We start from the raw sequence: 236,781 nt of genomic DNA, 5'->3' as shown, positions 1-236,781 counted from the left end.
TAAAGGCAAAGTTATATACATATGTAGGCTCTACACCAGAGGTGCCAAACTCATTTTAGTTCATGGTGCAATATACAGCTAAAGTGAGCCGGTCCAGTAAAATTATTGAATAATAACCTATAAATACTAACGCCTCCAAATCCAGGTATGTTCTGAAAACACAACTAATGAACCATCCATTTACAAAACAGATGATGAACACAGACATCTTAAGAAAAATAAGTGCAATTTTATTATCAGTTTTTCACATTCAGTCAGTTCACTGTCATTACATGTACATTACAATTTACATATCACAGTAGATCTACAAATGTGATTACAGTATGTATTTTGGAACTGAACAATGATATAGCATTTTACTTAATATTTGAACACCTTTTCGAGATCTATAGAAATTCTTTTAATTTTTAAAAAAAATTCAGCTCCTGTATAACAATGCTGGAATCACCACATAACACCAACTAAAGTGGAACAAAATGAGAAAGCAGGTGAAGTTGCCCCCTGCCTCACAAACCATTTACAAATCTAGTTTTAGCAGTGCTGTAGAAACAGGGTTCCAACAGTATTGTTTTAAGACTGAACTCAGATACAGATTATTTTGTACTGAAGCTGCTGGTTAAATATGACCACAATAAGTAGGCTTTTCTTTTTCTCAGATAACTGTATTCTTGCCTGCAATTAATGACTGTTCAGCAATGTTCTACACTTTACAAAGTCATCCATTGGGCCTGATTGGACCCTTTTGGTGGGCCAGTTCTGGCCCGCAGTTCACACGTTTTACACCCCTGCTCTACACAAAGCCTGTGCTGTAGCCTACACAAGTGGCCTGTGCCATTGTGAGCATTTATACTTGGGCGCTTGTGTATCTGTGTCGCTCTGCAATTACACCACCAAAATGTTAGTTGGCAGTGGAGTTTCTATGTCATTGTGTTGAAACTGAAAGTGCTGAAGAACAGTTACTTTTACTGAAATTAGTATAATGCAGAGAAGAGAGATATTTTAGGAGATGGTGTGTGCGGCCATTAAACGGATCTGGGTATGGATCAAAGTATTGGTGGAAATGTAATGCCACCACTACAGAGTAGGGTATGCTGTATCTATGGTGTAGACTTCAACACAGAAGTACAAATTAAGCTAAGGACCAGTCTGATTTTGTGGTTTCTAGCGCTGAACTTGCAGATTGCAAACACCTTGTTTCACCCTCCCCTTCCAAATGTGAAGGAGAACCTATGGTGGCAGCAAAACTCACACAAAATGTGTTTGGGTTGTCCATTTTGGACTGTTGTAGAAACATGGTAGTGCAGCACTATGGCCTCCACAAAGGAGGACTGGCGTCCTATAAAAGGCTCATTCTAAGTTCACGAAAACAACCATTCTTATTTCCAAGTGATTATACAACAATGAAAACATATGTATGATTGTTATGTTCCATTTCTGCCATATTCAGCCAATAAATCCCTGTAAATGTTACACATTGGACATGAAAGTTAGTATTTCAGGACAAAGTTCCCATCACATCTAAATGTAAACAAAAGAATGAGTAGCATCATCAACCATAAATGTAAGGAAACTTAAACAGGCCTCTGTGTTTGGTCGACAGGATATTTCTGAGGTACAAAGTGTGGCTACATCACAATGACAATGACAAAAAATGAAGACAAAACAATGAGGATGGTGCATTTGAGCACATTAACATATCGTTTCCTGCACTGATGAACCTATAGCGAGTCGTTTCCACGTGAAGCTGCAGTGTCCTCCCTCCCTGCACCTGTTCTGCTTCCCTCGAGTCCACGGCTTTGTGCTCACAACCAGCCTTCCTCTGCTCCATTGTCTCCTCTCTACAGTGGGCCGTTTAACTTCATTAATATGCATTAAAACAGAGTGTGCCGTGTGTGTGTGTGTGTGTGTGTGTGTGTGTGTGTGTGTGTGTGTGTGTGTGTGTGTGTGTGTGTGTGTGTGTGTCAGTCAAAGCTCACTAAGACAGACTCACAAAAAAGAGGCAATGACTATGTTACTATTTTTGTCAGACAGTCAAGTGAAATATTAGGGAAGTCAAAGTTGAGACAAAAGTCATTTGCACGTCTTATATTTTAAAATTGGAGCTAAGATCCAGTTCATCACCACTGTGGGGGGGTTATTGATGAAATAAATCAATATCAGTCTTTCACAGTCTCTGAAAATGATCCCATGAGCATACAGAAATGTAGTTTTATATTCCTACTTCTGCATTCAGTGTCACTGTTTTTTACACCAGTTTATCATAACTTTATAAGCATAGTTTAATAGTATTGACAGGTTTGTGGACATTGGCAATAATAATGATAACTGTATTGATATAGTACCTTTAAAAACAGAGTTTAGCAGTGCTTTGACACAAAAAAATAAAAACTAGGAAACCCAGGAAGCAACATAACAACAGAAAGCCAAACAGTGAGGCCAAACAAAAGCAAGAGTTGAAGTGAAATTGAGGTCAAATTAAACACAAAGTAGCAAAACAAAGTAAAAACATAGTAGAAAAACACAAATTGTTAAAAGAGATAAGACCAATAAAAACTAGAAAAATGTTTCTGTATAAATAAATAGAAATAAGAAGAATTTTAAAAGATTTTGAGCCATACAAATGCTGAAGTAAGAGACCTGTGTTTGGTGTCATAAATGGATTGAAATCAGCATTAATCATGCTAAAATCACCAGAAACACAATGTGTGTGTCCAAGATTTGCATAGCTTTATAAATCATGAAATGTGTTCTTTGTAAAGAGAATACATTTCCTACTGCTGTAAAAGTTTCAAGCGATTGTCAATGGCACAAAGAATGAAGAAAATCATGTTAGTAAGACAGTTTCTTGTATGTGAGAATAAATTATCATCAGAATACACCACATGGTCCATTTTCAAGGTCACCTCCGGCTCTGCATGCACAAAGGAAATCATGAGAGAGCATTTAAAAGATGAATGGCTGCCAAATCACAATAGATAAATTGCGTGGGGGCCAATATGACATGTGGCTCTGCTGCTTCAGGGTGCCTATATTACTCTTAATGCAAAACGTGTTTGGCAGCAACAAAGGAAGTATTGATAATGAATATGAAATACACTCACTTTTACATTTGGAGAGTTGCATTCAGAGCACCATCACTTGAAAAAGGGCAGCTGATGATCTTACAGAAAGATTTCTGGCATGAAAAATAGGAGTCAAGGGGATTTCATTTGTAGAGGACAATTCAGAAAGTTCTATACATAACCAAAAGTGGATTTAAAAATCCACTTTTCGTTATGTCCAATAAAAAACAAAATCTGTTTGAGAAGAATAAAATAAAAATGATAGTTTCAGTGTAGCCCGGTGCAATAATAAAGTACCGTAAATGTAATAAAGGAAACTTGAGTGCAGTAGAGAAAATGATGCATTCAGAGACACAAGGAAGCAATACAATTTTGAGTTTAAAGTTTATTCAGTACACCTAGACAAAACTACTGTAGCCCAATACAACAGCACAGTCTTATGGCAGTTAGCGAAATAGTTGCCAAATCTAATATTTAATTTGTGTGCATGGACACAAATTTTCTTTTTGTATGTGGCATTCAACATGACTTTTAAATTATTATTATAATTTTTATCCATTGTCGTTCTCATTCCACAGTCAAGTTAGTAATAATTAATACGCAACATCCGGTTATACTTGTAAAATAAAGCTTACTGAGAAACATTTTAGGTAACAGTCACAATTTGGTTAGGTTTAGGCACCAGAACTACTTGGTTAAGTAATTTCTCCACACTTTATTGCTCGTTTGACACTAAGCTCGACTTTGAAAGTTGTGCTGACAGTCCCAAAAAAATAGAAAAAGAAGAATTTGAAATCTATTGATTACTTTTTGTGACTATTTAATGAACTGGGCATTGCATTGTGTTATTTAGTGTAACCTCATTGATAAACATGATGGACAAAATATTAGAATCAAAACTATAAGCTCCAAAATGATCATACAGTCGAATCAACAGTTAGCTACAACAAGGAACTTGTATTTTGTAGTTTTTGGAGGCTCCTGTGGACAAAAGCAAAAGTGTTTCTACCTTAATAACCACAAACATCAAAAATAACAAAGTACTCACTGTAAGTTTGCCTGGAAAAATATAAATACAGGCTTGTTTCATCTGTTTTCAAGGAGAATCCACCCAGTGGCAGGCATTAAGAAACAACTATACAGAAACAGCTTCTCGATGATGGTGTTTTTTACATATGTAGGTCATATAGAGGCATCACTAATAAACGGAGACTGTTTCATAACCAGTTAAAAACCTCTTGCAGTAGCTTTAACAAAAACTGGACATTATAACTTTCACTAAGATTGGATTATTGCTGCTTTTAAACTCTTGAGCTCGTGGTGATGACATAGGAAGTCATGTACATGAGTTGGTTGGGGTTCAAGCGTTTAAATCACGAGAAGACCGCTGCTAGGCAACAGCAACATGGATGCCAAAACTGTCGGCGTCCAGAAGGTACTGAGAAGAATGTCACGCAAGAAAGGCAAAGGCATAATGAAAAGTATCAGCATTTTCCTCAGACATATAGAAATGCAAAGAAAAACCCCTATGTGACTAAAATTGCAATTATGAAAGGCATAATATGCAACATTTTACTAAAGGAAATGTATCGACTCGAACATGATCCCCCTCGATCATCATGTATAACCCGCTAGAGGTGTGCGGTGATGTCTGTGTCCTGCCTTCTGCTTGTACTTTTTTGTTGTGCTCAGGACACTTTACCAACTCAAAACGTCACTATTTGACGTCCTGGGAATGAGCCACAACAATAAACCATCTTTCTGGTGTGTTTATGAACAGCTCGGACAGATCCCACTGATTCCACCTTTAACTTTACATCAACAGGAAAATGAACTTCCATGTCCTCCATTTCTGAAATCGTCAGCAAAACACCTCACAACCGAGTGTATACTTAAAGCTTATCAGAAATGCACTTTGTCCCTTTGGACATTCAGTGATTTAAATCGAGCTGCACTTTAAAGGATAAGTCTGGCGATGTTTTGTATTTCGTATTTTTAGCTAATTCCATTAAAAACAGGTATAATAACAGGTGCTGTGTGTATCAACTCCTCCTCTGTGCCATAGAGCTCCATTGTTATCCAAAAACTATTAAAAACACATCAATGAGTCACACTGTTGCACTGGTTCATATTCCCTCATGAACCACTGCCAATCCCACATACACCATCCTGCTACTGTAAATACCCACCAGCACACCAAATGGATGTTAATCTGCAGCTGAAAATAGTGCCTAACAAATGCATTGTTTATTCTTGTTTGTGTCATGTTTGCTGAAAACTACAGTGCCCAGATGTTTCATGGAAGCACTGAGCCCTGTTTTTTGAAATGAAACTATATATCTGTGGGGCATTTTTTTAAGATTTAAATCCTCAGTAGAAACCATGGGGCTTGGGGATGAGTGCTACAGACGGGGTAGCAGAGTCAGAATAAATGGACTCAGGCATTGTTAGTTTTGGTCTTTTCATGGAATTTGTGTAAAATAAGAAAAATATAGAATAGCACCAGCTTCATCCTTCAAAATATATTCTACAATTAACTGGAAACTGGTGAAATAATGTGAATAATCTGCTCAGTTATCCTTGTTCTTGTTAGGAACATAATAGCACCATAACTTTGAATGTGCTACAGTTGTCTGGTCTTTTTAATAGTCTAATACATCTTCTCAGAGTAGTTTCTAGCTCTCTCTCTCTCTCTATATATATATATATATATATATTTATATATACATATATATATATATATATATATATACTTCTATTCTTGAATTGGAGCAACTGTAACATAATCAGTTTCCACCTCGGGGATCAATTAAGTATTTCTGATTCTGATTCTAAGGTGGTCCAGGGGCATGCATTTAACATATAAATGCATCAATCTGGTGCTCTTTAAAAGGAAAAGAGGCAAGGTCCATAACGATCTCTTAACGTCTTTGTTTTCTCTCAAATTCAAATCAGATATCTCAGGTTGACCCCCGCGATTTAAACCTACAGAAAATGATAATAAATGGAAAACCTTCCCTGACATCGAGGAACTCCTGAGAGCTTACAGGATTCATTCGAATGTCAGTTTATTGTTAGAAACAAATTTGTTAAGCAATTAAAAAGAATACTAAACTCACTTAAAATATCCCTTTCCCCACTCTCCTCCCAAAAATAAATAAATAAATAAATAAAAACTCAAAATCAATACTCTTTGAAAATGTAAGTCAGCTTAACAGCCTCTGGCAAATGCTTATGCACTTGAGAATAAAATAATATGTTTCTGAAGAATTTTTTGCCTTTTTTCCTCCCTCCAAGTCAATACGAAGCAAGAAGCAATAAAAGGCTTAATGTACATTTTACTCATTTAAAGGCACTTACAAAGAGTGCATGATAAGCTTAAACTGGTAACTGGCCAAGAGAACAATAAAGAGTTATTTCCGATATGGCCAAACAGCAGCAACAAATCTTGCTTTGTTCACACGATGTGTGGCCATTGTTTAACTCTGTTTACTTCTCAGTCCTATCTGGCCTCCACACAGGCTGCTACAGGGTGTGAGCCACGTCTGGGAGAGGTGTTTTTTTATTTTTTTCAGCTCCAGTTAATGCAGCCACTGTGGCTTGTAAAGGGTTAAGAATCTTTATGTGTGAATACGGTTACAGAGCGTGATGATCGCACCCAGAGGCCTCCTAGGCAGCTCTGTCTGCCGAGCAGCCGAGGCTGAGATGGGCAGGCACTGCTCCCCCATTCATCACTGTCAAGTTGAATAGAAAATTAACAAATCCCTTAATTAAAAGACCTCTCTAGACTCTGCTGTGTGTGTGTGTGTGTGTGTGTGTGTGTGTGTGTGTGTGTGTGTGTGTGTGTGTGTGTGTGTGTGTGTGTGTGTGTGTGTGTGTGTGTGCGCGCGTGTGTGTGAGGCACGTGCCAGCTGCACTGCTACATTGTGCAAGCTACAACAGCCTGGCACAGGAGACACACACACACACACACATACACACAGCAGCCCTCCCTTCCATGCAAACATACACAGTCTCAGACACAAACAGCCCACCACTCCTCTCCGTACACCCCTGCCATCCCTCGCGCTGCATTAATTGCACAAACTGCATAATGCGGCCGGCCAGAGGAGCGCTTCATTCTGGATCTCCATGCGTCCCCAGACACAGAGCTGGGAGGGGAGTCAGTTGGGGCTTTGATCCCTGACCTCTGCTCTCCTCTCTTGGGAATATAGGACTGCATCCCTAACGGTCCGTCCATCTGCACACACACACTCACACACCTTCTGCCGCCGCCCATCCCCAGACCCCCCAGCTCCTAGAGTCAACCCAGCCCCAGACACGTGTCACTGTCACCAGCAGCAATGGGGAATGCTAAACAAGCCAAGGTCAAGCAGAAATTAGGGGGTGTCTTTTGGCCTGTCAAGTGCTTTGTCACGACCACCAGTTCTCTGAATGCAGCCGGCTATTACTTACCCGAAAAAACTCCACCTCCTCCTCTCAGGAGCTATATTCATGTATTCACACATATACACACAGTGTCCTCTTGACATGGTGGAAGTGGTGAAACTGGAAAGAATGTGGATCAATGAGAGCAAGAGACCCAGGGAAACCTAAATGTGCTCTTTAATTTTAATGTGATATGTTAAATGTTGAATAATGATGAATATTTTTAATTCTTGATATCCATGTTAGACACCAATTAAAATTATTTTGGTTGTTGGTTTGTCGTTGAAAAACATGCCAAACATTCCCTGGTTCCAGCTTCTCCAGTCTGAGGATTTGCTGTTTTATAACATTGTTAACTGGATATCTTTGGTTGGACAAAGCAAGTAATCATAATCACAAGATTCACCAGATCACTGGGAAAATGTATTGAATTTTTCAGTATTTAATTTTATTCTGGAAAAAAGACACACTGTTAGAGTGTAAACTTTTTTGTCCACTGGCCAGATCACACTAGTGAATGTTTTACCAGCCACTGAACAAATTACTACTGCTTTTCTGGCTGGTGAGTGAAGCAGATCTACCAGCCACTTACATATTTTACCAGCATTTGGCTGGTGGCTGCTAATTTTGTGCCCTGCACACTCTTGTTTCATTCAATATTTAAGTCACCAGCACAGCTTTTAATGTTTAAACCTCTGATTCTTAAACCTTTTCTGTCATGCCCCACATCAGAAGCTGAAAAAAATATCCACGTTCCACACCACAGTTTTTTTTCTTATCAATTATTAACGTTACTACAAGGAACTTTCATATTTTGTTGATATTTGAGGCCCCTTTGGACAAAAGCAGTAATAATAACCAGAAAATATAATGTCAAAAATAAATTGTCCTCCTGCTTTTTTTTAACTGGCTTACACACTACTCATGGTAACTTTGCCTGTGTAAATGTAAACACAGGCTTGTTAAATCTGATTTCAAGATGTCAGACATTAAGAATGACCTTATAGAAATAGCTTTTCTTCTTGCAGATGGTCTCGTTAACTTATGCAGATCATAAAGAGGCATCAGTATTAAACTGAGGCTGTTTCATGATTAGTTAAAAACAGCTTGTATAGCTTAAATTACTATCTATTGCTGAATGAGGTAACAAAATGCCTGCAATTATAGCCCATGGGTGCCATCGGTGTAGTCTGAGTTTTTCCCAGTACCAATGGGTAGAAGACCACCCAACAAAAGGCAAGTAAAATGCCATGTCAGGCTAGTAAATCTAGCTGCAGACTTGGCCAACCAAGCAAATGGTAAAAAGAGTTAAACTATTTTGATAATTGATTAATGGTTAAAATAATTTTTAATGCAGAATTGCAAAAATACTGTTTTCAGCCACTCAAATATCAAGATTTTTTGCTTTTCTCCGTTTATTATTATGTTAAAGTAAATATCTTTGAGTTTCAGACTGACAAAACAAGACATTTACAGACATCACCTTGGACTTTGAGAAACCAGGATGGACATTTATTTTTACTATTTTCTGACATTGTATAGACATTGCAGCCCTAGATTCAATATGACAATGAACTTCGGTCTCTGTTGGTATTTGATAACTACTAATAAATAGAACAATCTGTAAAGGGGCAAGTAAATTGACTTTGGGAAAGCACAGAGTTTTACTGCGCAAGTGAAAAAAAACATTAACGTTGAACCTTGAACGGATTGTTTTGATCCAGTGACCCAGCAGTAACATAGAAATAACATCAACACTGGCTCAAAACATGCAGTTGGTAGCAGGCCAAGTTAACCTGTATTATGTTGCAGTGTACCTTGTATTTATTCTATTTATTCCTGTTAAGTAAGGGAATAAAAACTCTTTGCTGAGCCCAGTTGCTGCAACTATACTTCTAACTACAGCAAGGAGAGCAGAGGAGGAGGGGGAGGAGGAAGAGGGAAGTTGTGGGCCCACGGATCAGAAACTTGTTTAACTCACCCAAATCTGCAGAGATTAGAGCGGGAAGTGGTCAAAGGGTTTAGAGTGTATCGGTACAATGGGGCCGAGAGGATTAGAGGTGGATTCACTGAGCCCCTGTGATGCCCTTCATCTCTGGGGGTCCACAGCCAGAGCACCTTTGTTGGGTTAACTAACAGCACTTCCCATGAACGCAGTGAACAGACCAATCCCTTTTTAATGATGCAGGGAAAATTCCATTGGCCCTGATTACCACAATGCTTTCGAGAGCCGCCATTGTCCCACACACCATGTCGAGCTTTTAAACTGTGCAGCCAGGCGAGTGGACTGCAAGGCGTTTGAAGTCTACTTGTAGTGTAGTGTTTTCGCCCGGTGGAAATAACCTTTACTAAGACAATGCTGATATGTGCATATACTTTATGGTTGGAGCATAATGCTAACACTAGCACTGCAAGAGCTTTAATTGCCACTGTGGCCACCCATGTCTAAAATATATGCAGTAGTACAGAGCTTAATGAGTTGTAACATAGTGCTATAAAGTGGTGAATGTGTATATGAAAGGTACAGTAAAAGGTTTAATAGTAACCATCCCATATGATCTTAAACTGTCCCTTTGTGAGGTCCCATTGTCCTAGTGCTGTACATTAGGTAGACTACAGATTGAATGATTCATGAAATATTCCTCAGTTGCAGAGCTGATCTGCAGAGTTGGAGCCAAAGAACTGTGGCTAACCAGAAAACCTCAAGAAAAAAGAAGTAACTGCTCAGAAATATGAAAAATAAACACCAGCTACATTCAACCATTCATAAATGTTGACAGCAGTTAGCTGACAAGCTTACTGATTGCTGTATGATTGTAGAATTATTTCCAGTCATCCCCAGAAAAAACAGTAAGGCTGCAATAAGGCACACAAGTGCCTTGAGCTACATGCATGCTAACATGCTTACAAGGACAATGCTAATATGTTTATGTTTAGCTGGTAATGTTTACCATGTTCCTCGTTTTAGTTTTTGCATGTTAGCATGCTAACTGTTTATACAGTGATGATGTATTTTTGCAAGCCAACCCAGAAGTTAGTGTCCCTCTGGTTACCTTGACAAAAAGCCAGCTGGATTGTGGATTATTGCACAAAGCAAAATTTGTGGTGAACAGAAGTTTATGATACCTACATGTTTTGTTCAGCAGGATAATCTTCACAAATGAACACCAGTTATGATTTCTGAGGTGTAACTGCAATCACCAGAATAAATGTAAATATAAATAATAGTAAACTTGATGTCCCTGAGCTCAGTACTGAGATGACCTAATACATCTTGTTTGGAGCATTGAGTATTTGATGTTAAATTCTCTTCTTAAATTCTCTATCCTATTTTATTTGTATTTCATATTTATAGATGTATTTTAGATTTATGTAGCTTTTTTTGGTTCAGCAGTGGGTGAGAGGAGCAGTCCTTTCCATTATGTTGAATTTTGTGTATATTTGTACACCTACTGCTCCTTCCAATAAAATATTATTGGAAAAACAGTCACATGACTTCAGCATCACCACCACTAAGTGACTAGTTGTTTATTTTTGGCTCAGTGACCTCTGTAGGTCATCCTCTGTAGTCTCATTTAGCCGCTTGTCAGCAACTTTTAAGAAATGTAAAAGCTTCACATGGGGCATTTACTGGTGTATTTTATGTTGCACAACAAAACATGAAGCGTTGTTCAGCTTGTGTTAACCACAAGTCAAGGCATCTAACCAAAAACCCATTAACTTCGAGGTGAGGGAACCAGAAGTGCAAAACTGTTAACTCATATCCGGGTTTTAGGACTCATTCCTGCAGCACTTAACACTAAACACAAAGTGCAGCTGAGGCTGATGGGAATACTCATTATAGAATAGAAATCACGACTTGATGGTGGCCCCAGATAAAAGCTTAAGGATCACCAAAATTATTACAATTCATCCGTGAGGGGAACATGAATGTCTGTTACAAATTTCTTGGCTATCCATCCAACAGTTATCGAGACAAAGCCGCAAATGTCAACCTCGTGTTGCAGTTGGAGGAGAAGTTAGCAGATCAGCAAAGACATTTGGATTCATCACTTAAAAAAACATTAAAGTCTATGCAAAGTTTTGTGCCAATCCATTAAGAAAATGTTTAGATTTTTCACTGGAAGTGAATTTCTTGGCCTGCTTGTGGTGCTTGAGGAAAAGCCAGCCACCCATACTGTATACTGTAGTTCAGATATTTCAGTCTGGACCAAAGTGATGGACCAACACAGTGGTAGGCTGATGTTGCAATCTCTAGAGCCACAGTTTAAGTTTAAATCTGCTGTTCAGTGATTTCTTCAGAAAAAGTACAATAAGTCCTGAGTCCTGAACAGAGTCTGCACACTAGATGTTGCTTCAATGACCATAATATACCCCCATGTGACAGATTTCTTCCTACCTCTGAATCCCACCTTGCAAACGTACATTTGATTAAACTGACTAACTCTGATCTGCTGTAAATATTAGACTGTTTTTGCTCTGCACTAAAATCCTGTCCTCACTGAGTACAGTCCTGTTTGTGCTCCACTGCTAATATGCAGTAACTCTATGCACTTCTACCTCACGGACCATTAGATCTCAGAGGCAGATGTGTCTTGTCTCATATTAGCTCATGCTCGGCCGTCTCTTGTGATCTTTCAGCTATGCAGCTGCTGTCCTGTCTGCATTCTTTCATCTCGCGTTCAGTTTCCTCAAACTGAATTACAGGGAACCTGAACACTTATGGGCAATAGATACAACATATTCGGGGGTACGTTACTTACATTGTTGGATGGCAATCTTGCTCTCGGTCTGTACTTGCCTGCTGTGTTTGTGTTTAGCGTGTAGTGTTGTGAGGGTGAGGATGTCTTGGTTTGAGGACAGAAAGGGAGGGAAGCAGTGATGTCTCGTATATACTGGAGAATGGTCACAGGTGAAAGTCATCTTGTCCTGCGCCTTAGCCTTTTGGATGCTCAACCAAATAAATACAGTATTCTCCTGGGAAGAGTGCTCTGCTGCTGACGTCAGTTTCCAGGCCGGATGGTTAATTAGTTGCTCTGCTGCAGCGCATTAATGTGAACATACCTGCAAACGTCACGTCACTCTGTTGACATGCAGATACAGACTCCTCAATACCACGAACAACACGTTGCCCATGACATGTAGCTACAGCATAAGTTTGTTTATGTTGTCTCTCATTCCCTATGGTGTAACAGCAACAACTCAGCCTGCCAGCTGCTGTCAGTCAACACAGACACCGACACGCCCCTCCAGCCAGCTGAGATGAAAAGGAGCATTTCTCATATTTCCCCAAAGACCTTTTATTGTTTTTAATAATAAAAAATATTATCAGTACTGAAAAAGAGATGACATCACATGATATCAGAGATTTTCGAGATTTTGGTAGTAAAATCATTCTGGTTTCCGTTTGCAGTCCAAGTTGTACTGACCAATCACATTTGAGCAGGCTTTGGTTGCATGGAGAAAGAGGCTACAAACATGGATGCTTGGAAGTAATGTTGTTATTAAAGGCCTGGCTCAAGTTAAACCCTTTTTTAAAACATGAACGTATACGAAACTGTTGGCAAGTGTCAGGGTCACTTTTCAGAGTTAGTAAATTACGTGGATGCACCAGATCAGAGCATAGACTCATGAACTTGCCACCAATTTTAGACAGTTTTAAAAGCTTTTTCTGACACTGGTATCGGTATCAAAACAACTCTAATCTTGGAACCAATTGGCTTGCATCTGACAACATGTCAACAACAACATCTCCTGGACCTAAAAGGCCTTGTGTCTAAAGTTGCTAATCACACTGTAAACAATGAGCAGCAGACAGAAGAGGAAGTCCTGTCCTAGATATCCATTATCCACATATCTACTGGCTACACTGGAAGCGATTTAGTCGCTATTTTACAGCCACTCGACTCAATAAGCTCGTCTTCAGTTTAAAGACACACTTTCAGTGAGTAGCCCTGTTGTAATGGAAATGCAAATCCCTGCCACGCTAGGCTAATTTGCCGAATTTGTCAAACCGAGTTCAGCCAGGTCAGGACATGTGTATGGAAAAGAGATTATCTCAGGTTCAGTGACCTCAACTCAACTGACTTAATTATTCAACCTAACTTACATTTTTAAGGTGCTATGTGAAGCAATTTACGTTATGTTGCTTTGTATTGCGAATCGTAACTCAAAAAAAATTCAACTTTCTCTGACTTTCTTGGTAGTCTAAACCAACGTATAGACTGATTTCAGGATGTTTTTTCTAGGAAAATCCAAAGGATGTGACATTTATGTACACTCCCTTTCCTCAGCTCCCCTTCAGCTCAACAGTGTGCAACACTGGGTAACATTAGAAATGGAGTCTCCTGAAGTGAACAGAAGTCTGGCGCCCACCACCTCACAAGCCCTATTTTACTTTCCTCATCTATTAATATCATATCGGTCAATCGTGTTTAGTCTTGTATGTGTCATGTCACTGTTTTGATTGATGCCCAGGATACTTGCGAGCATTAACCAGATTAAAGTGATACAGTGTGAATTCTGAGTAAATTTTACCAAATTTGGCCAGTTGTCCTTTCTAGCATCAGACAGCTTACCTGACACTATCTGCCTGAAACATCTTGCTGCTGTGAGTCATGCCCATCTGTCCACCTCAGGCGGTTAAAACAATCACTAAGAGTGATTTGCAGCTATTAGCTGACCCACTATCCCATCTGCAGAACACACACAGACCGGTGGACCCATGTGCAGATCGGGACAGGCCTGGCAGTGTAATGGTTGATACCACACAGGACCACAGATGGGTCCCCGCACAGTGGAGCCGGTGGCTGGCGCCGTGGCCTGGGCGCTGGCCAGATGGGCCACCCTGAGAGAGGCTCAGCCTGTCAGGCCCAAACAGGCTGATCTTATTACTGTGGGCCAAGACTGGAGTCTGCTTCCACACACACACACACACACACACACGCACACACACATCATCATCATCATCATCATCAGGGGAATCCACATTAATATGCCTGACTGTCGCAGGCTGGATTCACCCTGTTGTGTGTGTGTTTTCACCTGTCTGGCTTGTCAGATGTTTTCATTGGTGTTCAAACTGGAAAAATCAGGTTCTATGTGGGTTTCAAATATTTAGATAACAAAAAGATGAATCCTCATCCCAGGAAAATGGTGCCCTCTCCGGTTACTCAGAATGAAGGAAGGCTATCGATGTGCAACCAGCGACATATGACCTGCAGTTCATCAGGGCTGCAACTAACGATTATTTTCATTAATGATTAATATGTTTATTATTTTCTCAATTAATCAATTACTTGTTTTGTTCAATAAACTGCCAGAAAATGGTCAAAAATGTCTAGGACTGGGTTGCACCAACAAAGATCAATTTAATCAGAGTTTAGCAAAACAAGGTTTACATGAGTAAATCCGGATTTAAAATTAAGCAGAGCTCTGTTGCACAATTAAAAACTACTATCAGTTAATAAATCCAAGTTTAATGATGTAAACCAAAATTAAATAGAGTTTAATCAATACAGACATGCTTGCCAACCCAAATAAATTAATAAATAACACGTTCGAGTGCTGTTGGGACCTAGTTAGTAAACGAGGGAGGAAAACTTTGTGCTGTTCTTTATTCATTAACAAAACCACTGCATTGTTTGCCAGCTAGCTTAACAACATTTTACACTGTTTGCTAGCTAGCTAAAAGGTTAAAACATTTAATTGTCACTTAGATTAAAAGTTGGTTAGCCTAGTTGGCCTACTCATGATGACACTGCAAAAATATTCACAGTCAAGAAGCTGAACAGAGAATTTAGACTTTTTTTATTTTAAAAAAATTATCAAACCGATTAATCAATAATCAAAATAGTTGGTGAGTAATTTAATATTTGATTCATAGTAGATTTAACAATTAATCTCTGCAGCTGTACAGTTCATTTTTCAACACAGTGTATGAAGGTCAGCATTGTGATTTTTTTGCACTGTGACGTGCAGTGTGTTTCTCCCCAGTATGTTTTTTGTAAGGAACCTCATTTGTTAGCTGTGCACCACCACTGGCCAATATTTAATATCTTATGAATATCAAAATAATATATCCTGAAATTCAAAATGAACCCAAACCTTATTCTCCCTTCCTTGTTTTACGTTCTTTTAAAAAAAAAACAGAAATACAGCCACACATAATGAGAAAGTGAGCCTTTTTCTTAAAATCAGATGTTAAAATGTTAATGAACAAAGCCCTGTAAGTGAATTTCCTCCCAGAGCTTCTCCTATTGTGGCTGCAGTCTGAGAATTTAAAATTTCCAAATATGGATGAGTGCTGCTGAATGTTACTGAGAACATACACCGTGTGCTCTGTAAAACAGTTCCCAGGATAAATAAAAGTTTAAAAAGCCGAGTTTCTTTTAGAGCCGAGGTCTGACAGCAGTGCTACATTCCTGTTAAAGTGGAGAATCGAGGGTAGCAAGAATGAGATTGTCCATATGGAGTCCTATCTGCTTTCACCTAATGGCTGAACTCCATGTGCAGGTCATGTGTAGTTATTTTGTGTTGTCTGTGTCATCTGCTGTGGTGTTTTTGTTAGAATTTAAAGCTACTACAAGGAGTTTGTAACTGGTGATGAAACAGTCTCAATTTAATATTGATGATTTTATGTGACCTACATAAGCAAACGAGACCATTCACAAGAAGATCAGCGATTTCTATATAGCTATATCTATACCGCAACTTAAAATGAGATGAAACAAGCTTTTGTTTACATTTTCCCTGGCAAAGTGACAGTGAGAGGCATGTAAAGCAGTTGAAAGGAAGCAGGAGGAGATTTTTAGTTAGATAATTTTATTTTTGACGTTATAGTTTCTGGTTATGGTGGTGGAAACACTTTTGTCCACAGTGGCCTTCAAAACTAACAAAATCTAAAAGTTCAAGTAAAGAAGCAAATCAAGAAAAGAGATTAAAACGGAAGCTTGTGATCCATGAAAGTAATACATTTATACAAAAAGTGAAGTAAAGCAACTGAAAATGGTGAAGTAAATAGAACAAAAGCATTTTGGTGATGTGGTTATCAGACTTAGGCTTTAGCAGCATGGCTCTGTGGATGGCAGTGTTGGTGACGGGTCAGTTGGTTGGTCCACCATTTTCCTCCAGACAGAAATATCTCAACAACTACCGGATGGATTGACTTGACATTTTGTACAGACATTCGGGGTCACCTGAGGATGTATCTAACTGACGTTGGTGATCGTCTGACTTTTCTTCTAGTGCTACCATGAGGTTGACATTTGAGGTTTTGAGTGAAATATCTTCACAACTAATGGATGGATTGCCTTGAAATTTTGTGCACATATTCATGGTCCCATGAATTTTATTAACTTTGGTGATCCCATTGACCTCATTTACACCTGGTATTAAAGTGTGATCTGTATCTGCTTGCATCTTAGGCAGCTGTAAACACAATCTGTTAAGAGTGCTGACATCTGTAAACAACATGACATCGATTAAAAAAAAGATTTGTTTTTAGCCACCAAAAGGTACAGAGTAGGTTATTGTTCAAATTTAGAGAGCGAGCAAGAAGCATGAAAGAGATGTACCTCTAATTACTGATTCTGACTATTCTGTGACATGAAAGCACCAAAATATGCGGTATTCAAGAGAACTGCGTGAAAAATTAAAGCAATACGGGTGAAAATAAATACTACATAGAAAGAAATAACTGTGCTGCGTTCATCTGTGCAGCTGATCCGCTGTTAACAAGGCATATAATTTATCTAGTCACAGATTATTATGTGGGTAACAAAACACACTGGCACAAAATAAATAATAGTTTTGCTTATATATAAAGAAGGGATAACTGAAAGCTACTACAAGGAGTATTTAACTGGTTATGAAAATGTCTCCATCCACAAAAATCTTGGTTATTTCTGTATAGTTATTTCTCATGCCTGTGCTTACAATTTTTCCACACAAAGTTACAGTGTGTAGTACTTTAGCTGAATAAAATGAAGCAGGAGATTTTTCTTGAGATACTTTTATTTTTATGGTTATTATGATGCACTTTTATCCACAGGGGCCTCCAAAATCAATCCTTGTAGTAGCTTTAATGTCTTACATTTGATGGAGTTACAAGAAGGGACAAATAATTACAATATAGTTAGAAGTTAGAAGATTTTTTTTTAAGGGAGTCTAAGGCTAATTTGCCTCAAATTACTTGTATGCAGGTTTTACAAGAATGGATTACCAGTACCAGGTGTAAATGCAAAGACAAGATCAGACTGTTTATTATAAAGTATCCAGATAAAGTTCCAATTTTAATACCAGGTGTAAATGGGGCGGTAGATTTTCACAACATTTGGTTTTTGATCAAATGCCTGCAAAACAAATGACATTTAGCTTAAGCTATGCTTTGTGTTTTGAGATAATTAGCAAATGTTAGCATGCTAACAGGCTAAAGTAAGATGGTGTACATTGTAGACATCATATCTGCTTAGTATCAGCCTATTAGCATGATGATTTTGAGTATATTTCCATGTTAACATTAGTCTAAGTACAGCCTCACAAAGGCTCTAGCATGGATGTAGACTCTTAGTCGCAGGGTCCAGAATGAACTTTTTTGTCCATCAGCCAAATGGGTTGTGAATGTTCAAATTTTACCAGCCACTCAATAGATTACCACTGCTTTTTTGGCTGGTGAGTGAAGCAAATCTACCAGCTACAATCATAAAAAGAGGAGACTTTTAAACCAGAAGCTTGTGGTGCATAAAACATCAAATGTATAAAATAAACTGAACTAAGAAGTGCAATGAGAAAAACAGCCAAAGAAAACAAAATAAATGTCTTTTCAGTTGTCATCTAAGGAAAAATATTCATTTAGACAAGACAGTGTAAAATATATATTTAATCTGACATGTAATTACAGTGTAGGGAAGCTTGACTGTCTAATTTAAGATAAAAAATGTGAGCAGCCGTCATCAATGCTAAATTTTGCAAATGCCAAATCAGCTGTATTGAGTTGTCATTCACTCCAGCCCTTAATTTTCCAGCCACAAATGATGTTTCTACATTAGTGATGATAGACTCATATCTGAGGAGCAGGGCTTAATGTTGCCCGCTGCCAAAAAGAAATGGATTTCCGCAGCTTTAGTGTCACCCACAGTAATATAACCCGTCCTGCTTTTTGTCCTCAAACTGACAGCTCTGAAACAGGATGAATGAGAGCCATCTCCCAAGGTCAAGGTCACGGTTTGGGCTGATTTAGGCTTGGAGGCCCTTCTTATTGTCAGAAAGCGTCTTCATTTGAAATTCACACAACATAAAGTCAGGTTTGACTGGCAGCATGAGGAGGGCACGTGGGGGTTGTAATATCCACAGGAGCGGAGCCAAAGATGGATGGATAGGTTTTCTTACTGCACATTGATTTCCACATTTGGGTGATTAAGTTTATTATTTGGCCCGTGGCTGCATTAGCATGTGATTATCCTGGGTATCCGACGGAGGGGAGCGTATTTAACTTTAGAGAACAAAGGAGGAGCGTGATGGTGGTGGTCACCTGAGTCTGTTTTTAGAAGCAGGAAAGAAAAACAACATGGAAGAAGCGTTCGGCCTGGTTGCTTCGGCCTGGGAGTGTGTTTAGCTCTGCGGTTCTTTCCCTCTTTTCTCTGTTTCCCCCTTTTCTTTCCATCCCCTAGCAAACATTTCTCCCCGACTCTTTTGTTTGCCAAGATCCAGGTTACCATGGCTACCAACTGGCGCTTTATGAGCACCTCATCCCTCATCTAAATATTCCTAGTTATCTATGGTAATGAAATGCACACACCATTATCTGGCTTAATGAAATACACTCCATTGTCTATGATTAGACGGAGAAAGCTTTATTTCTCCGTCGTCTTGTGTTGCCGTGTTCCCTGGCTGCGATAACAACCGCACCACCGTTGGAGCTGTGGGCTCTTTCACTTTCTGTTGTGTGCCTCGGACAATAAAGAAACAATGTCCAGTTGCTGTGAGCAGCCCTGCTATGCAGCTTATGTGCTACAGTGGCTGTTTGATTGCCCTAATTGGCCTGTCTGCACTTTCTTTTCCTTGTGATGGACTCGCCACTGCTGCTGCTGCTGCGACTTCTGCTTCCGAGCTAATGCAGCCCATTAAAAAAAAGACGGATTATGACAATAAAATCTTTACATATTCCCCCGTTTCGGCACGACTACAACATAACAGGCAGCAGAGGAGGAGCCGCGCTGAGAAAAGCAAGCAGGGGCAGAAATAGAACATCATTATCTAACAGTATTCAAAATCTTGTGCCTTTTTTGTGGTTTTTGTACGTGAGGAAGAAAAAGACAACTCCTACCCATACAGCACTATTCATCTGTGCTGTAGTTCTCCATGCTCTTTGAAATCCTTCTGAAATATCAGCAACATCATAAAACAGATATACCATAAAAATATGCATCTGATATCACTTGTTCTCGCTCGGTGATAAAAAAAGAAAAAGTGAAAATAACAGCGTAGTTTTGTACGAGCGCATCTGTGTGAGTGTGCCGGTGTCTATTTCCAATTCAGGCCGGGATAATATCTGCAGATTGGGTGGTTAAGTCACTCTGCATTTCATGAGCCAGTCCTGTCACTAACAGTTATCTCCTCACTGCCCTCTGAGGAGTTGTCTAGGTGAAATGATTCTCTGAAGCTCTGAATAATGCATGAAATTACGTAATGCAAATGGAGGCTTTATTTCCCCTGCCTCTCGCAGACGCCGGGGCCAGGGCCCGCCGTATTAGAACAGCAAAGCAGAAACAGTGGGAGTCCCCAGAGTGAAGGAGCTACAGCGGGGAGCGAAAAGGTCAACGATAAAACCCGGGGCTTCTCCTCACATGCAGCTTTATCAAGTATGAGTCGGAGTTATTGCACACCGCGCTGCAGAATTGCAGAGCAGAGCGGGACGTTATTCACAAGGCTATCATGGGAGGCTTATTGTCTGCGCTCATAGAAATAAGGGTTCTCAGCCTGAATGGCTGAGGTTCTACCCAGAACCATTTGACACTGAAGAAACCTTTTTTGAAGAAAGGTCCAAGGGTTCCACTAAGAATCCTTTTGGGAGAAAAAGTTCTTCAAGGATGGTTGAAATCACTGAAGAACACTGTATTTGAGGCTTCTTTGTACCATAACAGAAAATTGTTCTGGTAGAACCCCTTGGCTGGTTCTAAATAAAGCCCTTATATAAAAAGGTTCTCTGTATAATCCCCTGAGTCTGTCTAGAGAAAGCCCTTGGAATAGGTAAAGGTTCACGGTAGAACCTATTGTGACTCACTGGGTGGGTTCAGGATAAAACCCTTGAAATAATAAAAGGTTCTCCGTAGAACCCCCTGGGTGGGTTCTAGATGAAAACCTTGGAATATAAAAAGGTTTTCAGTAGAAGTGCCTTTGTGGGTTCTTGTTTGCACCCCTAGAATGTGGAAAGGTTCTAGATAGATAGGGTGGAACCATTGCACCATAGAAGGGTTCTGATTGGAGGTTCTGGGTGAAACCTTTCACAGATGGTTGTAGGTATAATCCTTTATGTTGATTTCTAGGTAGAGCTCTCTGAAAGGGTTCCAAGTAAAACCTTTATGAAAGGCTCTACCAGGAACCAAAAAGGGTTCTCCTATGGGGACAAGCCAAAGAACCCTTTCTGGTTCCAGTTAGCACCTTTACTTCTCAGAGTGTGGAGGCAGTGAAATATTCATTAAGCGACAGCCAGGCTGGTTTCCACACTGCCTGCCTGTAAACAGAAGCCCAATCAAATATAAATAATAACAGGGAAGGAGAGCAGTGCTGGATTCTATCAGATAGAAGATGGTACTTGGCTTATATGCACCAAATTAGGCTACACTAAACTGTTGTCAAGTCCCTGCTTCAACAAGTAGATGAGCCTTCCCACCATCGCTCTCCCTCCCACTCATTCTGTGTGTAGTGGGTAGACCTGAATGGCATTAATTGCCCCCTAAGATGACGGGCAGATGAAAGTGAGGTGGTGGTTTGCTGTGGGACATGGGGGCCGGTTACAAAGAGAGGCTGAGGACGGCTGGCAGGTCTCACAGACTTCAAAAGCAGATAAAGGGCCTTTTTACACAAAGGATCCTCTTTTTTTTTTTTTTTTTTTTTTTTTGCTTAATCTTCAGATTCGGGGGGTTTATTCGTGCCAGCCTTCTCGCCTTTGTCCACTTTGTGTCAGGTTTTAACGCCAGAGGATTAAATTGCTGTTGCGGAAATCATTGTTTGTGTTTTCTTCCAACCCGCTGCCTCCCATTGTCCCGTGACATAATCGACCGCTCTCTAACAATATGAGAGGTTCATCTCTTCCCTTTGGTGAGAAATGAACAGCGGATGGATCTGGTCACCTTGTTTGTCTGAGGAAACACAGGCACAATATGTTGTTTTGTTTAGGCAGAGTGCTCTTAACTCTTTAAGTAGCTTTTTTTTTTTTAAAAAATGAGGACAAGGAGGTCTTACTTGGAGGAGCCTCAGAGCAGAGAGAGAAAACACTGGGCTGCCATTGACTATAACAAATGTGAGGCTGTTTTTCTTTTCTCTGCAAACAAAGGAGGCCAAACCGGAGAAAATCAGAGCAAGAACACAGTGGTCCGGAGGAGAAAACCAAACATATTTAGAATTGGGGGAATGAGCTCCAACACACAAAGAAAACGTTGGTAAAAGCAGATTTTTCCGTCTCTGTCAGGTCCTCTAAAGTGCGCCCGCTCAGCCGGCCCGGACCTTCACCTACAGCCCAGATTCCTGTCATTCTCCAGTGAAGGTATTGGTCTCCAGCCGCACAGCCAGCCCTCCATCTGCCCATGAATAGGACCAGTCACATTTCTGATAGCATTTAATGAAAAATCCACCCGGGCTTTGGAGGGGAGGGGAGGGTGGATGAAGGGTGGATGTGGAGGGAGGGTTGTGTGTGTGTGTGTGTGTGTGTGTGTGTGTGTGTGTGTGTGTGTGGAGCGGGGGGGGTGTTGGTGGGGTTGCAGAGGAGTGCTCAACAAAGAGTGCCTTTCACTGGAGTGGAAAGCCTAGATTGCTCCCTCTCCCTCCCCGCTCCCTCCTCGCTCCTCTCATTTTGTCTTTTTTGATTCAACATCAAAAATGTGCCAAATGACTGGGCAGAAACCCCCAGAGGTTTTCAATGGGCGTGTGTGTGTGTGTGTGTGTGTGTGTGTGTGTGTGTGTGTGTGTGTGTGTGTGTGTGTGTGTGTGAGTGTGTGGAAAGTGTCGCACAAAGGGACAGGTGTCTTGCGGTTTAAGGTGGCAGCAGTGAGGAGGACACAAAAGGTAAAAAGCAAACAATCGATGAGGCCTCATTGAGGAAGATACGCTCCTTAACTTCCTCGAATGTTCCAGCCTGAAATCAGTGGAAGAATCTGGAGCTTGTTTCTGCATCACATAATAATATTACACCTGTACTAAAACTTAAAAAGATAAGGCTGGAGTTATTTATTTTGTTGTGTGTGTGTGTTAGTGTGCATCTCAATACTTAATGACTTCCCTTCCCTGTCTGTGATTCACAGCCCCAAAACCACTGGTTCTTACTGAAGATATTTATCTTTAAAAACAGGTCACAAATATATAGTTTCATATTTTAAAAGGACAAGTAATTTCTCAGCTGGGCACTGTAGTTTTTATTTTAAGTTTTTCAAATAGAGGTAAATAGACTAAATAGACATTTGGTGCTCCAGTGACTGTTTTTTTTTTTTTTTTAGCAGCAACTGTTTGGGGATTGCATTTAAGCACTTGTTGGACAGAGGAATAAGATAAATCAGCTTTGGATACACAGACTATACTTATTAGTAGGGGTGTAACAGTGCATTGATCAGGATCAATATATTGATTTTCTGTTCAATGATCCAATACAATCGATGCACATTGTCTGGAAGAGTTCAGTCGTAAAATTGTCAAATCCTAATTTAGTTTTTGTTTGGAGCTGTCAATCGAGGTGCCTGAATTGAATTGAAATTGTATCGTTGCATACTGTTGAGATACTAGATACTTATGATTTACACCCCTACTTATTAGTTAAGGTCAATCAATTGTTTGTTTTGACCTGTTCATGGGATTTGTTGACAGTAAAAAAAATGTGTGACTCATCTTTTAAAACTATTGAATACCGACGCTCTGCCATACAACTTTATTTTAGTTTTGCACATCCAGGACTCAGTGGTCATCAATAATAAATGAGCAGTGTCCAGATAGACTATCAAAATAAAGGCACACAAACTACTTCTGTACATTTAGAAAAAAAGATCATCTTGCTGCTTTAGAAAGTACTTATTATAACCATGCAAGTTCACCCACATAAGTAACTTACATAGGGTTTTATAATCATCAGTTTTACCTTCATAATAGCCATCTAAATAGGTTTTTAGACACTTTACAAGATAATTATTAAACATTAACAAAGTGTTACAAACATCTGGTCCAACTGTCTGTGTAGTGCTTTCTTAAAAGTTTACAAACTCATTTGGTAATCATTAACATATATTTAATATTGTTTGTTAACTGTGAAATAATGATTAACTTCTATTTAATAAACCATAACAACCATTCTAATTAAATGGTAAATTGATAAAGTGTTACCCTGTGGATTAAAAAGGCTTTCTTTGCAGTGTCTTATACAGACTAAATTGTGTCTTGTGCATCAGTATGAGACGCTGAGGGGGATGACAAAGTCACTGATATTTGTCTTCCCATAGTTGCCTGGAAAGAAGGGAAATTAATTTTGAAAAATCTAAAACACAACATAAAACAGTCAACAATAATAATGATGTCATTTAAAATGCCCAAACACCCCTATTTTTTTATTATGTTTCTGCTCATGTTCAGTAAGACTGTCTGACTGCATACATAATGTACATTCATGTGTTTCATTCCATCTGAATGAATTATTCAATTGTGCAGGTTTTTATGTGTATATGTGCATGTTTATGTTCAGACTGACAGGGGAGGATAATGGCATGGACTCTCTTTGTTGTCTTCACTGATAAATGGCAGTTTAAAGGTTAAATCTCAGGATCTGTTAATCGTCGGTTTATGTGACGATAATTTACGTCCCGCAAGGTCACATAACACCTTTAAAATTTAGATTTTTTTTCAGTAAAAGTACATTTTGAGCCCAGGTTGGTTTTTTGTCAGATACAGAGGCATACCAGTATAACTCCAACACATCTGTACCAGATAAAGAGCCAGTTTGGGCTTGAAACATCATTTTTCTTCATGTAATTAAATAGGGAGTATTCAACAGTGCTGTGTGTCTTTTCAGGACATAATTCAACATGTTTTGGACTCTGCACTCAGACAAGAAAGATGTGTGAGTGTTCAGTGTTGATTTGTTGACATTAAGAAAAAGAGCCCAGTCTGATGATCCAAATCAGACCAGGGTCCTGGTTCCCAGGAATTCCTTAAAGGGATAGTTTGGATGTTTTGATGAGGGGTTGTACGAAGAACTTAGCCACAGTCAGTGTATTACCAGTGTGTTACTGTAGATGGCAGTCAACACGCCTTCAGGTTGGAGAAGCAACAGGAGTACTGATGTAGGATGCTAAGCAATATACTGCTGCGGACAGAGTACAATGTGGTTTGGCCTCCTTAAAAAAGGAGGCCCACTTAAAAATCAATATCAGTGTGAGTGTATTTATATTTAGAATATTTTGACTACTAGCCCTGCGATGAACTGGTGACTTGTCCATGGTGTACCCTGCCTCTCGTCCATTGTCAGCTGGGATAGGCTCCCCCTATTTTTTTCTTTCTCTATTGGTTGTTTATGTATTTCTTTGTTTTAATTGGATCATTGTTCACTGATTGCTGAGTGTTTCTGCTCATTGTGTGTCTCTTGTTGTCTTTTTTTCTTGTGCTTTCCTGAAACTATTATAGCTTTTTTAAAAATTATTATTATCATTATTATTTTTTCTGTGTGTTGCTTCTTTCTTAACCTTAACCTTGACCTCTTCTGACACATTTCATATTTTCATTATCTGGATCTGGAAGTTTTTTATTTATATGTTTAAAAAAATCACACAATAACAGACAAACTAACCAGTCAAGACAGTGGTAGACCAGCAACTCCTTTCTTCTGTGAGGTAAAATTATTGTTTTTGCCAGAGGAGTTTGGTTGCTTTGTAGAGGGCGATATTTGGCCCGTTTAACAGCCCGTTTCCCATCAGATAAGGCTCTCTGATGGCAAGTTAAAGCAGTGAAAATATTCTAAGTATAGTATACTCTTGAACTGATATTGATTTTTTTAAGTGGCTTTTGTCCACAGCAGTACATTGCTCAGCCTCCCTCCCTAGACCACCATCTACTGTTGGTAACACACTGACTGTGGATAAGTACCTTATGAAGTACCCATTTCAAAAAATCCAAACTATCCCTTTAAGGCAAAATAAAAAGTGACCCTTTTTTCTGGCATGCATGAGTGAGTCTGCAACACTGGATGACGACACTGTTAGGACATCTTCCAGCTTCCTCCTCCTTTGTATACAACCCAACAGGTGCGAAACCAGCCAGAGAAAAGCTTCCTTCTCTGATATCAGATAAGAGGCCGCTGCCCTCACTCATTTCTCATTTCCGACAGACGGGACCCAAATGTCTTCAGCATACCTTGCCTTCATTACGCTCTCTGCTTTTTGTTTTTTTTATCACTCAAAGCAAACAACAGCACGGCCTTGTTTGAGTTTGCCTTTGTTCTCCTCAAAGGAGGGTCAACCAGACTAAAACTATCTCATTTGCTGCTGCAGCCTTTAAGCATTAAGTTTATCTTCAATTCAAATTACAAACAACAAACCTCTGAGGGCGCGTTTTGCTAATAGAACAGCACACAGTGTTTCTCTTCTTTGCTCATATCTAAAATGTTAATCAATACCCCAAGAGCTTGTGGCTGGTCTTTAGAGGAATGTGCAACCACGAGCTGATCGGGAGTCTTCACAGTTTCCCTCGGTGCTGCAGTACTGTGTTTTTAATCTGTTGAATGGATGACTGGCTGGGTTTTCTTTGGGGGAACTACACAGCTGAAGGGTTTTGCTGTAAAAGCAGACACCTTCTCTTACAAGATGACTCATATCAAAAACCAAAACGAACACAGAAGGATAGATTTTTAAGATAACATTAGTTTAAAAAGGAAAACTCCCACCCAAATAAAAACAGATTACCAGTAACAGACTAAAAGAAGCTATATGCAAAGACTTCTGCCTTAAACCACAGTGTTGCACCAAGATTCAACCGTCAAAATGAAAGATGTGACCCTTAACACACTTTCTGGTACATTCCCTCCCACTGATGGTGCACAAACTGGTCTTTGTCTTTGTCTCCTCTATAATGGATTTCTCTGTGTTTCTCTTGCTCTCACTAAATTATCAGAGCCTTTCTACCCACCTGTATGTAGAATATAACCTACACATAAATGCAGAAACATTAGGTGCGTTCTTTGAGTGAAAGGCTTTCTGCGAAACCACCAGCTGAAAATCTCTAACTGTAGCAGAAATGGTAAAATGGTACACCCAAAAGTAAACTGAATATTTTAGAGATATTTAATAATAAACGATAAATGAGAAAAGGAGTGCTTTATTATTCTCAGAATGGAAATCCTTTCTTTGTGAATTATATAATAATGCAGTTTGCATTTTTATGCACTTTCTACTAAATCGACCAGCAGCCAAGCTTGTGTTGTTCTACACTGCATTACTGGGATTTGAATATAAAAATAGGTACAATTAACAATTGTTTACAGTCATTGTAATGGTTTTGTTTATAAAATATCAGAAAGTAGCGACAAATGGCCATCACAAGTTTCCTTTTTTACACATTTAAATTGCTCGTTTTGTCCGACCAACAGTTTAAAATCCAAAGATATTCAGAGATAAAGTTATTCAGACTGAGATAAGCAATTACTCTCATTTGAGAAGCTGGAATTATGTTGGATACATCAGAGAGTGAGGAAGAAAGTTGGCAAACATGACTAAAGGATGAGAATAAAACTTTTATATGCAATATATTTCCTAATAATATATAATAATATATTTCCTCAACCATGAACATGTTTTCTGCCTGAGTTGTGTCAGACAGAATTTAATCAGATATGGTGGTCGTTTAAAAGTGCAAATAACAGCTCCCATGATCCCACACTCCTTCAGATGTCGTCAAACTACATTTTTGTTAGTGTTTTAATGTTAGAGAGACCCCTGGCAGCAGAACTTACATACATGAGATATCACAGTTCTTACTGATTTGCCAGTTAGCTAAAGGAGTGATATATTTGTTTTGTCAGAGTGTGTATTTACACCTGGATGAAAATAGTCATTCAGTAGCTGTTTGGCTAACCAGGACCGTAGTTTAGCCATAAACAGACAAAAACAAAACAAAGTCCATATGTAGGAGGTTGGGGGATGGATGAAGCGGTCAAACACAGAACTGTAGCTGTGTCTCAATGGGGATACTTCTGTCAGCACACTGTCATGTAGTACAGTTTACACACTATGTGCTCACTTGTGTAGTGCGCAAATTACAACAGGGTAGTGCTGCCTCAGGATGGCTGTCATGGCCTGGCTGAAAATGCTGATAGCTTCTTCTTCTTCTTCTTCTTCTTCTTCTCCTTTTTCTTCTTCTTCATGGGCGAACTGAAGCCGGACAGAGCTTTACTGTTACTCATGAAAACATCTATCAGCTTGCTTATTAATTTGTGCTCAATTTCACGTCATTTAGCGTGAACATCCTTCTAATTTTACTTGCTTTCGTTTGCCCTCTGCCCCCCCCCCCCACAGCTATATGAAAACACACCAATGTGTTGATTTATATTCGATTTGCAGTTCAAAATCTTTACAGACTCAACCTAATAAAAGTATGGGTGGATTCAATCTGACACTAATATAGTGGTGCTTATTGATAAAAATACATGCATGACTTATATCACAGTATATCACTGCGGCTGCTTCCTTGGCCACCTGGGCCACCATGTTCACAACTTTGGTAGCCCCGCCTCTTCCACTATGTAGTCAAGATGGCGACTGTTTAGGGCAAGAGGTGTCCAGCGTCTCAACTCTTTGGCTTGCTTGAGTACAGCATCCAGGTGCTTGCAGTGCACTTTGTTTTGTGATAAATTTCAATGTGAACACTTTTATGTAGTCAAAACAGCAAGTGTAATTACAGAAGAACACAAACTGAGACACAGCATTTCACCCAGGAGACTGTGGTTTGAGTCCTGTGTAAAATGTCTAAAAAAGAAATTGCGTATTGTTATTTTCAGTTTTCAGTCACATTTTGGTTATGTTTAGGAGAAGATCATAGTCATCATGGTTTGTCTCTGCCACACAGGTCTAAATACCCACATTAGCTACTCCTGGGTGCTAATAACATCTGTCTATATTTATTGAATCTAGCTCTAAATGTAAACATTTCAGCAATCATAGCTCTCCATGTATTTTCTCAGTGACAGTAGGAAGCCCTGGGTGATGAAGTTATCCATCTCCATGTGTCCCTCTGCCGCAGGAACATACAGATGGTCTCTTTCTGCTTGTTGCTCCTGAAAATCATCCATCCTGTAATCTGTCCATTAATCACAATCATAAACGGCAGGTGAACAGTAGGCTCCAGTAACCGTGCACCACTGACAGCTGGATAGTGTAAATGTTTAGAGGGGGCCCGGGAGGCGGAGCTGGGATGTTTACTTGTTTGTGCAAGGAAGGCTGCTGCACAACTGCAGCCAAACCTTACTGGACACAATTACCAAAACTCTTGTGGTTCAGTTACCAGCACAAAAAAGAAAAATAATGAAATAAAGCTTCTTTATGGTGCAACTGGGACGCAGAGTTACAGTTTGAGGGGGGTAAACAACAGTGTAAGGGGGTAGATTTGCCCCTGCATGGAAACCACTGAGGAGCCCGCGGTCCATGTGCACGTCTGAATGATGATTAACTGTAATTACCAAAGCAGTACCTGGCCTGCATGCCAGGAGGCAGCCCAAGATTAATGGGGCTCTGCTGAAAACGGAACAAAAGCTCACATTTCCGAGGTAATGAATCGCTCTGGTACTAAGGCGTCTTCACATGGTGCGCCCGGGCCCCCAGGGAGGTTCATTACAACGGGAGGAATAGATGGATCCTCTGCCGCATTTTCAAACAGGGAAAGCAGGCAGGCGAGCAGGAGGAAGTCTTAAATCGTCCCAGACATCCTGGTTGCTACATAGCCTCTACAACCAGAAGAGAGATAAACAGCCTCCACAGTGCTTCTTAAATGGGTGGTAAACATTACACAGCAAACCAGCTTGTTTGCCTTGTCTCACTTGTACACAAGGTGTGTAAACAATAAAGCTCAGCGTGGTGCAAACTGGTTAAGTAATGACAATAAATTTTGATAGATTGAGGGTTTTAAAGGGACAGTTCAACCCAAATTCAAAAATACATATCTTTCCTCTTAACTGTAGCCCTATTTATCCATATAGATTGTCTTGGTATGAGTTGCAGAGTTTTGGAGATATCAGCTGCAGAAATGTTTGCCTTCTCTCAAATATAAGGGCACTTGACTTTGGTGCTCAAAGACCAAAAAATACATTTGAAAAACTAAACAGCAATGTCTCTTTCCAGAAATCATGAACTAGTTATTCAAGGTAATCCACGTCTTCATTGTCCCCAGAGTCAAAGTCCTGGTTGGAGCTGTACAGCTGGTACTGTATTCCCAGTAATCAGACTGGCCTCTATCTGATGCAGAGGCTGTATCCCAGTCTAATAGGACTGCTAACTGAGTTCACTAGCAAACGGCAACTACAGTGCAGATAAGGTCTGTGTTGCAACAATCATGGGCCTAACAGCAAGATGTGAGTATTTGTTTTTGTGAAGATGAACTTGTTTATTCTCGTTGTTCTGAACAGTGAGGTTATACTGTGTTGAAATAAATTAACTAAATGTAAGAAAACTTTGCATTTTTAAATTCTTCCTTAAAAGGATGGTCTAAAAGTTATCAAGTGTGATATAGTGGTCGTTTTTTGTTTTTTCTCTGGGCACATGCAGGATGTCACAAGTAGGTGGGAGAAGCACTGATTCTGCATTTGACTTCAATAATTGAAACTGAAAGCTCATTTTGATTGATTTTTGATTGATATTGAAATTGTGATATCCCTATTAACAACTACTGGTTGATTAGGAAAATCTTTAGTCAGGGGCAGCGCTAATATTTTTGGTGCTTTGAGCACCACAACCCAAGTACCGTCTAGTTCCATGATACTGGACAGAGGGCAGACATCTCTATGGCTGATATCTCCAAAACTCTCCAAATCACACTAAAACAATCTAGATGGATAAACAGCACTACAGGTAAGAGGAGCCTTTTGGATTTTGGAGGTGAACTGTCCCTTTAAGGAATGAATGACCTTCCTTACCCATTCATAAACACCAATCGTTTTTAATAGAAGCCTTTAACGGGGCTGACATGTCACTCAGCATTATCTGTATTAAAGGAAGCAGGTTTCATTTGTACAGGAAGCACGCAGTTTTGTAAAAGCCTGGAGGGCAAAGTTTTATTACAAGTGTCTCCTGTTATAAATCACTGTCCAGAGGATAACCCGCAGATTAATGGTGACATTATTTTGTTCGGTGTTCTGGAGGTTAATCTGTGGTTTCTGAAAAACGACACAAAACGGAAGACGGCCACTGGACAATGTGTGAAAGAGGCCCATGTGAGGTTTAGCATGAGGAGCTGTGCAGGAGTGAAGACCGGTGATGTATTGAAACGGGCATCAATTATTGGAAGTCAAACTCCTTGAGGCAACAATGAGAGGATTTACAGGCCGCGACATTTTTCATGCCCTTGAACATGTTACCTCCAGATATGTAGGTCGATAGCGAGATGAAATACAACCTGACGGGAGGTTTTAATGATTCCAACGCACACAGGCCACATATTTCTTGCCCCATTAAGTCACGTAAATACTTGAAGGGAACACAAGTCGAGGCATGCCCAGCTTTACATCACGGTGTGTGCAGTGGGACCTTGAAAACCCAGAAGCCTTTTTTGTTTACAAGCTTCTAATCATGTTAATGACACTGTGCTCCCGTACAGGCCATTTCTCAATCGATCACAGAGACCAAAAATAAAGTGACAACGCTCGGAATTTGTGCCTGTGCACGTCTGACGGAGATGAAAGAGATGTGAGATTCAACCTTTAAACTGCCATTTATCAGGAGAGACAACAAAGGGAGTCAATGCCATTATCCTCCCCGTCAGCCTACAGTCAGGCTCTGTGTGTGTGTGAACATAAAGATGCACATATACACATAAAACTGCACTATTGAATAATGTATTTAAATGTGAACATTATGGATGCAGTCAGATGGTTTTACTGAACATACTTCATGTGCAGAATCATAAAAAACATGAGCTGTTATAAAGACCATACCAGTGTTTTTATGTGTTAGCCTAACCCATTAACTACAACTGTGACAATCATTATAATACTGCTGATCATTTTTTAAAGCAGTGGTCTTCAACAGGGGGTCCGCTACCCTCAGGGCGTCCTCAGAGTTACTGCACAGGGGCCTCCAAATTATTGTCTCATAATTTTTTGTTTTGTCGTTTGTTTTTTGTTTTATCAAAAACTAAAATTTTGCCTGAAACTGTCTGAAAATACACATTAATATGAATCAAACAAATTATAAAAATGTAAATCATCTTTATAAAAAACAAGCAAACGAACATTAATTTTACACAACACTGAAAAAAAAGGCCACCCATGAATCCTTGTACAATCATGTGAGCTAGCTAACCTACTGATGCTGCTGTGTGGCGCTTATTGATAATGGCAAACAAGTTAGCTACAAATTATTGAAACATATTGGCTAATTAGCTGTATTATTATCCCAAGTGTACAGACACTCTTGTGAGCCACAATGGATCGTTTTGTAGCTTCATGTGCTCCAACACACCCTCCACCTCAGAAACCATCGGTGAAGGTGCAGAGGGTGAGGCTAACCCAGCTAGCATTAGCCATGATACAGCTACTGCTGACTTTGCAACTACGGGTAAGACCAAAGGAGAGAGTATATATTATTATATACTATAATATTCCCTGCCCCATCCCTCTATCAGCTTGGGGGTCCATGGTCTGAAGAATGTTGAAGACTCCTGGTTTAAAGCTTTGAGCACTGTAGCATTTTGAATTTCAAAAAACCCAAAAAACGTTCTCCTTCTTCCCCAGAAACCATTTCAAACCACAAGTCTGGTCATATTTTATACTTTTCCTTTTTGCCAACAAATCACTTGAAAAGAACAACAATGAATTGATTCTACTGACTGATATTGTCTGTGTATCCAAAGCCTGATTATGTCTTATTCCTCTGTGCCATAAACTTCCGTCCATATGTAAGTCAAATTTGAGCAGAATTTCAAAAAAATCAGCAAAAGAAAATGCGAATGAATGCTTATTTCCATTCACTACATCCACACATGAATGTAAGCCAATAAACATGATAATCCCATTTAAAACTTATAATAAGCCTTTGAAGGATGCCTGTGCTGACCTATGAATAACACTGATTTAGCCCTTTGAATGACACCTGAAATGATCTCATTAACATAAAAACTTTTGTATTTGTGCAGCAGTATGAAAGCGGACTTTTTAATCTTCTGTAGGTCTTTCTTTCTGTAGGTGTTTAACAGCAGATTATCAGAGATGAGTTCGTCAAGGGTAGACAAAAGACTTTTCTCCCGCTCATTTCTTAGCAATAGATACTCCATAACCAGAAATGACAGTGTGGACAAAAGACTAGACATTAATTTATCTTCCCTATATGACCCTGATGCAAATGAGGAAAATGAAAGCAAGCAATCAATTCCCTAATTGGGTTTGCGCTATTTTAACTTGTTAAGGGGGCCTCTGTCTAGATTAAAGAGAAGGTCAATTTCTCATTGTGACAATTACTGTATTCATTTCACAGTGCAACAAAGGAATCTGGCAACGGTCGGGAAGAGGCTGCAGTGAACCAGATGCCTCCCCATTGTGTGAGTCCACCATCATAACATCTTGTTGAGCTCAGTCATCATGCTCATTACAATCTGCAGACACAGTAGTTTGATCCAACATTATTTCAACATAAAGAATAACATGGATTATTATTTTAATTATTGTGCATCTTGGCATTTTTTAAGAGATAAACAGTTTCCATCAGAAACAAGCTAAAATCTCAATATTTTGAAACAGAATTATTCAAATATTTTATTATATCCACAAAGAAAACATCTTAAAAACCTTAAAAATCTGTTAAAAGATTAGTGAACTCTTGATAATATAAACAAGGCTTATAGGCCTTTCATCAGGAGTATTTCTCTTCTTATTAAATTCATAAACACACGTTTTGAAGAAGGAAGAAAACATCCTCAGGGATAGTTCAGATTATTTGAAGTTGAGTTGTATGAGCTTCTCATTCATAGTCAGTCTATTGCTGACAATAAATGGCGGTCGGCTCACCACCAGTTTGGTTCTCCAGTGTAGGAAGCTAAGAACTGCTAATGAACTACTGTGGACGAGGTCAGCAACAAAACATATTTTTGCCAAGAAAAAAAAGGTCCACAAACTCAACATCAGTTTATGTGTACGCGAAAACTGTTTCAGACTGGAAATCACAGTTATACAAGCCAAATATTGCACTTTCAACCAACCATACTTGTGTAAAAACAGTAGTTTTACCTTGCAGAACACATAGGGAGAAACCATACTTTATAAACTCCCCCTTCAAATAATCCTAACTATCCCTTTAAAAAATAATCTTAAAAAAAACAAAAAAAAAAACAGCTAATCTTCTCCCCCATGGGTGTCATTTATGAAACAGATCAGTTTTGATCTTAAGTATGGCTTACACTGAAAACCATGTGTAGGTAGTAGTTATTTATAAAACTTACTTTGTAGTGGAAATGATTGTATCTCTAAGCAAAGTCTTGACTTAACTGATTCTCCTGCTAGTTGTGTTGAGGTGTTATGTTTGGGATGCGTATGCATGTGGTGAACTTTGGATTAGCTTTATGAACAGTGTGGTAGGAATTATCAATTAAAGAAGAGAGGAATTCACAGTGACACGCTGCTCCAAAGCTACGTGTTTGTCTTTGTTTGTCGTCCAACTATTTAGTCCACCAAACAATACTTCAACCTCCTCTGCCATCGTTGTGATCTCATCGTCCAAAAACGTTTGCCTTTCTCTTATGGTCCATGGCTTTTTCTGACAAAAAATTAATTTGTGCTGCATTATATCGCAATAAATCAATGATCAATTTTAAGCAAATTTGAGATGTATTGATCACAGGTGTTTAAGTTACAAATTTTCTTCTCTGAACCTGTATAAGCAAGGTTTTCTTTGTGCTCAGAATAATTTATGAATCAAATTTAAGCACACCGTCGGAAATGTTCTCCACACTATGTTCAAGTACAAATCTAAGAACATTTTACTAAATTAAACCCAAAGTGTTAATGCTTCATGGAATATAAATCATTTTAATTGTGAGGTGTACAAATTAGAAAAGTGCTTACACACTGTGTACTATGAAATATGCATGTGTGTGTAAATTTCCGTCACCATTTACCAATTAGAAACAGGTTTGTATTTGCACCGCAGTTTGCAGTGATGCATCTATTGATCAAACAGTTAAATAAAGAAGCAGTAACTCAACCAAGGAATAAAAGAATAATGAAAACTGACTGAAGTGAATTGATTGAATTTCCCCAAGAGAGATTAATAAAGTATAACTTCTTCTTCTTATGATTGTTGCCTAATGCCCAGGGAAATTTCATTTTTTATTCAGAGAGCAACTAGCAGAACTTCCATGGCAGACTGGAGTGAGTCAATGAAGTGATCAGAGTTACTGAAACAAAGTTATTAAACTGTGTTTATTATATTGAATTTTTAAAAAAACCCTTAAATTTAGAGCAGTGGTGAAGTCTGGGACAGTTGAAAGTCAAATTCAGGACAGCTGTGGGACACTGAGGAAAAAAAACTTAATTTCAAGCCCTGAAAGTGGCGACAAGAAACTTTCATATTGTGTTGATTTTGGAGGCCCCAGTGGACAAAAGCTGTTATGTTTCCACTGTAATAACCACAAAATATAACATCTAAAATAACATTATGTTAAGAAAAATCTCCTCCTGCTTGTTTTCAACTAGTGATACTCACGGTAACTTTGCCTGGGAAAAATCCTGTCTCTTCTGGATTGCATGGCCTAAATCATTTCATCTGATTTCAAAGACTATCCGATTTAGTGGCAGGCATTAAGAATAACTATATAGAAATAATCAAGCTTCTCGCTTATGGTCTTGTTTGTTCATGTGGGTCATATAGAAGCATCAGACAGTTTCATAGCCAGATAAAAAAAACCCTTGTAGTACATTTAAATAACATTTGAATATATATTTTTAACATCTGAACCCTGAAGCCTGTCTTCATCTTCAGGACTTGTACGTTTTTTCATCACACTTTATTAACAGCATTAGCTAACAAACCCACGACTGTAATCAGATTTTGACTGAAATAGTGCTACATCGATTAATAAATTTTTAATCAACTATTAATCACCAACTATTTTGATAATCTCTTAATCGTTTTTAGTCTGTTTTTGAAAGAATAAATGTACAAATTCTCTCATTTCTGTTTCTCAAACCTGAATATTTTCTGGCTTATTTATTCCTTTATAAGAGTAAACTTAATATCTGTGGCTTGTGGATAAAACAAGACATTTGAGGACGTCATCTTGGGCTTTGGCAACCATGGATCAACTTTTTTCACTATTTTATGACATTTTATGGACCAAACTACTAGTTGATTAATCAAGAAAATGATCAGATCAGATTAATTTATAGTAAAAATAGTCATCAGTTTTAGCCTTAATGCTAAATCTTGAGTGTTGCACAGAAATATACCCACAGTGAGAAGAGCATAGACAAATCAGTATACGCCAGACCAAACCTTTTCCAACAGAAAATCGTGTGTTCATGTGGGACCACACTGCTCATAGTGAGAAGCTGATTGAGGAAATTGGTTTTTCTGGGGCTTTTGAACTGCAAAGACAATGTTCCTGCAAGAATTTGTTGAAAATCAAGCAAAAAAAATAAGGAAGATAACTTGTGGCGTGTTGCTCCAAAATAAACACACTGCTCTGTTTGAAGTGTCATTCCTTTAAAGAGGACAAGCAAACAGCAGCAGCCCTGCTGGGAAGGTTATGAAGTTCGAGTGGAGGCCTGTAAGCCGAGCGGCAGCAGAGCTGCAGTGGAACATTTATTTTAGCTTCCTGAGAAACAAATCAGACTGTTGATATACAGCGTGAGTCAGCTGCTCCCTCATGTCACATCAATAGTTTATTTACCAGCAGAGGGAAACCACAGAATTAGAATAAAAATTAGATTACGCACCCCGGCGCTAAAAGCAATGCATTCAATTACTCAGACTCAAAACTCCTCTTGAGGGGGAGTGAGGAGGATTTTTGCTGCATAGCCATATATCAAAAAGCAAAGAGTGGGAGAGCAGCATGTCATGTCTGCTGGTTAATTTTCTGTTACTGTGTTTTCTTGTTCCCTTTTCTTTTCCTTCTATCGGGATGAAGAGAAGTCTGTTAAAAGCTCTACAAACCAAGCTGCCTTTTAACAAGATGCACTTAATCTTCCTGGTGTTTGCTTTAGTTAAGTGAGGGATTGGCTTCGTCCGGAGGCCTGCAGCAGCAGCAGCAGCGATGGTGGGATGTTGATTCCAGCCAGTTTGTGAACCCTAACCTCTTATCAGTCTTTATCTGAGCAGTTTTTCAGCAGGGCAAAGCCAAGCGGGCCAACAAGATTAAATATCAGAGGGGGCAACAGTATACACATGCTATACTCTAGTAGAGTGGTAAAAGTAAAATAAGAAGTACTGATTCAACTTCATTATTCGTCTTGGACACCTTTTTCGTCTTGTTAAATGGTGTTCATTCTTTGTTTTTGTCCCATTATGTCTTTTTAGTTGGTTTATGTCTTTTTTGGCATGTCTTATACGTTGGTTTTCATCTTGTTATGTCCTGTTTTTTTTTTAGGTTTTTGTCTCGTAGCATCTTTTTAGTCCAGTTACATCTTTTATCTTGGTTTTAATTTCTTTTACAGCTTTTTTAGTTTTGTGACTTTTTTTCATCTTGTTTTTAGTCTTATGTCTTTTTGTTGGTTTTCATCTTATTACATCTTTTACATCTTTGCTGGTCAGGTTATGGCTTTTTTGTCTTGTTCCGTACGTCTTCTTGAAATGCACTAATGGATACACGAAACAATCTTCTTTCCAGTGTGTTATTGTTCCATCTACTTAGGTTGAAATCAGTCTTGACGTTGGGAAGGCAGCACACAATCATCCAAATAAAAATATTCAATAATTACATTCAAATGCATTAAAACTAAAGTAACAAGCCAGTTTTGAAGATATAAGAAGTAGGAAGTACAGATATTTGTGTTAAAATGTAGGGAGCAAAAGTAAAAAGTTGTCCAAAAAACACTCGAGTAAAGTACAGACACCTGAAAATCTACTTAAGTACAGTTACAAAGTATTTGTACTAAATTAGTTCCCACCTCTGTTAAATATAGACCTATTTTGCAAATTAGTAATGCAACAACTGCATGTCCCGGTCCTGCTTATGGGTTCATCCAGAGTTCATGTTATTAGTATTACAGGCCTTTCATGCTCTCAAATCTCACACAGATCAAAAGGGCTTTGTGAGGTATGCCACCATCAGCCAATTAATGCCCACGAGTACAGCTGCTCTGTCTCTGAGGTCAAGACTAAGCACTTTTCACAGCTAAATGCCTCGACTTTTTTTTTTTATTCCACCGCTCCAGCCTCATTTTTAGGTAATTATTCAGCTCTTTGGGAAGGTTTTGTAATTCACACCCCACACATTGCGTAACAGGAGTCACAAAAGTGACCTTGAACTGCTTGAGTCAAATAACAAACCTGTCGGGCTTTAGCGGAGAGGGATCTGCACAAATCCCACCCACATTAACGGCGAGGAGACACAGTCAGGAGGATTTGAAGGGAGGGTATTTTAGGCTTAGAAGAACCTCGCTTTAGATAAAATCTCAGGGACAATGGTTACTTTTCAGGTGTTTAACTGGCACTCTGCTCCAACTCGAGCTCAGGCTAAAGACGACTGCAGAGGGATCCTCACTCAAGGACACTGCAACAGGATACACAGCTGCCGCCGGGATTAATCTGGTGATGTTTTAGAGGTGGGACAGTGAAAAACCACCGGGCTTCTCATCCTAAAGTCACAGCTTCCTCTGACCTCATAGTGATATCCCAAATTACACTCAGTTACATGCTGAGGCCTGAATAATCCTGCTCACAAATCAGGCTTTAGCTGTATGCAGTTTATCACAAGGCTGTTGTTATTGTTCTTTCTGTCCATATACTCTGCTCCACCTACACCAAGTCTCTGGTCTTGTTCTATATATACACACACACACACACACACACACACATATGTGTGTATGGCACAACATAAAGGAATAGTTCTTTTTGTTTGTTTGTTTTAAGTGGGTGTGTATGAGGTACTTATCCCCAGTCAGTATTAGTTCAAGTGTATGCTATATTTACAATATTTTCACTGCTTTACCTTGTTGTTTGAGTGTGGTGTAAAGCCACCAAACTCCTATGGCAACAAGTCATTTTACCTTTCAGAACACAGGAGTTGCTGGTCTGTTGCTGCTTCAATCGGTTAGTTTGTTTGTTACCATGTGAGGGGTGGGTCTGAACTTAACCTTAAAAACACAGTAAACACATAAACTAACAGATCGAGGCAGCAGAAGAAAAACAACTCTTGTGTTCTGTGAGGTAAAATTACTGTTTTTGCCAAAGGAGTTTGGTGGCTTTGGAGAGAGCTTAAATAACAGCAACATAAAGCAGAGAAAATATTCTAAATCTAATATTTAAAGTGATATTTTTTTAAAAATACATATTTTGGGGGCTTTTATGCCTTTAAAATAAGACAAACTTTATTGATTCCACGGGGGGAAAATTCTACAGCAACTCAAATAGTGCAGATAGAAAAGGGAGTGAGTGACAGTTACAGAATAAAGATAGGACAGCTGAAGATATGACAGGAAAAGGGCAGAGAGTGGAGGAATGGCATGTAGTAGGTAATGTACTGACTAATAGTGGTGTCCCAATTTCATTAAAAAAATAAAATAAATAATAATAATAATAATAATAATAATAATAATAATAAATTTAAATAATCAAATCGAAAAGGCTGAACCTGCGATTCTCAGTATTTTCTCATTATTTTCATGTGTCTAAAGAAAAAAAGTAACACATACAAGGACGACACAATATAGCTAACTGGGTGTTATATAACACTGGATACCATATAGACTAGATTTAAAGAGTAATTTGAAATTTCGTCAGTGCTAAAAAATGTTTAAATCTAAAACTGAATTGAATCATGACCTTAAAATCAAATTGAATTGTCTATTTGGAGAATTAAACACCCCTGATATGTACCTCATAAATCCTCATGTCAAAAAAAAAAATCTTAACTATCCCTTTAACACCCTCACACTGAGGCTTACATTCCCTCTGGGCTGACCCCTGATAAACTGCAGCCACAGTGCTACAAGAAGGCACTTATTTTATGACAGTTTGTGTCCAAACATCATTACACTTAAACACACATGCCTGTACAAAATATGTACATAATGTACATAAGTACTGAACTGAAACATTAGTTGCCCTGCACCTTTAAAAAAACAAAAACAAACAAACAAACAAAAAATAATAATAAACCCACACACAACAATGCCCAAGCAAACTGAATATAGAGCACAGTTTGATCATTAAGCATGGCACAATAAATGTGCCAGTAGCACAACTAATCATCAATCACAGCCTTTAAAATGAGAGCAGAACACTTTATAGCCCCAAAGTTAAGGGATAACAGTAACAGTGCCACCAAGTGGTGACAGAAAATCAACAGAAGAATCTGTTAAAAATGAATTTTAAAACAAAACAAGAAAGTAAAAATCAAGCGTTTTAAACAATCTTTAAACAGATTAGATAATCATGAGTAATCCTTGACAAAATCAGATTACAGAGGAATGATCAAAGGTTGATGCACATTAATTATTACCACAATACAGCAGTGTGACAAAAGTTTGGTGTGTCCTTTGTATTCATACAACAATGGTGGGCCATCATGGTGCAAACGTTTCCAAACATGGAAAAAAAAGACAAACCCCAAAACTATTTTTTTTTGCACCCAAAACTTTGCAAGAACCAAAGACGAACGACAGAACTGAGGTGACAAAAAGCAGCTCATTTTGGCACCACCGCTGTGTCAAATGTCAAAGGACACGTTGCATGCTTGTGTTGTGATTTCCTACATGTTAAAATTTCCTAGTCTACTAGTGAATTTGTCCCTGTCGATGTTCTTGTGCTCTGGGACGTGTTTGTAGGTGCAGTCCGCCCTCGTGCAGCCTGTGGTCCTCCAGAAGAAGCACTCCTTCTTGTGTGGGCTACAACAACAACAACAGGAAAGACAATTTCTCAATTAAATGACAAGGCATGTCAAAGTTTAGGGGGAAAAATGTAATACAAGTTATTTTATACTTTGTATTTTCAGAAATTAGGATGTTTTTTGAAGTGTGACGTTAACCATTAATTAATTCTTCTATTTTAAAGACAGAACAATAAAATGTCAGACAATAATCTAGATCAGGGATTTTCAAAGTCTGAGATTGTGGGCCTTCCCTCAGACAAAGCTCAGAAAAAGGCTCCCCTCCTTCATTTACTTGCTTAAATTCACTCAATTCCTGGATTCTGTGGGATCATGATTATGTTATTTGATCCCATAGAAACTCAACATTTGAGGCAAGATAAGTAATATTGCTGTTTTAAATAACTTAAACCAACACAAAACATATATATAAAAAAAAGGTCTGTCCAAAACTAACTTTACTATATTACTGAACTCTCTCTTAGCTAAGACCCGTCTATCTGTTTAACTTTACAGACATTTAGGTTATTCTATGTCATCTCCTTTTCACTGATCCTCCCCTGAAGTGGTCTGAAGCCCCCTGGGGAGGCCTGACCCACCACTCTGAAAACTTCTGTTCAAGATTTTTCCCCAACTCAGAAATTATAATATAAATTAATAAAAAGTATGAAGTCATGATCGAACTGAAACAGTTTTATCGATGCGAAGAAGAAGAGTAGCATGTTCTTACCTAAGTCCAGTGTGGGTTTTACTGGGATATCGCACCGAGAGCGGAGCCCCCTCTACCACCATTCCCTGAAGAGGAAACAGACATTTAACATCAGGCAAACATGTTCACATAAGCAGCAGTTAAAATCAGTAAGTCTGCTCACTGCAAAAACAGAATAACAAAAGCTTTACCTCTTATAACTTTCATTTTTATCTTTTTAACACGTTTCCTTGCATACTGTAAACTATACACTAATACTGTAAAAAAAGAGAAAGGGTTATAAAAAGGTGCAATATCTAACAACTGCATGTCCTAAAATGAGTATTGCAGTCCAAATAGTGAGCAGTAGCCACAGACTGTATATTAAATAGGTTGAAATCCTGTTTAATACACAATTAATTGTTGAAGCAAGCAATGAGAAAACTCAGACAGGTTGCAGGAACAGGAGTGCAACAATATAATTTAACAACAAACAACATGCGTCCTGTTCTGTAAGTCGCTCAGCTAACTGGTAGTTTATCAATATAAAACTAAGTCCGTTGTCCTAAAGAACAGCAACCCACTGCTCTGAAAAGCTCTGGACTTGAGTTCAGTTACTGGCTGTCTCATTGTCTGCCAGATAACATTAATATATTATTCAGTTTAACCGTTATAAATATCTACTCCTTCTACAAGATCATAAATTATTTCTTACAACTCATAAACAGACATTTACTCATTCAGTGAGCATTCGGCTTTAATTTGAAGTCAAATTATCATGAAACAGGCAAACAATAACACCGGACCGCAAAAGAAATTTCAAAACTGACAACAACTCAACAGCCACTGTGTTATCCGAGAAGCGAGTACTTCAGCTTGGCATGAAAAGAAGCTGTACAGAGAAACAAGGGATAAGATGTATGTCAGAGTTGATTTGTATGATGGGAAAATAATGCCACAGTTTTAAAGAAGCAGACAGACTTTTAAGCACGAATAACTTTATAGAGTGAACGAGCTGCAGTTGTCAGTCACTGCTTCAATAACGCACAATCAAAATAAGTTTTCCCATAGTCTCCATCTTCCTGCTCTACTTTGAAAATATTTTGGGTTCTCGTCTTCACAACTGAGCAGATTCTGATTTACCTCTTTAAAAAGGAATATTTTACACTTGCCTGCTGTGAATATAAATCCTTGTGGCTTTGTTGTCTTTAATATCAAGGGAAACTATACATTTGTAAGTTCAGACTTTTCAAACTTCTTCAACATGTTTATTTTGTGTCTCCCAACTGAAGACTTGGGTCAGTGTTAAAAGTTAAGCCTCTTTTACTCTGGACAAAAATCCCCACTAACACCCACCAAAATCTGGCTTTTGTCTTCAGCGGGAAAGGGTACAATCGGCATTCAGTCCCAGGTCAAATGACTCTGCAGTCGTCACAGGTATTTATCAACTTGGCAAGGATGTAAACATGACCCCCGGGTGGACATGCTAATTTTAACCCCTTTCTGACAAAGCTTTGAAGGTTTGTTGCCTCCACTGGTAACTTCTGCACCACTTTTCCATCCACACACACACACACACACACACACACACACACAAACTCTCCAGGTGTAGCGTTGCCATCACAGCTGAGTTCTGCCTTTTTCACTCTATCAACTTCAAGCTGTAAACTAACATTTAGGAAATTGATTTTTGACATTTATAAATTAATTCATCTTCTACATCCGCATCATGATGAATTAAGTATTTTGCCAACCCTATCTGGATCCACTCCAAAATTTAAACGCTTCTTCATTGGCCAATGCAACAACCTCCCACCAAATTTAATGAAATTTGGCACAGTAGATCTTCTATAATCTTCCAAAACAAAACATAATCTCCTTGGCGGTGGTAAAAAACATTCAACATAAACAGATACATACATTAAAACATTGGATGGCTCGGTCACACTCTTCCTTTTTGGTGTAGTTCACAAAGGCACACTGTTGTTCCAGCAGCATCTTGATGCTGTAGACGGTCCCAGCTCTAAGAAAGACAATAGTGTAAACACATTAGCTAAAATCTGTGAATGTAGCTGCAGTGCAATTTATTTTGTGGCAAGAAAACGATAAGGGCAAATAAACATATCACTTCAATGACACATTTGAGCCTTCTGGTGGTCATATTCCAATGTCACAGCACCAGTACGTCTGGTATATATACTGTAATTTTTTAAATCCAAAAATCAAGCGCATAAATGTGAGGGAAGAATCCAGAAACTCAAGCTGCACCTGTGGCTCTTATTTCACCTGCACTTTTGTTCTTGCAGCTTTATTATTTTTCATTCTTTGTATCCTTGTGGCTGAAACCTTTCAAATCTACTGTGAAACTGTAAACCCTGTCAGAATCAGATGTTATCAAAGTGTTGAGTGTCATCCTCAAACAATAACGGCATGAAGGAGGTCAGACTGGTGGTACTTCACCTGCTGAAGAGCTCATGGAGTTTTGCGTAGGTGACAGCAGGGGCCAGGGATCCCACCCAGATGGGGAAAAGCTGCCTTTATACAAAAAGAGACAAAACAACAATTTCAAATTGAATTGCTCTCTGGGTACAATGCAGTAAATGATCCTGACAACCCTCTACTCAGATCTGTGACAAATCAACAATTATAATTTAGTATTGCAATCACGCGTCACACTTTCTCTTCAGGCTGACTTTTACTGCAGAAAACACAAACGTATAATTGTACTAAGAAACCTTCGTACATCTGTGCATCTTTCAAAGTCTCCAAGATTCAAAGTGGGACAAAATAACTGATTACTGAAAACTGATGCATACAAGACAAAAATCAACAGAATATAATCACAACACCTTGAAATACTGCACATATACAATGAACATTAGGGCAGGGGTCTCCATCCAGATGAACAGTTCTGTAACTGCTGACTTCTGCCTGCCAGACTCCCTGAATATATTATTCAATTTAACATGATAAACAGCTACTCCTTGGAAAAGATTACAAATGTTTTTTTTATGACTCATAAACACTTACTCATTTGAACATTTGCACATTAATTTAAACTCTAATGTGAAACAGCCAAATAATAACACACTAGAAATTCAAAAGGACACTGCAGCTGTAGCGAGTATTTCCACTTAGCATGTTCCCTTCTCTAATGACATATCATAGTGATTTTATGGTTCATTACAATAAATAATTACAGATTTCTCCTTTAAAAGGGGGGCTGGTAGTTAAAAGAAAAAAGTTAAGCTGTTTCTGTAAAGCACCATTCTGCCATCTAGTGACTCTTTGTCAAACAAAAAACTCCAGTTTGTCCCCAGTTTACTGGTGAAATTAGTTACTGTTATTTCATTTTATATAAATTATTTAAATTCAACGCCTTGCAATACAAAAATGTGACCATTATATTAAAATTAATACCATATCTATTTTTTAAAATGTAAATGACAGCTGTCAGGGCATAAAATTAATAACTGATGAATCAAAACTTGATTTCAATCTCAATTTGGAGAATTGTGACACCCTTATTTTAACATAATATTGAATTGTCCATTTTAAAATAGACATAGAGAGTCATCTTACGGTTTCACCGTGCTTCTTGAATGAGGAGTCGGTGACTGAGATTTTGATCTGCTCTGGCCCGAAGCATCAGACTCTCTGATCTGCTGCGTTCTGGGACGGCTTGTTTGTAGGACGATCCACCCTCCCTCATCATCGTCATTTTCCTCCTGCACCACTAGCTGGTCTGTGTTGTCCCCACTGGCGCCGACATCTAAAGACAGCCAACAAAACAGTTAACAGTTCAAATACCAGTACATCAATTAAGTGAATTCCATCTTTGTAACTTTGTGAAACATTTGGAGACATTTACCTCCAGGGCCCAGATTGCTGTCACCTCCAAACAGAGCTTCAACTGCTTCCTCTAACGTGGCGTGTGTCTTCAACGCCTCAGAGCTCTGCGCCCAGGTGAATCCCATTTCCTAAAATTTAAGTCCAAAATCAACTTTCTAAGCTCACATGATTCCAGTGTACAAATGTTAAAGCCACAAATATCTGATTCATCCAAAATTTAAACCAACACCAGCAGAAAAAAAGTTGGAGGAGATTAATTACATCAGTGGTTCCCAGCCTTTTTCCTTAAAATTACCTCTTTTCTATCACTGAGTAAACAGCTGACCCAATGAAGTTAAATATTTTATTGGCATTTCATAATATATTCAGTGACGGTAACAGTATAAAACAACTGATAACCCTATAATGGCAGGAAAAATGTATAAAATGAGCCATTTAAATGAATTTTGAGCAGATTATTTCCTGTGACTGTTGCATCAGAGACGAGTTTCCCTGATATTTTTGGAAATATTTAAATAATCTGTCTGCATCATGTATTTCTGTAATTTTTAACATTCATACACATTCAGTGAGCTTCTGATAAATTCAGTGATTTCTTCTCCCTGATCCTTAAAGACTGTTCTGTTAGCTCTTTGGTTGTTTTAACTGGGTATTTTTCTAATGCAGGATGAGGCTGTTTAGCAGCACCCTGAAGAAAATTACATGAGATTATTTTTAAAGTTTAGATTATTGTATAAGATATAAACTGTAATAAAAATCTCACAAGATAAAGGCACAGTGACAACCTGAACATAAGCTATAGTAGTAGTATAGTAAGCTACAAATGCTGAGATAAGAGCTCAATTATACATTTTTAAAAAGTTCTTGCATCCCTTAAACTGAAGAAGCTCTCACTTCTTACAGCCTTAAAGCTTTGGTGAGGGTCACAACCTCCATGTGGGAAACCAGAGCTGTAGATTCACCTTAAGGTGTTGGGCATGTACACATTTCCATCCACAGGAAGACATGAACAAAGGAAACTTGTGTTCGATACTAACTGTGCGTGAAAAGCATGAAGTGAAACTACTAATTGAAATAAACCAGGCAGAGGAAACGGAAGAAGAAATCAAACTTCTACAGAAGTGAGTGAGCATTCTGTCTATAGAAAGTTGGATTCTCCAGCAGCACATCTTTTGTCTGTTGGGGATCCACTGCCCCGTGTCATTGAGTGTGCTGTGAAATATTTTCTAACATCACACTATATGATATGATATTCAATTGTTCACAATTTGCTGCCATTTGGAGTGAAACAACATGCAAATTTAGTAGGGACATTTTTTTTCCATTGTCAGATATTCAATTTTCCAGAGCCAAAAGTGATGTATTCAAATTGTTTTTGTCCAACCAACAGTCCAAAACCCAAAGACTCTTCTCTTACTATCATAATTGACAAAGAAAAGCAGGAAACTGCCACATTTAAGAGGCTGCAACAACCAAATGTTAGACATTTTTGTTTGAAAAATGGTCAAAACAATTAATAGATTATCAAAATAGTTGGCAACTAATTTTCTTTGACAAATCATTGCAGCTCTAAAGTTACAAACCGCAGCTTTTATTTTAGCCTCGGATATTCTACTGCTTCCTCTCAAACTGGTGAGTGACATAACCACTGGTTTATTTTTGCCCTGTAAACTGCTGTAGATAAGTTTCTCCTACCATGAGGTGGAGTGTCTGTGCTCGTTTCAGCTCTTGCGTGGCTTCAACGCTCGAGCTTTCCAGCTGCAACACCTCCCTATAGATCAGCGAGGCCTCGTAGTATCTCTGCAGAAGAAGTGATCACAGGCAGTCTTTAAAAATCTTTAAAGTAGTAAAGCACATTAACTTTTAGTTAAGCATTGGAAATGAACAGAGCTAACATGGTAGAGGGTTTATTTGCCACTTCTACTAAATTCTTATTAGGTGTTTTTCTTAAAATGTTGAGCCAGTTGCAACAGGAAGACATACTATACATAAAAAGAAAACATTAAAAGCATCTGGAAGCGCTGACAGAAGGAGCTCAGTGTTAGCAAGGTTAACTGGATACAGGAGTGGCGATTTACCTTGAGCCCACAGAGAGCTTTCCCTTTCCTAAATAAACCTTTTATCCAGTTTGGCTCCATGCAGAGTGCTAGGTCAGCATCCCTGAGAGCGTTTTCATACTGCTGCATTCTTTCATAACAGAGGGACCGATTTCCAAATAACCTGAAAAACCGAGTCAACAGAATTCAAGGTCATTAATGGTCACAGTTTCTGGGTGCTTTAATGAAGACCGGAGTCAATTTGAGTCCATTTTCTTACTTAAATTCCTTGGGGTTGTATTTAATGGCATCAGTAAAGTATTTCACTGCCATCTCATACTGTCCAGAGGCGGCCAAACGATTTCCAATAGCTGGAAGAAGAGCAAGGATAGGTGTTCCTGCTTCAGTACCTTCTCATTATTGTTTTGTCAAAGTCTTGATGAAAAAAAAAAAGTTAATGGAAATACAACTTACCAGCAAGCTCTCTGCTTCTTTTTGCTAATTCTTCTGCCATGGGATCTGTTGTTTTCTGTTAAAATTAGAGGGAACACATTAGTCTGTGAAGCAGGCTGGGCACTGCAGGAAACACTAAAGTTGTACCTTTTTGTCAAACATCATGTTATTATGGTTTTAAAGGACCAACCAGTTATCGTTTGACTACATGCTGCCCTCAGGCAGAAGATACCGAAGTATCTGCTGCTGTACCACCAGACTGAAAAGCAGATTCTTCCCTCAGGCTGTGAGATGCTTAATTATCCTTCAGCACCCCTCCATATAATTTATTTTCTTTTAAACTTAACCAACCACACTCAACCAAACCAATTCCAATTTATCACAGAGGGAACTACATCAAAATCTCATTTTACACCCTTATTGTAAATAAGAAGTGGCCTTGTGTTCTTGTATTAATACATTGAAAAAATGTCAAAGAATCAGACTATAAAATGGATAATTAGGTTTTTGTGGTTCTAAGCTAGTGATTATTTAAAATATTGTATTTTATCATGCATGTTTAAAAATTTCAGAAAACAAATAAGCTTTTAAAGTTGGGGTGCTCCCATCAATCAGCCATTTGTGACATTATTTGCCAATATTTGTTCTGAATAGTTTTATCTGTGGTCTCTATATATTTATATATATGTGATCTCAAGACCTGAAAAGATCAGTCAATCAATTTAGGAGTGAAAGCAGGCCTCTGGATTTCAACCCTTTCTTTGGACAAGATTATGACATGAATAAATATAAATACCATGTGTTTAGTGTTCTCACCTCGTTTTTGGGTTCTTGTTGCTCCTCCTTCTTCTTTCGAACTTCAAGTTTCTCTGCAACTTTTGTTTTTTCCTCCACAGACTGCTGATTTCCTAGTAATTTAGGCTTTTCTTCCTTGGATTGCTGATCTTTCAGTAATTTAAGCTTTTCCTCCTTGGATGGCTGAATTTCCATTAATTTGTGCGTCTCCTCCTTGGACTGCTGAACTTCCAGTAATTTAGTTTTGTCCTTTTTTCTTTCTTTTGCAGACCCTTGGTTACCTGTCTCTTCAGGCAACGCTTTAGCCGTAGAAGCATATGAATTATTTAAATCCAAATTCTGTTAAAGACAATTAAAACACAAGGTGGTGGTTTAAAGATAATCATCCAACAACTGTGTTACTGAGAATTTCATGTCACACATGGTATTTTGTTGACATGCATTGAACCAACACATTAACATTCTGATGTTGAAACAGATGATGATACAACTGGACCATTGTTTGAAACCTGGAGCCACTTTCACAAAGACAGATTCTGACTATGGTTTAGATTAAAGTGTTGTACCAATCTACTTTTTTCGTTTAGATTTACTAAATGAATCTGGATACCACTATCTGAATTTGCTGATATCAATTCTTGCCATCTTTTTTTCTTGATGTTTATGATTTATTATTTTGTTAGATTGCATGAGACCAAAACTGAACTTCAGTCTGGAAAGATTGTGTAGTTAATGTAGTTTGTGTGACTGTATTCCTAAACCATTGTGGGGCGCTGTAGGGTTGATTTGATACCAGATTACGTCAATGATACCCATATTGGATCATATCAGCTCTCATCTCTAGCTCAGATCAACCTGAGCTCAGAGTCAGATAAAATATATCTGGTGCACAAGGCTGTCTAGTTATTGACCATCTTGATCCTATGAATTCTGGGTAAATAAACATGCTTGACATGGTTGTATAGACTAAAATCCACTGGAAGAGCAATTATACAGAGCTCCAACATCACTCAACTCTGATGGAGTGAGGGCAGACATAAGATTGAGTATGCTGTTGTTCAATACATTACCATGAACACGTTAGTTAGTGCTAATCTGACAAAACTAAGCTAACAAATAAATACATACATAAATATGATTATGGAGTTCAAAGGTTAATTTCAGAAGACTAACATGCTGTCATTTTGCTCCACAAAGTGAAAAACAGAAATGTAAACATCTCCACAAACCTTTTGCTCCTTATCGTCTTTCTTATTCCCCTTTACAAGATTTTCTTCTTCTTTATTTTTACCATGGGTCTCATCACTTCCAGCTGCCTCAGTTGCATTTGGTGTTTTGCCAGATTCAGGAGAGTCATTTGCTTCTGCATTATTTTCAATTACAGAGTTTTCTTCCTGATTTTCTGAGGAATCTGACTTCCCTTGTTCTTCCTCCTGAAATGACAAAAAAAGAAATTACAAGTGATCAATGTGGCTTTGAAAACGCTTTGCTGTCTAGATTTTATTTCCAGACAATAACACTTGTGTGTACATGTTGTTATTCACAACAATGTGAGTAAAACAAGACTTACAGGTAAAATGTTTTCTTTAGCTGCATTCTCCTTTTGTAATCTTTTCTTTTCTTTTTTACGCTGTAACAGAAGAAAAGAAATGTGTTGTGAGCCAATGTCAAAGAAAAAAGAAACACCAAGATTAAAAATTATGTTGAATCCTAATAATTATGCCAATACTTACCAATTTTTTACGCTTGTTCTTCTCAGTTTTCTCCTTACGCCGTTCTTCTTCTTCTATCAATTCCTTTGCGTGTTTATCTGCCTCCTGACATACAAAAAAAATAAGTTAAGAAATTAAACCCAGTCTGAGAATAAAACAACTTAATTTACTGCATGTAACATTTATTTTGAAGATAAATATACTAATGTTTGAAGTTCTGAAATCTCTGAAATTCTTAAATTTATTCTCCTCAAAGTAAATGAGTCACTCAGATGGTTATATCAAGTTACAAACGAGGGATAAATAATAAATTAACTTTTTGTTTTCACTTGCAGTGAAGTGAAACAGAAGTGTAATACCTCGTCAGTGAGCTGTCTTATTCGTGGATGTGGTTCTAAAGGCTTGTGAGTTGGTATATAGAAGCGATCATCATCATCATCATCATCATCATCGTCATCATCATCAGAATATATGAGGTCATCCTCCAGGTCTCCTTCAAAGGACCTTAGGAAATCTAAACCTGGAAGACAGACAAGCACAAAAAAAGATATCTAGTGCTCTCATTTCAAATAAAATGAGATTTTAATCAGAATATTACACAGGGTACATAATTTAACATCAGATTGTGGATTTGGAGAATTGTTTTTGTCACTTTCCATGTGAACAAGTATAACCCTGAATGCCTTCCAGGAGAAACTGTCTAAAAATGTGCACCATTATGCTCACATTTAAACAATATCATGTCACCACCTGTCTATGACAGCATGCTTTTTACTCATTAAGGTCAGACATGTCAGACAAACTACCAATTCTGAAACAATATCAATTTACTTGCCCCGAAACAGGACCCTACCATTTCCCAGCAGCATCCCATACACCAAATTTTTTAACCTGAGGAAGTCCATATAACAATAGCAATTGCATCACATCAGTACAAGGTTAGTAGTATACAGCTGTTAAAAATAATAACTTTTTTAAGCACTGGTATCAAATTGGAACTCGGTATTGGCTGATTTGCAAAGTTTAAGTATCAGAATAGGGAAAAAAGTATCAGATTATCTCTAAAGATCTCATACTCAAAACAGGTAAGTCTGTCTCCTCTCCCTCTTAACTCAGAATACGATGCACTTGGCAAAGGCTACTCATAAGTCTTTGCAAACAGCTCAACAACAAGGTGAAAAAACAGCAGATAATTATATGGCAACAATAGACAAGATGCCATGTGTGATTACCAGTGATTAACAGCCATCTACACCCTAATAATTGGTCTCTATTCAAGACTGACATGACTGACAATATGTAGAAAACAGTGGTGGCCATTTACCTTGCTGAGATATTCTAACACTACCCATTGTAGCTTACAACCAATATTGGCCAGGGACATTGTTAGATCCGTCTACTTGCTGTGGTTGAGGCGTCCATCAGCAACATGCTCACTCCTTGCTGCTCCAGATTAACAACAAATACATTTACAAACAAGGGAATTCACTGGATGATTCAGGAACCAAATAAAAAGGCAGCAAATTAGTTTTACCTGCCATCAGCCTTTCTAACATCAGACATCTTGGAGAAATGAAATAAACTTTAGGCAACAGCAAATCAGTCCATTTTGTTTCACTGTCAGGTTTTGAATTTAATAATACTGGGTGGTGTTTCCCCCGTCAATTTGAAATAACCTGCAACAGGTAGTTCAGAAAACGCCTTACCTAATAAGCCAGAGGCAAAGACGTCCAGGATGGAGTTCGTTGGACGACGTCCATTTATGAAATCTACCATAGTTTCCTGAGATGGAGAACAAACAGTGACTTAGAATGCATCCATCAGTGTGCCCTCGCTGTAGATACACTAAGACTTGTCAACTGTGCAAAAGTATTATTGCTATAAGAAAGATACTGTACTGTATTAATTCACTGTGTGTGAAATTAGTTTATAATATTCATGTTGTAACACTGAGACTAGATATCCTCTGGGATCTCATTACTTTGTAGTGATGTAATTACGGTTCGGTTAGTGCAGAAAATTAAACTGGCAACTATGTTAATATTTTGAGTCTTTTTCAAACAAAAATACTCAACATTCTCTGGTTACAGTTTCTTAAATGTGAGGACTTGCTGCTTATCACAACAGTGTAAAGTGACTGTCTTTGAAGTCTGCAAAGTTGGCAAAAAGCAAGACAATTTAAAAATGTCATCTTTAAGATATAGGAAGTTATGATAGACCATTATTAGTATTTACTGACATTATCTAGACATATATTTCTCATTGATATGCTTATTGAGCGTCATGTGACATTGCTGGATGCAGGATGAACAGCAGCAGCAGGAGAACTCACTTTTCTTGTTTCCTCACAGAACCCTGGCTGGGGCAAGGCCTTTCTATGAGGAGTTTCTATGTACACCCTGTGCTTGCGGGGTTTTCCCCCCAACATCAGAAATGTGTTTGCTTAGTCAAGTCTCAAGTCAGCACCCCTGATCATGGCGCTACCTTTGGTCCCTGAGGACATGAAATGACTTAAATGCAGAGGCTGAATCTCACTGTGTATGGCCCTCTATATAATGGTATATACAGGATGTGACCATAAAGTTGACCTTTACCTTAATAAACTCGGCAAGCACTGAGGAATTTATTGCTGCAGTTGATTCCATTCACGTTTCGTGTTATGAAAATGTAATATATGGCTGCAACTAACAATTACTTTCATCATTTATTAATCTGTCAATGATTTACTCACTTAATCAATCATTAAGAGATTAGTGGTTTGGTCAGTAAATGGTGAAAAACGGTGATCACTGTTTTCCAAATCCAAGGTGACATTCTCAAATGTCCAAAACACAAAGATACTCAGTTTACTGACATAAGAGGACTAAAGAATCCAGAAAATATTCACATTTGAGAAGCTGAAATTAGAGAATTTGCACATTTGTTTAATTAAGAAAAAAACTCAAACTGATTAAGCAATTATCAAAATAGTTGCCGAGTAATTTAATAATCGATTAATTACTGCAGCTCTAATATAATATACCCTCAATATAGGGTTTTCCTTCTCTACATTACAGGATATGATGAATTTTTATTTGACTGTTGTGAAACAAATAAGCAGTCATGGTTACTCAACGCAACTGACAGCTATGACAGCTCATAGTCTAACTACCAATTGTGTTAGCAAAGGTAGAACTGGTGGCATGTTACCAGCAGAACACTTAAAACTGGAGAGACCGGTTATGCCACCGCAATAATAACAATTAGCCTATCGGTGAATTTTCCTGTGAATCATACTCACATGTGTGCGCATTAGTCTCGAGCTTTCTTTAATTCTGTTTATCGGAGCCCCACCTGAAACGTATAAAGAGGTAATGTTCAAATACATAAAATACATGGTTTTATTGACGTTACAAAGCTACGATCACGGTCAGTGATACAACACTACTCATGAAATGCCACAATGTTAGCTAGCTAGCTACCAAGCTAACTAGCTACACATTTGACGAAACAGCTAGCAGCGTTAACTTAGGTCAACTTCTCGATAAATGAAACTCAGCAACGTATAAATGAATAAATGAAATGACCAAATGTCAATCGCTGCTTTCTTCTCACCTTTAACGATCTCCTTTTTTCTTGACATGATGTAGGCTTGTGTCTTTGAACAGGTGTCCCGCGGATATATTTGACGTATGTTGAAAGCAAATTTAACTGTACTGCGATGAGTGTGTTGTTCTTTTCCTTTCCGTGTTTCAGATGTGTCTGTGTTTTACTGTCCTGACTTTAACCTTTCAGGCTTTTACCCGCCTCCATGAAGCCCAGCCAATCAAATTGTAAAGATTGTTTTGTGTTCCAAATGAGGGCTATGATTTGATGTCACACCTGCCAATCATAATTAGGTAGGCGGGATTTGAATGCAGCGGCGCTGCCTGAATGCATGACTGAGGACACAAAAACCTAACGACAACGTTAACAGGAAGTATCCAGATCCTTCGAGAGATCCTTTATTAAAAGTATTAATACCACATTATAAAAAACACTCCATTACAACTAAAAGTACTACATCGAAATACTTCTGAAGTTAAAGTATGTAAATATAATCTGGAAAATGTATTCCAAGTATTCAAAGTAAAAATATTCAGTGCAACCTTCACAATGCTTCCTCTGTCCAACCAACAGTCCAGACCTCATAATTATTAAAAGCACATTAAAATTATTTTAAAAATAATTAAGAGGAAAACCAGCAAATTTTTCACATTTGTGAAGCTGGAATCATGAAATATAACATAAACAATTATCAAAGTAGTTATCAATTAATCTTTGTTAATCAACTAATTGTCTCAGCTGTACTTGAATAAACAGTTTTAGACTTTTATAAATTGTTTTATTTTGATATTTAACAAAACATTATATGTGATAAGCTCTTGATGTGTTAAGAAACTTAAGCTGTCAAAAAAAATACAGTGAAGTACAATATTTGCACACGGAAATGTAGAAGAGTACGAATATGATGTAGCATGAAAAGAAAATACTTACAGACAAGTATCTCAAAGTTGTACTTAAGAACTGTACTTGAGTAAAAGTACTTAGTTACATTCTACCATTACCATAGACCAGATAATGTTATGGCACCCTTATGATGCTTTTTAACTACATTTGAAATAGGTTTAAAATAGTTAAAAACCGCCAGGGGTTATGTAAAGCACTGCACATTTTAAATAAAATCAAATATACGAATCAGTAGAGTATAATGCTATATATGGGTATATATATATATAATTTACAGCCTATAATTCTATGTAAATACAACTAAATCCACTTCCCCAAAAAAAAGGGATCTCCAGACTCGCGAAAAATCTCGCGAGAGTGACCATTTAAAACCAAACCTTGATCTTTGCACTGACCCTCTCAGCTTTTTTTTTTAACCCCTAATCCTACTCATACTGTAACTACAAAATATTAACGTCATTAAACATAATTCGTTTGTGCAGCGTTCATAATGAAGACCCAATATGCACAAATCTCGCGAGTGTTGTGCAAAGCCGGGATTCCCTTCTAGGTATGGCGCTGGATACGCCCAGTTCAAATGAACCGCTTCTCGCGCCCTCTGCCCTCCCGCGCGAGTTTCCGGGTTTTTTTCTTAGCAACGCTTCTTGGATACGAGCAAGAGGAAACGCGCTCACTGTGGCGGACTGACAACAACATCAACAACAACATGGACTCTCCAGAGGTAATTGTAATTCTTAGTGTGAAAATTACGTTATGCACCGTCTTGGTTTCGTTCCTCGGTACGTTTTCACGTAATTCTCACCCGAGGAAATCTGGCTAAAGTTTACCCATCGTTGGTTGTCGTCAAAAGCCAACGTTAGCTAACTGCTAACGTTAAACGATTTGCTAGGTTGCTAGCTGACTGACAAACGGCTAACCTACTAATCTTACACTACTCCTTTTAAACTTCATGCACGACAATATTTCGGTTCCATCGTCAGTAATGATGGTAGTGTGGATGACTGGCGCTCAGTCAGTGGCAAGTTAACGTTACCAATCTGTGTGCAAATCATACACAGCGTAGTCATGTGTCTCTTTCCAAGCTAACAGCAACCTGTTGCCACTAGCTAACTTTTGCTATGCTTGTCAACTAACTGATATGTGATGTATGTATAACATGGGCAAACTTGTCATGTAAATGAAACTAATTTGCAGCTACAGCCACTGATACCCAAAGGTGATTTATACTAAACTGACTAAACTGATTTCTTTTTAGCTGCATTTGACAGTTAATCAAGAGGTCATCGTTTAGTCTATAAAATGTCAAACTGAAAAATGCATATTACGATTTCTCAGAGCCCAAAGTGACATCCTTTGTCCAACTAACAATCCAAAACCCAAAGACTCTTCATTTACTATTATAAGTGACAAATGTAAGCAGCAAATCATTGCATTTAAGACCCTGGAACTTACGATTGTTTGACATTTCTTTCTTACAAAATGACAGAGATGATTAACCAATCATAAAAATAGTTTATGTATAGTAATTTTTTTTCAATTAAGTCACTGATCAATGCTTCAGGTCAATGATCAGATCAATGATTGTTGATGCTCTAATTCAAGTGACTGCTCTTCTGCAGCATTTGACAGCTGTTCAAGAGGCGTGCAACAAGACCTGAACAACTGGACAATTGTTCACAAACTCCATTGATAAAGAGAAACATTAGTTTCAAATTGAAAATAACAACTAGGGGTATGACACATACAGTACAATATAGATTATGCATATGTGTCCTGAAATGGCTCTGCTATACATAAATGTTTTTATTTGTGATAGAATTATTTCAAAAGCTATTTCACATGAAGTGTTCACATTATTTTGTCAGTTATCAGATTTAAGATTTAAGATTAGTCACAGGAATGCTTAAATAGATAGTCAGGTCAAGTCAGTTTTATTTATAAAGCCCAATACTGTATATCAAAGCCTACATTTGCCACAAGCAGGGTGTTGTGACATCGGAGAACAAAGAATCACTGAGAGGCTGAGGCCGGGCTTTCTACTTTGTGTGACGTTCTTAACGAAAAAATCACTGAGATACAGAAAAAAAATATGTTTACTTATAGTACTTCCATTTAGAGACAACAAGCTGAGGAATTCTTTTGTTCATCAGTCTATTCAGTTTCTAAAACAAAATCAGTTTGCTGCTAACTGACATCTGAAGCCAGAGGATAATGTGATGTGCACTCACTGTTTGTCATGACTGATTGTTGTGTTTTGAACATTTGTAGAAAGTGTCTTGTGTATTGTATGTTTAATCTCTTGAACAGAGCTGTCTAAGGATGCAAAATGATTTCAGTGCATACTGACAATAAAGTTGTATCATATCATATATTCTGTACGTTAGTAGAGCAAGTCAGGTACAGTAGATAGTGCTATATGCTGCAAGGTATAAGATTGTCCTTGGATATAAAAAAATCAAATTAACTATACATTGAATACTGTATTTGTAAAGTTGTTGAATAATAGATACAAAGGATGTTGTGATATGATTTAAATAAATGTACAAATCCAGGTGAGCATCGTGTCCTTGATATGAACCTGAGAGTTCAGTGACTGAGGAGTCTCCTGTCCCAACACAGAGAGGGCTCGTTATACAAAGTGGTGGCAGCTGGCACGAATGACTTCCTGCTGTATTCCTTGTCACAAGTGGTTTGAATAAGGTGCTGTCTCTGCTGTTTGACCAGCATGTTCTGGAAGGTGTGGTAGAGATTTTCCAGGATGGAAAAAAGTTTGTGCAGCATGTTCCTCCCTACCAACTCTAGAGGCTACAGAGTTGTTACCAACAGTTGTTGTTTTAAGCCTCCAAAGAAACGGTACACAGCAGTGGTAAATCTGGCACAGCAGGACAGTAACAGTGGGTTGTTTGTTGGTTGGGTTCACAGAGGGAGGCGGTGTCTCCTCAGTTGCCAGCAGATGAGGATGTGAGTCAGTCTGTTGGACAAACATCCATGAACCAACTGGGAGCTCAAAGTCATCGCTGTGCCAGTCAGGACCAGAGGCAGCCCAGGCTGGAAACAGATGGCTGGGAGCAACAGCAGCAGTGGAGACACTCTTTGCAGCCAGGTATGTACACTGAATAAAACAATGAATTTCACTGTCTTTTCTGCAATTTCTTTCAAAATGTTTAACAGGATGAGAGGATTCAGAACAAAATGTATTATTGGAAATTCAAAACCAGCATCTCTTTCCAAAAACCATGACCTGTACTCGAGATAATCCAAACACCTTGTTGTGAGCAGTTTCATGTAGTACAAGCTACCAGAACTACTTTAGAATCTACCAGAACTCCTTTCTCTCCATAAGATAGAAAGTAGTTCCTACATGAAACTACTCGCGTGACAATCTGTGGATTATCTTGAGTAACTAGGTCATGATTTTTGGAAAGAGGCACTGGCTTTGCATTTTTCAAATGTAGTTTTCTGGTGCTTTGAGCACAACAAGCCGAAAGCCATTTAGTTCTGTTATACTGGAAAGAAGGTAGTCATCTGTATGGCCTATATTTCCAAAACTCTGCAACTCACACCAAAAAAAATCTAGATGGATAAACAGCACTACAGGCCAAAGAAAATAATATGTATTTTTCATTTTGAGGTGAACTGTCCCTTCAGTTGTAAACCTGTTTACGGTGCCTGCGGGTAACATTGAATATTTTCTTTATCATCAGAATTTCAGGACAGTAACCTGTCTCCAGCCCTTCCCCTGTTTCCTGCAAACTCTGGAGTGGAACACATGTTCAATGAATATTCTTTATTCCAACAAAGTGACAATGAATTTGTCCCTTTAAGGTAAAGTAACATCAGTAAACGGGATAGCTCTGATTATTTGTACTTGGGTTATATGAGTTACTTATCCATAGTCAGTGTACTACCTACCATAGATGGTGGTGGGCAGTACCAGCATGGAAGCTTATGGAAATGATAATGCAAACAAACAAACCAATTGAGGCAGCAGTAGACCAGAAACTTCTGTGTTTTAAAAGGTTAAATGCTATTTTCCTTACAGACTCTGGTTACTTTGGAGAAAGCAAATGTGAAAATATTTGTAATATAGTGTACACTTAAACTGATATTGCTATTTTTCCTGTCATTTTTCTGTTTAAATGGTTAAAATGCATTTTGCTGCTGACTATATTCAGATCATTTCTCTGCTTAGCCTCTGTTCTGGTACTCCTCTCTGCTTCTCCAAACTGGGGGTTTGCCAGCTGCCATCTACTGTAGGTTATACACAGACTAATGATAAGAACCTCATATAACCCCACTTCACTTTATTGTTTTTGTGGACAATGTTTTCGACAGCATGTCATGTTCAGAAGTTTATTATTTTATTTATTTATCTTTTAAAGGGCATACCCTGACATTTCCATGGCATCAGGGAGGTTTCACTTTCCACCTCAGGATCGCACCACTCAGGCCTCTGAGCGTGGCTCACTGTCCCAGCACCCTTTGGCCCAGGCAACCATCCTGTCTGAAGAAGGAGTAAACAGCTCTATGTCCCAGCACAGTTTGTCACCGAGGGATGAAGGCAGACAAAAAGAAACTGTTCACTCCCCTGACAGGCAGGGAGTATCATCCAGAGATGATGCAGGTAGCAGGGAGAAAGGCTCAGAGATGCTGCTTGAGCCTCCAGGCAAGCCAGGAGGAGAAGCTTCTGTAGATGAGACATTCTTTCTGAGTAAGGAAATTCCTGCACAACATCTTCTGCAACTCTTACAGGAAGATATTGGCATGCCAAGCAGCAGCAGCAGTGCTGTTTCCTGTGCCTCTGAAATGTCTGTGAAGACCGCTGCATCTTTTACTGAAGAGTCTAGAAGGTCTCAAGTTTGCAAACCAGGCGTCGACCAAAGCACGATTAGAAGAGAAGGTCCTCCAGGTGAAGCTTCTCTTCCCCAGCAGCAGACACAACAGCCTGACAGAGATTTATACCCTGAACAGTCACAAACTTCATCATCTGAGGTCTATAATATTACCACAGGGCCCCGCAGTACACAACCTGATGACAGTAGTGAAGCGTTACACAGAGAACTGCTGTCTGAGGTACAGAGGCATAATAGTTGTAAAGCTCAGTCTGAAAACCAACAGCAGAAAAGTCCTCCACCACCTGGTCAGTATCTCACACCGTATCCTACAGACATGGCTGACGGCAAGCCAAGTGTGGCCAGAACAAATCTGAGTGGCGTGCCATGGACAGGGCCGTTTTCAACGGGTGTTGAACGTGTTCAGAGAGAGCAAGACCTCTGGTCCTCAGGGAACCAAACAGGGATTGATGGGTCCTACCTGGGTTTCCTTCCTCAGTCTCAGTCCACGCCAGGTGTTTTTAAGGCCCCACCCAAATCCAGTGTCAAGGCTAAATTAGGGGAACTCTCTGCCATAGAATCCAATAAAGAGGACTCCTGTCAGTCAAACACAGGGATTTCCCCACAGACAGCTGTTCCTGTGGCTGATGTCCATCACACAGACACATCAAATCAGAGCCAAGAAGAAGCTACCTCTGCAAAAGTCCAGTCTCTCCCAAGTCTCAACTATATGCAGAAAGTAGATGCTTGGAGGGCAAACCAGAGTTCAGGAAAGACTTCACTATTTGATAGCTTGGCATTGCAAGGATTTTCAGGCATTTCCCCTAAAAAGAAGGCTTATGAAGCAGTATCTGACACCCTGAATCGCATCCTGAGTCAGCAGGCTAGGAGTTTACAACAGCCTCCTGTTTCAAGTGCCGCCAATCAGAATGTGACACAGAGCTCCTCCACAGCTCCCTCTGGCTCATCTTCTTCACAAAGAGGGGAGGCAGTGGGCAGTGCTCCCAGTAACAAGGATAACACCAGGTCTGCAACAAGACCCTCTGCCTCACCCTACGGCAGGTCACAGTCCCACTCGTCTCTCAACACGGTTGTCACATCAGTCAAGAAAGATCAGCAGACAGAGAGACATGCGGAAACAGAGAAGAGTCAGACTCAGGACGATGTCCAACATCAGCCAAGTGCCACAGCTGAACCTCTGGCTCGCATGAGCCTTGGTCAGTTTAGTGATGTGTCAGCTGATCGAGATTTCACGCTCTCAAGTTCTCAAGATAGTTACAACAGTGGAATGAAATTACAAACTTCCATCGGAGCTTCGTCTGTTGTCAGTCTAGAGGTTGATAACTACGCCCCGTACTGGACCTCAAAAGTACCAACACCTGTGCCCAGGCCTCGAGAGCTCAACATTGAAGAACGAATTCCGGTATGAAAAACTGAAAATTATATATAAGCAAGTATGGATTTATTTGAAACAGGTTCTTGACTAGAAATGTATTATGTATTATTGTTATTGTTGATTCAGGTTCAGCAGATAATAAATGAAAAAAAAATATTCTGCAAGCAAAATGTAGTTGGGGAAATAAATGTACATGTGAAGACTTGTATTCCTAAATTCTGATATGTTCGGTATTTGTTTGTCTTGCAGTTGTATCTTCATAATCTTGGTATTGACCAGTCTCCCTCAACAATCTTAACACCATTTGCACCCAGAGGGCCTATCAGAGAACCTGAATTCTCTCCCACTGATCTCTGCACAATTAAAGGATCTATTGGAACCCCGACCAAGAGCACCCAACCCTCTGAAGGTACCTTAGAACTGACGTTCTTAACAGATGTTTATAAGCGATACTTCACAGATAATCTGTCCTGAATTTAGTCAAACCAACAGATATGTTTTAACCACCAAACAAACCAGCTGGGTTGGTTGAGAATATGAAGGAAATACCACTACCTTTAGTTCAGCATACTATGTTCATTAATGCACTCAACAAAAAATAGACACTTTAGTTTTTGTTGAAATCCTTGTTAGGGAGCACAGGACTTAAAGGTCTCAGGGACCATGACCTGATTCATTAAACAATGAACTATGGCTAAACACTTAAGGGGTACAGGGGTACTTTTTTATATTATTCTTTTTTGAAGAATATATATGATCTATATATAATGTATTATCAGGTGGCATTTTTCAAAAGGCGTCAAGATGTTTTTTATATTTACACATTTCATTACAATTTTATTATACTCCACTTAAAAGATGAATAATTAATTTGTATCAGCTGCTAACTTACCTTTATTACCCATAATGATTTAAAAAAAACCCCACACATTCCATTTTGTATTTTCAGGTGACAGTCCACATAAAGGAGAGTTTTCCAGGTCCAGCATTCTGTCCGTGGACTCCAGTATGTCCATACCGTTAAGCATGGATAGTCTTGGTCCAGCTGCATCAATCCCAGAGAGGCCCAGGCGGCCTTCTCCTTCATCAGATACAGAATCTGTCCAGAGTGAGCACAGACGGGCACCCTCCTCCCTGCCTGATGAAGACTCTTATCCCTCGACACAGCAAACCACCCTGCAGCAGCAAAGGGACAGCAGCTTAACCAGCAGCCAGAACACCATTCAGCCAGGAGACAAGTTTGACTCTGACCTCTCGTTGGCTACCGAGTCAAGGTGTGGGGATAAAGACTTTGAGTCACCCTTGCAAACGAGCCGTAGTCTAGAGCAAAGCAGAGAAGTTTCTTTTGTTAGCTCTAAGGCCTTGTTGGAGATCCGTAAGCTACTCTCTCAAGCAGAGAACGTGGTGTCTGCTGGGTCTTCTGTGGGTTCCACAGCCTCCCCTGCCGCACCCCGTCTGCTCTCCGATGATGACATATTCCTCTCACTGAGGAAGAAAACCAGCAAACTCCAGGACTCCTCATTCTCCTCCTCCTCTGTTACCGGAGATCCCCGAGCTCGATCCGCCCTACTGTGGGCCAGGTCCTCGTCTGACTCCATGCTAACCTCAGAGAAACTGAGAGAAAGCTCTATTGGTCGAGAGAGTGTGACGTCATCAGGGCAACCTAATTACCAAACCACACCATCAGCAACAAGTGCATACAGAAGGCCACAAGATAGCACTGTTAGCAGAGGTGCAGGGTCGTCCTTTGTCCTCTCACAGTCAGCACGGCGGGCAGAGCCTGAAGGCTGCAGCGCTGCTCCTCCTGACAACAAAGTCCCACCACAGCCACCACCAGTCATCAAGCCTACACCAGCTTTGAGTTCACAACAGCTCACCTCGACTCCAACAGACATGGTGAGTGTGACAGAGCAGGAAAAAGAGACGACTCTAGAAGGTTCTGTCCAGAGTAGCTCCTCCTCACCTGTCCTCGAGGACCCAGATCAGGGTGTGATGAGTGATGGGAGCAGTGACAGCTCACTGGCAGTCAGAGTGGCCAAGTTACTGCAGAATGAATCTCCATCTACTATGGTATCCAGCACGCCCAGCATTACTGACCAAGAGGAGAGCAAAGCCAGAGGTAAGATGATCTTATGGTTGTTCAAATTTTACACCCTAATCTTGACTGCAGGTCTGTACTGAATGAATTATTTTGCATTTGAAGCTTCTACTGAAGTTTTCTATTTCGTGTGTCATAGTTAATGACATCACCTGAAACAGTTATGTTAAAAAATCTTGAACAAAATCCTCAAATTGAATATAGGGTATGAATATAACTCACCACTTTTGTCAGCATTAATTTAATACATGGTGCTGGTAAATGTCTGCGTAATACAGGTCTGTGATTCCCTATGTGGGGTCAAGCACAACTTTTTTTTGACCACACTGATATTGTTCTCAAAAAGCTAAATGCCAACAAATATGGATTGAAGCAGAATCTTTTGTTGAATAAAATATGTTGTGAATTTTGGAAATGATTACATCCATCATTTTTCAGTAAATTTTGACTTTTGGACCTGACAACTTTCTGGAAATATTGGAATAGTCTCAAACATGAGTTGGAAATTATCTTACACAGCCATAATCTAATTTTTATATTGTTATAGCCTAATCTTTATCTGCAACTGCGCACAAGCCTGGGTTTAAACAGAATTAATAGACATGCAAAAAAGCAGCATTAAAATGTTGATTTAGCATAGGAAATGTTGGCATCATGAATCAAAATGATTCTGGAAGCTTCAAACTATTCAGTATAGCCCGAGTGATTAAGTTTTCATGTTGAAAAATAGATTAAAACATTCAAAGAAACTTTTCAAGCAACTTCTGCAACATATTTCATTTCCTTGTGGTCCCTGTGCTTAGACAGTTCCAAACAGTCATGTGTCCCCAAAATATGTATAGATACACTGTCTCTCTCATTCCTCATACACACCCCAATCAAGCACTTGTGCATTGCTCTGGCCTCCTGTTCCTCCATGGTTTAGAGGAACTCTGACAGGATATCAATATACACAGCCAATGAGTGAGATGGGACAAACTGTCATGAAGAAACTATCATCTGCATGGGCATAAATGTTTGTGTGTTGCAGAGTGGATTAAGCTGAAGATATCAGGACAGCAGTGTGAGCCTCTGGAGTTGGACAAAGAAGACAGAAAACGTATTGAAGAGATCAAGAGAGACCTCCTGTTAAAAAACCCCATAAAGGTAAATTGATGAAGATCTCTTTATCATTACACTTACACACAGTCAGTCATAATTATAAAGGCTTCACTAGCAAATTACTTAAATGTACTACATTTTAAACTACTGTTACATTTGTTAAGAAGAACAAATGTGTGTTTTGACACTTTTTTTTTCATTGAATAATGAAAAAATTGAAAAGGAAATTGTTGTTTTGTTGTCATTTTGATGGCTGCCTCCAATCTCTGGACAGTTCAGGTCTCATTCTTGAGGTAACTGGTGTGTTGCAGGCATGATGTGTCAACAGATGCATGTTAAATCTGTGGAAATTGAATTCAAACTCCTTTCAGTGCAGTTTTTTCTATGCTGAAAGGCTTGATTGAATTTTTGTGGTGGATTAATTCACAGGGTAACACAAACTAGGATCTTGCTTGGTATCACAGTTTGACCTTTGTTTTTTTTTTTTCAGAGTCAGGGGAGTACAGATACAGAGAGCAGTGCAGCATCCAGTCTCAGAGTCCTGAGGGGGCAGGATCTGGCTCAACAAGTGGAGACATTCACCCCCTTCGGTGATGCAAACAGTCAACCATCAGAGGTGCTGCAGGGCCTCAGCACAGATTTGTCTGACCCCAGTGTGCAGCTTGAAAACCCTCCTCATCTGGATCTGCAGGCTCAAATTCAAGAGATCGCTGCCAGAGAAGGGGTAACCCTCCCTAGGACAAATCCACGGGCCCTCACGTCTATCACCATCGCTACCCGCCGGCGCTCCACTTCCCCCTCTCCTTCTACATCACCTGCCCCTCGCCTGAGTCCAGCACCAGAACCGCTCCACCTGACTGAGCTCTCAACAGGAGCAGTTGAATGCCCTGATGCTAACAGGCAGCTCCCTCTGACCATGGATGAAGAGGATAAGACAACCAGCATAAGAAACCTGACTTCTCAGTCAGTACCAGGGAGTCAGAAGAGGCAAGATGCTGTAGGAGGTCAGTCTGAAGAACCTCCTTCACTCCCTCTGGGTTTAGGTAGAGAAGACATGAATGCTAACGACAACAAACAGTCCTTCAGGCGAGATGATGAGTTATCTCTCCAGGACAGCTCTGTTTCTGGTGTCAGTCATGAAGCTGAACAGACCACAGGTTCATCCACCTCTGAATCTCCAGCCAGGACAGGCCACGTCTCACACGTCCATCTCACTCTGTCCCCAAAAGCCACCGATCGCAGCTCGGCCAGTCCTGTCCACTCCAGTCATGCTGATGCTGTTATGGGACTGCCACGTAAAGAATTCGTCCCCCTCAGACACTCCTCTTCTGCTACCAGCAGTCCAGACGAAGGTGTCGGGTTGTCCAGTCCACCTGAGTGGTACGACAGAGAGCCAGTAAGACAGCGAAGGCCTGAGAGAGTCGACACCTCCACCCTGTTCAAAACCGCAGTGCCTCAGGGAAGGATGACCTCCACATCGTCACAATCCTTTACAGCGAACTACAGAGCTGTGGTGTCACCAAAACCCCTAAACACTGAATCTCCAGGTAGGCTTGTTGTGAAATGTACTTGTATAATGTAATATTTTGTCACATTTTATTGTCAATTTTTTGTTTTTGATGGATAGATAGGAAGATGACTTTCTGAAAATAAATTTAAAATAAAATGACATGAATATACAATTAGTGTTCCAGAAATAGGGTTAAATGGTAAAATAAGGTACAGGCACTGAAAACCTCTCAAAATATCCCCAAAATTCTGCTGTGATAATGATAGTTACATATAATATATAGTAATATAATATGATGTATCCATATTAAAAATAAATATAGCAAAATGATGCATGTAATATCAGAACACATAAGATATAACTGATATATACATAATAAGTAATAATCTAATAGTAACAATGTTTCTTATCAGAGCTGTAATTAATAGTTATTCTCATTATTGATTAATTGTTTGATTATTTTCTCAATTGATTTGTTGTTTGGTCTAAAAAAAATGTCAGAAAATGGTGAATATGTCAATCATTGTTTCTCAAAGCCCAAAATGACTTCCTCAAATGTCTTGATTTGAAAATATATAAAATTAAGGAGAAATCAGAGAATTAAGACTGTTTTTCTTGAAAAATTACTCAAACAATTCTTTGGTTATCAAAATAGTTTGCAATTAATTTAGTAATTGAATAGTAATTAATTAATTGTTGTGTTTGGTGCATAATAAATGTAACTACAAAGGGCAAATTGCACTAAATCTAATTCTGACTGTAACAGTATGTGATAAAGACTTATCTCTTACTGTTTTTACTTCTGTAACAGGAGAGTTTTATAGTTTTGTAATATGGTTTAATTGAAAAAGAAAAACAACATATCACAGTGCTGTTTATCACAGTTTAAATGAGAGCAGAGATCTTGAGTGGAGCACAGATGAGAACATATCATTTAAGTTCATTTTGTTTTATAACATCTGCTTCCATGAGATGATGAGATTAGTTAACTGAAATACAAAGTCCAAGTGGAGGTTGTGGAGGAAAAAAACAAAATAGAAGCTGATAGAATTTATGGTTCTACAGTAAAACACATTTTGACTCGGGCTGCGTATTCTAATGCTGCATTTTTAGCTAAATTATATAATATTAAATGAGTGTCAATATGACTTTATTCTGTTATGAATTGTCTGTTTCTTTGCTCTTACAGCAGTGCCTGTTCTGTTGCCTTATAAACCACGTGGCAGTGAGGAACTTTTCTACGTCCCTCAAACAGAAGCTGACTTCTCCTCTGCAGACACCACCATGGAGAGCTCCCACACAGGTACATTCAACACCGGATGCACTCCACAGTTTCCACTCCAGTACAGTTTGTAGGGCTGCTCCTTTGCATTCTGTCAGCTGAAACACAGCACTTTTTTTTTCTAGTTGTGTCATTGTACAGAGAGCAAAACAGGAGCAACAGCACCGCAGGCTGTAAACTGTAGGCTGTAAAAATCACGAGGCAGGTCAGAGTGACTGTTTGCTGTTGTGGTGCTGATTATTAACAAGATTGGCTAAACTACTTTTTAACCAGACACTGGGACAACTCTCCTCTCCTTCTGTCCGGCGTGATAGATTCTTTTGCTGACGGCGCTCTAAGAGGCCCAGCAGGAGAGACACCCAATGGTGCCCTGTGATTTTATAACTGAACTTTGACCAGGAGGCACATTTTTTATTTTATATCTTTGATATGGAAATTTGAGGCTTTAAAATGTGAGTTTTGCACGTAAAACATGTAGACTGATGTAGGAGTTTAGTGTGGAGCTAAACTGACACCGAATCGGCAGGGGAGTGAACAATTTATTTTTCATGATATTTGTTGGCTGTGTATTTAAAAAAACATCAGTGATAATGTTAAGTGTTTATATAAAAAAGAACATCTATAGATAAGAAAAAGCACGATCCACAAGCTGAAGTGCAACAGCTGCGTGCAGCCAGTAAACAATCAGCAGCGCCGTAAGCAATACAGAGTAATAAACATGTATTTCACATGATTCTGCAGTGTCTCTGAAGTTAAAGTTCATCACAATATCTCCACAACCTGCTGCTGTTTGATTAACAGCTGATAGAGATTCAGTGTCATACCTTCCACTTTATTGTTATTGTGCAAGCACAATAAAATTGCAATTGCGTCAACCTCAAATGGTGCATTTGTGTTAAAGACTGACACATATCTACAAATAATACATAAAACAGGAATGAGATAGAAATATGAAATATCGACAATCAGAAAGTATAAAATCCAAGCAATACAAGTGCAAATTGTAAGACATTTAAAATACAACTATTATGGGTGCAAAAGCATTCAGCAGCAAAAATCATGTATAAACTGTAAAAAAAGAGTTTAAGGGTTTGTCCATGTTTCCTTTGAAAAATGAATGTGACATTGATTTTGGTAAATAACTGCAAAGCTTGTGCATTTTACAACTGAGTCAAGCATAATAAATAGTAAAAAAAAGTTGATCAAATTAAAGAATTGCTCAGATCCAGAGAATTGAACTGTCAGTTGAATCTGTGATGAATGAGGAGGCTCTGCTCTCATTTCCCCTGAGCCTGTACGGGCAGCAGCTGGTCTATTGTAACGTACACCAGGCAGGGAATTAATTATTCATGTTCAGGGGCTGAGTAAGACAAAGGCAGAGCTGGGGCCCCAGCAGAGAGACGGAGGGAGAAGGAGAGGGGACTGGAGACTCTAAACATCTTCTGTTCATTACAGATTGAAAATGAAGGATTTTGGTCACTTTTCCAGCAGTGTTTTTCAGTTGTCATCTCACAAATGAGGACGAACGTGGTTTTACTTTCTCTGTGTGCACACATCATGAGGTAATGAGCCATTTATGAATTCTGACCAGGTTCAGACGACGCTGTGCCGCCGCGGTTTAGCAGTGAGGTCCTCGGGCACAGAGACCCGGGGTTGGACCGTGGAGTTGCCATTAGACACACTGAGGGCATCTACAGCAAAAAGCTGAAAACAGCCACCTTCAAAATGACTGAGCCGGGACACAGAGGTAAGCTGAACAAACACACAGTACGAATACTCACTGTGGTTACTTCATGAACTTCTTCAGCTGTGACATCAAATGTTGGGATAAAAGAATCATCTGACCATAGACTGTAAATAAATTTGAGTATATGCCACTGGTTAATTAATTAAAGATTTACACAGATTTATTGGTAGAATATGACAGAAATGGAAAACAATATTCCTAAGTATGTTTTCATTTGTGTATAATGACCTGAAAATAACAATCGCTGTGTTTTTATTGCCTTTGAATGAGTCTTTTATATCTAGAGAGGGCGTTGGTCCTCTTCCACAGAGGCCGTCATGTTTCTACAGTAGCCCAGAATGGACAAACCAAACACTGTCTCTAGATGGGGCCTTTTGGCCTTTTTGCGGCTACCATAGATTCTCCAACATGCTTGGAAGCGGAGAGTGAGTTGCAGTGTTAGCAATACACACCAGCCCTTTTAAATTAATGTAATAGAAACATGTCCCTTTCCACAAATCATGACCTGATTAATCCTGCATGAAACTGTTGACAACAAGGTCTGTGGAATATCTTGAGTAACCAGGTCATTGTTTCTGGACAGAAATGTTGTTGTTGAGTTTTTCAGATGGTTAAATGTGGCAATGAGTATTAAATATATTTCTAAGAGGAAGTTGTATTTAGCTCTTCCTCCCTGTTGTATTCAAATTCAATCTTAACACCTGTTTCATGTCTCTCCTCACAGTCGTCTCTGTATCAGCAGATAAAACCTCACAAACGGGTGTGACTGGAGCTCCAAAGCCATCTTCTCAGGTGTCAGTTGCCTTCACCAGAGTGCCTTTACCAAGCAACCAGGAAGCCTCCAAGAAAGACCAGGGAACCAGCCCAGTGCACTTCCTCAGTCACGGTGAACCAGAGCCTGCCAGCCAGGAGAGATTTCAGTCAGTTCATGTGGAAACGGACCGTGACAAGACGAGCCAACGTCTGGACCGGAGCTCTGTCCCTCAGCCTGACCATGAGAGGAGGGACCTTCCTCTCGACCAGCTGTGGCAGAGGTTCTGTGCTCGGTGGAGCCTGGAAGAGTCCCGACCGACCAATGATAGAGAGGCATCGCTGCTGGAGCGGCTAGAGCGCCTGTCCCGCCTGATTCACAGCACAAGGAGCACTAACATGTCAGAGGAATATTGTGATCCGCAGGAGAAGCTGAGAAGGAGGATAGAAGATGTTGCAGGGAGAGAAAGAAAGAAGGCGGCGAAGAGGAGTGTAGTTGTTGAAGCCAGAGAAGTCAGAGGAGGTAGAAAGGTTGAAGGTGAACCGTCTGTCCCTCGTCAGGCATGGACACACAAACATCAGGCAGAGGAAACTTCTCAGCCTGCAGATGAGGACTCTTTCACCTCCACCTCCTCCCACGTCTCCTCCCAGAGTCAGCAGCACTTCTGTCCCGCAAACAGAGATGACTCCGAGACCTTGTCCACCATGTCTGGCTCCATGTCCACCGTGGACACGGCACGACTTGTCCGAGCCTTCGGTGCTGACAGAGTCAAGCACCTGAAAACAAGCCCCAGCCTCAGTAAACTGTACAGCACCATCAACAAGCAGCGAGACGGGAGTGAACAGAGGAGAAACAAAGAGCCGCCTCACATCATCACTCTGTCAGAGACCACCGGCACTGATGAGTCCTCAGTAAGTTTATCTGCTTATTGTTGTCGTCATTCTCTGTCTGAAGTAAAGCCTGTTTATTTACAGAAGTGCCTTTAGGGTTGAAGCCCATTGAGAATAATGAATTTGACCCTTGCTGCACCTTGTGCAAGAAAAGGCTGAAATAAGGAACTTTAGAATATAATGAGAAGTCTAAAAATAATCACTTTGAAAGTAATTCTTGTATTGAAATTTTCCTTCATATTTTTTGTCAGCATGGATGTGAAATTGTATCTATAATGGTTTTCAAAATCTGTGCATGTAAGTTTTCGAAACCTGCTGAAACCCTGCAGACCCTAAAAGGCCTTTTTTCACAGCAGACATATTATAACACAGAAAGCACAGGTGTTACTAATTACATAACCTGAGGCTTTGTTATACACTGTGACAGTCACGACTGAAGCAGCCAAATGTAATTTAGCCATCATTCATGTGCTACTTCTTCTGTAACGTGTACTTGATACTCGTAGGATTTATGGAGCACAAAAGTAACACAAATATATTTTAACTTGTAATTACAGGTATTGAACTGCTCTAATGTCGTTTCATTGGTCTTCAGGTTGCTGATTCTGCATCATCCACCAGCACTTACACCCTCCCATCACACCCCGCCCCCTCCAGGACCCTGACAGCCAAGAAGGCTGTTAAACTGGTCAGCAGGGGCATCCAGGCAGGTCAGTACTTACTGAAGTAATGTTGTATGTTTTTTTATGTTCTGGTAATGTTTTTGGTGTTGGGAAAACAGAAAATACAAAACATCCGTATAAAAATGTCACACATTGTTGTATCAGTTCAAATATAAGACAAAAAGATAATTTTCCATCATTTCATTTAGGAAAAATAATATTTGGCATATTTTCTCATCAGGATTTGTCTGGAAGTGTTTTGTATCTTCAGAGTTTGTAACAGTCGTTATCCCCGAAACTCTGTCTCTTGTAAAAGTAAAACTTCTGTATTACCAACCACCTTGTGTAACTTGTCCAGGCAGGTTTTAGGTTCAACTAATTCTTCATTCTGTTCATTTTCATTTTCATACTCACACTCTTGTTGTTCTGATGGTCCTTGTCAGCTTGACAGATGCTTCATCTTGACTGCAGAAACAGACCTGGAGAATGTGTTGTTGTTGTTTTTTAAGCAATTAATTTACCCTCAAACACATTACACAGAAACTCCTGTATGATAAACTGAGCTGAATTAATACTTTTAGAGCTGCCTACCTATAGAAGACACATAAATTGACTTGAAGAAGCTTAATACCTTAACAATATTAAGGCTACAAAAAAAAGATAATTAAGCTTTCTGCTGATGTGAATGTGTAGAATGCAGTCCTCCAATATAAGACAACTTGAGCTTTTTCAAACATAATTTTCAGCGAGAATTATTGTCTGTTTGAGCAAATAATGTTTGCTGAAGATTTGACATCTCTTGTCACCTCACGATTTGATTCTGATAGGTCTGATACAATTATGAAACAATTATTGATTCATCTTGCACCTGAATATCTGGATGTATGCAGACCTAAACCTTAACAACTCAATTTTATTAACGTTAATGTAAATGTGCTGTGGTTAGCATGACAGCTAATTTGTATCCAAAATCCCAAAACAACTAAAAACTGATGAATGAGAACATTATATGTGACAAAAATCTTCACACTGTTTCCTCAGGTGACCTGGAGATTGTCACTAATGGGACTAGACGTCACACCAGAGATGTTGGAACCACGTTCCCTTCACCTGTTGATGCCAGAACATCCAGGCTGATCTCATCTTCCTCATCCAGCTTAGAGGGAGGAAGAGGAGGAGTCCAGAGGAGTCCTGCTAAGACTCAGGGGTCACAAAAACAGAGAAAGAGCAAGAAATCACCCTCAAAGAGTTACCCTAACGGTATGTCAGGCTACAACTGAACTGTCTGTGCTCTTTGATATTAGGTATACAGAATATTGTTGTATTGTATTGTGTTGATTTGTTTGGTTTGAATTTCCAACTGGTCCTCTCAGGTGTTTCCTGGTTCATCTCTGCTGACGAGCTGAGGTCAGAGGCGAGGAAGGAGAACCTGCCAGAGGAGGAGGAGTCGACATGGAGGCCGAGCACCGCCTGGTTTGAACCGTACAGCAAAGTCAGACCGTGGAGAGAACCACTCAGACAGAGACAAGTCCATGAAGACAGAAACACACAGCCTAGTTCTGTACATCATGATGAACCAGATTTAGATACAAGAACCAAAATGATGTCCTCTGGTCTGGCACAGATCTCTCTCCAGGTTGGTTTGAATTTGTCTTAAAAATCACTGAGCAGTTTGTTGCTGAGGTCTTAGGATTTCTTATTTGTAGATTTAAGAAGCGAGAGACTCACAGAAAAAAGGAAATACAGAAATTTCTCAGGTGAAACAACCAAAACTGGCAGAAGATGGTGTGTTGATGAACAGAAACATCACTTAAAATAAGAAGCTGATAGAGAAAATACCTTTTCAGTCTTTTAAAGATTCTCTAATTATAAGATTTGAAATTTACCATCAAAAAACCTTTCAAAAACAATGCAAATGGTTCTCTTTTTAAAACCTCTCAGCTGTTGTCAGTGCTTAATGCTCCTCTTCCATCCTGCAGGAGGCTCTGGAGCTGCACCGTCCAGACTTCATCTCTCAGTCCAGACAGAGGGTGAAGCATCTGGCTCTGCAGGTGGAGGAGAGGAAGCTGCAGGAAGTCTTCAGCAGAGAGAGAGACAAACTCTTCAGCCGACCTGGAGGACCGGGGAGGCTGCCAAAGCCTGCAGGTACCCAACAGGACACAACCAGGAGGGGAGAGTGCTCTGCACTCTGACAGCTATTTTTAATGCATCTTTTCCTTATACAGATGCTGCACATACATTATAAAATGGAATAATGGTTTTAAAGACTATAAAAAATATAGTATTCGTAGTACTTGTGTGTACTGGACTTGGTTTTTCTTTCATTTCTCTGTTAAGGCACCGCTCAGCTCAGGAGGGCTGTTCCCAGGAAGGAGATGATACAGAGATCCAAACAGTAAGCTGTCATTTGGTCTGTTTCAAATATAATTTTAAATTTAAAATGTACTTAAGTAAGGATTCATTATTCTAATGACAACACAATCATTCTTTTCCAGAGAGTCTGAAATATTACCATTTGACAAAGACTGCAATGTTGAACTTCAGACTGTACTAAAGATTGATATTAGTGTTAGAAGCTTATAATAAATGTAAAAAGATCTTACATGATACTTTACTTAAAACATTTCTAATGTCAGTTGTCATATTTAATGTAATCACCCTAAAAAAAATTGAAACCGTCAAACAAAATTCTCAATTTGAACAAGGTGATTATTAAACAAACTTTATTTAATGAATATAACTTTTCAGTTTTGTCAACATGAATATAATCGATGGTGCTGTTAGATGATCACTGCTTTAATACGGGTTCAAATTTTCCCCTGTGTGAGGCAGACAGGAGAGTTTTAATTAAGTTAAGATTAAGTTTGTCTTTCATAATGTTTTGTTTCGTCTCGTCTCCAGGATTTATGAGAATCTGCCAGAGGTGCAGAGGAGGAGAGAAGAGGAAAGAAGAAAAGCAGAGTATCAGTCATACCGGCTGAACGCACAACTTTACAACAAGGTACAAAACAAACAGCTTGTCCGCAAAGTGAATTGGATGGTCTGATACAAAATAAATTCAGCTGATGGATGTTTTGACCATTAGGAGTGAAAGTATTTGACTAGAGTTCGTACTAAATGAATGAACGTGATGTTTTGTGTCTTTCAGAGAATCACCAGTCGAGTTCTGGGCAGAAGAACAGCGTGGCAGTGATCAAACAGATCAGTAAAAACTTTTTTTTTTTTACTGTAAATTAACTGATGATGTGAACAATTTTTTACCTTTCCATTAACAACAAAACTACCTAACTTAACTAAAAATAGATTTTATTTATTTGTGACCAGATTTGTTTAAATATTATGTAGAAAATTCAACTCATTTTTTACTATTTTCTACTTACAGACCAGTGGAATGTTTTTAATTGGCATAAACTTAGATGTGTTTTAATGTGAAAAAAATAAATCAAATTTCGGCAGCTTTTTAAAATATTTTTGCTATATTCCATGTTTTGATTGAAGACAGGGAAGGCAGACAAAGATTTACTGGCTTGAATGTCTTTATTGATCAGTTGTGCAAGAGCAGGAAGCCACACAAGGAAAAAGGTAAGACGAGTTAGACAAGCCGCAGATTCAGTACATCAGCTGCTCACTGAGAGAACAAATACATAACAGAATGAATAAATAAGAAACGTCTGCACTTTCCCCTCTTAAACTACAGGTACATCGATGCCCGTTAATTAAATTAAGCATAAAATAAAACTTCAAGTTATGACAATACTGTGTAAACAAATACTCTAACAGATCATTCAATAAAATAATTAGCATGGATTAATAAACTAAAAGCCTTTTAAAATCAGCCATGGCAAACGTGGTGAAGAGAAACAAAGATTCTTTGGCAAAGATGTAGTTTTGCTTTAAAGGCATAGTTCTTATTATTTGAGGTGGTGGTTGTATGAGGTACTTATCCATAGTCTGTGTACTGATGAACAGTAGATGGTGGTTGGAGCAGCGTTTCTCAACCCTGGTCCTCAGAGCTCATTGTCCTGCATGTTTTAGATGTTTCTCTGCCTCAACACAGCTGATTCAAATGATCAGCTCATCATCAAGCCTCTGCTGAAGCCTGACAACAACCAAGGCCCTGTTTCCCAGAGCTGTCGTAGCGCTACGTGCATCATAAGTTGCATCTTAAACATACAACTTATGATGCATGTAGCGCTACGAAGGCTCTGGGAAACGGGGCCCTGATCATTTGAATCAGGTGTGTTGAAGCAGGGAAACATTTAAAACATGCAGGGCAGGGGGCCATGAGGACCAGGGTTGAGAAGCGCTGGGTTAGAGGACAAGTGTAGGAAGCTAAGCAATGTACAGCAATTTTCAACACATTATCTCGCCATCAGACAGTCGTTTCTGATGGGAAACTGCTTTTACATAAGCCGAATATTGTTCTCTCACTCAACCAAACACCATTGGCAAAATTAGTCATTTTACCTCACAGAACTCAGGAGTTGCTGGTCTTCCACTGCTGTGATCAGTGTGTTTGTTGTTGTGACTCCAGCGAACCCGAAACTAACCTTTCAAAACACTGAAGTCACACAACAAACTAATGGATAGAGGCAGCGGTAGGCCTGCAACTCCTGTGTTCTGCAAGTTTAAATGACTGATTTCACCAATGAAGTCTGGTTGAGCAAGAGAGCGATATATTCAGCTCTGTAAAAGCAGTTTCCTGATGTAAAAGTCTGATGGCAAGTTAAAGTGGTAAAAATATTCTAAATATAGCGCACACTTCAACTGATGTTTTTTGTAGGTTGCTAAAATATGTTGCTTAGCTTCTGTGCTGTTACTCATCTCTGCTTCTCCAAACTGTAGGCATCAACTCTCTAAGTCCTACAGTGACTATGGGTAAGCACTTCATACAAACACACTTCAAATAATCCAAACTATCCCTTTTAAATGAGGTTTGGTCTAAACAAATCAAAAATAAGGCAGGTGACCGCTCTTTACCACAAGGCTCTCTGCAGTTTTAAGGCTCGGACAAAGTCTGAAACAGCAACAGGAATCAGCAGAACAAATACAGGTAATACAGTCATTTCTGGATTTTTTTGTAATTCAGTAACATTACCAATACAACCGGCGTGTCATTTATACCAAGCATGTAAAAGTAGACGGCAACAACTTGCAGGAATTTACACCACAAGTGTAATAAATACTAAATAATTTAAACCTTCATCTGTGTTTTTAAATAAACATGATATATCTGCAAAAGCCAAAGAATCATATCAGAGTTTTACACAGTAAATTCCTCGAGGTTAATCAGCTTTTCTTGTTCTGTGCAGTCCACAGGGTTTTAATCAAACCACAGAGAAAAATACTAAATCCTCAACAGTCTGCAGTTTGCTTGCATGTAACTTTCTTGCTAAATTATTTTGCTGACCATCAGTGAAACTTCTTTACAGCAACAAAGTTACATCCAAGTGTCTGTTAGATTATTTTTCTCCTCTGTGGTTTCTCGTTCTATGTGCAAAAAGTCTCTTTGATCAAACCACAGTAAAATGCCTTCAAATGGACAAAACTATTACTTTTGTTCAGTATAATTCCTAAATCACGTAATCCTTCTTTCCCTTTAGACAGTTAAGTTATAAAAATGGAGCACACAACAGTGACACCTGAATAAAGTTTACGACACAGTCATGATCCGTTGTGGCCTGTGTAGCGGTAACAGTAGCGCTGATAGAGTAACATAGAAACGTGGAGCAACATCCAATGTTCTGGCCTTATATAAACCACACTGCAGGTTCCACACCAGGGCCAAACAATACTCTACACAACAACAACTACAACAAAAAATAAATCGGTGTAAATGGGCTGCATGCAGCAGTACAGTTGCAAGTATCTGTACTTGTTTTTCTGGCCATAAAACAAAACGTAGACATGTAAGATATCAGATGGAGTCATGATCACCTCATCAGTCAGTTACAGTCTGCAGGGCTGTAGTCAAGAACACAACAGTCTCCTCCAAGTCACTGAGGCTTTGTTCAGACTGCAGCGGAATCAGATTCGTTCTTCAAATCAGATCTTTAAGACAAACTGATATTTGTGTCCACACATCACCACTGTCTGTATGAGTTGTATGTAGGTGTCAGTAACAACATACTGACAACACAAGAATCAGAAATGGAGAGATCCTGTACAGAAAGCTCCTCCCAAAGTGCCTGCAGACAATTTATTACAGCATCTGTCCACAGACTGTTGTTCTTTTATACAGTTCTGCTAGTAGCAGCACAGATTCTGCTCAGCTGCTCTGATGCACTTGTGTCTCTCCAAGTTTGATTACATTTGTTTTCATTGAAGCAAAAGGCACTTTGAAATCAGATTTGAACTGCCAGATCATCCAGACTGATGGACTGATCAGATCTGAATCACATTTCAAAGCACCTCCAAATGTGGCTTTGATCTGATTTGCACAAATCATGCTTGTGGTCCAGATTTTCTGAAATCAATCTGCATGGCAGTCTGAAGAAAGCTTTAAAAACCAAGCTGAGTCAAGTTTGATTGTGATTTGAGACCAGTATGCATGTTCAGAAAAATCAGCCAAAGTCGCCACTTTTATCATTAAGTGTTTTAACAGGAAGGAAAAAGATATTTGATATCGCTCTTCAGTGGTTTAGAAGATCTTTGCTTTAAAATTAATGTAGTTAGACGTACAAGTAATTTATTATTCTGTAGATAAAATGTTGGAAAAGTTAAAAACTTGATTGGCATCTTTAGACTTTTGTTTTATTATAAAAGTCTAAAACCCAAAGACAGAAGCAGCAATCAATGAATGATTGACATTTCTGCTTGATAAATGACTGAAACAATTAATTATCAAACTAGTTTCTAATTAAGTTTCTGTAGATTGACTTATTGATTAAGTTCTAATTGTATTCATCACCTGGAATGGCTGAGATCAAGACAAGGGAGAGTCAAAACAAACCCAAGGTGCTTTTCATTACACTAACATGTCTCCTTGCTTCCCTCAATTGTCCCTCTCGTGTCTTAGTTCCTCCTAAGGATGAGGTTGTTAGAGAGGGACGTGAGGATGGAGGAGCTGAAGCTGAAGCTGCCAAATGAGAAATCCTCAGTTTAACAGCATCAGTTTACTTACTAAAATACTTCCATGTAGGTTACAGCTGTGTTTAGTGGCTCTAAGCTCCTCCAGAAGCCTCCTCTCTGCTCATGTTGCACTTAAAAGATTGTAAGATCCTCTGTGATGGCAGAGAGGAAACAACGGGGGTGAGAGGACAAGGAAGCGTGATGAAAAGCACCCAGACAAACCAAACAAGTCCTAAAACCCAGTGTGATCTTAAAATGAAGACTGGTCTCAAACCACCGCCCTGACTGTCACAGATCAACTTTCTTTTCAGAGGATAAAGATCATTTTCTGCAGGTTATAATCTCACCACCAGTGATTTGAACCTACTGGTTTGACCCTGGAGTGGAAGCCAGGCTGCCAAGCTGATGATGGGGGTGTAGTTGTGTCGGTGCAGCAGGCAGGATCGTCGCAGAGGTGGCGGGTGAAGTTTAGGTCCGCAGCAGACTGTGGACTCTCTGCAGCTGAGTCTGAGACAGGACGAGGCGGTGGACCTGCTCCTGACCGCGGGGACACGGCACCATGACCCGACCCACCAGCACCGAGTCGCCCTGCTTCTCCTCCTTCGCCTGAAGACAGAAGAAGGTTCACTGTTAGATCTGCTGGGTCCCCTGAACCACATCTGGTGCAAACCTCCCCAGCTGATTATTTAAATTAACACAATTATTTTTTTGTATTCCACATTTTATGAAATTTTGCTTAGCTGTGCAAATGAGGCATAATCAATTAAATATGTGCTCATTTGAATAGACTTCTAGAACAGAAATCAAATTAAATAAACACCTAAATGTGGTTTTGGTCTGAAAGAAAAAATGTCTGTTTTTAAATTGGTGTTTTTGCTTGTCCTTAATAGAAATAAAACAAAATCGGTCAAGTAACTGTGTATTTCTGGTTCAATGGGATAATATAATATTTATAACCTTGATAATTTTGTTCACCATAGTCTTGATCTTTGAATTTAATCAAATCAAATTCTCAGTATGAGATAATGACATAAGTCTATAAAAATCATCAAAATCAAACTGAATCATAGTTGGATTAAAATACTTTGTCTGTATCTATGTGGTTCATTCTTAAATTATCTTTGAGTTGATGCATTGAAAACATCTCAGACTAACTTTCCTAAATTCTGGTGAGGAAAAACCTGCATGAGATGGTTTGTTGTCAAAAACAGTTTGTGTATAAGATGGTGAACAACAAAGGCACCAAACATCACACAGCTCTAAAGAGACGATGAGCAGCACCTCTTACCTTTACAAACGAGGTCGAAGGGAACGTCGCAAAATCAGACGAGACTCGAGCTCCAGGCTGCTGGTTGACGACGTGCTCCGCTACTTCATCCTGACAGAGCGGACGGAGAAGACAGGACACGATTTGAATTTTACTGAACTTGACTGTAAGGTGAGTTAATCAAGGGTGGTGGCATGTACGCAGTGATGTCAGCTGTATTTTATACTGTAAGAACTTATGTATTTTTTGTAGATTTTTAGTTTGTTCCCTTGCATGTTGTTGTGTGCGGTTGTGCAGTTGAGTCGTTACCTTCAGTCTCCCCAGAGTGTCGCTCAGGGACTGTAATCTGGCCGTCTGTTCCAGGAGCTGAGCACTGGGTGTCACTGCAGGACAAAAGAAAACATGTTACAAAAACATAGAGGAATATATAAGATCCCTGACAGTCAGTCTACAGCATTCAGGTGTGGAACAGATTCTGTGAAGTTTTGGGTTCTTCAATCAGACAAAACAAACACTTTGAAGACATTAACACAAACTATAGGTGCCGAAACGCATAAGCGTTTGTTTGTGATGTGAGCCAAATAAAAAACTCAAATGTGAGTATTTTGTCCTTCCAGACTTGAGATGTGCTACCTTTTTTGATTTTTTGGATTGTTTATTGGATTTTGGGTTTAGCACCCCACTGAGAATCCCATTGTTGAAGCGCAACCCCCTTCTCTCAACATAAACTATAGCATGATAAATACCTGGAGATTTCCCAGTGATGTCCACCACCTTGACGTTGGCACTCATCTGCAGCAGAGTCTCCAGGAGCTGGTCGGTTTTGCGGTAAAGGGCGCTAGAGAGCACTTCGGGACGACCTCCGTCTCTGGAGGGAAGTTTGGTCACATGAAGAGGAGGCAGAGAGGCAAGCTGAGCGCGCATCTTCTCAGCCTGCGAGGGGAAAGAGGCGTTACTGCTGCAGCCACGTGTGGACACTCAGCGAATCCAGACATGACGTTTTATCCTCAAGATGACGAAATAATTATCTTTATAACATTTTAAAAAATAATTGCAAGCGCAGCCATTCTCAGATTCTGTAACTTTACTTCTGTTTCCTGTTTTTTTTTTTGTTTTTTTTTTTAAGTTAAAACACGTCATGAAGTGAAGCAAAGTGCTGAATCTGTAAAACAGGTCAGAGGTTTAGATGTTTGGTACCTTCAGTCTGTTGTTCTCGTTCTTCAGGTGTTTGATGCAGAGTCTCTGAGCTTCAATCTGCTGAGTCAGCAGAGGAGAGTCGATCACCTGGACGCCCGAACCTGGACCGACACCGGACATCATGTTGGCTGCAGGAGTGAGAGAAGGTTCACGTTATAAACAGCTGACAGGAAACAAACCTTTGTTTAAATGTGTGTGAGTGTTTGATAAATATTTATATTAAATAAAAACTCCAGACCCAGTTTGACTGTTTCACTTTTAACACAGTCTCCTGCTGTTACAGTCTCTTTGTTTACAGCTGCCACATTTAAAACTTTTAACTTTTAAGCATGCACACTTGAGTACAGAGGTAGAAGAGTATTTCTATATGAAGTTACTTTATAAATTCTGCAAATATTTTATAAATATTGTATATATTTGTATTGCAAATATTTTATAAATATTATTTATTAAATTTTATTCATCTGACAGCTGTTGTTCACACTTACCTAACAGATTATGCAGTCTAAACATTTAGCTGATAATACTTAGCAATACTTAAGTAAAATCTGAATTCTTTACTTCTGATTTTAATAGAGTAGGTTTACACTGCAGTACTGGTACTTTTACTTCAGTACAGAATCTCAGTACTCCTTGCACCACTGATTTTTGAACTGAGTTGCTAATTATTGATTTAAATCATGCAATGAGATGATGATGCACATGCCTGAAAATGCAGATTTATGAGAATAATATCACATTCATAGACATAACACATAACACTTTTTCAGTCTTAATGGTTTAACAGGGTTTCTGCAGGTTCAACACGTTAAATTTCAGACTTTGAAGACCATTTTAAGAGCATATTAAATTCCATTTAACACCTGTTTCATTATTTGTTATACAGTTAAAATTGTTAAGGTAAATGAGGTCCAGCATGGTGCATTACATAAACCATATTCACATGATGGCATACGATATTATGAAATTAACAAACCAATTAACTAACCAAAAATTATTTCATTCACAATAATTCCTAATGATATAATGAAGTCAGTGCTGTTTAGTGACATCTCCCATAAGCCCACAAACTAAGTATTTAAGACTTTTGTAGATTAAATTCAAAACTTTTTCGTTCCTTCTAGGGCTGCGTGATATGATTTAAAAAAAGTCATACTGTGATTGTGATACACGATACCATTTGTGGAAATTATCATTTTTGCATCACATTTTTCATTATGACTGAAAAAAAAAAACTTAAATTGTGATGATGAGACAGTTGTTGGGGTCCGTATCAAACAAATGTTCTCTGCAAAACAAGACTTGTCTAGAACAAGACAAGTCTAGGTGTCTCTGCAGAACTACAGTGCTTCATTATAATGCTGTTTCCTTTTTCAAAACAATTGTGATTTCAATAATTTTGCCATTAATTGTGCAGCCTTTGTTCCTTCCAAGGACTTTCTTGAGGAAACAGAATTTAGAGTGGAGTGAGTCAGTCCTGCACTTTAGCTCCTACTGGCTGCTAACCAGTCTACAGACCTGAACTCAGAAAAACAATGTCTTTACGTTCTTAGCAACGCTTTAGATCATAATGTACTTATTCATCTTACTTGTGTCCACACTTTGCAGTCCATCAAAGAAGAAACAGCCCCACTGTTGACTGAGCACAGTCAAAAACTGTTTGCTCCCCCGTTAGTAACACCTGTGCTTATTGGCATTAAAGACCAGCCTCGACCGAAACCATACAGCCCTCTAGTGTTTGGAGGAATATTACATGTTTAACAGAAATCAAATTAATGGCTTCTACAAAGTGCTTTTTAAGTCTCAAGACCTGCAGATACCCTGAATAAAACATGCATGTAGTATTTTAAACCGCAATCAAACCATCAACAATTAAAATATTTCCATTTCAAAGTCAGTCATTTTTTAGCATGCAGGATCAACAACAGATAATACAATACAGGTAGATACCTTTTTGATCTTCTGCAGAAGGTAACGTACGAGATTAAAAAGAAAAAGTCGTACAAAGAGAAAAGAGTGAAGAAAAAGAGTTTTTTTAGGCTGTTAGAGTCAAAACGAGGGATTAAAAACAGTCTACTGGAGTTAAAATGGTGATAAATAACCAGACAAGGGTCAAAAAGTGTTTAAAGAAATGTTTTCATGATTGTTTTTAGTGTGAAAGATATCAGACAAGGTCATGTGGTTTTCTTGCCACTCACCTCCTGCCATTCCCGTGACGATGGAGGCGATTCCTGACGGGCCGGTTCCTCTCAGCCCGTCGACGGTCATCTTTGATTGGCTGTTGATTCTCTGCTTCAGCTCGGCCTTCTCCGACTCCAGCTGGTCGATGTCGGCCTGCAGGGCGTCCATCGTCTCCTCGAACTCCCTGCAGAGACGAGGGCGACATGTAGCCTGTAGACTTCTGTTACAGTAACACGACTTTAATCTACAGTCGGACGTGGTTCTTACTTCTCTTTCTTCTTCAGCAGAGTCTGAGCCTCGTCCAGTCGGGTCTGAATCTTCTCGACGCGCTCGTCTGCGTCTTTGGATGAGCTGTCCAGCTTCTTCTCCAGCAGACTGAGACGGACGTTTGCCTCGCTCAGCTCCTCTCCCTGACAACGCACAAATGCACGTTTCATGCAATTTAAAGTTTAACAGTCTCTATTTAATTTAAGATGACTGAAAGCTTGTTTGCAAATATTTTACTTGTGCTCGTGCAGGTATATCTCACCTGTCTGACTGTGCATTTACCTCGACACAGATGCTGACAATGACTCAGCAGTTCTGTGTTCAGTGTGTTTTTATTTTGCTGCATGTTTGAGCAGACAGGTGCGTCTACGTACCTTGATCTTGAGAGACTTCTTCAGCTCTTTGATGACCGTCTCTCTGTCCTCCAGCTTCATGCCGAGACCTTCAGCATCTGTGATTTCAGCTCGCAGAGCCGCTGCTCGCACGTCCACAGGTGGAGGGTTCTGATGGATGACAGCAAAACTGAAAAATCTACTAAAATCTACCACTGTACCAACCACAACCTGTACCAGCTGAAGAGAGCCCGAGTTAAAAGTCTTGACAGTGAATCACCTTGTTTTGAGGCTTCTCTGAGTCATATTCTCCCTCCTGCATGGCGGTGGCCATCTTGTTCATGGTTGCTATGACGATGCCACAGGACTGGCGCAGACACTCGTAAGGGTTGGCACCCTGGGATCCATAAATCTGAAAATGATAGTGTTGCTTGTCAATGAGCAGAGCTGTCATAACATTTGTGTTGGTCTCAGACGTCACTGTGGGTCTGTGACAGTTTACAAGTGGCTTTAGTCCGAGTTGTTTCATTTTAATTGCAACACATCACAACATGACGACATATTAGAGCCACTGAAGATTGAAAAAAAAAAAACAGCTCTGAGGGAGGGAGGTAATAATCAGAGAAAGAATGTTGCAAGATTAAAGGCATAAATCTATAAGAAAAAAACTTGAATATCCTCTGAGATTATAGTCATAAATTTGTGGGAAAAAAACATCAGAAATTCTTTGAGATTAAAGTCACAAATTTACAAGAAAGAACTTTCTTTGATCATGAAGCCGAATGTTTCTCCACAATTTGTCTCCTCTATAAAACGTCGATCCTCACTGCACTAAATCTCTATAAATTATGACGCGCTCTCTCTCTCTCCCTTCATCTCCTTCCAGTTCTCATGCATTTCTTCTGTATTGTTGACTCTTTAGTTGCTGTGGCTACTTTATTGCACTGTAAAATGTTCTTGAATGGTTGTTAATTATTGTTAATAACTATTAGATGCAAGTCATCGTCGCCTTCACAAAAAAAGGACAATTTTTCAGATTTTTTTCTTGCAAATTAATGATTTCATAATCTTAGAGAAGAGAGTTTCTTTCTGGGAATATTACCCCCCACAGTTGGTTTTTTTTTTTTTTTTTATCTAAAACCCTAAAACGCCATCATAAATACTTTTTATCCAAACTGTATATCATTACTTGTTTTTGTTTTGCAAGTAAATACCAGTTTAAAATTAGTTTGAATCTTATTCATAAGTTTAGATCTTCCTTCAAGCTTCATCTTCATCAACTTTTCGACACATCAGAGTTGTCCTATCAACAAAGTAACTCTTCTGTTATGGAGAAAATTTTGCTTAAAGTGAAGGTTAAAGTTGGAGCTCCTTTACCTTTTTATGTATATTTTATAAAACAGCTTAAGATATAATAAGTGAGGTATTATTGTGTTTACCTGCTCTCCTGCCTTGAACGCCACATCCTCCAGTTTGACGGCCGACAGCCCCTCCTGTTCACCGAGAGGCGACATCATCTGAGCTCCAGCTGCTGCCACCTCCTGCAGCACCGCCACCACCCAGGTCAGGTGTTTCCTACAGTCTGAGAGGGTGTCTGACACCTGCAGGACAAAGACGACACGACTGAAGTTGTAGCAACCAGGTGAAGTAAATAATAGCACAGTAAAGTAAATAATTTGTTTTGTCGTTGGTAATCTTCATCTCTGCAACATGAAATAACTGAAGTGATACAGTGCTGTAAGCTCTCATTTGAGCCAAAAAACAAAATCAGCAGTCGAGTGGACAGCTAAGAGGTCCGGTTGCCATGGTTACCTGTTGTCCGAAGTTGAGTGCCGCTGGGATGCCCGGTGCGTCGGTTCCAGGCATCCTGCGGCGAATCTTCTTGCAGAACTGTCGGATGTCGCTGCAGGACGTCTCCAGGTCCTTCAGCAGCACGGCGAGGTCGGCCTTCTCCTGACCTGCGTGCAGGAACGCCCGCAGACGACCGACCTCCACCGCCATGCAGTCCAAGGCACTCTGGGTAAACTGCACGTGGACACAACAGGTGAGGTTCAACTGGTGAAGATGACTCTGTTTTAAGCAGCTGAATACACCGCCACAAAGAAGCAACATCCACATTAAGAAATGAGGGGCGAACAGTGGAATTCTCCACTAGTCCTGGGAAATGTAGGAAAAAGATGAACCAGGAAGCAGCAAATTTACAACAATATATCAAAAACCCTGAGATGGTGGACTTCCTTTACTTTACTGGATGAACTGGGATGTGGTTTGACTCTTGTTCAGTTTCCTCACAGCCTGTTGTTGGTGTTTGTACTCACTCTGATGTGATCAGCCAGCTGCATGGTGCAGTCCTCATTCTGATCTGCCAGGTGGATACTGTACAGGTGCTGAGAGAGGACACATTTTGGAGATAAGTATGAGTTCATACACAGCATCGTGGTTGGAGTCACTTACATAAAACACATTCCTGTTTAACAGAAACTGAAGTCATGGCAGCTCTTTGAGACAGACACTGTGTAGACTGTCAGCCTGCAAACACATTTTTTCTTCTTTCTCTGGAGTTTTCTTGTAAACAAACTAAACTTATGTTCAGTGTTTCTTACAAAACCTCATTGTGTGATCCTTAAGGTATTGAATGTATTTCCTTTCTCATTAAACTATTGTAAAACCATTTTAAATCCTGAATTTGTTTGTTTAGCGGCAGGCAGTCTTCCTCTTCCCTGCCTTTGTTGGTGCACTGCAGCATATTTTGGCAAAGTAACTCCACCTATAGATCAGAGGAATAGTGGCAGGATTGTGTCTTGCAGCACCCACATGACCTTGTGCGTGCACGTGCATCCCTGTGCATTTGCACAAGACAAACAAAACAGGGTCCCACTTATTAAAAAAAGGTCAATAACTTGACAGTCATGTCAGATTTGATTTATATAGCTGAAAAACACAAATCATTTGCCTCAAGGGGACACACAGTTTCCTTAGACCCTCAATCGAGCTAAGGAAAACTTTCAAAAGGGGAAAACTTGAAAAACAAGGGAACCTTTAACTATAAAAACTGTTATTGATTTTCTATTAATTGACAAATTGGTTGACTGACTAACTTTGTCAGCTTTAACTGGATGTCTGCACACAATTTATGCAAAACCAAAACAGTAATAAACACATGTAGAGGTGGACCTAAATACCAAATACATAAATTCTCTTCATGTCAAAGTGTTGCTACATTTGATTTAGCTGAAGTAATTCTCTTTAACAGTGTGTATCATGTACATGTACCTGATAGTATTTAATGGCCTTGGTGAGCGGCTCCACGTTGACCGTCTCGTCCAGCTGGTCTTTGTGCAGCAGGTCGATAAGGAAATCCAGAGAACGCTCATGGACGCTCATCTCGGGGTACAGAGAGCCAATCTTCTTATAGACGTCCACGCTGCACTGAGCCAAAGCCCTGACACACACACACACACACGGATGGATGTGTTAAATGTAACACATAGGCTGAAGATAACATTTTGAATTTGAAGGACACAAAAGAGAAGACTGAGGTTGAGGAGTTTATAGATTTGAATCGAATGCAAAAGTTCAAATTAAACAGAGAAACACATCTCTCAGTGCTCAGACTCTCTCCTGGCGTATATTCTTGATTTTAGGGGCTGTGGTGAAACGTACTGCTCGTATTTGTGTAGCGTGGCCTGCAGCAGACTGAGCGAGTAAACCAAACCACCAGCGAAGCTCAGCTGCTCCCCGACGGCTCCCTTCAGCCCCGCTCGCTCCACACAGTTCTCATTCAGGTCAAACTTCTCCTGGGCCTGTTTGCTGATCAGCTCGGCCTGCAGACGCACACATGTAAACAGTTTAACATGATACAGAAACACACTGGATTTGAGAAAAGAAGCACTGATCTTGAACTGTTTACCTTGCAGATGAGCCGGGGGATGAGCAGCAGCACCAAGATGCAGTCGTGGTCTCCGCCGTGACGCAGGAACGACTCGGGCATGAAGGCGGTCAGAAGAGAAACGTGTCTGTTGGCTTGACCCACCTCCATCTTCCTCAGCTCCATCTCAATGGCCTGGACACACACAAACACACACACAACATGAAACACAACTCAGTTTACAGCCATCAAAGACAACACACACACATCCTGAGTTAAAATGTAGCAGAGGTGCAAACATAACTTTTAAGGTTTTAACTTTACAACCTCTAAACTCAAAGAAAACTGAAAGAGAGGTGAAAAAAAGGACATGGCAGCTGATACTGAATCACATTTACTGTTATCACAGTACAGAGGACTCCTCATTATTCAGACCAAAGTGCTCGTATTGTTTCTGACCTTGGCGTAGGCCTTTGTCTCTGCAAACTTAATCTTGAAATCGAACATCTCTGCTGGCGGCTGCTGCTGCAGCTCTGCGGAGGCTTCCTGCTGGCTGGTCAGCTCTCTGTTCACCTCCTGCAGCGAACACAGAGGTAGAATCAGGACAGATCATTAGATAAAAACATGTATGGATGCAGACAATATTTTTTTTTTGTTTGGATTTGTATACTGTGTCAAGAAGTATATTCTTTTATGTTTGTATTGTAGGAGTATTATTTGTGTTTGGTTGATGATGATGTATTTTCCTGTTAGATTATGGTGGGTTACCATGTCAGTGTGTTTGTTTTGTTGTTTGTTATGTGTCTGACTAATCCCATGAAGGTTGGGTCATGCAAATGACTAGACATGAAAATAATCATTCATTGATTCATGTATGATCACACTATGTGCTACATGCTAAGTGTGTTACAACTGAAGACTGTGTTTACCTGCAGGTGAGCTGTGAGCTCGCGGTATTTCTGGATGGTCTGCTGGTAATCAGCAACAGTCTCCTGTGCAGCCTCGACCCGTTTCTCAGACTCTCGGACTCTCGCGGCGCCCAGATCCAACATCTCCCTCAGCTCCAACTCCGTCTCTCTGGCGTTCTCCTGCAGCTCGTCGTTCATCTCATTTATCGCTTCCTGAAGGGTGGAGACAACAAACAGGGTCAGTCCCTCGCTGGAATTGTTTTATTGAGATCACCTGAAGGATGGACTATGAAAGTTTTCAATGTCACAAAGGTGGATCTCTTTTAGCCTGGCTAGATCGCCATGGTAACCTGACCTTGTCCAGAGGTTTTGTTTAGACTCTGGGATTTAAAACTGGGGAAAGCAGTTAATTTTTTGGCATTTCTGGGCAAAAATCCATTAGAAAATCCTCATTGTACTGTAATTCAAGTTGTCTGAGAAAAAACTAGACCTCTTCTTGGCTCCGTGTTCAAGCTTTAGAGAATCTGTCCTGTGACTTTGGCCAATCCCAGTGAGCGATTCTGGAGAAAAACAGTTGATTGTTGAGTCTCCCAGGTCATCAAAGACAGATAGTCTTGGTCTCAGTAGAGACTCAACAATCAACTCTCTCTGTCACTAATCAACTCTTTTTGCAGAAGTCTGAGTCCAAGATGCCAGAATTATAAGAGGTTATCTTCAGATGGAGTCAGTGTTTAGAGACAGGATTGATCCTCTGGCTTTTCCTGAGAACATTATTTTAATTCTATTAATATAGTTGTTTTTTTGTTTATCACGGGAGCCAAATGCACTCAGTTGGTGATGCAGAAAATCTGAGCAACTATACTGTCTGCTGCAAAATTGTTCTTTAACTCACTGAACTATTGCATATGTGTGTAGTTTTAACTGGCCATTTGCCCACACTGGCTATAAAAGTTGCTTCTATAAAATTACATTTATAGTCCATTACTAGTTGAGTGTATGATTAATCAGAGTGATGTTTACTCGCAGATGAAATGTGGTATAATTGCTTCATAAGATCCCCTTGGGTCAGAGGTGCAGCAGGGTAATATTAACACTTTTAAATTTTAGTCACAGCAACAACAGACCGCTATGGATGATGTTTTTATGTTTGCTCTTGATTTGCCGCCAAGTCTGTTTTACACTGCTGGTATTGCAGCCAATAAAACACAGATTATAAAATTGATTAGTTATTTATAACAGATAATATTTTATAATTCACTTTAATTTAATTTCCACATATCATTCTTTATGGGACAGTGTCAGACCTAAATGCAATTTTTTATTATAGTATTTAAAAATGCTGTTTAAGGTTTGAAAGCTCTAAAATGAGCAGGTCTCAGTTACATATATTAACTTATAAACTCACACAATTAGCAGTTTGCCAGCATTTGTCTCTTGCTTTATTTGCAGACACAGTGTTTCTTTTTGTTGTAATGATCTTTTTTATATCCTTCATAGCTCTGACTGAAGCAGAAGGCATGTGATGATCCATTTTGAGTGGAAGAAGAGTTGAATGACGAGACAAATTCTCCCCTTCATGTTCACTACTCAACTCTTCCTCCATTTATTACAAAAACATTATTAATGATAAATGATTCATTTATATTAAACAGTTGCTGGTTTGTACTACACTGGAGTGAAACTCTAAATCATTTATATAATTTTTAAATTAGCTTTTATTTAAAATTTAAAGCCTCAGTGTATAACTTGATAAAATCCCAGGATTGTAAGAAGTATTGTCCATTTTTTCTTGTAACCACTACCACCGTCATGTTTTTGAAAGATCGCATCATCATGAAAAATACTGTGAGTGATTACTTTCACCCGAGACAATGACAGACCAGTCAGGTCATTTGCTGCGATCGAGGTCAGTGGATAACAGAAGTGGACTTCAATCTAATTAGAATAAAAACTCCACGATGCCTGCGGCGATTACAAACACCAGAGGGCAGCACATACATATTAATGATTATGGCCCATATCAATAATGAAATGAGTCAGCGAACTGAGGCACTTTAATTTTCTCAGACCTCAGTCCTATAAATACACACAGAGGCACCGAGCAGGAAACGCATGAGTCTACAGTCATCAGTCTTTAAATTCACAAACTGGATCAACTTTGTTTTTCTTGTTCATTTAATCTCCCATCAGCCACGTCTGTTTGTTTGTCCCCGCTGTCAGTGAAACCGAGATGAATTTCACTCACCAGATCAGTGACCGTCTCTCTCAGCTCCCTGACTTTCTCCTCCAAGTCCAGGTTCCTCTCTGTCAGCATCTCCACCATCTCCTCCGCCCCCAGAGCTGCATCCACCTGAAACAACGCACGTCATCCTCAGAAATAGAAGTACTTTTTCTCTCTTCCACATTACTTTGACCATGTCAGCTTTAAATGTTCAAGTTAAAATAAGTTTCCAAGAAAAACTCTCATAAAATAAATCTCTCATCAAAGCTGATTCTGGAGGCCTGCGGAGTGATTTATGTCACTGCAGTCACTGTGCAGCTGCAGCAGCTCAGTCAGTCAGACGTTGCGTTGTGAACAGCCTGCGTGATAAAACACCGACCTGTTCTTTGAGCTCGTCGATGGTCTTTTCTGCTCCCGACATCTCCTCCTGCAGTTTTTCTTTCTGGCTCCTCAGAGCGTCCAGCTCCACGTTCTTCTTCTCCATCTGCTTCTGCAACTTCACATGTTCCTGCTTCTCTGATGCAGACAGGTCGCGCATCCTGACACACAAGGACAAATACATCATTATGATCTGGATCAAGAAATTTGTTTGTTTTTTACTATTATTAGTCTTTATTACAAGGACCACGCACAAAAAAACTTTAATTTCAAAATGAGAAGAAACGATTCATGCCAGATTTTGCTATTAGCTAATTTTCATCTGCAGATTCTGGGCAGATACTACAGATGTAACAATATATTAAATATTGCAATATTGCAAAGAAAAAAAGGAAGTCTCACTATCAAACCAGACTGTAACAATATCTACCTTGATAATTATTTTGTTTCATTATTTTCATTTTATTTTAGAAAGGGACTGCTACTGACTGGTGCATTGTTTTGCAATTGTAAATAATTCAAAAATTCACTGCCAGAGACAATTCATGCCGACTTTTGCACGTGCTGAGGTTATAGCTGTCTACTCTAATTCTGTTTTATTAAAGAAGGAAACAGAAGTTTTAAGTTAAAAGGAAAAATAATTTTAAACATAAAAATATTTGCTCCAGGCATCAGATTTATTACATCACTGCAAGATTCTCTGGCACAATTCTACAGACAAACCAGCAAGCACACATCAGCATATAAGCTCATTCATACAGTTGACCTATAAAATGTATTACAGTCTGAATGACTGTCAAATAAATGTCAACATGACTGGTTGCTTAATATCTGTTTTTTGACAATATGATAAAAGAATAAATGTCTGTACAAGTTTTAAGCTCAGCTGGAGCTTGATGGCTGTAAATGTAAAAGATTGTGCCAAGGCCGTCTGCTGCAGTGGGATGTTTGAGTCTGAGATTAGAGCAGATTGAAAAGTCCTGCTCATTTCCTCAGAGTGGAGCTGAAAAAACCTCTTCAACTGTGGAGAAGTTGCATTTTGAATTATCTTAAATACCAATCGAACTATTGAAAACATTTGGACATTTCTTTCCCTTTTATCTCATAACCTTTTTAATCTCTATTTTCATCTTTATTGAAGCAAAATGACTTTTCCACGCCTTCCTGCAGGGTGAAGAGTCTTTTGTCGACACACCTACCTGACCAGAGCTTCCTTCAGTCTGCCGTTCTGCTCCTCCAGCTGCTTCACGTGGTAACTGGAGGCTGCACCATCCGAACCTGCGAGGACGGCAAAAACACAGCTGAGTTCTGCAGGATTCAGTGGGTGAAAGATACCTCCTGTTTTTTTCTGCAAGCATTTAAAAAAAGACCAAGAACAAATTTGCAAATTTTACACATCAAGGTCATTTTACTTGTCATGAGGAATAATGTTTAGTTGAAAAAGAATTCATCGAGTTCAACTATATGGCAAGAATCAGTTTGAAAAATATTGTAAGGTTTATTTTTATATATAATTTCATAAGCAATAATATTGTATTTGGAGTCAACCTTCGTTTTAGATGTGACACTGTATATATATATGGGTGACATTTTATTTGAAGGGTGGAATATTAATAATAAGAAACTGGTCAAAATACTTCTGGCAGAAAATAACAAGGCTGTCATGAGGAAGTGGCCAAAATCAGCACCACCCACCGTCACTAAATGCGTAAAAATAATTTCTGAAACTCAGTATATATTTTGGAAAGGCTGTAATTTTCTTTCAAAGTCCAAAAAGAAAAGTGATGAATGTTAAACTTTTATCGACTTGAAAGAATAAATGAGTGAGAATATCATGTAATTTATATTTATAAGCAGCTCACTCTTTATCCATTTTTCCCGTCAAACTGTGATAGTTTCAAAGATGAAAGCTTTCCATGTTCAGTTGTTTGCACAAAGCTTTGTGAATTTACTTGCAGTCTCACTGATACTAAAATGTAAAATGTTAAATGTGAAATGAATGCTTTTCCAAAACAAAAACAAATAAAGAAAGCAGTTGTATAACGTCTTCTGTGACAGCTTGACCTTGGACAGTATGAATGTATAAAGAGGCGTGATAAACTGCGGGTGTGAGGTTTAAAAAAGTAGGTGTTTGTTGGGCAGGAAGTGTTTAGTGGGAAATGTAAGATCCAACATTTTTTGGAGCTGAACTTACTAAAAGTGACGGTATCTCAGCATCTGCTGCTTCGATTTTCTCTCTTCTTTTTTCTTTTTTTTCATATTTCCCAGATGAGTCCCCAAACTTTATGGAAGTGGAAAACCAAACCACTGCAGTGCCCCTTTAACTTTTAATTTATGTCACAATATGACACTTGAAGAGAATTGATGTTGCTGCATGTTATTGCCAAAAGACAAGAAGGAAAGTTTTAATTAAACAAATGGTGCTGGTCCTTCTGAGTTGGCTCTGAGCTCTGTTAGTTGCTGCAGATATACAGAGAAAGTAAATCAGCCCCCATCATACTGCACTCAGAGGTCACTGATGACCACCTCGACACCATTTCAACAGTCTAATCACGTTGTAGGCCAACACATTTCTGCTCCTGTGTTACTTCATAGTGACTGAACAGTCTTTAAAAAAACATAGAAACTCTATTTTGTGCAATCTTGATGGTTTAAATTGTAGAATTGCTCTGAATGCAGCTCAGACAGAAAATTTATTATCTGTTTTGCTCACTTCTGTACAGAGCACTGTAAGTGTTTTACTTTTTTTTTTTTTACAGCCTACAGGTTTATTTTTAGCTGATTCCTTGACAAAAAAAACACAATTTTCCTGTTTTTTTCCCTCACAAATGTTTAACTTTATAATCTGTGAAAGTTGTGAGTATATTCTTGCAAGTTTACCACTTTAATGTCAGAGAATATAATGTACCATTTTAATCACAGAGAATATCTGGCATCATACACGGCATCATAATTTTCTGATATTGTGTTAAGAATTTTCTTAAGGAAGAAAGAATTCCCTGTCTTGCCTTAATAAAAGCGTTTTGCAGTCACTATCTGATTATTTATAGAGAAAAAAACATGTCAGTTTCCAAATGCAGGGTGAAGTGTTACACAGAGCAATGCTTGTATTGCTCTCTTGTGAACTCTGAAATTAAATTAAAATAAAAAGAAGTTTTCATCTCTGTGTCTTGGCAGCACCTTTCTCCTCGATCTCGTGCTTGAGGATCTCCAGGTCCATGGTGAGCTCGTCCACTTTCTCCTTGAGGGAGTCGACCTCCAGCTGCAGAGACTCCGCCCTCTCCTCGGCCATCTCCTTATCCAGCGTGGCCATCTCGATTGCATCCGCTGTGTCCGACATCTCCTCGACGTAACGCTCCTTTGCCTCCAGGGCTTCTTTTGCCTCCTACATGTGGAGAAAAATTCAGTTACATACAGATGTCTATAAAGTCTTTAAACCCTTTTTCTCTTAATACATTTTTCAGTTCATTACTTTTGTTTTGAAGTTAATTCTTCATTTAAAGGCAGTATTGTGTTTGTTTTTCCTGCTGCTGCTGCACAGTGGGCACATTCATTTCATTAGTCTGGGTTTGTCTCCTCCACGCTGACAAGACTAATGTTCTTGGATGAAAAACATAGTTAGTTGTCATTTGGTTGTATAAAAAAGGTCAAATTTAAAGACAGCAACCAAACAAACTCTTATCTCTAAACTATCAGACAGTAGCAGATATTATTATCAGTATCTTTATAGCTGATTCTCTCTACATAGTTAGGAGAGGTGAGACTTAGTAGATTGTTTTTAATTTCTGCCAAAAACCATAAAATATGTTCTTCACTATTCAAAGGCACAGTTAGTTTTAGTCTGACATATTTCTCTATAAAATTAGGGTCAACAGGGGGTGTTGCTCACTAAAATTTTATTTTTTTAATTTTTACTTTATTTGATATTCATGACTAAATAAGCAAGAATAAAGCTTAAAGTACTTTAGTAACATAGATGAAAAACATTCTTAGGAATATTTTATGAGTCAAAAACTCAGCTAATCTGCTTCATCGGGAGTGTGTGTTTAATTTTTTTCCCATGACCTTTGTCCTGACGTTCTGTGCTGTGATTGGTTGGTCCTACGCTGCTGTGGTTTGCTAGTATTTGTTGCCTTGATGCTTCCTTGTGATTGGCAGAAAGCTGTGGTGGGTAATCTTGTTGTAACCCAAACTACAACGTTTTCCTAAACCAAACCAAGTAGTTTTGGTGCATAAACTTGACCAAACCATGGCAGAAAACTGAAAATAGTTTAGAAATCTGAAAATAATACATTGAATCAGTCTAAAAATAAAAGGTCAACTGAAATAAGCAAATCTGTTTTACCCTTTATGTAAAAACTTATGCTTATGTAGAATTTAATTGTTTATAGTTAGAAACTGAGTGAAAAAAGAGATTTTAGGGTCTTTAACAGCACAGCAGAACACTTCACAGTATCAGACATCAGATTACCTAATATAAAACTATCAGAACCTGAGCCCAAATATATTTCAATTATATTAAACGCATCTTTTTTTTTGCCCATAACCATGGATCTTTGTCATTCAATTTTTGAACCACCCACTTCCCATGGACTCGTTCCCGCAGCCATTCTGCGGATGCACTGACTACATGTCTTTTTCCAATCATCCACCCACCCTTCGTCAACCTCTCCAACATCTAATCCGTCCATCCACTCATGCGTTCGCTCATCTGTCGCTTCTCACCCTCTTGGCCTCTTTCAGTTGTTTCTGCAGCTCGGCCTGCTGCTCCTGCATCTTGGTCTTCCACTCCTGCAGCTGCTCCAGCTGGATCTTGTGCTTCTCCAGCTCCTTCAGCTTGGCCTTGTCCTCCGTCCGCTTCATCTTCAGCGTCTCCAGCTTCTCCTCCAGGTCCTTCACCTGACCCCGCAACGCCTCCTCCTCCTGGAAGCAGGAAATATGGAGGAGACGAGAGGATGGGGAAGCAGATATTTGAAAGGCGTGGAGGATTGGTGATGAGGACATATGGGAAGAAAAAGGAGAGATTTCATTAGTTTTAACACATTCACATATTTAAAAACACAAGGAGGCTTCACTTCTGCGTTATTACTTTACTTTTTCATTCTTTAATGTTTCTTTAATCATTTCACTTTCATGATTCTTCATTTTTTTCAGAGAATAATGAAATCAATGGATCATATGTAAAACTTTCACTCTAAGGTGACAGCACTTTCATTTTCTGTGTTAGGCAGCTTTAATATTACTTGCCATGCACCTGTGGAGAGGAGAAAGTCACACACGACAATATGTGCTTATAGGGTGCACTATCCGCGGTGCACACACTCATAATCACACGCCACTTCACAGCAGGAGATCTTAATTTAATCCTGTGACAAATGTGCATCTCTTTGTGCAGAAATCCTGCTTGTGAATAAAGACAGAGCCACCTCACACACCAATTAAAGACTAGAAGTCACACTTTTGACATCTTGTTAAAATGTTAGTGAGAGAAAAACAACACTCCAATATCAAGTGCAAAAACACCACATCACTCCACATCACTGCACCTGTGTTTCCATAGTGACGTCCTCCTGAGGGGATAAAATGTGATTCAGACTGATTACGTCCACCTTAAAATTAAACACTAAATGTCAGCTGACTTTTACAAAATGTTAAATGATAAACCTTGACTTTTAACTACAAATGAACATGTTGCTTCTCTCTATTAGCAGCTCAAATAACACACACCAGATTCGAGCTGTCACCAGGTCATCTTTAACAAAGAGTTCACAGACAATTAAGCCACTTCATTGGTTCAAATCAACGACATTTGAACATCTACTGGGTCTTAATCATGCTTAATTGACCATGTGCTCCAGAGTTAATCACTTCAGCTAACAGTGCTTCATCTCATTTCTGAGAAGCAGCACACATCAGCAGAAACACTTCCTCTTTCTGCTGAACTCTACATGCAGGGGGACCCCTTTTGTTTTTGTGTCCATTTGGGGGGTGGGAATGTTGAGTTTGAAAAATAATATATCAGTCAACATGTCAGCCATTGTATGACTGGTGTGTACAATGGAAAATAAAAATTGCAAGTCATTAAAAAAAATCTGCTGCACAAACTACTGGTCAAAATGAACAGAATTCTCACAAATTATCACTTCATAACAAAAGTAGGAGACTTATTTATTCATGTAAATTGGTCACTTGCTTCAAGCGGCATCACAGCGTCCGCTATCTACGTTTTCAAAGTCCCCAGGAAGCAAGAACAACCTCCTAGCTGCAACCTACACACCGAAAATGGCAAATTAGCACCTGGGACTCTAACGGTATGAATGTAAACAAGCTAACAGCTGTTATCTTTTCTTTTGCAGTGATGTAGTCATTTTAATGACAGAGCTCGCCTCCCGATGTGCAAATGTTCCACCAAAACAAGTTCCCCCTTGAGACAGCAGCAGCACTTTCACTGCAATCTGGGTTTAGCACTGCCTAAGACGTTTGTGATTGGTTTAAAAAAATGCAAAGGCAAGGCAGGGTGTTTTTTCCCCCTATATCATAATGTTAATGCGAGGAGCCAGACCTTTCTCCAGCACTGAGTGCTGTGGTTAGGTCTGACTATGCAACACTAGTCTAATCTAGTCAAATAAATATTTTAATTCTCTTTTGGAAGATTCTCTCTACAGGCAAGATCTTTCTCAAGCTTTTTTTTTCTTAATCAGCAATGCTACAAATAAATTTTCACACCGATGCCGATGACAACCCACTGTGACTCTCCAGATGATTTTAGTCCTGTTAACACCTTCAATAGATGCCTTCCTAAAAATAAATTCATGGAAGACTCCAAAACCTCTTAAAGCTCAAGGATTTAAGGGACTCTTAAAACATGCAGGAACACACTGCTTTTTGCAATTTTACTAATTATTCAGTTAAGAAGAAGCTTCACACTTGAACTTGTATGTAGAAAAAGCACAAACAACGGGGTAACAAACTAACCTTGGTTAATGATTGAAAGGTATAAATGTTGTCGAAACTTGGGTGTGGTCAGCTGAACATGTATTCACCACTAGACATAATTATTTAAATAACAAACCAACCGTGTAATAGATGTGCAACCTGTGCAGGATCTACCCTGCGTCACACCTGCAGCCACCTGTGACCATGAAGAGGATGAGCTATTTAAAAAAATCAGACGATGGATGGAGAATATAATTAAAGGATTGGTGCTACTTTATGAACTCTGACAAAATTTTTTCTTTTTATTAAACTGGAATTCATGTCTTTTATGTCGCCTTATGTATTCTAAGACACCAGTTAAGGCCTCTGGCTCATGTCAGATTTTTTTTTCATGACTCTTGGATGACACCGATACAAACTGACAGATGTGTCAAAAAACCTGCATATTTATAGGAGCTATAGCAAAGGAAATGTCACATCTGATTCAACTCCCACACTCCTGCTACTATGGCTCTGCACTGAGTCCTAACACATCTTTGATCTTGTTAACACGGTGTGCACTGTGGGTTTGTAACACATGCCAACAAGATCAAAGACGTCTGTCATCCTGCCATCTATCCATCTCATTGCTGATTACACACATGCAGTTACTGGTATTTATAAAGGAAAAATGTATCCTCATAGCTGGCATTAGTCTTCTATTTCCTATATGTAAAACCAATAAAATATCTTAGTTGTAAACAAGAACTGCATAAAGAGTGCAGACTTCCAGTATTTTAACAGCGTAAGATGGACGCAACATGTTCTTAATTTATTGCCAAGCAGCTTTTCTCTGTTCACACTGATCAGTGTTGTGACACCGTCAGCCACAGTGTGAACTACAGCGTGATGTCTGAAGGCGATACTGACCTTGCTGGGGACCGGTGCCGGAGGGTTTCCAGGGGAGTGGAGGGTGGGGATGACTGGAGCGGCCAGAGGGGTCTGGGCGGGCGTGCTGGGCTCGCTGCTGCTCATCTCTCCAGCAGAGGCCGAGGCCGAGCCGGACGCAGCCCCCTTCCCACCGGTGCCTGCAGGTCGGCTGGGCTGCTGAAGAAACCAAGGGGAGAAAATAATGAAAACAAAAGTGTTATGAAAAAAACTAGACCCGTGAGAAACCTGAATAAGAAGACAATGAAATGATTCCACTGCTTATAAATGGTCGTCTGATGACGTAATAGCAGCCATAATGGAGGTCCCTCGCTGAGTATGTTTTCATGCACGTAGTATCCTGGTTTTTAGTCTTCAAGATTTTGACTTCATCTAAGATATGAAGCTTATAGTGAACATTAAGGAACCTGTCTGTTTGTGCAGGTGTGTTTTGATTCTTCAACATCTCATTCCTGTACAAGCTACAATTCTTCAGTTTTTGAGGATGAACACTGTTCATTCATCTGGAATAGTAGAAAATACAATTTATGCTCTGCTAGTCACACTTTCCTTTTTACTTCTGCATGCTGAATATCAACAATATTCCCTCTCATATGTTTTATTTGATTGGCAATCAAGTTGATGATGCACTTGTAAATATGGCAGCAAATCATTAGAAACCTGGATCCAAATATTATGTTCACATGCACAACGTATAACCAGAAAAACTACTAACTACTAAAAACTACTAATTATTAAGTACTAACGTATTTTTAAACGCTCTCATTCTAAAAACACCTGTTTTGCACTGCCCAACCTTAATACAAACTAGCATTAGCAGAAGATAACAGTTACATGCTAACTTGTACTTTCCTTGATTACTCACTAGCTTCCAAGTTAACCAGCGTCTTTTTTATTTTAAAGGGAGAATTCACCACTTTTTATGTGGATGTCTAGGCAGTGTTGATGGTAAATGCAGTCAGTTGAAGCAATAAATTCCTAAGTGCTGCCATACTGGCCAAGAAAAACTGAGTTTTCCTGCTCATGGAGCCAAGCCAGCAGTGCTTAAATGTACCAGGATGCATTGTGTAAGGGCTGCAACTAATTACTATTTTGATAGTTGATTAGTCATCAATTATTGAAATAACTAGTCACCCAAAATTACAATCTGTGTTTTTGATTTTTGAGTTTGTGACAGACACAAAGAGAGTCATGTCTCCTGTAGAAGGGAAGCCCAAACCTCTGAAAGTTTACCAGAGTGATGAGAAAAACTTGTTCCTATCAGCTCCGGAAAACGTAACCAACAAACTGTCAGCACATTTGTGGGCACCTAATTTTGTCATCAATTTTTGTCGACGAATTGTTGCACCCCTACACTGCATGCAAACTTCTGATGTCCACACCCATGTTGCCATGTATTTCCACCCTAGCCTATAGCTATTTGTTTGTTGGCCAAAACACAGTGACAGAAATACTCATCTAGCACGCCTCCTGGCTATCTGATTTTGCAGCAGGAGAACTAAGCTTCAATTGACTACATTTACCAACAACACTGATTGGACATCCACATTAAAAGTGGTGGATTTTCTCTTTACCTGAGTTGTTGCCTGTCTGTTCAATCTTTTTCATTAATTTACATATTTAAAGATTCACACTTTTTCACTGTCATACTTTTGACTGTCCCCTATATAAATCATTGAACTGACCTATCATCACCTACATCACAAAATTCTCAATTTATTCTCAAATTATTCTCAACGTGACTTTTTTGGACCCCCATGATGACCACAGACCTGATTTAAGCTCGAAATTTAATAACATAAAAACAAAATTAGAAAGCAAACAAAGCGATTAATGTGCTGAAACAGCTGTGGAATTAATTAAAAATCAAAACAACAACAACAAAAAGAACAAAACAGAGCAAAAGCAAGCATAACTAAACCTGCTACAGCAGAAAGAAAGAAAACTGTGAAAAGAAATCCAAATGTTGGAGACATGAATGCTGGAATACTTGTGGAATATCTGTGCTGCAAATATCAGTGTCAGAGGTCAAAATGATTGAAAAAAGAAAAACAGCGTGTGAAAGTATGAGTCTATGTTACACTAAGTAGAAAAAATGTTGGTGCTATTAACCAAAATTGAAGATAAAAATGGATGTCATGTCTGTCACTACTGTCTTGGCAACACTCGCACAAACACTCACACACGCACAAAAACTGCTGCATGAAGTCAAACAACAATCGCACATAAATAATTCAAACTGGCAGAAATGGGAAGCCCTGAAGACTCTTGAGGACTGGGCTCACCTTGGGCCTTCTGGCCGTGGTCTGAGGAGCAGAGGGAGGAGAAGAAGAGGAGGAGAGGAAGAGGAAAAGGTCAAAGGGCAGAAGAGGAGGAGAGGAAGGAAGGGAAGGAAACAGGGTTAGTGATTCAAGGCAAAGTTTATATTAAACTGGAAATCACAGACAAATGGGTGGATGAAACTTGTGTGACTGGAACACTGGACAATTTACTGACAATTAACATCTGAAAATTACCACGATGAGTCCTTTATCGTATAACATCCCTCCCCTTCTGATATCTCCTGTCCTAGCTGGTCTCCAGGGCTTCATCTGTTCCACCCACGTGACCAAAAACCTCCGTAACAACATGGACATTGTAACTGGTACGGCCGCTGTGACCTAAATGACTGCATTGTGTCTCGAGGGATGCGGCGGATGAGGTTCATCTGAGCAAAACTCTGTTGTACTGTGATGGACAGCGCCGGGATAATAGCTTGTTATCCTGCTGCATCGCATGTTGCAGACATGCTGCACAGTCGGCCGAATGAATGGATTTCCAGTGAAGTGTGCGGAGAGATTTCCACACTTTGTTCTCATCTAATTTCTACAGCATCTGTCCGGCAGACCTGGGTTAGACTGTTTTAACTGAACTCTTAATAAAGGTTGAGTGACACTACTAACTAGCTAACATTAGCTTAATAGCTACATAATATTGTACGTCAATGAGGCTGGAAACTGTTACATTATGACTTCTTTAGGACTCGAAACTCAAAGTTTAGGATGCGGGACTTGTTGGTCTTGACTTGGGACTAGATGCAAAGATTCACCAATGACTTGGTCCTACCTCTGCAAATTGCACGTTTGCCTCTTTAGTAAGACACTGTAGATTATGTAGTCTTAGCAGTTAATTGCAATTATTCATTGGAAGTGATCCCACTGACTTCTGTCTGTTTTACTTATGATTAGTGTCAAATTACACCGTTCTATCCAGAAAACTTATTAGGAAATTGTGAGAAATTTTTGAAGCTGGACCTGTCACATTTTATCTCAGTCCCTATAACATCTGGTGAAAGTCAAGTGACAGACAACACTTTTACTCAAAAGAACAATACTACAAAATTTAATTTTAAACATTTCTTATACAATTATCTGTTATGTTATTCATATATTCTGCTACTTTTGTGAACCTAAACTAATTTAAAGCATCAAAATAATTCAGCAACACGATAAAGGAATGCTTTTACAAGTTATTTGAAGAATCTCAAAAATCACATTTCAACTTTTCAGCTGATTTTGATGTGAAACTTTACATATCTTTATATCCAAGTACCTTAAAAGGTGATTTAAAAATGTTAAGCGAGACTGAGTAAATGTTGTTATACTTTGATATTGTGTTGAGATTCACTATACGATGATACAAGACTGTTCTCTTAGTTATTAAAGCACAGTTTAACCCAGGTCTGTGCAGATACTTCTAGTCCTAGACTTTCTCTTACTCTTCTGCCTTTCACTGTACAGTACCTCCTCCTGTCCTCTGCATACTGACTCCGTCTTTCTCGGCTGGGGCACGGCCATCGCTTTGGCTAGTTATCGTTCTTTATTGGATTAGAGCTGGACCATTCAGCAGAAATTAGCCCGGGCTAACAGCTGTACCAAATAAGAGCTGACAGCCCTCTTAAGCCATGGTGTTATGCTGTGGATACTCTAGAACAGGCTGTACTAACATCACATCAGCCTGTTAGCTACATCTGCAACCAAGAGTGAAATCACTTGATTCTCCCCTGATGGGAGACAAAAATCATTGACCTCATAAAAACGCTGTGGAAGGTGTGACTTCTGCAAGCTGAGCCCAAATAAATAAAGAACAGACACAGAAATACAACTGAAACTACTACACACACACGAAGAGGCGTGAAAATAAGTCTGCAAAAAAGGCACTGTGAGTTAGCAAAAATCAAAAATAAATTGAGAAAAAGACCAAAAAAGAGCACGACAAAGCTGCAGGTACACTTCTACTTCCACGCTGGGAATATCAAGAGGAAAAAAAAGGGCAATTCCCATCAAAACAAAATGAGGAATAACTGAAACTTCTAAGCATGACCTTTACAGCAGCTCTGCCAACAAAACAAATGGATGGTGACAACAATAACATCCTAAAAGATAAGAAGGACGATCATATGGAGTTCTGTACCTTCCGGGGTGCAGGAGTCTGTCTCATCATATTTGCAAGAGAAGAAGACACACACACGGTCACCGAGAAACACACACACACACACACAGAGGAAGGTGATAAAACAGGTAGAGATGCTCAATCCACAGACACCGGGTTCAGGACACACAGACAGACAGCTGAAGCTGAACAGACAGGCAGCCACTCAGGCCGGGAAGCTGCAGTGGTGCAAATGGCCGCAGCGATTTTTTTTTTCCCAGGCTCCCCCTCCCTGGCTCCGTCCGTCCCTTCCTCCTGCTATCGTCCTCTTTTATGTCCTCCTTCTTTCATAATCCATTTGCCGGAGCCCTCAGTCGGTGCCTCCCTTTCTCCTTTCTGCTTCCGATTACGACTCTGACATCTTGCCGCCGCGAGCCTCCGACCTGCTACTGCTCACAGGAGACGCCTCGCCTCCCCCTAACCTTCCTCTCCTCCCTCCTCCCTTCCCCTCTGTCTCATTTACCCCCCTTTCTCCGCTCTGCTTATTGTGATTTGTCAGCCCAGCCAATGTCCTGCTCCTGCATTACATCACTGTGCACCCTCCTCCTCCTCCTCCTCCTCCCTCCCTCTTTCTCCCTCCCCGTGCTCGCTGCTGCTCACCCACTCATCACCACCACAGACAGACAGGGAGGGATGGGTGAGACTGTGTGTGTCTGTGTGACTGGGGAGAGACAGAGGAGAGGATGTGAGACAGAGGAGGGCGGGGTAGTAAACGGAGGTGAGAGGGGAAAATGAGCAGCGACACTGATGCAAGCCTCTCTTGTCTCCTAGCAACACTCGCGCAGCCCTCCTATGGGCTCATTAAAATGAGACAAAAACAATGAAGTTCAGGAGGAGGAGAAACTACCTCATCTGTATTACAAATTAAGATATTTAAAGGGATATTTCTGTTTATTGAAGTGGAGTTGTATGAGAAACCTATCAGTAGTCAGTATGTCACCGGCAGGCAATCCCTCCAAATGAAACAAATCCCCATGAATTCTGCACGACCTTGCAATTTTGTCCAATCATAGCAACTTTTCCATAAATTTGACCAATCATTCCAGCTTCCCATGTCTTCCACCAATCATGGCAGTGCCCTGTGCAAGTGTTATACATGTGTGTCAACAAACCAACTCAAAGTGTTATTATTTACTAGTTTTTGTATTTTTTTATTTTGTCACACTGAAAAGAACAAGGTTTCTCAGTGTTTACTGACATGTATCATCGTTCTGAGTATTATATTTTATCACTTCGTGCTTGCTGCTGTATCATGGTACCATGATATTACATGATACAAGGTTAATTATCTTATCAGGGTTATTGCATTTCCATAAAGTTGGGGGACTTCAAGAGGAAGAAAGATATTTTCTAAATGGTCAAAATTGAAGCAGCAGAGGTTGAGACATCCTGACTTTAGTCTCATGCCCCTCCCTGCCAAAAACTAGTCTCGTGATACGGGACAATCTGAGATCTAGTCGCCTAATGATCGCCTGGGGATATCTAAATGCAAAATAGTTGCTTGAACCCAGCGAGAAGAAAACAAACCACCTCAAAATTTTTCAAGGACACGCCTTACTGGAAACGATGCTCCACTCCCAATTTCCTCAGTAGTAAACACATGACTTTATCATGTCACACACCACAATATGAAGGAGTTAAGACTTTGGTTTGGCTGTCAGTTTTAGCAGCTAAAGCTGGGAGACCTTCAGTGCCTATTGAATGAAGCGTTTAGAAACTGACTTGTGATTCTACTTGCTGCCTGGTTAATGCCCACATCTTTCAACTTCAAAACAAAAAAAGATGGAGGGCTTAATACAGCGCTGAGCACAGGTTGAGTAGGACTCATCGTTAAATCAGTGGAGTGCTTCTTTAAACCCAAATTGCCACGATTGTGGCTTTGCACCATTACCCACAATGGCCTAATACAACCAGAGGTACTCAAGGGACTACCGTCACTCTATTAGCCTGAAAATGGCATTGGAGTGCCATTTCATTTTATTTTATTATTATTATCTGCTGTATTATACCACTGAAATCACTGACAAAAACTGCAATGTGGGTGGTAATTCAAAGTTCTGCTACCTTGAATATAAAAGGTAGAGAAAAATCTCTGTTGGGTGACAAATGTCTGTTGTCTCATGGTAAATACCCTCACACTGCCTGTTCCTAATAGTCGCATTTGCTCTATGCTGGTTGCTTGTTCTAATAAAGGAGAACATAAGGAGGATGAATCCTTGCGTGAAAACATCCACTATCAATACAACCAGAATTAAGACTCAAACAAAACATTAGCCTTGAGTTTTGAGAATACAATTGATTGTAGTAAGAGGAGTTTTTAGTGATTTAATGGGTCAATTCCTTCCTTAACAGCCAAGAGTCATTCGAGTAGCTATCGTAACATCTTCTTCGGCTCCACTAATCTCCTTCTCTGCACCAGCAGCTCAGCAGGAAGAGCGAGGGATGAAGGAGGATTAATTCAGTGGGGATACTCTGATTAGCTGTGAGCTTTAAACCTGAAATACTCGCACATTGTTGGCACAAGAATGGGTGGAGGTAATTTGAGACTGGTGTGATGAAACTAAATGACTGAGAATGAGGCTGTGTGGAGTTTCTCTGTAATAAAATATGATAGTGAGTATTACAGGAGAAACATGTAGCGATTGTGCATCCAGAAATGAGTAAGTCGAAATAGTGAACTGGAGCCACAGACTGTATATTAAATAGGTTGAATCCAAATTTAATATACAATCTATGGTTGAAGCGAGTTGTTTCCCACCGCCAACTCAGGAATCTCAGGCAGACTGCAGGAGAGTGACGACAAGTCCTACACTCTAAACTGATCAGCTGTTTATAACTTGGACACCCAGAGAATATGTATTTCACACGAGTGAGCGTGGCTTTGCACGACATAGGAGTGCAGGCTTCAGCGAGCTCATGGACGGACCCCGTGGCCGTCTCGGACTGTGCTCCACGTGACAAAATTTTGGACTGAGTGGCAAAATATAGGCTACATTTATTTCCAAGGTTTGGGAAATTAGACTGAAGATACAGACATACAATATGAGATCAGTTTATTTGATGTTTGTGAGCCTTGTAAACTCATTTGGGCAAGACGTTGTTGGACATGATTTAGTCCATCTCCACCTTTTTAAAATGAGGCTGAGAGTTTACTCATCTATTTTAAATCAACTGCATGAATCAATGAGGGAAAACAACAGCTATTCCAGCCCAGAATATAAATTTCAAAGGAGGACAACGCTGCTGTAACTTTGTTGTCAGAGAAGAGAGTATTTCAAGTTAGCAATGATCTCTGAAGGCATATCGCAGTCATTTTATCATAAATTATAGTAAATATATTACAGATTTCTCCATTAGGGAATATATTATAGAAGAAACTAGATTATTAGGAGAAAGATAAAAGCAGAACTTAAGAGTCTGGTCTTCTGAAGCAGAAAGAAAAACTGTTTATTCGTATCCATTACAGAGCAGCGGAGGGAAATCTGTCCTGTTGAAATATTAAACATCTTTCTCTGTTCTAACCCCCCCCCCCCACACACACACACACACACACACTTTCTCTCCATCATGCAGCCTAAGTGCTGCTCTGAGAGGACATCCACCACTGAAGTGATGGGAGTGAGACAGACAGAAAGACAGACAGACAGAGAGGATGATGGGATGGGTGGAGATGGATCAAGTTCCTGCTTTCCCAGCACACGCCGAGAGGATCGCTGCCTCTGAGGTCACTGCTCTGCAGCCTCCAGCAGGACAGAGAGAGGATAAAATTACTGCTCAGGAAGCATCAACGCAGCAGAACCCAACACACTCGGCTTGTAGCGCCCTGGGCAAAAACGGCAACTCTTCAACTTTCCTGAAGTACTGGTGACGGTACTTGAGGAAACTTGAGAGAGATGTGATACTCAGACTGAAGTTTATCTCACAGGACAGCAGTGCAAGCATAAAAATCACAGTATATTATTTGAAAGTTACATCACTTCCACTGCGGACGAGGAGGACAGCATACATCATCATACCTATCGCTAAATTAATACTCTGGGGCCCAAAATGCAATATATACACTTCCTCTTTCCTCTATTCCTGGAGGGTTTCACAGGATGATGTAACTTTTTAGAGATCCCATCATCGTCTCTGTCTGCCTGTCCCATTTTTTAAGTTTAGGTCAGTGATTTACTCACAAAAATGTCTCTAAACAGCGTCCTCTTACTGTCCGTTCAGCATAATCTAGACGAGACAAGACCTGACTCAATAAAAAAAAAATGTATACTGTATGCTCATCTGAGTCACCCTCAATTAAAGTCTGTAAGGAGAGATTTTTCGCCCTGAGTTTTCTCTGTCAGGCATCATAAAGGTACAGTGATCTCACATGTCAAGGTTTCATATGTATTCTAAGAGAAAGGCTAGAGGCACTACTCAGAGCTGAAGAAAAGTACTGACAACTCCTGTTTCTATTTAATCTAGGTTTTTCTTTACAGTCACAGGAATGTTTTGAAATTTTTGTACTTGCTGAGAGTTAGACAGGATGATTGATATGGCTCTCAAATCTGTACAGCTAATAATATCTGAAAAAATCAAGTACAAAAACAATAAATCACTGTTTTACTGTGGCCTATTTCTTGGCATAACATAAAGTGTTAATGAGTAAAGTGGATTTTGTGTCATTTGTACAGAGCCAGGCTAGCTGTCTTTATGCTAAGCTAAGCTAACCAGCTGATGGCTGTAGCTATGATTTTAGATTATTATCACAGCATGAAAAACAGACTTTTGGCCCCATAATCACCTGCAAACCTCATTAAGTCCCAGCAGTTAACAGCTGTTGGAACACTTATTACTGTTAAAATTTAAAATGCACTTCATAATAAAGAGCTGGGCTTTTAAATTTCTTGAATCATTTCACAATGTCTTTGTTCTTTTGGCTCTTTGATTTTATTCTATTCATTCTTATTTATTTATTTGTCATAAAACACAGAAGCTTCATTAAAAAAGACAGTATGTCCTTGTTTAGAGGCTAAAATTTATGTCTGGACACTCAATTGCTGTTTGTTTTGATCTTATGACCCTCAGCTGGAGGACTTGAAGGTATAGATTCAGTTTTAACTTTGGGGAAATCTATTAGATTTAGAGAATATTTCTTAATATTTTGTGTTATTCCTGACTTCAGTGAATCACCACAGGGATATTTCTGTCTTGCATCATATTTCCGCTGCATGTTCTGAAACTCTTAGATGACATTTAATACCCGCACCCCTCAGTTAAATCTCAGGGGCGAAATGCAGAATATTTAAGCCTCCTGGTTGAGACTAAAAGTCATCCTGCTGAGGAGGATGAGAAGCAGAACAGGAGACGATAAAGTAGAGCCGAGCTGACAGGAAATCCATACTCTGCAGGTCTGTTCCCTGCAGGCGGGAGGGCGACTGATTTCACCTCCGTCACAGTCTGACATTTTCAAGACAGCACAGCACAGGAACGCCTGCATGTATGACTCAGCGGAGGCTGATTGTTAAAGAGCACTGGACTGTCAGCACGGACCTCGTGATGAATCCCCAGGTGGCACAGCATAAAATGTTAAAGTCACAATATATTAGATCATGTTCTGTTGTTATTTTTTACCTATAGCCGTGTTCTATGCATGTTTAGCTTAACAATATACTGAGACTGGACTTAATGTGAGCCAGGCGGACCCGAACAAAGAAGAAAAATAATTTAAAAAGGCTGAAAAACTTGTCTCATATTCTGCAACCATATGCTCTCAAAAATCTCTTATTCTTCTAATTGAATAAACTCCATCTGCTAGCACACAACAGATAAACACCCCCAAACTCTGCTGCAGTACAGCACCATGTTGTGTTACTTTATGGTCTTTGAAAAGTACCCAGTCATTGTCATTTCAACAAGTAAAATGAGCACAGATAAATTCTGAATTTTCATTTCATTTCATTCAGTTGATAGGAAAGAGTAAGAGGGATATGGCAGGAAAAAGGCCCAAAACTTGGGCTGCAGCTAACAATTACTTTGTCATCAATTAATCTATTGAGTTTTATGATTAACTGATTAATTTTTTGTTTAAATATATATTTACTTTAAATTATGGCTTGATTTGTTTTGTCTGAGCAGATTGTTACATTTATTATGATATAAAAAAAAGAAAATCATCAAATTCTTACATTTTGAGACAGGAAACAGGGAATGTTTTGTATGTTTATTTTGTCTAAATGTGTTTCTCAAAATTTTTACCCCATGTACCACCTCAGAAAACATTAGGCTCCACAAGTTCAACCATTATAACTGACGATAAGATACAGCAGCATAGATCTTCAGCTGGACAGTTCATGCAGGAGGCAAGTTTATTTCTAATAAGAAGATTATTTATTGTTGACTGTTGTCAGCCACACTACCTTCACAGTAAGGCTGTGGCTTACTGTCATTACAATTTAAAGTCTAACTAATTATGAATGACGTATGCGCACGCTACGTGCACAAACGTCACTACATAGCTGATATTAAAACCAAAACAATTACAGGCAAAAACCAAAACTTATTCTGAATTATATTTCAGTGAACTCATAATTATTTTCATTTGAAATTTTGTAGTATTTTGACTATATATTTAATTTATAAATTTTAGGACACTGAGTACCACTAATTGTACTATTACCACAGTTTAAGAATCTAGGCCACAACAAGGTCTTAAACAATCAATTGATTATCTGAATTAAGGACAACTGAATTTCTGTCCATCAACTACGCACTTAAATTTTTGGTGGCTGTGGCACAGGAGGTAGAGCAAGTTGCCTACTGATCACAGGGCCACTGAACCCTGTGTTGCTCTCCAGTCACTGCAGATGCACAAGCCAGTACATTTCTTATTACGGATCCCAAGCCAGGACAAAAGAGGAATGTTGCGTCAGTAAGGGCATCCAATGTAAAAAGTCTATGTCGAATTAAATATGCAGATAGTAAAGATCATAAATAGCAGGCTGGGCAGGGCCCAGTTAGCCACGGAGATCCAATTGCTGTCACATGTAAGCTGTTACACCAGTATGCCATGTTACTCATTTTCACTTGTATTAGGCTACAATCTTGTCCTACAACGTCCCCTCAGAAATCCACTGTGCCTTCACAGACATGTTAGAGCTGGGGTGCCCGAACCTTTGCATGACAAGGACCCCCAAATATACGCACATAAGACCACAGACCCCTAATTTAAGAGGATTAAGGAATCCCATCTGAGTATTTCTTTAGTTTTAGGTTTGAAGACAATAAGTATAAATAAATGATCAAATTATGATCATTATAAATTACAATCAACTACAAAAACAGACAATCCTATTTCTTCCCATGTTGGTCCATCTTCCATAAACTATGATTAAAGTAAAAAAAAAAAAAAAAAAAAAATAGATATATATTCATCCTTTTGCTGGGGACCCACTTCAACTCACTCAAGGACCCACTTTGGGCCCCAGACCCCAGTTTGAAAACTACTGATCTAGAGCTTAGTACTGAATATCATGGAAGGGACATTACTGTAAACCTGACTAGTGGATGGAGTTTGTGTGTGCTCCCTCTGAAACACCAAGAACTAACTACAGCAGCAGTTTTCCTACAGGTTCTTGGGATTTTGATTAAAAAAAATTAATACAGAATTTTCCTGACATTGATCATTAAACGTGCGTCACTACAGACACGGAGAATCGGCTGCCACAATGACTTCAACATGCTTTAAGATGCACAAAAAGCAGACAAACACAGAAACACACACCATGTGCCACAGAGCTGAACCGATGCAGACAGACCAGAGCACAGAGCATGGTGAGGTCAGGTGACAGGAAGTGGGCGTGGCGCTGGAATGGACACAGGTGTCGCCTCTCGCTCTTTTCACCAGCTCCCATTCACGCTCACGTAAACACAGAGCAGCTCGGGGACAAGACCAAGGATGACGGTGTGGTGAGCTGAGAGGAATCATGGGTAAAATGAGGGATGGGTGAGGCCCTGTTGCCATGCAGCAGCGAGGCCATTCAGAGCCACGGTTACCACGGTTACTACGATCATCATCATAACATTACCACTGTACCGAGGTTAGAGAAACATGCAGCACCTTTTTGGGCTTCACTCCTCGCTGCGTGGACGGAGGAAAGAAGGGAAGGAAGTGAGGAAGGAGAGGAGGGACGGAGGGAGGGAGGGTGAAGGTTAAAGGTCAAGAGTTTGTCACAGGCATGCTGGAGGTGACGGGGGCTGTAGCGAGTTGGTGCTCTTCTTCGTTGGTGGATCAAAGACCTCAATCAAATACAGTTCACATATTTTCACAAACAGATCTTCAGCTCACTTTCACACACACAACTTCATTTTCACACATACTGTGCAAAAAAAATCCAATTAAAAATGTGTCAAACATGACCGATGTGTTGTTAAAATAGTCTCTGTCTTCACAGTGACAAGAATATATGACACATATTCTTATGCAGCTGTTGCACAAATGTGGTTTCCCATTTTTTGCCTCTTCAACACAGAAAAACAAAATTATTTTTTCCAATTTGTTTTTCACAGTGATTTTTAAACAAAAGTTTGATGAGAAAATAATGAAAATGTTCATATAACTATTTAATGTTATTTAAAATTCCTGATAGATACTGATTTGGCAAATACAATCTTGTTCTCATATCTGTTTTCAAACACAAGTTTGTTCTTTTTGGTGAGCCCTTTCTCTGTTTTTCTCTTGGTAAACGTGACTCGATAAGACTTCCATGCCGCTGAATGGAAAATGAAAGAAGATAATATTACAGTACATTAACTGATGGTTCTTTGAAACATCTAGTGATTATCACTTTTAACATTATGAATATGCTGACATTTAAAACTCACTGGTGTGATAAACTTCAGAAGGACAGAATTCTCTCTTTTTTTAGATTTAAGCCAGAAAAAGTACAGAAAATAAAGATGAAAACTGTCATGTGCAAATGATCAACCATGTGGGATGACAGTATATTAAGATCTATTAACCTCTACAGTTAAGGAGAATTCGATTCTGGCTGCTGAAACGCAGAGACATAAAAAAAAAGCTAATTATGCTGTCTGGAGCTGAAAAGTATCTGTTGTCTGTTGTAGGTGAACATTAAATCAGCACATTAAATCCCAAGATTCTCTGAGTTTACCTTTGGTCCTTCAAAAATAACTTTGCTGCATATGTGATGAGATTATAATAACAATCATCATAAAATGCACTTTTAGGACCATTTGTTGGTGCAGTTCAGGGTTGAACCAAACTTAACATCACCAGGATTTTTCAGGTGTCAGAAGAAGAGATGTTTTTATCTACTGAGAAAAGTCATGGCAGCCGTTACTCAGCATAAAGATTCTTCTGAGATTTCCTCTCATAGTAACTCTGAAAAATACAATACAGTGTGTAACTCTGCTGCTCTGTATGTTATATGCGTTCTTTCATTTATTAAATATCTAATTAAATAAATTGCGTAACTTGTTAACTGCATACCCTATGTGCCTACGTTATTTGAATTGAATTAACATCATAGAAACAATTAGCAAGGTTATATTTGTACACATAAACAGAACTTTAGTCATCAGTCTACTAGAGTGTCGTAACTACTACTCTTCTCTGTGTCATGTATTTTCCAGACATTACAGCGGTGACTACATGTGATTCTGTTAATCTAACGTCATATTTCACTGTTGAATACACAACAAACTAATATGAATGGTGGCATCAGCCGAATCACTGGATTGTAAGATCTAAAATTAAAAAAAACATTTAAAATTTGACTATTATTTCAATTTTTAAGAGTTAAGATTTTTTCAACTGTGATAGTCCAGTATAATGAACTGTTTTTATCCCATGATTTGACTTTACATTTTCATCTATAAACACAACTGCTGAATATGATTCTTGGTTATTTATTTGATTTTTTTTTTTCTAAAAAATAATGAATTTATGGAAATACAGGCATATCCATAGAGCAATAACAAAGCAATAGTAGTTTATAGCAATAACAAAAGTTTCCTACATTATTTAAATTTAAAAGGTTTAATTGATCTCAGGGGAGCTCTTCTATTTGTTTCACTTTTAAATACTATGCAGCTCCTGTAGTGTATTTTTAAGTCAACATCGACCTCTGCTGGTCAGATATGAAAACAGCACCTTCACCTCAGGATTTAAGAGGATCTCTCTGGCTTCTGGTTTTCAGTTTGTCCAGTTTGGTAAACTCTCTTTTATTACTAGTTAAGATCATTTAAAAGAAAAAATATCCAGTTATTCCATAAGTTTGAAATCTGTATTTCAATTACAAAGGAAGACAATGGCTATTTATAAAGGAAAAACCGGATTGGAGTTTAGAATATTTAGGTATACCTATATTATCTCCTGTAGTGTAAATTGCTATTTCTAAATTTTCAGTGTGTCACAGACAAAAACTGCTGAACATTTAATACACTGAGAGATTTTTTGTAACTCTCTTTTTATGCTGAATTATAACATCATACTGAGCAACAATTGCACTTAATCATAAACATGTGAAAAATAAATGTCATTGAAGGGCTACGGAGCATCCTCTCACACAGTTACTATAAACAAAACCTGCAAAAAAGGAAGATATTTTTGACAAAGGCACTCAGAATGGATGAACTCTCAGTGTTGAATCAGGCTGAAACAGCAGAGCAGGTGTGGTTTTGCTTCCTCCAACAGCCAACAGGAACTCACAGGGTTTACTTTAGATAACACAGAGTATGTGTGTCTGTCTCTGTGTGTGTGTATGAGTGTGAGTGTGTGTGTGCAGGTATGTGAGTTTGTATGCATCCATTTGTGTGTGAGTGAGTGTGTGTGTCCAGGTGTGTGCTGCCATATCTGCTTCTGATTTCCTGCAGGGGAACTTTGTGTCACGGTGCAGCATTATCTGACTCACCAGTTTAGTGGACTTGGGCGTCTCCAGGATCTCTAAAGAGATAAGAAAAAAAAAACAAAGACAAACAAAGAAAGTGAGAGATGAACTTTCATATTAACATAAGTCATTTACAAGGTATAAAGTCTCACAAAGATCCTGGTGCAAACAGAGTAAAGTAAACACTGATACACAACCATTAGAGGAATAATTGGCTGTGAACAACCTGAATGAACTGTCCTGCTGAAAGACCAGAAACACCTTCTTAAATTAGTTTATATGTGTCCATCTTCTACCTTCAGATAAAACTGGAAAAAAGTCAATGAATGTTGATTTGTATATAAAAACCCTTTCAGACATGCAACCCTTTATGTCAATCTGGTGGCGATTTAACACTTCGGTCTCATGTCTGAATCAGAGTTACTATAGTTTTGCATTTTTCTTTGTTTTTTTATTTTTATGTTGTTGTTATGTGGCTTTCGTTTTTATTGTTAAGATCTGAGAAGTTCAGAACAGGTATTACAATACAAACAAAACCCTTTGTGTGAAGGCATTTGACTCACAGACACGTAGGCACCCGGGTCTCAAAAGAGATTATGCACCAACGCCTCCTCATGCTTGTTGTTTTGACAAATTGACAAAGACTAAAACCCAAAATACGTCCTGTATATTTATATTTTATTTCAGTTTGCTAAAGTCCAAACTTTCATTTCAGTTAGTTTGCATTTTATTTTCTGGTCTGGTTTTTACTTTTATTTGAGTTAACTAAAATGTTTTTCTCCCCAAATAGTTTTAAATAACTATAATAATCTTGGTCTGAATTAGCATTCTGATCATGTTTAAATGACAATCTATTTAATAAACTGTGAAGAAGACCAGTTTTAAGATATCAGATCAGTCTATATTTAATCTATACTTCTCCTCACAGTGCGACCTGGGCAAAAGAAGTTAAAAAAAACAACAACATTCAACCAAAGTAATAATCAGACCAGTATTCCCTCTCTATATTTTCAATATAATATAATAAAACTTTATTAATCTCACTAGGGGCACTTTGTTGGAGCAGCTTGTTACACACACAGAATCACAGTAACATATGAAGAAACAATTCATGATATGAGGGAGCTGAACGTGGAATAGCATCAATAAATAATACTGATAAATAAACTTACTATCCAGAATAAAAAGATCATGTAGAATCTATCAATAGCAGAAATGGACAGAGCATTTAGTAACCAGATCGGAGAGGAAATGAAGGATTTTTAATAGTGGATAGTTTTACAAGCAGGTAAAACGACGACGGCAACACAGAAAATTCACTTGCAAGAACATGTCCAGAAGACGCCAAAATACTCGCTGCTTTCCAGAGAATCTGTTGTTTGCAAAATGAATTCAGATCTCTGTTTCATTCCAATGATCTTAGATTAGATTTTAGCAGTCCTGTTCAGACTGTTTCTGTCTTTTACTGTGAGGTTGTGAAACCAGCAGCGAGTGACTTCAATGTCCATATATGCCAGCTGCAGATAAATAAATGAATGTCCGGAAAAACATTTTACATACAGCATGTGAGCTAAGTTTTAGCCTACATAAAAACAAAAAAACAGTGTTCTTCTCTCCTGTTATCAAATTTTATATCTCCCTCTGCTCCCTCTCGCTTACAGGATGCAAAATATCATGTCAGCTTTGTGGATCTTTTCATAACCGTCCTATCATGTCTGAATAAAGCTGTAAGGAACATTAAAATAAACATTACTTATGTCTGTCATACTCATCTCAATTCAATATTGGAACTTCTGTTTTTCAATTACTTTCAGAAACGGGTGGTGAAACAGTTTCTCTTAACTCTATATGCAATTTTGGCGTAGTCAAGAACAGAAAAGGTCTTTCTCATCTCCATAAAATACAACTGCATTATGCATCACTGCTTGCTCACCGTCAGACTGATTATTTGGAAGGGAAGGACTCCTCCTACCTACATTCTGTAGATCCAGGAGGTGATGCAACTAATGAATTAAGGATGTGGATCAGACGAGAAATGTAATAAAACCTGGTCATCATTTACTACTCATGTCAAACATTTATTTCATTAAGTAGCTTTTAACTCTGTGCACTCTGGCCAGGCCCTTGACATCAGCTGATCAAAACCTTTTGGCTGTTCTTCAGACCAGACTTATAACTAAGGGTGACCGTGCATTTTCAGTTATGAACAGCCTGCCTTCTCGGTGTGAGATCAGCAGACTCCACTGCAGCTTTCAAGCGAATTCTTAAATCTCACTTCTACAGGATGGCCTACTATTATTAATGTTTAGCTATTTTATTGTTTTAATGATGATGTTTAATGATGTTAAACTGACAGAGATGCTCATCTTGGGATGATGCTAGTGTTTCATTTTAAAGCCTCTACTGACCAGCTCCAATGTTGCACAGGCAGATATTATTGTGCATCCCTATTATGGACTACTTTCCTCTTTTTTAAAAAAAAAATAAAATAAAATAAATAAAAATCTTTCTTTCTCTTTACCACCCTAACCCTTTTTACATGTGTATATATGTGTAGGTGTGCATGTCATGTATATTTTTTTGTGTGTGTTTTAATATGCTTGTATTCCACTGTTTTATATTTTTTTGTTCTGTTTATATATAATGAGAAGAAGTTTTTAAAAAGTCACTTTAACTGATAGATGAGGCCTGTAATTTTACATATTCAATGTCTGAAAAGGGCTTGAAATACCATCTTGCTGCTCTGGAGACGAGCATCAACATTTCCTTTAGTATAAACATCACACTCTATGTCATTCCATTTTTAGAACAATTTTTTGGTGCAGGGCAGCATTTACAGTAGCCACTGTCTCATGAGAACTTTTCTCTGTGTCGTTGCTTCAATCTGAAGAAACATCTCACTCCCAGGTGACATCCGAATCAGTCGAGTCTAATTTTGACTGCCTGTTCCTGAAACATCAACATTAGCCAGTAAAGTGTCAAGTGTGTCACCACTATAAATGCCTCTCTTTGCACCAGGAAGTGGACGCTACTGAACTGAATACAATGCACCAGCCGCCACCCCCCTATTGAAGCAGCAGTGAGGCATAACCATGGAAACAGAGTGCAGCTCCATCCTCCAGAGGATAAAACATACTGGTGACCAGATGCGGAAAGTATATAAGTCAATTTATTTTCTTGTGTTGAAAGCAGAGACAGGACAGTAATTCAACCATTTATCAACTTCTAAATTGATGGGAAATTGAAACGTCTGTTAAAAATGATTAAGTAGAAAACAGGGGGTTTTAAATACAGTCAGAGTTATCGAACTTAAAGTAAGTAGCTGTTCTGTAGCTTTCACAGCAGAATTTGTGATATAATTATAACCTCCAGCTTTTATCAACTGATATCTAATTCGTTTCTCATGATTACTGCGAGTTTGTCCACATCCTGCAGCCTTTTTTGGAAGTTAATTATGATGTTATTAGCTGCCAGTTGCACCAAAAACAGTTTAAATACTTTTCCTTAATAATTTTGTCTCTCAACAGACTATCAACAACAAACAACTGTTGTTTACTTTGATGTGTGGGAAAAAAAAGATTTTTGTGGTCACCATGAAGCCAGATAACATGTTGTTAAGTTCAGTTTGACATATACAGAAGGACTGCACACAGAGGGATTCAAACCAACAACTACGTGGGTGTTGGTGCCACACTCTGCTTGATGAGTGACTCATGACCAAAATGAAACCAGATAGCATCCTTGTAATGAGATATTTCCTGAAGTACATTTATATTTCAGGCCTTTAGCAGAAACTCTAAACCACAGTGACTTGCAGTGAATCAGCAGCTGGCGTTGCACTGCTTTGCTTAAGGGCACTCATACAGCGATATACAGATGCAGACATGGCTGATGTGGTGACAAGTCATGTCTCATAGAAAAATGACCTCTTCACATCAGTTTATATTTGTGTCAGAAAACAGTGACACAATCCAAAAAATGTGACAAAACAGTGAATGTTTAATGCAGAGGATCGTTGTCAGTAGTACTGGTCTGATACGACTTTTTTTTTACCAATACCGATTCCAAAAGCTTAACTTTAGCATCGAGTGCAGATCTGATACCAGTGCATTAAATGCCCAGTGTCTAAGATTTACAAGGATCTATTACCTGAATATAGCAGTATGTTCTCATTAGTGTATAATCATCTGAAAAGAATAATCATGAGCCATTAATATCTACAGAGGACACAGTAGAGTGCCATTTCAAGGATAATAAATCACCTGATGTCAGATTGGTTATGCCAATACTAGATCCCATATTTTTAGGTGTACCAGAGGCATTTCCGATACTTGTACCGGCATTGGAAATCCCATCAGTACAACTGACACCAAATTCTCCCCTCCTTCTTTCTGTCTCAACCCCACCGGTCGCTGCAGATGGATGTCCACACAGACCCTCGTTCTGGTCGAGTTTTCTGTCTGTTAAAAGAGAGTTTTTCCTCACCACTGTTGTTAAGTGCTTCCTCATGGTGGAAATTATTGCGTCTATGTAAATATAGAGCGCAGTCTAGATCTACTCTATATAAAAAGTACCCTGAGAAACCTTCTGTTCTGATTTGGGGTTCTATAAATAAAACCGACTTGACAACTTCCTGACCATCTTAATTCTAGAAAAATGACTAGGCTGTTAGACAAACAACCAATCAGGAGAAAGGAGGAAAGATGCAGAAGACTGTTTATTTTGGTTGAAAGCTCCTGACACTCTTTCTTGAAAAGCACAGATTCACAAACACAAACCCTTTCGCAACTGTGGTGATAAAACCTGTCAGTAAAAAAGGTGTATGGTTTGGTCACAGCAAAAAAAAAAAGGTTATCCAGAGAGAGTGGAAATTACTTTCTCCTCCTAGCTTTAGAAATAGCTAAATGACACGGTTTCTTGTCTATACCTTGAAGAAATTCAGTAGACTCTGTCCAGTGCCAACCCCTAGTTTCTTAAGATCTGGGGACCCTTTAACTGAAAACATTAGGAGGGAGACGTGTAAATCTTGCATGTCTGCTGGCCCTGACAACCCTGCATTACCTCATACTATTATTTATTAATGTCACGATAAAGTGATTTGTTTACCTGCAAGCTCTCTCACAGTGCAGAACATTTCATTTTGTTGCTTTGAAATACCACTGCATGTTTAGCGTTCTGAGCATGCATGTCCCCTAGACAACTTCCAATTCAAAAAGGTCATGAGGACATTTGTCAGGCAAATTCCCTTTTTATTTTACTGGCGAAACACCTTCCGAATGTTAAAAAGTGAATGTGTGTGTGTCCTTGCCTCTTTTAGGAACCTTGCCGGTGCCGGGCTCCGGTGTCTCTGGAGACGTGGTGTCTGCCCCATCATCAACCAGCTGGATCTGAGACAGAGACACAGAAAGAGGAAGACAGACAGCAAGAGACATTTTAGTCATGTCTTCCAAAAAGATCACAGGCTGTTACTGCCAACAATCTTTTTCATCGACGGAGCTGGCAGAGAGGGAGCAGCAGATGTTAAAGGGGAGCCACAAAAAAACAAAATCGGCTTGTTTATTGATGTTCATTCAAATATAGCACTCCCCCCGGTGAGTCGTAATTTTTCCATTGTCATGGCAACCTTTACAACTGCAGTGCAGAGAGAGTCAGGGTCAGACAGTCTTTTAAGCCAAGTGGGGGACATAATGAAGAGGATTAGTAATACAACACCTGATCGATACTGACACTGACCTGCGTGTGTGTGTGTGTGCACCTGTACAGCTGGGTCACAGCAGGTAACATCAACACAATGAAGAATTTATTCTGTGGGCTCTCTCTCAACAAAGTAGGCCTCACGCAAGCACCACCCATTAAGACAGATTTATGCCTAAGTGTCAAGCACAAGTAATTAAAGACAACTTGTCACATTCACCGATATTCTTATAATGGAGTCCACTCCAATCATGTTTTAAACAATGTAAAATGCTCCGCAAGAAGTAATAAATTGTCTGATATATATATATATATTGTTCTTTGCAAAATAAATACTTTGTTAGATTGGCTTACATGTCACTCACTACCTTGCCTGCATGTGGTATTTAAGGATTCATGAATATGCATGAGTTTAAATATGATATCGAAATAAAAATGGAAAATAAATAAAACCTTATATGAAATTAATACTCTGTCTGGCATATAGCTGCATCATAGCTTGACGATTAACTTTTTTTTTCATGAATATGTGGGCAAAATAACTTTATTAGCTGCTGGAAATATTCTCACGCTCCAACCACTGCCTCAGGGTCTTTATGCAGGTTGCTGCCCTTGGCAACATCCTCTGCTGCACTCAATGATGTAACATAATCTGTAATGAAATATATTTGCTTGTCCTTCTCCATGACTGTCACATTTCCTCTCATGTGTTTTTTTTTTTGCATCTAACTTTGACTTTGACTGCAATGACACAGCATTTACAGCAGTAGAAATACTGTTCTTTCTGTTGATTCTGATCCCCTTATACCACAAGTGGAACTACTGCTTCTCCTCAGTTTTTATCTGCTGATTTCCAACGCCTTTGTTTTTACTGTGACGAGAAACTTGCACACAATGGAGCAGAGCAGGTAGCCTCATACAAAGATTCTGCGGTGTCGATAATGCTCATGGTCAAATCTCACGAACACACACCCACTCATCTACGAGTGGCATTCATCAAGTTGAGACAAGAAAAACATTTGTATGAGCAATTAAACCTCAGAAAAAAGTAAGGCAAGCTTAGGATTAAGAAATGTTGTTGCAAGAGGCCAAATGTGTCTTAAGAAGTTTAAAGAGATTCTGCACACAGTTTTCTGAGCTGAAAACTAAACACTACAAGTGTACTGTGATGAAACATATTAATGCTGGTGTTAATAGTGACATTTCTTATCAAATTTACAAAAATCAGCATTCTGTAGGATGAAAATGGCTCAACATGCTATTGACTGTTTTGGATGCAGTGGATGTTCAGGCCTGGGGGCGAAGTTACACTTTAAAAAGTGCAAAAAGAGATTTTGTCCCCATGGTGTTTGTCTCATGCACGCACATGAGGACAGCCACACACAGCGGTGGTGTCACGCACATTGTTGCCAATGGTTTCACACTACTATGCTGATTGACAGGAGGCAATAATGTGCCAAGAAATGCTGCAATGTGCCAGCAAAGACAGAGGAGACTGCTACAGTAGTTAGGAAGCATGGATGTAAACAATGCACGATTTAGAAGACTTTGAAATACTTTAAGTTTTATGAGGAGGAAAATGCATTCAACCTGTTTGTTAGACCTCAGAGATATTCATAATGCCTTTTGGTTAGTGTTGCAGGGCTGTCGTAAACATAACTTTTGTTTGTTTACAAGACAACTCCACAGGGCATTTGAATTGTGAGTGTTTGTTTACTGTTTATACATGTGGAGAGCCTTAATCCAAAATGAGATAATTGCTATTTCAAACAACAAACCTACCACAATGAGAAAGTAACAAAATTTCATTAAGCCCCCAAAAACAGGCCATGACAAAAAAACACTCAGATATTTCACCACCACAGGTAATCTATGGTCACTGTAACATGCTGGGACACTATGCATCATTTTCTGGGAGAAAAAAATAAAGCTGTTTTTCAACTGAAAACAACCAAGCACTCAGCCTGAAGCAATAGAAAGATCCTGGCACCACTGAGACAGCAGAGGAAAATATCAACCCCCACATAAACACACTGCACCAAATAAAAGGAAAAACAAAATATCGAACATCTTAGAAAACAAGAAACTAAACAATAGATATACGGGTGCCGACAGTGACATCATCCTCTGCTTTATGGACATCAAGCAGTTTATCAAGTAGATCTTTATTTACTAAACAGTTCAGTAGTTACCTGTGATTGTCTCACAAAAATCCCATGATTCTCCTCGCAGGTGAAGTAGCGCTTCCCCTGCACAGTGCCGTCGTTCTTGCCCTTGGCCTCATCCAGGATGACTCCCACCCATTTTCCGGAGGCGAAGAGTGTGTTGCCGATGTAAGCGACCGTGCCGCGCTGCCCCTTCCCGATCACCTCCACCAGGGAGCCCACCTTGACGGGCCGCCCGCCCCCGTCCGAGCTCATCCTGCTGCTGCCGCTGCTGGTGGTCTGGGTGGGACATGGGAAACACAGAGAGAGAGCTGTTGAAACAGGAAGCCATGTTCACGCCAACGCTGTTGAAGGTGATTTTGTTTGTGTATTTAAAAGGGGCACGCCACTAAATATAGATATCAGTGTAGCTTTGCAAGTCAGAGGAACTTCTCAGCCTGTGAAAATCATTGGATAATGTCTTCTGTGGCTCTTGTGGTTCTTGTCTGAGCAAACATCCCAGATGACATCACAGTCATGTCATCAGGGTTGACTCACTTTGGGCTTGATGACAACAAATTTACAGAACATCTACATTACAAACTGGAGAAGTGGAATTTAAAAGATGTAGGTGTTAACCAGATTGGGCAGATCTAATGACACTGACATCTGTATTGATACTGCAGGAACTGGTGTTTTTGAAGCTTGATGATACCACAGATTAAAAATGAGGACATCCCAGCCCCAGAAGCACCAAACTAGGGCTGCACAACTAATCGCAATCTCATTTTTAAATGACGACAGTTCACTTACGACATCCACGGCACGCTGCATTCACACGTTGACTGATTTGCTTCGGAACAAGTTGAATATTGAGGTATTTTACACAAGACCTTTAAGTTTAAACCCAGCACTTTATGAAAGTGCAATCCTAAATAGCTGTAGAAAGACTTCAGGATGACACTTAGCATTACAAATGGGATTTACGATGGCCTCCAAAGAATGATTGATGGTTATGAGGATTAAACAAAAAAAGAAAAAACGGGACAATCCAATCACAACTAAGCACATGCAGTATCTAACATTTCCGTCCCATAATGTTATGATCCAAGCTGACTGCTCCATCGGATCAGTGTGCAATGTGCATAAGTTTCATTGCATCTCTAGACCTTTTATTGAGACACTCTGACACTTCCTCCACCAAGGAGGCTATGTTTTTTGGTGCTGTTGTTAGTCTGTTCATCAGCAGGATTACAGAAAAACTAAAGGGGGCAATTTTCATGACACTTGGTGGCAAGGTGTTGCATGAGCCAAGGAAGAACCCATTAAATCTTGGAGAGGAAGCAAATTGTGAGACAGATAGATTATTTTTTTTGTACACACACTCGTTAACATTGTGAGGTGGGGCATTTGGCCTTGGAGGTCTGTGCTATCCAAGTGACTTTCTAGTTGTAAACGCGGTCAAATACGACACTGATTGCCTCCAGAAATAGCTAGGAGCCCTCAGATTATGACTTGTTGAAAATGTGTTTATAGGTGTACAAACTGTTTTTTTTTCCAGAGTATTAACTGATATTTCTTAACTCCTTTCTTACTGAAACTGAATATCTTTGGGTTACAGGCAAGACAAAATATTAGAGGACTACATCTTGGGCTTTGGGAAACTGATTTGTCAAACAACTAATCAATTAATAGAGAAAATAAACAAACAGATTAATGGGCAATGAACATAATCACCAGTTGCAGCCCTACACAAAAGGGTTCGACATTATCCATGGCCTGGTGGCCACAAAAAGTTACTCTGTGGCCACCAAATATTCCATGAAGTTGGCTCCCCATGGCCACCAAGTTTTATCCCCATACAAGCCTTCCAAGACACAAACATCCCGATTCCTTTGCACCGCTCTGTTAAACGTCTTACGAAAACAGTGAACAGAAATCATCCACGGTTAGCTTCTGAGCCAACTCAACCTGCTAACAGGATCCTTACAGAAGAATCAGAAACACAAAAGGAGGACTATGAAACTATGAAACTCAAAACAGCAACAAAAATTAATGAGTGAATGGAAGCGGGAGTTCAAGGCGGCAAGAATACAACATATCTAAAGACGTAATGTAGTGCAGTGCGTGCCGCCAGTTTCCTCAACTTGCTAAGAAGTCATTTTTCATTGGAAACAATGCTTTCAGCAAACACTACGTCACAATTCATGGGAAAGGGGACAACACAGGTGTCACGGTAAAGGAAGGCTATGTTGAGTTGTGTTAAATTTTCTGTATTGTCTTAATGCAAGTTTAGATGTGGGCCACCAAAAATGTACTTTGACCATCAGGATATATACTGGTGGCGAATGGGGCCACAGTTCTATCCCTGATCTAGCATTTCCTAACCAGTGCATTCATAACAATCCATTTTAGCTCTATGCTAATGATGCATGTCTGGTCCATGTGTGTTCTGTTTGCTTATGTGAAAAGTTTCTTTGCATTCACACAACTTCTGTTGAGACACTGTGCACTTTTTGTTAAGTGGATTGTCGAGTCCCATTTCCAGGTGGTGAAATGCCGACGTTTTGGGAACGAGACTCAACAATTAAGTATTTTACCAGCCTGTGATTGGCCAAAGTCTCCTGTCACAGACTTGATTTTCTAAAGTATGGAAACAGAGCCAAGAGGAGGAGTCTAATTTTCTGTCAGACCATTTGAACTACATTACACTTAAAAGTTATTATGGAACTTTTGCCCAATGATGCCAAAAATAAACTGCCTATCCCTGCTTTAATGTGGCCAAATGCATCACTCACTGCCACCAGAGATAGTTTGGGGCAATCAGGTTATAACTTGTCCTAAGTGCATTTACAAGTGTACCTATGCTGTGCCTGAAAATTGGCCTTGGTTTTGTAAACTTTCCTTACATCAGTTATTAAAATTTTCTAAACAACTATCTGCATGGACTGGAGTCCTTTAAAGGTTCTGTGGATTAACCAACCACATTTTCATTAGCATTGTTAATATATTTTATTGATAAAGCTTACAGGCCTGGCCTACTAAAAAGGTTAACAGCCTATAAAACATTTTTGGTGTTCAGTTTCTCTCAAAGCACTACTATTTCAATCTGACCCAAGACTTGCAAGAGATAAATGAGTCATTGTCACCTTCATGTTATGATCATCACAACTTTACAGTAACCACCTCCTGGCATGATAAATAAACGCATGTAGGAAAATCTGTCACAAACTGGCTACACGTTCAATCACTGCTTTAAACAGTCCATTTCCTTGCATGACTGACAGAAATTTGGCTCTGATACGACTACAGTATTTACTGTTTTACAGGTCAGCACACATTAGCTAGCTGTTGAGGGGAAAGGACAGGACAATAAGTAGTGTCAGTATCATTCTGACCCACTGAGCTGTTCAGAACCACACAATAAGTAAAATAAGGCCCTGCCCTGCACTTTCTAAATGTCAATGCATGCTTAAACAGCACTGCACTCACTTTCAAGCCGAGGAGCTGAATTTTTGTGATAATTCCATGGCAACAATCACCTGAGATTTCATAAAGCAGCAGTTCTCATGTGTGGAGAACAAATTGCACAGTTGAACGTTTAAACAGGGGCACATTTACTCAAGCTGCAATATTTTGTAATCAAATAATCCTGCATAACCCAATTTACAGTGTGATGTCCTAGAACTGATGGTGACTCAGCAGAACACCATAGAGAGGAGTAGATATTATTACCTTGTGAGAGAACATGCTTCGACTCTCCTTCAGCTTACTGTAAACATACAGTCTCTATATTCTATAACACAAACCCTCCCACGGGACAGTGAACCAAAACAGGCAAACAGCAGCAACACAAAACCATGAAGTATTATATCTGTCCCGTCCGCTGCAGGTCCATGTGGTCATGTTAGACAATTACTGTTGTATAATCCAAGCAATTTTATTGACACTGCTTTCAACAAGTCTATGTCACCAAACTTGCTGACAACTTACAAAAGTTTTACAGAAAAATTAAACAAAAACTTCAATAACTAATTCCATTTGCAATAATAACAGGTTCCTTGAATTCAAACTGATACCTATATTGATAGCTGCACAGTAATAACATCAGCTAACATCAGCCATATTCAATTTTTTTTTAATAAGGACCCTTTAAATTTGTTTTCTAAAGAATCACAAACTTTTTTTACAGTTGAAAAATAAACTTATCATTGCTCTCTGGTGGCCAAACTACTTTATGGTGACACTTTATCTAAACTACTGAAAACGCAGACTATATTTTACATTTCTCTGCTGCAACTTCTATCACTTATAGTCAGCCACACACTAATACATCTGCAATAAGTCTTATCATCACAACTTAAGTCCAACAAAAGTTGATAAGCAATTAGGGATGGGAATCGAGAACTGGTTCTAGTTGACAACCAGTTCCAAATTGTCTCATCTATTTGAATTATTTGCCTCCATGCTGCTGATCAGTTCCTTTTATCAGCGGCGGTGTGTTTTTCTGACAGCTAGGCATTGCAAACCAATTACATCAAACTCACACGTCTGATGCGCTGATGGATACTTGCCACAAAAAGGAGTCATGGTGGAGAGGAAGAAACAGTCCAAAGTGTGGCTTCATTTCACAAAGAAAGATGACAGTGCTAGTTGTAACGTCTGAAAATGATCATTTCAAATATGGGTGGAAACGCTGGCAATATGCTAAAACATATTTTTATGCAACATGGGCTTACATTCCAGTGATGCTATTTATTTGACCGCCTTTGCAAAATTGCCTCTGTTTCCCAACAGAGCGGCGTGTCACTTAGAGGGTAAGTATCCTGTGTTATGTGATTTTAATGTTTTAAAGGGTTCCGATTCATTGATGTTACATGATGACAGACACAAACTAATAGATCAAGGCAGCGGTAGACCAGCACCTCCCACCTTCGGGAGTACAAGACTATTTTAGCCAAAGGAGTCTGGTTGCTTTGAAGAGAGCGATATTTGGGTTAAGTGACAGTTGATTCCCATCAGAAAAAGTCTGATGGCAAGATAAAGCAGTGAAAATAATCTAATTATAGCATACACTTAAACTGTTATTGACTTTTTTAGGTAACTAAAGTAAGCTTTGCTGCTGGCCCTGTGCTAAGCAGTACAGTGTTTAGCTTCCTACACTACCAGTGACTATGGATAAGTACCTCATACAACCCCACTTCAAAAAATCCAAAAATCCCTTTAACAGGCAGCCATCCTTATTGCACAAGATGGAAGCATTAAATCGAAGCAAAGTATAGACTGGAATGTGGAAATATAACGACTGTTTTGTTCAACATAAGCTCAAAGGTGGTGTCACTTCTTAAGACGCATTTTGAACGGTTTACATTTCTCAACCACTGAACAATGGATTTACTGCTCAAAATACAAACGGTATATAAAGACAAATATGCCCAGAGACAAAGAAGGGATGTGTTTATCAGGGGGGAAATTGTCACTTATTTCTATTCTCAGCTTAGTATTTATGGAAACTAATTGGTTCTCTGCTGAGGCCCCAGAGCTAAAATCTGTTTCTTCTAACAAAACATTTTGTTGGCAAAAACATTAAGTATAATATCAAGAAATTGCAGCCATTCAACTCCACTTCACTACTTCTCTCATTGAACAGTTGCAGATGATCTTTTATTAACATCACCACTGAGATATTCAGCTCTGAAGCAGCAGATATGCCATCCCTGAATTCCCCTGATTGCTTAAAGTCTAATTAACCTAGCTTATAATTCATGACCAACATGGAAAGAGACGTTTTAACTCGTCATGTGCAAGTGAATGCGTCCTTGAGTCTTTGTCTCTTCGTCAAGCGTTTTCTACGTCATAGTCAAGTCTTCAGATCTTTTAGGCAAGCTTTAACATCTATTCAAATCCATCAGATCCCTTCAGATTCATAACAGAAGCAGGAATCCTTGGTTTACAGACCACACAAACTCAAATGCACCATTCAACAATCTGCAATCAGTCTTCCAATGGTGTTTATAATTTAATGCCTTCTTTAAAGGTAGAATCAGACGGATTTGTCCAAGCTGTTTCAAAAAACACCAGAAAGATACCAGGATGTCAAATACAGATGTTGTGGGTTGGTAAATTGTCCCAAGCACAGCAAAATAATGAGAAAAATAAGGAAATACAGGCAGAGTGCAAGGTCTCTGCAGATATAGCCACCACTGCACGCCTCTAGTCGGTCACAAGTGATGATCGAAAGGGACTGTGTTTCTATGAGTCGGTGTCTATTTGTTTTTTAAAAAGGTTGCATATGTTACCTTTAAAGTCATAAGATAGTTTTGAATGTGTTGCTTTGCTCACAGCAGTTAACAGTCAGTTATGTAGCATTCAGTGGTATTCAGTCATCGCTCCGACCTGTTTGCCATGTGCTGGAAGCAGAGGACCCGAGGAGGACGTGCTGAATTATTTAGTGCCACTCTACTCTTAAAACACACGCAAGCTCACATTGACTAATGCTAAAAGAAGATAAGAACAGTGATACAGTCTTATTTGCTGCACTGTAACGCTCACAATGCTCTGATGACGGTGCTGATGAAACTTGTCAGCCTCAAGACCGATTTGTTTTCTCGAAAAAGTCAGCTACTGAAATGCTGTTGTGTACATGGTTTTAACACAGCTTATGCAGGTTAAATGACAAAGTATACAATCTACGGACTGTTTTTGATAAGTGAGGGTTTTTTTATCTAAAGGAAAGAAAAGAGTAGCTAAAAGGTCCTGTATGTAGCCAAAATCTAAGAGCGAGCACTGATGTCATCCCTCCCGGTGACAGGGAAGCTGCTTGACTCAGAGACGGATGACAAACAGGAAGTCTTCTGGGGCTCATGGGCTGTGTGTCCAGCTGGCTGCTGATAACAAAAACCCTTATCAACCTATTACCTGCCTGTCATGTATCATCTCCTACTTTGAGTCGAGTCATTGTCACAGAGGTCTGAACCTTAACATCGCAGCAGCAGTGCTGAACCCGGAGGGGCATCTGAGCTGAACAAAGAGGCAACAATTCAGACACAGGAATGCAGCGCTGAAATGGATTAGAAACCCTTCTATTCAAAGTAGAATTTGACATGAAGCAGATGACAGAATGAAACAAATTGAACAGACGTAACAGGAACAATGGCGCACAACTTAAATATCACAGTCTGGCCCATTCATTCACCTTGCTGGGAAGTATAAACACCTCGCACACACTCACCCGGGTATACGTGTTCCTCCTAGTCTGTGACATGTTTCCAAGATGCCCCAAAGCCGCCTGTCTTGTCTGAAGAAGCGTGTTATTGGGGTGAGTGTCGGCCAGACAGAAGGGGGTCTAGGTCTAGGAGAGGGGGTGGGAGGGGGGGTCGGTGATGCTGCCGGAGCGTCTCCCTCTTCCTCTCTCTGTTTCTCTACACAGAATCACACCATCTCTCTCCTGATCCTCACAGCACAGCCTGAGCTCCCAAAACTCCCCGTCCCTCCTCTCTGCCGCCGCCAGAGGAAAGCCTACAGGAGCTCCTGGCTCTGTCAGAAAGTTTCTGAGGGGCAGACGGCGCCGATCCACCTCTCCTCCCGATGAATGGGTCAGATGAAAACAGCAGAGCGAAAAAAAAAACGGGGGAATAAACAGCCAGACTCGGTCTGTCTGCTGTGAGTGCATCAGCTGAGCGGCAGCACTGCGCTGCGCTAGTGTCTGTGCTGGCTTCTGCAGGAGGGAGGGTGGTTTAGGCCCAGACTGAGGTGCTGGGTCCTAAAGCCTGCAAATATGCTTCTATAAAGCATCTCAAAATAAACTTGACAGTCATTATTCCCAAGCTTGTCCTCCCAATTTGGCAAGTTCTGAGTTGTTTTGGACTTCTTCAGGACTGCTCTGTGGCCAATCAAAGAGCTGTTTAGTCCTGATAAGATGTATCATGAAAGTGCAAAGTCCTTTCATGATCACTACAGTTATAAATGACCCATCAGTTGACAAAAACAACTCTTTTAAAGTGATCGTTCAGATCATTACTATTATTTGACATGAGGTTGTAAGAAGTACGTAGTCAATGCATTACCTACAACAGATGGTGGTCGGCACACCCCCAGTTTGGAGAAGCAGAGAGGGGCACCAGCATGAAATATAAGCAATGATCAGCTGTGGACACGGTCAGCAACAAAAGTATTTTAGCCACTTAAAAAAATGTCAGACAAAGAAAATCGATTTCAGTTAAAGGGTACACTATATTTAGAATATTTTCACCTCTTTACTTTGCTGTCAGACAACCTTTTCTGACAGACAAATTCTGTTATATAAGTGAAATATTATTGCTCTCTGCAAGTCAATCAAACTCCACAGCAAAATCAGTAATTTTACCTTGCTGGTCATGACAGTTGCTGGTCTACCACTGCCTTGATCTTTTAGTTTATTTGTGTTATTGTGTGATTGCTATTATGTTTTGGAAGGATGGTTTGGATTCACTAAAGTCACACAAACTAACAGACTGACATAGACCAGCAACGAACAAAATTACTGATTTTGCCTTGGTTGGTTTGGACTGAGCTATATTTGGCTTATATAATGGCTTTTTTCACATCAGAGAAGGCGCTCTGATGGCAAAGTCAATCAGTAAATACTTTTTGTTGCTGACCCTGTCCACAGCTGTTCATTGCATAGCTTCCGTGCTGGTGCCCCTCTCTGCCTCTCCAAACTGGGGGTGTGCCAACTGGCATCTACTGTAGGTAATTCACTGATCCAACTAGGGGTGTAGCAATACATCAGCCTGGATCGATTTACCGAATTACCGAATTCAAAAAAGTTCCAAAGTACCAATATGATCAATGCAGTGGAAATATCGATCTCTATGTCATCCTTAAGATGGGCTTTTATTTTGAAACCTGTCCTAAGAATCAATATAACATCGTATCATGATGAAATTTGTGATTTTCACCCCTACATCCAACCCCACATCAAATAATCCAAACTATCCCTTTAAGGCTAACAATACAGCAGCGAAATATAGTATAAGAGTGCAGATGCATCCCAGATGCAAACTCTCTTCTCCTTGCACTGCAGTCTATGTGAGATAACTGTCAAATTCACTTTCTGTCTTCTGCCAAAAGCATGAATGCTCTGAGGAAAAAAAAAACATATCTAGCCTAGAAATTAAAAAACAAAAACACAGACAGTCAGCAACCAGGGGGAGGGAAGTGAACCAGTTCAACTCAATCTGGTGCCATTTCATTGTGGCTGAACACAAAAGGCCCAGGTGATGCTCTGTAATGCAGCACTGACTGTAAGCAAAAGCCAGCAGATTGCATTAGGGCCCCGCCTGATGCTGTGGTGGCCCATCACAGAGCAAGGATTAGCCCTCCTTTATCAGCTTTTATCAGCTAACTGCATGGCTGGGGCTTTTTTTTCTAACTCTCTCTATTTCTGTGTTGTCATCTTTTTGCAATGGAAGCAAACGCTGCAGGGTTTCTGTGTGAAAGCTTTCAGCTTAGAGGCTGATGAGAGATGTTGTAAGAGTGAGCATTTCAGCATCAGAACAAAAGAAAACCAGCCTTAAAGAGGGGGTAAACATTTCTCCTACTGAATAATGCCTCGCTCATAAAGCTTCACCAACAAGAGTGGACCAGAAGGACAACAAAATGCACTGTCTGTAAGCTCAAAATTACCCAGCAGGGATACACTGATTGAGGCAGTATATATGTTTCTGACTTCAGAGCCTAGACGAAACCTCTAAAACTGCATATAAAGTCTATCAGACATGGGAGAATTGGGGATGTTTAGGGACACAATAAATCTCTGCAGTCTCTTTGCACCCTTTTATGCAAATGATGGAGGCAGAACCAGAAGAGGAGGTGTGGGAGGAAGGGGAGAGGGGGAGCCCTTATCTCTCACTGAGGAAATAATAAGGAGACAACCAGCAGACAGCCAAAATCAAAGAACTGCCTCTTTACACAAAATGAGGACAATGGCAGAGGAAGAGGCGTCACCACCAGCTCAGCCAAACGCTGGCTGCTGCTGTGAGCTTTTTCAGACCAGTGCACAGGAAGGTTGCAGGAACAGAGGTGACGGACAAGGATTTTAAGGGGAACATTACAACCACACTGTCCGCAACTCAGCCGGTCTGCAGGTCCGGGAGGAACAAATCGATGTCACTATGCAAGGTAAAGATGAGCATGTGTGTGTCCTTGAAGCTGGAATTGATTAAGATGATGTATGAGAAATATGATTGAAGTTTTTAGAATGTGAAAGAGATTGTGTCTACATAGACAGTTGAATAACGGGCTGAAAAGCAAAACTGCTGTGTTAACATTATGTCACCACCTAGGTAAAGAATTCTTAGGTACGTCACAAAAAAACAGTTTCATTTAAGGATGAAAATAACAACTATGCTAATTTGCTTAGAAATAAGCTAATTTGTCAGATTTTCTCTTTGCAATTAAGTCAATGGATAGTAATTTGTTAATTTAATATGAAGAATAAAAATAAATGATAAATGTTAGCTTTCAGATCCCAAAGTGATGTCTTCAGATTGGTTACTTAATATGACTTAGAGTGAAAAAAACAAATGATTAAATGAGTATAATAAAGATCTGAAACAGATAAAGCAAATTTTTAAGTAGCAATCAGCAAATATTGTTCTTTTACTCTATAAATAGTTTAAACCATTGATTAATACTGGAATCAGTTCCTGTCTAGCTGATTTCAGCACAAGTTTAATTTATTATAAGGGTATACAGATCAATGTCGCTCAATACTAAAACACCAGAACAGACCATATAAGCTTTTTATAATCAGTGTGACTTTAAATATGTCTTAATGTAAATGTGATGTTGGCTTAATGTCTGCTTGTTTAATAACGGCGTAAATATAACTACTCTGTGATCATATGCAGTAGGGCTGCAATGATTATATCTTATTATTCTTCATTAACTGGTGAATGGACAATGGGCAATAAAATGTCAGGAAATACTGAAAAATGTCCTGCAAAAGTTTCCAGGGACAAAACCAACCAATTCTAATTGTAATAATTGTTCTGTCTGAGTATCAGTCCATTACCAAAACATATTAAGTTCACATAATGATTATCATATCTGCTTGAAAATAATCATTGTTATCTAAATCATGATAATTATCCAAATTGTCGTCAACTCATTTTCTGTCAGTTCACTAACTGATGGCTCCACTAATTGTTTTAGCTTTAATATACAGTACACTAACCATGTAGCCAACATAAATTTGATGTTTCAATGTAAGGCAGGTTATATGTAGCAGTTAATCAATAAGTTTTTAGTCAGTGTTGAAAACTGTGGGCTCACTTCACTACATTTGATGAAAATTCAGCTAAATGCAATTACTCTAACTTATTGCACCAAATTATGGCAGGTTGAATCATTGAAAATATCGATAGGTATTGATATCAAGGGTATGAATATCAATATCAATCAATATCAGTATCAACTCATAATGACACCCAACTGTAGTTATCATAAATGACATATCTTTGGGTACTGAATTGTATTTCAGACAAACAAACAAGTAGCTTTATGAAATTGTGACGAACATTTTTTCAACATTTGCTTTATTCCACAAGTAATTAATTGAAAAAGTAATCAATCATTTATTTATAATGAAAATAGCTCTGCTAACAATAGTGGATGAAAATTAGCTAATTATATGTTGGGCCTCCACTACACTACACACATGCTAATGATATTCTGCCTGGTCTCAAGACTGTGTCATGGAAAAATAGGTCATCCATAGAAAACAGGGGCAGAGCCTGTTCATTCCAGTACTTCATGTCAATGTGTATCAAATTAGCATGAAAGTGCCTGAATTAACTGCAAAGTCAATAAAAAAAATCCCTGAAGAATATAAATAAAAACGTCCGGGGCTAATGTGAGAGCATGTAAGAGCTAAATCTGTAATTTGGTGCCATCTAGTGACTTTAAAGGAGCAGTTCAACCCAAAATCAAATGTATATATTTTTTCTCTGGCATGTAGTGGTATTTATCCATCTAGATTGTTTTGATATGAGTTGTCAAGTATTGGAGATATCAGCCAGAGGGATGTCTGCCTTCTCTTGAATACAACGGACTTAAATGGCTCTTGGTACTGGAAGCACCAAAAAAGTACATTTGAAAATCTCAACAGCAATGTCTCCTTTCAGAAATCATGACCCACTTACTTAAGACAGCCTTTGTTATGAGCATGAGTTTCATGTAGGAACTATTTTATTTCTGTGATACAAAGAAATACTTCATACATGAAATTTAGATGGCTAAATAGGTCAGAGAGAAAATACATATTTTTTTTACTTTAGGAGTGAATGGTCCCTTTAAAAACCAGGGACCACTACTCCAAAGAAATCCTACTGCCCTATTGACCTGAATAATGTGATTAACTTCACATAATGAGCAGCTATTAATCCAAAAATAAGGAAATAACACTGTTTGCCTGTTTTGTCTAATGGGACTCATAATAAATCACAGCATGGGTGTGGCTGCAGGCTGACATGACATTTTCTTCCAACAGATTAACCAAATTGGATGAGAAATTAGGGGAAAACAATCTGGATTGAAGATTAATTAATTTAAACCAGAATAAAGCCCGTTCATCCAATTAAGAGCTGGATATTTAGATCCACACCGCCTCCATAATCACCAACTAAAGCTAATTAAATATTCGTAATGGTGTAGACACCATAATTATGCGTTTTAAATGTGCAAATAATGCATTTTATACCAGCTGTGAGTGGTAGTAAAATCGTGGGTTTTGACGCTGAGGTTTGGTGCTGTCAGCTGTGAGTGGGACACTCCCTGGCCAGCTGCTAGCATGAGTAGCCGTTAGCTTCGGTTGGTTTTCTCTATAAAAACCTCTAATTTTAACAAGACACGCACATGAGTCTTCACAGACATGTGTGTTTATTTATTTTACATTTATATTCCATTGTCCAAATGACATACGTGTGCTGAGTCTTACCTGTTTGTGTGTTAAAATCCGGCTAACCGCTCAGCTTCGTCCCTGACAGGCTACATCCATCCATGGAGGTCTGACCGGACCGTTCCGTCCTGAGGTGTCCGAGCTGCTGCCTGACCCAGCCCGCCTCACAGAACCCGAACAGGCCGGTGATATCTGGTCTTTAACACTGTATGAGACTATCATTAAAATGTATTTTAATAAAAGTACATTACTGCATTCACTGGTACGTAGATGACAGCTGACAAGGCTGAATCAGAGACAGACAATGTCGTGTAAATAATATGTATTTTATTAGAAGAGAATTTAGTACATAAAGGGCAATTCCTCTAAAAAAATTCCTCTACCATGTCAGGCACTTTTAAACTTCATCTAAGTAAAACATAGACTAGTGAGGATATATATACATAGATTTATATTTATATAAAATTTTATTATGTAAAAGAAAGAAGGCAACAAAGAAAGAAAGAATCATGGGGAATAAATTTGACATTATTCACATATGTAAAAACTATTTTTGAATATGTTCTTGACAGATTACATGGCATATTAAAAATAAAACAACATAATGGAGGTCAAGATGGCATATTGGAAATTTATAATTATGTTAAATTTTATTTTGATCCAGTGTGTTTTTGTAAATATATATATATTTTTTTTTTCCTCTTTATTTCTTTCTCCTAATTAGTTGTATGATGTTTTATGTTGTGCTTGTGTATTTTTGTTTGTTTTTACATGTGCAGGTATGTGTGGGAATCGCCATGGAAAATGTGTAGACTTAAATATTCACCAATAGAGGAAAAGTAAAAAAAAAAAAAAACAGAATCAACCAGAAAACAAAATCAGCTGTGGAAATGAAAAGGTATCTTAACCAGAGCACTTTCCGTAATATTATATTATATTATATTTTGTGTTTGGTCGCATCACCTGAGCTACAATGATTAGCTGATCAAAAGAAAATTAATTGACAGTTAGTTTCATAACTGATCAGTTGTTTCAGTCATTTTTTCTCACTTATGGCAGCAAATAAAGAGTCTTTGGGTTTTGGACTGATGGTTGGACAAAAGAAGCTATTTGAAGACGTCACTGGGGTCAGGGAAATTGTGATGATTGTTTTCCCAATTCTTGTTTTACATTTCTTAACGATTAATCTTGAAAACAATCTGCCAATCATTAGTTGCACCCCTAATTAAGACACATTTACCTTTGAGCACAATGGAGTTTAAGTTGAATGTTCACTGACAAAACGATGTAAATTAAATCCTGATTCATGTCACAAATTTCATATGAAACAGAGATATTCATTAGATCTGTAATAAAAAACAACTGACGACCTCACAGCTTGTGAGCATCAGCCTGGAGCACAGTCATTAACAGTGCAGCATCCTGTATGCAAAACAAACCACAGTGCAGAACCTCAGTATTGCCTCAAGCCATCAGTATCCGATTCATTTCCCAGCAGGCTCCACGTCCTGTGGCCACAACCCTCTTCTTGCTTTTATAAATCAGAGACTTGTTCTTCCTGTTTGGCCGAACCATTGACACAAATAAAAGAGTCTGTGGGCTGAACAGGTGCTGGACTCTTTTTCAAGCCTCCAGGAGCTCGACTGTGGTTAAGAATGAGATGAAAATTTTAAAGCTGTAGGGCTCAGCTTCAGTTTCAGCAACTGGAAAATTGTTCTCCAACCACATTACACAGCTGGTCCTGGTATGAAGAAATCTGAGAATAGGTCTGTTGTGTGGATACATTTTTTAGATGAAAATGTGAAGTAGAAATTACACATGCATGTCAAATAGACGGCAAAGCTGTTAAATGCATGAGTGCATGAAGTGTAACTTATGCAAAAAATCATAGTTGAGAGCAGCAAAGGATATACTCTCTTTGACAATTACAAAAAGAAGGTGGAAATTAAGAAGGCTATTAAAATCCTAAAAATCAGACCTGCAACTTATCTCAAGCAGCTTTGCAAACAATCACATAACATGGTTTTGGTAAATCAACCACACAACAATAAGGGCAATAAGACTGCACCAATCCAACTTTTTCTCTCCAATACCACTGCGGTGTTTCCCTAAAATAAAAATCTGTATACCTCACCGTGTTAAATTTACTGTAAGAATTTCTATGTAAGGTAATGTGAGACCATAAGGGATTACTGTGGCACTAAGAGTAAGTAAGCAGTCTGCTATAACTTAACAAATCTAACTGATAACAGAAAAAAAAGTATATAATCTGCATGAGTCAAATCATGGCCAATACTTTATCTGTTTTATTAGATGAGCATCAGAGTTAATACTAATCCAGAGTACTGGATTGGTGCATCCCCAATGGTACAACAAGACCAAAAATCAACCCAACAAAATTGTGGGAGCATGTTCTATCAATTTATTTTTTTATCATGGCATGAAATCCTTTACAAAATTAAATAAGGAATTGACTTTCAGGAGGTTGAATAAACACAAACATTTTGACGGCATGACCATGGACACAGCAGATATTTCTCTCAACTACTGTAAAAAAAAAAAAAAAAAAGAAAGAAAAAGGGTGTCGATGTGAAAACAATAATAAATGAACAATCTCTCCTGTGGTTTAAGAAGAAACGAGAAAACGTGTGTTTTACTGTAAGAGTGACAGCTCCTCACGTGGATACTGTCACCTGACCGGTATTGTTTAATTACTTTAACTAAGGCTGCCATACCTTAAAATACAGACTCATCCTGTAATTGGACACTAAAAGACATGTTCCATATTGAACTGATAGGGGATGAATGTGCTTTCTTCCATATTTTGAGAATCAATTCAGGGCAAATCTAGGGGAGTGAAATATCACAGGTTAGATTATTAAGGCAGGGTTATTTGTATGATAGAGGGAAACGCTCCTGCTCTGTTATCCATCAGCCTATCTCTCATGTTATGTCCCACTACCCAAACAGATAACATGCTGACAGCGGCACAGGATTTAAAGAACGGGAACCTTACAAGTGTAGTCTGCCGGCAGAAGAAAAACAATACAGACATACAGAAGGGAATGGGAAAACATTATCAGTGGACGGATTAATTTTCAACCTCCACAGCAAACACAACTCTGAGAGGACAAACAACCTCAAATACCAAATGCTTTGAAAGGCTTTAAATCACGATTTTACGATGGTAGAGATCTCAGTGGTTGATGACAGTCAGCGATGTGGGAACAAAAAAACATGCATCAGGAGAAAACTGTAAGGGGAGCGGGAGGTTGAAGGACACAGGGAGAGGAAGGACTCTCAAGGGCTGGTATTATATGTATAATAGTCCTAACAATAGGACTTCTTACATGATGCAGGCATCATATATTTAGATAAGTTTACTACTGAGGGGTAATGCAGATGTAAGGCTCATCATTTCGGACAAAAGGAACATTTTGCAATAATCAAATATAAATTATAGGTCCACAGAAGTCAGAGCTCCTCAGTCTCAGCTCAACCACAAACACATTTCTTATTTCCATTTTAAGAGGTTGGCAACCCTAGCTGTAACTGCAATGCATGCTGGGTATAAGTGAGCACATAAACTGCTTGAATGGACGGTACTGACACCCTGAAATGTTACACAGTCTTTGTGTGTTTCAGTTTAAGATCACTCAGTCCTTTTTCCCATCTCTCTGTAAATCAAGTCTATACTCAAACAAGGTAAAGTTCATGATTTTGGCAACAAGCTCAGGAGCGATAAACTCTCTTATCTTCTCGTAGCCCACGTGCTCATATAGCTTCTGTGCGTCCGTCTGCACCACAGAGGTGTACAGGATGACTGCTGCGTAACCCCTGTCACGAGTAAACTCAGCTACTGTCCGGCACAGAGCCTTAGCGATGCCCATCCCGCGGTGACTTTGGCGTACAGACAGGCGTTTCAACTCCAAGCACCCGGGTGCTTTCTCAGCAGGGAGGCACGACACACAGCCGACCACCCGACCGTCATATTCAGCCACCCAAAAGCACGAGTCCTTCTGCTTCAGGTAGGTCTCGCTGATGTTGTTGAGGTCCTTCTTGAGGCTAGTGTCGATGTATTGGTTGAACATGTAGATGACAAACTGCCGGGTCCCGGCCAGGAGCAGGGTGACGGCCAGGATGGGCAGCAGGAAGGACTTGGAGCTGGCCATGAGAGCGCAAAACGTGCACATGAGCACCATCTGAGTCAGCGGCTGTTTCAGAAGGTGCATGAAGGACGAAGGCACGTGCTCGCTCATCCCCAGGGTGAACATCTCCTTCACCGCCTCATCATCATCCTGCTGATACTTCCGGATCTGAATGCTGGCCATGGCTCAGCCCTGATTTTTAAACAACAACAACAGGAGATCAAAATGTGAGAGGTGAGAAAACACTACAAATGACTTGATAAATCAGTTTGTCTTCTCAGTGTCACAGTGTGTTTAAGGATGTCCTTATTAACTTTTTAAAATGTAAATATCTACCAGCCACTCAAAAATAAATGATTATTTTGCGTCTAAGACATACCAGTCACTATAATATTTTATCAGCAGCATTTGGCCAATGTCTGATGCTAATTTCCCACCCTGCCTATAACCTCTAAACTGTGTTGCATAAAGTATAAAATAATTCTGGTGATTTGTCAAGTAAAAATATTCACCATTTGCAAGAATACTCTCCATCTGAGTAATGATAAATTAAATAATTTGAATTTAAAGGTTGCTGTTTCAACTACTTAAGAAATCTGAAGATATCACTTTGGATTCTGGTAACTTATAATGTATCTATCAGAACTGGAAAGTGCACAGTGCCATATACTGTACCAAAGCACAACTGAGAAGTACCTTGTAGAGTACCAGAAAAATACACACCATTTTGATCAATTCACCTGACAGCTATACTTTCTACATGCTTTGTTGATTTGACAGATTTTTACAGAAGATTTTACATGCAAAATATATTGTATAATTATCTCAAATGTATTTTTCTGATATCCAAATACTTTTATTTTCCAACTCATTTTGGACAACTGTCATTACATGTACAGATTGTTTCTACCAAACTGCAGAGAACATCGAGTTGCTCTTGTAATGGACTTTATATGTTATTATGCCAACTCTTATTGTGAAAGAAAACTGAAAGATGCAGACATAAAATACATGGCTTTTCACAATGTACACGTTCACTTGGCAAAATAAGAAAACTGCTAGAGACGATACAGTATGAAAATTTCATATCACAATTATACTAACCAAAATTCTTATGCTTTTACTGATGCAAGTCAAATCAACATTGCTGTTGTGTCTGCGTCTGAGAGATAACTGAGATAACTTTTGTTGATGCTGTGCAGTATTTACTATTTACAAGATTTTCAAAACAAGATTATCAATCAGGGGTTTGACAACTGGTTTGTTCTTCACAAATTCGTGGTAAAGACAGCTCATAAGATGGGCAGTTAAATTTGTAGTGTTGATGGAAAGTGATGTGGCTCCTCCTCACATGACCAATGCTGAGTAATCACTGAAAATACCAACTTGATATCTGTTTCTGACACGTTAAAAAACCTCCACTCCACAGACAAAACTGGCGTCACAGGCGCATAATTAAAGCATCATCTTATTTGCCATCGTCGTATCAACAGAAATGTTTGTTTGTAGCCAAGACAAGATAATTTTAAAGTCTCTATCAGCCGATACCAAAGATTTGCCAATATTATCATGCAATTGCAGCAGTGAAATATCGAAGATAAGATACATTTTTCAACTGTGAAATAATTATACAACATACTATACTGGTCACAACTCATTAATGTTTATATTTGAGGTGTCCTCATCAAAACTGTTTATTTCATATGTTTATGTTAAAACAGTATCTGCTTATTATTATTAGATTTTTTTTAACTCTCAAATATTGATATCAGTACCAGCCTCAAAAAATTCTGTATCAGTCTGCATTGTTTTGCTCCCATAGTTTAAAGTACCTATTGATAAGTGTAGTAAAGTAAACCACAAAATATAGATGATAATATAGTACTTATATTGTTAAGGTGTAAAAAAATATATATCAAGTATCGCAATATTATGTTTTGTGATACTGTAATGATTATAACACTGTATTGTGATATACTGATACATGCACAGATGTGTGGCAGTGGTTAATTTTGTGCTGTGTTGTTATCGATCTTTGCTGTCATGAAAAAGTTTTTTAACAAAGATTTGATGCGTATCTTGGTGTGTTCTTTATACTTTCAATTTTTTCTCTAAAACTGGACTTAAAAAAAAAGCATTTCGTGCATATGCAATACCAATATGACAGTCTATGTGTATAACTTTTACTTTTAATGGAGTTTGTGGACGTTTTTCACTTATGACAGACTTTTTTTTTCCATTTTAAAAAATCAAAAGCAAATCAGAAGGACTAATAATGACTGAGTACAGCCCAATTTTCTGAGAAAAGGAGAGAAACACTCTAGAAAGATCGTAGGCAGGGTGGGATCTAAGAACCAGCCACATGCTGGTGAAACATTACAGAGGCTCAGCCACAAGATAATAATTTACTACCGACTAGTGGGTGAATTTAAACAGTAAGTGGCATGTAGATGTTCACATTTTTAAAAGTTAATTTCCCACCGGTCTTCGGAAAACCGGATTTACAGTAAACATACCATTAAAGAAGGTTTAAGTTAAACAACAAAGCAGTTTGACCCTCAAACGTCACATGAGGGTCAGTTGAAAAAAATGTAAAAATTCTAACTTTGCTAGCCAACGACCAACTTCACCACCTAATCATTCAATATTAAACAAAATTAATATTCAAAACACAAAGTACGTGTGTACGTTAAGAAAACGCTCAAAGGTTACAAGACTTCGGCTAACGTTAATCCCACTGATTAGCTAGCTAACAGCAGCTAGCATCATTGCTGGCCTCACAAAGCTACCACGGGTTTGATCTGATTTCTGTGATTTAATTTGCTTTAAGATTCTCTGTAAAGAACAAACAGGTTAAATAAACATGACTTACGTATTTTATTTTAATGCCTGGCAGCAGAGTAAGGATGTGCTGAGCTCAAGAAAGTTGCCACAAGTCAAAATCGTCTCATTTCATTTGGCTACTACTTCCCCACCTCTGGTAGGCTGCTTTCAGGGATATAAACAGAGTGGGAAACTCCAATGGCTCGTCTGATATGCGTTGTTTTAGACACCTCCATTTTACCTTAAGATTGTTGAGACTTCTAAATTATCACAGCTTAACATCCATGGTATATTCGACCCAAAATGGCAACCAGGCTGCTGACCTGATGTGTTTTCTCACGAGGCTGTTCATAATTCTACCGATAATAATAATTAACTAAATAATTACGAGCTACACGCTGTCATTGAACGCATCTTGCACTGCTTCCTGTTTACTGCGGATTGGATGCCACTTGCTGACTGTCTGCATAATTTTGTTTGGTGTAAGGGACCTATTGAAACTGGCAATAGTTTGGCAGTTTATATAACTCTTCTTTTTCTTTTACTTGTTCCCATTTAAATTCTTATTCTCATGTTCTCATTGATATTATTAAATAGAAAGATATAAAGAAATAAGACCATGTATACTTATCTAGTCATCTGTTTACATATGCCAGAGGGATGTTTATTTTCAATCTAATGATTGTCTACAGATGTGTTTGCCAGTCTTTTTAGTTTGTGAGTGACCCCTCACAGCAAACAAAACAATCGACTTGCAACCACTTGTCACCACTTGTATGTCTACAGATTGTGACTGGTTCAAAGAAAGAGATATTTTGTTTTGTTGTGATTGAACACTCCTCATGAAACAAACAATCTGTGAAATTTCCCAATGGCTGAACGGAATAACTTTTTATTTTAAGAGAAGCTATTTCACAAAAACGATCTAGAAAGTTTTGGAAAATGTGGAATGTGTTTTAAGTTAATAAATCAAAATATTTATGATCATGTAAAAATAAGGATATAATAGGGTTTTTTAAAATTTAATTTCTCTCTTCCTCCTTTTTTGTGTTTGTGCTCTGCATTGTAATTGTTCAGACTGTTTGTTGATGAAAAATATATTTATTAGAGCCCCGAAAAGGTACATTATCCAATAATTCATACGCTAAATGTTAACACTAAAGGACAGAATAAATCACTCATCTGACACTTTAAAAATGTAGTCATTGTGCATTTCATGTCATACTTGCACTGTGCAGTGTGTACCAGCTGTTCTTATGATGTAAAGCACCTGTATTTACTGTATTCTGTGTTGCACTTTACATTATATTTATTGCATCTGCTTATTATGTGTAGAACAATGGTTGAAAATAAACATCGTCAAATCTGGTGCAACCATGGTTTCATTTCATGTAAATGATTAATGTCACTGCACACTGTCCTTTTATAAATAAACTCAATAAACTAAACTTCATCTTCAACCAGCTGTGGGTGTTCCAGACTCCTGGTTGGGAACCGCTGACCTATATTACAAGATTGGCAATTTCTAATTTTATATAATAAAATATCCAAACAATATGCATGCCATAAAAACAGCATATTTTCACTGTTTCTTTTTTACTTTTACATCCAATAAAATATACAATGAAAATCTTAATTACACAAAAATCATAAAGTAAAAACTGTAAAGAATAATTTGGTGGTTGCTTTTATAAAATCAAGTTTAAATAATGAAGTGGTTTACATTCAAAGAGAATATCATTTTGAGAGAATTAAACAGAATACAAGGAATAAACCAGGACAAAGGTTGAAGGATAAAAGGCACATATTGTACATAATTGCGTTGTTGATAAGTTTCTTTGATTTGTCTTTGGTATAGTGGCATCCTGCTGGTTACTGTACTAATCATACAGCCACTGACAGAAGCTTTCAACGTAATAAAACCCTGAGGGGAAAAACATACAATGCATTATGTAACGGACATAAAGCGACCTTGACAGAGAGCAAATACGATGTACTGCACTGACAACAGAGCTCATTAAAGCTTATATCATTTAAAGTCATAGTGGTGATTTTTGTCATACTTTGTCTTGTGGGAGCACAATCTGCGAGTCCCGCAGGTTTCGTTGACATCTTAACAGCAGCTGAAAGCCAAATACTAGACTCAAAAAGACACACAAAAAAAAGAGAACCAGTGACGGTCATAGAGGTCACAAAACTCTGAGGTTGAACACTGCCGCCGTAAAAGGCAAAACAGTAACTGTTGTCACAATAACACAGCTCATGTTTGTTTACACTACAGCATCACTGAGGTACAATAAATGTAAGATATTTCACACTATTTGAAGACTGAAAAAATAATTTATTGTCTCCTTAAAACAAATTTGACTAGAGTTCATACATCAAATGATTGCAAAGATTTCCCTTTTTATATGGAGTACATGTTTCACTAAATTGATAGTCAAAACATACATATAAAAGCATTATTTTTCCTTTAAACGTTTTGTTTGTACAAAACATTCACTTTACATTCACTTTCCTGCCCAGCCGAGCGAGCAGAAATGGAAGCAGCTCATTTATTCATTTTAATTTCTAGTTTGTGATCCTACTCCCTTCTATCCCAGGTTGATTTGACCCGCGAACATGGTGATCAGCAGGATGATGGTGAAGCCGGTGAGCAGCCCCGCGTTCTGGATCAGGAAGAAGACGATCTTCTCGGACGTCCGCCTCTGTTCCCGGGCTATGCTCTCCATCTCTGGAAACTGTGACAAAGAATGACAATCAGATATCTGTCTCAGGCACAACCCCTAACAGAAATCATACACTGGTCTTATTGTTGAAAAATCCACATAAATGGGAAGTCATACTATACAAACAAGAAGTGTGAATAGGTTGGTTTGTGTGGCTACAGTTATTTTATTGTTCCCATGTAATGAAACTGGAGAAAAGACCACAAGTTCTCATCAGCTGGCTGCTGATGAAACTATCTAAAATCACATGTTTGACGTGGGTCAAAAAAGGTCATAGTTTCAGCCTTGTCACAGAGAATTTATCTTACTGTCAATAAATCCCACAAAAAGACCAAAACCATCACTTTGAACAATGATTCCCAGAGCCTGTTACTTACTCACAAAATAAATCTGAGGGCCAAGAGTTGATTGTCAACTAGAATTACCGCCTTACGGTTGTCACAGGCCCCTGAGCCACTCTTTGATTTGTTTACTCAGCATGTTTTACCACAATGGCATGAAGCCTAAGGAAGATTATTCAGCTCACACACTCAGGGCACAATGGCAAACAGATGCTCATTGAGACACACTTAACGATAAAAAGCAATGCCACAGAAAAATACGTTCATGGTGTCTCTGCAAGCTGGTAACAGCTCTTAGCTTTTTATGTAAAAACCAAACTGACATTATGAACCATCTACCCAATTTTTTAAAATATTTTGGGACTTTGTACATCACCGTCTAACATGGAACATTTCTTTATGCTGACAATTAAAGGTACTATTAAAGAGAGGATCATATCACACATGCATAAGATATTACAAGAGGAACAACAACTTAGATATGAATAAAAAAATGGGAACTGGATCATTTCAGATAAAAATTGGGAACTATCGTGCAGAGAGGGACATAAAATAACCCACTGCCCCACGTGGAAGCAGTTTGACTTGAAAGTCAGGATGAGGTTTTTCAGAACTCCTCTTATCACCTCAACATCTGGAGGCACCACCGATTGGTGCCAGGGGGGCTGCGGCCTGGCAGGAGACCACACAACGAAACTTCAAGAATATAAAAATGTTTAGACATAGAACTGCCCTTAAAACCATCTTACTTTATACTGGGAATATTACCAGAAGATATAGACAGAAACAACCCGATATTATCATTATTGAGAGTCCGACTTTGATGGACTTTGACTATGACCTGAAAGATGCTAAAAGGCTCAGTGGAGCTGAGGGGAACTACAGTGTCAGGTGATTTGTCACTATGAGTATCATACATGTAGTCATTTGATCCACTGTTGAATAAAAAGTTGATCATAGCAGCTTTAAAGGTTTACATCTACAGTAGGAACCAGTGGGCTGAGTGCCAGAGACAGAGTAGGGATGTGGGAACGTTTTAGGAAAACATGCTGAATTTTTGGTCTTTTCATAGGATCAGACAAAAAGGAATTGTCTGATCCCATGAAGGAACTTGATTTATACAAATAAAAATGCAAAAAATGAGCAGCAATCCGCAGTATGTAGAGTATCCTCAGGTAGTGTAACCTAACTCACCATGTCTGCCAGTGCAATGTACAGGAACATTCCTCCTGCGATGGCAAAGATTGCATTGGGGGCGAAGTTGCTCCCGAGCAGGACGCCAAACACCAGACCGATGTAACACGACACCGCTGAGAGCAGGTTGAAGAAAATGGCCTGTGGGATGGTCATACCAGCGTTCAGCAGGATGACAAAGTCACCTGCAGAGGGAACAAAACACAAGAAAAATTCCTCAAATTATCATGTAAAACGAGACGTTTCAGCATTATTTCAGGAGCAATGTGTGAAAAAAAAAAAAATAGCTTGTGTAACTGATTGATTAAAAAAAAAAAAAAATGTGACATAACTGAAATATTAATCTGTGCAGGTCAATTAGAGAGTTCTACCCCAAATTACTAAATCTTTATGTATATATAAAGTAGTGTTTAATCGTAAAACACTGACCATACTTTTAATTTTTATACATTTTGCTGAAAACTTTTACTTAAAGCAGCTAAAAGAAACTTTCATATTGTGATTGTGATTGATTTTGGTGTTTTCTCTCATGTTGGTCATTTAGAGTCAGTATTAAATTGAGACTGTTTTATAACTGGTTATAAACTCCCAGTAACACATATACATTCAAGTAAGTGCCATCAACTATCAGCTGTTTAATACAGATAAAAATGTCCAAAAATATGTTATAAAGATTAATCATATTTTTTGTAACTTTATATTTATGTGACCAGAAGAGCAGAAACACACGTACATTTAAATGTAAAGCAATAGAGTTGCCTTGGACTTCATATTTTAAGGTGTTTCTAATATCGTCCACTTTATTTACATATATTGTCTCAAAGCCTCAGAAACAGAGACAATATTTCTTACATTACTGCAAATTTCTGCAAATTTCCCTGTTATGGGACTTATAAAGAAATATCTTATGACTGTTTTACTGGATTATATTACAGGTGGTTACTTTTGTTTATTTATATTCGGTACATGGGGTTACAAAACCTGACAGGAGATAAAAGTTTTGGTGCAATTCTGCAGCATGACAACAGAGGTCAGTAAAGATCACAGATTCTTTTAGACACTAGTTTGAGTGAAAAGATAAAACTGTTTAATCCAGTTTTCCTGTTTAATTTCCTCTTAAACAGCTTCCTTTTATGTTCATAGATTATATATTTTTACAGTTTAAATGCTCTCCCCCGTTTTCAACTTGTGCACATCATGCACCGTCACTGTCGATATAAATCATGCACAGCGTGTACAGACATGTATGCATGCATATACTGTCCTGTCCATGCATATCCATTCAATATTAAAATATTTTGCACTATTTGTGATGTTTACACCTCACAAAACACTTCAACTGTACATTGAATTTTTATTAAAGCTGTTGGATACTGATGCTTACTATTTATATACACTTTTTTCCACATTCTTGTCTACATAACAGTCCTCTCTACTTTTCCCTGCTATTTGTCTAACTTTGTTATCTTTGTTCTCAGTTCTTATTTATATCTCTATACCTCTGTGCACTGACAGATATGTAAAGTAAAATTACTTATATGTGCACAATAAAGCTTTAGATTGTTAGATTTTTCATTTCATTCCACCCTGTCTCACAGAATCATGTATTCTGTTTAAGTTTGCTCCAGCTCTTCATTGAAGTTATGTGATATCTACGGTGATTTAAATTTTAACCTGAGACTCTGTTCTTTATGTCTGCATCATGACACTGAATTTTAGAGTTATTATATGAACATTTCCCCAAAGTTCAGCCTGAATTTAAAGTAATGTTCTGTGTGTTTGAACAATGCTTGCGCTGACTGACCTTCAGGTGGAGTTGAGCAGGATAAAAGCATCACTCACCCAGCTCATGTGGAAACTCCTCGCACACGATGGCGAAGGACGTACTGAACCCGGTCAGCACAGACACGGTGAACGAGGCACCGATGGCGAGACCGTCGATGAAGTTGTGCAGGGCGTCACTCAGGGTTATCATCCACGCCACCGTCTTGATGCTGGAGATGCGTTTCCCACGCAGCCAGTGGCACATCACAGCAGACCCCTGGATGTCCTGGAAGAGGGACAGGACAGATTAAAGACACACGACTCATGCTACTGACTGATTATACTGAAGAAGAATCATCTGTAAACAATGTGGATTTGCTTTTATCTGTTTTATATAATCTTAAATTCAATATTTTAGGGGTTTTAGACCGTTAGTCAAAACAAGTAGTGAAGACGTCTATGGAGTCCAGATACAGAGAATTAAAACACCTGGAAAATGGCAAAACATTTGTAACATGTTCTAAATGCTGTGACAGCAGGGGGACACAGAGCGAGTGAGTAGATGAGTTAAATGCTTGGTGATAAAGGAAAATAAAGTTTACCAACTGATCAGGGCTCAAAAGAAAATCTTTATATTTATTTTTAAACTTTTACTTTAAAGATCTAACTAACAATAGTATTTATTAATGCATTTAGTTCACTTTTCAACTTGTCTGATAACATTTTATTGCATTATGTCGTTTTCTGCTCTCCACAGATTTTGTTCAACAAACAATCAAAAACTGTGTTTCCCAAACTTTTTTTCTGGGGACTTAAAACTGACAAACCATCGTGACCCAGTTCACAACAGGCCTTATTAATCATAAATGAAGTTAATTTGTGCATTAATGAACGCTGCCCATTGTTACAAACATTTCCACATCATCATATATTATCTTGGCAATGCATGTACACATTAAATACTTTATAAATAAAAAATAAATGCATTTGTGTTGAGTTAACAGGCCGTTTCAATCTTTTTATTTTTTATTTCCTATCTCATTATCACTTGGTAAAACTTTTTTTTTTTATTTAAAAGTTTGACTTGGGCTCAAAACTCAAAAATCTAATGAAATAAGCTGCCTTGAAATTTAGCAACTTTTTTGTTTTTACAGTATAAAACATTTTAGCCTCCTTAATAAATGTGACATTGTTTTTTCCTCTCGTCAGTAAAACAATAAACACATTTTAAATGCTTTTTAAAAGGTGTACTGCAGATATAAATCTTAAATTTTGCAGAATTTCTTCCATAGTCTTTAAGTTTTTAGAGGACCCAACTAAAATCTCCCAGGACCCACTTTTGGGACACAACCCAGTGTTTGGGTGACTGGTCTAAAACCCCTAGAATACTGAATTTAAGGCAAAATAAAGTAGGTCAAATTTATGAAGAAGGAAATAGACGTGGGAAGACGCCTTTCAAAATGTATGTGTACAACAATAATTATTAGCATAACTAATAATTATTATAATATTATTTTTTATTATTAGTAGTATAACTAATAATTATAGATACTTAAATCATTTCTAAATTTGTTTCCTTATGTTGGACAAACAAAGATGTTTTCTCGTAAACAGGGCTCTTGACCAGTTGTAACATTTTTTCTTGCTTAAGAGAAGAGAAAAAATAAAACATTTGTAAATCGCAGAAATCAGTGGGTTCTTACAAAATCAGAACAAATCATGGACATGATCAAAAATAAGAGAAATTTTGTTTGGTGGTGACAGACAGAGTTGTTGCCGTCCAAAGAACCGTGTTACTAACATCTAAAAATAAAGACTTTGAGGAAATCTTACTCACTAAAGGCTTTTATCAACTAAGCGTGTCCATCTTGGATCCACAGACTGTAAAAGATCCTGATAATCAAATACAGGAAATATTTTCCTTAAATGAACGTGCAACATTCGCAGTGGAACTCTTCGATTACAAATATAATGGCACGAGTGTTTTTAATGGGAAACCTGAGAAAAGGCGGACATAAACAGAGCATTTGGACCCTGGTTGAAGATACTCCGCGGCGACAAAACGCCCCTTTTATTAGCCAGCGGCCAAACAAGGAGTCTTTGTGCCCGGGTCGGACAATTCCAGCATTTAACCAGGAGGGGAAGGATCTGAGGCCTTAGGCTTGGTTTCACTGCTGGATCCCTCTGTGACAGCAGCGGCGTGTCTGTTTGTTGAGCATTTTTTGATCCCTTCAAAGCCTGACTACTCCATAGGACACGAGAGATTTCACTGTTAAATATTAACAGTGGCTCCAAACGCCCTGTGTCACCGATAACAGCTCAATAAATGACTAATAGGAAAAAAATTAAACACCTGAGCCTGTAGAACACTAAAGAAGATATCACCACGTCCTAAATGCTTCATCGTCTTTATAAAAACTGTTTACGTTTGCACATTTCCACTCATTGCATTAGTGATGTTTAAATTAGAGACATTAACTTATATTCCCTGATGAATTCCTGTCAGGTGTGTTTTGTGATAGTGAACAGTGGTGGACAGTAAATCTCTATCAAGCAAATAATTACCAGCGCTTAAGATAAGATTTCAGCAACGACTCACTGTTTAAATGAGCTTATCTTCAGAAATACTACTGCTACTCTTTAGATAAAACACGATTGAGTACAAGGTTGCTTACTGTGTAGGTTAAGATGACATAAACAGGGAGAGCTGATCAATCCCAAAAGGTGGACTTATTTTAGTCCAGCTTCTATATTTATTATATTTAGGTTATGTTTCTTGGTTTGGTTTGCTTGTTTGTCAGCAGGATTACAGAAAAGCTACTGGACCAAGTTTCATGAAACTTGGTAGAAATGCGAAGCATGGGCCGAGGAAGAACCTGTTAAATTTTGGAGCAGATCAAGCACAAATTATGTGTATTTTCATTCATTCATTTTTCACATTCTGATGCATTTCGCCCGTGCCTTTCTAGCTTATTACCAGAGGTAAAAGTTGATGATGTGAGTGGGCCCTGTTACCTGAGAAGATGTCGCGGGTTCTGGGTTTGGGCTGCTCTTGTCCGTGGCGATGGTGTTGATGCCGGTCAGGACGATGGAGTCCTTCTTCTCCAGGATGTCTCCGTTGTGGAGGGAGTTTTCTGGAAGCGGCTCTGCGGGAGCAAAGTGGCTGTGGCCGTGCTGAGGACGAGAGAGAGAGAGAGAGAGAGACACGGGAGTCAGTTAAGACTGGATGTCCGGGAACAGGGAATCAGCACAAAAACACAGAAACCAGGTTTTCTTGTTGTCATATTTGAGGATTTCAACACAAAAATGTCAAACTAGGCTTCAAATATTCAAAGCAAAGATTTAAAATGATACTATAAAGTCTGGTTTCGAGATTTCAGGACTCAAGTTTTGAAACTGTGCCAGTGGAAACTTGAAAAAATGATGGTTGACGATACTCTGCAGTGACAAAATCCCCTTTATTTTGCCCATATATTTCTTTAGTACACTTCATCATTCATAACCTGCACCAAAGTGTGAATGAATGACACCTGAGTCATTTTGAGTCATTTGTGTTAATGTTGGAGCTTGAGTATTGAAAGTTTAAAAACTTTTTCAGAGGAGGGACCAAGTCTGCACACATCCACACAAAAATATTCAGGTGCAAGACAAAATATATTACTGGAATTTACAAAGGAGAAAAGTCGGGACACTGTTAAGCTCAGATAAATGAGAAAGCAGGATGATTTGTCTGAGGAAGATCTTGTAGATTAAAATGTTGCCTTTTAAGAGAAGGTCCTAAATGAGAATTAAAATATGTATTTTGTGCTGACTTTGCGCACTACAGTACAGGCAACAGGTGAGACAGGAAACTTCACTCCCGTATCACTCTGTGGTCTGCGGTTACGCCAGCAGCTCTGTGAGGCTGTAATTAGTCACAGCGGTGTTTTGAGCTGAATGTTAACATCAGCATGCTGTGCTTGATGTTCAGCAGGTATAATGATTACCATGGTCAAAATTACAGCTGAGGATGATGGGAAATTAGTGTAGCAGATATTTAAACCAACCAAGAATTAAATCAGGTATTAGAGGAATGAAAATTTGGACCTGATGATGTCACTGGAGGAAAAGATCAGAAGTTTTTACCATTCATCGTGAGGGGGACATGAATGCGTTTCAGTGTTTCAGTCAGTGGGATTCATCCTCCAGGGACCACTTATGTCTGTACATGAATTCATGGCAATCCATCCCATAGTTACTGAGACATTTCATTCAGGATCAGCGGTTGGGAACAAACCGATCATCCTTAGGGAAATGCTACTGGTGTGGGTAAAAACAGCATTGTGTACAGGCTCAGTAAGAAATAAGAGGTTTGATCAATATGGTGACACATTTTTTGGAAACATCAGGCGCCGGCAGAGTCTTCGTTCATCATTTTGTAAATCTGCTCATTTGCTTTCTTGCCGAGGCCGGCTCGATCCAAAGGTGATCAAATCTAATTACAAACACCTCTAAAGCTCAAAAATGTACATGTTATATTTCATTTGTTAAATCTGGACAAAATGCAAAGTGTGAAAAGACAAATTGTGGTTTTAAGAGGGGTTATTCAAAGCTAAGCTGGTGCTCATATAGCTTCATATACAAACAAGAGTGAGTTTAATATTTCATCCAGTTCTCTGCAACAAAGTAAATAACTGTATTTCCAAAAATGTCAAACTAATTTTGAATTTTACTGTAAAGCTTTACTCTCCTACTTTCATAAAAACTGCTTTTATGCCTTTAAAATTCTGTTGTGCCTGATTTTAAGAGCTCTGTGTGAGAACATTAGGACTCTTTGCAGTCATGTAAGACGTACATTACTGAAGGTCACAATCTGTGAAAGCTTAAAATGTAGGCCTATAAACATGACTCCCATAAAGTTTATGTCGTCAAGTAGAAACTATAATTAGCAGCCAAATTATCCAATAAATCAGGGATAATCACTGTCACTTATACAACCGGAATGAAGGATATCACTCTGCAATTACAGAAAAGTGCTTTGTACCTGATAAACTCACTGACTGCACTGTTACCTCACCTCGTGCTCTAATTTTAGAGCCATTTTCAAGATCTTCTCCATGAAGAATAGGATATAAAACCCTCCAAATATTCCAACTGCATTCGCCACATAGTTGTCTGCTTTGGGGTCGAAACCAAGGGCCTGTGGGTGAACAGGAGAACGTTAGTGGCATAAAAATACATCCTTAATGTGCTTTTGTTGACCTGGCTGCATTTTACCCGCTCCTCCCCTTACAGACCTCTGGTATGAGCTGAAGGACGGCGTTGGAGAAGAGCGTGCCGATGGCCAGGCCGATGAAGAACGTCAGCACTTTGGGGAAGTAGGACTTCTTGGTGAAGGGGATCAGCAGGAGGCCGAGCAGAGACGCCAGGTTGATCACAGTGACGGCCAGAAACCCATAACCCCACACTGTCAGGGGGGAAATCAACAACACACCGTTATTTACACTTTTGTTAGCATCTTTAATTCTTTATGTTTGTGTCTGTGGTGTTTCTGCATCCTTTTAAGGAGGTAGTGTGACTTAACTTAAATTTTCTGTTCATGTGGTTGAAGTTTCTGTTGATTTTCTCTTCTTTTGAGCTCTTTAATTTACTCAGTTATAGTTAAATACAGTATCACTGCTCATCTTTTCTGCTGATTCTTCATCTATTCATTACCGTGGAATAAAAATTTGCTTTCTCACAAATGTGTTTGAAACAACAAATGTAAAAACTGAGCCGTATAAGATTTAAGGTAACCCCAAAGTGAAGTTTGTTTTGTCCTCTTTAGTTCTTTAGGCTTATTTCTATTGTGTTTCTGCCTCTTTTTTTTTTTAGGAAATAATGGGACCTGACTTGAGTTTTTTTGTTAATGTGATTTAAATTTCTGTTCCTTTGAGCTCCTATCTTTATTTTTTTACTATTATATAGTTAAATACAGTATTCCTGCACATCTTTTCTACCAATTCTCCTTCTGATCATTAGAAACAAACTGTTGCTACTGAACAGGAGCAGAAGTCTAGTCTTCTCTTAAACCATCTGAATTACATTATGCTGAAAATAAACATCCTGCATGATTTTAACGCTGTGGTAGGCAGCTTACTATTTTGACACTTTTTTTCCACCCTGAGTTGAGTATATGAGGCGAGACTTCCTCTCAGGCTGCATTTGCAATCCAGCCAATATTAGCAGATCCTAAACTCAGTGACCCATACATAGCCAAAGAGGAGCTGGGCAAGCTATGCACAAGCTCAGAGTGACTGCTGCCTGTAAGGCGTAACTCAGGGAAAATACAATCCCATTAATCCAGCTCCAAGCAACAGAGGTGGGAAGCAGAAGACTTAACAACTTTCTCAAGAAAAAAAAGACACAAAACATTGAGGTGGTTAACAAACAGCAACATTACTCGCCTCTTCACTTCCCTCCCTGAGGTGAAAAAGGACAAAGAAAACAAGTGTACTCTTCTTCACGGCTTTCTGTGGACATCCACTGATACAGTAACACTGTGTTTTTAAAAAGTATGGAAAGAAAAAAGTTAAATGGAAAATAAGAAGTCATTGAGGTGTCACATGAGTCGCCCCCAGTGCTGTGATCATTGTGGAAAAAGTCTGAAAAGACATGATTAATTTAATAATTTGGAAGGTTGCAGGAAAAATTCATTGATGTGTGAAGACATTCCCCCTCCTCTGCATTGTTAGCAACCCACCAAACGTCTTCTATTTGTTATCATCTGGTTGTTCGACACACAGCTCGGGGGAATGACCCATATACACACAAAAAAAAATGTGTGATCATCTCTAGTTATGCACACATGCACACGGATGTGACACAGACAGAGGAGCAGATGCACATCCATAAACATACATAAAGACTACTTGCATGCATGCAAATAAACACACATGCATAAATATTATGCACACATAAATTGTCCTCAATAATAAAATAACAATAAATATGTGAAACATATCCATCGGTAGTAAAAATGTTGTGTATTTTGTTGAGTGTTGAATTGGCCTCCTGGTTAGTGAGCAGGCAAACACTGAGCCGACTTTTCACACAACACAACTCAGTGTTTTGCCACTGACAAGATGATTTTCTGCGTAATAGAGACAAAAATTTGGAAACTAATCTTTTCTGTTATTGCATCTTTGTTATGTAGCCTTATTTGGAATTTTTTAAGGCAGAACCAGTTCTCCAAAGGCACAGTTTCCTGGAAGATTTGCAACTTGAAACCCTACATTTTGACCTATTTATTATCAAAAAGACACATTTAACCGAACAAAACATGTTATTTGTTATTTGAGGAGAAACTCTGTTCATGAGGCCGGCAAAGAACCAGCGTGCATCACTCTGAACAACAGTCACAGTTGGCTGTAACTGCGTCAACAGCACCGAGGAGGAGTGTGTGACAGTGAAACTGAGAGGTCAGCAGCTCTGTGAGTCAACCCTGGACGTCGTGAAGAGTTATATCGCTTCCACGGGAGATGACTTTATATGAGCGGAAATAGATAAGTAATAAAATCGAGGGATGAGATAGAGGATGATGAGTTGAGACAAAGGTTCCAGGTTCCATTTTCATTTACAACCCATCAGACAAAGAAGCTGTCCTCCTGCTCCACCTCCTGATAACCAGTGATTAAGTCATATTAAAAAATGTACTCATACAGCACATCCTGTTGCTGAATAAAACCCTAAACATTTATATTTAACCAACTCCTGCAAGGACTTACGTGCAGCGTGCAAACTAAATCATGGCTCGCTCTTTTTTGAGGAACAGGGGGAGGGTTGTCTTCCACGTGTCTCAAAAGAGGACTGGTTGTGAACACATCAAATCACATGGATATCAGATGTACTATAGTAAGAGTCCAAAGAGTCATGCACTATTCAATAGTTCATCGGCGCAAATAGGACAAGGAGGTCAAAGTTATAAATGCAAGCGTCATCCTTATGCATGAATCATACATCAGAAATATCCTTATTTTATACACAATCCCTGATGATGAGGATAAAGAATAATGGAAATGCATGGCAATTCTGGGAACTAACTAAGTACAAATACTTTGTTACTGTACTTAAGTAGATTTTTTAGGTATCAGTATTGATTTTTCAGACAACTTTTTACTTTTACTTCCTACATTTGAACAGAAATATCTGTACTTTCTGCTCCTTACATTCTCTAAACAGACACGTTACTTTAGTTTTAAAGCATTTGAGGAAAATTATTCTTTTGGTGTATCCATCAGTGAATATCATACACGGCAGAAAAGACGTAACAAGACGAAACAGACTTGACAAGTGGAAAAAGACATAACAAGACAAAAATGACGTAACAAGACAAAAACTACTTAAAAGACGTAACAAAACAAAAGAGACATAAAAGACGGAACAAAACAAAAATGGGATAAAAGATGTGACAAAAGAAAAAAAGACATAATAGCACTTGACAAGAGAAAAAATATGTAACAAGATAAAAACGACATAAAAGATGTGACAGGAGAAAAAAGACGAAACCAGACAAAAAGGCATAAAAGATGAAATAAAAGAGAAAAATCTGACTGCAGAGAAAAGGTGAGGTTCAGAAGCTTTGCACAGTAGAAATGTCCTTCAGAGGGCAGATTTTCATTTTTATATGTTGAATACATTTCAGAGCCTGAATTTTTTCATTTTTACTTGAGTAAAGAAGTTTTACCAACTTTTACCAGAGTAATTTTTTTTAGTACAGTATCTGTACTTCTACCTGAGTAAAGAATGTGTGCACTTTTGTCACCTCTGTGGGTTTTGTTAGAGAGTTTGATGTTTAACTGTTTACAGTTTTACTTTCTGGTGGTGAAAGTAGTCTCCCTGTTTACAGCCGGTATTATAATACATCCTGGCCGATCTGATCACAAGTGGACAGCTTTAAGTACAGGTGTGAACGCACCCGAGACACACTGAAGACACATTTTGAGATCTGATCGCTCAGACCACATTCTGATGTGGTTCTGGGCCGCATGTGACCACATCCTTTCAGCAGCGAGTGCGCAATTTGTCCTGGACCACACTGATGGTCTGCGTACTCGAATGACGTCCTGCTAAGTCCACACAAAACAGCTGTCTGATTTCCATTTGGTTTGCTGAGACGTAAATTACGTGTTTGGTCTCTCTCACCTGCCAAGATAAGCAGCAGATGTTCGTGTTTTTACTGATTTAACCACTGATACAGTAACCACAACATGCCCGGTGTTGCACAATTTTCAGACTTGCTGAGCGAGGTGAAACAGCCGCAGTAAATTCCTTATCATCTGTGCCCTTTTGCAAATTTGGCATTAAATGCAAAACATTAAGTTGTTTCGTTCTTTGTGATCTGTTTGTTTGACTCCCGGCTTCTCCACCAACTGAGCTAAAAGGAAACCCAGTTATTTCTTTCTCCATCCAAAAAACATTGGGGCTCACGCAGGAAACACTCGTACGAACAGATTTGTTCTTACGTGGAGCGTACAAGTGATTTAAGAGAACTTCTGGCATTCACCGATTTTCTTGTATTTTTAGATATGAGCATAATTTACGAGTGGAGTCACGTGCAGTCAGTCTGCTGTCATCCAAACATCATTAATTTAATGATATATTATTACCACCTGTCAGGCGTATATTGTGATAGAATAGCCTAAATACAGGACAGAGATGAAGGCCCGAATCTTCCCCTTCACCCGTTCTTACCGCTGCAGTCATCGATCGCCCCTTGCTGTGGCGAGTCTTTCTTTTCTTTGAAGCCATTTTCATATTGAGACGTTTCCTCTTTATTTCACTGAGAGTCTAACCCTCAGGTAACACTACATTTTTCCCGTTCTGCATTTCAGCGGATCCTTTAATTCCATTACGATTCCACAAGATTTTTCTTTATGGATCTCTTAAACCCTCCTCCTCCATCAAAGTTCACTTCCTGACATATGTGGCAGGAAGCGCAGCCTCATATGGTATTATTAGGACATTAATTATGATAATTTACAAGCCTCATGCATCAGCACTCAAATACACACAGGTGGATCATTTACACTAAAGTTAGGAGCGTTTGCTGATTCTGATGTGGCGCGTTCATACGAGCCCTTTGTACGAAGAAAGTAAGAGAGATTTAAGATAGGAATACAGCAACGTTCTTGCCTGAGACGTGCAGCATGCACGCATTGGCTGTCACTGTCGGACACCAGAATAACAGCAATAACTCTTTTGGTCTTTGCAAACTGAAATGATGCAGCTACGTGTTTATTTGCAGATAGAGCAGGGTAGTGAGATCAGATCATGGGTGGTCAGTCGAGACATGAGTGGAGAAGCCGTTTAATACCAGGTGTGAACTCACACACTTGCCTACTTGGGATCAGATCACCCAAGAAGACACCTGTTAATGCCCAGTGTAAACAGCCTCCCAGACTCAGAGCTCATTCTTGACCTTGCTAACAGCAAAACAAGGTCAGTTTAGTAACAGTTCTGGAGCTTTTGATCATTTCGCACAATCTGGATCGCCCGGTTGTCATGAAACTGTTGTTCAAGTTTACATTTTTCTGAGTACTTTAAGGACTTCTTGCCAATGCTGGCTTAAAAAATGAACTTGGAAACAGCAGTTGGCAAAATAGTTTTAGGTCTTGTCCTTAAAATCTTTTAACCCCAGTACTTACGGTTCATATCAGTCATTTCATTAGCATCCACAGACACAATTTCTAAATAACAGATCCAGCACCAATTTATTCAGTTTTTTTTAAAAGCTACCTCTAAATAACCTGCAAAATGTGAAGAATCTGCACAAACATTAATCTGTTTTAAAGCTGCTATTAACTCCTGTTTCTGCTCTTATATGTTTTATATTTTTATGCATGGACAGAAATCATTCGCAGTTTCATTGTACTTGAGTATAATGACAATAAAAGATGTTTCTGATTTCTGTTGGTGTTTCTCTTCCCCTCTCTCTGTGACCTGTCTCCTCCTCCGGTGTTTTCATGGTTGACTGTGGCTCAGCTCACACATCTTCCTGGATCCACATATTTCACATGCATTTTTATAACTGATATGTATCAGTTATTTTGTCATCAAAATTTGAATTTAATGTCATTTTGTTTTCCTGTTCTGTAAACGCACAATCTATTGCACGTCTGCCTGGGAGAGGGATCCCACCTCTGTGGCTCTCCCTGAGGTTTACTCCACAGTTTTCTCTAATAAAAGTTGTTTTTTTTTGTGAGTTATTTTTTACTCAAATTGAGAGTCTAAAGGACGGAGGGTTTCACTTGACTTGAAATAAATCCCATGAGAAGACAACATTGTGTGATATGACTGACAGCTGCGTAACGGCTGCAAAATGAGCTTATTTTGTGGGTTAATGCAGGATCGATTCTCCATTCTTGTTCTTCTTTTTCGTTATCTAAATTTCCAGATTTGATTTGAACAATTTCTGTGCCACTGTAGTCTGTGGATGACATTTATTATTATTATTCTCTACATGATACATGGGATGAGCATAAAAACAGGGAACATGTAAACTAAGAGGAAACATTTTTTTCTCATACTTTTACAACACCTTTTAAGACACGATACGATACGATACGATACGATACGATACGATACGATACTCCTTTATTAGTCCCACAACAGGTGGTGTTACAACTGCAATGTGGATAGCAAAAATATAAAGAAGCATCAATAAAAATAATATAAAAATTTAAACGAGCAAAAATATTTAAAAATGAATGATTAAAACGGGAGAAATATAAAAATAAAAATAGGAACAATATAAACAGGGAAAACAGGGAGACTTGTGTAAATTTCTTTAACTTATGAGACCTGAAAAGTACCAGATTACTTGTCATAGTTAGTTTACTTCATGTTGTAACCCTGGCTTGCAGTAATAAAATGACAGAATTTAACAACACTCAACTTAATATATTTAAGTACAGTGTTTCCTGTCATTTGTTGGCTTCTTGTGGTGAAGAAAAACTCTAAAACAGTGGGAATTAGTGGAATTAGGAATTAGTTAATACCTTAAGCATTAATTAAAAGTTGCTGTTCAGTGTTCCGCGGTTTCAATAGTTTGTTATGGGGGGTTTCAGCTGCAGCAGACAGTTGACAGTGGAAAGGGACAGGAAAGATAAGAGACAGAGAGAAAGGACGACCTCTGACAGCTCCGAGGCCGGATTTGAACCCTCGACATCAGCTGAGTCAAATGAAACTTCAGCCAACACACATCCTCTTGTTTTTCAGGCTTTACAAACAAAAGAAAATGTCAAGAAGCATCAACCGTCCACAGCCGCTGAGTAACAGTCTCCAGCGTTCGTGTCGGACCTGATTTCAAGGCAACAAACCTCCATGAACTGTGAATTATTTGCGTAGCGGGGGTCTGAACAAATAAACCAACGATGTGATGAAGCAACTCACCAGTGTAGTCGAGAGGGGACTGAGGTGTGGGGGCGACGAAGGGGCAGGAGGGCAGCAGCACCTGGGTCAACACGGCAGGGCAGATCCTCCCCAGATGTCCCACAGTCAGCTGGCTGAAATTACTGAGTCCAAAGTGGGACAAAATCTGCTCCGTTGAGAGACACTGAGGGGCAGAAAGATGTTGTTAGACGTCCTTTTGTCTCTAAAACCCTTCCTGCTGTGCTTTTCAATGTTCATGTTTCCTACATCTGTCTTTTTTTGTCTTTTTCATCTTTTTGTATGAAATGTGATACATAAATAAAGCTTTATTATTATTATTATTATTATTGGCAGGGATTTATGGAAACACATTGCTGCCACACCAGGGAAAGAAAAACAGGTGTGAAAAGTTTATTATTACAAGATATTGTCATGTTATTACAACATACAAACTTTTCATATGTACAAGAAACTTTTCCTGTTATAACAACATAGTGTTTATCATGTTATAACATGGTGGTTATAAGTGACATTATAATATGAAACTTTTCACAATTTAACTAAATAAATAGTATATTGTTCCACCAGTAAGTTTTTTGTTATAATGTGTTAAGTTTGTATGTTGTAATAACATGAAAATAATGTGGAAATATATTGTTATTACAGGAAAATATCCGTTATTATGTGAGTGGATATCTATGAATATATCTTGTTATTGTGGGAAAATGTCTTGCTCTAACATGAAAATACCTGTTATAATGTAAAAATATCTTGTTTTACCATGAAAATAACTTGTCATAACATTGTAATAACAAGAAAATATCTAATGTAATATATGCAAAATATCTAGTCCTAACATTAACATATCTTGTTATAAAGTTAAAATATCTTGTTAAAACATACATATACTTTGTCATTATTGTTATTATTGTTGTTATTTTTGTTATTATTGGCAGGGGGTTAAAACAGGAACCATATAATTTATTAAAAAGTAAGCCTAGAGTGAAGGTTACAGTGGTAGAGGACTTTTTATGTTGCCTAATTACTATAGAAATACTTTTCTGTACATTGTGCAACTTCAAGTACATGAGAAATCAATTATAAGCCCATTCTCTTAAGAGCAGTTCTGTAAATTATCATAAATAAGTTTAAACTGTACAAAACTGGTAATAAATATAAATATCTCATGTATGTAGGATACTCACTGCTTGGTTTGCCAGTGGGTTGTCTTCAAATACTGCCTCGGCTCTTCTGGCTGAGATTAAGTGCAGTAAATCGGTCAGATCCTCCGTTGAGATCGACTTATTTTCACCGTAAAAGTGTAAAATATTCTCCAGAAATCCTTGTCCACCCTGGTCAGCCGCGCGTGTGCTCTGAGCGTTTGCAACAAAAATAAAAACGCACGTGATAAAAGATGTTAAGGTAAACATGTCTGGTTCTGAAAGTTGTGTCCTTGGCTAAGTGAAATCTGTTTCTTCGCTCAAAACGCAAAAACGGTCATGATATCCGCGCAGTTTGTCCGCAGCCGTGGAGGATCAGATGCATGGCAGCAGCAGCAGAAGAGTCGGAGCAGAAATCTGGTTTCTCCCTTTAAACTTCTGCGGCTTGATTGAATTATTTTCGGAGCTGCAGCGTGTTTTTATGCGCGCTGACTGATCAATCGGGACTATCGGGGGTAGATCAGGTTCAAAGTCTGCAAGGTCTGCAGAGGCATAAAGGGAAAACATGGAGGTGCCCAACCGCGTGTAGTCAAACGTTTCAATGCTTTCTTTTGTGACTGACTTTCTCACTCGGTATGCAACGTGCTCACACACACGCGCGCGCGCGCGAACACACCTCCTACTTGTGTGTGTGTGTGTGTGTGTGTGTGTGTGTGTGTGTGTGTGTGTGTGTGTGTGTGTGTGTGTGTGTAAAAGGTGACAGCGTTAATGCCGGATGTATAACGCAGTGTGAGTCAGTTTACAGCTGGGGCTCCGTTAACTCCATAATGAAACAGCTGGAAGAAAAAACAAAGATAAACAGGAGTACATGTGTTTGTGTTTAAGTGTCCGTGTCGCCCCCTGGTGGCAGCAGATGATCAATGCAGAGTAGAGAGACAAGCAGTGTTTATAAAAAAAAAAAAAAATCATTTAAGTGTATGTGATGCTTTAAAGGGATAGTTCATCCATTTTATTTTTAAAAGATTCTGCAACGCTATTTTCGTGTGAAACTCCAGCAGTGTTTTATGGACAAAAAAAAAAAAACTAAACCCAACCCTCAACCCTTTAAAAAGTATCTATATTTATATGTTTAATTTTTTATTGTTGAAACACTGAATCATTGGCAAGTAGTATTTTTAACCCTCATCATCAAATAAAATACTTTAATTTTAAAAAAAAAAGCACTACAACTTTCTCTAAATTAAGCACAATTACAAAACATATTTTGGACAACACTGTACAAAACACAACACACCCATGGTGTCTTTGTTCTGTTCATTATATGAAGTATATGGAGGACAGAAATGGCCAAATCAGGAACAATAAAATATATAAATGAATAAATCAATTAATACCATTAAATGCACAGAAAGTAATATTAAATGAGCTCAAATACATCAATATTTGTTTTAATTCCCTCTGTATTTATTTACCTTTGTATTAATTCCCCTGTTAATTTACATTCCCATTTAATTTTCCATTTTATTCAGAAATATATTCATTTTTAAATGTATTTATTTATGTATATTTTCCCTTTGCATTTCCCCACATTTATTTCCATAAACATTTTTTATGCAGTTCTGCTTTCTTATGTAAAAAGAGTGAATAAATTAATAAATAAAAAGCAAAATTAAACGGGGAAGTTAATAAATACAGGAATTACAACAAATAAAAAATAAAAGATATATCACTATATCAATGTCACTTTATATAAATGTATACATTTATATTTTTTATATTATTTTGATTCCTTTAATGGCATATTAATTTATTTATTGAGTCACCTGTATAATTATTTATTTATTTTTGATTTTGGCGGTTTCAGTCCTCCAGATGTGAGATGTGCAAAAAAAGCAAAAAACACAAAAGGTAAAAATTTTCAGTTCACAACAAAATCATCTGTAAGATCAAATCCAGTTCAGATTACATGTCTTTTCTCTGAAAGACATGGGTGCAGGTGCAGGACGTGAGCGATCAGTGTCACTGTAAAGACTGAATTTTATTGGCCTAATGATGAGTTTCACTTGATAATTAATTATCATTTTCCTTCAATAGCTAAAGAAATATGGATGTCGACACTGCCGTGTTAATACTGGCCAGTTCATCTTGTGCACCTCATTAAAGTTGTATTAGTCTCTGCACATTTCATTCCTCTGTGTGACGGCGTTGGAGTGAATGAATGTTTCATGTACAGGCTCGTTGTGTGTCACAGTTTCCCTGCTAGTGACTGAATACAGTGGATCTTCCTTCTGTCAAGAGCTGCAAACCCACCTAAAATAACTCTGCGGTTTCCCAAGACGTTTCTGCTCTGATCGTTTGACAAAAAAACAAATTCAAACATTCAGAAAGTTGGCAAAAAATTATAATCTTCATCAGCTTCAGTCCAAAAATACCTCCGTCAATCAAAAGCCAGAGTATCTCTATCAAAGGCACCTTTAAAAGGACATTCATCCTGTGCACTGTGGTGGGCCTTGACATGCAGGCTGGCTGGTCTCAGGTCAGTATACGTCTGTTAAAGATTTGATGGTGAGGGATCTGGAGAGTTCTGCGACGCTGGTGGGACGCCACGCGTTAAAACTGACCATCCTGTTTCTAGAAACCATCAGGAAGCCGTTGGAGCTGAAGCGTCCAGGGATGTTTCCTGCATCGAGCCAGACGAACGGAGCCACAGAGGAAGAGTGGAGAGTGACAGAGTATCCTGTCTCATCCTCCTGCACCTTCGCCTGCAGGGAGTAAAATGAGTGGCTACATCTTTAAGTTCCCAATTTAGTCCAAGTCTGATCAACAGTGTGTCTGGTACCTTTGTTGCTTGTTTTCCCTTCCTCATTCTTGAGGCATTTTGCCCATGGGAGAAGTTAGACCTCAGGACTTTCTGCCAAAAAGCCCTTTCTGGCAGATATCTTTTGTCAGAAAGCTCAGACAACTATCTGAAAGGCTTTAAGAAGTCAAGTGACATAGTTTAAAGAGCGACAAAGTCCTCAAAGGGAGCAGGTTGTGACGGATGAAAGGGGTGAGTGCGGTGCATCCAGGAGACTTGGGTTAGATGCCCATGTGAAGCTTATTATTTTTTGACTTAAGTGACTTTTTATCCTCAGGTGTTTTTTTTCTTTGATTATTTTTACTTTTCTGGCAGAAAGCCCTCGGCTAACTTCTCCCAAACATTTCCTGTCTTTATCTCTACTGTCACTGTCAAAATAAAAGCAAAAATGCTGCACAAATGAAGTCAGATCAACATTTTAAATACTCTGTTTAATGGAATAATTTGGAAATGGTTTGTTTCTCTCTGGAAGTCAAATATTTGACCAGGAGTATCTATACTTTGACTCAAGTACTGGGGTTGAGTACTTTGTCCACCGCTGATTATTTAATTTTTGTTTTATATTGTAGTGTTAACCGTAATAACAATGTTGAGAAATTAATTCTCTCTTTCAACCAAATCCCACTGAGAAAATGAGTAATTTTACCTCTCAGGACACAGGAGTTACTGGTCTGTAGCGTCCTCAATTAGTTAACTTATTTGTGTTGTTGTGTGACTTTGGTGAGTCCAACCTTACCTTTTAAAACACTAAAGTCACACAATAACACAAACAATCTAACCGATCGAGGCAGCAGTAGACCAACAAGTACCCTGTTCTGTGAGGTAAAATGAGTAATTTTGCTAATGGAGTTCTGGTTGGTTTGGAGAGAGTGATATTTGGCGTATATGACAGCAGTTTTCTGTCAGAAAAAGCCTCCTGACAGCAAGGTAAAGCTGTGAAAATATTCTAAATATAGTAGTGTGTAAATGGGCCTTTTTCTTAGGTGGCTAAAACATTTTGCTGCTTACCCTGTTCACAGCAGTACAGGCAACTGCCTCAGGTCTCCCAGCTACAACGGTCCCTAATAGCTACAGATTTATTATAATGTTTAGATATATAACATTAAAAAATAATGCAGTGCCTCTTTTATAATTGTCCATGTGTCAACCCCCTGCACATTATAAATTAATGGACTATTCCACCACTGCATCAATGCAATACTTAAAATCTGTGTATGATTAAATTAAAGTTTATTGTATACAATAAATGTCTTACTGTGATGTTTGGTCTCTGTAGTCCCTGAGCGTCTTTGGGTGAGCAGAGGAAGTGGTGGTTGGCGGGACCCTGCTGTCCGCTGCTGTCCTTCAGGTGGAAGGTGAGCAGGCAGGTGAGGCGGGTGCAGCGTCCACATCCCGCCAGCAGGGCGGCGACAGGCTGTTTATAAATGGCTGCAGCGCTGCCTCCGGGGAGCAGGAGCAGGTCCGACTTCAGTGTGCACACTGGATCCAGATCAGTCCACGAGTACACAGTCACCTGATCGACAAGAGAATGAACTCGTCTCTGCTGATGTATCAGAGCAACATCAAACCAGTGACCACACATTTAAACAAACACCGAGGAGTTTTTAACTGGTTATGAAACAGTCTCAGTTCAATACTGATGGGGTTAGCCAGTTAAAGGGAAGCAGGAGGAGATTTTTCTTAAATTATTTCTATTTTTGAGTGTATATTTTATAGTTATGGAGGTGGAAAAACTGGTGCTTTTGTCGACATTGGTCTCCAAAATCAACCACTTTAATTAAAAGCAGATGTTGCACATCACTGAAATGGTGAAGATAAAGATATGAGAAAAACTGCTATTACCATCTGTGTAAATTTAGTGTTCAAATGATCTACAAATCAATTTAAAAGCATTTACATGTGATGAGGAATGTAGATAAATAGTCTCTTGTTGCACATGATATTACACGCAACAAAATTCAGAAACACACGCAAGAACACACAGCACAACCAAATACACAAAATAACAACGCAAGTGTTTGTTTCTGCTAAGGTTTGTGACTCATGAAGTTATTGAAGTCAGATCTGTATTTTCATTGTTTTTCTTTTATTTGTTTTGTACTTTCTCTACTTTGTGCATGGACAGTCTGATCTCTTAGCAGCACACAGATTCAAGAATGATGATCTTTTTGTTCTAGTTCTAGTTTTTGCGTTATGTAGAAAGTGCGTGCACTTGTACAGTTTCACTCAAAATGCTTTCAGTCATTGGTTTGGGATGGGATGCACTTCAATTTTTTTATATAACATGCAGATGTTGTTCCTTTGGAGTGAATAGTCTGGAAGTTTTAGTAGCTTTAATGCATTTTCTAGTCATTTGGACAAAAACGTTTGCAAAATGAATGTTGTTAGAGAGACAGTTAACAAAACATACCACAGCTCTGAGCTTCAGGTCGTGACTCAGGTCTGAGACGGCGTAGATGAACAACATGTCGTTATCCTCAAAGGCAACAGGAAGGACGGCAGAAAAGAAATTCTGTGCGAAATAATGCAGCATTTTCCACTTCCCACCAAACTCTGTGCACACACACACACACACACACACACACACACACACACACACACACACACACACACACAGGAAATGATATATATGATTATTTTACAATAGTGACCTTTAATCCCAAGTTATCATAATTATATTCATTACATAACAAATTATATATATAGATGATGGATAAACTTGCACTTTCTCAATGCCACTACTAATGCTGAAGTCCAAAAATATAAACAAGCTCAACAAAAAAATGGCAAACAAGGTATCAGTGAAAACTGTGTCTGTTGAGTCAGCGTTCACTCACCGATCGATGACCAGGAAGGCGCCTGCCAGATATCATTTAGCTGCCAGTAAAGAGCGCCCATAGTGTGACCTTTGCCCTCGATGATCTCACTCTGACTTCGCCGGTAAAACTCAGTCTGAGTCTTCACACACTGAGCCTGCATGACCTGGACATGAAATACGATCAAAAATCAGTGTTGAAATGATCAGTTTCCCAACACGTTTTGACAATATTGTAAAATTATTTAACCTCTATTTAAAAAAACAAAAGAAAAACAAAACCAGACCAAAACAACAAAAGACTGATCTCGCACTTAATGGCAGTAACCTGTTTTTTTTAAAAAACATTTATGCTTGTTTTAAGTTTGGGCTCAAAAAAACGTTTTTGTTTCTTGGTGGAATATCCCCCATTTAAATCATATTTTGTTAGAAATTTTGTAATCCTGAGCTTTTTTGGTGAGGCTATGTAGAGCACTCAGAGTGTGGTTTCATTCTCCCTGGAACAAGCTGCTTTTGATTTTTAATGATATATACAAAAAGCAAAAAAGGATTAAAAGGAAGAATTTCATTGCAAAAAAACAAACAAAAAAAACACACAAAAACTCTGCAACATGCATCACATTTGTTTTTGAAAAGCTGCTGTGAAATCAGGCATTTTAGGCCGCAGCACTATGAAGTATCTAAATGGTATTCAGCCACTGCAAATTTTTATTATTTATTATGCTTTTCCTCCTGCAACATGTCCAAATGTTCCTCTGAAAAAGGCCTATTGGAGCACATTTAAGAAACTTCATTCTACACATGAAGCCTGCAGTTTTGAGTGTTTGAGTTTTAATACTAAAGTGCAAAACCTTCAGCTTTACAGGCGTGATCAACACTCCATCCAGAGAAAACTGAGCTCGCTGTCTCCTCAGACTGGTAAACATAAATGTACAGTTTTCATGTTATGTAATTTGCAGGTGCTGAAGTCCATATTTTTAAAAAACCATCTGGAGCTGCTGTACAGTCTGCACAGTCGGACATGAGGTGAGGGTGGTTTGTGTGTTTTACCTGAGTGACGTAGAGAGTATCTGTGAATCTCTTCAATGGATCTGTGGAGTTCGGCAGGTTGAAGTGCAGCGCAGCCTGCAGCAACATCTGCTGGTTCCCGTTCTCGTGGTGCTGACGATGGGAAGTGAAGTTACTGTCGTAGCTCCAGTCGTCTTTTGTGGAAACCTGAAACACATGAGAACTTTCAAACTAAGGGCAAGATGTGTTTTTTGTAAAGCTCGTAACAATTCAGTTTCCAGGTCCCATAATTTCATTGTCAACAGGTGGTTATTACCAAGTAATATATTTAAAATTTCTTAAAAATTACCCACAAATTGAGTATGAGATAATTTGAATACCGCCAACTACACTAAAACGGTACTTGCTAATCATCACGGTGGTATCTATTGGTTAAAATTTTTAGTAGCATCTCCCCTATCGCATTTTGAGTATACATCAAAAACAAAAGGGGGGGTTTTGTTCAGTCACCGGCTGCAGGGTGTAGAAGGACGGCCAGGACTGGAAGCCGTATTCAGAGGCGAAACGTGTTCGGGGGAAAGTCCTCCAGTCCCAGCAGTCCAGGACGTAGCTGTAGAAATGTGTGTCCCCGTAGTGAAGGTCGTAGGGGTTCGCTGCCACCCATCCTTCCTGCTCCGATTCTGCTCCGTTTGTTGGACTGGAGACGAGAAACGGGCGACTCTGATCCTCCTGAACGAGATATTAGACAGTCAACTCTTATCCTTTTGTTTCTACAGGCTTTTAATAAACTTTCAACCATGTAATCCGTAACTTTTTCAAACATGAATTCTGACAATTTTTCTTAAACACGACACATGATTTGACTCTCACCTCCTGAACAATCGCCCTGATGTTGTTCACATAAAGCGTCACATAGTCCTTTAGATACGTAGGCTTCTGGGAAACTGGGATGCTGAACCAGTCTGTCGCCAGAGCAGCTTCGTTTTCATTATTCCCGCTCCAGATTATGATGGAAGGATGAGACTTGAGGCGCTGAACCTGACGAGTAAAAACACAAAACAAAACTGAGTACGTTTCCTACCAGTGCAGGATGCAACAACAACTTTTGGGAAACTTAAAAAACAGCTTTAAATGCTGCTACACTTATTGATTGTTATTTTTGATGGCATTTTAAACCCTCTGCTAAATGTGTTTTGATTTAACTAAATTTGGATACAAATACTTATTGTGAAATACCATTTCTCTTCATTTTTCCATGTGGGGTACTTTTCATAGGAAGATGAAGTCATGTTGCACCATACTTGCCAAACTTTAGACCTCAAAAATAGGGAGAATTTCAAAACCATACATTTGAAGTAAGGACAGAGTGGTGAAAAACAGGAATGTCCAGGGAAAATTGGGAGGGTTGCTTGGGTTTGCGTTGCGGTAATGAGGAAAATTTAGTGCAGACACAATAATTTTAGGTATTTTGTTTAATAATAATGAATATTATGTGAAAAAAAAACCTTTATCCTGCAATGCTGTTTTGGTAAAGTTGTACTTGGACCTGGTCAATAAAGGTTCACGAGAATCACCAATATAGTGTCCAGATACGACATCTTCTGAAACAATAAATACATTAATAATAAATAAATAAATAAGCGGAGGGCTCACCTGCTGGATGACCTCCTCTCTGACCGTCTGTATGAAGTCGTCCTCAGTCGGATACATCGCACACGCAAACATGAAGTCCTGCCAAACCTGCAGACAAACATCTGAACACTTTGAGCTTCCATCTGTTCGACAATATGTTCATGAGTCATAGTCGTGTTACACAATCAAAAAATCATACAGAAATACAGTCATCTATCCTTAAAGGGACAGTTCACCACTTTTCATGTCAGTGTTGATGGTAAATGTGGTACTTGAAGTACTAAATCTGTAGCCTTGCGCTATGTTTATCGAGAACGCTGAGTTCTGCTGCAAAATCTGTTGTTCTAAGGACAGAACTACAGGCTATTCCTGGAAGTTCTTGTTTTTTCCGATTTTTATAATTATTCTTCTTCCATTTAATTAAACAAACAAATTACATTAACATTACATTAACATTCCACCTGCAACTTGCCTGAGAAATTTGCTCTCCCATGCATGAAAAGAGGATTATACTTATACTGTACAAAAAATAAAACAGCATAGACATAATTTTGTTCTTAAGTTTTTAAAAATGTACTTTTTAGAAGGTGATGCGTGCAGACGCAGGGGTTTTGTGCTCTTTTCTTTTGCTGCTGCCTCCAAGATTTGCCAACATAATTCTGTCTCTGCCTACAATTTGGACTGCAACTAACAATTGAATTCATTATCGATTACTTTGCCAATTATTTCCTCAATTAATCGATTATTGTTTTTCATCTATAAAATGTCAAAAACAATTCTAAGAAATGCTCATAAGAGTTTCCAAGAGCTCAAAGTGACGTCTTTAAATTCCTTCTTTTGTCCAAACAACCGTCCAAAACCCAGAGACTCTTCGTTTATTATTATTTTCAAAAATGACAAAGAAAAGTAGCAAATCCTCACATTTAAGAAGCTGAAAGTAAAGGAACAGAAATGATTCATGTATTATCAAAATAGTTCACAAAATAATTTTCTTTCCTTATCTTTTTTTTTTTTTTTTTTCTAGAAACATCTGGCGGGCCAACTTTAACATAAAATCCTGTACTAGAGGATGACAGTAGTTACCATGATTCCCAACTCATCACAGATGCTGTAGAAAAGATCCTGTTCATACACTCCTCCTCCCCAGACTCTGAGGGCGTTCATGTTAGCATCCACAGCCGACTGCAGCAAGTTCCTCAAACTGCAGGATGAGCAGAGAGCAGACAGCTTCAGGATTCATGTATTCAACAAGGTCAAAACTCCTGCTACAATTCTACGTCCGTACTGTGATTCTAAATCAGAAAATAATCTATATAAAGACAGAGAAAGGAGAAAAAGAGGAGAAATTGTTTCTGTTACAATATTATCATAATTAGCGATCGGTATTCCCCTCAAGTGCAACAATTTAAAAAGCAGCTTTTCAAACTAAACTCACACAGCGGGGGTGACTCGGTCCTGGAAGGAGTGGGCCGGGATCCAGTTAGAGCCTTTGAGGAAGATTGGCTTCCCATTGATGCGGAAATAAAAGCTCAGCCCTGGAGACGCAATGATTGGCTCCTGGACAAGTTCTACTGTGCGAAAATACACCTGCAGGAGACATTTTCATGAAAACGCTGAGACTTTAGGTGCAAAAAAAGCACAGATCTGTGAATTTAGTTTCATCTCTGTGGTACATGTGAGCGACGACCTTCAACACTGACACACCAGTAATTTAAATAAAGAACAGTGGGTGTGAAAATATAAACTTAAGACTGGAGAAATACCATGTTGGCAACAATATCTTGAATATCGCAATAAAAAATATTTTAATACTGTGCCAGACTATGGTGATTTCTCCTGTGACATTAAATGGTTAACTGTTTTAGTTCATTATGTGCATTTTATTTTTAAAAATGCCTGTTGCGTTGTTTTTGTTTTGCAGTTGTACAAAAATAATTCAAGCATTCGTTGATGCCAGTTTTTTGGCTGGATACTTTTGTTTTATTTTATTAAAGATAAAGAGCAGAACCACTTAAGTTAAAAGGAAAAATAAAAATGCTGCACACATCACATTCATTATTTAGTAAAGGACATTTTGTTCAAATTATCAATTTTCTTTGTTTTTTAATATTGTGATAAATATCTTTATTCTATTCTAAATTTTTATTATCATATAGTCAAGGTGTTACATCACAACTAATCAGTGTATAATCAGTGTGTGTGAACTGTAGTATAGTAGGTGATGGAGGATGTGTCGCAGTAAGATTTTCTTTAATTTTACTGTTTTATAGATGTATATTATATGTTTGACCATATTTCATACCCATATTTACTGTACTTGTACTTTTACAGCTGAATTATGGAAATGATCTTGGACAGAAAGACCAAAACTGGACTTTTTAAAGGAGAAACCTGTAATATATTTACTGTAATAATAATCATGAAATGACCATGATATGTCATCAGAAATCATGGAAACATGTTAATCTGAAACACTCGCTTTTCTGACATCAGTGCTGCAGCTGCAGTGTCCTCCTTTGAAATTTGAATTCCAGGCCAGAATAACTGTTTTTGTTTGTCTGTTTCATGTTAATTAGAGTTCAAATTAATGCCGACTGTTCACCAAATAAGTACATGTCTGTTTACGAGTCACAAGAATCATTAATAATCTTGTAGAAGGAGTAGATGTTTATCATGGTTAAACTGAACAGTATGTCTGAGTCTGGCAGGCAGTGAGACAAGCAGAGTGTGTGTTTTCAGAGCAGTGGGCTTTTGTTTTTAGGATAACAGGCTGAATTTTACATCAACAGACAACTGACAGTTATAAACAGCTGATCAGCTTAAAGTGGAGGACTCATCATTGCTTGTTAATGTCAACTTGCGATGTTGTGCTCCTGCAGCGTTCCTGCAGCCTGCAGAGCTTCCCCTGAGTCTCAACAATAGATCATATATTAAAGAGGGATTCAAACTCACTATTTGTACTGCTGTACTGATTTTTTGTGCATGCAACTGCTACATACTGCTCCTTAAACTTTTTTGTGTGTCTTGTCATGTGGAATTACAGAACCCCTGAGAGGCAGCCGAGAGGAAAAAAAATCTGGTGATTCATTTTCAAAGTCTGATCTAAATTCTTTTCTTTTCTGTGTTTATGGCTTAAGGACAGGTGAAACAAGGCTTTGCCAGAATCATTTTTCTAAGTTCCTTTTTCCTCTGTGAAAACAGAGGGAGAAACACAACATACACACAGGTGTTTGTAATCTGCAAACTCACTGCTAGATGCCACTAAATCCTGTGTACTGGTCCTAGAAGGAACTTAGAAATATTATTTTTCTCTCACTGTCACTGGACAGAAAACAGTTTAGATCAGATCTTTTCTCACTTGCCTCTCAGGGCTCCCATAGAAGATTTACCAAACAAATAAATCATCTTGGTGGAGAAGAGTTCAAAACAACACCAGAGTTTTAAACAACTCGACTGGAACATGAAAGACAACCTTCTCAGTTTCACTGCTGCTGTTGAACACCTTTTGTTGTTTTCCTTTGTTATTTTCCCTGCATAACCAATAATTAACCATTACTGTCTCTACATCATGAATAAACAAATTTCTTGTTTTGTGTCAAATTAGCTGCACATCAGCTAAATGCCTCAATAAAATATGAGAAGAGTAATAAGTGTTGACAGACAGTGAACTCTAACCTTAGACTCAGTATTCAGGACTAAAAACCCGTCCTGAAATCCTTTGAAAGCGAGCTGGTAAAAGGGTTGGTCACCGTGTCCGTTGGGCCACCACAGCTTCACCTCACTACTCTGGAAGAAGATGAAGGAAAAATGTCTCAAAACTTTGACACAGGCACTGAGGAACTGACTTTTTAGCGTGTGTGGCTGCTGTTATAACATGCTCATAGGAACATGGTACGTTTCAGTACGGTTTAGTAAGACTGATGCTCACACAACCGCAACGACATACATTTCTTATGCCAGAGATAACCAACATTTTTATAGGGAAGCCGTACTTCTTTGATACCTGTTTAACACAGGTGAAAATTCCTTTCCTCTGTCATTTTCACATACGATATTTTGACCAGACTGCATCAGTTACCGTGTTGATGTGCAGAGTGAAGCTGTTCTTGGTCTTTCCTGGAAGAATCTGCGTCAGGAAGGTCTGTTCTGAGCCCAGCTCAGGTATGGAGAGGATGATTTGGCCGTATGTTGTCTGAACAGCATCAATAAGAAACTCAACCTGGACTCTCCACTGAGAGACGCTGAAATCTGGACAGAAACACAGATTATACAGACTGTAAATAAAAAGACAACTAAATACATTTAAATATTCCACACAGGATGAGTGGGGTGAGACAAAGCAATGCTAGCAGCAAAGAAAAATGGAAAGATGCAACAACTTTTAAGTTATTCTGGAAAAGTGACAAAATCCTACATATTTCTCAGTTGCACAACTCTGGGTAATATTTGTTTTTCTACATTTGCATGCATGATTTCAAAATAAAATTAAATCAATTTATTAGGTAAACTGACCTTAAACTAAATGAGTCTAATACAACAGTCCTGTAATAAACCCGTCCATTCCATGTATATAAATGAGGGAGGTTAAATAACAGAAAATCTTATGCAATAGATAAATAATTTAAAAGGTTTTTTGAGAGACGCTTCTGCCTCACAGCATCCCTGTTAATGTTTAACACTGTTCCTTTTTTTTTTTTTTTTTGCAGTTTTAGCCAAAGAAGAGGTTTTATAAAGATGAGCTGGGACGTACTGAATAGAGGAACAGAGGAAACCTGGATGAGCTGCAGGACATCAAACGCCTCCAGTCGAACTTCCCTCCACAGTCCCATCGTGGGAAACGAAGGCCCCCAGTCCCAACTGAACGAGCTCTGCTCCTTCAACAAAAACAGGGACAATGAATTTTAGATGTACAGTGATGTGATTACGGTTCAAATGTGAGTGCTCTAAAATTAATAAAACTTTTTAAACTTTTGTTTAAAAATTAATTTGCTTCACAGTTTTGGTCCTGCAAACAAGCTAAAAGTGCATGTCCATAAATATATATAATAATAATAATAATCATATAAATATTTTTTTTTAGGTATGATGATTTTCTTTGTCTCCAAATTCACCTTCAAGTCAGTTATGGTACTCAGCTCGTATCACGTCACCAGCCTCCTTGCTGTTTGAAGACATGTAACCATAGTAACCAGTGCCAACAATGAACTAATTTAAAAAATATATCACGCTTGGCAAAGTGAAAAGTTGCTGACATTTAAATTGAAGCGTCATTGACGTTGCACCAGAGCTGCCTTGGTCACTGTGCACCTTTGTCTTTTATGTTGTTGTCGCTGTCATCACAACTGCACTGCATTGTGGGATATTTTTGCCATCATGGCTTCCAGTGCTTGCACACTGTAAAATTTTCCTGGAAACGGTACGCACCTCATGTACCATTGTTTTCATACTAAGGTTTTGGGTGTACTAAAAAAAATATACATAAAAAAAAAAAATCACACCGTTTTAACATACTGACCAGCATGTTGATATGGAATTTTGGACGCAGCCGTGGCGCTGACCTACTTTACAATAATGTGTAGTGCTCTGCCAGTACAAGGAAGTGGAACTCCTTCCTCATTGCTGCTGAAAGAACCGTAACAGTGTTATTACATTTGATTCACCACTACTAACTGTGTTTACTTTGGTATTTCTCCTTACTTTGTCTATTTTGTTTTCTTTTTAGAGTACAATTTCAGAGGATGAACAAAAGAAAAGAAATGAAGGTACCATTTTACAGTAAGACTTCCCTTATAAATGATTGATAAACGGTTTACAATTAGTTATAAAATAGGCTGTAAATATCTTAGAAATCATTAATGAGCTGTTACAACACATTAGATAAAAAGGACCTGTTGCTTGCCAAATACTGAGACAAGAGTTATCTGTAGTGTCAAGCCTCAGATGTTATTGCTTCATGAGCTCACTCATTTAAAGCTGTCAGTGTCATCACGTATTTGTCATGAAGTAACAAGCATTTAACCTCCAACAGTACATCTAAATAGTCAAAAAGTTTCATCTAGTATAGAAAATTAAATACCACATTAGTAGATGATTGGTATTTTCTTCAGGTGCGACACAGTTGGTAATCTTACTTTATTTGGTGTTTACTTTGTGTTTTACATTTTACAATAAGGCTCCCATTTGCCAGTTATACATATTAGTAAATCATGGCAAGATTAATTAGTAGCAGTAACTGAATCTTGCCAAAAAGTGAGCCCACATTGATGAAAACTGTCTTATAACTTGTTTATAATTGTTTATTAACAATTTATTAAGTGTCAACAGCCTAGTTAATAACCTAATTGGGTGAGCAGAGACATTACATTACTATTTATGCCTTTTTTATTTAAACATAAACCATCTTCCTCTGCCTTTTGTAAAATATTGTTTGCTCATTTTTGACCTACATCTGACATTCCCCATCACCATGATATCACCTATGATGCACTAGAGGAGCTTTAAACGATTGGGATCTATTTCTTTTTTGACTGAGATCATTTTACTTTCAGTTTTACAGAGGAGAGGTGAACCGTGGCAGGAGGACAGACTTACTTTTCTGATGAAATTGACATGGCATTCCCCCTTCTGGACATCTGGAGGACATTCAGGAGGAACTCTGTAGGCAGAATGAGCTCTCCTCCGCTCAGATGCATAAAGAACTGGAGACAATAAGCTGACTTTCAGGACATTGTCCCCGTCCTTCAGCAGGTCTCTCACTGGGAAGTCCTGCACACCAAAAACAGCAAACAAATCATGTATAATGAGAATAATGTGTACTTTGCATGGTGTAATGCTTATTTTACAGTGAACTTACATATCCACGAAACATGTTGTCCGTCTTTCCAACAATGACTCCATTGAGACTAATTGATGCTACAGTGTCGACACCATCAAAGACCAGCAGCACCTTCTGTTTGGACCTGTTAGTGCAGAGAACACACAGCTGGGTCAGGAACAGGACACGGAAAACCCTTTAAAAAGTAATATAAATCATGATCCTGACCTCAGCTGGGTAGAACCAGTGAATGTGGTTGTGTAGGTCCAGTTGTCAAAGGCGATCCACCGATAAGACAAATCATTGAACCGGAAATACGGGTCCTGAAAGTAAAGTTTAAAAAAAAGGGATTTAACTGGCAGGAATGACTTATTGTAATTTAATATAATTCCTCTTTTAGTTTATGGTTGTCAAATGTGTTCAATGTTTAGTTTTACCTACACCTGCTGCTAATATTATATATATAGCATGTGCTGACATTTTCATGCCAAAAATATGCCTGTAGCCAAAGTCTTGAGTTCGGCCAAACACCAAAGAAGAGAAAAATCTTTATAACTTATTCCCACATGAAGATCTCAATGTGTTTCACAGCCTTCTTAACTGTATATTGACAGGAATAAAATTGTAGTGAAAATACTGAAACCTTTATCAGAGATTACCCCGATACAATATCCAGCAAGTACTACAAGTGTTTGTTTTTATTTGCAGTGTAATGTGTTCTCAATGTTGTCTACGGCCTCTGTGATTTCCCTTTCGATGTTATCTTTGACGGTATGAATGACAAGATATACAGAGTGAAACAAAGTTGAACGAATATGATTTATGTCGGGAAAATCAAATCAAACAAGAAAATCAAACAAGAGTTTGCTGATGTTATCACACTGACCTTTATTTCAATAAAGTTCAACCCCCATGAAATCAGTTTATTATTGTTAATGATTTATGAAAAAAAAACAGTAGAGTGTGGGGGAATAAACTTTTTTCAGCTTCTGAAGGTGGGGCATATCAACAGAAGTTTGAGAACCACTGCTACATACTACTGAACATTTTTTAGGCAGTTTGGCTATATATTAAACTTAAAAATAGCATTTAACTTCCAAATGGGGCTGAAACTTACAATTATTTTCATTACATTAATCTGCAGATTATTGTCATGATTAATCAATTGATTGGTTAGTCTATAAAATGTAAAAAAAAAAAAAAAAAAAAATTCAACAAAATGCTCATCACACTTTCCCAGAGCCCAAACTGACATCTTTAAATGACTTCTTTTGTACAAACAACAGTCCAAACAGTTCCCAAAGAAATATAGTTTAGCAGAAATATACAGTAACATTATAGTATACAGTATTTGCTCTGGCAGGAGTCAGGTTAAGGTTTATTTAATTGATTTACTGGATATGAAATGACTGCTGTACTGTGCTGAAACTAAGTAAAGGTGAAACATCTAAAAACATTAAGGTGTAGTTATATCCTCATATAAATACAATAATATATTTACCTGTATGTATCCCTGCTGCTGAAGAGCTGAATGAACACATCCAGGCACCTCTGCAGGAAGTGACACTGAACCGTTGGAGTTTGAGAGACTCCATTTACCGTTCAGACTCACTGTTTGTTTCTGTTCCGTTACTGAAGAAAATCCGGATAAAACTCCAGGAAACAAACACAACAAAACGCCAGAAACACAAACACAAATGTTTCCACACGCAGTCATAGTTTGTGGTTTGTTTTAGGCATGATAAATACCGGGAAAAGTCTTCAAAACTGTACTATCTGGGGTTTGTTGTGTTAACTGAACGGGCTCTTCCGTGTTTGTCATGTGACGCTCGCGCGTGGAAGTCAGCTGACCGGGAGATGTCGCACGAGGAACAAGTGTTGGCGCGAAAAGGGTTCGACATTTTCTGACATGTTTTGTAAAGATTTGCCTGAATTTGAAAGAAAATCACAACCAATACTAGTGGAAGTATTCATACCTTTTACTTAAGTAAAACTACTGATAACACACGTTGAAAATACTTCACTACAAGCCCAAATTAAATACAAGTATATTAATAATATCAGCAAACTGCAGAAAAGTGATTTTATTGTCCAGTATTATGTTGGATGGAATGCAGAAAAGTACATTTACTCAAGTATTGTACAGTTTTGAGGTTCTTGTACTTCATACATTTTGTGATACTTAATGCTATTGCATTTTGAAGGCAAATGTGGTACTATTACATAGCTACATTTATTTTTGGTGGAAAATAATATAGTAGTACATTTACTGAAGTACTGTACTTAAGTAAAATTTGGAAGTACTTGTGCTTTACCTGAGTATTTTCCTTCTATGCACCTTCATACTTCTACCTCATATTTCAAAAGAAATTATTACCTTTTCATGATTATTTTGACATTTAGTTACATTTTACATAAAACATATTTATACTTACACAATATGATACAGATCTAGACTAATAATACACCAAGTAGTATACGAAGTATTTGAGTACTTTTACTTTTGATACTTTAAGTACCTTTAGCTGATCATACATATGTACTTTCACTTAAACATTTTAAATTCATCACAGAAAAATGTGTTACAAACTGGTGTAATTACACCATTAGATTTAACTGATGACCTGGCTCTCATTCATTATTCAGTTATATCTTTGGCTCATTTTTTTATAATCAGTGATACACTATTTTTGTTTTGCATGGAAAAACTGAAAATCCTTTTCTGTCAAGTATCTAGTTATTGGCAGTTTCATGAAGAGCAACTAAAAGTATTCAGATCAGCCATGACCTCTGAGGAATTACATTTTCTACAAGTACAAACACGTCCCTGAAACATTCAAAGCTTCAGTACAAAAGACAGACGATGCTTCTCTTTCGTTTTATAGGAACATAAACAACATTTACGACTAAAACTGTAACTTTCCTGTGACCTCAAAGACACTTAAACACATACACAGTCATATCAGTCTTTAAATGAAAAACAGAGCACCACTCCGGGTTGTTTTATGGTTTAAGTAACTTTATTGAAGGGAAAAGTAAAAAGAAACAGAGCCACAAGTTGATTATCAACCATTAGCTTTGCATCAATATTTTAAGGGCTACAAGAAGACAGTGTTCGAGTGGGCATAAAACTAACAGCTCATCTACTGGCTTCTAAATAACAAAAAGAAATAGAAAGCCTTTGAGGGGAACCAATTTTTCCAACTTCCAGCCTTACAATCCACTTAATTTGCAGAAACATATCAGATATAATAGCCTACCTTTATTAACATGCATAAAATACAACATTGAAGTTCTTATATTTTGTTTCCTTAACATTGATATATACTGCTGTGCTTCTCTGTACACACACTTTGATAGTGGAATAAGATACACTTCTTTCCTCAGGTAATAGATTCCTATACTAATGATCAGAAAAACATACTGACGTCACACCAGTCGAGGAGGCAGATACAGGAGTCACTAACCAGTTTCTCAAATACGTCAGAGACCTGGCCCCCCCTCCCCCATTTCAGATTTTTATCACTTTCAAATAAAGTTCAGCAGAATTTTCCCAATTTGAAACTTTAAAAGTCTGAATTTATGGGTAAGACTCCACCAAGTGCTCTCTGAGAAATCCAGTAAGTATCAGCCCCACAGGATCCAGCTAGTTAACCACCTTGATCATCATGGGGCTGACGGGAGACCAGTTGCATCAGATTCTACTAAGTGTGTGCAGAGTAAATGACTAACATCACCAATTTCGGGTTGAAAAACTCTTACTGGTGCATGCTCAAGCCGAGTGTTCAGGATCATGGTGATTTTTTTTTTTAAACTCCGTACAAAAATGGAGTAGAAACTTCACAGAAACTGGCACGTGTCCTAGAGAGAAAACACTATCTTCTTATGAGCGCGCAGGTGGAAAAAGGAGGGGGGTAAAATGCTCTGATTAACCAAACAAAACAAAACAAAAAAAAGTGAAAAAGAAAAAAAAAAAGAATCTGAGAATTTTTAGTTTGAACCAACAACAACACTTTCCACCAGCTTTCCAAACGATGTCATCACATTGCGTATTTGCTTGTCCATTCTTTTGCTGTTCTGGCGTATCTGCAAAGACAGAAACAGAATAAATTAGTTTTAGGAAGTCTCAAGCCAACACATTACTGATTGAACGCACCACGCTTCTGGCATAAAAAAACCCTTGATAATAATTACAGATAATTGCACAGTTTCCTTTTACTCAGGATCTATTAGGAACATGCATTTGAGCACATTGCTTTTGAACACTGCAAGCCAAGTAAGCATTCCTAACAAAATGTGTCACAAAATACTGGACATTTTGTACAAGCTGAACCTTTCGATGTCAAACTGAAACTTATTTGCCATCTTTACCTACACACAAGAGTACTTTATAAAAAAAAAAAAAAAAAAACAAGAGCAAAACTTTTCATGCTGGAGTTAGTGGCTACATTTACATGCACAGAAAAGTCTGCTTCTAAACTTTTAACAATAAGCATTAATTATGCTTGTACCCAGATTATTTAAGACGCTATTAAAACCGAAGACCAAGGACCGTTTGTTGGACAAAAATACACTAGATGTCCACAGGGCCTCTGGGAAAATATGATGGGCATTTTTCACTGTAAGCCAAATGACTGAGAAATTCATCAGCAGATTCACGTGATAGTTTGGATTATGTGAAGTGGGGTTGAATGAGATACTTATCGGTAATCAGTGTTTTTAAACACGGCTTTTAAACACAACTAAGTTACGGGCACGTGGTACTGAGACGAAGACCCTTTAGGACCCAGCAATGATATCACTGTCCATTGCGATGTTTCGCTGCGGACATCATCATATCACTCAATCCTAGTACATCACTTCACTTCCATGCTAGACCTCCCCTGTGCTTCTGGGAGACCTCCATTTACTTTAGGCAATACACTGATGAAGGATGAAGTACTTCATACAAAACCACTTCATCCTATCTATTTAAATCAATAATGGAAAAGGAATCATGATTTTCAGCCCAAATAGTGGGTATTATTATAGTTTACAGGATCAACTAAAGCCACAGATTTGAATGTACGAACCTTTCCTTAAATCTATATTAAACAAAGTATTATCCCTCTGGCCATTTTTAAACCATACATGTTTAGACTGATTTGAATTTTGTTTCCTTCTGGGAAGCCCATTGATGTTTATTTCCATGCACTATGAAAATTAGTTTGCAAAGGCCTGTAACTAATTGGAGATACAAAATACACCACAGTAAATGATTGTTGCCTTTTTGTAAAATGTAATCTCATTGTGTGGTGATGCAGCTGCAAGCACAGACTGTTGAGAATACAAACTCTGGTGTGTTGACACCCGAGGGTTCACAATCTGCTCAAACATCAACCTTTTCATACGAGAAACCCCAAATCACATTATCCTTATTGTTTGTCTGCTAGGCTTCAGTTTCAGACATCATAGCTCATGAATGCAGTTCTTTTTGGCAGCCAACCGTTGGCGTGTCCTCGAATGCATCACCAAGAACATTTTTCAAAGTGGTCCCCGCTGACAACTGCTTTACCACGCAACAACAATAACTATGAAAAATAAAGGCAACCCATTTTTGACTGTGATGGATCACCTATCTCAAGTCTCTCCATGTTAACTTGTCAATCACACAGAAATGAATAAAATAAACTTATTTTAAGAGGCTGTTTGTCTAACATTTCAAAGACCTTAAACAAATCACGTTTAGTTTTTGCTATTGGATCTGTGAAAGCTTTCTTATTTGATTTTTTTCCCCCAGGCCACATAGGAATTAGCTGTTGAGAATCTTGTGATTACTGCCACTAGATCTTCATTTCTCTAACTCACAGCTGTCCGAAGACAACTGTCTCAGTGGGCAGGGCACAAATATTCCGTTAACCTTTATTTACAGGTTATCAAGCTGCAAACTGATCCAGAGATGTGAGCCGCGTACAGCCAGTAGGGTACTTCATATGAACAGACAGCCAGAGATTAGTATCGTCAGTTTATTCCACACTGCAGCCATATACTTCATAACAGAGATCTAAGCCTCTGTTTATGCCAGTGAGACCAGAGCATCCCAACCAACCAGACAGCCAGAAATTAGTATCATCACAGTCAAATCCCACACACCAGTCATAAATTTCATAACAGAGAGCTAGAGCTGGGCAATATATTGACATTGTGGTACGAGACTAGATAGCCTCATATCTTGATAAGGCATAAGTGTTGTGTTTTCCTGGTTTTAAAGGCTGCATTACAATAAAGTGACTGTTCTAGATGCTTTATTATTTGCCTTTACCCACATAAGTCATTATATCCACATATTACTACTAATGGTTATTAAAAATCCAACTGGGTTCATATTTTGTGAAAGCACCAATAGCTGTCCCTACCCTAGCGTCACAACACCGATAAATTTAAGGTTATTTGTTTTCGTCTATATCGCCCAGCCCTACAGAGATCCAAGCCTCTGGATGTGCCAGTGAGACCAGAGCATCACAACCAACCAATTCCATAGCACTACCCAAGATGCAGTGCTGCCCCCTGGCCTTACCCTAAAGCATGGCATACTTTGTTGTCCACTCTTGAGCTAGTTTATTGTACCTGACAGAGTGAAACTAGGTTACACTGTAGACTCAGGTAAAAATTAACTTGTGTTTCAGAGCTGGATGAGAAAAGGGCAATTCTTGTGTTTTAAACCCTGGGCTTGATGCAGTAGATTACCTTTATGTTGGTGTTTTAAAGGGAAAGTTCAGATTCACAGAATAACACAAACTAACAGATCGAGGCAGTGGTAGAACAGCAACTCTTCGAGTTCCATGAGTGAGAAATTACTGATTTTGCTTAGGGGTTTCATTGCTGTGGACACTGATATTTGGGGCAGTTTCCTGACAGAAAAAGCTGATGAAGTAAAGCAAGGTGGAAATATTCAAAATATAGCATAGACTTAAAGTCATATTGCTTTTTTTTTAAGTGGCTAAGATGTTTAAAATACTAGAATTACCCTTTAAAAATAAAATGTACTTCAGCTCAGTTCTTCCCTCTGGGAGAGAGAATGAGTTATTTCACATGTTATATGCAGGGTGCAAAATTTACTTTTTTTTGTCCACCAGCCAAATCGTTGGTGAAATGCAGCCACTCAACAGATTATTATTGTCTTTTTGGCTGGTGAGTGAAGCAAATCTACCAGCTACTTGCATATTCTACCACCATTTGGCTGGTGCCAATTTTGTGCCCCACACTTATGGATCATATACTCACTTCTGACTATCTGTTTTGTAGATTCGTGCGATCTCTGGCACTAGAGGGTCATCAGGGTTTGGGTCACATAGGAGTGAGCAAATGGAGAGAAGAACTGCAAGAGACAGATGCAACATTAGACTTGCATTTGTTATGTTTTTAGCTGTATATATGCATTCAGTGTCAGTTGCTCTCTTATTCCCTTTTTTGTTTTTTTATTTGCAGTTCTTGTCATTAAACAAGAAAGTAACTGACGTAACAAAACAATCGAAAGACATTAAAATGTTTTTCTATACAGTTTTGATGAACAAATAAAAGTACCTTTCAATCTTTTTTTTTTTTTTTGCTCTTATTCTCTTGTACTCTTATAAAAACAGCATGTTGTTAAATGTAACTAAAAAATTTGACACTACATACATATAATAGCAAAATTAGTTTTAATCAAACGGTATTATTTGCAGTGTTTAAATGCTTCCATCTGTATAGAATCAGGTACTGTGTTTGACATTTAAACCGCAGTAAAACAAAACTGAACCCCCTTCTCAGCTAACAATAAAAAGGTTTATTGTCAAGAACTGAAGGTGTGCTTTCATGATAATCCATACCTTTAGAAATAGTAAGTGCAGGAGACCACTGTGATCTGAGAATATCCAGACAGATACTGCCGTTACTGTTAATATTTGGGTGGTAAATTCTTGTTGTAAATGCAACCTGAGAAGGAAGGGAAAAAAAACAAACATACCCGTGAGGACAAGTAAAATAACGCTGCATCAGACACCAGGTCATGGTTATGTAATTTACATTTCTAGACACGAGGCAGTGACGTTTGATGCTCATGACTGTGAACCTCTGGAATGACTGGTATTACTCCATGAGGGTTGCCAAAAAGATAAAACATGTTCATGACGCCAGACTGCTGTGCTGCGTTTCATTCATGAGACATCTTCATTGTTTCTTTTCAGCTTTTTAAAAAAACATCATGTATGAAATCGGTGTTTACACATAAAATATTTGACCCCATTTCCTGACACTAAAGATATTTTAATGTTACAAAAGTGACTTGTGTCTGTTACATGATAATACAAAACCAGCAGGTGGGTGACTTGATAGATGAATGACATTATAATAGTTTCATTTATTATGAAAGTAAGGCAAACAGGAAAACCTTATTTCAGGTGTGATTCAACTTACTTTGGGTGGTTTGAAGGGGTAGTCTGTTGGAAAATGAATTGTCAAGAAGAAAACTCCTCCCTGATACGGACTGTCGCTCTGAAAGAAAGAGTGGCATTTACATATTTTAGAGAGGAAGAATCATCTAAAGCCACCTGTCCGCAGCCTCCCATTATCAAGTCAAATTTTGACCTTTATCTCATGAATACATTTCAAACAGCCAGGAACACAACCGCCGTGACAAATTTCAACAGCATGACGCTTTAAAGTACAAAGAGAGCAACAATTACGTTGTAAAATATCTACTTACAGGTCCCATGATTGTGGCTTGCCAGTGAAACACTGCAGAGAACAGAGAGTGAATGTTAGAAGGTCACAGGTATGTGATCTGACAGGAATTAGGCTTCAAAACAATCCTCGTCACTTTCAACAAACACAATTTCCCATCATACATAATTTTATAATCAGTACTGTTTTATGGCCGTCATGTATTCATTTTACTGGATTTGGGTGGGATGTTCATGACCGTATGATGTGTTCTCAGCATCAGACCTACATCCATCTGTGCTTTTAGAGTATTTAGACATGCAATATAATTTATTTTAGATTAAAACATGGCAACCATTTCCAGCTTCTTGAATGTAAGGATCTGTTTTTTCTTGTCATTTATGAATGTAAATGAAGAGTCTTGGGGTTTTGAACTGTTGGTTGGGCAAAAGAGGAAATTTTTGGCTCTGGGAAATTGTGATGAGCATTTTTCACAATTTTTGTGGACTAAACAATTATGAAAACAATTGGCAGATTAATCAACAATGAAAATAACAGTTCATTTCTAATCTTATTCGCCTTTCCTGACCATGAATTGAACCTCTTTTGGTTTTGGGCTGTTGGTCAGACAAACCTGTCACTTTGGTCAGTGGGGAATTATATCGGGTATTTTTCATCATTGTCTGGAATGTTAGAGGTAGTTCCTAAATACTTTCCCCCAGTTCAGGGACACTTACTGTCATCGCCCACTGGGCCGGCTGAGCACTGTGCTGGAGGGTCACGAGCCAGGTCGGCAAGCTCCTGTAATGAAAAGAGGTTTACAACAATAACAAATTAGACCACAGTAATCCTGAGAGACACAACAACGCCGAGACATGATCTGGAATCAATGTGCAGGGCTGAGGAGCACTTCAAATCCTATTTGGTATGTTATGTTTATTATCAAAAACAAAGAACACAATCACACACTATGGATGTATTGTTAAATTCCCCTGAATCGTTCACCCACACAGAACAAATCACAGTGCCTCAAATGCCAAAGAGCACTTGTATAATTACCGTTAATAACTCGAGGAGTATTCACAGAATACATAGTCTTCAATTTATTCAAAGTACTATGTGATTGGACCCCAAGTAGATTTTAACTCTCAAGATGTCTGCACAGCAAAAATTTAATTTTGCCCCATTTTAGAAAGAACAATATATCACTGAGCCACATAGATGACTTTGGGGGTGTGAGGTGATTTCCAGTCCTTTCCGATTCTCACAAATGCAAAAGTAGTGATGTTAACGATTACTCACCATTAAGAATATAACATATTGAACATTTATTAACCAACTACGTATGTTTTGTGTACAACATCTGCAGATCTTACAGGTTTTCTCAAGATTTGTTTTGGTCTGTTTTGTTAATCTAGAAATTGGTGACTGTTCATCATTTGACATTGTTTTGTTTGTGGTTGCCAAGGACAGGTGGACAAGAGCAGGCACTACATGTGAGAACCTTTCTGTTTTATTATTCTGCTTGTTTCAATTGTTTGTGCATGAGTATGTGCTGCTAAAATTGTTTAAATAAAACTTAAAATGAAAAAAAAAAATTATATTTTATTTATTAAGCTGCAAGGATTTGGCTTGTCAATGAATCAATTTCTCAATTGAAAGATCGTCAGTTACCCATTATTTTGATCTTTGACTAATCCTTTCAGTCATATTTCAAGCTAAATTGTCAAACCTTTGTGGGTTCCAGCTTCATAAATGTTAGGATTTGCTGCTTTTGTCATTTATGATGAGTACATGAGTTTTTTGGGGTATTGGGACAAGTGGCTGGACAAAAGAAGCACTCTGGGCTCTGAGAAAGAGTCTTAAAGCCTAGACAATTCATTGTTAATAACTGACAGATTAATTGAGAATGAACATAATTAGGCCTGAAAATAGCATTTATTTTAATTGTCAACAAATCTGTCAATTAATCAATAAGTTGTTTGGTCAATAAAATGTCATAATGGTAAAAAATGTCAATCTGTGTTTCCACTAGCCAAAGATGACATCCTCAAATGTCTTGTTTTGTCCACAACCCAAACACACACCTTTTACCATCATAGAAAAATACATAAATTACTCATCTTAAAAAAAAAAAAAAAAACATAATCCGAGAATTTATTTTCTTATAACATTAATCAGACCAATTAATGAATTGTCAAAATAGCTGGCAATTAATTTAACTGATGACAACAAATTGATGCATCGTTGAAGCTCTAAAAATAATTAGTTACAACCCTAATTATTAATTGATTATTGAACACGTTCAACTGCTGATTAGGGGAAATGCACAAAATTTGCAACCCTAGCAAAAAGGGTTGCGAAAGCAATAATGTTGTGTGATTATTTTTTAAAGTTTGATCTTCTTCACCCTGAACACCTAAGATGCATCTGCAGGGTTGAAGATTTAAGCAGCACTTTGACATCCTGGGTATAAATGTCAACATACGGACTGGGGAGGGGGGACACGTTACATGAGAGCTCTTTTGCTTCATTTATTTCACAACTCTCTCATGCCGGTGTTGTTATCTCCTGACACTCTTCTCCAAGTTCAACCCTCTTGCAGCTCAGGAGGAGTAGGGGGCCACCTTGTTATCGTCTCCACAGTTAAACGCAAGACGATCCCTTAAGCATATATACACACACACACTCTACTGCCTCTGTTATTTTTAGGTCTACAGCTACTTTAAAGTGAGGTGGAGACCACTGCCCCACCCTGGCCTACAGACACAGCATGTCAAAACTAAGTTTCCGGATTTCTTTAGAAGAAAGTTCTAGACAACAGCAGAGTGAGGAAATGAAGCCACTTCACAGGTGTTACTCGACCTTATTGCTGCCAACTTCCTCCATTTAAGCACCAGAACACACCCTGTGATGCATGCATTCACAGAACAAATAGGTTCACATACCAAGGAAGTGTATCATGAACTCGGCTCTGACTGCTAACACAGATTCAGTCCGTGATATGAGTCATGGGTTCTGGTAACAGAGTATCCCCCGCTATTATGAAATGTTTATACGAGTCACTGGTTACCAAGAAAGATTATATACTACGACCAGACATGAATTTGGATTGCTCACATAGACAATATTCTTTAGTTGTCAAAACTACACCTGTTGCTTTGATAATTCTGATTAAAGGATTATTACAATATTCTTCTGTAATACCTATAGCTGCTATTCTGTTTGACAATTACAATTTCTTTGATGGTAAGTGTAACAAAAGAATGTATTCCTTTTCCTGTGGAAAAAATCTTTTATTTCATAGGTTTGTAAAAGGAGACACTTTTGAAGAGCTAGATATTCATAATCTCCTTTGTTACCTCAAGCTAAGAAGTTTGGTTTCAAAACAAATAACATTTACCCACAATGTGAATCTTTAAGAGCAAAAGATGCTGAATCTCAGGAACATCTTTTCTAAACCTGTACTATTGTTCAACTTTTTTTGGGGAAAGAACATATGAGTGGTTAGTTACAAAGAATGTAATACCTGTGTTGACATATTGTTAAGTTTGGTGTATAGCTGCAACGACTACAGATCAATTCCTAAATCAATAAAATAGTTTAAATAATCAATTAATCAGTTTGAGTATTTTTTTAAGGAAGAAATTGTAATTCTCCTAACTCCAACTTCTTACATAATAATAACTTTTTTTTTTTTTTTTTTACTCCTTTATGACAGTAAACTATATACCTTTGAGTTGTGGACATATTGGAAGATGCTGTCTTAGGGTTTTCGTGAGAACTGATCAACATTTTACACCATTTACTAACATTTAATAGACCAAACAACTAATCGATCAATCAAGAAACGAATCACCAATGAAAATAATCATTAGTTGCAGTCTTTCTTTGGTGTTCTTATGTAGAGCTGCAGTAAACGCTTATTTTCAGTCGATTATTTTCTTTATTGACAGTCGTGTTGTTTTAAAATATCAGAAAATTAAATCAACTTTTAGGTTGAAATAAGCGATATTTAATACAAGTAATTATGCACGTAACTTGAAAGAATTTTGTTTCCTAGATATTAATTATATGCACAAGTTTTGCTTCTTCCCATACCGTATAGAAATACCAACAGATGTGTTTGAAAATGGTACCGCCTACTTGTTATTTTAATATGTATAATAAAGGAAGACAAGGAAAAAAACAAACAAGCAGGCAGCTTTCAAACACGTGTGTTTATGTAGCTTAAAGGTATACAGTGTTGGGCAATTCATGCGGCCTCTTTTTGCAGTCAATCCACTTCGACGAACACTTAACCTGTAACCGAAACCGCTAATGTTAGCTAGCTGGATGGTGTTTGCCGTTTAAACATCGAGTCGCGTCCGTATGTGCAGTAGTAACAACCATTAACATACTAAATTTAAGCAGAAACACACCATATGATTGTACATACGAAGAAACACAAACTTAGCACTTCACCGAACATGTTTCACCGCCATGTTTCACAGGATACAGCATCAAGAACACTGCTACATTGTGGGAGGCTAGCGCGGCGTTACAGGGTCGTGCCTAGAATGGAACTCTTGGTTTAAGAAGATCTCGCGAGATTTGTAGATTTTGTTTAATCACTTTCCACTTTCCTCAAACTGCTTATTTTTAGAATCTGATTAAGCCCTCGGTAGGTCTAGAGACACACAGTAAACACCTTGTATCGGTAAAAGAAAGCCCACGAATTTGGTTGAAGTGATCATTCTCGCGAGATATTCCGCAGGTTTGGGGTTCCCTTCTAGACACGACCGCGTTGTCGTTAGCTAATGCCGTTGTCTTACCTTGTTGATCCTTTTCAGAGCCATCCGCTCTCGAGGTTGTTCTCCGTTATTTCAAGGTGTTCCGATCCAAGCAGTGAGGGGCAACCGTGATATGCCAGGATGATTCCCTAGCTGTTAAATATTCTGCCGCTGGGTCAACTCCTCGACGGCCTTTCTTCTCGAGCTCGCGTCGTTAGCTGGCTATCGAGCTAAAACTACGTATGCGCGGAGTTGTTGCTAACAAAGCTAGCTGGCGATCTTATCCAGCTTATTTTCTCCGAACGGCAGACGTTATCCTTCGATAACCCTCAATTTCCCCGTAGTTTCAACGTCGTGTTTTGGATGATTTGTGTCCCCGGTTGAAGCTGATTAAATGCGTGTTCCAGGTGAAGAAACCCGGGCGACAAAGCTGCTCTCTCTTCTTTTGGTTTCGGTCGATGTCGTTAACCAACTAGCGGCTGCCTGCATGTATTTGAAGCTTTAAGATGAGAGGCGGTCCGCTGACTGCTGAGTGACGGGGCGGATGTGGTGGCAGATTGGTTACAAGCCGGCTGAAAAAAACAACATGACAGACCAGTCAGGACATGTCAGCATTTAATTAAAGGACCTAAATTAAATTGGGATGCTTTTTATATGTCAGGTAAAATTGAAAATTTATGGATTGGATGGGACATTTCCACCAATGTCATGAAAAAAATGTAGAACTGCAACGATTAATAGATTAAGATTCCAGCTTCCTAAATGTAATTATTTTCTAATTTCCTTACTCTTCTATGACATTAAACTGATTATCTTTGGTTTGTGGACAAACGAGGACATTCAAGGACGTCAAATCCACTTTGGAAAACACTGATGAACATTTTTCACCATTTTCTGACATTTTCTAAGCAAACTATTAATCAATTAATCAAGAAACCATTTAGTCCACTATGAAAATAACTTAGTTACAGCCCTAAAATGCCCTAGGTCATTATGAGAAACTTAACTTAGCATCTTAAAATAATGACTTTGTGTCTCAAAATAATAATTTTCAATCCCAATTCCAAAAAAGCTGAGACATTGTCTAAAATGTAAATAAAAAGACTGCATTGATTTGCAAATATTTTTGACCTATAATTGAATTAAATACAGTACAAAGACAAGATATTTGATGTTCAAACTAATTCACTTTGGGTTTTTTTTTTTTGTAAATATACACTCATTCTGAACTTCATGCCTGCAGCACGTTCCAAAAAAGTTGTGACCAGGGCATGTGGTACACCACTGTTTCCATTAACAACACCCAGTACGCGTTTAGGAACTGAGGACACTAATTGTTGAAGTTTATAAAGTGTCAGTCCATCTCAAATGAGCTCAGGCCCAGAGAAGTCAGTGGCATTTCAGGATGTTGTTGATATATGGCTTTCTTTATGGCATTCAATTATGTGGGTTTTTAATGCAGTGTTACAAGCATTACTGCCTGAGGGGTCAAAGGTTATGTTTCGGTTTTCAGCCTTGCCATGATTTTTCAAATAGTTTGTGTTTTTATTTATGTTTTACACAACATCCCAAGTTTTTTGAATAATGAGTTAGTAACTCAAAATAATGACAAACTTTGTCAAAAATATTTAAATGATTATTTGGATATTAAGCCACTCAATGTGCACCCTTTTTCTTTTTTGGGAGCAAAGTGTAGTCTTTTCTAGTTTATGGGCCTTAATTCAGATGATATGGGGCTTATGTTCCTAAATTAGTTCAGGTTTAATTAAGATGGGTTATATTATTTGTGAATACCTCAGACTCAGGCTACTGGTGTAAGTTGGCAGAGGGATTTTAGACATTTTTAACATTTTTCCCGGGAAAATGACCATCAGCAAAGCGATCAAAAAGAAAATCATTTTCACGTCATTACCTGTGTGTTAGGGTGGTCCATCAGCAATACAAATCAAGTGTGGCAATGGGTTGTTTTGAGAAAATGGCCAGCACCAGCTATTACAGGATTACTATTTATAGACTTTTATGCTGATTTTACTGGGGATGATTGTGAAATTATACTGTGATGTAGAATATTTAATTATCTCAGAATCAACATATAAGCCAAGAACTTCATCTGGACCCTTTTATCTTGAGGCTACAGAAGTAATGTTCTGTTTAGACTGCACACTGTGCCAGCCTCTCTATGCACCTGACAGGGGGTTTATTAATTAATATAGAAACTACAGTTAAAAAAAAAAAAAAAACATGTTCACAGCAGTAATTTAATACTGGGGACAGAGAACCTTTGCAGTACAAAAGGCTGATTCATGAGTAACAAAGACAACTGCTGAAGCTTTTCCTTTTGCCACACTGTTTTCACAAAAATGCTAAACAAGAGTACTAACAGGACACTGAAAAAAATGACATGAAAATAAACCAAAAGTCAGTTAATTCTCTAAGTAAACATCTTTACTTGCAACCCTCTAGAATTTGGTAATATTGACGCAAGATAATTGTTTTATACTTACACATAATTTCTATGAATTATAATTTGTTTTTACAGTTTCTTTACAGTTGTGTACAATAAGGGTGTCATTTTAACCCAACACAATGTAGTCTCTATATTCAATCCAGATGCGTGTTATTTGCTCAACTGAAGCACATTCAGTACACTGTCTGGTAAAAGATACAATTATTTTTCTATTGGTTCACAGAGAGAAGGCAAATGTGCTTGATTCCCCAGTATGGAGGATCACCCTTTTTCACTCTTTTACACCTTCAAGGCACTGATGCAGGGCAGTCAGTCACTGTGGTCTGTGGTATATCTGAGGGACAGTTTCAGCCTCTCTGTCCAGGTCCAAGTCTGATTATGTGCCGTTACCTTGATGAGTGTGAAGGTCGTTGATGGAGTTTAAGAGTTCTGAGTTTTCGTGACATGATTTGGCAGATGTTTGGCTATCGACAAGGCTCGTAGCAGACGCCTCAAGATTGTTATCAGCATTGTTCGATTCAGGTGAATCAAGGCTGGTCCATGATTTAGAGGTCCCATCATGTTTGCCGTCGTTGTTTTGTGGCACTCTTGAAAATAAAGTAGCTTCAAATTCTGCTCCGTAAGAGTCAGATTGGCCCTCCACTGTGTTCTCATTCACAGCATTAGAAGTCGATGGCATTTGTGAGCAACTGCCACTGCTCTCTCCTTGGTGGTGCATGTTAGGAGGAGAGGTTTTACCCAGCAGCACACAGGAATTAGAAGTTGCCGCTGAGCTGACAAATCCTACAAAATCTCCACTGGAGCTGAAACGCAGACCTTGGGCAGCTTCCTCATGTGGTTCAGCTGGTTGGCCTTCATCTTCTCCATCCCTGAACCTTCTTTTCTTCTCCTCCTCCTCCTCCTCCTTCTTCTTCTCCTCCTCCTCCTCCTCCTCCTCCTCCTGCTGCCCGGTGGATTCAGGAGTTGCAGCATTGCTCTGCGACTCTGGGTGCTGATCTTCCTCCGGTGCAGCCGGATCTGGCCCTGTGTCTCTTTCAGTTGGAGCTGCCGGAGCGTCGCCTGAAGTCTGGCTCTGACCTGGCGGGGTGGGCCGGACTGTTTGGTGGCACATGGGGCAGGTCTCCTGCACGTACAGCCACTTGCGGAGGCAGTTGCCATGGAAGAAATGTCCGCAGTATGTGATCACAGCAGAGCTCATTTCCTGTGAGGAAATGGAAGAGGAAAGACATATTTAACTTCACCATTGACCAGTATGTGGCTTACTGTAGTACTATAACATGTGACAACATATTACCATACAGATGAGTGACAAATTAAAGAAAAAATACAACAGTAAGTGTGTCAGTAAGGCGTTGTTCCACCATGAACTCGACCAGATAGATGGTGGTAAGAACGGTGTCAGAGAGTAATTAGTTAGTACTAATGAGAGTTACTCATTAGTAATCAACCATCTACAGGACCTTTAACCCCAAACTGCCTCAACAGCCATCAAAACTCCTAAAATACCATAGAATCTCATCAATAATGACTAAATCTATGAGATGACCTTTAGAACCTCCTTAATGAATCCTGGAGACTCCTAAAAGACCTGTAGAACCTACTCAGTAGCCATCAAAAGGCCATTAAAACTGCTTAAGTACTATATAACCTCCTCATTTGCCACTAGAACCTCTGAGAGAACCTCTATTATCATTGGTTACTAAAACATCTTCCAGAACCCCCATGAACCTTCTAAATAACAACTCAAATCTCTGTAAGTACCGTAGAACCTCCTAAGCAACCACTAAAATCTCCTGAATTACCCATAGAACCTCCTAACTGACCCGTACAACCTCCTTAAAGGACCTCTAGAACATTATCAGTGACTTCTAAAACTCCCTAAAAGATGTCTTGAACAATCTCAACAGCCATCAAATCTCCTGGAGTTCCACAGAGCCTCATCAGTAAACACTAAAACCTGTGGGATGACCCTTAGTACCTCCTTAACAAGTCCTAGAACCCCATAAAGGACCTCTACAACCTCCCCCAATGGCCATTAGAGACTATTTAATGTAGTATATAACCTCCACAATGACCATTCTAAAGAACCTCTAGAGCATTATCAATTTACAGTGGTTACCAAAACCTCCTCAAGAACCCTTTGACCCTTTAAAGTCACCATCAAAACTGTTAAAGTACTATAGAACGTCCTTAGGGACCACTAAAATCTCCTAAATTACTCACAGAACCTGACAACTGCGACCTCCTTAAAGGACGTCTAGAACTTTATTAATGGTAATCAAAAGTTCAAGAGCACCATAGAACTTCACCAATAACCACCAAAACCTACTAGACAATGCTTAGAACCTTCTTAGTGAGCTATAGAACCCACCAAAGGACCTCCAGAACCTCCTCAATGATGAATTGAACCTCCACACAACCCCTAAAACCCCTAGAACCTTCTTTAGATTCTCAGAATAATCTTCCCAAACTTACGTACCTTAACCCAGGTTTTTCGTTTAATCTGCAGACAGTCTGAGAGCTATAACATTATATACCTCATGATTATGTATGTTATACAGTATAGTATATACAGGGCCACTGGAGTTGCACAAATTGACTTCTTGTGCACAAACATTTGCACAATTCACATATATATTCAAAGCTATTATAATATATATACAATGTACACATCCATTTTGTGTTGTATTTCACTCAAACTGTTCTTTATGTTTTTTTTTTTTTTTCATCTCAGTGCTGCTGTAGCAAGTATTGCCCCACCAGGATCACTAAAGTCTTCTTATCTTTTCTTTAAAAAAGCAACTTGAAAAACCAGCAGATGTCAGGGCTAACATCTCCTCTGCAACTCTTCTCTCTGATATTATCGGGACTTTCTGTAGCTGCTTTCTTGTCAACCACCTAATCATCATTGTCATGGACAGGGGAGGAAAAAAAACGAAAACAAAACTATATTAACCGGTTCTTACAAAAAACATGGCTGAGGGCCAAAGAGTCATGCCTGAACAGTGCAAGAGGAGGTGGAGCTAAACTGGAAAAACAGGAACAACATAAATGTACACATGTTATATATTACATATTGACTGTAGTGCGAGAATTTTCACAGTCTGCCATCTGCTGAGCAATACTGTAAATAACTCACTACTCATATTGATATTGTGATGATATTTTAGGTATGAACATATTTTTGGATAAGAGATGATTAATATTAAATTAAGCTGTGACCGTCCTCCTAATACAAACTCACTCTTGTCTAATTCTCACATCACCTGAGAAGAAAAAATAAACATCTCAGCATGTCACAGAGGTGGCCATGTCAATTTTAATTTAGCTGTCTATCTGTGTTTATCATACAATAAAGCTCTGTGTGATAACTTGGAAAAACAAACTGAATGCTTCATTGTGCGCTGTACAAGCCAATAACAATGGAATAAAAAAAGTTTAATATTTTGGTGAGAATAAGTCACAGTGATTATATTCAGAAAGAATTAATGACTTTGTATATCATATAGCAAGTAAAAGTTGGGGGAAAACCTGTACAGTTAATAACAGAGCTGTCACATTAAATTAAACATGGATGATATAATTATGATATTACAACTGGTCTGAAGCTGAGCAGATAGGTGATAAGTTCAAACCTCTGCTCTCGTGTACTGCCTGTCCTTTGTGGTTTTGTGCAGACACTTTTAAATCAGTTTTTTTTCCTAACCAGAGATAAGATGGTGCTTTGAGTTTTACAATATGTTGTGTTTGTTTGTTCCCAGCCTTAAATCACATCACCACAATCTGGTTTTTCACCCTGCACTTAGGCCCAAGGCTCAATTCATTCTTAGAACCCTCTTAGCCCAAAGCTAAGAAAGCTGTCACACTGGCACAATCCTGGCTGATGGATTACAAAGAGAGCAGTGGGCACTGCTCTAGAGCAGGGTTGGTCTCAATCTAGACCACAAACATCAGCATCGAAATCATGCTCATGCTGACGAAAGCGTTCATGCCACACTGAGGCATTTATCAAAAATGGTCTTGCGTATTTTGAAAGCGCCAGCAGCGAATGATAAGTCAAACTCTGTGTGCAGTTTTTCTTTGAGTGTAGTGAAGCAAAGGAGACAGATGGTGCCGGTGGTTGAGCACAGAGCAGCGAAGTCGTCTCGTGGCAGTAAACGTACAGTGAAGGTTACAGTTTGTCCATGAATGAACACTGCAGAAGAAGTTGAAGAAGTTCTTGCTTCACAGCTGCTGGGTAAAGTGAAGGGAGAGTTTGTGGGAATACAAACCAGAGCAGAGTGAGTTGTTCACTGGAGCACACTCTGCTCCACTTAGGTTGCAAAAGTTATATAAATGTCAGTGCTTTTTTTATTGTGCATCAAATTTAAAGCCTCAATAAATGCTTCAAGTTGCATTAATGCCTGATACGCAGCTGAGATGTGAGACGCATGGAGCCGGTTCAGCCATCTGCATAGATAAAAATGAGGGCATTTCTGGTGTGTGAAATGTACAAGTGAAAAATGTGTCTCCAAGAAGCAGCTCTCCACTCTGATCTGCTTCAAATACGTGCTGAGTCTATTTTTGACGGAAGCCACATCAAACTGCACAGAGCAGATTGGGCTGGGCAGGAAATCCAACACAGAAACAGTATTGAGAAATCCAGATAATTTTCAGAATAAAAGACCCTGTGCAGACTAGTTATCATAAAAACAGATAAAAATGAAACTACGTAGCCTTCTTATCCATAGTAGAAGCTCAGAAAGCAGGAAAAATTACCAAATCAATTAAATCTGAGCAAATCAACAGGTGGGGCATGAGGCCGTGTAGAGGATGGATCAAAACCGCTTCATAGACACGACATGCTGGTAGAATCAAGGAGTTATCACCTGAAAATCGACTAAACATGGCACTAAAATATGCAAGTGTGAAACAGGTCCAAGGGCTGTTAAAGAGTAGGCACGTGTCATTCACATTAGTTGCATGTTTGAACATGCAATGAATCCAGAGCTTGTAGAAGTGCAGTGAGAATTTTATTGTCCTGGACTCAGGTTAAACCTGAGTTGATGACGTGTGCGTGAAAAGTGGTGAAGAAATATGCAGCACCCTGATGACTTGCCCATGACAGAGACACAGTGTGACTCACCTGGAAGCAGATGGAGCAGACGTCGTTGTGCTGCTGCAGCTGTTGAGCCGTGGCTCTGGGGAGGGAGTTGATCTTCTTTGCCGCTTCCTGCCTGAGCAGGAAGCTCCTCCAGCCGGACTGAGCTCGGAGCCAAACGTTGAAGTACGAGTGGATGATAATGACGGAGGCGCCCATCCAGCTCCACTCCCCGAACAGCGACTCCCAGGTGCCGTACGCCACCACGCAGAGCGCCACCACGAACTCCAGCACCCTGCTGACGGCGTTCACCCAGTAAATCACTTCGTCCAGGCTCTCGATCGGGTCACTGCGAAACAGCTCCACCATGAAGAGGGAGTAGATCAGCATAGTGCCTGTAACCTGCACAAACAGGACACAGTTTCAGTTAGATTATTACAAATATTCTACTTTAAAAAGGAAATAATATCACTTTTTAATGAAGGACTCTTGCTCAAAGCTAAAGCTTTATTTTTAACTTTATAGGTGTTATATTTTGACGTTTTAAGCGATCTTTCATACTACTTTAATAGCATAATGTTTTGGTTTTAATGGGCTTCATTGTGTCTGCCACCGTGCCTTTCTTGATGCAACCACTGTGGAGCACCAAAGTCTTGAATTTTCAAATTCTAGGCAAACAGACTTTAGAGAAGAGCTTAATCCAAAAACATTTTATAGTACAAATCACCAATTAGAAATAAAGTGCAACATAGAAGCATTAGTACTCTGGTTGTTGGGTGAGCTGCAGAGGTCTAAGTAAAGTTTGTTGAGCATGGAGGTTATAAATAAAATAAATATGTACTGAATCTTTCCCTGAATAAAATACCTCTTGTGAAGTTTTTTTTTAAGCTTGCCAATCAAACCTCCCACATTCAAGTTGCTGTCACTGATTGAACAGACTGCAAGAAAGTTGTCAAGAGCAAGTGATGAATCTGTCTGACAGGTGGGACCTTTTCTTAGAAATTACAGGTGAAATGTATGACATGTAGCCCCAGTAGATGCCAGCAAATAACCATTTGCTATGTAAGATATAGTGAAGTAATGGCATCCTGAGAAGAGAATGATGTCATACTCTGCGTGTGTCGAAATCCAAGCTTCTCTGTTTATCCGGGCTGTCCCACGTGCAGGTTGGTGCATCTGAGCCCCTCCCTGTCCTCCCCATGTCCATTTTCAAAACGGTGGCTGGGTCAAAAACTTTCTCATATTACAGCCAAACACACTAAAATATGTTTCTAAAAACATTAAAGCAAGAAATAGGCAATGCTGTGACAGAATCTTGATCCATATTTATATCCAACAGTTTCGTGAGCAGTCACCACTTTGTTTTTTAATTCATTTAAATTTAATGAATAAACTAAGTGTAACATCTAGTAGGAGTGAATGTCACATATAGAACCTTTAATAAATAAAATTAATCAAAATGTCAGCAATTCCAGAAATTAAGCATGTGAATAATGTAATGTATTCTATGCCAGCATATCTTTATCTGTTGCTGCTTCATTTAGTTTTAATGGAAGCCACGTTTAATTTAATGTCATTTTATTCAGTGAAAGTTTTATTACTTTAAAGGGACAGTTCCCCTGAAAATCAAAAATACACATTTTCCCCTGTCCTGTAGTGCAATTAGTCCATTTCGATTTTTTTGGTGCAAGTTGCAGAGTTTAGGAGATATCAGCTGTAGAAATGTCTGCCTTCTCCCAAATATAAATAGGATTAAATCGCACTATTTTTCATGTTTGGGATGAACTGTCCCTTTAACTCTTTAAACACATGTTGCAAAGAGTAATCCAGCTTCCTTTTATTCAACATTTCACAAGAAAGAAATATAGGGTCCTTTTCATTTTGCTAATTTATGCTTCCTCGTGTTCTCTCTCCTCCTATGAACTGGAAATAATTCCACCTCTGCCATCACGGAGGATCTTCCAGTCTCTTAAAGTCACCTCCAGGAGATGAGAGACAGGAGGGAGGATGCTTCTAGAGGTGATTAGAGCAAGGAAATGCAGGTGTGTCCTACACAGAAGTCTTTCATCAAGAGGCATGATGTATAAATGCTGCACTTGACATTGCTTAAGACTGAGGCTATAAATCTCTCAAATGGCAGCTTCAGCTTCTCCATCCTCAAATCTTTTACTCACAGCCTTGCTGGTAAAAGCTAAGGAGCAAGAAAGAGGTCTGAGGAGACACGCTGGCATGATGAAAAGCACCCATAAAGTCTCTCCTCCTACCTGAAGGGAAGTCAACATGCAGCTGGACACCAGTATAAGGAGCCAAAAGTCCATGTGGAAGAACTGGGAGATTTTATAAGCCATAAACACTGGAAAAACCAGCAGAAGCAGACACATGCTGAGGCCACGGAAGTGTTTCCACACACTCCTAGAGGCACAGAAACAGAGATAAAGGAAACAATGTAGAAGAGATCTTTTGAAACGTGTATCTCTGTATCTCTCCTAAAGAAATGAAATTCCCTGTTGTTGCGGTTACCTGTTGCGGGATGCACCGAGAGCAAGGATGACTGGATCTGTTATTTCGATCATTGACTGCAGGGTTGAAGTCACCACGATGAAGAGGATGATGCTGAGGAGGAAGGTGCGCTGCAGTGCCTGCATGTCCAACAGGCCCGTCTGAAGAGCGAGCAGGAGCAGAGTGACGCCCTCGGTCACACCTCTGAGAATGAGGGAGGTAAAGAACTGAGGTGAAACCATAATAGAGCAGAAATAACATTTATACTGTGTGCTGTTCAGGTCTGAAGTCAGTCGTTTCAGCTGTTTTTGTGGAGATCACACATAAAGAAATGATACACAAACAATGTTTTGGTTTTTTTTTACGAATCACTTCTGCCAACATTTGTTGCACTAATGTTGGCAGAACTATCAGGCACTATGAAACTTTTAAAGGTAATGAATTGCAATTAAATAAAATTTTTAAGTCCTCTTGGAGATATTAAGGCTTTAGTATCTGATGTTTTTATAATTCTTGTAACTGTCTTTTTTAATTTCTTGTTTACTGTGTATTTGTGTTGCTTCTGTTGGCTGATTGTGTTCTTGTGAATGTTCACAGGACCTTAATCCCAATGAGACTGGCTGATTAAAAAAAGATTAAATAAAATAAATGAATAAAATCTGCTGCTCAACAAAGTTTCACCTATTCTTTTACAAATGATACTGCTGCTCTTATTATAAATCCTTTGCAATCAAACAGTTGATCTGGACAGAACTACAATAATGACTACCAGAGCTGTTAAATTAATTCAATTCATAAAGTTTACAATCAATAAATCGTTTAAGTAATTTTGAGCATAAATACTCATCATTAAGTACTTCCAGCTGCTCAGCTGTGAGCATTTGCTTCTTTTCTTTGGCTTGTGGGATATAAAACTTTTGGAGTTTTGGACTATTGGTTCGAAGATGTGATTTTTGTAATTGTGAAGGGCATTTTCATTACTTTATGACACTTTATAAACCAAACAACAATCAATTTATCAATGAAATAATAAGCAATAACAAAAATAATTGTTAGTTGCCTCCTTCATGATTACAATGACCGTAATTCTGCCGGGAGTGTTTGTGAAGTAAACAAAGGGAGGGAATTTTCCAAGTAGTCTATTCCTGAACACAGTTACTTTGTTCCTGGAAATCACATGCAATGTTTGCTGCCTTTATACAACTTTAGCGCACCCCAGTGGACACTAATATAACAAGAAAGATGTTAAAATCACATACACATTCTACACAAAGACAGTAAAAGAAGAAAGAAAGAAACCGACATAAATATAAAGCATCTCATACCAATATTTTTTATGTATCTGATTATGTGAAAGGAGTCACTTTAATGGATGAATCCACAGTGAATAATCAGCTTATTTTTAAGCTGTCTGGTCACAACCTGTGTTTTCAGTTGTTTTAGTTCACTCTGGCCTCTCTCATAGCGCTGCTTTCAGCTGCAGTAGGCAGCAGTTTTCAACTGTACACTACCTGCCCAGCACCAAACAGCAGACACCAGTTTACAACTTGCTGGTGAAGATACTGTAGTGGCACATTTAGCAGCTAGGGAGCCAAGGAATGAATATTTGACTGACATTTAGCAGGAGGAGACAAACACCACAAATAATTTTGCTCCATAACTGCTGGATGTGTAAACAGGTAACTGTTTGCTAAGAAGTTCACCATATCAGCTTAAAATGTAACTGTGACCAAATGGCCAAATAAAAACGTTAAGGCAGGTTTAAAGGTGGAAATTTGTGGTTGATTGTAGGGGTCAGTGATTTCAAAAGCATATCTAATTTGATGTTAATTCATTATTTTGAATGATATTGTAATTACAATATGATTTGCACTCATTTTAATTGAAAAACATAATAAAATGATGATTAAGATGTTTTCTTGGATGTGCAGAACATAATGTGTGGCCAGGACATCTCTGCAGCAAAACAATAATTCATTTAAAATGGTATTTGGACACATAATACACAAATATTGCACTCCTGCCATTTGAAAATTGCAGAGTTAATAATTGATATTAATTAATTGATGGTCTATCTATTCTTTATTTAACTAGAAAGGTCCCACTGAGATTTCTTCTGTGAGGGATTCCTGGTCAAGAAGGCTGACAAAAAATAAAATAAAAAGTTTTTATATAAAGTAAAAACACCAGACAACAACAACAACAAAAAAAATACAAAACATGTCTCACAACAACATAAGAAAAATAACAAACAGACTGGAGACACCACCTCACCTGTGCATGACGTTCTCATTCTGCACAGCTGCATAACCTCCCAGGTAGAACTTGCATAGGTTGAGCAGTCCGAGAGCGAGATAGGACACCACGAAGGTCAGACCCAGGAGAGAGTACGGTGTGGCACAACATTCAGAGACACTGCAGCAGGGAAAACAACAAATTTTAAACAAAATATGACACATGAATGTCAGATATAAACACACACACACACGGAGGAATGAAGTGTATAATACACAACCCCCCCCCTCACACCTTGTGAGCAGGAAGAACATGATTCCCTGATGGCCTGCTGAGACGTTTCCAGACATGGTGTCTGAGCACAGCTGGACGACAAACAGAACGAACCAGAAGACGCTGAAGAGCACTGGGACGGCAAACTGGTTCCAAAGAGAGATTCCCACAGCCAGAAGTCTGTACAGCTCGATCACCTGAGGGACAAGAAACCAGGGACGTGATGAGGAGTGTAAATAAAGTATGAGGTGCAGAAGTATGAGCAGCACTCTGAGTATTTTCATCAAGTGTGACGAGGGCTGCAGTACCATACTGTAGTGCTGCAAAGATACCCTGACCTACAAATCTTGTTCTCCAGATGTAAGAAAACGTGTTTGTTGGGTGCAGACCCAAACAAATGTCACATCATCATGAACTTAATATTTTTTTCAGTGAAAATTGTGATGCAAAAATGATCATTTCCAATAATCGGGAATCATATCCCAATCACATTATATGTCAAAATATCCACTATATGTGTATATATATATATATATATATGTATATATAGTTTAGCATATCATGCTGCGTCATATGTGACAGAGACAGTAGAAAACTAACCTGTATGGCATTCGATCTTGAAAAGCCACAACATCTGATACCTACTAGATTATTAGCGATTATTGAATCTGATATTCAACATTTTTAGGATTATAGGAATCAGTGTTTTGTTTTTGTTTTTTTTTAAATGTGATTCTTGATAAGATAATTCAATTTAAAAATACCCCACTTTGGCTCTCATGCAGCCGGCTCTCTCTTTATTTACTTTATAAAACTGTTTGTTTATTTATCAAACACTTCAGTTAACTTTAAGAAATGCTGCTGGCAGCTCCTTGCACTTTTTGTTTTTTTCACAACAAAGTTTTGTGGTGGAGTTATTCTAAATGTTGACACCAAGGTTTTCATTTTTACTGAAAATGTATTTGCACTGTGATAATGTCTTCATATAAGAAAGAGGGATTTCAGAATAAGAGTACCTCCAGCTGCAGCAGCTCTGAGTAGGCAGCCCTCGCGAGGCGATATGGCAGAAAGAGATGTGAGAGGAGGAACATGGTGATTCCTGCTCCGGTCAGTCCCATGGAGAACGTGTTGACGGTTAACAGAGTGGCGTGAGGAGCAGCGCAGAGTCTGGCCAGCAGGGGGAGCATGTGTGCAGAGAACAACCACACTTTTCTGGTCTTCATTAGGAAGGCACACAGCGTGCTGAGAATAATCTGACCTGAACAGAAAGTAACAGCAACACAACTGTAAAGCTTAGGCCACTCACTAGATACTCCAATCAATAACAACATTATTTTACAACTAGCAACATTTTTGCCATTTTTGACATCAGCAGTTCAGGTATATTTATATATTTCAGTTTGAGAAACAAACCGAAAAAAAAGACACCTTTCTCTTTCTCAAACTGGATACTGTCTTGGTGTTACCAGATTGGACTGACAAAAAGGTAGCACAATCAGAGAGTGGTCACAAAAGCAGCCCAATTCATAACTTTTCATACAAGTTTCTCATGCAAGTCTATTATCACAGAGCTATGACAGAAAAAGGTTGATTTATTCGTATTATTTCCTAACCTTTTGTTGATGGAAATTGCTCAAATGGTACATAAAGATTCCTACATGATCACAACCTGGCCAAAACTATTTTACCTGCACAATTACATACAAGAAATATCCCAATCTGGCAACACTGACGCTGCCTGAGAAAGAGCGCCGAGCTTTGAGCAAGGTGCAGTGCAGAGTAACTTTCAATCCAAGCCTTTCTTGTGGTCTTTATGCTACAGAATGCCTGTATTTAGCATAGATACCAGCTCACTGAACAGCCAAACATTGTTCAAACCACAGATCATAATTTTAGATTTCTAGAGAAGCAAAAGTTTGTGGGGATGTGTATAAAATGATTTACAAGACATCGAGAATACTCCACTTGATGGAAGGGTGCAGCCATAAAAACATGAAGTCATCAAGTCAAACACGCTACTTAAGGACACATAATATCCATCACTGTCAGGCATTTTGGAATAAGATGATTTATGGTGATGACAAAGAATTTCCAGCACCAAAGCCTGGAGAGGGTGGAAAACTGGAGGGCTACATGAGGTGCTTCTCCACAGTCAGTGAATTATCTACAGTAGTTGGCAGTTGGCACTCCCCCAGTTTTGAGAAGAAGCAGTGTACGGGTGTAGGAAGTTAAACAAATGTGGTGGGCAGGATCAACAGCAAAACATAATATAGCCACCAAAAAAAAATCAGTTTAAGTGCATGCTATATTTAGAATATTTGCACCCCTTTTCCTCGCTGTCAGACAGCCTCTTCTGTTAGGAAACCACTGTTATATAAGCTGAATGTGACTCTCTCCAAAACCACCAAACTCCTTTGGCAAATACAGAAATTTACCCCACAGAACACGTGAGTTGCTGGTCTACTGCTGCCTCAATCTGTTAGTTTTTGGCTTACATAATGACAGTTTATCACTGGCGAAGCGTGCCTGACGCCAAGGTTAAAGCAAAGAAAATATAGTAGTACATTGTCTAAATTCCTGCACCAGAACTCCTGCTGATTCTGCAAACTGGGGGTGAGTCGACCACCATCTATTGCAGGTAATACACTGATACAGCCTCACCTCAAAAAAAAAAAGAACTATACCTTTAATGTGCTGTATTTACATGTAAGCTGGAATTTGAGACTCACTAGTCATTGCAGAGACAAATCTATTGAAGGCCAGAGAATCAAGGTACACTGCTCCTTCATAGCCATACTGCAGTTCCTCACGAACATAATCCCTGTAAAACGAACAGAAAAAAGTAGTTTTAGAATCATTTTTTCAGTGTATGTTGTTTTTAACAGACACATGAATTTAAATGGATCACACACTATGATGAAATAGTTTATGAAATGAATAAATAAATGAAAAGCTCAAATAACCTGAGAAATAAATAAATAAACTAACTGAGCAATAAATTAGTAGATGCACAAATGTTAAAAGTAACTAAAGTAAAAGATCAAATCTCCACATTATGAAATTATTTTTCAGTTTTTATGGAAATGATTAAGTCATGCATTTGTTTATTTCCTAATTTTATCAATTAAGTGATTCATTTATTTCTGTCCAAATAACTTTTAAAATGTTTGGTCTTTTTATAGTAAGAAGCCTGAAGCCTTTTAGGATAACCACAGCTTTTTCTCATGTTACAGAACAAATTAACACAAGAGTGAGCAGTAAACAACAGTGGCCTCAGCACTTGATACAGTACTCCATCTCCTAAAATTAAATATCAGGCTGAAGGACACTGGATACACAGAGGGAGGGTCACTCTCACCGCAGCCAGGCTTTGTCAGGAGAGAAAACTGATACGGGTACAATACATTCGGAAGTCTAGTAGTAGAAGTAGCAGTAGTAGGAGGAGTAGCAGGAGGAGAAAGGATTCTCACTTGGAAATCTGATGCCCCATGTACAGGAGAAGGGCAGCGAGGATGTGGAGGTAGAGCGTCACAATGTGTCTCAATGGCAGAACCAACACCACCACATTTATGAGATGACCTGGAAAGAAAACGGCGAAGTTTGTTATGTTTTTCATGTTTGATGAAGCCAAAATTCGAGGATCGTAGGTACTCAGAGAAAAACCAACAAGATACACACACGAAAAGCAGGTGGACTCACATCTGAGTAATCCTTGTCAATCATAATTTAATCAATGTTGACTTTACTCATCAGGCTGATTCAGCTGCCAAAAGACTAAAATTACACAACTACACTGTTTTCAACTGTTTTCAGGTCATTCATTCAAAAATATTCAGTTAACTATCCTAAAGGAGTGAAGAAACCAGAAAATATTAGCATTTTTGAAGCTGGAATTAACTTTTTTCTTAGAAAAATTACTCAAAACAATCAATTGATTATTAATATAGCAGGTGTATAATTTCATAAGTGATTAGCTGATTAATCAATTAATAATTGCAGCTACAATTCAGTCTTTATTGCCGTTATTCGGTGACCTTTTCTGTGTGTGTCTATGACTTAATATTCTCTTTGATATTGAAAGAGGTCTCAATTATGATTTCTTGATTCTTGTACTGTATCAAAGTTTAAAAATCTACGATCGTGATGACTCTGTTAAGGAGGAATCTCCATTAAATTAAAAAACTGATGCCTCATTGTGAAACATGTGAGACCTGACTGAAAAACTGCACAGATAAAATACAAGTGAATTTGTCAAAACAGTTTTTCCCCCCCGAACTCAATATTATATTACATGCATACTCACCTAGATAGTACATGTTCCAGATGACATATTTGTATTTGAAGAGCATGTCTTCATTTTTGGCCTTCAGGTGCTCTGTCAAACCTTCAATGTCACATTTATAGAGCAGGTCCAGCACCAGGATGCTCGGCACCCTCAGGGCAACGTTGGCCAACTCTTCCAGACGAGGCATCTTTGAAAACCAACTTATTGGCGAGCAGAGAGCTTGTGTGTCACATGCTGTTAGCTAGCCGTTTCACTGTTTGGCTCGTCTTCTTGTCATCTGGACAACACACAAATAAAAACTCAGATTAGGCTACTCAGAGGCACTCACGGTCTCAACTAGGAGCAACCGGGCCTCATTTGGCTGTAAATTCCCGCTTTAACGTATAATTACAGCCAATAATGATCATTACAGTAATACTGTGAATTAATATACCGTCACAACAACGTTTTAACTCGCTAGTTTGTGTATAAAGTGACAGTGGTTCACTTACTTTGCAGTGTGGCAGACATCATAGCCGAACAGCCATTTGCTAGCTAGCTGCTGCTGCTGGTTGTTAGCTTTCACAGCGACCAGCAACATGTTTTCATCGCAGTGAACGACAAATATTTTAATTATCCTGTAACTTCCGCTTGTCAAAGATAGTTGGAATCATCCGCCATGGAAAAAGTTAAATTAGATCGCTGAAATCAAACCATATGAGGAAGAGTAAAGAGACTTTGCATGCAATGTTATGATTCCGCTCGCTTGCGTGGCCATTTCCCGTGTACACGTCATATGGAAATGCACCAATCAGGAGCAGGTATTCTCGATTTCAAAATAAAAGCCACTACAACTACTACCTTTGGTACTACTATTATTACAGGCCTAATGTGCATTTTTATACTGCATTCCTTGGCAACATGGTGCAACTTAGACTTTCGTAGTTGCCGTTTTTGTGTACAGCTGAATTCAAAGTTGAAATGAAACAATGAATCACCCCCCCCCCTTTTTTTTCCTGAGGTAAGATAAAATAATCCTTTATTTGTCCCACAGCAAGGAAATTTGCAGTGTTACAGCAGCAAAATTGGAAGCAAAATAGAAAGAGGCATCATTTAAAAGCAATAATTAATAAATCAGCAAAAAAGCAAGATGAAATATAAACAATATAAACAAGATATAACAAACAAACAATATTTAAACAGCTGAATTTGCACATTTGCACACAAGTGACAGAGATATTGCACAGTTGAAATTATATTACACCTAAGTGAAATATTGAGAAGGGCTGCAACTAATTATTATTTTCATTATTGTCAATAATTTTCTCAATTAATCAATGACTTGTTTTATCCATTCTGTGTTAGAAAATAATGAACAATGCAAAAATCCCCATAAAATATTCACATTTGAGTAGCTTAAAATCAGCGTATGGGCATTTAGAAATTATGGAAAAACCATATGTTCTTATTATTCTTTTGTGGTGCTTGAGGTCATAAAATAAATCTGAGGGGGTAACACAATGATTAAGATGATTTCCATTACAGAAAATAAATGTCATTTTTTTCTGGCTTTTCTCTACTTTTTGCTTTTTTGTCAGAAATACTGGGTACATTCATTCATACTTTCAGCCTCTAAAAATACTTACACAGAAACCAAATCTGAGAAAAAGAAGTTACTCATATGGTCAAGATGCTCATGTCCACACTAAAGTCAACATTTATGAAGTTGTTGCAAGAAGAAACTGACTTGTTTTAATGGGTCACGAGCACAAAAGGTTGAAAACTACTGGTCTAATACAGCTGTGGAAAGTTCAGTAATGATAATGTTATTATATTACAAAGTTGGAAACTGGAGCCACAATTATTAACGCTATTTTCTGGATCAGTTTCATTATTTCACATATTGAACAAACACGTTCATGTAAACAATTTCTGTCCTCGTAACTTTTATGATCAGATTTCAAATGAAACACAATTAAAATGTGTCGTTGAATGTCAGTTCAGTCTCAGGACAGGAGGACACATATGACTTCCACCTCCTAAACCACGAGGCAGAGACACTGTGCAGTGATGAAAGACACGTCTCACAGAAAATTCAAAGTGTCCATCATCCCTGAATTTACAGACGGATAAGGACGTGTTTTTGACAGGTGGAATACGCGTTTGTTTGTTGTATCTGTGTGTGCATCATCTTTCCTACCATCGTCCATCTGCCGCCAGCATTTGTTTGTTTTCTCTCCATCCTCAAAGCACAACTGTTGTCTCCACACAAGCTCTCTCTCACATCAGATTTCATCCTGTTTATTCAAGCAAATAAATTATAAAGTTAAATTCACAGAACAAGCTGTAGAAATCAAAGTGTTCTCTCTTTGGGACCATGACATTTGGCTACAAAGTGCAGATGCACCATTATTCTCAGAAAAAGAGACAGAGATGACTAATAAAAAGAAAGAACATTTCCTGATTGTGTGGGTGAGAAGTGGCCTGTCTTTCTCTTTTTTTTTATCTGCATATAGAAAGGAAGTTGTTACTCATGTTATGCAGTTTACATAAGGTTTAAACACTTCTCACCACCTCCTTTATTTGGTCAAGATCATGCAATGACCTCAGCAAAAGATGCTCTTGAAAATAAAAACTCCTACCAAAGAACCCCGATACACACACACACACACACACACACACACACACACACACACACACACACACACACACACACACACACAACATTTGCATGAGATGTATTTGGACAAGACCTGAAACCTCTGACATTAACAAAATAAATAAGAGAATAAGTTTGCAACATTATGAGATGTTTACTTTCTGTTTAATATCACCCTGTCACACTGAACCTAAACTGAACTGTAATTAAAAGGAATTTCTCTGCTTCCTACCGAGGTCAACAACTGTCTAATTATGATTCGACAGTCATGTTCATCGGAAGAAAACTTCCCTGAACAGTCCTGCACCCCATTATACAAAACAAAGCCATGTTGGTATAACCACCATATCAGGATAATTAATGAGGCTGAAAAACATCATCATTACGATTTGAATAACTCACAGCCAAATAGGGCACACTATCTAAATATTTTCATGGCTTTCTGCAAATTAGACTTAACAATCGAACTTTCCCTGAAACTCAGCCAATAGCTTCTGCTGTTGACTAATTTTTAGAGCTTGTACTTTCATGGAAGATTACAGCCCCTCAGCACATTCAGACAGAATTAAAGGCGTGTAGGAGAGGGACCTGGGGAGTTTGGGGAGGAGGCATGATCTGATGCAGTGGAGTCCATGAGGAAAATCTTTTTGTGCAACAGGCTGACGGAGAGTCAGTACAGATTGCAAGACACACCCTAATAATTTGGATTATTTCATGTCGGGTTGTATGAGGTACTTATTGAAAGTCAGTGTATCAGCTACAGTAGAGAGGCAGCAGGAGTACCATTGTAAGAAGCTAAGCAATGAACTTCTGCTGAACGAATTTTAGACATCTAAAAAAACAATATCAGTTTAAACGTGTGCTATATTTAGAATATTTTCGCTGCTTTATTTTGCTATCAGGCAGCCTTTTCTCACGGGAAACCTCCTTTAAACAGGCCAAGTGTCGCTCTCTCCAAACCAACTGAACTCCACAGGTGAAATAAGTCATTTTACCACACAGACCACAAGAGTTTCAGGTCTATTGTTGCATCTATCTGTTAGTTTGTTTGTGCAGCATTATGTAAGGCTTAGTTCAAATTCACTACAGTTACACAACTACACAAACCAGATCACAGCAGCGATAGACCAGAAAGTGATGTATTCTGAGGTAAAATTACTGATTTTTAGTGGAGTTTGGTTAATTTACCATTGAAGAGGGCTGTTTGACTGCAAGGTAAAGCAGTGAAAATATTCTAAATATGATGTACACTTAAAATGACAGTTTTTTTTTTTAGTTGTGCCTTTTTTAAGTGCTGCCAACATCATCCACAGCAGTTCATTGCTTAACTTCCCTGCTGGTACTCCTCTCTGCTTCTCCAAACTGGGGGCGTACTGACTGCCATTGACTGAGGGTACTATCCCTTTAAAACTTTTTATCATGGAGTTTTCCTTTATGTGTCAAGAGCAAGAAACAGTTTGGGTCTTACAGTGTCTTTTTCACTGCTCTTTGATGTTTAAATTCTGGGAAAAAGTCTCACAGGAACTCGACTGTATTGCTGATGAGTAAAAACAAATGAATCCTGGTTTGTTTCTGCTGAATATTCTTGGGTATTTTACTGCTTTGCACTCCCTGATCTCCTTTGTCCAACCTCAGAGACATCTGTCTTCCTGTGTAATTACGTAATATGTATTTCTATATGGCATGTTTTTCTCCTGTTTTTCCTTTAGGGTTAGTCATCTGTTCATATCAGTCTTTGCTGTCATCAGTGTTTTCTATTTCATTCTGTTCTCAAAAATGCAATAAAAAACTTTATAAAAATGGCTTTCTTTTTTATTTTAAAGTTATAATTACTGACATTAAACTGGTCTGCAGCAGCTGCTGAAATATTTCCACTGAACTTTATAGCAGTGGATAAATTCAGAGTCATACAGGAGACTTAAGATGATTAAAATGCTCTCAGAGAGACTGACAGCAGGAAGCTGGAGGGCCAAACCCGGAAATACAAACAAACAGCCTCACCCTATAGACTGTTTATGTTTACATGCACACACACACAGAACATCTGGGAACAAATCATAAAGAGCCACAGCTGTTTTTCTTCACGTCGCCTTGCATCACAGCATTATTAGTTTCACCAGATGTTGACAGCCAAGTGAGTAAAGTTCATGACAGTACGACTTTAATACAACAAAGATGTGATGGTTTACTGACGATCCATAAATATGTGGCTCTGATGGAAGTGGAGGATGATGAGTTTCCCCTCTAAGTGTTTTTCACAATTACAAAATTACAAAAATCTGTGCTTTTAGTTGTTGCTGTGATAAATCTCAGTTTACAACGAGAAATATGGAGGACAGGAAGATCTTGATATGCATCAGCAGTGACTAACAATGACTGTCTGCTTGTTATGTTGTTATTTAGACTGTTAACACCGTTTCAGGTCATGAATCATGAATATAATAAACTGGAGACGATGCTGACAGTGCAAAAGGAAATTTCCCACGTGTGGGGGACAACATGAATCATGAAAAATAAAAGATAATGTCCAAACACTGATTAGAGAAAGGATTTGCAGCATGGGAGTGAACTAAGATTGCAGAGGGTGGGATGTGCAGGAAATTATGTTGTAAGAGCCAAGAGAATAAGTCACTGGCAAGGGTGTAGATTTAAGGGGGGGTCCCTCATTTAAAGGACCAGTGCGTAGGATTTAGTGGCATCGAGTGGTGAGCTTGCAAACAGCTTGACTCACCCTCGCAGGTGTGTACTGGTAAAAAAAAGTGGGTAAAATGTAGTTTTTCCTTTTTTTCTCCTCATTGATTGATAAACTGAATTGATGAATAAACTCTCAGCCTCATTTCAAAGAGATGATAAACTGAGTTTACTACATCCCTGGTTACATGTACTATAAAAAGAAATTTCTCCTTTTATCTTTCATGTAGAGTCAGATGTTAATCACAAACATTACATGGCATAGATATTTATGGAATATACAGTACATGCATGTCTGATGATGGCTTAAATGATGAACAGATGTTTAGAGGGCTGTGAAGACAGACAGTTTCACAACTGTGCAATTTGCTTGAATGAAAGAAATTCAAATCTGTTGTGAACAACAAACTTAATGTTCAGAGATTTTAATTAAATGTTTTGAAAAAAAGTCATTCTCATTTGAGAAACAAAACACTGTAAAAGCACATGAGCACACCAAAGTCAGAATAACGACTTCCTGTCTCAGAAACAGGGACCATCTGAGGAGCACATGAACATGTACTATTTCCTCTAAAAATTAAATCCCTTTCCTGCCATATTCTGCCAATAAATCCCTGTAAGTCTGTACTGCATCCTGGTCATGTAAAGGAAAACATAAAATTTAGGTGTCGGGTCATAATTCAGAATTAATGTAATATTATGCAAAAAGCCTCTCAGGCAAACGATCTGTCAAAAATAAAAGTCCTCTGTTAATAAAATGTTTTTATTGAAATGAATGATACCTATGACCAGTGCTGCTACGGCAGCTTCAGCAACCCAGCACAAAAACATTTTAAAATATTTTGATAATCTTGTCACATACAGGATCCAAACATTTAATGCCACCAGACCCTGAAGTCAGCTGGAAAAATGGAAGAAAAGCAGATCATGGCAGAAAACTAAGAATAAATTATTCACAGAGATGATACTAGATGTTAAATCACAAGCAATTAAAAGTGTCAAAGGCAGCAGTGTGGAGTCACTGAAACAGAGTTTACCTGGGGAAACTTGATGTACCGACACAAAAGTCCCCTCTTTCTCCCACCTATATCCTGAGTGGGTTCATATCAGCTGAAACCATCTTGTCAGATCTTCTGTCACATCATAAGAGTTTAGCTGAAACATCAGTGACAGGATGCACCTGACAGAGTCTTTTTCTTCGTGTTGCAAACAAATCTTTGAAGTGTGACCTCCCACAAACACCTAAAAGAGAAAAACGTCTGTAATATGTCAGTTTTAAAGGTTTCATTGACTGCTGATGTGGTACTGACGTCTATTTTTTCATCAATTATATAAAGGGTTTTGGGATGGTAGGATACTGGTGAAGAAGACCTGCCTTCAGAAGAGAGGATGTCATTTATTATGGATGAATAGATTTGTATTCTCTACAACAGGGGGCTTCAATGTTTTTCAAGCCATGGACCCCCTCTTAAACGTATAGCATTTACTCATTATTACTTGTTACTTACTTATTATTAGTTTGTACTTGCCTGTAGCTGCTAAGTCAGCATCAGTTTTATCATGGTTAATGTTAGCTCTGTTAGCTTCACTTTCTGCACTTTCACCAGTGGCTTCTGAGGTGGAGGATATATCAGTCTCAGTTGTAGCTCACAAGCTGTCTGTACACTTTGGATAATAATACAGCTAACTGGCCAATATCTTTCAGTAAAACGTAGCTAACCAGTAGAGGCTATTACTATTATCAGTGGGTGCAGCACAGGGATTTGCACAAAGATTCATGGGTAGTTTTTTGTCAGTGTTGTGTACATTGAATGTTTGTTGTGTTATCAGACATAGTTTAATCTTTGAAAAAAAGAGCTTAAAAAGATTATCAAACAATACTTAGATGCCGTCATACAATAACCCTTAGGACCAGCTATGGGTTGTGGAACCCATGTTGAAGACCCAGGCTCTATATGAGGGGTCTGCAACCTTTACTCTCAAAAGTCTGGAAAATCTGTCTTTTTTTTTTTTTTTTTTTTTTTTGTGACCTAGGGAGACTCAAGACTAGCCACCAGAAAAACTCAGTGGAAAAGGTGACGAGTCGTAGACGTAGACTATGAGGCACATTAAAGTTGACATAACTTAAAAACACAAAAACAAATCGTGTGCAGGCTGCACATTTTCACAGATGGAAAATGTGAGAATAATTTTAAGCCTCCAACAATGAAAAATTAGTGCTAACATGTTAACAACAGATGTGTTATTCCTTTCTATATAATTTTTTGTTCGAGCCACAGGGAGCCACTGGACAGGGGCAAAAGAGCCACACGCAGCTCCAGAGCTGCAGATTACTGACCACTGATCTATAGCATCATTTAGTCAATGCAAATCTGTATATGTAACGTCTTAAGTGGCTAAAAAGCATCCAAACCAATGCCAACCAACTGTTTTTTTTGTGGTGAAACATCTCCTGTATAAGTTGTCATCCTTTGAAAATTAAAAGATGCCACCCGCCAAATTTAGCTCTTTTGACCAGATTCGGAACTTTTTTTTTTTCTCTGACTGACTCATAATTTCACATCCTGAAAATGTCAAAGAGCAGAGCAGAATATTTTAGTGAGTGTCCGACCTCCTTTTCTCCAACTAAGAACTTCACATATCTTCACACAGTGGTGCTTTGTGATGAACTGAATGCTAACATCAGCATGACGTTTAGCAGGAATAACGTAACATGATAGCATGCTAACATTAGCTATCTAACACACTTTGATCTATAGGTGCTTTTTTTCAAATTTCCCTATGAATTCACTGTACTGTACTGCTGCTGTCTGTAATTTATTGTCTTTTTGTCTTGTGAGCATGTTCTTTCTTTCTTTCTTTCTTTCTTTCTTTTTTTTTTTTTTTACTATGCCTGCCTCAGAAATTGTACTCAAATTTTTTGCTCATGTGAAACTATCAAAACCACAATGCACAAATACACCATTGAGTAAAAGTCCTGCTTTAAAAAGTCACAAAAGTATTTGCATTAAAATATACTTACTGTTCCAAAAGGTATATTAATCATTTTGAAGAATTGCTCATTTCAGATCAATGCATATTACATTTGTTATTATTGGAAAAAAGTAGGAAGTGGAATAAAATGGAAACACTCATGTAAATTACATCAAAAGTAGTACTTGAGTAAATGTACTTCTTTATTTTCCACCACTGTACCATCCTCCAAAGGGGGAAACTTTATTTTAACACTAATTCCAGTTGATTATATGGGTCACTGATGCACACATACCCACATTATGCTACATGTCTTTGTTGAATCACTTTTTTTTTCCGCGGAGTTTCAGCTGGAATTTTGGGAGGGAGGGTGAGGAAGGGGAGGTGGGATTGAGGAGGAGGAGGAGGAGGAGGAGGGCTGTGGATGGAGGTCTGGCTCTGTCAAATCCACATAAACTGTCCAGGGAGTGTTTTTTTTTCTCTCCACTCTGCAGCAGCAAACAAAGAGCGACATGGAAAAGTCATTGTGCGTGTTGTTGGCTGCAGTGGTTTTACTGGGAGGATTTTCACACGCGGCGCTGATAGACGAAGATGCATCGACGGAGAGTTATTTAATATTTAATGACACGACTACAGCTGAGTCTGTGACTGTGGAGCCGCAGGATCACAGCAGCAGCACAGACCCACCGACTACAACCACTGCTCCTGAGACTACACCAAACCCCACCACTGTCCAACATCTGGACAACAAGAACATCAGTAAAGACACCAGCGAAGAGGAAAAGAACAGCAAAGAAGAGGAAAAGAACAGTAAAGAAGTGGAAAGCAACAATAAAGAAGAGAGCAACAATAAAAAAGATGACAGAAAGAAAGAAGATGAGAAACCAGGACTGGGTAAGACAAAAGAAATCCTCTGAACTTCAGCTAAGTGGAACAGTTTTACTTTTTAATTGACAGTGTGAGAATCCAGGGACACTTCAAGCACATTAAACCCAGCTATTAATGTTAATTAAGGAGGCAGTTAAGTGCAATTAAACAGTGATGCCTTCAGGGACCAACCGGGCTCCTCACCTCTGAAATGCTCAGAGTACTCAGAGAGTACCCGAGTGAAAGTCCTGTATTAAAAGCACTTTTAAAAGTACACAAAATTACGTGTTGATTATTCTGATGATTATTTTCCAGACTGGATGATTAATTGTTTGGTCTAAAATGAAAAAAAAAGAGAAAAATTAATTAAAAAATTAAAAATTCAGTCGAGAAAACAAAAATGTGCAGTTCAATATGATATAAAACAGAGAAAAGGCAGAAATCTCAATATCTGAGAGGCTAAAAACAATTTTCTGCCGTTTTTTGCATGAAAAGTTATTTTGTAGGGAAACTTCATAACTAAGTGTGTGACTGTCCAGTTGGTGTTGAAGGTAATGCAGTGATGCGGTTGATGCAATGAATTCAGTGTGTGCTATATCGACCAAAAATGCTCCTGCTCCTCCTCCCTGTGGAGCCATGCTGACATGTACCAGGATGCATTGCACTCCAGCTTCTGATGCCTACGCCCTTGTTGCTGTGTATCACCACCCTTGCCTATAGCTGTCACTTTGTTTGCTGAAACTTTGCATGAGGGAAAATGATACTAATCTAACGTGGCCTCCGGCTACCCAGAGGATGAGATGAGAAATCCAAGCTGAAATAGTCTGTAGTTCTTCCTCAACACCAGCGACATCGCTGGATGCAGGAAGGACAACAATTTTTTTTTTGCAGCAGAACTCAGCTTTCTAAATGAATATAGCAGCTTCAACTGACTAGATTTACCATCAACACTGACTGGACATACACACGAAAAGTGTCACATTTTTCCTTTAACAATTATCAAAGCAGTTGGCGATTAATTTTCTGTCCATCAGCTAATCGATGTAATGCAAATATAAAAGTGGAATATTTGCCTGTTGCTATGTAGTGGAGTAGAAGTATAAAGATGCAAAAAGCTGAAATACTCAAGTAAAGTACAAGCATCTCAAAATTTAGGCCTATGAGTACAGTATTTGAGTAAATATACTAAGTTACTTTCCTCCACTGCGTGATGACATCAGTTCATTTCAGTCTTTGTAAACCCGTAAAATGTGGACAGTTTGTTGTAGAGCTTTAGCAAAATATTCATCATCAGTTATTTTCTCGATTATTTGATTAATTGTTTGTTATAAAATGACAGAAAAGTCCAGAGCCAGCAGATATTAAATACCATCATCATTGACTTTAAAAAAAAAACAGCAAACATTCATATTTGAAAACATGGAACCTGTGAATGTTTTTCATTTTTGCTACAATTATTGTTAAAAATTATTGCAGATTAATTCTCTGTAAGTCAGTTTCAACTAATTGTTATTTGTTTCACCTGTAAAAAAAAAAAAAAAGAGTTTAAATGAGTGAAATCATATTTTACCTCACTTAGTTTACTCACTGTTTGCCACATTTGTTTGAGTTCTCTGTCTGAATTCCCAAAAATATGTGAGTTATGTTTGGTTGACAATGGAACAGGCCATACCTTGGATTCGTGTGGAGAACAAATTTATGGCTGCCACTGGAGATTATTTCTGAACAAAAGTGAAAAATGCCCCCGATAATTTCCTGTAGCGCAAGGGTACGTCTACAAATGGCTTGTTTTGTCTGGCTACAGGTCCAAAACCCTACAAGATATTCAATTTGACAAAAAAACCCAGCAAATATTCACGTTTGAAAAGCTGGATCTAATGATTATTTGACTTCAGATCTGAGCTCTAAATATATTTGAGAGATTCTTCCTCAATTTTATGTAAATGTCCTGAACACAGACACCTTTATTTTTCTTTCAGTTTGAAGATAATCAGTGAAAAACATCTCTTGACCTAAAGAGAACAAACAGCACTGTTTTGAGCTGTCAGTACTCGTAGTGTTTGTGATTAACGGGATTGTTATTCTCTGTTTCCAAAGCCATAAAATGCCCTGCAGCTGTAAGACTTGTCTCCATGCTCTGCTGGACGTTTGACTTCACTCTGTCTCTTGGCCCTCAACTTGGTCTCAGATTACATTTTAACCTTCACTGGATTCTGCAGTTTCCTTTGCAGAGGGGCCTCCAAACTTCCACCACACTGACTCAGGATGATTAGCGATATTCCACATAACTCCTGGGACCTCTTATTGCAGCGGAGCGTTTGCTTACTCAGAGAGTTTTTAACCCCTCAGTAGAAAGTCCTAACATCTCCAGACATGCGCTGACAAAAAGAAGATTTTTATCTCCCTTTTTCCTCGCAGACTGTCCTCCCCTCGGTCTGGAGTCCCTGCGGGTCGATGACAACCAGATGCAAGCGTCTTCCTACCAGCGGACGGGTCTTGGTCCTCACAGGGGGAGGCTGAATATCCAGGTTGGTCTAGATCTGGATCAAACGTCAAACAGAGTGAACTGCTTCTTACAGGAGATCAGAGAGATAAAGGAATATGTGAAAGCAGAATATTAGAAGTATTAATCTACTCGATTACACTGAAGCTGTAGAGTGTTTTGGAAAGTTTCTGCTGTCTAAATTGTTAAAGAATAAATATTTGTATCAGTGAATGCCATATAAAATCTGCTGCATATTTTTTAAACGAATGGACAATAAAATAAATCGCCCACACTCTCCATCTCTTTTTTCCCTCTGCTTTTACTGGCATGTAAAATTACCATAATACCAACCATAAACCATAAACCATAATAAACCCTGGTGACTGTATTTGCAGTGGAGAACCTCCTTGTTGAGTACTGTAAGATACAGAGCCAGCAGTGCTATTTGACATCCCAGCAGCCGCCCCCATCATGTTCTGCTGGCTAAAATCTGCAGTCTGAAAGCAATTATTTTACAATCAGGGTCAACGCCGAAATCTTATGCAATGATTCACATTGAGCCAGAGCCACAACTGTTTGGGATCTGCTTAATGGATTCTCCAGTTGACCCAAAAAACTTCTGTGCAACATGTGTTTTCAGTCTGGCATTGAAGACGGAGACCTGTACGACGGGGCCTGGTGCGCCGAGTACAAGGACCGGCACCAGTGGCTCGAGGTGGACGCCATCCACCTCACCCTGTTCACTGGAGTCATCCTGCAGGGCCGAAACTCCATCTGGAGGTCAGGTAGTATCAGTCATTCGTTGACAAGATGAAAGCATGTTTTCAGATTGGACCCATAGACTAGGTTTTCTTTTATTATACTGTAGGTTGTCAGTGTTTTATGCAACAGAGGCAGAACACAATGTTCTTTCACTGCATTTAAGTCCATTAAAATTTGATTTCTTGTCCTTCTTTGTCTTCATTATAGTTGGGACTGGGTCCAAACCTACAAGGTCCAGCTGAGCAATGACTCTGTGGACTGGAAAACCTGCATGAATGGGACAGAAGAGGCAGTAAGAACCACTTTTTGTATTTTCTGATATGAGGAATGTACCTACCGTGACCTCACACAGATGGAAAACAGATTTTTAAAAGTTTGTGCCAAAGTGAAATATGTACTGTGAACAAAAAAAGTTAACCGCTGTTACACAATGAGAGAGAGCTCAAAATCAAAACAAATAAAGTTCAGCAAGAAACTGGTATTTGTGGTTGGTGTAATAACACTTTAACTTTAATTTGAAATATCTTTCCCGTATGTCTTTTGCCTAATTGTGCCTCTAAATTGACCAAATCAAAATGTGCATTCAAATTAAAACATACCTTGATAAGGACTGCAACATTCAGAGGGAAATACAAAGAAATGTAAGGTCTGACATAAACTTGAACCTGAAACTGGCACCTTTTTCTATTCAACACCAAATATCAGTGAGTTGGACAGCCGTTTTAAAAGTCTGGTCTGTTTCCAAGAAGCTGGAGGCGGAACAAAAAATTCTTTGCATGGTTTAGGATCTGAAGGTTTTCAACTCTGCCAAGATTCAGTCCCGTTTGTTTCTTTGTTAACATCTCAAAGCCTTTTTTTCTTCATCAGATTTCAGTCAGACTTGGTTGATAGCTAGTCCAAAGGTCGAAGAACAAGCGATTAGTTTTTGGTGCAAATCCAGAGCAATTTTGACTCTTTTCATGCTTTTATTATGATGTACTGCACTTGAATGAAAAACATCTGGTAAATGTATCCCGATGCAGATTCTTCAACCACGCCAGCGACTTTATGAGGCTTTACTTAGACTCATTGTTGCTTTGTTCCCAGGGTCCTAAATTCCAAATGTCCTGTGCCCTCAGGGTCCTAGGTTCCCCAGCACTATATAGGACCATGGGTACTTAAGACCCTGGGAACTTATTACCCTTGGAAGATAGGACCCTGGGAACATAGGTCCCTTGGAACACAGGACCTTAAGTACTTAGGACTTTGGAAACAGGACTCTGGGCACATAGGGCCCTGTGAACATAGGACTATAGAACCTTTGACACTTAGGAGCCTTGGAACAAAGGACTCTGTGAACAATAAAAAACCTTGGAACACTGGACCTTGGAAACACAGAACCCTGAAACATAGAATTCTGGTAACAGAGATATTTTGGAACACAGGATTCTGGCAATATGGGGCTTTTGGAACATGGGGCTTTGGGTACATAGGACTCTGGGAACATAGGGCCCTTGGAATATGGGACACTGGGTAGTTAGGACCCTGGGAAGATAGGATCCTTGAAACAGAGGACTATGGGAATATGGAGCCCTGTGAACACCGGGCCATGGGAATATAGGACTTTGGGTAATTAGGACCCTTGCAACATAGGACGCTGTGAACAATAAGAAACCTTGGAATACTGGACCTTAAAACATAGGATTCTGGGAACATAGATTCTTTGGAACACAGGACTTTTGGAACATAGGACCTTGGGAACACAGGACCATGGGAATATAGGAAATCTAGAACATTGGACCCTGGGAACATAAGACCATTGGAACATGGAACCCTGGGAATGTAGAACCCTTAGAACACAGGAACCTATGAGCTGTTCCTGGGAATATAGGAACCTTAGAACATAGGACCCTGAAAATATAGATAACTTCTGGTACTTTGAGCTAAATGCAAACGTCAGCATGCTAGCATGGTTTCAGTGACAAAGCTAACCACGCTTTACCATGTTTACCGTTGTAGTTTAGCATGTTAGCGTGCTAACTTTTGCTTATTATTAGTAAACATAAAGCACAGCTTATGGTGGTATTCTCTCTCTAGGTGTTGTGTAGTTTTATGTGTAAATGTTTCAATTCAGTGCATGTGAAAATGTGATGTCACATTGAATTTACAGATCTTTGAGGGAAACCAGAATCCAGAGACTCCGGTGCTTGGACTCCTCCCCGTTCCCACCGTTGCCCGTTTCATCCGCATCAACCCTCAAACCTGGTACCCGAACGGCACCATCTGCCTCCGGGCTGAGATACTCGGCTGTCGGGTTTACGGTAAGCAAAAAATTCTAAAGTTCAGAGTTACAGTGATTAATTCGATCAGTCTACTTTTTACTTTTGCTCTTTACAAGTTTGGGCAATTTTAAAAGGTAAGCTCCCAGAGGAAAATTTTGTTTCTCTCGACTGTCTTTTCTTTGTCTTAAGAGACATAAATGAGATTCTTATTTTAAGCTCACTGAAGTCTCACCTGTTTTACCTCACACATGAGCAAAAGAAAAGAAAAGCAGGAGATCTTTTGCTGAGCTTTTAACTGTCTCAGAGGTTTCGCTTTGATGGCCATATGGAGCAACAAGACTTTAATTCGACCTTTAATTTGAGACAAATTTAAGATCTCCTATAAGACATTTTAGATCTTGTGTTATTTCAAGAGCTGATCGTGTAAGACAAATTAAAAATCAGTGCAGTGAGACAAAAAAAGAACAATTTAAGGTCTGCAGTTGGGCTCAAATTAGTTTCAGGCTGAGACGAGACAAAGGCTTTTTCTCAGGAACCGAATTTAAGAAGTATGAGGAAATGGTCAAAGTCTCATATTGGTCTCATTTATGTCAAGGAGACACAGGCTACACAAAGACAAAATCTTATTTTGAACTTTTCCTTTCCTCTGGGGTGGTCTTTCAGTCTGTCAGTCAATGAAAGGAAGTTAATGTGGTCTTTTCTCGTAGATCCATCTGACATCTACGCCTCCGAGCGAGAACCAGGATCAAGAGACGCCCTGGACTTCAGACACCACAACTACAAAGAGATGAGAAAGGTTAGAGTGTGGTGAATCATAAACGCAGTAACTTTTGTTCCCCTAAAGCCAGTGCCAGGGGTTTTTTACTCTGACTCCTAACAGTTTGCAGATTTCCTAAAAGCTCTGATTTAACCCTTTAAAGACTTTCAGTCCAACTCGTGTTCTTAACTCCCAAAGCTCATGAAGTCTGTGACCGAGGAGTGCCCGGACATCACCCACGTCTACACCATCGGGAAGAGCTATATGGGCCTCAAACTGTACGTCATGGTGATCTCAGATAACCCCAGCAAACATGAACTAGGTAAGAGCATTTTAAATGTTTCTCTGAGTTTAAATGAGCCTTAAAGGGATAGTTTGATTATTTAAAGTGGGGTTGTATGAGGTACTTATCCATGGCAAGTGTATGACCTGCTTACAGCCTTTTCCTACAGTAAACTGCCATTTCATAAACCAAATATCACTCTTTCCAAATAAACCAGAGTCCTTTGGCAAAAACAATAATTTTTCCTCACACAACACGTGAGTTGCTGGTCTACATCTGCGTCTGTTGTTTAGTTTGTGTTATTTTGTGATTTTGATAAATCTGATGTAATCCTTTAAACTGTAAAATCACACTGACACTGAGAAAAATACAGGAATTTAGTGCAATCAACTGATTTTTTCCCATTAAGTTAATGTAAATATACACATTCTATTTATTCAAGTTAATTAAACTTAAAATTTCTATTCATTTCAGAACACTTCAGGACTAAATATTATTTCTTCTAACTAGAAATATATTTATTTAAAATGAGTTGAATGAAAATATTGTATGTAGTACAATCAACTCATTAAATCAAGTTTCTAAAGAAACATGATCGGCATATTAACAGACTTCCCAGCATGCATTTTGGCAAGCGTGGTGGCTTGTTTTCACAATAATGAAAGCACTGCAAACCACGATGAACCCAAACCCCCTAAACAAATTAATAATTTATAATAAATGTTATAAATGTTCATCCGTGTCATCTTAAATTTATTGATCAAGTTTTCTCAAGTGCGACTGAAGTTTATAGCCTGGATACTAATTTTTTCAAGTTAAAACAAACAGTTTATTTTTTACAGTGTGTCCATAGCAGTACATTTCTTAGCTTCTTGCACTTATACTCCTGCATCTACTGTATCTAATACACTGACTATGAATAAATACCTCACACAACCCCATTTCAATTAATCCAAACTGTCCTTTTAAAGTCTGAAGTTTATGGACCAGCGTTCATCCTGTTTCTCGTATTTCCCTGAGTTTAGCTGCTCAGGGGGGCCCCAGGTCAACATCCTCCGGTGTTTATACAGACGTTTTCTCTGCAGCGGCACCACACAGGGCGGCTGGGGGCGTCTTGAAGAGGAGGCCTTTCTTGTGTAAACAAACTGATAAAGGGCTGAAATCAGAGACAGCACTCTCTCCACCAAACAAGACACATTTCTTCGTGATCTTGTTTTCAGATGTGGGGTTTTGCGGCTGCTCTATAACTGCCAACTTCTTCTTCTTCTCAGACAAATGGCATAAACACATTTTTATGTAACTTCGCTTCAAAGGGGGAATAATGTGAATTTAGCTGATTAACAGTGGCAACAGCTGATTTAAATTTCACTGGTTTCATGGTTAAGTGAACACTGGTGCCATTTCTAAGAAGAGGAAGAGGGGCAGGCAAGGCGTACTTTCTTAGTTTGGAGTTAGAAGAAGTGCTGATGAATCGAGAGCAGATTCTGGGTCTTTGGAGTTCTAGCTTTAGGAATGTCTGCCATCAAGTCTGGCCAATCCATGTATGATTCCTGGCAAGGTGCTGTGAGCCAGCGTCACACCGCTGCCCAACAGAACATGTTGAAAGTTTTATCGGAAAGATTGAATGCATCTCTGGGCTTTAACTTTGGCCCACTGAATAAAAACAATCAAACATTTCAAGTGCTTCATGTTTTGTGTGGCCTATTACTATAAGTTGATGTTAACCCAGAAAAAAATCCCTCCACATTGATTTCTTGGCAAGTAAAGTGTCTCTCTCTAAATGTTCCTCTTGGCAGGTGAGCCAGAGTTTCGCTATGTGGCGGGGATGCACGGGAATGAGGTTCTTGGCCGAGAGCTTGTCCTCAATCTCATGCAATACTTGTGTAAAGAATACAAGAGGGGAAACCAGCGCGTTGTTCGTCTGGTGACTGAGACGAGGATCCACCTCCTGCCCTCCATGAACCCTGATGGATATGAAGCAGCCTATGAGAAGGTGAAGTTCAAGTGACTCTGTATAGAATTAAAGCACCAGTATGAGAGATTTACTGCTAACCTATTAGCAGAATATGGCAGGAATGTAATAGAATATTCATAAGGATGTGTTCATTAGTGTGCAATCCCTTGGAAGGGGAGTGTGAGATGACACAATCTGCAAACTCACCACTAGATGTCACTAAATCCTACACACTGGTCCTTTAACGGGATAGTTCACCTAAAAATGAAAATTCAACCATCATCTACTCACCCTCATGCTGACTGAAGGTCAAGTTTAGTTTTTTAGTCTGCAAAACACTGCTGGAGTTTCACAGGACAACAGTGTTGCAGAATCTGACATAATCCAAGTTTCCTAAAGCCCTGACATGTGGCTCAGACACCGTCACACCACACACACCCAGTTCAGTTGGTGTGCACTCACACGTAAATGTGGCTCCAAGCGAAGGATCTACAGTGGAGATTTAGGCTAAAAACTTGGTGTAAATGATGTCTTTCAAGTCAACTTGGCATGTTGGGGCTTTTGGAGACTTGGATTACACCAGGCGAGCAGTATGGAGCCATTTTATGTTTTTATTCTGTTGTTTTTTTATGTTTGAAAACTGGTCACCATTCACTTCCATTGTTTGGGAGATTCTGTTTTCCTGTTAAACTCCAGCAGTGTTTTTTGGACTTAAAAACTAACCCAACCTTCAATCGGCATGAAGGTGAGTAGATAAAGACTGAATTATCATCTTTGGGTGAACTATCCCTTTTACTCTCTTTTTCTATTCATTTTATACCACTATTATAGTGTAAGTCTAGGACATTTCTGTTTGCCTTTTGACATAAATAAGAACTTAAATATACATTACATTTCAGCCTATTCCTGAAATGTACAAAGAAATTACTAACAGTGACAAAATAAACAATGTACAAAGGACAAAACAAGCTATATCCATATCCTGTAGTGTAAACAACTTTCAGAAAAGGGTCAAAAGAAAATGTGTTTTATCAGCTCCCCTTATGTGAATAATAGAAGTTAAGATAAACAAGATAAACAGTAGTTGGCGCTAATTCTCCACTCAGGTGCCATCAAACCACAGCAGGTGAAGGGCTGCAACAGGATGATTAAAAGATCATCAGTCAGATCTCAAATGGTGGAAAACATCATGGAAATTGACCTACCCAAATTCCTACTCCTCCCAGTGAGAGCAGGTATATTTAATGGTTAGAAACTTAAACTCACACCCACTATCTCAGGCATGACTGGTCTGATTTTGACAAAGTTGCTGGAGTTGTCAATTTCTGTACATTTTGTGCATGTCCTGCTGAAAAAGGAGGTACAGAATGGGTTCAGCGTAGTCCTTTAAACTAATAGATTATCAGTTAGAAGAGGAGAAAAGTTATATTGGAGAGGCTGAGAGAAGGAGTCTCTTTAGAACTGATGATGGCCATGAAAAGAACAGAAGGTCTGCTACAACGCTGGCCACATTTGGGCTAAATTTGGCGCCTGACTGTTAATTTAAATAATGATGCATGAGGGCTCCTGGCCTTCTTATACTTAGGGCTCATACCATATAGTGCGATTTCAGTTTCCTGCCAGTCTTTTTTGTCCTGTATAGCATGAATTTATATTAACATCCCTTGTTTGCACTCATTAATTCTGTCTCTTATTAATTAAATGTGCTGCAGGGCTCAGAACTGGCCGGCTGGGCTGACGGACGATACAGCTTTGAAGGAATCGACCTGAATCATAACTTTCCAGACCTGAACAACATCATGTGGGACGCTCAGGAGGTGGCGGCAGATAGATCTAAAGCATCCAACCACTACATCCCCATCCCAGAGTACTACACCAAAGAAGACGCCATGGTGAGGACGTGAGGATGTCCTGTAGGCGATATGACAATCAATATGGATTACTGAGCAAGTTCAGGATTTAGAGAGTGACTTTGGCGTCATCTGGTGGTTTGATGAAAAATGACACTGTGGTCAACAGCAAAGTAAAAAACACAAGAGTCATGTCTTTCCTGTGTAAAAAGTTCTTCACTGTCTGAGAAAACTGTAATACCCTGATGAAACAAATATTAGCAATTAATAAAAATACTCTGCACTTTTTGGAGGGAGATTTTAATGAAATGCAGATGCCCAAAAGACCTCGCTCTACTACTTACAAAGAGTGACATGTTGTAGTTCTCACAGTGCGTCTCCAGTGCATAAATGTAGGTCACACTGAAAAGTAGTTTTGCTTGGACGGTTTGAGAAAAGAGGAAAATAATGTTTCCACTGTAGCAGCATGCAAGCCGCTGATCAGGAAATCATTTCAGAGCCAACAGAGCTGTGGTTTTCCTGGAGGCCTGAACATTGTCACTGAATGTTTGGTAACAGATTCTTTGTTAAAGGTGAACACATGTTCAAACTTTGTAAAGTAAAGTTTGCTTCAAGTGCTTCAAGTCGCTGTTTGATTGACAAATGAAGATCTCACAACAAAGTCCAGAAAGCGCTGAAATTAGAGGTCAGCGCAGATGTTTTGGAATTATAACTTTAAAGAAATTTGAACTTTTAATCAGTTAAATTAAAATTTAGACTTATTTAGTTTTAGAATTGTTTTATTTATTTATTTATTGGTAAGATGTCTTTATAAGCCCAAGTTTTTGTTTTTCTTTATCTTATCAGCACAATCGTTTTTTTTTTAATCCTTAAATGTAGCTCTACGAAAAAATAAACTATTAAACTAAACTTAACTTAAATTTTTGTGTGAAGAATAAATATGGAGACATGGGAGTGCCATAAAAAAGAATAAATATGTGAAAGAATAAGAAAATAAATGTGTAAATATGTAGTGGAATAGATAAAAGAATAAATACGTCTATAACAAATGTGTAACTATAAAGAAAAGTCAATTAAAAAAAACAAATATATGTGGAAATATTAAATACCAAAATATAGAATAATAATTTTCATTGCATTCTCTTTTATTTTAATATTTAACTGTATTTATATATTTTTAAAAATATGTGTATTTCTTTGCATAGAATTTGTTTGTATATCTTTAAATATTTTAAATTATTTTTAAATATGTATTTTTTTTATTATCCCTTTATTTTTAATACTTTACTTTAATACTATATATAATACTATATATATATACACACACAAACAAATTAACAAATAACTATATATATAATTAGTCTTTCAATTTCTTTCCACATTTTTAAATTTACTTATTATTTTATTGATTCTTCATTATGTGCTCACTTGTAATGTCTGATTCTTTTATACATTTATGCATGTTTATGGCTCCTATTACTCCATGAATGAAGGTCATTGTATGTGTCTAATAATGAGAATTTTTCCCATAAATCAGTGTTCATAAAGTGACATAACAGATCCATCTAATCCAGTTTGTCTGTCCCCTGTCAGGTTGCACCAGAGACCCGTGCCGTCATCAGCTGGATGCAGGACATTCCCTTCGTGCTCAGCGCGAACCTTCACGGCGGAGAGCTGGTGGTCACGTATCCCTTCGACTGCACCCGTGACTGGGCCCCGCAGGAGGACACGCCCACGGCGGACAACGCCTTCTTCCGCTGGCTGGCCACCGTCTATGCCTCCACCAACCTGGCGATGGCCAATCCCGACCGCCGTATCTGCCACTACGAGGACTTCCAGTCGCACAACAACATCATCAACGGTGGCGCCTGGCACACCGTCCCCGGCAGTGAGTCGACGCAGACAGCTCTGTGAAAGATGAAAACCACCTGAGAATTCTGTGTTGATGTTTTCACAGATGAATAACTCTTGAAATATTTTACTACCACTGGACAAACATCCTTTCATAACGATCACCTCTTAATTTAAAGTGACAGTTCACCCCAAAAATTCAAAATACATATTTTTTCTGTTTATCCATCTAGATAGTTTTGGTGTGAGCTGCAGAGTTTTGAAGATATTGTCTGCCTACACTCTGTTTGTGGTACTCAAAACACCAAAAACCATCTGAAACTCAACTCAACAGCTGCTACTCATGGACGAGAGGTTACAGCTCATCTGCGGAGGACGAGATTAATGTTTACATTCTGCACTGTCATGAGCATGAGCCTCTCATCCATGAGTAGATGCACACTTCATTCTGCACCGTGATACAGTCGATGGGTGTAGTTTGGGAGAAAGAAAGTAGTTCGCTGCTCATAACAAGCTCTGTGAATTATGTGTTTTATCTTGCAAAGAGGCACTGGTGTTGAGCTTTTCAAATTTATTTTTTGGTGCTTTCAGCACCGCAAGCCAAGTGCCATCTAGTTCCATTATGAGATGAATAAATACATTACAGGTAAAAGGATCCTTTAAATCTTTTTTGTTTTAAATCTCTGAACACGTCAGTTTTTCTTTGTAAGCTTAGAAAAATGGCTCACAAATTAATTGGTTAAACCTGAGATTTAGAACCTTTTATAGGCATAAGCCAAACTGAATCGTTTAACCACTTAAACTTAATAGTAATATAAATGTTTCATCATAATTATAAATGCTGAAATACTGAGGGCCGTTATGAGATCTACATTTAGGGATTTCTTTTTCACACAAAAAGCTATTTTGTCTAACAAAAGTTCACAGCAATGGGATTCTGTCCAAACTATATATTTTATTTAAACATTTTCCCGTCCAACTGTATTTTTCCTTGTGTCAAAACTTGAAAAGGACGCCTTTCAATCGGTTTCTTTGCAGAATCAGAATCAGCTTCACTGGCCAAGTCTGCAGCCTGGCATCGTCAGACTGATTTGCAAATTACGCGATCAGATCTTTACAAATTTGAATTCTCTGCCAAAGCAAATGAAAACATGAGCTCGGCAGATACGTCTGGTCCCCAGGCTAACAGAAGTATGTGCACACAGACCAGGAATATGACTCGGGTTTTTCATTACTCTCAGTGCACTTACACAGTGAAGGACATACAAGAACAAGGACAGCAGAACTGAACAAATAAAAGTAAAGAAAGGTAAAGAATAAAGAAGAGTCATGCTTGTATTGTAAACAAGTATGTAAAAAAATAGTAGTGAAATAGTTTATATGAATATAAAAACTCACCAATGACCTGAATAAACAGAAATAAACAGTCAAGTCTTTCAGAAGTAAATTGTGAAAAAATTCCTGAAATAATTTCGTCTGCCTGGTTTTCTCATCCTCATTGTGTACTTGTGTGTGTTTCCTGCAGGTATGAATGACTTCAGTTACCTGCACACAAACTGTTTCGAGGTGACGGTGGAGTTGTCCTGCGATAAGTTCCCTCATGCCAGCGAGCTTCCCATCGAGTGGGAGAACAACAAGGAGTCTCTGCTGGTTTACATGGAGCAGGTCAGTCTGCAGCTACACCTCCTCAACCTCATCAGCCCAAAACGGATCATGTTGTTGTTTTGTTTTTTTATTTAATTTAGCCTCTCTGGGGTCTCACAGTGCAGCATCTTGTCTTCCTTCAGGTTCACAGAGGCATCAAAGGCGTCATCAGAGACAAGCTGACCAAGCAGGGAATAGCAGACGCTATAGTGAAGGTGGAGGACCACGACCACGACATCCGATCAGGTCAGGAGATATTTTAGCAATTTTGGCCTTACTTGGAAGATCAGAGTATGTAGATTTTCTGTGCAAACAGGTCGAATGGCTCAGTTTTTAAGCGTCTTTAGTATTTCTTCGCCCTCCTCAAAATGTCTTACGTTTCAATCGTTAAAAACACTGTGGCCAGGTGACGTCAATCAGTTCCACCTGCGTGTGTGTGGAGCTTCAATAAACAGCTGTTTTAGACATCTAATCAGTATATTTATTTATTTATTTATTATTATTTTGTCTACTTTTACCTCTTCTTACCTCTAAAAATCTTTGAAATTAAACAATCTGAGAGGGAAAAATAACTCTTTATTTAAATGACCACACTCAAAGTCATATTAAGATCATAGCCTGTAGTAATAACATGATTAATAATTTAAAAAAAAACTTAATTTATGTATCATACAATACAAAAATACAATGCATTGTGCTTCACAAAACATAAAAAATTAATGAATTTACTAGTAAATAAAATGACTGCATTTTTTTTGTTTTGAAAACATGAGTTTTAAGTGCAAGTTAAAGGGTAATATGGGGCTTACAGAAGAGGATTACAAGTGAAAATTTTATTTGAGTTCTGATTTTAAAGTCAGAACTCAAATGTTTTACTTGCAACTTAAAGACTAGTTTCCTTGCTGAATCCATCAGGCTTGTCTTGTTCTCTGGAGGCTTACTGGCAGGCGTATTAGGATTCTGACAGGACATTAATCAATCTTTGTTTTTGTCTCCACATCATTTTTGTTTCCTCAGCTGCTGACGGGGACTACTGGCGTCTGCTGAACCCGGGCGAGTATAAAGTGGTGGTCTGGGCCGAGGGTTACTTCCCGTCCATGCGTCGCTGCCATGTTGGAATGGAGCCACGTCCCACCATCTGCGACTTCACCCTCACCAAGACACCCATTCAGAGGCTCAAGGAGATCCGGGCCAAAGGGGGGAAGATCCCCCAGGACCTCCAGCTGCGTCTTCGAGCTCTGAGGCTCCGCATGCTCCGCGCGAGCACCAAGGCCATCAACCAGCGCCGGGAGAGTCAGCGGGGGCAGCAGGGCAGGAGAGCTCGGTCCTCCAGAGCCCGGAGAGCGTGAGACGATGAGGAAGACGCCTCAGAGATGAGAAGTTCAGTTCAAATGGACAAAAGTGACCTCTGGGAACAGAAGCACGTTCCTGCGAGAGAAGTCAGTTCGCCCGGTTTACAAAAATGTATTCGCCTAGATGCAGACAGGATGATGTGGTGAGGTCTGTCGATGAGATTTCTACTTCCATCAATGTGGCAATCACAAAAAAAAAAAAAAAAATCAGTGTATTTGGGTGTACTGACCCTTTAAGGCAGATTAAACCATGACAGTCACACAAACTACTTTTATACAAAAACAAGAACACAAACATGGAACTTTTTCAAGGATAGTGGACTTCTGAACATTCATGGACAGGCATTCACTTTATTTTTTTTATTTTTGTTTTATTCTACATTATAGCTGAGGATGCTGTAGTGTTTCTTGTTTATCTGTAAGACGACTGAGTTGAGAATTTATCCGTCAGCTGGTCTGATATGTGACATGTTTAATTTTCTAACAATGTGTCTGTTTTTTGTTTGACTGAAGTCCAACATGACCATAAAATCTCAAATAAATATTACTTATTTGTGTTATCTACATGTTAGTGTTTAAATTTGAGGCACGCTTGAAGAAAAGTGGAACAACTGACCATAACAGAAAGAAACAACTGCAGGTTCGAGGTTGACACGCCGCCTAAAGGGTCACAAAATAAGGATTCATGAGATGACTGACAAAATAGGAAAGAGGAGGAAAAGAGTGCGTTCCAAACCCATACAACCATACTATTTAGCATGCCAGAAAAAGATTTTGGATCCCAATAATATGTCAAATGCAATATGTCAAAAATACCAGAATGTCCAACAGCATCTAGTCACATTCTGCAGTATGCAAACCTGCATGCTTCATGAGAGCACAGACAGATTTCAAATGGCATACTTTTTCTTTTTGCTACATTTTTTTGGTTACACACTGCAAAGGATGTTTGTCTTAACTGTATGCATACTGCATGCAACAGTACATACTGAGCGTAAAAATAAAAATTATGCAATTTGGAACGAGTCTGCAGCCATTGTAGTGGCTCGGGGAGGCTGTACTTGTGCACATGCTAATATTAAGCGGGTATTATGTTTTTCGCTTTGAACATCCCAGTTTAGTGTGTTAGCATGCTAACATTTGCTAATTAGCACTAAACAGTAAAAGCGCAGCTGAGTCTGATAGGAATATAAATCCATTTTACAGGTGTTTGGTCCAAACCCAAAGTTTTAAGAATTTAAATTTTTTTAATAGATAATGGCATTAGATCAGGGCTGTCCAATGTGAGGTTCACGGGTCAAAGTTGGCCAAACACAGGGTTTGATTTGTCCCACTAGACGTAAAAATGCCCTTGAAGGGTGTCCTTGTACCTAACCTGGTTGAGCGTGTGAAAAAGTTCCTCCTGCAGCACTTTGCAGCATGTCACTCCTTCTCCCTACCTCTGTTTCTCTTTGGCTGCTACTATCATGTCAGGCAATAAATGCCCTCAAACAATATTGTTAAAAAATTATCTTCAAATACGTAGGATCCCTAATTATAAATTGTTTTTCATAGTCAGAGCATGGTGGGCAGAGTGACACTGCACAGGAAGTCAGTCAATATATTGTTTGCTTTTGGCCCATGGCCCACCATTCAGTTTCTGATTTGGCCTTCTGAGGGGAAAAAGTTTGGCCACCCCTGCACTAAATGAACAATCACATGAATGTCTGCACCAAAACAAAGTAAGCACAAAAGCCAAACTTGTGGTAGCACTAGAGGAAAGGTCAAGAAATCACCAAATTCCTTATTCCAGTGTGAAGTCTGGTAATTTTTTTTAGGTTTGGGGTTTTATAAGAAAGGTGAGAAACACTGCGGCAAATCATTTATGCGAAATGTGTCAGAAAGCAGAGTACAGAGCAACGATTCTGACCCACAGGGACGTCATGTCACTGTGAGAACAGGTAACATGGAGCATCACTGTTCTTCCAGACTAATCAAAACCACAGCACTCTTCATATGAAACAGAGCAGCAGATCAGCTTACTGCAGAAATACTGATATTTTGAACAGTTTTAAAGTTTGTTCACAGATTCTCTGTTAGGCTACAAGATCTCATTTACACATGAGACTCATAATGAGATATGAACATCACTGTAATGTCTCCTTCTCTCTGTCTCTACTGTTACTAGTAAAACTTTTAGGATGTTTTTGCAACTAACAGTACTCTTCAAATGTAGCATTGATTGAATCAAAATGAAAAGACAGACACATTGCATTGTCTTGTATTGTATCATATCATATCGTGGCAGCTGAATTGTATGGAATCGTTGGCCATTTAAAGATTTATAAGACATATCATATCATTGAACTTGTATCGAGATAAGTATCGAATCGGTCTCAGTCTGTGAGATACACACCTCTAGTAAATATGGATGGTAATAAGCTGCTTGCACAGACAATGTAGATGCGTGTTTTAATGGTGGGGACAGACTGTAAAACTACCAATGTTGCTCTGTATATGAAAGTGTAGATAGGGAACTGTTTGCTAACAGTGGCCCAAAAAATCAATTAATGCAGCTTAAGTGTCTGGAAACAAAAAATAAATTACCTACCTGAATAGAACACATGAAAAGTATACAGTACAACAAAAGCATATGTACTGCAAGCCAAGAAAGTAAGGAAGACCTAGCAACACTGCAAAAAATACGTGAAACTGGTAAATAATTATACTATGTTGGCAAATGTCATCTGCCAAGGCTGCCAGTGTGGCTGTGAAACTGACATTAGATTTTAAAAATGATATTTGACCTGAAGGTACCTGTATACATATATGTATGTTTATATATATATGTATATACATATAATTTACACTCCCTATTATAAAATGCAAATGTTACCATGCATAGTTAACCAGCTTACAAACCACATCAGTAACCCAGCGTTCAGGGTCAGAGGAGTTTCATAATTTTTGGTCCTGCTGCACAGAATGTAACTTTCCTATCTTAAACCAAAAATTGTTGATGATTTTCCCAATTAATCTGGTATTACAGAAGCAAGGAATCCTTTCTTATCTTACTTCATCCCTTCATCCACACTACTTTTCTCATCTCACCAAGCTCAGCAACTTTGGTTATTTTTTTTTTTTTAAAACATAGCCTACTGAAACATACAAAAATATAGGAAAACAAGACAAGTCAGAGGTGCTGGTAATGTCCCTGTCCTACAAGTCGCTACAAGTAATAATAATAATGTTGTGGGAGAGACAAAAAGTGAGTAAAAAACACCCTAAGTGTGTTTAGAACAACAAATGAAGTTTCCTCTGTTGATTCTTGTTTTGTTTTTGTTTTTTTTATTTTGCCATTGAAATAGGCCTCCACTTCTCAAAATAACTTCATGACTTAAATGCTTTGTCTAGACCCACATTACATAAATCAATTTTGTCCTGTATTGTTAAATGTTAGAGAATCAATTTAATAAAAAAGACTGTTATGTGGGGTGGAATTGTTAGCTCTAACCAGCCCTCCTCCTTTATCCGGGCTTGGGACTGGCAAAGTGACCCAAAAGAGACACTTTGGCAGAGTTACTGGGTTATTTATTTATTTATTTTTAACATTTTAAACAATTTTTTACACTGGACAATGTCTCTGCTGTTTCAGGTATCCATTGTGTAAAAGCAATAGAGTGCTTAAGAGAGAGAGAGAGAGATTTTTCTTTGTTCTATTTGAACTGTGCCACAGATCACACATAGATTTTTTTATCCATTTTAATATAATTTTACAAGTTTTTACAAATGAGGATCTTTGTGTTTTCAATACATCACAATGAGCCGTACATATATCTACAGATGGTGTGGGTCCTCTTCCATCAAGGCTGCCAAGCTGCATCGTCATGTTTCTGTTGTAGCCCAGAACAGTGGCTCTAGAAAGGACTGCTCACGTGTTGCATGAGTTTCACAGCTATCTTAGCTTCTCCTAGAGGAGAGTGAGACAAGGTGTTTGCAATCTGTAAGCTCACCATAAGATGGCACTAAATCCTACACAACAGACATTTATAAAGCAGCCCTGGAATATCCTGTCTCTGAGATTGAATCTATGTTTAAAGACCGAAGAAAATTCATTTTTAAATAATTCAAACACTGATATGTCAGTGTTTTGGGTCAAAAATATTCCATATTATGTACAACATGAGTATGTTAGGGTCAGCATTTTGTCCTTATTTTTGACACAATTTTATCCATCATATATGTCCACATATCATAGATGTGAAGTGGGGAGTGGCTTGCCCATCTTTCATTTTTTCGCCCGACAAAATTCTCTTTGCAGACTTTGCTGTACACACTCTACACTGATGGAGGCTGTCCAGACGTAGAGGTCATTATGTAATAATCCTCTTCTTTCTGCTCCTGTGCACAATGTCTCTATATTTGGCAGCAAGGCATCTAAAAGGTAACTGCTCTGGGTCTCCAGCTGGAGCCATTACTTATTCACAATGGCTTTGTGAACAGTAGAAGGGCTGGGTGTGTGTGCTGTCACAAATCTCCCTCCTCTACCACATTCTCTGTCTTTCTCTGTGCTTCTGAACTCCCCTTCAGTTTTCTCTAAAGCTCTATTTTAGTGTCTAAGCAGAGTGAAGAGGAGGGCTTACTATCATAAAATACATGCAGTTCAGTCTTTTAGCCAGCAGAGGGTGAAGTAAGAAAGACCACCACTGATTCCTGCAGGAGGTAAAGCGTGTGGGAAAGTTTTCCTTTCTTGATGGATGTGGGCTAACACTATCCAGAAAAAACAGTATATTTTGTTGAAATGTTCCATAATGACACTTCTAACTTATATTTATTACCTTTATCTACCATGGGCAAAGAAAACTGACATGTATAGTTTGTTTATTGATATTATATATTCTGACTCCAGTGGCGAAAAAAGCTGTCAGATCTTAGTAAAAGTACCAATACACCAATCTAAAAAACTCAATTAAGTCTATTAATTAAGGGGGCCGGAGCCTATTCAGCTGACATTGGGCGAGAGGCGGGGCACAGCCTGGACAAGTCGCCAGTTCATCGCAGGGCTGACACATACTATCTCTCATTCACACCTATGGACAATTTTAGAGTCAGCAATTAACCCATTATGCTGCATGTCTTTGGACTGTGGGAGGAAGCCTGCTAACTGTGCTACCTGGTGCCCCATACTTTTCTATTTGAATGTGTTGTTGGGGGGTTGGATCATATTATGGTGATGTTTATTTGGGACATTAGGTGAGTCAGTAGGATGTGGACTCATTGTCCCTATCCCTTTTTCTCTTTGTTAATCTGAAGAAGTGGCGAGTTCTTTCCCAGAGAGACAGATTTTTCTTCCTCTCTGCAGCCTGCTTCTGACTGACTGGCTAAAGAACTGACTGGTTCTTGTGAAATTGAATTTTCTGGGTCCTTGCATGTCTTTGGACTGTGGGAGGTGGTGCAGGATGACAAGTCAGGCAAGTCAGGCAATTTTCTGACAATCCATCCAACAGCTGTTGAGATATTTTGATCTGGAG

The 236,781-nt window shown here is 38.7% G+C and overlaps 9 protein-coding genes across 18 annotated transcripts; 2 read left to right on the top strand and 7 right to left on the bottom strand.

Annotated features, from left to right (window-relative positions):
* Window positions 1–40,077: 40,077 nt before the first annotated feature.
* On the bottom strand, window positions 40,078–54,245 carry LOC146311183 (uncharacterized). The gene is made up of 18 exons (XM_084742716.1): window positions 54,089–54,245; window positions 53,775–53,827; window positions 52,201–52,276; window positions 50,854–51,014; window positions 50,516–50,599; window positions 50,353–50,412; window positions 50,012–50,215; window positions 48,804–49,121; window positions 48,009–48,063; window positions 47,815–47,905; window positions 47,577–47,718; window positions 47,194–47,298; window positions 45,518–45,626; window positions 45,229–45,418; window positions 44,107–44,181; window positions 43,567–43,669; window positions 41,689–41,753; window positions 40,078–40,977 (listed from the first exon to the last, which is right to left on the bottom strand). The coding sequence occupies exons 1-18, from the start codon at window positions 54,114–54,116 to the stop codon at window positions 40,842–40,844; spliced, it is 2,055 nt and encodes a 684-aa protein (XP_084598842.1). The 5' UTR covers window positions 54,117–54,245; the 3' UTR covers window positions 40,078–40,841.
* Window positions 54,246–55,598: 1,353 nt separating this feature from the next.
* On the top strand, window positions 55,599–74,766 carry alms1 (ALMS1 centrosome and basal body associated protein). Of its 3 annotated transcripts, none has more exons than XM_084742579.1 (18): window positions 55,599–55,703; window positions 57,905–58,085; window positions 58,687–58,807; window positions 59,365–61,237; window positions 61,460–61,619; window positions 62,160–63,329; window positions 64,339–64,454; window positions 64,900–65,956; window positions 67,112–67,222; window positions 68,793–68,948; window positions 69,673–70,610; window positions 71,185–71,299; window positions 72,293–72,511; window positions 72,625–72,887; window positions 73,231–73,396; window positions 73,589–73,646; window positions 74,153–74,252; window positions 74,400–74,766. In XM_084742579.1, exons 1-18 carry the CDS (start codon window positions 55,689–55,691, stop codon window positions 74,442–74,444), a joined length of 6,864 nt encoding a protein of 2,287 aa, XP_084598705.1. In that variant the 5' UTR covers window positions 55,599–55,688; the 3' UTR covers window positions 74,445–74,766. The 3 variants fall into 3 exon arrangements, with proteins under 3 accessions (XP_084598705.1, XP_084598706.1, XP_084598704.1); XM_084742580.1 differs by having other exon boundaries at window positions 67,109–67,222; window positions 69,691–70,610; XM_084742578.1 differs by having other exon boundaries at window positions 67,109–67,222.
* A 3,205-nt stretch (window positions 74,767–77,971) lies between these two features.
* Window positions 77,972–135,096, bottom strand: dctn1b (dynactin 1b). Of its 7 annotated transcripts, none has more exons than XM_084741897.1 (30): window positions 134,978–135,096; window positions 122,047–122,298; window positions 119,469–119,547; window positions 114,185–114,216; window positions 111,370–111,390; window positions 101,090–101,110; window positions 98,787–98,963; window positions 96,488–96,511; window positions 95,667–95,864; window positions 94,122–94,326; window positions 92,141–92,219; window positions 90,943–91,102; window positions 90,588–90,692; window positions 88,364–88,555; window positions 87,894–88,010; window positions 87,477–87,629; window positions 87,230–87,390; window positions 86,840–87,008; window positions 85,885–85,953; window positions 85,379–85,591; window positions 85,006–85,167; window positions 83,847–83,978; window positions 83,609–83,737; window positions 83,235–83,377; window positions 82,985–83,151; window positions 80,787–80,914; window positions 80,336–80,522; window positions 79,899–79,972; window positions 79,611–79,700; window positions 77,972–78,928 (listed from the first exon to the last, which is right to left on the bottom strand). In XM_084741897.1, exons 2-30 carry the CDS (start codon window positions 122,272–122,274, stop codon window positions 78,791–78,793), a joined length of 3,753 nt encoding a protein of 1,250 aa, XP_084598023.1. In that variant the 5' UTR covers window positions 122,275–122,298; window positions 134,978–135,096; the 3' UTR covers window positions 77,972–78,790. The 7 variants fall into 7 exon arrangements, with proteins under 7 accessions (XP_084598023.1, XP_084598017.1, XP_084598018.1 ...); XM_084741891.1 differs by lacking the exon at window positions 134,978–135,096 and adding an exon at window positions 129,230–129,651; XM_084741892.1 differs by lacking the exons at window positions 111,370–111,390; window positions 134,978–135,096 and adding an exon at window positions 129,230–129,650.
* A 2,241-nt stretch (window positions 135,097–137,337) lies between these two features.
* Window positions 137,338–139,551, bottom strand: LOC146311180 (N-acetyltransferase 8F1-like). Its single transcript, XM_084743088.1, has one exon. The coding sequence runs from the start codon at window positions 139,267–139,269 to the stop codon at window positions 138,595–138,597; it is 675 nt and encodes a 224-aa protein (XP_084599214.1). The 5' UTR covers window positions 139,270–139,551; the 3' UTR covers window positions 137,338–138,594.
* A 3,915-nt stretch (window positions 139,552–143,466) lies between these two features.
* slc39a8 (solute carrier family 39 member 8) lies at window positions 143,467–162,102 on the bottom strand. Its single transcript, XM_084742466.1, has 8 exons — window positions 161,533–162,102; window positions 160,349–160,511; window positions 153,214–153,383; window positions 152,994–153,116; window positions 150,953–151,111; window positions 148,016–148,223; window positions 146,174–146,358; window positions 143,467–144,650 (listed from the first exon to the last, which is right to left on the bottom strand). The coding sequence occupies exons 1-8, from the start codon at window positions 161,755–161,757 to the stop codon at window positions 144,504–144,506; spliced, it is 1,380 nt and encodes a 459-aa protein (XP_084598592.1). The 5' UTR covers window positions 161,758–162,102; the 3' UTR covers window positions 143,467–144,503.
* Window positions 162,103–163,226: 1,124 nt separating this feature from the next.
* Window positions 163,227–178,473, bottom strand: manba (mannosidase, beta A, lysosomal). Its single transcript, XM_084742795.1, has 17 exons — window positions 178,115–178,473; window positions 176,842–176,936; window positions 176,653–176,758; window positions 176,391–176,564; window positions 174,550–174,673; window positions 173,878–174,047; window positions 173,475–173,585; window positions 171,235–171,386; window positions 170,883–171,000; window positions 169,821–169,907; window positions 169,038–169,205; window positions 168,678–168,896; window positions 168,210–168,374; window positions 167,182–167,326; window positions 166,755–166,897; window positions 165,600–165,887; window positions 163,227–164,249 (listed from the first exon to the last, which is right to left on the bottom strand). Exons 1-17 carry the CDS (start codon window positions 178,328–178,330, stop codon window positions 164,025–164,027), a joined length of 2,706 nt encoding a protein of 901 aa, XP_084598921.1. The 5' UTR covers window positions 178,331–178,473; the 3' UTR covers window positions 163,227–164,024.
* A 1,138-nt stretch (window positions 178,474–179,611) lies between these two features.
* On the bottom strand, window positions 179,612–190,567 carry LOC146311177 (ubiquitin-conjugating enzyme E2 D3-like). Of its 2 annotated transcripts, XM_084742100.1 has the most exons (8): window positions 190,107–190,567; window positions 186,030–186,093; window positions 185,336–185,367; window positions 185,047–185,124; window positions 184,461–184,566; window positions 183,877–183,970; window positions 183,170–183,219; window positions 179,612–180,699 (listed from the first exon to the last, which is right to left on the bottom strand). In XM_084742100.1, exons 1-7 carry the CDS (start codon window positions 190,128–190,130, stop codon window positions 183,171–183,173), a joined length of 447 nt encoding a protein of 148 aa, XP_084598226.1. In that variant the 5' UTR covers window positions 190,131–190,567; the 3' UTR covers window positions 179,612–180,699; window position 183,170. The 2 variants fall into 2 exon arrangements, with proteins under 2 accessions (XP_084598226.1, XP_084598227.1); XM_084742101.1 differs by lacking the exon at window positions 183,170–183,219 and having other exon boundaries at window positions 190,107–190,564.
* A 1,741-nt stretch (window positions 190,568–192,308) lies between these two features.
* LOC146311176 (RING finger protein 145) lies at window positions 192,309–207,694 on the bottom strand. Its single transcript, XM_084742098.1, has 11 exons — window positions 207,395–207,694; window positions 206,922–207,180; window positions 206,089–206,197; window positions 205,348–205,439; window positions 203,635–203,876; window positions 202,640–202,815; window positions 202,385–202,525; window positions 200,132–200,314; window positions 199,876–200,023; window positions 197,657–198,013; window positions 192,309–193,732 (listed from the first exon to the last, which is right to left on the bottom strand). The coding sequence occupies exons 2-11, from the start codon at window positions 207,088–207,090 to the stop codon at window positions 192,908–192,910; spliced, it is 2,442 nt and encodes an 813-aa protein (XP_084598224.1). The 5' UTR covers window positions 207,091–207,180; window positions 207,395–207,694; the 3' UTR covers window positions 192,309–192,907.
* Window positions 207,695–215,642: 7,948 nt separating this feature from the next.
* cpxm1a (carboxypeptidase X (M14 family), member 1a) lies at window positions 215,643–231,491 on the top strand. The gene is made up of 13 exons (XM_084742099.1): window positions 215,643–216,099; window positions 218,491–218,600; window positions 219,198–219,337; window positions 219,527–219,611; window positions 221,469–221,619; window positions 222,288–222,376; window positions 222,536–222,659; window positions 224,417–224,613; window positions 226,287–226,466; window positions 228,018–228,312; window positions 229,801–229,940; window positions 230,063–230,165; window positions 230,937–231,491. Exons 1-13 carry the CDS (start codon window positions 215,718–215,720, stop codon window positions 231,266–231,268), a joined length of 2,328 nt encoding a protein of 775 aa, XP_084598225.1. The 5' UTR covers window positions 215,643–215,717; the 3' UTR covers window positions 231,269–231,491.
* The last annotated feature ends 5,290 nt before the right edge of the window (window positions 231,492–236,781 follow it).

The sequence above is a fragment of the Lutjanus erythropterus genome, chromosome 18, assembly GCF_056507025.1.
Source record: "Lutjanus erythropterus isolate fLutEry1 chromosome 18, fLutEry1.hap2, whole genome shotgun sequence".
NCBI lineage: Eukaryota > Metazoa > Chordata > Actinopteri > Lutjaniformes > Lutjanidae > Lutjanus > Lutjanus erythropterus.
Note: the sequence above shows the minus strand (reverse complement) of the source record. Positions and strands in the feature narration are given on the sequence as shown.

Excerpts from the sequence above, each read along its gene's own strand:
- LOC146311183 (XM_084742716.1), bottom strand. The coding sequence starts at position 54,116 with ATGTCAAGAAAAAAGGAGATCGTTAAAG. Across the intron at positions 50,413-50,515 it reads AGAACAAGCGTAAAAAATTG|CGTAAAAAAGAAAAGAAAAG; the intron begins GTAAGTATTGGC and ends CTTCTGTTACAG. Across the intron at positions 48,064-48,803 it reads AACAAGAACCCAAAAACGAG|AAAACAACAGATCCCATGGC; the intron begins GTGAGAACACTA and ends TAATTTTAACAG.
- alms1 (XM_084742578.1), top strand. Across the intron at positions 65,957-67,108 it reads CCTAAACACTGAATCTCCAG|CAGTGCCTGTTCTGTTGCCT; the intron begins GTAGGCTTGTTG and ends TTGCTCTTACAG. Across the intron at positions 74,253-74,399 it reads ACGCACAACTTTACAACAAG|AGAATCACCAGTCGAGTTCT; the intron begins GTACAAAACAAA and ends TGTGTCTTTCAG.
- dctn1b (XM_084741891.1), bottom strand. The coding sequence starts at position 129,262 with ATGTCACAGACTAGGAGGAACACGTATACCCGG. Across the intron at positions 119,548-122,046 it reads TTTTTGTGAGACAATCACAG|ATCCAGCTGGTTGATGATGG; the intron begins GTAACTACTGAA and ends TCTCTGTCTCAG. Across the intron at positions 83,152-83,234 it reads CTGCTGAAGAAGAAAGAGAA|GGAGTTCGAGGAGACGATGG; the intron begins GTAAGAACCACG and ends TCGTCTCTGCAG.
- LOC146311180 (XM_084743088.1), bottom strand. The coding sequence starts at position 139,269 with ATGGCCAGCATTCAGATCCGGAAGTATCAGCAGGATGATGATGAGGCG.
- slc39a8 (XM_084742466.1), bottom strand. The coding sequence starts at position 161,757 with ATGTTTACCTTAACATCTTTTATCACGTGCGTTTTTATTTTTGTTGCA. Across the intron at positions 148,224-150,952 it reads AACCCGCGACATCTTCTCAG|GACATCCAGGGGTCTGCTGT; the intron begins GTAACAGGGCCC and ends TCCCTCTTCCAG. Across the intron at positions 146,359-148,015 it reads GGAGTTTCCACATGAGCTGG|GTGACTTTGTCATCCTGCTG; the intron begins GTGAGTGATGCT and ends TTCCCTCTGCAG.
- manba (XM_084742795.1), bottom strand. The coding sequence starts at position 178,330 with ATGACTGCGTGTGGAAACATTTGTGTTTGTGTTTCTGGCGTTTTGTTG. Across the intron at positions 174,048-174,549 it reads TTCCTCTGTTCCTCTATTCA|ATTTCAGCGTCTCTCAGTGG; the intron begins GTACGTCCCAGC and ends GTTTCTGTCCAG. Across the intron at positions 173,586-173,877 it reads TCACTCTGCACATCAACACG|AGTAGTGAGGTGAAGCTGTG; the intron begins GTAACTGATGCA and ends ATCTTCTTCCAG.
- LOC146311177 (XM_084742100.1), bottom strand. The coding sequence starts at position 190,130 with ATGGCTCTGAAAAGGATCAACAAG. Across the intron at positions 185,125-185,335 it reads AAGCCACAATCATGGGACCT|AGCGACAGTCCGTATCAGGG; the intron begins GTAAGTAGATAT and ends TCTTTCTTTCAG. Across the intron at positions 183,971-184,460 it reads TGCACTTACTATTTCTAAAG|TTCTTCTCTCCATTTGCTCA; the intron begins GTATGGATTATC and ends TGTCTCTTGCAG.
- LOC146311176 (XM_084742098.1), bottom strand. The coding sequence starts at position 207,090 with ATGCCTCGTCTGGAAGAGTTGGCCAACGTTGCCCTGAGGGTGCCGAGC. Across the intron at positions 205,440-206,088 it reads ATGGGGCATCAGATTTCCAA|GGATTATGTTCGTGAGGAAC; the intron begins GTGAGAATCCTT and ends TTCGTTTTACAG. Across the intron at positions 203,877-205,347 it reads ATTTGTCTCTGCAATGACTA|GTCAGATTATTCTCAGCACG; the intron begins GTGAGTCTCAAA and ends CTTTCTGTTCAG.
- cpxm1a (XM_084742099.1), top strand. The coding sequence starts at position 215,718 with ATGGAAAAGTCATTGTGCGTGTTGTTGGCTGCAGTGGTTTTACTGGGA. Across the intron at positions 216,100-218,490 it reads AGATGAGAAACCAGGACTGG|ACTGTCCTCCCCTCGGTCTG; the intron begins GTAAGACAAAAG and ends TTTTCCTCGCAG. Across the intron at positions 218,601-219,197 it reads GGGGGAGGCTGAATATCCAG|TCTGGCATTGAAGACGGAGA; the intron begins GTTGGTCTAGAT and ends ATGTGTTTTCAG.